Below are 243,793 nucleotides of genomic sequence, written 5' to 3'. Positions count from 1 at the left end.
GGTGGAGGAGCACTATCTCTATTGCTGAGTCAGCATGAAAAGAAAGACAGGGATGGGGATACACAGGGATTAAGACATGCCAAATAGGGAAGGGAAGAGTTCTGAAGGTTCCTCAAATCATAGTTTTCTTGAAATATGGTGCAAAATGTCCAGTAGTCTCTTATGGAAAAAAAGTAATTCTGGCAACACAATTTGTTCTGGATTCACGGAATTGTGTCAAATCCAAATTGAGAATAACAGCAAATGCAAAGAAAAATATTATTTTTTATGTTAAATAACACGTTTTTATCCTTCTATTTTAAGTTACTTGTTCAGTCTGGAATTTCTTTTAAGATTAAAAATGTAAAGTGCTCAGATTCACAGGCTGAATAAAATGCTTTCTTCAACCTGAAATTAACCTTTTGTGCAAAATCACCATCAAATAATAAAAAAAAGAGTATCATTCACATAGGTTCATCCATCCATCTAACCACAAAAAGGCCATCTTTTTCCCACTTTTCTAACTGCTTTGACTCTCTGTCTTCTGTGGTTTATTATTATTTAATTGTGCTGCCATTCATTCAAGCCAGGCCTGAACTGTGCAAGTTGCTGCATGATTAGGTAGCAAAACCTTTAAATTAACTGTTTCACTAAAGAAACCTTTTAGATTAGAGACATAAATAAAAAAGGTTTAATCGAATATTTATCCAGTGCAGTCAATCAGAAAAAAAATGGTTACCATGGCAGCTACAATTTCCCTGTACAAGTGTTGGGAGTTGCGATAATTCACTAGTCAAGCCACAAACGCTGGAGCCCCTGCTACTACAAATTTCTTCTCTGGCCATAGGAAAGTAGCATAGACCTCTCTGCCTTCTTCTCTACTTATACAGCTGCCACCAAATTTAGATGTGGGGATTTTTAAGTTATGATCTGCTAAAGAACATGTACTTTTCTGCCCTCTGTCCCTTGTCATTAGTACAAATTAAATCCAATTTAAACATGCTTTGCAAATGTTGCTTTTAGAATCATGTCCCATTAGGGACATAAAGATGTGCCTAGCCTAAGCATTTTGCTTTATGACCTGTATTAGTTCTCAGCTAGAAGTTAAACTCTACTGGCTCATGTAAAGCAGCATTAAGAGAAACTGAAAGGCAGGCTTACATCTGGCGTTTATGGCGTTAGACCATACTATATCACCACTGTTGATGTGTGAGTTTTTTCCTTATGGCAAAGGCAAGAACTACATTTCCGTGTTGGTTTTTTGGGGTTTTTTTGTAATGTTGCCACACCTTTAGAGAAAAGTAAAGTACGTTATATGAAATGTCACCTAGTTCACATAGAAGTGACAACACATGTCACTTTGTATCTGGCTTGGACTACTACCAGCTTAAATCTTTCTGAATACATAAGAGCTACAGGGATACTTATTCATATATTTCATATTTGGACTTACCTGAGGGGTTGTACAAAGAATGGGAACAGGCTTTGGACCCTATTAGGAGCTCAGTAGGATGCTAGTTTTGTTTTCATTTCCAAAAGTCCTATTTACCTATTTCAATGCTCTCATGCTAATTTGTGTGCAGATATGTCCAACAAAACAGCTGGGTGTACTGAGTCACTCCTGCTGAATAGAAACTCTGCAGGTGGAAGCGGAGAGCCCTTGCCCAGTTCACCTACTCACAAATGTTCCAATGCAGAAAATACTAATTCCATGGTTGTCTTATTCTGGGTGGACCTTCTTCCTTCAAAGAATGTACTTCCTATAAGGAAATATCATTCTTACAAAATTCCAAAAGGAAAATATTTTTGACAATTAGACAGGCTAAATGACTCATTCAAAGGGTCATTATTTAATGTGTAGAACAAAACCTGGCAAGACTATTCTTAATCTTTTTCTGTGTTAATGTTAATCCTGGGAATCCTGCTCCTGAACTAAAAGCGTTATGCCAGTACTGGACAATTAAAGAATGAAAAGGCTAGTCGATCCCCAAAGGAGCTCAGTATCAATGTATGAAGACAGTGATTTACCCAGTCCTCTTGAAAATTCCGTGTTATAAAGGTTACCTGGTAGGACAATGACTGTTAGGAGTTCACTAAGTTTTTTACTCTCTATTTTCCTCTGTTGCAAAGAGCAGGAAGGAAAAGCCATCAGCACAGGTGCCATGTTGGAGGTGGGATTCAAAAAGATCACATCTACATTGTTAGTAGCATGGTAGGTTTGTGGAAAACTAATTCAGTCAGAGCCTCCTGCTGGGAAAGGGTAATCATGGTGCTGCCTGCACTTAGGGTGGGGGAAGCTTTTGTGTTTCCTTTTAGTTATTGCCAGAAAGAGGGGTGGTACTTTCGCACAACCCTCTGATGGCTGGTCATCTCCTTTGAAGATGATTCGGAGAAGAAAGGAGCACACATGGTGGCACTGACTTTCTGTGTCAAGAGAGATAGTGGTATAACAGTTTGCTGCTGTGGAGTGTAGTTTGAAGGGTATGATATGCATTTAGTTACAGAAACAGAACCAGAAACAGAACCACTGCACAGCTATGACTACTGATATAGCCTAAAGCCATCTCATGCACAGAGATATGAGCCTATAAATATACACACAAATTTATCCCACCTATTCCTGCTGCCCCTGGTCACAAATGAGGAGACCTGTAAGACAGTTTCTTCTTTGTCAGTGTGCTCTTTAATTAGAGTTGTTGTCAGGACCTGATGCATACAGTCAGCTTTTTGGACAAGGCAGCTATTCCACACTTCACCATCTGCTGGTCATCTTAGTGCCTGACACAATCATCCTCTTTCCCTGTCCCTCTCTCATGGTTAACCTCACCTCTTTTTTATTTTTATCATACTCAGTCTTCTAACCTTTTACTTCATTTTCCTTGCTTCTCTCTCTGGCACCAGTCTGGACCCACATCCTGCCCAAGCCCTGGAATACTTGCTCCCAGCACTTCTTTTGATCTTACTCTCTGGTTCACCTAGCAGTCCCTACTGCCATGGCTGTTGTTCTTATGCTGACATGTCTTACTTCATGGCTGCTTCTCCTCCTTATGCTATGCCTGCAACTACCACTCCTCTTCTGAAAATATTCACAGCCTTTGATATCTTTCTGGTCCACAGTATAAAGGTAGAAATGCCATCAGAATGAATATGCAGGCAGAAGATTTGATCAGAGAAGTAAGAACTGTTTGGCAAACACACTAGCAAAGAAAAAGATTAAAATGTAATGAATGCATACATGGCCACAGGATTCCCAGGAATGCTCTGCAGCCTAAAAGCAAGAGCAGAAGGTGCATAAGTATGAGTTTACATCTGGCCAGTTCAAGTCCTGGCATGGTAGTGCTCCACGATTACCCACCAATGCTAACCTTTTGCATATTACCAAAAGTGAATACCTCTTTCTCTTACCTCCCAAAGAATAGGAGACTGTGACTTAGTTTAGTGTAATGCACCTGAAGCCATGGTATTCTTCTCTTTTTAACATTCACCCACCTGCCTGTTCCTTCTGGACTACACCCGCTCTGTGCACTTGGACATGAAGCCTTCAGCCTGTAGCAAATACCATGAAGTGCAGAACACAAGGTGCACATCCCGAAGGTAACACAGAGTACTATAAACACATATCTGTGGTCTGTTCTCTGCTTTGTCTTCCATAAACTATCATTAAATGCAAGATCTCAGTTCTTGCCCTCCAAGCACACTGTTGCTTGTTCTCAGTGATCCAAATAAACACCTAAACAACCAAGGTAAACATCTTCCCACCACAGAGGAAGTAGAATGTCCCTCTGTTTTCCAGCTTGGTTTCTCTGAGACTGAGAAACAAATACTTATGGCATGGGAGCATGAAGGAAGACCTCACTGCCTTCTGCTCTACCAGCAATATGTATTGCTTCAACCTTTTTTTCTCTAACCTAAACACAGCTGTGGGCATATTAGCCTGAAGCTTCACTAAATCAAAACAGATTGAGAGCAAGAATAAACAACACTTGACGTGTGTTAGTCATGGAACTTAACATGTTGCTAGAAGATAAACAGATGCAACAGTGATTAAGATGTTGTAAGAATCTACACACACAAAAATGTTGGGTACATAAATATCCTCGGTGCCTGTAAGTCAATATTTATAGGCATTTGAATCATAGACTTCATAGAATCATTTGGGTTGGAAAAGACCCTTAAGATCATGAAGTCCAGCTGTCATTTGGGTTGGAAAAGACCCTTAAGATCATGAAGTCCAACTGTAAACCTAACACTACCAAGTCCACCACTAACCATGTCCTTAAGTGCCACATCTACACTGTCTTTTAAATACCTCCAGGGATGGTGACTCAACCACTACCCTGGGCAGCCTGTTCCAATGCTTGACAACCCTTTCTATGAAGAAATTTTTCTTAATACCCAATCTAAACCTCCTCTGGTGCAACCTGAGGCTGTTTCCTCTCATCCTATCACTTGTTACTTGGGAGAAGAGACCAACACCCACCTCACTACAGCCTTCTTACAGGTAGTTCTAGAGAGAGGTAAGGTCTTCCCTGAGCTTCCTTTTTTCCAGACTAAACAATATGTAGAGTTTGAGCTTAAATCTACCATTTTAAACTAAACCAAATAAATAAAGGATTTAGCATAAATATAGTACAATAATTGCATTACAAACATTTTAGTATAAAACTCTGACTCACAAAATGCATGTGATTCAGAAAAAGCTTCCTATATTCTTGGTATGTAGTCCACCCTTGCCTGCAACACCCCAGACAGGTGTCAGACTGCCAAGAAAGAAAGGAAGAAGAGCCTTGCCCAGTGGCATTTGGTTGGGTGAGGAGGATATGTAGGCCGAGGATGTAGGGACAAAAACCATTGCCTTTTGGGAGCTTTGCACTGGCAGGTAACTGGTGGTCTGCTGAAAGCTGTGTCCAGAAGTGTCAGAGAAACTTCTGTTTCTTCTCAAACTGTGGGTGCCCCAGAAAAGGTGCTAGATATATGATATATGACATATATATGTGCTAGACCCTGGTGAAGCAGCCAAGAGCTAAGGAAGGCCAAGTAATAGTAGTGTTGACAGACTGCGTTGGCCAACGTTGAGAGAACTGTGTTTGCAGTCATTTGACGTTGTTTGTGTTTTGATTTGACTGTCTATACTTGATAGTAGGTGCCTCATATCCAGGTCAGATGTGACATGTTTTGAAGATGGCTCTACTGGCCTTAGCTTATTTCTGTTAGGACAGAATTGCCTTTTCCCCTTTCCATCTGTCACTAGCTTTCCAGTAAAGTATTGAAAAATGAGTAAACCATCCTCTCCTTTATGTTACAGGAGGAAAAAAGTCAGATCTATGTAATAACTTATGAATTTATTTGTGCTGTCTTCTGTCCCCTTGCTATTTCCGACTAAAAATAACTTTCTTGAACTTAAGTCTGGTAATGCCAAATGAAATACAATCAGGATCCAGATGATTTTGATGGTGATGTTTCATTCTGAAAAGTGACTTATGTGCCTTTTCTTCTGGACCTTATTGATTATTTGTGTTATTACCAGAGGGAGAGCAATTCTTCTGGGAAGAAAAGCAATTTTGTTTGACCATCTGTACAAAGTCTATTTTTCTGATTGCGACATGCAAGCAGAGTGGGTTCAAGAGCAACCAGAAACATCTGGGCCATAATGGTGGACCTGCTGATTTGCTGAGTGGCTTATAAATGGGTGAGTGCTCACCATCTGTTTTTTCCTTCCTTCTTTAACTCCTTAGGCAAGGGAGAACTTCCATGCTCCCACTTTTGATGTCTTTCACTCTTGCCTATTTAGGTTGACATCAAATGAAAGAGATGATACAATGGAGACCATGTTCATGTAAATAAGTGTAGAAAATGAAAGAGAATGCTGTAATCAAGAAAAGCTTTGAAAGAAGCACAGGTTTTACCAGCTGGAGTAGAAGAATGTTGTTTGTTGGTAGATTGTTACATGTCTTCTTAGTCAATTTTGAAAACGGAGCTTTCTTACCAAAGCCACTTGAATTCTACATTTTTTAGTGTTGTATGCCCTAAATGTTGTTTTAGAAAATCAAGACAAAACTCTTATGCTTAAGATCCTCATCTGTACAGCAGGGGCCCAGTATCACTGGAACCAAACTTACATGAATGGAAGTGGACATCTACCATTCACCTCCAAGCTCCAAGAAGAGGTTTAAAAAAAACCAAACTGACCTACGTGAATGGAAGTGGAAACATCTAACATTCACCTCCAGGCTCTGAAAAGAAGTTTAAAAAAATAATTTCCCCCTTGGTTGTGTGGAAGTCATGGCATCACCTTGTCAGTCTTGCCTAGTCAAATCAGTCCATGGACACTGGCATTCACAGAAAACATGGATGCCAGGAGGTCGGCTAATCCACTTCCTACCCTTGCACTAGGTGGCCTACGTTGAGCAAACATCATGACAGAGATTAATCTACTCTGGTTTTTAAACATCTGGTCAGGGATGGGAAGTCTTTATTTCCCTAGGCCATCAGTCACAGTCTGCACAATACTTCCAGAAGTTTATTTTATGTTTCCTAACTCGCTCTTGCCCTGTAACTAGTTCAATTTATTTTTTCTGTTACTGTAATTCACTGTTGCTTGGAGATTATCCTGGGCTTTGGGAACTAGTGTTAAGCTAGAAAAGCAAGAGACCAGGATAGGAATAAAGCAAATAAAGTGCAAGATTTTCTGCAACATATTGTTTGATAGAGAATTTAAAGAAAGGCTTTGTTCTTCAGAAACTGTATTATCAATATTAGAAATGTGGATTAAGAAGTGGAAGACTTGAAACTGTAATGAACAGAAGCAGGAAGTTTAATGTCGATTACCTGGTGAGGCTAGAATAGTGAAATAATCTCTTAGCTGCTTAGCAGTGGAGAAGAGAGTGCTATTGTAGCTCAGGACAGAAATACTGTAAATACGCACGAATGGCTGTTTTAACTAATAGCACAGGGAGCTGCTGCTGAAGGCCTGCTGCAAGCTCATCCAAATCATCCTACAGAAATATCAGTTTCTAAGTATCTGTGCATGAAGCACAAAGATTAAGTTGTTAGGGGCAACTGAACAGGTGGGTAGGTGTGTCAATTTTGTCAATTTTAACTTTTAGTGCAACCTTTTCTGATACTTCTCTATTGCATCAAATATTTGATTTAATAGAAAGTAACTGGTGTGAATCTTATCTTAGCAGATAGTCAATAGAAACTATTCACTATGGATAAACAATTTTTACCTAGTTTTGTGTAAAGCAAGTAAGTGGGCATCCAAACATCAAAAGAACTAAACTACGAAAGTTAACAGAAATATTGAGTGTCCATATATGTATGTGTGTGACATTTAGATAGAAAAATGTGAATGGAAATTTTAATTTCCATTCATATCATTAGGAAGAATAATATCGGCCAAAATAACCTTAATACAGTGGCCAAAGATGGAGAATACTGTGGCTTAAAACCCAGGCTGCTTCAGTAGTGAAGATGGTAAAGGTAAACAACAAAAATTCAGTTGTTTAAACATAGGTGCCTACTGCCACTTTTAAGGCACCAGAGACATCAGCATGGGACAGGTGGATATGACACAGTTAATGAAAGACCTGAAACCTTCTGGACTGGTAACTTGTGGCTGAGTGGAATACCCTACCATGTCTAGAATGAAGGCGCCTTGAAATGGTTAGGCACCTGAATTGCACCATAATTTCAGGAGAATGAATAAGTCATTTAATATAGATAAGAAACTATGGCATGTAGAGAATTGATATGGGGAGGTAGAGAAAGATATGGGGAAAATAGAGATGGCTAGTGAGGTGATGAGAAGAAATAGGAGCTGTATCTGAGGAAGACTGTTGGTATTACATACTGATGACCAGGCTGAAATAGCAAAATTACTTACAGCTTGGTTCGCAGCATTGACATTTCTGTTCTGCAGCTGAACAAGAACAGGCCAATATGTCCATATTGCAGAAGGATGAGAAACTGTTCTCCAGTGGATACGTCAGCAAGATGATGAGTCAGGCCACCGGATAGTGACAAGCTGGGCTCGCAGCCAGCAGAAAAGCCTGCTTTCTTGCCTGTGGCATGGTGGGAAACAAGGCTGCCTGTTTGGTTTGTCAGGCAGGCATAAGGTCTGCCTTTCTGCCTGGCTTCAATCAAAAACATCAAACAATGTACTGTCGTAAAGCCCTCGCATTCTCTATCATAGCTTGTCTTCAAGAAACTACTCCCTCTGATGCCTTTCAAACAGCTTTGAATCTGATTTTGTGCCTAGAACTGCCTCAGAGCCACCACATAGAGCTCAGCAAATCTTTTATCCAGACTTTTCAGACATGCTCATGCATATGTCATCTTGGTTTTCTAGGTAACTGTCTTGAGACCCTGGAGTATGATATAGAGAAACTGTTCAGCTCTGAAATCAATGGCTGCTTGCCTGAAAGCGAAAGGTTATAGTGCTACATCCTCTGAAAGACTAAGCTTTAGGATCCTATTGCATAATTGGGATCAGTGGCTGATTTTCACCTTAAGAGCCACGTGCTTTTATTCATCATCTGGAAATCAGCTGAAAGTTCCCAATTATCTTCTAAGGGTTTTGAGAAAAGCAGATGTTTGTGAACTCCTCATACTCTAGTGGTAAGTGCCCTAGAAAATGCACATGAAGAATCTTGTCAGGCTGACTGTATTCAGAAGGATAATGGAGTACAGCAAAGAAGGCTTAAGGCCACACATCATACAGATGCTTATTTAGTGACTATTGTCTTTCTTGTACACTGAATAAATAGGGAATCTTGTGTGTTTGCATGTTTTTGACATCCTCTGTGATCATCAAATTGATTTCCCTAGCACAACATATATGCATAATGGGTTTAATTTAGATGCCACTGGCTTAATTTGGCTGTTACCCTATTTGAGTAGTTGGCTTTGCTAGACTGCTATCCATATTACATTTACTAAGTGGCACTTTGATTAGTTTGTATATATATATTTCTCTTTCCATGTTGTGAACATACTGTTGCCGTACAAAATATTAAATGGATGAATTGGTAGTTGCTTTCCTTTCCCCCTAAACCAGAAAGAAGGTTATTATTTTCTTTACTGTGCTGTTTTCCCTTCCCTTTCCTCTCCATGTGCAAGCTCAGATTTTCCTGAGCATCCCTATCACTAATTGCTTCACAGTTCTTTATTACTGCATCAATTTCTAATGGCTACTTGCACACTTGACAGAGTTAGGGATTAATTTGGCTTTCAAGATATTATTTTTTTGGTTCAATTTTGTTTTCATTTTCAGTTTTCCCTTCTCCAATACTTTCTAGAGTGTTTTGGACTTAGAAGTAAACATCAGTATTTATTTTAAAATTAAGTAGTGTCAACATTTGTCACTGATAAGGCTGGCAAAGGAAAAATATGTTTCTTGAGGTTTGTTCTTTGTCCTTTTCCTACCATTACAACAATATCAGAAAAAGTTACTTTAATCCTTTTAACTGTATTTTTAAAGAAATTACTTGTTCATGATCAGTATCCTACTTCCTTGCCCAAACTAAGAAATGATTGGATAATCCTTCATTGCACATCTATATCACAAAGGTAATGCTTCATGAAATGAAGCGAGTTTTAAGATTTACATCTTCCTTCCTCCCACTGCCTGACCCAAACTTTATACACATTTTGGGACTTGCACTGGGCTGTGATACCGTTTAATTCTCTTATGAGTACCTAGTTAGACAAATTTGCTTCACAGAAATCTAAACCTGCTAGATTTTGCTAATGGGCAGAGCTTTTCTTCATAGGTTTTAGGATATGTTTTAAATTACTTATTCAGGCTCTGGAATACATAAACACTACTTTCATTAAAGCCTGTCCTTTCAAACTACTGCACCATTTCCGTAAGTTTATTTCCTAGTTTTAATCTGGAAGGATCTACAGACAGTTGTTGACAAATGTACTACTTATTGCTTGCAAAATTCTGTGGCACATCGTCTACGCTCAAGCAGTGCATGCTGTTGCCAGCCCCATCAGTGCTCACTGACAGCAAGCTTAAGCTTGATTTGTTTGATTTAGGATTATTATGACATTCTTGCAAGCACGAAGTGATGCTGTTTCTTCAGTAATACAGTATAGCCAATACCCTATTCTTCCTTTATCTCAACACGGTGTAAACTCTGATGCCTATAATGAAAGTCAGATGCCAGCCCTGTTAAACACTGGCAAGGCATTTTAGTGGGATTATATAGGGCTGGTTGCTGCTGGGGACATGAGATGAGTACACAGAACATAAGAATGGTGCCTATCTTGCAGCTGGCTCAGCTGGAGTGGGAAGGAGTCTCGATCAGGGCTGATTAGTTGTATGAAGTCTGGTTGGAAGTCAGTAACTAGCGGTGTATATCAGGGGTCAACACTGGGTCCTAAACTGTCTGACATCTTCATAAATTATCTCAATGATGGGGCAGAGGGTACTCTCAGCAAGTCTGCTGATGAGGAGAGGTTGTTGAGAACTGTGAGGAGAGGCTGATACACCAGAGGGTCGTACTGCCACCCAGAGGGACCTCAACAGGGTGGAGAAATGATCTGACGGGAAACTCATGAAGTTCAAAACCGGGAAGCATCAAATCTTGCACCTCAGGAGGATCAACTCCAGGCACCAGTACAGATGGGGCCACCCAGCTGGAAAGCAACTTGGCAGAAAAGGGCTTGGGGGTCCTGGTGGACACCAAGCTGAACATGAGCCAGCAGTGTACAAGGGATAATGGTATACTGGGCTGCATTAGGAGGAGTGTTACCAGCAGGTTGAGGGGTGTGATTTTTCCCCTCTACTCAGCACTGAGGCCACATGTGGAGTACTGTGTGTGTCCAGTTCTGGGCTCCCCAGTACAAGAGAGACATGGACATACTGGAGAGAATCCAGCAAAGGGCCATGAAAATGGTGAAGGGATGGAGTAGCTCTCCTATGAGGAAAGGCTGAGGAAGGTGGGACTGCTCAGCCTGCAGGAGGGTCAAGGGGATCTTATCAGAGCGTACAGTGGGTGCAAAGAGGACGAAGCCAGGCTCTTCTCAGTGAAACCCAGTGACAGGATCAGAGTCAGTGAGAACAACCTGAAACACAGGAGGTTCCCTCTGAACATCAGGAAACGTGTTTTCATGGCGAGGGTGATCGAGCACTGGCACAGGTTGCCCAGGGAGGTTGTGGAGACCTTGGAGATCTTTAAAAGCTGTCTGGACATGGTCCTGAACAACTGCCTCTAGACTGTCCTGCTTCAGCAGGCGGGTTGAATAACTTGACCTCCAGAGGTCCCTTCCAACCAACCTCAATCATGCTGTGATTCTGAGACTGCAGAGAAATAACAGCATGGCAGGGACCCATTCTGCCAGTTACTTTTTTGTGGAGGGTAATACTTCAGGTACATTCCCCACATTCCTATTTTCTTTGGTCTCTTCCAGTTTCCTGTACTTGTTTTGGTCATACTCCCTGAGCAGGCCACGGTGATGGGTCTGGAGAGGAGTATGATGGTCATGTGCTGAACTTAAGAATTGCTTCAAGGATTTCTGTGGTGCACCATCTCCTAGAATTAAATAGGTACTTTGTACCACCAAACTCTCCTAAACGTTGCTGGACGACAAGGAGTCAATTTTTTATTTTTATTTTTTTGATCGAAATACCTGTCACACCTGGGAAGCAGAGGTGGCAGCAGGCCTTTCTGGGAGGGTTCGGTCCCGTTACGCTGGGCTCGGCCCTGGCTCGCGATGTGTTTTTCTGTCCGAGAGGGTGCGTGGGAGCGCTGCTTGACGCTGCAGGCGCCGTGGAGATGCCTTTCATCAGCAACGGGCACACACTGACGAGGAACCAGGGACAGAAGCGCAGAGCCCCCGCGGCCCGGCGGTGGCCCACGCCGGCCGGAGGCCCGGCCCGCCCTGAGGTGACCGGCGGCCGCCCGTGGCGCTGCGAGCGGGGCGGCGGCGCCGGCTCTCTCCCGCGGGGCGTTTGGCAGCGCCGCGGGGCGGCCTCGGCCCCGCCGGGGGAGGAGCGGCAGCGCCGCGGGGCGGCTGGGGGGGGGGGGGGGGGGGGCCGCCCCCGCGCGGCCTCCGGGGCTGCCCGGCGCCTCAGCCGCCGCGCCGGGGCGGGCGCCGCGGGGGAGCGAGCCGGCAGGAGGCGTCCTCCGGCGGGAGGGAGGGACGAGGCGGGGGGTGCCGGCTTTCCCGGAAACAGCGCCGGCCGGCGGCAAAGCGGCGGCGGCCGCGGTGGGAAGTCGCCTCTGGTCCTGCGCCCTCGCCGCCGCCGGGCGGGTTGGCGCGGTGCGGCGGGCGGCATGGAAGCGGTGCCCCGCGAGGAGAAGCCCAACCCGCTGCGGGATGCCAACCTCTGCTCCCGGCTCTTCTTCTGGTGAGCGCTCGGGCGAGGGCAGGGCGGAGGGCAGCCGGCGCGGCGAGGTGCGGCTCCGGAGCGCCCGCCGGCGGGGAAGGCGCTGCGCCGGGGCTTAGCGCCCCTCGCCTCGCCTCCCTTGGCCGCTCGGCCCAGCCGGCAGTGGGGGGATGCTGAGCCCTGGCTAAGGGCCGGCCGGGTTGCACTTCAGCGCGGCTCCCGTGGGGGTCCGGGCGCCACAGCGACGGCCGGGGGGGATGGGAGGCGGCGGCCGGCGCAGCCCGCGCTCCTCTGTCGGCTGCCGGCGGTGACTCTGCAGCCGCGGCTCGGCCCCGACCTGCCGCCCGTCCCAGCGGGCCCGCCGGGGCAGCCCTGCCGGCCGGCAGCCCCTCGCCCGCAGGTGGCTGCGGGGAGCGTGGCGTGGCGGGGTCTCCTGAGGTGAAGCCGGCGGCCCGCGCCGGGCGCTAATCCCCGCCGCGGTCTGGGCACAAGCGCGGCCGGGGGCCTGGCCGCCTCGGCAGGGCAGCCCTCAGCACGGCGCCGCCGCCCCCTGCGAGCGCGGGTTGGATTTCCTCGGTAGCTGCGGGGAGGGGAGGGCGGGAGCGTCCTCCGCCTTGTGGCCCGGGACCGGGTGCAGGGCTGCTCCCTGGCATTGTTCTGCTTCCCCGCTTGCATAACGGATCGCGGCCAGGTGTTGCTCATCTCGGCGAGGCTTCCTAATCTCGCTGTCGGCGCGGGGCTTTCCCCTTCGTGAATGAGGCGGTTTCTGAACTGTACTCTGCGTGGGAGTTTCCCCGTGTGAGGAGGGAATGGCTGGGCTGCACAGCCTGCCTGCTCTCCTCAACGCGTCAGCTGCAGTCGGGCTGCCTTGGCTCTCGGGGCGCTTAGGATGTCACACAGTGAAGGCTGGGGGTGTTATGAAGGCTGGGGGTGTTACGGTGCCGCCACAGACTTTCATGGGACCAAACGACAACTAGTCCAAAGTTAGTCCTTGCTTTTTTTATTAGTGGGGACCTTGGAGTGGCTAGATAGAATAATTCAAAGCAGTGAGGACCTACAGCTACAGTTTAGTTGCTTTGAAATGTCAATAGGAGAAGATCTGCGAAGTGCAGTGGGAGAGCGTTGAGCTTGTCTATCTTTGCAGGTGCCCTTTGGAAGAGAGCAGTTCTGAGGGTAGCGCTGACTCCTGCTTCACCTACTGTAGCCTGAGCCCGGGCACACATGCTGTGTTATGTGGTGGAGGAGGGAGGGGGAAGGAAGAGAGGGCATGGCAGGTGAGGCTCTTTTTTTGGAAGTCTCTGGAACACAAGTAAAAATCTCTTTGATCCTATAAGCTACTCTGAGCAGGTGCAGAAATTCCTTTTGGAAGGTAGGGGGATTTTAAAAGCCCTGACAAATTTTAGCTAAAGAAATTTTCAGTCAAGGATTTTCCTCAGGGGTACTCAGTGCAAAAAAGAAAGGAAGGAAAGGGAGGAAGAAGAAAAAATAAAAAAAAGGAGGTCGTATGCTTGTGCAGAACTCCCTGTGTTCAGCGTTTTAACTTGTAATTTCTTCTTTGACACCAGGGGTACCCGTGTTGGGAACAGCATTGCTAGGAAATCCATACAGAATTGGATGAACCACATAGCATTCCAGGGCTGCTTCTGGTCTGTTCCCTTTCCCTTGCCGGGATCTTGTGGTGTTACTGGTAGTTCTGCCAAAAACAACCTAGTTAGACATAAAAAAGGAAGTGTGCAGTGCTCCTAGCTAGTTTTCTGACTGCTCCCATTGTCCTTTCTTTAGGCCTTTTGTATCGATCTCCATGTATTGCAGTGAAATGTTAAACAGCAACCACAAAGCACTTTAAATTTCCCAAGTCTTAGACAAGCACTTGAAAGGTTTCTTTTACCCCAAACACATTTGTAGGTTCTCACTGTGCAAAGGGAAGAATAAGTAGGTGGCAGGCTGTGCTTGTGGGATGACAGAACTGCTGAAAGTCCAGAGATTGATTGGGACTTCATGCTTTATAGTCAGATGGTAGTGCACAACTGTAGGGCTTGTACTTTGAAAAAGGGTTTAGTGGGGTATGAAAAGCTTTAGAGGTTGCCCAATGTACTTTTTCTCAGGCTTCTGTAACAGCATAATTCACAGCACTGGAATTACCCTTTTAAAGTCTCTTCTGTTACCTGTGCTGCATGTCATAATGAAACATACCAGTATATGCTTGTTATTTACTAGTATTAGTATTTTCTAAGTGAAAATTGCAGCTGAAATGATGACTGCAGTGGCTTGAGTAAGCAGGGGCTGTCACTTTTCTGCAGGTTAATACTCTTTTCCATAAAACCAAGGCAGTATTAAAACAGCTTTCATTAGCTATAAAGCTAACTTTTAAGGGTAGTTTTAAGAATTGTTCTACCTCTCTAAAAAGTGTATAGCATCTGTCAGACAGCTGTGTGAGTACTGCTTTGGCATCGCTTCATTTTAACTGCTGTCTCACACAGGATGTTCTGAGATGTTTTCAGCTGGAGAACTCAAAAAAGAGTGCATGAGGAGGTCTGTCCTGGGAGTAGTGGTAACCGCTACCACGCGGTTACTGAAGTGTGCCTGCTTGCTCTCCATATCCGAGGTGTTGACTGCTTCTTTATATGCTGGTGAGGTCAGAAAGTAGGGCATTGCAGGCAGCTAGGCAAGAGTCCTTTTTGTTTTCATTTTATATTTTGCTGCAAAAGTGCAATTTTGCTGTTGTAAGGAAGCACCCTCTCATTTGTTGCTAGTGGTGCAGAAGCAAAGCTAAAATTAATGCCAGCAGAAACAGGATCAGACTCACAGGAGAAAAGAAGTCATGTTTCATTGAATTATAAAACTAAGGTAATGAGTGTGTAGGCTGAAGACACATTCTTCTATTGTTCAAAGCTTGTCTTCTTGCTTTTGGGATGTGACTTTGACAAGTATGAGCTTGATGAACATTAAACTCTTACTAGTACATTCATGGGAAAGAGGAGCATCTGGATTGTGTGTGAATATTGTTATTATAATGCATCCCTTGTGTAATGTTAGTCTGGATGTTAGAAGGATAAAAAAACTGTTTGTGACAGAAGTATGACGATCAGGGCAGTTGCAAAATACTCTTGTTTTCCGTATCTCTCACTGAATTATCTGTATGAACACAGGATTATCAAAGCCCAAATTGTTGTTCTGGATGTTCCAGATGTTACTGTAACTACTGATCTTTAGAATCACAAGCTCCCATGCTCACCAAACTTGTTTAAGCTCTGGCTGGTAGGTCAGTTACAGAGTTAGCAGTGCTCAGGTATATTTCTGATTTGCTTCATCTATGTTTTGTTGGGATGGTTTTTGTTTTTGGGGGGGTTTTTTGTTTTTTTTTTTTTTGGTTGGTTGGTTTTTTTATTTTAAGAGTGGCTCAACTTGCTGGTGAGAATGAGGGCTTTGAAGGGTGGATAGGATTTGGTTTTGGTTTTAGATCTCTCCAAGAAAGAGATAATTTATTCCAATGTTTTTCATGTTTGAACAGCTATTCTGTCATAGGAAGTGTTTTGAGTTTAAAAAGCCTTACACTCCATGCTTTATGCAGTTAGTGAAAAGTGCTGTTCTCATCTTTTTTCCTGCTATGGAGGGTGGGTGGGTATTATTAAATTAATCACTATACACAGTAAGAGTGTTTATCTTTTCTAACTATTAACCCATCTTTAAGCTTGCATGTTCATTAAGTAGCAGGTATATTTTTATTTGCTTGTAGCATTTTCTCCCTTTATTTATCAAAGATGTTCTAGTTATACAGCAGTTGAATTTTTACACAGTCTCTTGTTCAGACATTGAATCTATTACAGTGGAAAGTTACAAAACATGGGCTATGATTAAATATTTTAAAGACTGGGTAACTCTTGGCCCATGAATAATGTGAGGAGGGCAGGCTGGAACACCCTGGAAAAGGGTATTCCGTGTTTCTGTTCAGAGAAGTAAAAGAAATTGAAGTCCTGCTAAATTTCATACATGTATAAATTATTTTAAATTATAATAGTGATTACTTATCTGTAACAGACTCATTGTGACTATGACAAATTCTCAGCTCCTTTGGAGCACTGGATGCTGTCAGCATCCTAGGCTGGATGCCTTTTTACATCATCACTCGATGTGTGGCAACTGCCATTACAATAACAATGTTAAAACACAAACTGAAAACTTGCTCCAAGGCATCTGCACAGTTACGATTCCAAGGAACAAACTATTGGTTTGTCATTACCTGTTGGTGTCTGACAGCATTGTTCTTGGCTTACTAAGCACGTGCTTTAGGGAAAATGACAAAACCCCTGTCTTCTTCACAGCTGTAACTTGGAGTGTAGTGGGAGAAGAGTAAAAAAATACAAATATTTACCTTTGGATTTATGTGTGAACTGACTGGGTGAGTTTTTCAGTGATGACTGCCAAAATGTAGCTGTTTGGCCAAATGCAATCATGTCATGTACCTCTTTTGTAGCAGTGTAAATAACGACGTGCTTTACTTAACTTCTTCCTTCTCTCTCACTGCATAGCTTAGAATTGGAAGAACCACTGACTGATTTAGTTGGACTTCTGAGTAAGCCTAAGTGTCACCTGCATTTTAGTCCTGTAACTTGGCTGTCTTCAAAAGTGTATCTTGACTTGCACTGAAAGAGGTTAGGGAAAGAATTCATCACCTTTCTTGGAAGTTCCAGCTGGAGTCCATCAGTGCCACTGTTAAAACTGATCTGTGTTCCTTACAATGTCAGTGAATAGATTTGTCTGTGAGGCAGGTAACAAATGAAAATATCAAGCAGCATCAGGCTGTGTGGTTTGCCTGGGATCTTGCCTGATACCTTGTGAATTCCCACTGGCAATGCCTGAGATTAGTGATGATTTCTAGCAGATGCCACTGTATAGATTTCTGAGGTAGCTAATTTTTTCTTTTATTGACCTATTGGTGCTGGATGATTGCATACTGTAAGAAACTAAAGAAATATGTAAGCATCTTCAGTTTGGATGAACAGAAAACTCATTTTCAATGTCCAAAGAATGAAATCACACTTACTTTTTTTTTCCCTCCTGATTGAAAGAAGACCACAAATCATACCTACAACTTTTTTAAAAGATCATGCCTTGTTTGTTCATTTATCAGATATTTAATATCCTGTCGTCAAATCTGAGTCATTCAGTCTTGTCATGGTTTAACCCCAGCTGGCAACTAAGCACCATGCAGCCGCTCACTCACCCTCTGAACCAGAGGGATGGGGAGGAGAATCAGGAAGGAATGTAAAATTCGGGGGTTGAGATAAGAGCAGTTTAATAGGTAAAGCAAATGCTGTGCATGCAAGCAAAGCAAAACAAGGAATTAATTCCCTGCTTCCCACGGGCAGGCAGGTGTTCAGCCATCCCCAGGGAAGCCGGGCTCCGTCACACGTAACGGTTACTTCGGAAGACAAACACCATTACTGTGGGTTGTGCCCCCCTTTCCCCTTCTTCCCCCAGTTTATATGCTCAGCGTGCTGTCCCATGGTATGGCATATACCTTGTTGGCTGGTTCAGGTCACCTGTCCTGGCCGTGTCCCCTCCCAATGTCCCGTGCCCCTCCAGCCCTCTCACTGGCAGGGCCTGAGAAACTGAACAGTCCTTCACTTAGCATAAACATTACCTGGCAACAGCTAAACCCATCAGTGTGCTATCAACGCTGTTCTCACACCAAATCCAAAACACAGCACTGCACCAGCTACTAAAAAGAAATTAACTCTATCCCAGCTGAAACCAGGACAGTATACACCCCTTATTCCATACCATTTACGTCATGACACACTTTCCACTACAGCCACCCTTCCCATCCTTTGACAGAATTCACAGGTATCATTCCCCTAGTCTGTGGACCACCCCTGTAAAAATGTCTACAAAATGTCCACAGATGTCGATTGAGTTCATTTAGTCCATGGCTTTGGGCTCCGTCTGTTATGGTGGTCACTCAGAAGAGAAGGTGGTATGTTGCATGGGTTCATTGGGCACCAAAACCAGCTCAGCTCGGGTCGCTGCTGCACTTGCACTGCGTCTTGTAAGGCTTGTCCTCCCATGGTTCTGGTGGTTTCTGCTCTAGTAATTCCTATAACGTGAAACTCAAATCATGGGTTACAATTTAAGGGTATATCCATTACAATCTCCACCCCTGGTCCCTTTGGACCAGTCCATAGGGCTTAATATTGCAATGAACTTCTCCCCTTGTCCCTGCTCCAGCTTGAACTTATCTACAGATTGCAGTCCCTTGTGGTTGTACCTGCTCCAAGAGGAGCCACAGCTATGATCCACAGTCTCTCCAGGGGTATCCCTGCTGCGGCACAGACTCATCCACAGCCACAGTCACTTCAAGGTGCACCTGTTCCAACACAGCCTTATCCATGGGCCATGACCATAGACCTGCTCCACTGTGGCCCTACCCACAGCCACAGTCCCTTCAGAAGTAATCAGCTCCAGCATGGCCTTACCCTGGCTGCAATCCCTCCAGGGTTGTACCTGCTCTGTCGTGGGCTTATCCATGGCCACATGCTTTGATCATGACCTCGCGTACAGCCAGTGACACTTCAAAGTGTACCTGCTGTAGCATAGACTTAACCAGAGCCACAGATACTTCAAGGTGTACAGTCTGCAGCATGGACTTGCCCTTGGGCCACAATTCCTTCAGAGGCATACCTGCTGCGGCACAGACATAACCACGGCCACAGACACTCTGAGATATACCTGCTCGTGCATGGACTTATTCATGGCTACAGGAACTCTGGGGTGTCCTGCTCCCACACGGACTCATCCACAGGTCACAGTCCCTTTGACTCGAGTTCACGCTGGAGTTCCAGCTTGTCCAGTACAGCAGCGATGCCCTGGCCACCTGCCAGCCCCAGCGCATCGCCATTGCTGTTATCAAAATGTTCCTGGGCACAGAACAGTAAGATGATAAGCAGTACAGCAAGCAGCAAAAGCAAAAAGCAGCCACTAATGAGCAGTAGACTCTAATATACAGTAAGGCAAGCAAGCCCCATAGCAAGCACAGAAACCTGCCCCTTAATAGCTAAACAGAAATAACAGCTATAAATTCAAACTAGTACGTTCCAATCAAATCTGTTGTTATCTTGAACCTTTTGTGCCCCATGTTAGGTGCCAAAAAGGACTGTCATGGTTTAACCCCAGCTGGCAACAAAGCACCACACAGCTGCTGATTCACCCTCGAACCAGTGGGATGGGGAGGAGAATCGGGAAGGAATGTAAAATTCAGGGGTTGAGATAAGAGCAGTTTAATAGGTAAAGCAAATGCTGTGCATGCAAGCAAAGCAGAACAAGGAATTCATTCCCTGCTTCCCACGGGCAGGCAGGTGTTCAGCCATCCCCAGGGAAGCCGGGCTCCGTCACATGTAACGGTTACTTCGGAAGACAAACACCATTACTGTGGGTTGTGCCCCCCTTTCCCCTTCTTCCCCCAGTTTATATGCTCAGCATGCCGTCCCATGGTATGGCATACCTTGTTGGCTGGTTTAGGTCACCTGTCCTGGCCGTGTCCCCTCCCAATGTCCCATGCCCCTCCAGCCCTCTCACTGGCAGGGCCTGAGAAACTGCAAAGTCCCTGACTCAGTATAAACTTACCCAGCAACAACTAAAACCATCAGTGTGCTATCAACGCTGTTCTCACACCAAATCCAAAACACAGCACTGCACCAACTACTAAGATGAAAATTAACTCTATCCCAGCTGAAACCAGAAAAAGTCTCTTGAATACTGCATTCATTTTTAAGTTTTGCTTGTTTAATTGCAAGATAGCTGTATTATGTGGAAGAAAATAATATTTGATAATCATGGTTTATGACCTAGTGAAGTTAAAATATGTGGTTAAAGAGTGCTAAATAGATTGTATTGGCTAGGGCAAATGTGTGTTAACTATCAGAATGTTAGCATTTGCTATTTACAGTAAATATCTGTGCTCAGGTATGCAATAGATTAACTCAGTATAATGAAACACTGAGGCTGTTTGCCTTTGGAATTCCCTATGTAAAGTATGTTGTAGCATTGATGAGAGAAAATGTCCCTCATAATTCCTGCAAAACTTCAAAATTAGGATTATTCTGTACTGCTGGTTTTTCTTTTTTCCAAAAATCAATCCCCCCCCCTTTCTAGAATATTCTACAAGGCCTCAAGTAGAGTGGAGGAGAGAGATAATACAATTAGATTTTGGGAGTGGAAGGTTAACAAGACCAACCGTTTTTTCTTTTTTCTTTTTTTTTTTTGTATTCCTGGCCCCCAGCCACTTGAATACCAGCGTGAACTCCAGAGATGATTTTAATTCTTCCTATTTCCATTACTGTCAGAAAGGAAGTTAATGCAGAAAATGCTACCGTTAGGTTTCAGCATTTGCATTTTCTTTTGGAAATTGAAATCATAGACCATTGTGATCAACTAGACTTTATGCATAACTTTGGTTTCAGGGTTTGAGCCTTTTTTGTTGTTGTTGTTGGTTGGTTGCTTTTTTCTATTAAACATATGTGTTAGCTATAACACAGTTTTTAGATGCATTTTTGAATGCCCACTCCAACTAAGTTTTTTCAGTAGTAACTAACTTGAGATTAGAAGTTTGTTTGGATGATCTGTTCTCTTCTGCAAAGTTAAAAGATGCTTTTCCCTTCGCTTTATGTAATTACTTAGGCCCTACTTCAATAAATAGCTTGTACTGAAATTTATTGTTACAAGGCATAATCTTCAGACCTGTGCATCAGATCTTTGGTATTTTGGATATTCTTCTTGGCATGTGGATGCTGGGTTTGAAATCAGTATTTTAATGATAGTCTTAGTGCCATGGGTACAGGTGATGCCACTCCTCCATTCCCTGCTTCCAGGCCTTGCAGAAAGTATGCTTTCCCCTTGCCCCACCTGGCCCCTTCCCCCCACTTTCCCTTGTCCTGTTTGTATTACTTGCCATCTGCAACATCAGGAAGAATGTTAGAGTAAGCAAGTATTTCATACCTGGCTGATGCAGGATAGATGAACAGCACGAAAGTAGCCTGCAATAAATCCAATCAAATACCAGTTGAGTTACCGTCAGCATCAGAAGGTGGATATTCAGCAATTTAGCTGCTTACACTATGCTGTGAAAAAGCAACAGCTTGGAAGATGAGATGAAGCTAAGTATCAAAGGTTAATACAGTTTGGCATTGGAACTGGAAGCCTGAAGGGCGTTTCTGAGTTAATACTGCTTTGAAGTAATTTCATTGTATTCCTATTTTTTCCTATGGTTTAAGCCGCAGTAAGCTGGGGAGGGAAGCTGCAACCAAAACACCAGTTGAAAAGTATCTGAAGAAGTACCAGAACTTACTCTGTTTACTTTATAAATTGTAGATGACTGCCTTAGTAAGGGTAAGTGGGAAAAGGCAGCTTACTGAAGAGGATGGGCAAGCATCTGAAATAGAGATAGGATTTTGTTTTAAAAAATCATCACATGATGATACAAACTGTTGTGAAATTTATGAGTTATTGCAAAATAACACTGGAGACTGTCAGTGTGTGTCCTTCTGTCTGTACATCCTATCCCAGCAGTGCTCCTCCAAACTGAGAGCAGTGGGAAATGAACAGTACAATGAAGTAGGTAGACACCTGAGGTAAGCCATGGAGGATAACCAATGTGGATTTATAATCAAAAGGTCCTGTGAGGAAACCCATTTATGTCACAAAAACCCCAGCTCCAAAGTAGGTGAATAAAGAGAAAGAAATACATGCTGCTTTGCAGCTTAGTAGTTGAAGTAGTGCTTCCAAGCTGCTCAGGGAGACGAAATCCTACTGTTATGGAAGAATTTGAGTAAACAAAGACTCTCCTGTGCAACTGTTGAAAAATAACTGGACATTGAGTGTAAACAGATGATGCTTGTACTGTAATGGACAAATAGGCTAAAGAGGAATGGGGAAAATGCTGTTTATAAATCACCTCCTTAAATGAAGTAGTTGATGAGCGTATACAGGATGTGGCTTTGACTGGGTACTTTAAAATTACCAAGAAGTTAAACTTTTGCCTATAATGACAAAAGGAAAAAAAATTCTATTTAGGAAAGTAGTCCATGTAGTCTGTTTTTTCTGAGATGGCTAGTGATAAAACAAGGGCTTTTGTGAAGCTGGTGTGAGCAAAATTTTGCACTTGCACAGAGGAGGATACTGTATGTAATGTGTTAATGAATGACTGTGGTGCAACTTGTTGTGGGACTAAGGGCAATTGAAGCCTGGGGTGCACCCAGGGCCCTAACAAAAACATCCATTATTTTGGGATGTTTTTAATTTATGTCAGCTTTGTAACATAATTGCATATGCTTCTCGGCTGATGTTTTATGACGAACTCTCAGTTTATGGAGAACTTGCAGTACATGCATGGGTTTCTAGAAAGCTCTGCAAGCCTGCTCTGCAGTGTGAGAATGGTACTTTTTTGAGCATTTGCAGGCAGGACATAATGTAAATCCAGGGTACAGTAGGTCCCGTCCCTGGGTTAATAAACCAGTTGAGCTGGACATGGCTATTAGTTTAATGTACCTATCTGTAATGTTTTTCTTCCTTGACTGAAAGGAAATTCTTTTGGGATGCTAGCAAACCTAATTGAAAAGCTTTCTCATTTAGGAAATTTTATTTCATGTATGAAACAGAGTAGCATGGCTATTCTGATTGCATAATGGCCCTGCCTTTGAGATGGCAGGGCCTGGCTGTCTTACACAGTCAGAAGGGGATGACTTGAGACCTCCCCTTGAAGTCTTGCTTCTCTTACAAGGGTAAGAAAAAACTGTCTGTCTGAGCTTTTTCTGCAGACCTTAGAGGCTTTCCAAAATCCTGGTGGAGTTGCTCTAATTACAGCTGGTAAAAATTGCACTTTCCTGAACAACCAAGTGAATTGTGGCTGGTTGACTATGTTGTAATGTTACAGGGTGTGTAATGTCAGGGTCCAGGAGTAGGGAAATGCAGGAAGTGAGTGTTTATATTGTGGCCTTTGTGTATCTGCTGTTTCAGAAATGAATCACTTTCTTTTTTTATCAGTGCCCAAGGTACTGCTGTAGAGGTGGAAAGCTTTTTGGGGTCAGAGCAGTGAGTTACAGTTTTGCAGTTGGCTATCTCTTGGGTTTGTACCAGGTTACGGAGTGATTTTTTGATTTATTTTTAATCTGTATTCCTAGTGACATCAGTATTCTGGCAGTAACAGGGACTAATTCTGGGCTTCTTTCCAGACTGATGTCTTTGATCAGCTAATCGCCTTGATAGAACAGAGGCATTCCCAGCCGAACAGAAGGTACTCAGGATTCTTCCAGATATTCACAGTTTTATGTGTAGCTCATGCTAGCAAAAATTTGGGCTAAGCTCTTTGGAAGGCATCATGTGAACCCTGTGTTTTGAAAGAATGACTAAAATGAGGTGATGTGCAAGAACCAAATAATTTTTCAAAATTCTTAGCAAACAGGAAGATACCTGGGGAAAGAGAAGACAGTGATTAAGTGGTCCTATTTTTATTTAAGTTGAACAGCTTCTTCAGAAGAAAATACAGAAATGTGGGACTGAGGTGCAAGTCTTTCCTCCTTGCCACATCGCTTCTCTCTTTCTTGAGGCAATAGACTGGTAGTCCATTTTATGTCCATCCGTGGGATAAGAGGAGTGGTTTGCATCACTATATGTATTTCTGTTCATAACAAGTTCTACTTTTCTGTGGGCTTTTTTTTTATCCCCCCTTGAAGATACCAGTGTTAGCTGATCTCTGTTTGGACAAAAGACATACCACTCTAACAAATAGTCTTCCTGTATGGTTAAGTTGAGGTTTCAGGGATGTTTTTTATGTAGCCATTGCTTTATTTGCCAGCTTCCTTTAACAGTACTCTTACAGCAGTCTTTAATTTAACTGAGCCTTCAGGTAAGAGAAGGGCTTGGTTCTTTTACTTGTTGGCAGTGTGTGACTCGAGTAACGGTGGGCTGTGTGAGATAGATTGGATCCAGTTCTGCTGTAAGTGCAGAGAATTCCACATGGTGTAATCTGCATGTGGCGTCCTGGTGGAATTTGTTACTTTAATGACGGAATATGCATTCAGGACGCATCAGGGATATGGTGAAACTTGACATGTTCTTGCCCTACTGAGAATTTGCAGTGGATAAATAAAGACCTCATTCTTGGGCTGAAAGCTCTTTAAGCACTAAGTGTAATTTGAAAAGAAAATTGTTTAACCTTTTTCTAAAGTTATTCAAGTACAGTCCATAGTAACACAACATACTGTTAAAAGCTTTTACACTCCTAAGACCTCCATAGCAGTAGCTATTGAAGATGAGTGTTTTGTGGGGAAAGTAGTAAGAAAGCTCAACAGTGGGTGATTTTTTTAGGTTTTTGCTTCTTTTTCTGCATTTTTTTTCCTAACCCTACAAAAACTTGCGGGCTTCTGCTGAGTCTTTGCCATGTTGTCCATTATAATGAGTCACAAATTGAGTTCCCACAGTTTTCTGCATACTCTAGATTGGTTTTCCTTGCATTCTTTAATGTTAACATAGAGGTTGTAGTGCAATACATTACTGTTTTCAAAATTACGGTTTTAACTATGGAAAAATGTGAGAAAACCTGAATTTGCACTAGGTCTCACTGGAAGTAATAGTCCGAAACCCCTGAGATTTTTGGCAGTTTTTTACCTTGCACTTTTGTCTCCATCTGCTACTTGATTTGGAAATACAGTCTCATAGCATGTACAGTACTTGATTGGTATGGAGATGGGGGGACAGAAGGGATTTGCTACAAATCTAAGAACTCAGTGGGGTAGGTGTATCATCAGGAAATTTTTTGAGAGGTTGGCTGTAGCAATCTTACAGACTGGAGATGGTTATCATCTGGGTCCTTTGCAAGTGGACTATGATGCAGCTCTGGTCTGCACTTTCTGCTGCTGTTGGCTGTTGTACTGAATCAAACTGACATCAGGATACAGCAGTCACCCTCAACAGAAGCATTTTTCTTCCTGTGGCCTGGTTGTGGTTTTTCACCATATGTTGAAAAGCGTAAGTAAAGGAACGGTGGAATGGTGTTCTACAGAGTAACGTTAAAAGCTTTGGTTTATTTTTTTTAAGTGTGTATTTAGGTATATTTTTAAAGTGTCTTGTATTTTCCTCTGTGCATTCTGCTACACGCCGATAATGGACAGCACTGTTCAGCACTGGTGAGGCCACACCTGGAGTCCTGAGTCCAGTTATGGGCTCCCCAGTACAACAGAGACATGGACATAAAGGAGAGTGTCCAGCGAAGGGCCACAAGGATGATGAAGGGACTGGAGCACCTCTCCTATGAGGAGAGGCTGAGAGAGCTGGGACTGTTCAGCCTGGAGAAGAGAAGGCTCAGGGGGATCTCATCAATGTACATAAACACCTGAAGGAAGGGTTGTAAAGTGGGTCTCGGTGGTGCCCAGGGTTAGGTCAAGAGACAACGGGCATGACCTGAAACACAGGAGGTTCCCACTGAACATCAGGAAACACTTTTCCATTGTGAGAGTGACCAAGCACTAGCACAGATTGCCCAGAAAGGTTCTGGAGTCTCCATCCTTGGAGCTGTCTGGACATGTTCCTGGGCAACTAGCTCTAGATGGTCCTGCTCGAGCAGGGAGGTTGGACTGGATGACCTCCAGAGTTCCCTTCTAACCAACCTCAGCCATTCTGTGATTCTGTAATAAATATCCTATTTATGCTCTTTGTTAAATGTCAGAATGATTTTTGTTTTCGTCACCCTGGCAGCAGTAGGGAGCTAGTGCAATCTTGTAACTGTTTCCATAGCTGTGAGAAGGATCGATCTCTGTATTTTCCTGAAAAGGGCTGCCTCATCCTCATTCTAATGCTAAAGGAATTGGAGAAGATAACTTCTCTATCCTTTTCTGTCAGAAAGGAGACTTGTTTATGGAGCACACTGTATGATAATACTGATGTTGCAAGAGGAGGAATGCTTGGTTTTGGCCACATGTGTGAACTGAAGTCTGCGAATCTTTCCTGTAACTGTCTGTCCTGCAGCAAATGGAGTCTTTCTTGTCCAGCAGGCAGAAGTGACTTGAATGGCCTTGAGATTATTTGCCTCATGTCTGCTTTTTACCTGTGGTCGACAGCAAAAACTGAGGCCAAAGAAGAAATGTTTCAATGGAACAGATCATGGTGTCAAATCAGGAAGAAGCTCCTCTGCACAATTGATCTTTCAGACATTTTCTCAGGAGCTGTAGGGAAGTTGTGGCAGTGATTTGGGCCCTGTTTGATCAAGCAACAGACTTGTCTGACAAGTACTTTCTGTTCCTAATTGTACCTTTAACATGCATTGTGGACTTAACAGCTCACATATACACATCTTCTGTACTCACTCCAAGCGTTTAAAAGGGCTGTTAGGCATCAAAGATGCTACTCTAAGGATAGAGGCTTAATTTTTGCATGAGTCACACATGCTAAAGAGTGAAGGAAAAACAGTATTAATCCCATTTGTTACATGCAGTTGTGCCATGGAGCCTGTGAAAATGTTTTTTGAAACAGTTCTATCTTTGAAGAAACTCTCTGAGCCTCTTCTTCTAGGGTTCAGTCTGCCCCTCCACCCTCTTTAAAACAAACAACGAACTCCTTATAAGACAGTGTGTACAAAATTTAATTGTAACGTGCCCGAGCAAGAAATGCAAAGCTAGTTGATGAGTATTCGTAATCACTGTTGTGGTTGTGAATAAATAAATGCCCTCATTGTAAACCATCCCAGTTTTGAATTCTCACAGAAAATAATACACTTCACCTGGGGCACCAGGTGCTCTTTTAAAAACTGCATTGGTGAAGTCAGGGGATAATTAAGCATCAGAAACTGAACAGCAGTTATGAACTTTCACAAGCAATTGACCTCAGACAAATACCTTTCTGTGAGTGCAAGAGTAATTTTTCCAGAACAGGTCCATCCCTGACCTGTTGGCTCAGATCATGTTGACCAACAGAGAAAGTTCATGTGGGAAACAAGCCTGAGAGCCAAAATCCACATTTCTTCTGGAAACCAGTTGTCCTGGTATCAGCTGGGATAGAGTTAATTTTCATCTTAGTAGTTAGTACAGTGCTGTGTTTTGGATTTGGTGTGAGAACAACGTTGATAGCACACTGATGGTTTTAGTTGTTGCTGGGTAAGTTTATACTGAGTCAAGGACTTTTCCAATTTCTCAGGCCCTGCCAGCGAGAAGGCTGGAGGGGTACAAGAAACTGGGAGGGGACACAGCCAGGACAGGTGACCTGAACCAGCCAAAGGGATATTCCATACCATGGGACGTCATGCTGAGCATATAAACTGGGGGAAGAAGGAGAAAGGGGGGCACAACCCACAGTAATGGTGTTTGTCTTCCGAAGTAACCGTTACGTGTGACGGAGCCCGGCTTCCCTGGGGATGGCTGAACACCTGCCTGCCCGTGGGAAGCAGGGAATGAATTCCTTGTTTGCTTTGCTTGTGTGGGTGACTTTTGCTTTCCATACTAAACTGTCTTTATCTCAACCCATGAGTTTTCTCCCATTTACTCCATTTACTCTTCCGATCCTCTCCCCCATCCCACTGTGGGGGAAGTGAGTGAGCAGCTGCGTGGTGCTTAGTTGCAAGCCAGGGTTCAACCACGACTCCAAGTATCATGGGTTCAGTAGAGAGACAAAGGAAGTGGCAAACTGCAAGTTCCTTAACTCCCCTGTTCCCACAAAGCCATGCTGGGTCCTGCACTTGGGAAACACACCACTTACAGGTTTGGGGCAGTGTGGCTGGAAAGCTGCCTGGCACAAAAGGACCTGGAGGTGCTGGCTGACAGCCGGCTGAACATGAGCCAGCAGTGTGCCCAGGTGGCCAAGAAGGCCAGCAGCATCCTGGCTTGTGTCAGAAACAGTGTGGCCAGCAGGGCCAGGGCAGTGATTGTCCCCCTGCACTCAGCACTGGTGGGGCCGCACCTCGAATCCTGTGTTCAGGTTTGGGCCCCTCAGTGCAAGAGGGACACTGAGGTGCTGGAGCGTGTCCAGAGACGGGCAACGGAGCTGGTGAAGGGTCTGGGGCACAAGTCCTGTGAGGAGCGGCTGAGGGAACTGGGGTAGGTTAGTCTGGAGGGGACTTGCAGAGAGACCTTATTGCTCTCTATAACTACCTGAAAGGAGGTTGTAGGCAGGTGGGGGTATGTCTCTTCTCCCAGATGATGAGTGACAGGACAAGAGGAAACAGCTGCAAGTTACACCAGGGGAGGTTTAGAGTGGATATTAGCAAAAATGTCTTCACTGAAAGGGTGGTCAAGCAGAACAGGCTGTGCAGGGAGGTGGTGGAATCACCACCATCCCTGGAGGTGTTTAAAAAGTGCCTAGATGTGGTGCTTAGGAACATGGTATAGTGGTGGACTTGGCAGTCCTGGGTTGGACTTGATGATCTCAGAAATTTTTTCCAACCTAAATGATACTATGATTCTATTCTATGATTCTGCACCTGTTTCAGAGGTGTCACTCTCTTTTGTTCTGTCTTAATTGTCATTTTTGTGCTTTCTGCCATGCATGTCTGCCCTGTGGCGTCCAACTGAAACTTTTTGGACTTCCTTGACCTGTAGTTCAGGTTTTAAGAAAGAACTAGGTGCATAAAAGCTGGTCTTACTGTTCCATGGCAGTGTTATTTGATGTAATAAAATATTGTGTTTTCCAACAAACCTATGGTTGCACTATTACAGTTTGTTTTCAAAGTGTTCTCATAGAATACTTCCAAATACCTGTCCGCCAAGGAAACTGAGCTGTTAGATAATACTTTCCTTTTTTGAACCTACACACTGTGACAGTGTGCTTTTTGTTTATATTTCCAAATACGGGTAAGATCAGTTCTAGAAATAATCCATTATTTACCCATTTTTACATTTGAGTGGTTGTCTTTGAATTACTGACCTTTAATATTTGTGAAGATGGCATTTGAACAGCCGTTAGTTTTTTTCTTCATGTAATTGAACAGCCATGCTAGTTACAAGAAAAGTCTTTAATATGTATTATAATTTTATTTACAACTCTGTCCATATTTTAATAGTTGGATTAAGTTCTGTTTTCTCCTAAATATTTAAAGGAATGCTAATTTTTCTTAGATATAAAGGAAACACTAAGAAAACAGTTGCCTTAAGGCCAGGAAGAGTTGTCCTGGTTGTCTGGATGCCTGAGAGTAAGGTGTTATGGGGCATAAACAGCTTTAGGAAGTAGGAAATGTTTTCCCATCAGTAAAATGGGGGTGACTTAATTCTTAGTTAAGAGAAAAGTGCAGTAAAACGTCTGGATGTTGAGCAATGCAGGAGACAAGGAGGGAAGAAAAGGGTAAAGTAATATCTAAAGAAATTACTCTTTTGGTCTGCTGATCAGTTTATTAATAATTTGTATTTAAATACAGGTGGTTAAATCCCTTATTTATTATTGGCCATAAACGGAAGCTTGAAGAAGATGATATGTATAAAGTGCTGCCAGAAGATTCCTCAGAGAAGCTTGGAGAGGAATTGCAGTGGTAAGGAGAAAAGTAATTGTTCTCTTTCATTGTATTTCTGCTGGTAAAGGTGAGAGTCTTATTCCTATTCTGAAATTAAGAGGTTGTTATAAAGTTTATCAAGGTCTACTATTAAAAATGCTGAAGAATTAAGAGTAATATCTAGAACTTGTTTACTATGGAAACATTTTAATTTTTTCAAGTTATACATAATGAAAATGCATTAGAGTATTTCTATTATGTCATTTATAATTAGTTTGACACTTTGCAGAATGCTTGGAAAAGACGACTTTTCAGTAATTGTTACTGCAGTAATCCTTAATAAATTAATGTGAATCTTATGGCCTGTGGTAGAATAACTATGGAAACTTTTTAAATTTCTCTTTTTAAAAGTGGGGGAAAAGTTCTAGGTTTTTTTCTTTGTTTTTGGTTTTGAGCATGAACTGAATTAAGTGTATTTTGAAAATATGCCACTCTGGTAAAGTGGATAAAATGCTTTGGACATCTAAAAGCTTTAATCTAGGAGGTGGTTTTATTTTGTTATAAATACTTTCATGGACTATGTACCAGTTCATGTTGTTACGGACCCAGGAGGATGTCTCTTTTTCTTTTAATAGTGAAATACCTTGGAAGAATAACAGTTTATGTAAGTTGTCTTGACTTTACAATAGAGAAGGGTTTTGTCTTCAAATAATCTTTTATTAAATATAATTAGAGGAAGAAGTGTCTCCTAGTGAAAGGTGACCTCTGTATTAAGGAAGTGTGGCCTTGCTGTTCTTGCCTTTATGCTGAAGGTAGAACAAATCAACTTTCCTAAATGGTTGGAATGAGAGGCTACTCAAGAAGTAAAAAGAATCCAGAAAAATGAAAGGTTATGGCCAGGTCTTACATCATCCTGATCTGGACAAATTAACTGAAGAAAGAGAGCCAGCGATCAGCTCATAGGAGTGCAGCTTTTAACATCTTTGTAGCTGGATAGCTTTGCCAAATTCCATGGTTGTGTCTTGAAGCAGTTCAGGGAATTTGCTGTGGGAGGAAGATGTACTCTTTTCAGTGATTCTTACTGTAAACACTCATATGTTCCATGAGTCAGGAAATGGTAGAAGATACAGCATGCGACATACAGAGTGGTTTTTAATTCTTCAGCCTACTTGGCCAAGAAGCAGAGAATCTAATTCAGAAATAGTCACCTAAGGAAGCAGCCTTTTCTGTTGGGCCAGCAAACCCCCCAGAACCTACACAGGTTCAATTCTGATTCTGAAGCATTTAGGCAATAATATTACCCTGCTTTTTTTGTTTTTTTTTTTTTTTTTTTTTTGTTACAAAGATTATAAAAATAATAAAAAAAGTTTTCTTGTCCATACTGCATGCTTCAAACTTGTATGCTTTGTTGCAAAATAATTCGGCTTTCATGCCTTAGACTTATTTCAGCCCTCCAACTAGCAAGGTCAGAGAGTCTGGCAGAAAATATTTAGCCTCCAGAAACAAGGGGGAATATCCTGTCTGACAACGCTGGGCTTTAAGAAGTCTGCTTAAGTTCTGATATTTTGTTAAAATCAAGCTTGTTATTACTGTCTCTGATTTTAATGTGAACAGATTGTTTCCTACTTGTGGGCAGACACGTGGTAATGCAAAGGTCTTTGCCACTCTGCTGCTGTAATCCTTGCCTTCAGAGAGATGTGTGGAGTGTTAAGTGACAAAATTGCTGCAGACAGTTCCCCCTGCTCTTGTGCCCTAACTGCTTGTCCTCATTGAAGCACATAGGAGAAAAAAGAAAGAGCCAGACAGCAGAAAACATCAGAAAAGATTGTTCTCACAACCCTTCTGGGGAAATGCAGAGCTGATAGGATGATAAAGACACTTTGTGCTGTCTCAGTTTAGTCTGTAGTCAGGAGATCATATGATAATAGGCTCTTAACTAAGGTGAGTGACTGTCTGAACTGAGAGAAGATGGAAAGAAAGGGTTCCTCATTGGCAAATGTGTCAAAAGTATATAGTAGTCAATGGTGGTGAATTGTTTGTGATTATACAAGAGCAAATAGGCCTATAATACTAAGTACTACCTATTTATGTGAATGAGAAAAATAACTATTTCTTAACTTGTTTTATATTTTTGTTTTGTTATATAAAATTGATCATGGCAATCTGGCTGTAAGTCTGAAAGTATTTGATTCCAGGTAATTGCCTTGTGATTTTACTTCTGTCCTCTAGCATACTTGCATTTTGTTTGTCAGGTACTGGGATAAAGAGGTGCAAAAAGCAAAAAAGAGAGGAAAAACACCACATTTAACAAAAGCCATTATTCTTTGTTACTGGAAATCCTATTTAGTTTTTGGAATTTTCACAATGATTGAGGTAAGTGGTGTCAAATGTCATACATCATACTTCTTAGCTAACAGCAGTGTGAAACTTGGCCTCTTAGATTGCATGATACATACCGGTGACTTCAGGCTGAGCTGTTCAGAGAACCTGTAATGTTCATGTACTCTCTCAGAAAAGTAAAACAGAGCTATAGCCCCGCAGAGACTGAAAAATTGAGTTGTAACTGTGGGATTTTGATGTAGAACAAAGAGCTGATTTCAGTGGAATATTTTTGAGACATTACAAGCCACTGACTTGCTTTGTAAGGCTTAGCTATATTTTATGTATCTGAGGAGGGTGCCCAATAGAAAAAAGTTTTTTTTGCTGTATGTAAATGGCTGTGAAGGACACACTGTCATTGTTAAAAATGGCAGTGTAATATATATTCATGCAATCCTTATAACATCAAAGTTTTTACTGGTAATTAAGAAAGTTATTTTTAAAGATTCAGTTAAATTTTATTGTGGAACATATATCTTTTGGATTATGTGTTGATAAAAATTGGCTTGACATTTTAGAGCACAGTAATGACAAAATAATATGGGATGTGACTTGAGGCAGTACTTGGTTCTTGTCTGGTTACAAACTTGGGTAGCATAGTATGATATGAAATTGTTAATACTTTCTTCCCCTTCTCTTTCTTTCAGGAAACCCTCAAAATAATTCAGCCAATATTTTTGGGAAAAATTATTAATTATTTTGAAAAATATAATTCCTCCAATGAGGAAGCTTTGAATATTGCATATTGCTACGCTGCTGCCCTGTCTGTGTGTACACTTATTCTAGCTATAATGCACCACTTATACTTCTATCATGTACAGCGGGCTGGCATGAAGCTGAGGGTAGCTATGTGTCATATGATTTATCGGAAGGTAAGCAAACCTGTTTACAGGTATATTTGGCATTTGAAAATTATTTCATTAGGGGAGTTTAAATATACAGTTATTTGTTATGTTCATGCTTGCAGTTCTATCAGAGTTACTAATTTGTAGAAATGTAATGCATGCTGGTATGTATCAGACCTTAAGTGTATATATGTGCTTTTGCTCTCTCTTTGGTAATATGGTGTCTGAATGACAACTCCAGTCCTCCTAGTGGAAGTGGTGAATTAAATAAAAAAGCCTAGGAGGAGCTACTGATTTTTGCCTCTTGTGCTGTTGGAGGGGGGCCTCCCCATTGCTGGTGGAAGGATTCTGTGCTGGAGCAGTAAGAGGCAGTCAGCATAAAACAGGAGAGGGGCAGAACTCCCAGGAAACACTGGCAGTTAATCAGCCTTACAGGTGCATCCCAGCAGAGGACATCGTGCTTGGCTGTCACCATCTGCTTCAGCACTCTGTCACCTGGGAACTGCTTCACTGTTCTGTGTCTCACCCTGCCTGCCCCTGTTATGGTTAATGGTGGGACATATTTATGTTTTATTCCAGCAGTGCTGTAGAACTAGTGAGTTGCCTCCTTTGCAGGTCAGAGAGGCTGCCCCCCTCTCTCTGGGCATCCATCAGGTTAGTTCAGGGGAGGGGCAGTGGTACTGTGGTGTCACAGCACTAGCAAAACTAGCCAGCTGCAAGAAGGCTTTGACCAGCCCATACCAGGTTAACTTCAATAAACAGTTCCCACACCTTGCCCCGGCACAGCCACCGATCCCCCACAAGGTTTCAAAGGTTCATCTACTGTCCGTGCTGTTTCTTCATCCTCTGCAGGCCAGTCTGCTCTGCTTCTTGCCTCCACTGCATCTGGATTCTTTCTTCTCCTGGCTCCTCTTCCAGCCAGCCTCTCTTCATGTGAGCCCCCTTCTTCTCTCTGCTTTTCCTGGGGCCTCTCCTACATCCAGGGTGCTCTTTCTCCTCCTGCTTCTTCTAGGTCAGGGGTCCTCAAACTTTTTAACCAGGGGGCTGGCAGGCGGATGAAGTGGCAGGCAGTCATCTGCGGCTGCTTGGTTTCCCCCCCCAACCCCCAGCCGGGGTTCTGTAAATACCAGGGGCCAGGTTGAGGACCCTGGGGGGGGGGGGAAGCCGTATCCAGCCCGCAGGCCATAGTTTGAGGACCCCTGTTCTAGGTCTTTCTTTATACAGTCCTTAGAGCTATTTAACTACTTAGCAGGAACCAGCCACAGCTGCACATTATCCATGTCAGCCAATCCACTGCCCCTGAAGCCAGCCCAGAGCTGTATATTATCAATGTTAATTAATCTACCTTCATTCTTTTACAATTCCTCTACACTGTGTACTGCTGGGTGCTCAGCATCTGCACCTTTAGTATCCCTCCTGCCTGGGATGGGGAGAAAGAAAGGACTGGGGAGAGGAGGCACGGTTCAGAATAAAGCTGAATCCTAATGGCAGGATAGAGCTGCTTTTTAATATCAGTTACTGGTTTTACTGTGGGAGTACTGGAGTCCTTCATTAAAGCCTATACAGGTGAGAAGGGATGTACGTTCAGTAAGCTGTGTTTTCTTTGCTGTCTGTGTGTCCTGATCGAGAAATAGCTGTCCTTAGCTACAGATGGAGCCAAGGCTACTGTCAGATGGAAGGTGGAACAAGAGAAGCTATGGATATTACCTGCAGGAAGGAGTTGAGTGGCATCCAGGATGAAATGCTGGCCTTAGTGTGCTCTTGGAAGCAAGCAAACCAGTTGGAAATGTCTGCTTCCCTCTTCTGAAGCTGTTGGCAATATCCAAACCATTGAGCCCATCTTGGCTTCCATGCAGGAAGCCCCTGCTGGGGGATGCTGAAAGGGAAAATGCCCTATCTTTCTAGCTTTAGTGCTATTCTAATAGTGACCTACTGATTCTTACCTCAGCGAAGAAGTTTAATTGAAGGATCAGAACTGTAAAGTTTCTTTAGAATGGAAAGAAGTCCATGTTATTTTAACCATTAAGCATAGGTACAATCACTTAGGGCAAACACTTGTACTACTGGTATAGGTCATGTGGAGATTTGGGCTAAGCAGTACAGGAGAGTAAAAATGTCCCCATTGTAAGTGGTGATTGCTTTTCGTGCACATATTTATTCTCCTCCCTCTTCTGATACCTTGGAAATTTATCCTCTGGGAACTCAGCTCTAACATGGCACACTGCTTTCTTGTACATAAACATATCTCTAAGGTATTAATTTACTAAACTGATTATCATAACACAGTTTGAAATTCATAAAATATGTATATAGCAATGTTGTTTGTTGCTGTCTTGATAGTAGCATGGAAGCTTGGAAAAGAAATGTTCATAATGTGCACCCTTATTTCTAGAGATGTGATTAAATGGAAGATTAATCTCACCTCATCTCATAAATGTTTACTCCTGAGGGTGAAGGCTGAGGTCACAGCAGAACATTGATAAACTTTTTTAATAATTTATCTTCATTATTGGAGGCTTACAGATGGGTCATACTTTCTCTTTATCCTCATATAGAGTTTTGAAAGAATCTGGATGCTAATTTACCAGCACTTTTGTGGTGTTCATTAATTGCTGTAGTAAATAAAAACTTGGATTTGCAAGGATGAATGGGTTGGATGAGAGAGCATCCTTTATAGAGAACTTCAATTGCTTGTAATTCTTAAGTTTTAGACCTTTTTTCATTTAGTTAAAATCTCATTTACAACCCCCCTGTATTCAAACTCCAAGATGTTTTGTGACAGGTAAGAAGTATTAGTGATTCACGCAGAAAGCTTGTAACAAAAATGAAAATGGAATCTCTCACGACTCACAATCTCCTGCCTTAAAACCAAAGGCTGCTTATGGGAGGCTGATTTTTTTTTTTTTTTTTGGAAGACTTAACTTTTAGAAGCTCTTTGAGGTTCAGAATAAACACTAAAGCAGTTTAAGCTATGGAGTAGTTGCTTGAGACAGAAAGCAGCCAAAAAGATGTCAGGATTTATTTGACTGAACAGTTTTATTATTCCTTTCTATGGTCAGTTCTCCCTTTTTGACATGCTTTTGTATTAACTCTTTGGGGCAGGGAGAGATTAAGAGATTAAAACACTAAAATAGGAGTAGGGAAGGCAAAGAATGATTAAAGAATTGAAATTAGTCCTGTGCAATTACATATGGAGGGAAAAAAAGTTTCACCTAAGACATCAAGCATACAAACTGCTCTCATTAGTTCATATAATTTAACCCTTTTTCCTTGAGAAAGGGTACTTGCTGGGAAATAGACCTGTATGGAAAATTTATATGGAGAAAATCAAGCAGATCTTTGTGCTGACAACAGACAGATAATTGGCAAATGTAAAAAAAATGTAATTTGGAACTACAGTTGCTTTTTAAAAAGGTGTGTGGCTCTAGATAATCTTCAGGAGTATTTCTTACCTTTGGAGTGAATTCCTAAATGTTTTGGGCAAAGCAGTATTTAAAGCCACAGTGTACTAACTTTGACTGGGATAGTTAATTTTCTTCATAGCAACTCGAATGGTGCTGTGTTTCAGATGTAGTAGAAAAGGAAAGTACCAAAACAGGACTTTTGGGTAGAAATTGGTTATATAAGCAAAACTGTTGCTGCTTTCTGTCCATTTTTTCCATTTCCTTCTGTATACTTTGCAGTCTAGACAGATCCATACAGCCAGGAAAATGTAAGGCTTGTTTCACTTAAACAAAACAAAACAAAAAACCAACCACCCCACCCCCCAAAACAAAACAAAAAATCTAAAAATAGTGCTACTTCAAAAGTAGTTTTGAAGCAGGAATGGAAGAAGAGACTGAAATTGCATCACCACTGAGGATGGGAACAGCTGTGTTTTCCCTGAGAAGACAGATCAGTCACAGACAAGCACCCAGCTTTTGGCTCCAGTGCACGGTTCCTCCCGAGATTGTTGGTCAAAATGAACTGGGCAAATACATTTTGAATCTGTTCTTGCTGCCTGTGTCTGAAATGGCTGGGAATAGGTCAGAGTGGTGACTCAGGTGGAGGGTCCAAGACAGACCCAGGCTGTGGGCCACTGGCAAGATACCTAGAGTGGCTCAGGTGGACCTCAAGTACCAGATGTGCCTGTGTTCTAAAGGAGTAAGTAGCAGTAGAGGCTGTAAACAGACCCTGGTGGGCAACTTCTTCAAACATGCATAATTTGAACTCCAATTGTTATGGTCTATGGATATCTAACAGTTTTCTAGGAGCTTATCAACCTTGATCTGTGGCATGGAGTAAACATGATAGAAATGTGGATGTGCTGTGGCTGCATTACCTGCAGGCAGCTTTGCGGAGGATTTCAGATGTATGAATAATGATTTTTTCAAATAATTAAATCTTGTCTCTCGTATACCTAGTATCCTAGATTTATTATTGGAATATCAGAGGAATTTCTTGGTGGGGTTTTAAATTTTTCTGCCTGCTGGTTTAAATGAAGTAAGGGTTGGGATTCTCTTTGTGATTATTATCTTTGTAACGCAACAGTGAGGTGCCAGAAATGTAAGACACTTGGTTTGAAATGATGCTTTGAATAGTACTTTGTCTGATGTTCTTGCACCAGATTTAAAATGCTGGAATGATATTTTGGGAACAAGTAGTGCTTTTCAGGTTAGATTATTGATCAAAAAGGAATCCTAATAATAACTGGAGAGGGAGAAGTAGATGTGCACCACCCAAAAATGTGAAGTGTTTTTGAGGACTGAACTATTCCTGTTACAGGAAAACTTATAACACATTTTGTTTATTTTTTACTTGTGCTGCAAAACTGTGTTTTTGTTCTAGCAAGTGTAGAAGGGTCTGTTGTCTGCATCCTTGGGCTATTTCATTTTGGATCTTTGCAGTAATGTCTGGACTGCATATTTCCAGATGTGATTTGGGGGGGTTGGGTATGTGTGTCTATAATTGCATACTATTTTCTACTGATTCACTTATTTATTAACCTATCAAAATGTTTGATATTTACTCTTGTTGCTTTTCATAGCATGTGATAAACTTCATTTAATATAATTCAGAAAAATTAGGATTTTACAAGTGTTCTTAACAAGGGAAATATTTATTTATTTGTAAAGGGATATTAACTCTGATATGCAAAGACAGAAAGCACACTTTGCAGTGTTAGCAAGAGCTGTTAGTGTAAAATAAATAACTTGGGTTTTTTGTCTTCTGTCAGGAATCTCATTCAAAACAGAATTCTTTCAGTTGGCCAGATACTGTCCTGATTTTAATTTGGTCTTCAGGTGGAGTTTTCTGTTCCTCTTTTGAACAGATGCTCATAATGTGGGAAAGAGCAATGCAAATGAAAAGTTACAGGATCTTTTGTTTAGTTTTTCCCATTTTTAATCACTTTACACATGAAGATAGTTACGGCACTTTTGTTCTTGCAATTCTTCCCTAGACGACTTCTTATACTCTCTTCTTTGTGGCTTTCTTCAGAATATTTAACCTAACCCACATGTTAACTAAGGTTCTTGAACTGCACCCAGATACTCTCAGGCAAAAGCTGAGATGTGCCTTCAGCTTTTGCCCTGGCGTTGGTATTTGTGTATTGTGTTCTATGTGTTGGTGTGCTGTGCTCTGTAAGCTGCGACAATCTGAGACTGTTCTGACTTTTTTTTAGGCACTTCGTCTCAGTAACATAGCCATGGCAAAAACTACCACTGGTCAGATAGTAAATCTTCTGTCAAATGATGTGAACAAATTTGATCAGGTAAGTAGTATTAGATATCTTTCCAGGGGCCTGAAGAAATTGTGGGGTTTGAGTCAAGAAGTTTTTGTTTACAACTGGTGATAAAGTGTTTCTTATGAACTTTTTCTCTAGTTGTGTCTTGAACATCATAGGAAGAGCAATATTCTCTTAAAATATGAGAGGAAAACATACTCACTCCCCCTTCCACCCCCAAATATTTTCCAGCTGTTTTCCTAAACTCAAGGAAATGTTTGTTGGTGCATGAAGATAAACCAAAATCTGTACTAATTTGCTGACTTTCTGGATGTTAGGCACCTCTATGTATGTTTAGGCCTCTGAATCTGGTGCAGTACCTGCTGCAAGCTTCCTGAACTTTGTGTTATTAGGGTTTAATTTTTTAGCTAAGACCAAAAGTTAAATTTTTTTTATTATTTGCCTAGGTAACAATTTTCTTGCACTTCCTGTGGGCTGGACCAATTCAAGCTGTAGCAGTAACAGTACTTCTCTGGATGGAGATAGGCCCACCATGTCTTGCAGGAATGGCAGTTCTAATTATTCTTCTTCCTGTCCAGACCTGCATTGGGAGGCTTTTTTCTTCCTTAAGGTAAGGTCGCATGTGTTGGGTTGTAGGTATTTTCTGTCCTGGGTTTTAAAATGTGCATACTGGATGGAAGCGGAGTACTGCTCTGAGGTCAGTTTCTGTCTGGTGAGGTTTTTTCTGCATTGTCTTTTATCTTTCCCAGTGTTTTTTGTAGTTGCTGATGTGAGCCTTCTGAATTCCTGTTCAGGGACTTGAAGTGATCTGTCTTCCAGACATGCTGGAAGTATCTGCTACTCATTAGCTGTCCAGTATAGTAGAAGAGTTGGACTACTTTTGTATCTACCTTGCTGTAGATCTTGGCATAGAAATTGTGTAACTCCTTGAGCTTTGCCTTCCTGCATTGATGCTTAGGGAGTGTTTACTACAAAGGCGATACTGTCAGTTATGCCGTAAGTTTGACTTGCTGGGGTGATACAAGAGTTGCAGCAGAAAGCACTGAAGATTTTGTGTGCAAAGATCTTGCTCCCTATCCTCCAAGATAAACATGGAGAGGGGAAAAAGGGGAAGGAACTGAGAGAGAAAGGAAGAAAAAAAATTATGATGCTGGTTTTGATGCCAGCTATGAGGTTTCTAACGGTATGGTTCTAGGCTGTGGAGATATAAAATGAGTTTGCAGTAATTTTCCATTATCAGACAAATTTTAAGTTGTTTTTTCTCTGACTTCCTCCTAGATTTAAAAAAAAAAAAAAGACTTGCCTCAAGTGGGAATACTGAATTGTCCTCAATACTCTTGCTTCCTAACTTTTTTTTTCTTGTGTAAATTAATTATGCTGTACTTACATCACAAGTTTATAAATGGCTTTTGTCTAAATGGGGAATATTTTTGTATTCCTTTACTGTGTAAGCATATACTTAGTGGTGTTACGCATTTTTCTTGCATTTGTATTCAGGGTGAATGAGTTCTTTCCAACTCTTTAGATAAGTAAAACTTTTTTTAGAGAGTTACTGTTGTTTTCAAGTTGTATTTTAAGACAGGTTTTCCAGAGATATTGAGACTTGCATTGCCATTGCATGGCTGGGTATATGGAGAGAGAGCTGATAATACATGATGAGACCAACTTGCAGACTTCTTTCTATTTGTAACCACTGTTACAGTCTTCAGTTGTTATGCTCACATGCTGTTTCTCAAATAATGAGCCATTCAGTGTTCTCTGTCAAATTTAGTTTTTTATGACAAAATCTGTTTGTAGAACACTTCCTATGTATTCTTACATGTGCATTTTCACTGCATGTGTAATATGCTTGCATAAGTATCAAGCTACTTCACTATTGGGTTTTTTTTGAGTTTTAATTTTTTGAGATTTTGAGCTTGGAGTCAGTAGTTAAAATACTTAGTGCTTAACTAGTGCCTTATCAGTCGTGATAAGTATTATTATCCCCATTTTACAGATGGGAAATTGAGGTACAAACAGATTAAGGGACTTGTCCAGGGTCAGACAACAAGGTGACAAAAACCTCTTCTCGAAGGTATGTATTTTAAAAGTTAATCAGTGGCAATGTAATGTTGTTTGGGTTTTCCCCCCATACATTAACAGCCACTTGTTTGGATGCAATGCAAGGGAAAGAATTTGTTAACCAGACCTCCTGTTTGTGTGTGCACTGATCTTTGTGATGAGAAATGTGCAGTGAACAGGAGGAGTTAATGGAAAAACTGAAATGGATTCCAGCACCATAATGATGAGTGTGTTCACATGGCAGTTGCTGGGAATCTGCATGGATTTAAGGAAATCAGCCTATGAAGAAGTAATTTAAGGATTAAAGCTTTTGCTAAAACCCAAGCACGCTCAGTGTGGCAGCTAATTTGTGCTATTGTTCAACATTGTACTTGTGACCCCATCTTGTAAACACATACATGTGCACCAGTTTCTGATGCAGGTGTTAGCTGTAGGAGTTTGCAGAAATGGGGTCAGTATCCTATGGAATGTATATGCTATACTATGCAGTATTGTTCTCTCCTGCACATGTACTAGAAGTTTTACAAAATACTCATGGCATAATACATTATTTGAGAAATAGTTCAATTACTAGACTGAAGACCATTTTATATCTATTTATTCACAAGAGCTCAACCCTTTCACTGCCTAGCCATGCAACTGTAATAGTCTCATTTAAAGCCCTAATTTTTTTTAAAAGAAAAATGGTGTGGAACTGTTGTGTCAGACATGATTAAACCCCACCAAATATGCTTCATGAAAGCAGAAAAGAATTCTGCAGCTTGCTTAATTTATAATGGCTATTAGTATCATAGAGGGGACTTCTCAGACACTTGAAGAATTTCCAGATTCTTTCCTATTGCACTTTTAAGCATGCTATGTGAGCATGTGTTTTCCAGTCGTCCTAATCTGCATATACTCTGAACTTAGTATTCTTAAAATTGGGGACACGTTTTCCTCTGTTGTAAATGGCCATCAGTGCACTGGAAGTCTACGTACTTTAAACCATCATATAGTATCTGTGAGACTGTGGCTTCTGGTATGTATGTACAAAATATGCTTTTTGCAATGTAAAGGAGTGTAACTTAAAAAAACCCAAACCCCCGCAAAACACAAAGAAAAATACACCCCATCCCCCACCTCTTGAACATTTTAAAGCAGTCTGAAAGAGGATGATAACTATGATAACATTTCAGCAGCAAAACTGAAAAATTGGTTTATGAGAACCATAGCCTTTTTGATTCACACCGTATAAAAAAAGAAACTTCAGTTAACTTTATTGAATTGTCTTCAACCTTCTGTTATCTGGAGATCGAGCCTGGAAGTTAAGTCTGAAAGGTGACTCATTTCAGAAGACTGCAGGTGAGAACTGTTGTTCTCTGCTGCAGAGACATAACAACATGTGCTAAATTTTGCCTTTTGCAGTGGTGATGTGTGTATGGGGAAGAAATGATGAATTTTTATATCCTTTGGGGAATTGTTTTTCTTTTATTGTTTCTTCTTGAAAAAAGAAGAGACTTAGCAAATACAATCTCATTCCATGTCAGTACAGTTGGCTTAGGCTAAGCTGTCTTAATAAGAAGCCTTGATTGTATTAGGGCCAAATTTCTAAATTTCTTTTGTTAGTTTTCTTGTATAAATATTTCTTAATACCCTGCTTCAGCCATCCCAACATTTATGGAACGCTGATTCTGAGAAGATTTTTAAAATGACAAACAGACGCTTGAAATTCTTTCTACTTAAGTGCTTTAAACATGGCTACTTCTTCCAGAGCATCAGAGAAATCTTACAGGGGGCGGTTAAGCCAACAAAACCAAGCACCCCTTCTAAAAGACCTTTTTTCTTTTTTTCATTTTTTTTTCATTTTTTTTTATTAAATATGATCTTTGGATCTTAACTTTCATTGGTATATACAAAAATAAGTAATTTAGTAGGAAAACATATGTTTTAGCAAAATAAGACCTACCATAGCTTACTATGTGCAAAGTATGTTTGTCTACATGAATGAATTCAGAATAGTAATGGGCTTTATTAGCATGGTTTATGCATTCATTACATGGCTTCTAACTTTCAGTGCTTTTTTCCCTCATTAAAACTGTGACTTTATTATTTAATTATATTTATATTTCCACTTTGTTCATCAGTGCAAATGTAATGTGGGACTAAAATAGATATATTTAGTGTTAATTACAATTAAGGCTTAAATATTATTTATTTATTAAACAAACCCATATCTAGATTAGCTCTCCTAAATTGTAGCTCATGTACTCTTACTAAGTAATCTTCGCTTCAACTAGAATTAATCTTAAAAAGACACAAAGAGAGGCCAGTTTCTTTAACATCAAAAGAGCCTTATGAGAAGGGTTTTTATTTTGGCATTTCAAAACCATTTTTAGAAGTAATTTTTGGATTTTTGTTTAATTCTAAAATTAGTATTTGTAAATTTTTTTCATTTGAGGTTTTTTTTGGTACACAGATATGTTGTTTAAGGAATACTATGTGTTTGTGCAAGCCAATGTATAATTTTGAACATTGAATGAACTCACAGTTCCCTGAGAATAGGGAATACCAGGAAGCCAGACATACTGAGGCTGTCTGCTCTGTATCAGCTTTTAGATAGTGTTTTAGGAAGACCCTTTAATGCAATTACAATTATATGAATTCTCTTTAGAAGTAAAAGCAAAACTTTCATTAATACAAGTATGTTGTGTGATCATAAATGGTCTCTCTTCTTTTGAGAATCTGAGAATTTTTACTTTGTGCTATTTACAGAAGCAAGACAGCTACCTTGACAGATGTCAGGATTAGGACCATGAATGAAGTCATAAGTGGTATGAAGATAATAAAAATGTATGCTTGGGAAAAATCATTTGCGGAACTTGTGAACAGTTTAAGAAGGTAATCCTGGAAAGATACAGCTTGTTATATGCTCTATATCTGTTTCCATTTTTTTACACGTCAATAAGTGCATTATTTTGTGCTTTGAAGTGCAATTTACTTGAACTTCTTGAGCTTTTCTTTTTTTAACCTTTCTATAGGAAAGGGAAGGAACTGAAATACATCCTAAAGGGATAGAAAAAGAAAAAAACCCTTTGATATTTATAAATTCTGGGGGTTTTATGCTTCCTTGCTTCCTTTTACGATTGTGTTTAAAAACAGTAACTAATATACTGTAGTAGTTTTAACAGCGTCATCCTCACAGTCCCTAATAGTAACTAATAGTTAGGAACTAATAGTAAGGAACCAATAAGCAGACCTTGCACTTTTGAGAAATATATGGAATCTGACTTTCTGTCCTAACTGATACCATCCTTCAGTAGTACTCTGCTTCCCTTTCTGCATTTTGAAGTATTGCTCAAGTCATCTGGGAAGGGTGGAGGAGGTAAAGACAGCAGCTCAGAAATTCCCTAGTTGTTGAACTGGCAAGGCCAGATGAGTTTGGTATCTTAAGACATTTTGTTTCACAAGTCTGTCAGCTTTTGATTGAAACTTATTATTAAATTCAGTTTTTCAATCAATATTTGTGCTTTTACTTGACATGTAAGAGCACTCAGTGCTAAAGAATAACTGTAGGAGTTCAGGTGCACATTTCTCATAATTTAATTTGCATTTTATGTCACTCTCCAGCATATGAGAGAGTAGAAGGTTATTATCCTGATGTAGATTCTCAGATTTTTAATTTTTTTTAAATTTCTTCTATTTGGAATTCCTTTTTTTAAAGGATTTTTTTTACTTTACATCCATATGCAGGCTTGCAAACTTCCTAATGTTCCCTGAGACATCTCTTCCCAAACACATAATCCTTTCTTCCTTGAGATTATAGGATCCTGTGATGATTGAGTGTTCTTGATTGATTGAAAGTTCTACTCTCGCATGTAGCTAGAGAGGATATTTCTTTATTGAAAGCTTCCTCAATGTGTGTATTCACATTGCTAAACTTTAGATTTCCAAGTTCAGCACCTCATTGGGATGAGAGGCTTCCTTTTTAATGATGGGAGAGTAATAAACTCTTCCAAAACACATTTTGATCCCTCTTTCGTTACTTTAACTGCACTGTGGAAAACTGTAGTTAAAATTCTTAAATTCAGCCAGGTGATTTATTGCCCAGTATTTCCACAGTGGCCCTTGGCAGTTGCTAAGACGACATCTGAAGTCCTCCGCTGCTCTTTTTCCTGTGGCTGTCCATATTAGTTTCCTTTTATATAACTTGGTTTCTTCAGACAGTGTAATATATTATATACAGTCTGCGGGTAGGCTGTAATTTATCTGATATTTATGGAGACTAGCACAAAGAACTTGCTAATTATCCACAGATAGTGAGAGGATTATTAAGGATTATTAGAGGGTGGGAAAAGAGTTTCATCCAGGATTGTAGAATTAATTGAATTAGACCCAGTTCAAATAGTTTACGTACAAATGTTCTTTCACTGTACTCTGGAGACCAGAGATTGTGAGCCCTTAAGCTGAAAAAAAGAAGTCTTTTTTTAAAAAACTCTTTGAAAGTCTGTCAATTCAGCCAATTTGGCAAGTATAGTGGGAAAGTTGCTTAATTAGTTTTCCAGTAGTGCATCCTGGATCCTTCTCTCCATTAAGGGAGGATTTAATTTACTTCAAATTGTATAATCATAACTTGAGCTTGTACTCTTAGTATATAGTTCCAAGTGGAAGCTAATCGAAATGATCAAGATTTTCCCTGATAATTGTCAGAATATTGCAAAGAGAAATTAGGAATTGTTTCAGTATTTTATATTCTGTATTATTTCAAGCAGATAAAATTAGAATATATGGGGAAGGATTAAGTTATGGCTCTCTTGATAAAGAAAATAAAATAAATTATTTTAATAGAAGTTAAGCCTGATGGCATCCACATTGTAGATAGTGCAGTAATGTTTTGAGGATTGGACTTGATGAGTTATTTAGAAGTGGAAACTGAAATTTAACTGAAGTGGAAATTGAGAACATATGCATCAGCAGCTTTTCACTTGCTGGAGGGAGACTTGTCTGTCCATGCATTATTTCAATCACTATTTAGCTTGAGTGATGGCTGGTAGAACAATTGGCCTCACAGATCAGTGTTTTCTGAATTATGAACCAGAATTCCTACAGCGAAAGAAGCCAGGAGCAAGGTCCAAATTGGGAAGGATTTAGACTGAGATCAAAGGAAATAACTGCAAATCCTGTGATCCAGCTTGAGGAGCAGCAGCTGAATAATAGCAGATACTTGGGCCATGGGTGAAGTCTTGATCATTTGGAAGTTGCCCTGTTTTTTCAACTGTAGAATATGTGTTGATCTTATCAGGAGTTTTGTGACTGAACTCTACTGGATTTTGATATTGAAAGGATAAGGAGTTTGTGGATTCTTGGCCTTTATACAGAGGTTTTCCCCTCTTTGCTCTTGTATAGAAGGCAGAAAGGTTCAAAGCAGATTAGAATCTGGATTAAAATACTAGTTTAACCAAAGAAGGAAAACCGGGTATTTTTGTTTTCTGTCTCTGAAAAATAATTCTTTTCTCTATCTATTAAGATATTAAATATAATAATTTTCCCCACACAATTTCTAAGCCTTTTAAATTCCCTTTTGTTATTTACCATATAACATAGTTTCTTTACAGTTCTTTACATATGAGTTGGAATGGTGTAAGGGGAGGAGAAAGGATATAAAATAAAATACTGAGAGTGGTTTTCCCTCATCCTATTGTTGAGGGCTACTGTAATGAGAGAAGTTGATGTGTTTGTTTATATTTTGCATTTTTAGGAAGGAGATTGCCATGGTTATGAAAAGCTCCTACCTTCGAGGACTGAACTTAGCCTCTTTCTTTGTGGCAAGCAAAATAACAGTGTTCATGACTTTCATGGCATATGTACTACTTGGCGAGGTTATATCTGCAAGTCGGGTGTTTGTTGCAGTGTCCCTGTATGGTGCAGTAAGACTGACAGTAACTCTGTTCTTCCCTGCTGCTGTTGAGAGAGTATCCGAGGCAGTGGTTAGCATACGACGAATCAAGGTATGGTTATTGATTTGAATGATATGTGGATTTCTTCTCTTACTCTAACATTGTTTTAATGCCACCAACATAAGCAGCCTTATTTTAGTTTTGCAATTTAGGATTTTTAATGAAATAACATATTTTGAAAACTGAATGTGTTGCTGTTTATGCATGTACAAAACCATAGCATGCACTGTAGGGCAGGCTGGAATGTAGGAGAAAAGTGTACACGCAAAGAGATGGTGTAGACATTTTTGAAGAGGAACACACGTACAGATAAGCAGGTATGTTGTGATTGGGAGTTGGAGGACAAAGCAGGCAGATGGGAGCTGTAGGATTCATATTCCATGTGCACTACACTGCACTGTCAGCTATGGAGGACAGATGTGAGCCCTAGTGTCTTGTGGCTACTTTCAATACTGGAGTGAAGGCTCAAATTCAGTAAGGGTGAACATGAGTAATGCTGCTGGTTTTGGCAGATGGACTTAATTTTGTTTGGTTTGCTGCGTTTAGTATGAGTGTGAATAAAATAGTCATGTTTGCTGTATGTCCGAGTACTTTAGCATAAATGGCAAGAGCAAAAGTCTTAAATGCAAAATGCATTTTGAATTTAAAACTTAAAAAATCCCAAATTGTCAGGTTATCGAAATACAGAATTAAAGCATGCCAGGCATTTCAGAACTTAATTTTGCAAAAATCCCAGGTTAATCTTGTCTAGAATAGGGAAAACAAACATGTTAGATGTCATAGTGTCACTATGCCATTTGTTGATGAAAGTAGCTAAAAATGTCCTATTTTATTTACTTCTCCATATGCTTGAATATAATAATTCAGTTTTTTTGTTGATAAATTTTCTACTTGTACTGTCTGCACAAAAACCTATGTATTAAGCAGGTAATCTTTGCACTTCAAAGAAGCATATTTGTAAAAGTTGATGCAAATGAAGTTAGAAAAGGTTAATGTGTGAAAATTATGACCACAGCAATATTGTAGGCATTAACATTTATTATTACTGTTTAAACTAAACTGTGGGACGGGAAAGAAGTGCTGGGCTATTGCATGTTGCACACTGTCTCTTCTGTACTCTCATATACCCTGTGTCTAGCTGCAGGGCAGTGCTCTTTCAAGGGATCTTTCAAGCTGTGCAGGTTGAGAGGCATCGATGGCGGAAAAGGATGCCTTAGGAACAGAATGGGACTTGACCAGAGTCAGTGACACTAGGTTCCTTGTTTTTTCCTCGTGTCTCTGTTTCCAGCATTTCCTAGTGGTCACATGATCTTGCTTCTGATAGTTGGCTCCAACTCCCTTGCACTTAATGATTCCTTGAGGATGCTCCAGAATAGAGGTTCACTGGACAAAGGATTGTCCTAATCAATCTGTAGCATCCTCAATGCCATCATTGACTTTTTAGATTCCATTTCCCAAACTGTTTCAGGGTTGGACATTTTACTACTGAATGACAAGGTGCTTGCTGACCAAAGATGTGTTATTGAAATGGAAATACAAGTTGGAAAGGAATTAGGAGAAGAGAGTAGGAACTACATAAAAAATTATTAAGATGATGGCTAGGTATATTTGGGTAGAACTGAATTATTATTATTTTTTTCTTAAGAAGGTGCTTTCTCTTAGATTTTGTAGAACAAGTGGGGTTTCTGCACTGATCTTAAAGTACACTGAGATGGAGAGAAGGAAGCAGGAGATTCTATGCTTCAGGTGACAATAAAGAACAGTAGTCAGATGGAAAGTAGTAGCTTTTCCTCCATAATCGTACGTACGTAAGAACTGTGTGGCAAAAAGAATAATGGTCTCCTTATTGTGGTTTTCACGTAAGCTGTCTTTTCTGAGCTAGTCTGAGACACATCTGAGAGCTAGTCTGCATCTTTTCTTGAAGCTTATTCATGCTTTTGTGGTGGAGCGATAGGCCCAAGGTCCTCTCGTGAAACTAGGTGAGAGTGGTTGTTTCTGCCGACGTGCAGAAAAGAGGGTAAGTTTCAGCTGGGTACAAAGGATACAGGTTTCTCTTTCAAAGACACAGTCGTAGCTCAAGCTAATACTTGCTTCTCAGCATCCTGTGGATGGTAGCAACTTTATTTTTCTCTGCATGAAAGATTATTAAGTACAAAAAGAATGGAAAAATGTTTTAAGGGAACTTAAAAGAGTCTCTAAGGCTTAAGTTATTTATTGCATGCAGAAGTTTTATTTCTAGTGTTGATTTTTTCCCACGCTGTTTAGAATTCATAGTGTTAAACTGTAGAAATTTTTTCTTCATTTGTACTAGCTTTATTTGAAATCTTCCATATGTGATACAGTAACATTTTTTAGTTAAATGGTTAGCTAGGATTATACCTGGAATAAATGTAACTGCTAGAGAGAGAAATTCCTGGTAAACGCAGAAACAATGGGAGTCTGATGCCTTGCTTGTAACTGCTGTGGTATTCAGCCATCATCTAAGTCTAAATCACACTTCTGAGGTCTTCTCTCAAGACACACCCCCCAGTACTGATATAGGCTGTCCTAGGAATTTCTTTCCTGCCGCTCTTTTATTCTGAGTTCTCTTCTACACACATTAGCCATTTGGGCCTTCCTATCTAAAACAGCCCTCAGCAGTATTCACCTGGCCAGAGAGCTCAGGCATGTGTGGCTTTACACTTTTGCCCTTCGGTTGAGATATATGTATACATGCATTGAGTTTGCAGACTGCTGCATTAAAATGCTTGACTTCTCACTGTTCTCTGAAATCATACCCGCCAGCTGGAGTTTGAGCAGTACCTCTGCCTGTTAACACCTAGCAGCACTCTTCCTGCCCTCCCATGGGTCCTGGCATCTTCCTTCTGCTTCTTCTTAGTTACTGACTTCTGTAAGTCTTCACTGGCTACCTCATAATCTGCAGACTGTTAGCTTAGTACTTGTTAAATAGTCTAGGCTTCTAAGATCAAGACCATCCTTCTTTTCTCAAAATACTGTCTGCTAGAGCCCATTTAAGGTCTTTGTGCTCTGTGATTCAGAGCACAATAGAATTTTTCTGGTTTTGTCTTAAAATTGTGGTAACTGTTATCCTTGAAAGTTTTCTCTAGAATTTGCCCCTTGCCTTTCTAAATGTGTTTGAGCTATTTAAAACATAGCATCAGGCAAGGTGTGCTAGAAGTATGGCTGTGGTACAAAAGTGCACATTCATGCAACTTGAAGGAAATGTTCTCTGACCGGGATGTAATGTACAGTAGTGAAAGTGCAGTGAAGCAGTTATGCAGATGTAAGCAATTTTTTTTTTTGTTGATTCCATGGACTTTAAAAGGAGGAGAGGTTCAGATAGTTTTCCACAGCCTTTTTGTTGCTTGAAGAATGCTTAATGAGGACAGTAGATGGCTCATCATTCTTCCAAGCAAAACAATGTAAGCCTTTACCGTCAACAGTGGAATGATAAGGTGTTGCATTGAGGGTTTCACCTTTTCTGCCTGGGAAGAGGGTGTAAAACAATTGCAAGATTTGTCAGTGTTTCAAGGAAAAGATAGGGTGGGTTCTTAAAGTCTGTTTGATTCAGGATCAGAGTTCTGTATTAAATCTGCACTTCTGGTCTTTTTGCAGCGGGGTACAGTTAGCTAGTTAGAGGTAACTGTTGAAGAAGTTTTGCATTGCTTTGGAAATATAATTTCTTGATCAGTTTGTGGTTGGTTTTTTTCCCCCCATAATTACTGTTCTGTATGTTGCTGTCAAAAACGTGCTTGGGTTCCTTTCCCATTCTCAATCTCACATTAGGCAATATCCTGTGCTTTTATTTGCAGAACTTTCTGATACTTGATGAGGTCTCACACTTCGAGCCACAGCTGCATGGTGATAATAAGAATGTCATTCTTGATGTTCAGGATTTGACTTGCTATTGGGATAAGGTAAATTTACTTCTACTAAATGTAAAGTATATTGGTGCTGCCGGCATTGTAAGTGTAAAAAACCAGTATGTCTATGTACAGTGTTCTGATGTTTTGTATTCCACCTTTTGTGTATGGGAATCCTTTTAGTATGTTAAGCTATCTCTGTAGAATAGTACTGCAGACACTTATCAAGTGCATCTTAAAATTCAGAATATTATACAAAATGAAAATCTGTGCATTTCTATGTGAAAATAACTCTTGTTACTCAACAATGTTGTATTGTAGCTGAGATACATTGGAATTAAGGACAGACAGCACAGTAAGGTGGGCCTTAGCACGTGGGTTTTTTTCTGTGAACTGAATGCTGATCGGTCTATTGGAACCAGTACAATATTACACTCAGATTTGGAAGCTTTAGAATCTAGTCTCCATGTATTTGTTACTCCATGTATTTTAATTAAGACTGTTCAGCTACAAATTTTTCTCTGTTTAAAATGCACCAAACCCACCAAAATTACTAGAAAAAGGGACAATACACAGGTGGTAAATCTACTCTGCATCCTTTCCTGTAAGAAATGCAAAAGCTGACTGTTCTTTCTGTTTTGAAACTGGAATTGCAATGGAAAGCAGCAATTTGTGGTGAATTATTGGAGCTATTACGAGCTGCCAGTATGCTTGCACAGGGGAGGCTCCAGTCTCTATAAGAAATGCTGGAAGCTCTAAAAATGAATTTTGCATATAAATGTAACGCAAAGAAGACGTCACGTATTTCCCTTTATATACCCTCTTCCCCTACCTGTGCTGTGTCCCAAGGAAGATATACCTACTACTACTACTCAGCTACAAAAGAAAATTGCTATATTATTGTGCTTTATTTTCTCAGTTATCTCTGTGACATAAACCTTTCTGAGGCATTGAACAAATTTTTAAAAATCAGTGTATATGAAAAACTTAATGGTGAATATATTATAATGCAAAATGGAATGTATTTATTAGTCTGTTTTCTTCCCAAACCAACATCGGTACCACTGTTAACAGTTTATAGGAAATGGTTGCATAATATGCCCATAAAATACCACCTTTTTTTTTGTTCATTGTTTACATTGTAAAAAAGCAGGGCAGCATGACTGGAATTACTGGTTTCCTTTCTTTCAATTTAAAAAACCCTCAAACCAACAAACTAGCCACAAAACTGTTAACGTAATTTTCACTTTGGTGTTTAATTGCAGTGTGCATGGGAGAACAGTTCTCCCAGAACTATTAAGAGCTGCTCCGAAATTATATACTCTTACAATGATGCAAAATAGTTTTATAGAATTGCTCACTGAAAATGAGTTCTGAGAGAAAGGAGTTACAAAAGGAATAATAAAAATATGCTGTCCTTTGTCAAGGAAGTAACTTAGCTTGGTACCCTGACCAGGTTTCCCAAGACTCTTTGCATATTTCTACAGACACTGTACAGGTGGATGATATTTTTTCGTTCTTACAGATTGTGTGCCAAAAGAGATACTGAAAAAAAATAACAACTCACAAACCCAGAATCACTGGAAGTAAAAAAGGGATTATTAGCTAGACTTTTAGGAAAACAACCTAACATGGTGTATTACAATTTATCAAAAGATAAACAAAACCAATTAATTTATGGTCACAGTCTTGTTTTACTCAGGCAAGTATTATCTTGAGTCCCACAGGCTAGTCTGATACCAGCATGGAACTACAGATTCTTCAGTACGGGTTTTTACTGATGTGCCTTGAGTTTACAGAACAGTCTGTCTGCACAACTGAACAACTTCAGATTTAAAATTCAAGCATTTGAACAGAGGCCAAATTCATCCCTTGTAATTTTAGTCACTTAAAGAGCCTAAGTAGCGTAGTACTTCTGTGCAGTATATGATCTCTGTATCCCTCAGATGGAATGAATTGCTTCTTTCTCTTGACTGTAGGACATGTAAGGTCTGCCCAAGCTCACCTAAGGAGTTACTGCCCCTTGGAGGGGGCTCGGTTTTGTGTCATTCTTCCTCACAGGCTGTGTCTCTGTACCCTCCCTTGTTGCTGGTGGTAATGCTTGTATGTACGACCTCGTGATGAACCAGTTCAGAGGGATAAAGCAATAGAAAATGAAATCCTTTCAATGTGATTTGCTTTCTGGTAGCTGAATGCTGTGAACAACTCATCTGCCAGGTTAGGCAAGAACAAGTGGCAGAAGAAGGGAAGTGAAAGACACAGACAGTTGACAGGGCAACAGGGGAGCTGAGACATTTGTGGTAATGAGCTGCAGATGAACTTAGCTGTAGTATTAGTCTGTGCTCTAATTAAAGTGCCTCAGTTTAGTGCCTAAAAATAGGTGTGATGAATTCAGGACAAATTGTCTTTAATTATAAGGAATGCTCTTCTGCAAAAATACTGTGCCCCTTAGGTATTTGTGATCATGCTGTGTGCTTGCATTACTACATTTGTATAGGGGCTGTGATATCTTACAATACTGCTTTAATAGGGTAATAGTTTAAAAACTTTTTTGAATTTTTCTGTAATGTTTTTAGGCTGTTATAGTATCTTTTTTTAAAAAACTGAGTGTGACAGGAAATATCCGTGTGCTCTTGTGAGTACAGAAGCACAACCTCAAGAGGTCTGAGGAAGAGCCTGTGTGTCTGAAGGTTTATTTACTTATTCCATATAGACTAATTGATTTAATAAGAGATATTTTCTCTTCCTACAAACTTTGCATTAAAAAAAAAAAAAAAAGTTTTGGCTGCCATAAGTTGGTAGGGTTCCCCAGACCTTAGTGCTACCTGAGCACCTGAACTGTGTACTCTGGACTAAGAAATGAAATTCATGGTAAAATGCTGATTGGGACGGGAGTGAAGAAAAGGAAAAAAGCCCCGTTGATGCCACCTTGTGGAAATTAATAATAGCAACAAAAGTAGTTTTGCAGAGTTGCACAACTTAGGCAAGGTTGTGTTCTGACAGTGTGACTCTGATTTTATGTGAAGACTCTGATGCTTCTTCGAGGTGGGAGCTGTGATAGGGGATGTGCAGTGTTGTGCTCTGGGTATGGTGCTGTCTGAATATTTCTCCTGGCATGAGTGGACATGTGCATGCTAGGCCCAGCTCTCCCAGCCATCATAGGGGGGTGATGCATACAGGATGGATGTTGTACCCATGTCTCTCCAAAATAATTTGAAATTGGTTGCAAGCTTCCACTTCTCACAGTCCCAGAACTTGGTCATGCAGCATCTTTCAGGCAACGGTAGGTGGTGGCCTCTTCAGCCTCTTGAGCTTCAAAGGGTGGCTGGAAATTGTAAGCGGTCTGCAAGCTGTTAAGAGGTAGACTAGATGTTCTTCACCTTGTTCTTCTTTCTTGAAGCTTAAGGCTGGAGTTTCATTTTGTCCTTTAATAGAAATACTTTTTTTTTTTATGCATATATTTTCCTGTTTGCATTTTAGTGCCAGTCATGCTTAGTGTGGTCTAAGATGCATGTAAAGGCAGATCCTGTTACAAGGGTGTTTTGCCTTAATGAGAAGGAGCTGCACCAGGCCCTTAGGAATTGCAGTTTAGCATAGCTATTAAGGACATGAGTATCCTTTCTTTTCACAAGAAATAGGCATTTTTACAGCCTTGGTAGGAGAGGTGCAAAATACGGTGGGAAGTAAGCTCTTACCAGTAATGTAACATAAAGGATAGGCATACTAAAAAAGAGTATTAAACAAACAATCTTAGGGTACTGTATTTTCACATAAATAGCCCAGTTTGTCGGCTGCAAAAAGTCTCTTGAGAATCCATGATATACAAGATGAAGTTATGTAAAATCAAACGGCATTTTTCTATTTTCACTTCGGATAGAGGTTTGACTGGAGGAAACACAGAGCTGACTTTCCCGGGGTTCCGAGAGACCTTCAGTTCCCCCTTTTTCCAGCATTTGTCCAGCCGCTCAGAGTTGCTGAGCATGCTGTTCTGGGGCATGAATACCAGTGCGATGGCCTGCAAAGAGCTTCTGTTTCCAAGGCTGGCACCCCAACCTTGTGCTGAGCTGCAGTGAGGATGCATGGGCTTTGAGGAAGCACCGCTTCTGCTGCCTTTGGGTTCCTTATTCCTTGAACACTGTTTTAGCTGTGTTACTTACTTGTGGTGAAGGATCAGGGTCTTTCAAAAGTGTTTGTGAATTACTGAAGAGGCAAACTGTATGCCTGAAAATATGGTGGGCATACGGGTTGCTAATTTATTGTGATTTATGTGTATTGTTCTCTGTTTCTAAAGAGTTGTTTTGATGATGCCTGTTTCATTACTGAGGAAGCCTAACTTTTTCTCAAATCCGTAGAATTCAGAAAGCCCGGCACTTCAACAACTTTCATTTACTGCCAGACGAGGGGAATTACTGGCTGTAATTGGTCCTGTTGGAGCTGGAAAAGTAAGTCTTGATGTTTACTCCATTCTTTGGGGGTTTTATGACTCTACTAAACGTGACTAGAAGCTTGAAAATGTATAGTTCCTTTCTGTGTATAATGCAACACTTCACATCAAGATACTGGCATTCGAGAAGAGCAGATGTCCTTGGGGTGGGGAGGAGGTGGTTTGGAGCTAAACAGTACTGTACGTTTTGTATGTTGCTTCTAGGCTGCATGCAAAGGGTGCTTGTGCTCTTCTGCTGTTAGCAGTAGTTTGAGTGACAGGGTGAAATAGGTCATCGTGCCAGTAAACACTACTACGTCTCTGTGACGTCCATAATGCAATCAAACTTTTCAATTTTCATTTTTTTAATCTTTTCCAGTCTTCACTCTTAAGTGCAGTGCTTGGTGAGCTGCCTAAAGACAAAGGTTTGATAAATGTTACTGGAAGAATTGCCTACGTTTCTCAGCAGCCTTGGGTATTTTCTGGTACAGTAAGAAGTAATATACTGTTTGACAAGGAATATGAGAAAGAAAAATATGAAAAGGTTTTAAAAGTCTGTGCTCTTAAAAAGGTATGGTTTTCTCTTTTTGTGTTTTATTTTCACAACCTTTTTTTTTTTAGTATTCTTTCAGACTTGTGGTATGTGTTGCATAATATGTAAATTGATTATTTATATCATGTAAAACAAATTCTGTCACTGAACAGAAATACGTGTAATTACTTTCGGTGTCTGTAAGCACATTCTTGTAATTCCTAAAACTTTCACTAGAGGGGGTTGTAGCTTATGTGAGAGACAGGCAAATTTGGAAAAAGCTATTGCCAGTTATTTAATTTCATAATCACATTTAGCCCTTTTTGCTGGTACTATGGTAGTGTGTGTTTAAATGTAATAAAAGGTGGAAAACAAATGATCAAGCTAGCGCTATTTATGACTTCCATTTTGTAAATATCCTACATAATTTCTTTAAAATAAATATCTCTTATATCCTGTAATACGTATTACTAACTGCTATCAAAAGAACTTTAATGCTGTATATTGGAGAACTTGCTGAGCCCAAGCAGTCTTATGAAAGAAATATTTTTGAAAAGTCCATGTGCAAAGGAGTTTTTAACATGAGATACAGAAGACGATTAAGCCAGATTTGTGAAGAAACAGACATTTTGCTTGGCAGCTAAAAAGGTTTTTATGCAACATGTTACAATATTCCTGTCAGCAGTGACACAGGTGAAAAACAGATGGTGACTGTGATGAAATTTTTTTGCAAGGTTTTTACACATGGTACATAGAGTTTTAATATCTCCTGCTGATATTCAGTCATATGCTGTTGTCTAAACTTAAGATTTTAGTGACTTTAAAAGACAGCAAGCTGCATTTAAAAAAAACCCCACTTCATATTTGATGGCAGATTTCCTTTCATAGATTACTTTCAAATATATGTATCTTGCAAAAGCTGTGAATAAGCTTTTGGAATACGTTTTATAGCTTAATATAAAACTTCTGGTTTTGCTGAATAGGAAATACAATATGACACAGAATGCCATATTTTTTTTCTAGTACTCATAGTCCCAAGCCCAGTTAATTAGCCAAATTTCTGTGATGAATGTTGTGGTTATTTCTTTTGGATACATTGCAGTAAGAATAAAAATAATACAGTTCTTAGGGACATTGGCAAGATAATTTGCTGATAATACAGTTTTATTTATTGTGACAGTTCATGTTGTCATGACTTCAGAAAATCAAACTAAAAATTATGTATTTTTTACTAGAACATGATTTTCTGAATCACCAGCAAATGTTCCTTGTAACACTAAGAACAGTAGTGCACTTCCCTCTGGCAAAGCTGTAGAAAAAGTGAACTTTAAGATCTCACGTATTTCCCCTGCTTTCTTAATTATCTTTTGCTGAAGGTACAAAGTCATAAAGTAAATGTGGATATTTCATTTAGTTATAAATCCCTGTATTTTAATGTGAGATGATAAATTAATACTTTTCAAATAAGAAAACATTATGTTGAAGCATCTTTGTCGGTCTTTGAAGTTAAAATGATTATAAATAAATAAATAAATCTTGTTATCTGTTCTTTCATGTTCACAGGACTTGGAATTATTAGCAAATGGTGACCTAACAGTAATAGGAGATCGTGGAGCTACACTGAGTGGGGGACAGAAGGCCCGTGTAAATCTGGCCAGGCTAGTGTTTTTTTCTGTTTCTAAAATTTACAAATTGTCAGACTTTAGTGACCAAAGGAAACAAATGCAAGACTTTGTGAAACTAACTTTTCTTTAAACCTTTTAGAGCTGTGTATCAGGATGCAGATATCTACCTTTTGGATGATCCGCTGAGTGCAGTAGATGCTGAAGTTGGAAGACATTTGTTTGAAAAGTATGTTACTGCTTTATTTTAATTTAAAATGCAATTGTTATCTTCTATTTCCTTACAGAAAAACTTGAGAAGGCATTTTTGGGAAGATGGGTCTCTCCACAAAGCTTAATGCATTTACTTTCTGCATTTATTTTTATGTGTTTGGAAGACACACAGGGGGTTTTTTCCTGTGTGTTTCTTTCATTTCATTCTTTATCTTGAAAAGCCCTGTAAAAGTTTGTTTTGAAGCTATTATAATTAGAATTATTCTTAAGGGAATATGTGCAGTTTTCTTGAGGAAAATGTCAGATTTTATACATGAGTATTGGGGCTTATGAATATTGGGTTTTATGAATATTAGTAATGAGTGAAAAATAATACAGGGCAGGTTTTTAAACAACTTCTTAGTTTGCTGCAGCTTTATTTGTGTAGGAATAAGCACTTCATTCAAGTGGCTAAAGAAAAGCACAGAACTGTCTTAGATTCTTGAGTGATTTTGCGTTTTGGTTCTTGAATGGTTGACATTTCTCTCAGGTAGGTGAAACAGGGAACCGTGGCCTGCAAAGTAGACTATGGAGAGCAGAAATAGAGGAGAAGAGAAAGTATAAGCTTACCATGAAAGGTAATGGACCTTCCTCCATTCCTGAAGAAATAGGAGAGGATTCATTAAAAGTCAGGTTCCCTTCTCAATAAATTTCCTTTTCTCCGTCTCTCTCTCCTTTCAAATTGCCTAATCTATGGCATATAGTGAGTAGGAGCATAACCCAGTTATTCCCAGCCAGTATTTCTTCCTTGCTTCTTCATAGCCTGTCAGCCTAGAATTTATTAGAAGTAGAAGGAAAAACTCCTGTTGACTGAATTCAGTGGGCTTTGGTTGAAGCCTTAAATGAGAGCATTTTCTTGAGCATACTTCCATCCTTTAAATTCCATGCTCCAAATACATGAATTAACCCTCTTCTGCACCCCTAGACAATCATAAAAACTTGTCTTGCAGAAATGGTTGCAGAATTTGCGTTGACTAGCATTGCATGTGTGTTCTTTTTCCCTGTGCGGTGAGGAAGCTTTTAGTATCTAAATTTGAAAATTGTACATCCTATTGATGTTTGCAGTTTCAGATCTAGAGATCACTCTGAAACCCATCAACGTTTTGCTTATTTTATTGATTTCTTCAAATGGCTACTGTTTGTTTCCATCAGCCACTACAGAGTAAGAGTTTTATGATGCATAGGCTTTATGTTCATTATTCTGTGCAGGATCATTTTTACCTGCCACAATTGATAGATGGATTTCATTACTTCTGTAGTTCACATACTCTTATCAAATTCCTTTAATGCCTCCTGTTGAAGCTGTCTAGGCTTTAGCTGCTGCTTTTCTGTTTCTGCCCAAGATTGCTCTACAACTTCAGCATCTGACTGTATCAGTGCCTGAGTTGTGAAGGTTCATCCACCTGAGCTGTTAACCTGTCTCTCCCTGAAGTCTTAAGGTCTTTTTGCAAAGAAGAAAACAGGAAAGTAAACTAGTGCCTTGCAAAGGAGGTCAGGCTGCCTCTTTGATTTGTGCTGCATTTTCTGTGAGCTGTGACACTGGAAGCATCTACATCTAAATCTGCAGAACTGGAAGTCTGGATTTTTGTACATGCAGAACCATAACAGAGCTAGAAACCATTGCTCTGCAAGCACAGCATATGTTTTGCTGAGAAATGTGTAGAGATAAGAAGGAATAAGGAGATTATCTCAGAGAATTTGAAACTCAGAAAACTAGCTGGGGTTCTTCCTTCACTTCCATTTACTCTTCCTCCCCAACTCTAGATCAGTTTGAGCAAAACAGATAAAAGTAGAATGAAAGCATTTTGTGGAGAAGATGAACTGGGCGGAGCAGTAGTGGCAAGGAAAACTGAGCAATACCTTCTCCTTGTTCACGATCTTAAGGGAGGGCTTTTTTGCAAACAGAACTTGTCTTCCGAGGCCTTCGTGTCAGCTGTAAAAGGTGCTGGGTGTAGTTGGGAGACTGTTACATTCAGTAGCTCGCTTTGGAAAAAAAGCAGAGCATTGTTCTTTAATGCTTCCTGAATAGTGCTAGAAATGTGAAGAAGAGAGAGAGCATTTGGGCAAGAATGATTCCTTAGAACATGGTGCTGAGGAATGTCCGAGACACCACTTCATGCAAGCTGCCCCCAGGAGTCCAAACCGCGAGGCATAAAACAATGGATGAGATGGAAGAAACAGGATTATTTAACAAGAATCTGAAGTGGATATTGTTCAGTTCACTCGCTCTCTTTTTTTTTCTTTTGTGATTTTATATTAATGTTTCATTTTTTTAGAAGTGTCTAGTCTGTTTGCATCAAAGATAGGTATTTTCCTAGTAATTCCCCAAAGCTGTGGTCTGTGGATGGCTGGTTCATTACATTTGCTGCTTCTCTCGGTTCTGTTCAGCTACTGCAGTAAATGTTGTAAAATATAGAAATACTTTTCACATGAGAAAGAATGCGAGTAGCACAGCTCCAGTGGGAGAACAGTCCATGATATTATTAATAAGGGATTGTGTCTCTCAAGAATTTCTCCATAATACAGGCAAGTTGATCTGTGGATGATGGAGCAGATAAAGCCAGTTTTCCAATGAGTTCCTCTGTCCTGGTCAGATTCCATGGTGCCTAGTAAGGTATAAACTGGAGATTCCTTGGTTTTGTGAGTTCTCTTGATAGTTAACAGTAGGCATGCTTCAGCCTTTTCCCAGTGAGGGGGCACCAGTATAGTTCTATGTTTTTGCATGTATTTGTGTATGTATATGGAAATATGCATATGCACATATATATATATATAAAAAAATTGCTTTTCATTAACTTTTAACAATGGTGATCCTTTGAGACCTGTAGTCTTTGTAAGGGACAGCCATACAGATACAGTAGCATATTTTCTTGTATGCCAAAGTTCGGAATAGCCTGTGATGTTTTAAAAAAATAATTCAGCCATGCTTGGATCCCAAGAAATTTCGTGCTCTCCCTGTGCATCTTTGTAAACATATTTCTACAGATTATATGGATTCAGATCAACTTTGGATAGAAATTAAATTGTGTCCCATCAGTGATCCTGACTAAAAAATGGTGGCTTTAAGAGTGAGATTTATGTTTCATCAGTCTATTGAGACTCATGATCTTCTCTAGGTTTTGTTCTTCCTTTGTATCTTTTCCAGTGACAAGAGCTGTGTGCCAGTCTCAGCTGATGATCAGCATGATTTCTTTCTGTTCGTTCTCTGTCCTCGTGAGAGTAGACAGAGTTGCAGGGCAGTTTGGGATTCTTTTAAAATCAGACCTAAAATTGTGGTGATGCTTGGGAGAAGTATGCACAGGTGTATCGTTCATACTATCAAACAGAATTCTGCAATTTTTTTTTTCTCCCAAAACAGGAAGCTGTTGTGAACATATGGTCATTTGTCTTTTCTGTCAGTTTTGCCTCTGGAAATAGATAAAAGCTGCAGAAGAGATCACTGCATTTATCACAGCACAGTAATGAACTTTAGCATCTATTCAGATGGGACGCCTTGGTACTAGGTGATGGGCTCCTGTAGGAACTCAAGGGGCATGTAACAGGACAGTGGGTCATGAGATAACCATATGTTGAGGTTGACAAGAGTGTCACCTGGCAAGTTGACCAGGTTTCCTGAAAGAGAAAGTCTGTCCATTGCCATCTGAGGTAACTGAGCGTTTGTATTCACCAGAGGGAATGGAGCAGGCATGGTTTTGTAGCAAAGATGTCCATCATAATTGCAGGAAAAGGTGAGGAAGAAATGAACTGATGACAAAGGAGTGTAGGAAATTCCATCATGCAAAGTGCATGGATTAAGAGATCCTGAATTCCTCAGTGCATTCTTACCTAAACCCCAGAAGTGCTTGAGGGGGAAGTAGGGAAAATGAGTAAAAAGATTTTTCAATTTTTTTTTTCTCTTTTAGTTAATATGCAAATCTGAATATTTACTTTGTCTGTTTAAATTAATTTGTTTTTTGGAACCTTAGGAGTCCATGAATGCTTCTAGTCTCATATCTCTCGAAGTGGGCTATGCTTGTAAATCTCCTGTAACATCAAGGAAAAAGTGCTATTATGGTGGTGTAGGTAATGAAAAGCAAGTGGAGCTTTTCTGCTAGTTTTACAGGACTGATAAAAGCTACCATGTCTCATTTCTGTAGAGGGACTACAGATGCAATCAGTGTGTCAGAGGAACCAAGCAAAGATAACCCTGGCATGTATTTGCCAGTGCTGTGTTTAAAGGCATAGGCATATTACATAGTTTGTTCACTGATGACAACTGTACAGGTGAGCTGGTATGTAAATTTAAGGATTTTACTCTGCTCATTTCACATAGGATCTCTCTAAATCAAGGTTATCTCTAAGGCTTCCTACTTCGTGTTTCACAGCTGATCTGTGCTAATTATGCCTCTGCAGTGGCTTAGCATGCCACTGCAGTGGTTACAGCCCTAATGAAAAGTACTGGGCAAACTGGAATGCCCTATCTCTCTCTCTTTTTTTTTTTTTTTCTTTTTTTTTTTTTTGTATTACAGGTGTTACTGTTTAAAACATATTAGTTATACCTTTACATTTAGACAATACAATTGAAATTCCTTAAGCTTTGTTGTGTTTATTGTAGGGAGTATGTTTAACAGATATGAATATATTGTAGTAATGTTGCTTGGGGTTTTGGGGGTTGTTTTTTTTTGTTGGGTTTTTTTCCCCCAGAAAGTGAAAAGTCTAAGTGTGATCACTGTACATTGTGTGTTTTCAATGAACTGTAAAATTTTGCAGAAATATGTGTGGTTTTGGTTTTTGGTTTTGGGTTTTTCTTCTGAAATTATGTGATGCAAAAGCTGAAAACCCCACTTGCAGAACCCCAGTGTAGTTTTGTGCTTTAGTGGTCTGTGGGTGCAGTTGCAAAACAGCGTTATGAATACTGTGAAATATGAACCAGAAATGGACTCAAGAGGGAGGTATGCAAATTCATGTAGGAAAAGTTCACAAAGAGCTACTTAAACACTTAAGATTTCTGGCTCAGAAAGTCCCTAGTACATGGATTCTTGAAGCTGGTAATGTGTACCAAAGGAAGCATCACTGTATGTTTGCTTGTGTACTTTCTCCAGCCGTATACTGCTGGCTGGTGCCCAGGACAGGGCAGTGAATTTTGTGGACCAGTGGACCTTACATGTTACCCCAGTGGAGGCTGGGACTTGTCATGAGATGGAGATAAATGGTTAGCAAGACAAACATAGAAATAATAACAGCATAGTAGAAGTAGGTGGGGTTTTTTGTCTCTGGCAAACATATCTCACACCTCTCCCGCACCACAAAATTTTGTAAACTTTGAAATGTATTAGAGCAACTGGGAGATTGTTCTCCCTAAACCACTTACATTTAAAGGAAAAAGAGAAAAGAAATGTACTAAATAAATTAATGTAACAAAGACTTTATGCCTGTGAGCACTTCTGCACGTGCTTTAATTTAATTTCAGTGGTTATTTCCATTAAAACAAATCTAAGTATTAACTAAAGTTAAACTTGCATGTGAGCTTCCAAAAAGGAAAGACAAAAAGAATGGTAAGGAAGAAAGTGGAATCATTAAAGAAGAGACACATTGCAGAGGTGAAAGAAAGCTGGTTCTTGGAGATAAAAACTTAAAAAACATTAAAGAACAACTTGTCTCAAGGAACAGAAAACCTGATAGGGAAGGAAGAAGATATGAGGACTCATACACATGAAAGCACCAAGACACTGCCTTTGCATAGAGGAACACTGTGGTGTTATAGGCCCCCTTCTGCGTGAGTGTCTTCTGCTGCATAGTTGGCAGTACCAAAGCTCAAGCTGAATTTTTTTAAATTGTATTGGAGTTTGCTGTCAAAGTGCTATGGGTTTTTTAAATGCATGATAGTATACTGTTACTTAGGTTCGTTAACTTAAAATATTGTTTGTTTGGTTTTGTCGAATTGGAAGAGTGTAATTTCTGGAGAGATGTATCCCGAGTCCAGTGTTCCTGGTGATGAATGAAAGTCATTGATGCTACATTTTCATGTGATAGAAAACCAGGCAATGCTTCAGGCAGTTCTGGAGATAGACAAGGATTTGGAAAGTCTGGGTTACAGGATGTGAATTAGTAGATGAATGCAGCAGGGATAAGTGCAGAGTGTTGACTTCATGAGCACACAATGAGCAGGGATCAGTGTCATGGCAGTTTTATGGCAGAGGAGGGGCAGATTGCAGTAGATCACAAATCCACTATGAGTCAGCAATGCCACACTCTTGTTAAGGAAACTGCGCCCTGGGATTTATGACCTATTCTATATCTGGCAGTACAGGTAAAGTAATCCTCCTAATATGTTCTGTACTTCTAAGGTCTCAACTGTAATAATGCTTCAGTTTTGTGCACTTCCAAAAAATGTAGACCAGCTTCAGACTCCAGTGTAGCCCATCAAGAACATTCAGGTGTCAAGGGTGGGATTGGGGGGGAATAAAAGTAAATTGTTACTTTAAAGGGAAAAAAAAGTATTTTTGAGGAACCTTTTTTTTTCCCCCCCTTTGCCTGGAGGTGAAAGATGTAATATATGAAGGGGCTGTGTACACAGGAATAAACTGGTCTACTGACCTTTGGGAAGTAGTGGATTGATTACACCAGAAGATATAAACTTGGTCTTTAGAGAAAAATTATGTAATAGTGAAGGTGGCTTACCCATGGAATACATTTTCAAGGATGTTGAAATTTCTGTTGTTGAGCTTAAACAGGCGAAACAACCCATCCAGCATCTGTCAGGAACACTTTTAAGTTTAAATTGGTTCTTACTTGGACAGAGGATGCAACTTTCATAATCCTTTCATCCCCTTTTTCCTTGTACTGAAGAGGCTGAAGAACCTCTGGATCATCTCTGTCTGGATCTCACCTGACTGTCTGCACGTGTGTTTCTGTACGCACTTGTGTATTTAATAAATGTGGCAATGGCAACTGCAGTATGTGCAGTATTTTGTCTTGTCATGCATTAAATATGTTCACAGTCTACAGAGTATGCCTCCTGAGAGTAACAGAGAAGCACAAGAAGGTGAACTTTGTGCGATTTTAGACAGCAAGTAAAAAGGTGGTGGCAGTTGTGGGTGCAGTCCAGCAGATATCTGAACCCTTGGACCAGTTATGTCCTCTGCTGAAGCAGGCTTTCCCTGGATTCTCTGTATTGTCAGTGAGAAAGGGAGACAGTGTCAGATGGTGGTTCACCTAGTATTGGATGTTTCACCTAGAACTGATGGTTGCTTTTCTTCAGCCACACAGAGCAGTATTTCTAAAAGTAGATGTGTGATGAAACTAAGCCTTAGTGAACCAGTTAAAAACATAAACACTTACGGACTATTTTAGGTTGGTTCTTTTTCAGTTTGAAGACAATACCAAGTTTTCACTAAGAACAATTCAGTGTGCTCTCTGAGTTTTGTGCCAGCCCTTTTATCACATTCGGTTTTGCTGAGCCTCTCTTAGAACTCTGGCTTCAGTTTTCTGTGGCAGCCAAGGCACCGTACAAAGTTGATGCTCACTGTAAACTGCAGAATGGATGTTATCAAGTGGGAAAGAGAATACTGGAAAAAAAATAATAAAAATAGGTTTCGAACATAAAACTCAAGTAGTTTGTTTTGAAACTGATGTTAAGTATCTACTTAGTATTTTACTAGTTTTGCAACTGGTGTGCTTCATGATGATACAGTATTTTAAATAGCAAAATTTTCTAGTGAGCTGTCTGAGCAGTGAGTTGTTTAACTTGGTAATAGATCTAAGTATATACTCTTTGTTGTGATTTTTCCTGCCTGTGCTTATGCCAGTGAATCGTGACAACAATTTTTCTGCTTACCTGTTATCAACAAACTATTCAGCTAGCTTCTTTCTACCCAGATAGACATGAAATCGAGACTTGTTGTTTTTTTTCAAAATTTTCAATTGAGTGAACTGATACATCAGTGGAAATAAAAATTTCCACAGAGGTCATTTTTACCTTCTCTGCTGAGATCAAGATCATGCAGGATGCTGTGCTGACAGCTCTGACAGTTCTAATTGGTTTGCTCTGATGCAGTGATAACCCGCGCTTTTTTTCTCTTCTTTTCTCCCCCCTCCAAATGCAAACTTAAAGTGCAGTGGGCTTACAGTGACTCAGGATCAAGATTTTAAGGTTTTTCAGCCATCGGATTTTCTAGTGGCTAGTTTGTGCCTGTAAATTGTTAGACATACATCTGGCACACAGAAAATTCAGTGATCAAAGTGGTGTATAGGCTGTGAAACTATGTAAGGGAAACATAGATCTCTTCACAGTGAATACCTGATATATTCTCTTTTGGCGGCTTTACTTTGGGCAAGTAAATGTCCTGTAACCGCTGAGATCTTTGTCCAGTTCTCTGGATAGGTTTTGTTGAAGATTATGTTTTGTTGTATGTCTTCAGCTGGTGCTGTAGTTGCCATGTAGCTTGTTTAGTGACTTCTTGGAGTGGACAATAACCACACCAGAATAATACTCCTACAAAGAACCTGATGTATTAATACTTGCAACTGGCCAAATAGTTATGCGGCTGGAAGTACCTTAATTAATTGTTATCTTGGCCACCTAAGAATGATATGGTTTTATAGTTGTTCCTTGAATGCTGCATAGCAAGCATGTAACTTTCTCGGGAAGCGTGTTTCTTTTAACTCAATTTTACTGCACAGTTTATTTGGAACGCTGTAATATACTTTCTGTATGTAATTATGCTGACTAGTACTAGTATTAACCATTTTATAGTACTGTACTTACTACAATCTTTATAGGAGTGATAAAACAGGCGTTAAAATCTGTGTAGGCGGTTAATTTGATATACAACCTGAAATTATGAAACACAGTAAGCAATATGATATCATTGCTGTTAAGACCATGTTATTTTTTTTCCTTATTCCCCTTACTGTTTATTTGCATTTCTGCATTGAATTTGTACTAATGGATTGCTGTGGTTCGGCTTGTGTTTTTTTAGAGAATGGGGAGAGTATTGGGGTGGTGGTCGTGGTGGTGTTTGTTTTTCTTTTGTAGTGAGTGCCACTCTCCTGTGTCATGTTGGCGAATGGGTGTTAGCATGTGAACCAACAGGAGTGAATCTGTGGAGAAAAACACGCCATGCCAAGGTCCCCATGTAGTTCAGAATGTTCTGCTTTGAGCAGTCTGTATCCTGGCTCTTCAGGCTTCATTCCTCATCAGCAGAATACTGGTGAGGGGTGCTACCAAAGTGTGTGTTCTCACTTGGTTTTCTCTAGAGGTCCAGTTCATGGGCCCCCAATACCACTCAATAGTATGAGCAACAACAGATTGAGACAACTGGGAGATGATCTTCAGAAAGGCACTCCTGATCCAAATGGAAAATGCTAATGTATATACCCTCACAGAACACTTCAGTTCTAGACAATACCGGTTTTGCTTGTTTTCTTAAGATAGCAAGTAATTGAGAAAGGGGCATCCTCTCAAAGTGTTGTCTCCCTGTTGTGTTACTGTGGGAATGAAGGCAATGAGAGTGTTGGTAGTGTTGGATCTCAGCTGTGTCTGTGCTCTACCTGTTGTACATAAAGAGCATGCTTGCAGACCTCTGCACTTGTAAACTGTTGCTCCACTGCTGTTTTTAGGGGTGTTTTTTGGCTCTGTTGGTTTTTCAAGGCTTTGCTGAAAAGATACCAGGTATCTTTTCTGCTAAAAATGTATGGGATTGAACTGTACTTGCCCACTGGTTCTGATGTGCCCAGTCCCTCCTTTTTCATTTCTGTCTTCAAATCCCAAACTTTTGAGGAAGCCTTTAGGGTAAGCAGGTATTGGTAGAAGGAAGGTAAGCCCTGACTCCATGGGAAAAGGTCAAAGGCGGCTGAAGGCTCTTGCTCCTTTATCTCAATATCTACCTGGATGTAGCTCAAATCTGTTTACTTCTGGAGAACTCTCAATGGCTCACTGTTACAGTTGCTCTGAAAGCTTATCTCAAATAAGTTACTTTTGTTGGCTGTATTTTTCCATAATTGTCTACAGTATGTTGCCCTGCTTTCTCTGTCCATTTGTTTAAGTTTTGTTAAATACCCTCTGCAATTCAGCTTACGACATGTGCATTTGTTGGGGGGATGTTTAAGACAACTTTACTGAAATACCCTTAAGATATTTTCTCCTCTTTCACCCCAGACCAGAAATAAATTATTTTACCCTACCTTGAAAACTTGAAGTTAAATGAGGAACATGTTTGTTAAGTGTAATTTTTATAAATCTAACAAACACGAGCATCTTTTTCTTACTTTAAACACTGTATAAATGAATAGAAGGTGTTTTCCAGAAAGTCAAAACTATTTAGGACACTTCACTTTTTAATTCATTTTTCCATCTCTTTGCAGATGTATTTGTCAGGCCTTGCATCAGAAGATCTCTGTTTTGGTCACTCACCAGTTGCAATATCTCCGTGCTGCAAATCAGATTCTAATTTTAAAAGATGTAAGTGATTTCATTGTCTATGCTTTTATATCTCATACTTTCTAATTATCCTTTTTAATCTAAGAATGGAAAAAACCCAAAGATTTTTATTTTTACTTTGTAAATACATTTTCTGTCTACTAATGTTTATATATGTTTTTTGAGATTTATAATTATTAATGAAATAAGGTGTTTTTTTTCTTATAATACCTTCCCTGAAATTTTTTTCTGAATTTATCATGCGTATACTTCATCTTACATACCTGTTTTTATCTTACATGTGTATAATATACTGTGAGAGAATTGTTTTGAGACTATGTTAATGCTTTGCTTTTATTCTTGTTTCTTACACTTTTGTGTGAATTAAGAACTATGTTGATTTTGCAGCCAGTCCCCTTTTTAAATCAAGTATGAGAAATGGTCACAGATACCTTTGAGAATGAGCAAGCTTCAGCAAAACTGGTTCCTTACAAACTTTGTTGTACCAGTTATTCATGGGTAGAGGGGAAATGCAAGAACTTCAGCTGATTTTTTTATTTGTTTTTGTAAGGTTGGGTAGTGAAGTATATGAAATTACTTTTGATGCGCCACAAAGCTGCAAAAAAGGACGCTAGCAGTCTTTTTCCTCCCATTAAGGTCTCTTTAACAGTTAGTAGCTTTCTAGAAATGAGTTTGTGGTAGAGCTGTAAGAAATGTGGAAATAGTCTGTGTTGTTCTGTGAGGACCAGAAAATTAAGCTGCTGTTTACCCCTAGTCTGGAGTAACATAAAAGAGTGATGGTTATGTATGTAGTTCAACAGCTTGTCTTAAAGCTGCATGGCTGTCTCCCACAGCTTCTCCAAGGAGGTAACTCTCATCTGGCTGTAACTGGAACTTTTGTCATCCCATGTGCTCCTTGGCCTGGTTAGCTGGGAAGGGACTGGTTAGAGGGTGAAGAACTTGTTTCTGCTCTTCTAAATGAGGAACTGACAGAGGCTTCAGCTCAGTCACTGCAGTGGGATGTGTGCTCAGCAGCTGCAGTACCCCAGAGGCAGCAAGTATAGATAGGAAAAATTGTCCTTTACAGAAAGTGTATAATGAAGATAATCAAAGCTTATATTAATTGTAGGGTAAAATGGTGGGGAAAGGTACGTATTCAGAGTTCCTGAGATCTGGCATCGACTTTGCTTCCCTTCTGAAAAAAGATGAGGAAGTAGAACAGCTGTCGGTTCCAGGAACCCCCAACCTGAAGTCTGCCCGGAGCCGAACCTTCTCGGAGTCATCTGTTTGGTCCCAGGATTCTTCTGTCCACTCACAGAAAGATGGAGCAGTGGAACAACCACCTGTGAGTGCTCAAAGATAGATGTGTCTCAGTTCTTGTCTGGCTGGTTCTTAGCTTAAACTTTGTTAAGGGATTTCCCTGCTGCATTTTAATTTCAAGGATTGTTGGATTGCATTAATAGGTGAGATCTCGCCCATGGTGGGTCTGCCCAGCGCTGTGCTTGGCTGGCAGTCATGCCACCTGGGCTGTAGAGGGCAGGCATCCCACAGCTCTCTGCTGTTCTCTTCAAATCCAGCAGAGTGTGTGTGTTCAGGTTCAGCATCAGCTCTGTGCCATGCAGGAAGCATTTGTATAGGTGTCCAAAGATACCGCACTGTGCTTCTTTCATCCTGTTCTCTGACAGCCTTGCTTTGAAGGGCAAATACCACTGTATTGGGTGGTTTCTGTGTGTTTGTGCAGTGCTGAACTCAAATTAATGCTTTCCCTGGAATCCTGAGCTCTGGGAAGTGCATGCAGAAGTGGTGGCTTTATACAAAGTCTACATTTACATGGCTGGCATTAACATACCCACATGATCTTGAGCTGGCCTTGAGGGGGTTATCTTGGGACACCACTGTATTGCTCTGCGCAGCCCTTCTGTTGGTGAAAACAGAACGCTTTGTATGGTACCAGCTTGACTTCCGAGTGCTTTGTTATCTTTTGGTCTGCAGGGTGCAAAAGCAGCCATAAGGTTGCTGTACCGTAGGTGGCCTTCTACTGGTGTGTTTGCATTCACATAAAACAGTGCAGGAGCCGTGTAACCCTGCTAGGCTTGTGCTAGCACTGCATCCATGAATCCCTCTGTGTCCCTGATGATTGTCAGCTTCATGCAATCAATAGATATTATTTATTTTTCTTTTCTATAATGAAAAGCAGTGAGATTTTTTTAAAAAAAAGTGCTAAAGACTTTTTGGTACCTTTTTGGAGGAATGGGTTTATGCCCAAAAGCAGCAAACTTATCTGATATTATCAATATCCCAGTGGTGACTCCACTATTAAATCCACAAAGGCATGTCAAACTTCTTAACAGCGCTAGAGCTGTTGGACTGGGGGGGAGGTCAGCTGGAAAAACAAAAACCCCAAGATAGGTTCTCTTTTATGAGCGAGTAGGTGGGATTTCTCCTTTCACATCTAAGTCAGGTCTGTTGATTCTACTGCTCCTGTACACCTATGTCTGCTGACAATAAAATCAAGTGTTATGTGTCTGCTGAACTGGCACTAGTTTTTCTATCACATTTACTGAAAAAAAAAAAATTCAGAATTTTGAATAGTTCTTTTTCGTCTTTATGCCTGTCTCATTTTTTCCTTTTCTGTCTTTCAGTGTCCTTCATCCATTGTTTGCCTAATATGATTTCTTATTTATCATTTTACTTGTTTTCCCTATTAACAGATGCTTTGTTGGTACTTACAAGGAGGTGATTAAAACTTTATGGGTAATTTGTTACTTTGGCCATATGTGGATTGATTTTGGTGCAGGCTTGCAGAAGAGTATTTACTTTAAATACTTTCTGAAAAGGAAAGGTTATATACACTTGCATTCTGAAAACAGAACCTTTCCTAAGTCAAGGCTTCAGTTTCCAGAGTTGTTATGGCTGAAAGTAATATATATGAAAAGAAAAACCTGGTGTAGAGGTCAGTTAGAGTAAATATTTCTGTCTGTAAATGAAGTCATGTTACATTCTGTGATGCAATGCAAAGTAAAATCCTCACAGTGTCATGTTGCAGAATAGATTTTTTGGTATTACTGAACCATGACTTTGAAGTGGCTTCGTTTGAGTCTGTAACTGCAAGGTTGATTTTTTTTTTTTATTTCTGGGTTTTGTTTTTTTTCAGGCTGAAAATGCACTAGCTACAGTGCCAGAGGAGAGTCGTTCTGAGGGAAAAATAAGCTTCAGAGTTTACAGAAAATATTTCACTGCAGGAGCAAACTACTTTGTGATTTTTATGCTTTTACTATTCAATATTTTGGCACAGGTAAGTTCTTGGAAGCCACAAATAGTATTGCATTTTGGGTTTGCCTTTTTTTTTTTTTTCCTTAACAAAGCATATGCTTGTTAGTGTGATGTTTCATCTAAAATGTTTGGGAGAATTCCGTTCTTTAATAATTTTGTAGTATACTCAATCAAATTTTATATATCATCATGGAGTTTTGGTACAGCATTGTGAGGTCTTGCACTGATCCTTCAACAGTTTTAATACGTCAAAATAATTATTTCACTGGTAGCATGGCACAGAAATTGTAAGCCAGTCTTAATTTTTAGAGACGGAGAACAAAGTCATAAGATGTATAAGGCAGTGTTTAACAGATACGAACAGTCAGTGTATTTCCAGTTGAGGAGAGTAAAGAGCCTTACTGGGTATGGAAGGACGGAGTCCGACAGAAGTGTTAAAAGAAAAGCTTGTTTGCTCATAAGGGCAGGTTATGAGAAGGACTACAAGGAGGGTCACTGTTTGGCAGGTTAAGAAGGTGAGGAAGAGGATAGGCAAATATTGTGTGCAATGCAGACTGCAGCAGGTACGTAAAAGAATTTTTAAACAAGGGAAATGGTTTTGAAACTTACTGAAAGAAGTGATGAGCTGAGGAAGCTGTGTGAAGCTAGCTTATTGCTTTTTTCTGTTTCCTGCTGAGAAAACTTAAATTCATTTCATGGAGTGATTGGTCTTGGCTGTAAAAAATAGTCTATATATTTAGACGTGTTACTTCCTTTTGCTTGTCCTTGAATTGAGTCTATTGGAAAGATAGCTGAGCAAGATCAAATCTCTGCAGTAGACCGCCCAGAACCTTAAATTCCTGTGAGCAGAGGTGCATTTTGAGATAAATAACCCTGTAACAAGCTTGTAGTCACCTCTCGGCACAGAAGGAAGATGGTAGTAGGAGTTTTTCCCTTCTTCTCTTCTCTCATCCTCCTTCAGCCCTGTTTCTGGTAATTATCTCCTGTAAACACAAATTTCTGGACTGGTAACATGAGAAAGTTTGTTAATCAAAAAGCATTTTGGAATATCTCTAGTAGCAAATTTTCTAGGAACTGAAAAAATAGTTCTTTAATGTGCAATTAACATATATTAAGAAGAGCTACTGTATTTTGTTTGCTTAAGTGTATTGCTTTCCTTTAGTTTGCTATCATGTAAGGTAATTTAAGGTAACTTCTTTCTTTGTAGAGGATTCTAATGCACCTTCTAATGTGCTTTGCAAATTACTGCTGGTCTTGAAAGACTGGATAGCATACTTTCCTGAGTATGTGATGTTTTCCCAGAGAACTTGAAAGAATAGCAAGGAAGTTTAATTTTCTAATGTTTTTTTCATTTTGTAAGATGATTCTGTATTTGCCTCTTTTACTCAAGGTGGCATATGTGCTCCAGGACTGGTGGCTTTCTTACTGGTAAGTTGATGATAGTAACTGGTTGGTCATTTCTGCCTTTTCAATCAGTTGCTGTTTATCTAACAGAAACCAGTGTTGCACAGATATTAGGGGCAGGTGAAACCTGTTCTAGGAAACTTCAGAATAAGCTTGATTTTTTTATGATCTCCATGTGTTTTGTGTCTGGGGAAAAATTCAAACTTTATGCTGAAGTGTAGCCTGTGATTGCTACTCCTCATGGTGTGATGCATGACAACATCAGTATGTGGGATCTTGTGAACTAAAGGTTTCAACAGAGTTGAATCTAGAAATAGTTAAACATGCTCATGAATATTTGCAAAATGTGATTTGTTGATTATTATCTTTTGTATGCATTTCCACAGGGCAAATAATCAAGAAAAGCTGAATGTCACAACAAATGGAAATAGTGGGGCAAATAAGACTGAACATCTAGACCTTAACTTTTACTTGGGAATTTACGCAGGTAATCACATATGTATGTGTGTGTGTCTGAAGAACTGTTTATTATATGATCTGTCATAATAAAGAGTCTTGAGATGTACAAAGGAACAGCAATGCAGGGAAATGTGATTTCTAGCAGTAACTGAGTAATGTCTTACCAGATTAGGAGCCTCAGTCTTGCTTCCTGACTAAATTAATTGGAATAAATGAAATTAAAAAATCTAACAGAAGAAACAGGTTGAATGCTGACTCTTAATTTGCTTTGCCTGGATTTTGGAAAGTAAACTAGGAATTGAGTATTCAAAAAGTCAGTCACCGTAAGGTTGTGGTTATTGTCTATACTAATAGGTCATTGAGCTAAATCTTGTCATTATATGGATGGGCAAGAGGGATTAAAAATGGATATTCATTCTGCGGTGTTCTAAAACTTGGCATGGCTACATTCCTTTTGAAGTGCCATAGCAAAAGAACTGGTGTTTAAAAAGCATCCTAGATGGGTATGCAAAGCAGGATGTTAAAGAACATTTTAGTATATTTCAATAGGTAGCCATATGCTTCTGACTATCTAGTGAAGGGCATCGATCCTTGTGTTCAGACACCCAAATATCTTTAAATAGTGCTTTGAAATGTAAAAATTGGCATAGTACAATTGTGTAGAAATACGCTCTCACACTTGGCTATTTAGCACTTATAGTGATGTACAGTTTTGTATGCTATGGTAATTTCTTGATGGAGATGTAAATAATAGGTCTGAAAAAACAGGTGGATTACCAGAAGAATATGCATTGAATGTATTCAGAAACGTCTCTCATGGGTGAGAGGATAGGCAGAGGATTTTTTGTTTGGGGTAGTTTTTCAGGAATTCAGCTGATGTAAGTGCTTGACAGAAAACATTGTGCTTGGCCTGGGAAGCAACGGTTTAGGAGCCAGATAAATTTGGCTCTTATTTTCTCTGTGTAATGTTTTATTTTGTGAGCTGTTCCAGTGGACTGCACAGTATGATTAAGTATGGAAAACTTGGCTTTCTCTGACCATATAAACTAAACCATGTGATGGAAAATTTTATCCGTTAAGGCAAATTTTGTTCTAGATGACAGAACAAAGGGTTACCTTTATATTGAAATGTTCAGATGGGTTAGTGAGATATTTGGAATAGTTGAACAGACAGCAGTGACTTAGCTACACAAGATTTTAAATAAAGTTGAAAAAGTTATAGAAAGATAGTACATTTCATATGAAGTATGTAATAATCTAACTTACCTTTTCCTATAGCTCTGAAATTCTATAAAATAATTTAACATTTTTATTTCTGAGTCTCAGTGTTTGGAAAAAGAAAAAAATGACCAAGGTAGCTTCTTCCTAGTCCTTGTTGCTTCCATGAGACAAAGATTTAGAAGAGTAAAATTACTGTTAGTGGGAAACCCTGCTGGCCAGAACTGAGGTACCATTTCCACACCTTTTCGGTAAAGTGAGTGTGCAAAGAGTCCTTGCCTCTCATATACTGAGGTGGTGAGCTTGTAAACGGGGAAAGCAAAAACCTTTGGCATGAGACAGACCAAAAGAAGAACTTGAAAAGTAAGTCTTGGTCCTCCCTCTTCTCGCCAGCCGTTAGGTCTTTTCAGATGATTCATTTGGTGAGGGTCATGCCAACAGCTTCCAGTGGCTTCCAAGGCTGAGTGAAGTTGTACAGAAATGTGGGGTTCCTGGGACATGCTCCCTCTCCTCCCATTGCTCCGTGCAGACTGCTGTTAGGCATGGGCTCTGCCACAGACTTCTGCTTGGTATCTCTTCTGCTCCCTTTTTGTGTGACAGCTTTCCTGTTTGGTTATGTGCAGTTACTCTTGGAAAAGTTGTTTTCTTTCACCTGGCCTGGAATACAGTAGTCAGGACAAGGTAAACAAGCTGTCACCCCAGCCACGTGCTTTTTTCTGAAAAACAGCACTGCACAGAACATGGGCAATAAACTGCAAGCAGACAAATGAGATAGTGACACCTTTTCTTGCATCCTGGGAGGGCACAGCAGTAAGCAGGATGGAATAACTGATTGACTTAGCCACATCATGTAATTTAAAACCTCACTCTTTCCCAGCTGTACCTGAATTGCATCCAGTTTTAACCAGTGCTTAGAATAGGCAATGCTTTATGTTGATAGTTAGGGTCTAACTTCAGGATGTCCTCAAGGCCTGAGCATCTGGGCTTGTGGTGGCTATGCTTAGTTTCTGGAGCAGATCACCTGGAGCCTGGAAGCACTGCCAAATGTAAGGTTAACACCTTCATTGCCTGGGAAACTGGGCAGCCACGTTGGAGATTATACATGGCAAACAGAGCAGCAGCAATCTCATCATTCCTTCTTTCCACCTTTTGCCCTGTAGCACCCCTGTCTTGTAAGTGAGGAGATGTACCCTGAAGAAAGACAAACAGTCTGCAGACCAATTCCCCAGAAGGGCTCTATTTCACATGACATAAAGGATGCATCTTATACTGTGTTGGAGAAATACACATAATTTAAATGATGTGATGTGGTTTACAAGGGGAAGAATGGCATGAGTGGTTTGGGCTGATTGAGAATAACTCAAGGTTGTCTCTAAATAGCCATGTATATATTACTTGGTTAATACCTGCTGGCAAATGTTGACTCTTCACAGTGACCTCTGTAAGCCACAATTATACACACCACTGTGAAATTAATTTCTTAGCGGAGCTCTTAAGCATAAGTTTTTAATACAGACTAACAGACATTTCCTACATTTCTATAAAGTAGCAATTCTTTCAAACAAAAAAAAAAAGAAATTGTTTAAATCAGAGCTGTGATAGTAACTGAAGCTAGTGACATAAATATATCTATGTTCTGTGCTCAGCCTGAGTCCCTAGGCTTAGGTTTGCATTCTTGCTATATATAGAAATCAATAAAAATTGGTTTTAGTTCAGTTTTGTTGTTAAATTCTTTTTCTTTCTTTACTGAAAGATTGCTGTCTGTATGCATGCTCTGTCCATGTTTTTTTAATTTCAGGTTTAACAGTGGCTACAATACTGTTTGGCATAATAAGAAGTCTTCTGGTTTTTCAAGTTCTTGTGAATTCTGGTCAAACTTTGCACAACAAAATGTTTCAGTCAATTTTGAAAGCTCCCGTCTTGTTTTTTGACAGAAATCCTATAGGTAAGTTTAATTGAAAAAAAACCTTTAACTTTTAATTTTAAATTCACTGATTATGTTAACTGTACTATTTCTGGGCAATGATGGTTTTGAGTATTTTTGCACATTTGTTGGTTTTTTTGCTGCTTTTACTTAAAATCTTTAACAGTGTGGTCTTTTTAAATTTAAAAGTCAGAATGTTTACTCCTTAGTGATGGTTGATCTTATGCTCTTCAAATGCATTCTACAGAAAAACGAATTACCTGTGTCTTTGGTGTTGTACATTGACCTGCTAGTTGCATTGCTGTTCTGATTCAGTTACACAGGGGTGTCTTTCATATGCTGAATGAATATGCATGTATTTTGTGGGGATGCCTTTCTTGTCCTTTTCTTTGAAGGCTTAACCCCAACAGTTATTTGCCTTTTTAAAAAAAATAATTTTAAGCGTGTGTGGTAATTCACAGTTTTGACGAACTGTGTAGCTTACTGTCCTTCCAGAATTCCAAAACTGTAAAGCTTCCAATTGAAAACTGTAATCGAGATCCTTATGTTCCTCAAAAGAAATGAGAGAGAAGCTGCAGCAGAGTGAAGAGAGTGGGGAAGTGGGGTGGTACTGATTTACTAGCCAGTTTTACATGAGAAACAGAAACCTGAGTATTCAGTCCCCTGAAGAAAAGGAACATAGGCTTGTTCTCATAGTTCCAGAAGCCATTTAATGATTGTAAAGGTATATAGGGTTGGTCTTATTGTTTCAGAGAAATGTATTTTCAGGCAAAAAATATTCATGTGGAAAAAAGGTTCACGTCCACAATATGATGAATGAAACATGTACAGTTTCCCCTTAATAAATCTTCATCCACAGAAATTTAAGGCTGTGTTACATGGTCTACTTGTACTGTGGATCTGTGGTAACGTAAATTCAAGGCCACTGTAAAGGATGAGAAGTGAAGCCATAAGCTTAGTGGAGAGCCAGTGAGAGCACATAACGTCAGAAGAAATTGTAGTACTGATGGTGTTTGTTGTCAGATAGGCAGAGATTTTCCTTCTGTGTGTCTCTCTTGTCTGTGTGTGCGCACAGATGAGCTCACAGCATATGCAATAACTGTATTTTTGAGGGAATACATAAACATCATGTAAGAACGCCCATAAACCTGGCTCATCATAACAAACCAAGAACTACAGAGTAAGCATCGGGGACAAAGTAGAGTAATAACAGTTTGCTTTGTAACGTACTGTGAAGCTCAAATTAGCAGTGCTTTCTAAAAGTAACATTCATAAAACCTGCCTCTCACTGGTATTCACACAGTTGTGACTTACAGAAGTGTGTTTCTATTTATCAGCAGATATAATAGAAGTTTAACTTCAGTGTGCATGTATTTCTTTCCCTACATCTTTCTTTTGGTCATGGTAGCATGCAGAGGTACTGTTGTTCTAATCTATAGATCTTTTGAAAAAGGAAAAAAGAAAAGGGAAAATATGGCATGTGAGACGATGCTCTTGTTCAAAACTGCAGCATCTAGCAGTTCTGAAATTCTCTTTTTAACGTCTGTGTTTCGTTGTCTGATTTACATGGGGTTTATGCTGTGTGTATTTGAAGGTGCTATTTTTTGCATTGGGATGAGATTTGTTTTAATACGCCTTACTATGAAAGATGTACTCAAAAGAAAATTTAATTATTAAAGGCTCCTTTTTCTGGGCTTGTGATTTTAACAGCCAAGTCAAATCATTAGTTATCATATACCATATTAGCAAAACTGATACTGCAGTGTCAGAGCTGTCATTTAAATTTCCAGTGTGTTCTCAGGATTTGTGTGAGGTCTCTAAGACCGTAGCAGAGCCTGTTGCTGGACTGATGTTTGCAGTTTTATTTATCCAAAAGTAATCAGCAAAGCTACTACTTTGCTGCTAGAGCCAGTATTTTGAACATATGGTGAACCACGTTCCAAAGTCAAGGAAGGAAACTTAAATAATATCCCAAGCTCTTGATAGTTCTTTTTGGGGAAACAGACTAATGAGCAGCATCAGGGAGTTGACATTAGGAAATGGAAATACGTGGTGAATCATGACATGTCTGTCAGCTCCCAACAGTGTAGCTCAAATCAATCATGGTGAATAAATGAGATTACTTATTTCTAAAAAAAAAAGTATGCTTTGTGAATCAGTTTAGGTTTGAGCCCAAGACCTCTCTTTACAGATTGCATTAGCAATATATAGTGTGGGGAGCGTTGTAGAGGGAATAGTAATGAGCATCTTACCCAGATGATTTAAGAATTTGTAATTTTGGAGCCTGGGTTACATATCAGATACAGAAGAGGAATATGAGGAGCCCTTTCCTTTCTCCCTTGCCACCCAAAAATATTTGTGTGTACACAGATTTCACCTTTCTGTAATTTGGCATAGATCTAAAAATAGTTAAAACGCTGCTGCTTTAAGTATGTTTTGCATTGGAAGAATCTTATTAATAAATGACTGTCTCTTTCTTTCTTAAGCACTTAATCTAACCCTATTGAGCTGATAATCCTAATTGACTAAAGCTTATTGTGTCATCCATCATTCAGAAAGAAGGATCAGATATTTATGACTGAAATTCAAATTTATCAGCAGGTATCTATACAGCATCACTTAAACAGCTATAGTGAAACTTTGATGGGAAGTTGGAGATTAAGTGTTTGTATTTTAGGCTGACTTGCCTGCGTTTCTGGACAGAACTTGTTTATATTTCGGACTGTAGAATTTGACTCTCTTGAAATTTCCTTTACTTTTCTATCCATATCCCAGTAAGGGAATTGCATATATGTCAAGGTATCTGTAAGGAGGAAAATGTGTATGTTTTCTACTTCATAGTGAATGTCATGTATTTCTCTTCGTGTGTCACTTGCAGGAATAAAGGGGCTGATTTCTGTGCACGTCTAGCACAAGAGGGCAGCATGATCTGTTTTATCCCAGTCTAGCATTACAACAGCTTGTTAGAAGGATAACAAAATTTATCTATTATGTTTTTAGAGATGATATTTGAGGATTGAATTTTCAGCCTCTCCACTGAGCAATAGTAATGTGGTTCTGTTCAGTTGTCCTGATTATCTGCAAGTATAATATTTTCTCTTAATCTTTTACCCATTGAGCTTTTCAGCTTCGTGTAATGCTGAGTTCAGGGACTTTGTGGGCTTTGTAATTAGTGGTATAAATTCTGATAACCCTACAGAGTCTGATGCTTTGGTCCTGTCAAAGAGACCTTCTTGAGCCATTATTTATTTTAATTTCTTTTTCAAGATGTTTGTAACATTTCAAAACAGATTTGATAGAAAGCTAGGTAAAAGGGACCAGGACTTTAGCAGCAATGACTTGAATTGGGAGTTCCCTCTTTTGAAATTAGTTTCTTATTGATAGTTTAGGAAATGCTAGTTTTGACAAGCTTCAGGATTTGATTCAAGATTACCTGCCTACCTTGTAAATGAATTGTTCTTTTCTGGGATTTGGGGACAGAGATTTCTTTAGAGAAGGGATGCTAATGTTTAACTGCATCACTTTCAGTAATGGTAGTTTTAGTGGAGATCATGTGTAATTTTGAATTGCATTGAGTTTAGGAAACTGAAACCTGCTGCTGCTGTGCTGATGGGTGCTGTAAGAATGAATAAATGAATGATATGCATTAATTTGTTCAGATAAAATAGGAATCACTTCCCCCTCAATTGGTCTAAAATTCAAATTGAACCAGAACCTCTACAGAAATGCGTATGAAAATCTAGCTCTTTTTATTTTATTTTATTTTATAATTTTATTTTTATTTTTTTTAAATTGTATCTCTCCAAACTCTTGGTTCTGACAGTCTGTAGAAGGAGGAGAAATCTTTTGACAGACGTGACAGCATTTGGGGCCTTCCTAGAAACAGAAAGCTCTGAATTGTGTGATGGTTGTCGTCTACCTGTTAAATTAGCAGATTTTTTTTCCCCACAAATGTTTTGTGGAAGCATTAAATGAACATTGATCCCTTTGGGTTCTTAACTGGACTTTGAGATTTGACCAGGTTATAAAGAGAAATATTTTCCTGTTCTGGCAACCAGAAATGACACGCTGAACTGATACCTAAAAGCACCACATAAAAGCAAACTCCAAATATTAAAAGATAAAAATGTGAAAGAAAGCTGTTGTTATAATGAAGAGTTTGTTTTTCTTTAAGGCATGAGGATTTTAATTATGGTGTTCATAAATCAAGTATTGAAACGCCTAGAATTTGACAGAGAAAGTTTCTTTATAGGATTAAAAGCATGTTCATCAATGCACAAGTGCCTGTCTGCATTTTATCAGACAGAAGCGTCAAATGGGCAATGTTGTTAAAGTGTTTAAACTGTATAATATTTGCAACAAATACGATATTTCAGCAGTCTGAAAATTACAGTGCTGATGACGTTGTTAAATTATCAGTTGAATAGTGAAACTGCTCTAGTTAGTGTACATTAATGTGTGCTTGTTCACACAAGTGATTCTGCTGAACAAGTAGCATGTTTAAACAAGAAATACTGGTCTTAAACCCTGCGATTTACAGTAGGTGGTGTTTTGGCATATCATGCAGTTAACAAGGCAGAGCTTCATGTTAAAATATTTTGTTTGTAGTTTCATTCAGCACTGATATAAATATTCAGTAGCAATGCCAGAAAATGTTTTGTGTTCCTATTTGACTCAATGACTCAATTGCTTTCTTTTTTTCGGGAACAAGATCTGTGCTATCTTGCTGATGCAGTTTTCAGATATTTCCTTGTGGTCAAGATGAATTCTGTAGGATTGTGAAAAACTATACCAGCTCTTTTGACAGCTTTCATGTTCTCCCAAGCTAATAAAAAAACCACCTTGTCCTTAAAGCAGCAGAGGCTTTGTTTTTGACTCGGTGTGCCAAGCTCTAAAGCATGTTCACGTGTGTGCAGGTTTGTTAGTTTATGTTGAAAAGAAGTCCCTATAGGACAGGCTTTTGTTGTAAAATAAAAACACAGGTTCTCTCTTCCGTGTTGGTAATCACTTGCATTTATTGTTATTAAGATGGCAACACAATAGGTTCCATCAATCATCAAGATCCTTAACAACCGCACAACATTGTAAATATTATGTTTGGGTGTTTGAGTGGAACAGCTTGTCACTGAAGTAGGTGTGGTAATTAAAACCTGTTAGGTTGCTTGCTACATGTGTTAAAAAAAAAAAAAAACTACAACCAAAACACTTTAATGTTTTTTTTTCCTATAACAATGCTGATATGTACTTTAAACCTTATCAGGGCGTGATTATTAAATGATATTTTGTGGGAGTTGCTCATTTACTGTTAGTATTATCATGGCTTTTGTTAAGAGTTTAAGTAGTCTTACGCTTCCATGTGTTTTATCATCACGATGATTATGTCAGGAACCTTATAAAGTTGATTGCTATAGGAGTAGTCTTTAAAGTTAGTAAATAGTACTCTGGAGTTATGTTTACATTTATTATCTATTAGCATAGCTCAATTCAACTCTATCCTATTTTTCTCTGCAATAACAATTGAATGAAACTTGGCCGTAAACTGATGAGAAAGCCCATTACATTTTCAGTTCACTGAGTCAGTGCTCACCCTGTTTATGCTTTATATGGGAGATAAAATTAAAAGGTTTACGGAAAAGCTGTTTGTAGGAGGGGACAGGACATTATTTCATAGGGAAATAGCGTGCAGCTTGTACCGACAACCACTTCCAAGCGCAGTCTCCTGCTTTCCTGGCACAAGATTTCATGTCCCTTCACAGAGATTTTCTATCTTCTTCACATTAAGATCCCCTGGTGGGGAAAACGGCCTGCTGCGAAACTCATTTCTGACCGTATGCTGACCTGCCCAGATACTGCAAAGTCTAGGTTTTTCATTTGCTAAAGCAACTACAGAGAGGGCTGCTCTCGCCCCACCTCAGCCGAGCAAAAAGGAGGCATGGAGGGAGTCGACCAAGACAGAGAAACCTAATTAAAAGTGTTGGCTTTAGAAGACCACGCAGAAGCTGTTCTGAGACATATCTTTCCCGCAAGTGTAGTGGGGAAGTAAAAATGGAGTTATGTTTTAGTCTTGCATAGATAACAGACTGTTTTGATGAGATTTGTGGCAAAGAGGAAGGAAATGTTGGTTGGAGACACTTGAAAACAGAGGGAAAGACTGCAGTAATACTGATGGAAAAACTGCAAGGGGCTTAAAAAGAAGGCCTAGCTGAGGTGATGCAGCTGCAAATAAGCTTTTGGAGATTATCTGAAGGATGGAGGCGCTTTTTTGGTTTTGATAATGACTGTTTTAAATATATACTTTTTTGCTATTTTTAATCTGCTTAAAAATTGTTGGATGCTGCTGTAGCTGCTGTGGATAGCGGGGATTGGAGGTGCCACATGGATAGGACCTCTTCTCTTGCTGTTCATGGATGCCTATTCTGGATGGGAAATGAGCATTTTTGAGAAATGAAGAAAAACTTAAAATAAAAAACACTTTCATTCCACCTTGGCACAAGCTAGAAGCATTTAATAAAAAATATTTTAAGGAAGAGCAGGTCAAGGATAATGAATAGCCAGGTGGTGGGAGCACATATGTGGAACATGAGGAAGGCAGCCTTGATCTTCTTCCTCTGCGATTTAGTGTGGGCCTTGAACCATGTGGGTCCCCCATGCCAGGTGAAAGTCCTGTACATCAGGCTCTTGGTTCTTCTGGGCTCTTTTCCTATGCCATAATCTTTTATTGTTGTTCCCTATGGACACACAGACACAGTTAGACCACTGTGGTGTTTGCAGAAAACCAGAAAAAACAGCCTGTTATGGTGGGGTTTGGGTTTTTTGTTGGTTTTTGTTGTTATTATTGTTTTGGGTTTTATCCTGAATGGCTGTAAATTAAAATAAAACAAATATTATCACAGTGCAAATTCATTCCATTAGCACTGTTCTGCTTTAAACTGCACAGGAATCTTTCTCCCAGGTGATGCTAGGTAATTGCACTGCAGCATCTTGTGAATTAATTAGTCTTTTGGGGGGGGTCTTTTTTTTTTTTTTCCTCATCCCCCCCCCTCCCCCCCCGACCAGATTGCCAGCATCTTGCAAATTATGCAACAAGTGAAGATTAGTTTGTGCCTGTGGTGATCTTGGAGAGTGTTTGGAAACAAAAGGCAGTTCTTGATCCAAAATTAATTTTACTGTAGAAAAAAATGGAAGTTGTATGTGAATCTGCCTTTTCTGGCAATCCAGAATAAAAAAGAAAGGATAGAAATCAACAGTTAGAGAAGTGAAGGTATTGAATCAAGCTCGATTTTAGTGTGCTGTTCAGTTTAAAAATAAAAACAAACAAAACACAGACTTGATAGAGTTAATTACTAAGCTGTTTCTGAATGGTACAGGAGAACATTACTTGCTTGCTTCTACTCTGTCTTCCCCGGGTATTCTTTTTTTCCCTCAGAATCAGTAGGTACTTTGTCAGAGGCTTTTTGTAATGCATTCAGGTGAATACATGTCGTGGACTTCCTTCAGGTTTTGTTTTCTGATGTTATTTTTTGCACGATAATGCTGTATTTGGAGGAGACAACATTATGACAAGCTGTATATGTTAACAGCTACCAGTCTTAAGAGAGCTTTAGAAACTGTTTTAAAATAGCATCCAGCATATAAAGAACACTTTGTTGTTGTTGCTTCATTAGTTGCTGGACAATAGTTCTGTAATTAAAATAGTAGTATGTAGTGGACATTAATTACTACTTGTGGTAATACCAGCCTTGAGGTAGGTAGCTTGAAACTGGAAACTGCAGGTTCATGGAGGTTTGTTTTAATGTTCATTTAAATTTGGGCTCTTGTAGAATATTTTCCTAGGTGATTCTTATTTGCATATTTTATTGCCATAGCTTTTGATTTTGGCTTGAGCACAATATTTAGTTGTGGTGGTACCTAATGAGAGGCCGTAAAGTGAGGAGATTTCTGAAATGTCTGGAGAAGCTGAGGCTGCTTTAGGCTGTTACTCGCCTAATGTTGGGTAGGAAACTGTATTCACAGAGCCAGCATGTGAAGCAAGCTGACTGGTGTATGGGAGAAAGGTGTCAAAGTCTTTATTCTCAACTGTGGTTCAGGGTAGTAGTGTGTTGTATACTGACGAGATGCTTTTGCTTTCATGTTGGACTTTTCACTGCTGTAGAAGACTCAGCAGTGACTACTGACCTGCTTGTCTTCTAGTTGTAGCATCCCCTCATCCTTTCTCATTTGCCAGTTAAAAAAAGAATATAGAGGTCACTAATACTCCTCAAACTTGAGCTGTTATCATGCACTACTTGTGCAACGTTTATGACATTCGAAAGGAGGTTTAGAGTTAAACTCCTTGTAAGTTCATAGTTTTTCTGTCCACTGGTATGGTCCTTGTCAGTTCTCACCCACTGTGTACCTGAATTTATCCTCTTGTGTTCCATGTCTGGGAATGCTGCTCTTCCATCTCTGCCAACGCCTTTACGCTGTCTTCTGCATATATCCTGCCCTCTTTCAAGTGTAAATCTTCACTAGCCTGTGTCAATGCTGGGGCACAGAGTGCAGAATAATCTGAAGGTGTGTGGAAAACTGAAAAGGTAATCTGGAACGTGGACATTATTGCTGGTAATTATAAAGTATAATGGTTGGAGGCTAGATGGCCTAAGTCTTCTCTTCCTCAGTTTTCTTTTTATCAGATGTGATGAGATTTTTCTCTGTGTGTGGCAAACCTGTGTTCTCAATGAAGTTATTGTCTGTTTAATATGCAAATGATGCAATGCAGAATATTGCTAATTCGTGTGTAGGCAAGAAAAAACCCTCTGCTTTGTGGTAAGCTTTCCTTTATCGGGAGTACATGTTCCTTTGTCCCTGCATGTATTCATTTCTGAGCATAATTTCATGTTCATCAGTTTGAATGTTCACAACCCAAAACGGATACAGTTCAGTCTAAATTTTGAGACAAAGTTCCCACATCTGTTTTTAAGATGTTATAAGTAATTTCTCATACAGGAATACTGATCCTGGCCCATGCTTTCTAGGACATGCCCAGAGGACAGCAGGTGATGAGATGCCAGGGGCATTTGCTCAGTGTTTGTTTTTTTCCCCCCTCTCTCCTTTTTATTATGAACATTTAAAGCTGTAAATAAACTTTACACTATCTCATTGATCTCTTCCTCCAGTGCACTTATTTATTTTATGTTTATAATCTGTCAGGCTGGTCTTTAGAGAGAAGGTAGTATCTGTCTTCACTTACAAAGATTGGGTTTAGAATGTTCAATGTTTTATGTGAAGCTATTTTCTCATTACATGGAATAATGAACACTTTCAGAAGTACTGTTGCTGTCTGTCACTTTTGTTTGCTTTCTCTCCCCTCTCAATGAAATAAGGGAATATATCCTTAATGCTGGGCAACTTAATGAAGAACATTTTGGTTTTTTAGGACCTGTAAACATGAGTAAATCTGTGCATTGCCTAATGACATAGGAGCCTAACTTTCATTCAGTTTACAGAAGGAGAAACTGAAAGCAAACTAAAGTGCTGGGGTTCCTATGCCTGTTCAGACCAGATTTGCTGTGTGGCGTTTACTTGGTTAAGTTATTGTTAAGTCTAAAGTACAAATGGCATCTTTGTTATTGTAAGATTATCCTTTCAGTAATAGACATTAAGAGTTCTGTGACTAAAATAGAAAATTTTCTCGTATAAAATATTAGAACTTCTTAAAATCCATGAGTATTTCTATTTTCTAGTCGTTTTGGTTTCCAGTTTGAAGAATATGTATAATGATGAATGACCAGGCAAAGAAGAGTATTCACAAAGGTTAATACTAGTCTAGGTTTACCAGGTATGTGATGGAGAGGCAGGCTCTTTCAGGGCACCAATGTTAGGCTTTTGCTCTAAATCTCGCTGGAGAAGAGCTGTCTTTCCTACTTACTACAGTGTGAGGATTCAGGGTAGCTACCTGTCTTTGTGCTTAAGGATGGGTATCTTAAAATTTTTGGTGTTCTGAATTTACCACTGAATTTAAGAGAAAGGAATGAACCATAATTTTCATTTATATATATACACACATGCATATAAAATATCTATATTGAAAATACACATATATATATGTAAATATATATAAACCCCATATTCTTTGCCTTATGTTAGCATAGTGCTTCTTTCCATTCTCCCTTCTTTCATTGTCCAGTCTCCTATTAGAAGAATAATTCTCCCTCCCCTCAGTCTCAACAACCAGCCAAAAGTAAACAATTACTGTTAACTTTCCAGAATATTTCTGGTATTTCCTGACTAAAAAATGGTAAAATGGTTTAAGGAAGAGTTGGTAGTAGTTACCTGTAGTCAGCTAATGTTCCCTTAGTGTCAGAGAAAAAAAATTAATTTGATGCTCATTTAGGACAAAGGTAGCTGCAGAAATCTCTGCAAATCTGAAAGCACCAGAATTGTGAAATATAGATGGTTTTAGCTTTAGAAGTGTGATCTTTTTTTCTATTGAACTAACAATATAGAAGGAACATTTTCCCCCCAATATTTTCAACAGAAAACTAGTTCTGCTAGACTTGTTCTAATATTAAGAAATCTTATCTAAGCCGTGCTTTCAAAATAAAACCAAATTTGAGAGAAAAAATTGCCTTGAGGTTTCTCTAAAGCTGACAAGTTTTAATATTCCAAATATGTAGTGACAATGATCTTTTTTCATAATTAAGCTATGAGTATGGTTTAATATTGAATTCAAAGCCATTCACTAAATGCTGCTTAGATTTAAACCCCCAAAAATCCCCAAGAGAAAAAATGGGAAAAACAATCCCAAGATATTATTTTTTGAATTGAGATAAGAAAAAATAAACTGCTGCACCTCAATTTAATAACCAGTGTTGCTCAGCTACTACCAAAGGCTTAAGGAACAGTGTTTAGAAGTGCTTGTTTAGAAATAACTTGTTTCTCAAAGATTATGAGGGCTTATATAGATGGTGTTGTTCACCTGCTGAGTGTTCAAGAGTAGAAATGTCCAATCTGACACTTTCCAGAACTGTGTTTGCTTAAAAGTTAGAAACATTCCTGTGGAAAATCAGGAATCCATTAATTGTTTTACCGTCTTAGCCATGCAATAAAGCAATATAATCATGTACTTTTAAGAGACATGAACATTTTGTAAAACGCGAATTTGCAAGTTTCTGAAATGATCTGAGATGTTTTCAGCTTAAAATGTAGTGCTGTGAGCAGCACTGTGTGCCTTCCTTCTGTCATTTGTACTTCTTATGAGATGCAAGACATTCAAATGCTTATTGACTGCTTTTTATTAATTGTAAAGTAAGCATGGAGGTTGAATAGAAATTTTACATATTCTTCAATTAAACAGGCAAAAGGAGAACAAGTTAGTGTTACGGTTCTTGGAAAAACAGAAGAACTTACTCATTCTTTGAATCCATGAGGAGATGCAAGAATATTATTCTAGCTAGTGACCTCCAGCACTAGAATAGAATGGAATTTGTGAACTTCTTTGGGTTGTATCTGAATTACTACAAAGTAAATGTGACAGCTTTCAGCATGGAAGAAGAAGGCTTAAAAGGCCCTTCACACCCCTTAGGTTTGGTGTGCAGCAGTGATTTGTACTTGTCTTTAAAGGGATGGTGGTTGTTCATAATGGAGCTTGACCAGCAGGATAGGCAAAGTACGCTGTTGGTGTAAGAGCAAGTGTGATGGGTATAATGCTTGCTCCTTAGACAGATTTGCCTCTTGCTATATGCCTTTCTGCTGCAATACCACAGCAGTTCAGAGAGGAAACAGAGCAAGGAAGGCAGTTATTTTGCGAATTCTAGACTCTCCTCAAAGGCTGTGATACTTCGATCTAATCAGTCTTCTGATTTTCTGTTGATTCTTCCAAATGCTTCAGACTTACTCAGACAAAAGCCTCTTTCTTCACAATTGTCAAATTTCATTGAATCTCAAGTCTTGGTGATAGAGCTTAATTGTCAGCAAAATAAGTCTTGGTTTCTGTGAATTGTTTGATCCTCAATTGGTTTAGAAGTGACAATATACTTTCTTTTACAGGGTTTAGATATTGTTTCCATGTGGCATATGGAGTGAAGCTGGACCAACTAAAGAAATTACTTCAATTGTTTTCTGTCAGGAAGGCTTACACAAAGAGCTTAGTCTCAGATCCTTTAAAGTTCAAGCATCTGCCACTAGGGGCAAAAATTATTTTCCTGTAGGCATTCATCTTTTATTGTAGATTTACTGTGCTGCTTCACTTGGTTGATAATCTAATTTAAACCTCAGAGATGACTCATACTTCCTCAATGGGATTCACAGCTAGTTTAAATTCTCTGATGTCAGAACCTTTCAGTTCTTCCAGGAGCTCTTTTCTGAACAAAATGGGTCCTTTGGGTATCTGAATGCATTGAGAAGGAAAGAATGTGACCCATGGAAACAGTAACACTTTAGTTATATTGTTTTACAACATACCTCAGGTTTTGTTTTCAATATTTATTTGGGTTTCTAGTTCAGGTAATTTGTGATGTCTTGACTTAATTTAGGTCCTAATCGTACCAAATGGTCTGTTGTGGACAGAGTTCTGCAGGTTATGAGGGTGGTACCCTGCTGAAGTAAGAAACCTTCCGGAAGGTGGAATAGACCTCAGTACGTGGATCATGTGCCATACTGAAATGTTGTTTCATAGCACCAGCATTTTCTGTACCAACTGTGGTATGACAGCTTTCCAGAAAAATGCTGGATTATGAAAGGGTACAAAACCTTTGTGTCAAGAGACATTTCAGTCTCTATTCTTTGGAAAAAACAAACCAATCAACCAAACAAAACCCCAATTGTCCAAAAGGTCCTAAAAGGTTTTAGAGTGATCCAAACACTTAAACTTGTTTGTGACCTCTTCCTGAAAGTATGATCGCTGTATAGTTGACGACTAAGAACTTTAGGAATTGAATATTTGTGTTTGGAATGTGAATTGCTATTTAAGGACTTGGTCTCCGGAGTCAGTCAAGGACAAAATAGACATTCAGAAAGTTAAGAGGCATTGTAAATACCATTCAGCTGTGATGAAAAGTTTATTGGATGCTTTTCATATGCATTCTAAAGTTAAGCTATGTTTTGAAAACCATCAGAGCCCACATTTGTTCTCTAAATATTATAATTAAATATCTACAATGCTAAGTTGTTACTAATTAATACTCTGTAATATTATTAGTGGTTGGGTTATTGACACAATTTTGCTTTCTGTGGTATTTTTGCTTGAAGTTACGCTTTTGTTTCGTATATTCTAATGATGTATCCACAAATTGATCCAGAATCAAGTTCTCTGTTCGTGCTGGTTTGTGAAGAGTGAAGGGAAAACACAAGGTATTTTTCTGTCATTTAGTTTCATTATGTGTATTTTTTCATTTTAATCCTCCTTATCAGATATTTGGTTAATACCTTTTTTTTTAAGGCAGAATAACAGCAAAGCAGCTGTTTTAAAACAGCCTTTCGCAAAGTATCTGGGATCAGATTATGATCAATGATTATCTGCAAAATTTGTAATGTTTATCCCAAAATATAACCAGTGGTTTAGGTCTATGAGGTGATTTTATGGTGTTTTAATGTATTGGGTATGGACGCTTGAAAGATAGGGATTTTTGTCATGGTCTTTGCATTGCTCCTGTTGTCGTCCAGTTCCTTGCAGTCCTGGAACATCCTTTCATCCTAATGTGTCTGATACAGTTTCAGTAGAGAAGCTGCTGGTTTAAAAAAACAAGCACCACAAAACAAATTGTGGTGAAAATGAATGTCAGAGAAACAAATGTATAAATAAGTGAACTGTTAAGACCCAGACACATTTATTTAGAAGGAAGAAAGAAAACTTTTACTGAGAATTTCTTTACCTAAAATCTTAATTGGTCTTGTGAAATCTTAAGACCCTGTGTGAATGAATTGAAGCAAACTAATTAGAGTACACTTAAAGACTAACTCGACACAACCAGCCATTGCCTCTGTGGTTCTGTAGTTAGCAGAGTGAAATACGCTCCCCTAAGAGCAGTTGAAAGCAAGAACTAACTAAAGTCCTCTGACTTGTTCTCTGAAGGCATCTCTCTCAGTAGACAGCAAGTCTTGCCTTACCCAAGTATAACCTTGTGAATAGTCTGTGTGAATCAAATGCTTATGGTTATGCTGTATGTCCTGGATGAACTTTGCCATCTCCATTCAGGCGACAATGGCCTTTCTGCTTCTACAGTTTTAATTGGGGAACTATTTCAGAACCTGATCTCTCACTTTCTGTAAGGATTTCCCATGTTTTCCAGTGGAAAACATCCTTCCTATTACCTTTACAGCTCATGTGTAGTTAATGTAGTTCCCCTGTCTGGCTTTTTTTGTCGCACTGCATTTCCAAAACAGTCAGGTACTCTTCTAGCTTAAGTGTTGCAGCCACTTGCCTTATCCCAAACTTTTCCATGCTTCCCAGCCTATGCCTTACCATGTCAGGCTTCGTGCCTTGGTTGTGCATAGGATGACATTCACTCCTCTTTTTCAAGTGTGCTTATTTGTATCCAGAGTTTGTGCCATCCCATGATGAAGGAGAATGGAAGAAGCAGTGTCAAAGGAAGAGGGAGGAGAGGAAATGGGGAGTGGATGTGCAGTGAATGAAGTAGAGGGTGAAGAAGAGGGCATGTGCCAGCAGCCAGTCTGCACAGGGCAAAAATTCAAGTAAATGTGTACAAAGCTCTTTCAGTATCAATTTCTGTGACTGTTACTGCCAGCTAGTCTTTCAACAGTTCTGTCTTGTAGCTCCTCCCCAGGGCCAGATGGAGAGAAGGATTTTTCTTGATCTTACAGCCCAGGTGTACTTTGAGGTAGTCTACCAGGAGGTGTAGAAAAGGAGTGTGGCTTCATTTGAACATTAACCCTCTTCCCATGCAAAGCTTTTACTATTTCTGCACCTGGTAACTGGAGCTGTTGGCACGTTCCTTTGTTTTTAACTACCTCCATCATCATTTTGCCTGCTTATCTTTCATGCTTACATCTTTGTTAACTTCCTGCTCTCTGTTCAGTAAAGTTCATCTGCAAGCTGGCTCATCTTCATCTTAAAATCATCTCAAGATACACCAGTATCATTGTAACCGCAGTTTAACTATACACTGACAGTTAAATATATGGGCGGAAAAACTCATTAATTCCCTGACCCCGCTGTTTTCCCATACTTAAAAAAAAAAAAAACAGGCAAAAAGGCACACATCTTGTCCTGCAACTTTCTGTTCCAGCTTACTGCTACATCTTCCCTTTGCATGTTGTTCCTTTTATAGTCAATTGTGTTGGTTTCTCTTAACTGGCAACAAACTCTTCAAGGCAGGGCATGCTGCTGGCTATGAGATGGTCCAACGTGCATCCTAGTGTGAGGCTTGGCCTCCCATTTCAGATATATTAATCTTCTTTTTGGTGTTTCTGTCATGCAAATAACAAATGGCAGCATTCTCAGGAGTCCCTTGTTGCAGGCAGCACTCTTCTATTTTTGCCTATTTATTTATTTAGGAGTTCATAGTGCTGGACAGCTGTAAATCAGAGCTTCACAGTGAAGTCTGTCTTTGAATTGAACAAAGACAAAATAGATTGTAAATTCTATTCACTTTTGCTTGAATGACTGTTCAGTGAAGCCATTTTTTTCTCCTTGATGTGTGTGAATTTTTTTTCCCTTTATAGAAAAGCGAAGACATATTAACATATTTTTGTTTATCATTCTAAGTTTCCTTCTTATTATTTAAAAGACATGGAAAAAAAAGAAAATTATATGGCTATGTTAGATTATCTGTAATTTTAAATTATATGGATGTAAGCATATGTTTTTAAAAGAATTTAACCTCTAGCATTCAGCTGTCAAGAAATCTAGGGGGTTTAATTTAAAGTATATTTGTACGTGAACATTAAAGGTTCTTTTGGTTTTGACTTATACACTATGAGTGTTTTAGTATGGTCAGCAACTAGTTTCTCCTCATTTGCAGCTACTTATTCCTAGTACGTTTTTCTCTTTTGTTTTTGAGGTGAACCTTTCTAATAGGTGTCCAGTAGACAAGGTGCAGTAAAGTCATATGCAGTGCAATATAACTTTCAAAATGCTTAGCATTTAATAATTTAATTATTAAAATTTTTATTTTAATGTAATGAATATAATATACAGTAGAGAAGAGGTCATAGTTTGGTTTTTTTCTCATTTGAATGCATATTATGCCCCACATTTCATTTCAGTTTTGTTAATTGTAGCTTAGGCTGTAAAGAAGTTTATGTTTTAGTTTTTCCACAGAAGCTGATGGCCCAAAGAAACGTGTTCTAAGACTGTATCTAGATTCCTTTGGACAGCACTTCTTGCTAGAAGATGGTTGAATTGTGGTTGGCTCCAGATTTTCTAAGACAAAAGATTTTTGGTTTTTTCTCAGGCAAGATTTGCAAGTGGAATTTGGGGCCAGTCACAAAACTAAGGAGGAGGTGAAGTCATCCCTGCTTATACCCTACAGCCTGCTCTGCAGGAAAGGATCCATTCCATGCCCTAAATTAAGCCAAAAGAAAAAAAAAAAAAGGTATTTCAATCCAGCTGTACTCCCATGCTGGTTGCCATAGCCTTCAGGCATGCACTCATTTGCCTTCTTCCGGTGCCATACTTATTTACTGATTCATTCAAAGGGCAAGCAGCTTCAAGAGCAGAGACTGGAGGAGGCCTACCGCAGAATTGCCTCTAGTAGAGTAATTAACACACTTGCTGGAGAGGTGGGTGACCCACATTCACTGCATGCTCCATGACTGGTAAAAATAACATGTTCCTTGTGTCTCTGCCCAGCCTTCACCTCTCATGTAAGTGTCCTGACCCCTGGGCTTGGCAGTATGTTTATAAACAGGATGACAGGTTTCCCAGTATCTTCCTTTGTGGTTTGGTGAATGGTACCTAAGTTGTGAATCTAGCTGTTCCCAAATTTTCTGTGGCTTTGCTCTAGCATGTGGTTTAAAACGTCCTAAATCGAAGCAAAATTTTTCTTTTCATGGGGTGGGTGGTTTTTTTTAACACACAGCAGATTTTCCAAGAATATATTTTGATTATTTGCATAGCAAACTAAGAGATACACAGTTCTGATTTTCTGGTAGTTATACCAGAATTTCTCTTGAGTTCAGTAGCAATGACATTTGATGTGACACAGGAGAAAAAGCCACTGAAAATTATCCAGTGTCATCCATTGTGAATTATGGATAGCCAAACCCGTGCTGTTGCAGCAGCTTTTTTATAGTATGAGTAGTTAAAAAGGAAAAGGTATTTCAGGAATCATTACATGGGTACATAATGAATGAACTTCAGAGAGAATCTCTCCTTGCCAATTAATTCACATTTTTTCAAGAGAGAGAGAAAAAGAAACAGAAGATAAAGAAAAATGAATGATCAAACCAAAACAACACACCAAGGAGAAGACAAGGGTTTGCAAAATCAGATGAAGATATGAAATGCCTCTGCTGTTTTTGCTGCCCAAAGGCTTTATCCTCAAAATGGATAGGCTAGATAGAAGCCAGAAATTGGCTTGGCTTTCTCAGCAACAGTTCACATTGAATTTGCTTCCATGGTTTCAAAAAAGGAAGAAAATGGTTGGACTACATCAGAATCATTCTGTTCAGTGTGTGTGGGAGGGGATCTGAATATATGTGATTGGTAAAATACAGGATGATACTTGTTTGCTGAATTGTAACTTTATCAGCCAGGTAGTTTAAACTGAAGGTCCCAGGAGGCAAAAGCTTTATATTCAGTGATGTCCTACTTGGTTATTGTCATCTTAGACTGGAGTGATGGTTGAGCCCATCTAACTTCAACACTTGGAAAAAAAAAAAGGGGGAAGAAAAACATCAAAAAGAAGCAATTTATGATTCTTATTCAGATCTTATCTATTTCTTAGAATTATCTTTAGGGTATGGAATGGTAAAAAGATCAACAAATATGAGCAGATTTGAAAGAGCTGTGTGAGATTCTGTACACCACCACCCCTCCTGATATTTTCTGAAATACAGTATTTAAAGCCTATTCTGAATCTAGTCTTGGTAGTATAAATAGCACAGGAGAAGACCTTTTTCTTTTCGGAAAAGCCTTACCAGAAAGGTGGCATATATTTCCATTTTTGTTTTAATCCTTGAATTGATGTATATTTATATATGTCCCAAATTTGAAAGTAAGTGTAAAAGCTGTTTTTCTCCTCTCATGTAAAATTTCCAGCAACAGAATACTCTTCGGATATTTCAGTTCATCCTGATTTGTAGCATTCAGATTAATTAATTGTAAGCTCTGCCCCACCTCCAGCAAAACAACACTTGGGACATCTTCAGTCCAAATTGAATTTATGGCAGAAAGGAAAACTAGACTGCATAAATGCACTTTCAGAAGTAGATGTTTTTGTGGTTAAATAGTTTAGCAAAGAATTAAATTCGTAATCTTGCTAGTAAAAAGCCAATATAGGACTATATTCCATATAGACTATTCCAGGTGTCTGTTATAGTGATGCTTTGTATTGTGGTGAGATGTTGAAGTAGGTAACTATACATCTGGAACAGAAAAAGAAGGTGATGTAAATTAACAGAAAATTCCTTAGATAGTGTACAATTTGACATCTTTTTAAAGATCAGTTGATAAGAAATTGCAAGTGGTTACTTTTTTTTTTTTTTTTTTCCTTCAGGAGGGGGAGGTAGGGGGCCAGTGTCAACTCTTCTATTACCCCCTCCTCCGTATAAATAAATACATAAATAAATAAATAAATACACAGTTGGCCTGTATGCCTTAAAAATATCTTGTTGCTTATGTTGTAGAATACAGCAGAAATGAAGTTGTCCTATCGTTTGGCAGCACATTAGAGTTTGTGGCTTGGTTTTAGTTTTTTGTTTCTTTTCAGTATGTTTAAATGTAGATTTTATTCATTAAACTCAGGATAACTTAAAATAGCTTTGGTGAATAAAAATGAGTTTAAGAAGACGCAGAAAGGATATGCAGAGCTTAACTTCTGGAATCGTTAGAACTTTGTTCTGGCAACTTCAGAGAATTATGTATGAAACATTCACTGTTTTTCTAGGGATTGAGGGGAGAAGGTGTCTGCTTTCATTGTTATTCTAATTATGAAACAGAGATGGAGCTTTGTACTCAGGTTGTGGGATAAAACTTTGTTATGTAGGCAGAAGTTTGTTCTTTTGAGTAATTCTGCTTCTTTCACAATAAATTACAGAAGAAAAAAATCTGTGAACGTTAATTTTTGGGGCAGGGGTTATCATTGCGGGGATGAATAATTTGGAAGTTGCTAATGAATATATTATCCCAAATCTATCATGCTTTTGTAAAAAGGATAATTTTATTAGCAAGTATAACATAGCACCAAAGTTAAAATCTGTGTTGTAGATTGTTACAGCTGAAATTGTAGCCAGCATGGTTAATTGGTAATGATATATAATATGAAAGGCAGTTACAATGCAGAAGGTATTTTGAGATTTCTCATGAAAGCAGTTTGAGAAAGAAGGAAAGTTTTTTCCAATCTAAATGTTTTTGTTTGTGTGCTTCTGTTTTTAATGAAGAATTTTTATGTCCTCTCTGCACTATATAATGAGGATATAGACTTTGGTCGGTGATAACTGATGTTAGTACACATGTTCTGAGCACACCCATGAAAAAAGATAAAATCAGCAGTGCCACATAATTTAGCAAAGGGGTAAGTCAAGTTACGTGGAGCATTGACCTATGTCGATTTTCTGCAAGCAGGGTAATTCTTATCAGTAGGCCATTAAAATACTGTGTGTTTCTAGTGGACTGGAAAGCTCAAGAACGAACTGTATGGTTATGATCAATGTATTCATACCAGGTAATGTAGATGTCTCCATCAGCAATAAAAATAGAAATTCATTTCCAAGAAGCCTGTTTTCCATTCTTATCTTCATCCTAGTTACCCTTCTTTCTTTAAATCCTACACTTAAAAATAAGATCAAACACAGTCTTCACATTTTCTCCTCGTTTTCTAACTGTTTTCCTTTTGACAGCATTTGTATAAAAAGCCTTTTTCAAGTAGTAAATTAATTTGGATAGAAGGCAACCCACCTGAATTCATTACAAGCTGGCAGTTTAGATAAATGGATATTATGATCTCAGCATATTTTGGCCCAGTACCACTGTGCCCATTTGCAAATGTCTAAGAAAGTGATAATATTCCTGTCAGTTTCAGGCTGCTAAAGAAAAAAATGGGGTTGAATTTCTTATTTATATTTATAGGATGCCTGTGGGGAAGACAGTAATGCTGTATATGGCAGTTTGTGTGGATCCGTGGTGCTAAACATACATTAAAAAAAGATAACAGACCTATTGACATTTCTTTGTAGAAATATGGAAGAAAAACCAGAGTAGATCAGTAATTGACAGCTATGCAGGAGATGCATTTCCAGATTTCTTTCTGAAGAAATATTTCACAAACTTACAATTCCTTTCAAAGTTGGTAATCCATCTTTAATTATTTTGTTGATTTCATAGTTGTATTTTACAAGGTTGATGTAATGTCTGCTTCCTGCCAACATTTGATAGGGACAATCCACTTTGTCGCTACTTTGATGAAATGGAAGGCTGCTTGTAGTTGCAGTACTTTTTTGTTGTTGTTTTCCTTTCCCTTTTTTTGGCCTATGTGTGTGAACTGAGCACGGGCAAAGCCTTATCAGTCACTGAATGCCATAGCTTAACAGCAAGATATGTGGGGAGCTGTGGATTTAGACCACTGACGGAATGGGAAACATGTTACGTAGTTAAATTCATGGGCATTTAAATGTACCAGATCTGTGCAGCTGTTTCTTTTATTCCTACCTTGCAATGCTTTTGTTGCCACGTAGACACTTCTGAGCATTATTTTACTACCATGCATACTTTAAAAATAACTTTGGTTTTATCAGCTGTAATTCGGCCTGATGAAGTACGTGATTTCTCTCTTTAGGGCAAGTTAACACCCCTGCGTGTACACAGGCTGAGGTGCGTGGTCGGCTGTGGCGTGCCTTCCTGGGACAGGAGCGCGCCCATGACAGCCCGCCACGGGGCCACCCTCACAGTCAGCAGAGTGCGATGCATGGGGGGCTGCTTCACCTCGCTGAGTATAAGGGGGTGGCTAAGTACACACTTTCGACTGTCTAACATGGGTCCCTCTAAATTAAAGTTGTCTGAGTCACAAAGAGCATCTCTGTAGCATGACTGCCTTCAAGCCAGTGTGCAATCCCAGCTGGGGTTGCTTACATGTAGTGGTACGTAGTACTTACGGCAGAGTACCTTCTTGAATCCATTCCTAGCCTTACAAGTTGCTTTCAGACACGTTTCCGGGAGTTTGCAGGGAGGAGTGGGAGATAATAGTGGTTAATTTGTTACTTTTTCTTAATGGAGTCTGGGCAGTGGGGGAGTGTTCCTGGCTTTGCTGTTGCAGAGTAGATGAAGAGATTTTGAGTACTTTCTCCCCTGGTAAATGCAGTGTACTTGTAGGTGAAAATTGATATTTAGGCCAATTGCCATGGAGGAGTTCAGGTTACCATGCAAAGCAGTATTTATTAATAACATTTACATATTGAACTACCGTGTGATTCAATTAAAATTCCCTGGATTGAGGATTAGCCTGATCTCCGAGGGGAAAAAAATTCCAAGAGCTTGCACCCGTGCACACACAAGTGGCAAAAGCTTTCTGTCCCTAGAAGGTCCTTCGCTTTTGCTTTTCCAAAGAGGCAAATCAGTGAAGTAGAGAAGTATTTTTGCAATGAGTGATGAAGCTATAAAGGCTTGGTAAACTCTTTGTGAGGTATATAAAATCAATCTGCCTGCTCTATTGTGTTACACAGAAGTATTTCAGTGAATGCACAGGCCAACAAAGTATACTAGAAGTGCCAAATACATCTAGAAATAGAAATAATATACTGCTTTTAGGGTCTTTGGAATTCAGGTTGCACAACACTGAATGCTGTTGGTGGCATTTGGCTGTTCCAGTGGAGGATCCTAGTTTCTTGTTTAAAGAAAACCCACATCTTTTCTTTTCTGGTGTTTACATCCTAAGTGTTGATTCAGTTTGGATTATATTTCTTTCATTGTGGAGTATGTATAAACATTTTAAATAGGTGTGGAACACTGTCAAGTGTTCTCATTATTTGGATGATAAGTTCCCAAGTATCAGTAGGCACCTGCAGAACCGAAGTGGGTATGTAGCACCTGAACACATTCTGATTCATGCAATTAAAGCAGTTTACAGAGTGGGGAAGAAAAGAATATCACATACTGAGGTTTGATGTCTCTTTCATGGAGAACAAAAGAGGTTTGATTCTTTCACTTCAAGTTTAGCTTAACTATTGTGTAGTGGAGGAGGTTTAATGAATCATTGTTTAACTTTGATACTGCCAAGTATTTGACCATTAAATAGCCTGAAATGTGTACATAGCACTTTGGTGACAGACCCTTATTTAACTGTGATTAATTGGCATTGAATAGTTATTTAATTACTTCAGAAGAAATCTAACAACAGTGTGTGTTCTGATTCAGTTGCTTGATGTGAAAACAAACATAGGACTGTTGAAGAGAGCACGTTCCCTTTTGCAGCTCACTACTGACGCTGCATACCACGTGGAAGCCTGAGTGATTAAAATAACAGATACTATTCACAAATTTGCATGCTGTCGTAACGTTGGCATACTTGGTTCTTGATTTGTTAAAACACTTTCTTGTTGCTGGTTTTGTGAAATTTCTTTTGCCTTACAAGTTTTAGATTTAGTATTTTCTTTTTGCTTTTGAAGCTCAGACTGAAACTCACTGGGATAAATAAAGGGTGCAAGTATTAAGTGAGCTTGAAAATTTTTGTAAATGGAAAATACTGGACTAGATCTAAGAATTACTGTCTCTTGGCATGTATCTGTATCACAGAAATGCTCACTTAAGGAATTTGGGTTTTTTGGAAGTATGAAGTATTGTGGGAAGGTGATGTTGATAGTCTGTAAGTTTGGGAGAGAAGGATATTAGAAGTTTTGGAGACAAAATTGTTTGGGGGTGGTGAGTCCTGCAGGTCCTACCCTTCTTGAATGGCAGGTGCGACAGTTTCTTTAATCTGAAGAACCATCCCCAAAAGTTAGGCTTGCAAATGCTTGTAGAAACTGTAGTCATAACTAAGCATTTTGAGTCCTGACTCAAAATGGCTACTTTAACTTTCATATCTGGAATGTTTTCTTTTGCATGCTTAATAATGCATAAGCAAGCCACTGATTTACTGTGCTTCCAGTAAGTGGAAACAGTTGTTTCTTCATACCTTGCGAAATAGACCTCATTTACTTGTAGACATCCTTATAAATGTAGCAATTACTCTGGATGCAATATCACAATGACTATGGGGCACTTTGTGGATATTTCCAAAGCATAGCACTTCTGCTTGGAGGTACATTGCTCTCTCTCATATTGGTGAGGGACCTTGCTTTAGTGGGTTACCATAGCTTGCTTCAACATAGGATGTGCTGAATAAAATGCCAGTTCTGTAATATTAGTATGAACAGGATCTGAAATACTCTTCAGGCCTGATTTGTATATTTTCAGGGGGGTAATATCATAACAAGCCAGCAACAAAAAAAATAGGGCTAAAGCGTGTGGCTTTGTGGCTTGATTTTAGCAGTAGAAAACCATTAATGGTCACTGGATTAACATTACAAGAGGGACATGCGACCTCTTAGCAACAAGCAAGGTATTTTCCTAGGCTTAATGACTTCAGGTGAGGTGTTATTTTCCAGAAATACTATGTGCAAACACTAGATAGACCATAAATTACTTTTTTCAGTAACTTGAAAATTCAAAAAAATGAAGTTCTGCTACCAGAGGTTCACCTGAATGTTTATTTCAGAAGCCGCTGATTCAAGTCCCCACTGCTTAAATTGCTTTAATTGTATCAGGTGGACCCGTAAAAGGTTCCAGTTTTCAAGGTTTGTCTTTTTCATATAATGTTTTTTCTGCTCACTCAAATTTTAGTCCATGTCATTTTACAGAATTATTGTATTTACATTTTAAAGAGGATTAGGCAGATTAAAAGATGTTTTCATGTTTTATTGATAATGTCAGATTAATTTCCACTTTCCTAGTGGCAGCTTGCAGCTCTGTCAAAACAGTCTGTAGAAACACTGTTATACTTAAAAATTTCATAAGACAGTTGCCAAAAATACAGTTTTGGCAATTAATTAGCAGCCGTATAACCAATGGGAACTGGAATAGTTAGGGGTTAGTGGAAGAGATAGTAAGACCAGAGGACTACTGAGGCTGGCTCAGGTGAGCTAGTTTTCCTTCATGACTGTGTTCCTCAAAGGATTTTGCTGGAGGAGATGTTGCTGTGGAGGTGAACATCGCCACAGTTACTCCTGGTGTGCAGGATGCAGGCAAGTATTCTGCAGCTCTTATTTATATCTATGCCAGCTTTTTACCCCCAGAAGCACCAGGACAGATCTGTATCATGCTTGCAGCTTAAAGCTCTCCTTGTCACAACATTGAAACTTTATCAGGAAATGGTTAGAGGTTGTCGCAGCCTCCTGCTGATCTCTTCTCCCTGGGCTCCAGTGATAGGGCTTGTGGGAATGGTTCAAAGCTGTGCTAGAGGAGGCTTAGACTGGATATTAGGGAGCATTTCTTACTGAGAAGGTGGTCAGACACTGGACCAGGATTTCTAGAGGCATGGCCGATGCCCCAAGGCTGTCAGTGTGGCATTTGGGCAATGCCCATAACAACGTGCTTTCTCTTGTGGTCAGCCCTGAACTGGTCAGATAGTTGGACCAGATGATCCCTATAGGTCCCTTCTAACTGAAATACTCTATTCTATTCTAACAGTTGCCAAAAACACCAAATCCCAGACTCAAAATTTGCAAATTCCTCCTTGAGCAACTTTAACAGGTGATTCTTCAATAGAAATCACAGGGGTGGGAAATGAGAGCTGAACTCTGAGATACTTTTGGAACTGAAACGACCCAGGAGTTAAACCTTTTTCTACAGCAAGGATTTTGTAATGGCTTCTCTCCTCTAGCCCTTCAGGCCTTGTCCATACTGTACAAAATGAGAGTAAGCCCAGTGCTTTTCCAGGAACAAATGTGGATATGCCCTTCCACTTGAGCAGTGAGAGGGATCGTGAAGGCATCACTTGATTCCTGGAGGCGCCAGCATTGACCTGACTTACACTATGGCCGTGGAAAGCAGTCAGCCTGCGTGACCTTGCGTCCTTCAGCAGTGTCGCATGGGATGGCCTTTGTGCAGTAGCTTCTTGTATCAGCCTGGAACTACTACAAATAACGCTTGTCTGGGGTCAGGAGGTAAAGGGTGATTCTAAGGCTGGATTAAGGTGCGGTTTGCTTGCTGTGAGAACAGTCCTTTGCCCTCGTATACAGCTTGTCATCAGTGGGTCTCATGGTGTTTGACGCAGGGGCGTGGCACTGGCACCTCTCCTTGCTCTGCTCTTCACTCTGTAAAACAGAGCGAAGTCACTCAGATGGGAACAGTCACAAGCTGGGAACAGACTGCTAATACCCTGAACCCATCTTGTTTTCCTCATCTGCCCCTCCTGGACAGGCTGCTAAGGAAAGCACTGTCAGAAGGAAGCATTTAACCTCTTTGAATGATTTTCTTTTTGCCAGTGAAATGTTGGTTCATTTGAAAATGACCTGGAATGTGATGTTTAGGGATATCAAGAGGTCTTAGCTACAGCATGCGTGCAGTGTGTGCTAGATCACTCTTCCGTGGCCAGTCTCCATGTTAGGAAATCACAGGAAAAGGAAACTTTGAAAAAAATTGCCTTGGAGTTCTTCTGATGTGCCTACCCCAACATGAAATAAGTGAAAGGGAACATCCCCAGCTGCCATTACCAGTAGAAGCAGATGAAAGAGGTTTTGCTGAGTCTTGTGCTGCTATATACCCTTTCTCTCTGTGTGCAAAGCCTAAAAATAGGATGAATTCTACTGTTGTCTACCTTAAGCAGCTGCTTTCGGTAGTGGAGTCCTGCAGAACAAGCTGTTCATCACCAGTATCTCTCTTTGCAGTAGTATCTCAGGCCTGAGGAGAGGAAGCTTTGCATATTGCTTGGTGTAGAACAGAAATTCCCTTTAAAAAATAAATCAATGTTGTGCAACAAAATCCGTAATTCTGAGACAGCTGTGAGAACAGAAAACTGGAATGATGGTTGCTATAGAAGTTAGTTAGGTATCTCTTATCTCTGAATTATGTCTCCAATGCACTCCATGGAAACTTTAAACTTTATTTTCAGTTTAATGAGCTCCTTTGGGCAGGGGTGGGGTGGGGTGGGGGGGAAGTCTTTTGTTGCCAGTGCAGTGAATGTGTTTGTACCAGTTAGAAGTAATAATTGAATCAAGATATATGTAGATAAAAAGGCAATGTGAATGCATGTATGGGCATTACACACCTTGGAAAAGGGCAGATTCCCATCCTTAGCTTAGTTTCTTTCCTGGTGAGTAGAGATATTGATTAATAGAGAAAGATACTAATCCACTTACAGGTGGCAGTGTTATGACTTTAATTATTAAAGAACTCTTGCTGTAACTGATTTTTTCACTCAAGTAGAACTTGGGAAAATAGAGAAGTGTAAATGCTTCACTGACAGCAGATTAAAAATTGTTTTATTAGCTTTAATAAAGATCAGTATTGTCAAGGTTATGAATAAGTATGAATGTAAGGCTGCATGAACACAAATCTCAGATTTTATTTTAGAAATGCTGGCAATTTGAATCCGTGTATAATGGTGGAGGGGTGGGAACAGAAATAAAAAGGATCAGTTAGATCAGCTGTGATCTGTCTGGGACGTGCATGCACTAGTGAGCTTCAGTCAAGGACAGGAGCAGATTCTGACTGATGTTACTTGATGAAACTTGCATTAAGTTGAACCGTAAACCTTTACTTGCATATGTTGAGCATATAAAGCATGTGTCTTTCACCTGTTAAATTCTACTGAACTATTATCTTCAAAGCCCAGTTTAATTTTTTCCTAGCAGTTTAATGGTTTTATATTTGGGTGAAAGGCATTTGTAAAAAAGTATTCTTCAAAATATATTGCAGTAGTTATAAAAGATGCCCTTCATGGGGGTTCCAAAAATCGTCTTTTTATCTTTTGATTCCAGCTGTTTCCTTTTAACTGTTACTAAAATGGTAAAACATGGTGTGTTTAAGATATTTTGATCTTATATAATAGAAATTATATTTACTTTATTTTTATTTTTCTTTTCCAACCATGTTTCTGCAGGAAGAATCTTAAATCGTTTCTCCAAAGATATTGGCCACCTGGATGACTTGCTTCCATTGACGTTTTTGGACTTCGTGCAGGTAATTAGGTTGCTACTGCCAAAGACCTGCACTGCATTCTGAATTTAGATTCCTGTGTGCTTTGGTGAAGATCAGCTGTTTGTCACAGATGTAGCTGAGTTGAATGAAAGTACTTGTTTGTGAAAGAAAGGTGCGGCTGAAATTTAACATGTCAGTAAAAAGCTAACATGAGTAATAACTGGCAGGTAGGAGTGGCTATACACAGCTTGCTATTATGTCAAGATTTCAGTTCATAGTAGCTACATGCTTGGTAAATTGCTCCTGATTTGCCTCCAAGCAATCTGGCAAGCTTATTGCTGTTATAAGAAATATGTCCATAGTAAAGAAACAATCAACTCACATGAAAAGATAGCACAGATTAACCTAATTACATGTCTACTTCCACAAAGAATCAAATGCTTACCACACCATTTTGGATTAAAATAGGTGTGGCTATTTACAAAGAAAAAGATTAGTAGTAATAGGGTGAATATAATAGCCTTAATAGGAACAAGTGAAATAAGTTGCTGCAGACAAGAAAGATGGACAAAGCACTGAGATTTCGATGGTGATGAAAGGATAAAGGATTATATATGACATCAAGGTAAAATTTTTCTGTTGCAGTTGCTATTAATCCTCCTTGTGATAAATTGCAGAGGATAAATCTGCAAAAAAATTGATTGTACTGTATGAAAATAACATGAATCACAGAATACAATGAATTGTGGAGGCTAGAGAAAGAAATAACTTAGTGGATCATATGGATCCACTTAGTGAATCAGACCTGTCATGCTCAAGTCAGAAATGTTTCCTAAGGTGCTATCGCTAACTTTGCTTCATCGCTTAGTGATAACTTATTCAGGATTTAAACCTCATTTTGACTTCTTTAAAAAATAAGCCCAAAAGATCTTGGGTTGAGCAGTTTAATCATGTTGTTAATGCTGAAATCCTGAAAACAGAGAAAAAATATAGTCCAAGAAGTTAGTAAAAACACTTCTTAAGCTAAAGTCTTTTTCCTAGTTTAGTGAAGTTGTTAAAGTTGAAGTATCTTGTTTGTTTTTCAAAGCATTACAGTGCCATATGTCATTTTGTGGAAGAAAGGAAGGTTAGAAAGGAAGAAAGGAATTTTACCCATCAATTAAAGTGATTGGTGTTTTTGTGAGTTAGGGAGTTCCTTATAGTGAATATTAAGATTTTGAATTCATGGGCTTTAAGGCCCTGACAAATTATTTCCTAAAAGTACAATATAGACATAGTTCTCTGTAATCTTTCTATGATATACTACACATTTTCTACTGTTTATACAGATTCCAAATTTTCTTCAGCCTCATTAACTGTCTTATTAGACAGAAAAGAATAACTTCATTTCAGCTCTCTTGGGATAATACATACGTGTCTGTCTTTTTGGCTGGAAGCTCCAGCTGTCCTGCAATCCTTATCCTCTTCTCTTAGCATAGGATTTACATCCACAAAGTCCAACCATCTATTGCACAGTGCTCCTTGGCCATTAGACCAAGCAATGCAGAGGGGGTTTTATTTGCATAGGTTTGTCCTCTTGAAAGCAAACTGCACTGTGTATGTCCTGCTCGTGGCCAGAGCATCCTCTGGGACCTGTTGTCTTGAGATAAACTGATTCACTCTCTTCCTTAGTTCAGTGCATTTACAATAATTTAAGAGTTGTGTTGCAGCCCATTTGCATGGTGTTTTTATAGCAAGAAACTGAGTGGGTGTTTTGCATGTCCTGGCATGTGGTTTAAAGGCATGTGGGGTTGTCTGAGGATGTAAAATTTGCTGGGAAAGTGTTAGAGAAGTCTGTGTAACCAGAGGGAGCCAAAATTGGTGTGGTCTTGTCCATCCTTCCTTTTGGGAGCAGATCCTGAAGCAAACTGTCTTGAGAATTAGTCTTTTTTTTTCTGAGGGAACCAACTGGGTTGCTCCAAAAGAAAGCTAAGGAGCTAACCTGTATGCATGGCACAGAAGACTGAGTCATCTACTAGCAGATTGGAAAACCTGGTTATTTGACCGGTGTATAGATACTTCAGGCAGTGCATGCTTATCAAAATTTAATTGGTCTGGGATGAAAGAATGAAGGCTGTTGCTCTAGATGTGATAGTTTTCTTTTTTGTTAACATTTTTACATTTTGTAAATATTCCTTCTCGCTGATTACTTTGTGCATTTCTTTTAAATTGGCTATTGAATTATTTGTCAAATTCTGTAGTTTGTATTTTAAGTGAAAAGTTTTCCTTTTAAAAAAAGCAAACTAGATGCTACATGTCCAGTACACTACTAAAAGGATACCATTTTTTAAAGCTTGCTTGTTCTATTTGGCATCAGAAAAGAAAATTTAGGAACTTACTCTTGATTAATAATGCACTGCTGTCCGTAAGACAAAAGCACTTCCTTCTTGGCAGATTTTCTAAAACTTACTATTCTTGATCAGCAGGCTTGTTGGTTAGTGGATGCCTTTTGAAATTCAGTAGTAAAGATATATTTATTTCTGAAGAAGTACGGATTTGTACAAAGGATAACTGTTATCAATTATGATAGAGATCTTTTGCCACTTGTTTTGTTTGCAGGTGTCTTTTATAAGACTTCCTATAATCCCTTCAGGAAGAAATATTTTCTCCTTTCTAAAAACAGTATTAGCTAAATATAAAAGCTCTGATCCTAGCCATTGTTGTTGATTCTCTGAGAGACATTTCCCAACATTCATTGTTTAAATGGTTGTCAGGAGGAATCAAGTGAAACTTAATAAACAATGCAGTAACTGGTTCATCTTACTTTGTGTGTAGAAGCTTTTCTTGAGCAGATTTGCATTGAAGAAGTGGTTGTTTCTCTGAGTTATTGCTAGAATCATTGTGAAGCATTCCACCCTTTCACTGTATTGGCAAGTGAGTGTATAATTTCTGTACAAGTAAGCACAATGTGATTGGACACCCAAAACCTACAATATAAGCCTGTTTAAATACCTCTAAATAAATAAATAAAATCTACTAGTTTGGGGAATTTCCTAATTAACACTGAGTACCAATTTTAAGGCAATGCTAAAATTGATAATGTTCTTTTTAGAGTGCCTAATGAGATTTATACACTGCACTACAGTCATAGTGAGCATGATTAGTCTAGACAGCTATACTGGATGTTGAAAATTAATACCTTGAACTGAAAAAGTTGCAATTTTTACATCTTCCATTGAGTCAATGAAGAAGAAACAGTTTGTTCTCTTCAAGACAGTGGATGGTTACTGTACACTTATTTGTTAAAGCAAAAATAAAAGATAGGTGGCAAGCACAAAAATGCATCACAGACCTTGTGTATTCTTCTGAAAACCTGGCTGGATTTTGCAAAACTGTTGCTTAGCAGTAACTTCCAAAGTAGCAACTCTCACAGTCTTTAAAGTTTCCTGCTGTCATGTTTAACTCGAGCCAGCAACTGAGTATCGTGCAGCTGCTCACTCACTCCCTGTCCTTCCCCTGGTGGGATGGAGAGGAGAATCAGAAAAAGATAAAACCCATGGGTTGAGATACGAACAGTTTCATAATTGAAATAAAGTAAAATATAATACTAATAGTAATTACAATTAAAATGGAGATAACAGAAAGAGAAATAAAACTCAAGGTGGGACTTGGGGGGGAACAAATAAGTGATGCACACCACAATTGCTCACCACCCACTGACCGATGCCCAGACTGTCCCTGAGCAGTGAGCAACCCCTCCCGGCCAACTCCCCCTGGTTTATATGCTGAGCAGACGTCACATGATATGGAATATCCCTTTGGCCAGTTTAGGTCAGCTGACATGGTTCGGTCCCTTCCCAACTTCATGTGCCCCTCCAGCCCTCTCGCTGGCAGGGCCTGAGAAGCTGAAAAGTCCTTGATTTAGATTAAGCACTACTTAGCAACAACTAAAACCATCAGCGTGTTATCAACATTATCCTCATACTAAATGCAAAACGCAGCACTGTACCAGCTACTAAGAAGAAAATTAACTCTGTCCCAGCCAAAACCATGACATCTGCCATCTTTTCTTTCTTTGGTTTTAAATGCACCAAAATATAGCACACCTGTCCTTGGAGACGTGGGGGCAGGAGGGGCAATCTTCACTTGGAGGCAGTAATTTTTTTTCTTCTTAACTTTACGAATTTTACAGTATATAAAACATGTCATGGTTAGTGCAGTTGGCTGTCTTTCTGTAGAAGTCATGCTGTATCCACAAGATTTAAAAATAGAAAAGGTCTCGTTTATAAGAATGCATTTATGGCTATGTTTGACTACATGGCTGTTGAACAGAACTCTGTGGATAGCTGTGAAGTATAGAAACCGAAGAGAAACCAAAGTTTAATTTGGTCATTTCAACTGGGATATCTTTAATTGTATGTTTACAGTCCAGTTCACTTATTAAAGTGAAAAATAAACTTTACTGTCTGCAATCTAAGCCTGGGCCTTATCTTCTGTAATGGATTCTGGCTGGCCATAACATTCCATACCAGCTTTCCTAAAAAACTAAAATAAAAAGTAATGCTGTGTTCACTGTGACACATTGTTTCTACTAAATACAGCACTAAATATGTCTGTAAAATAAGGTAGTAATTCATGTTTGTAGATTGATTCAGATAGTCAAAAACCTGAATGAACTTCTTTGGTGAAGATGGTGTTTGGGGTTTTTTGTGAACTTGCATATTTTTAGTTACTTGCCTTAGTACTGTTAGACCCCTTAGCCTCGGTTCTGCATCTTCCTATCTTTTTCCTATCTTGAGTTATTTATTTTTGGCAGGTGTTTTCCAACTAAGTTACAATCTCCTCAATCTCCTCAGGTAGAGGACTAATTATGTGAAGGCCATTGCAATGGTTTAAAACTTTCCAAGAGGATTTAAACATCTGTTTCATTTAGAGGTATATGCTCTATTTATGTATTTGTTAGTTTAATCAGAGGGCAGGCCTGACAGCAGCCTCAAAGAGCTATCCAAACACAAATAATTGCAGAAATACTTGCTTTAGTTGGTACACAATGGGTCATCCTATAAGTAAGTCCAAAGGGACTTAAGGAAGTTGAGTACCATTTAAGATGACTTGGATTTGTTACTTTTCTTAGGCTCCTCTGAAAATACCAGCTGATTTACTCAGTGCTGTAACCAACTGTTGTTCCTCTTGCCTTAAGCTCTGTGGGAGTACAAAGTTCTGTTGATGTGGACTTTACTGCTAGGTGTGGGGCTTGTGGTTTAAAATCCTATGGTTAAAATGTGTAACGGTGTCAAGCTCACACTATACTAATTTGGGAAAAGGTCAGCCAGGGAGTAGAATAAAAGAATGTAGCAAAGAAGTGTTAGGAATTAAGAATCCAACATATTTATATAGTATCTTATGCACATTAGCCCAGATACTCCTAAGAGGACATTGTTTTGGATGCTATATTTTTGAGAGCTTGTCAAAGGCTTGGTTTTAGTACCTGAATCTCACTTTGACTTGAGATAGATCTGTAAAGGCTTAACATCTTTAAACTGTGGTCTCAAATGATGCAGGATAAGTACTCAAACTGACAAACTACCAGTAGAGAATTGTATCTGTAAACCGATTGAATACATAGGACAGTGAAACATATTTCAGACTTTCTTTTGGGTTTGTGAATTACTATGATAAATTTTAAAGGGACGGTTTTCTCTGTAGTTTCTTGCCCTTTTAATTCTTCAGTGATCTTATTACCTGTTAATAGAGTTGATTTTCTGCTTTAGTTTCTAGTGAATTTGAATAACTTAATGTGATGGCCCTTCATTTTGATTTCTTACCCTGCGTTGGATTGAGAGGGGGAAAAAAAAAATCATGATCTGTTTTGTTTCTGGAGAACACTGTGAACATGTGAACTATCTGCAGCTGCCCTTGGAAAAGGGCAGTGATTTATTGAGGAAAACTGAATTGCAAAACCTTTTTCCTCCCCAAAATCAACAGCTTGACTGAGTTTAAATAACTGACTTTTCATATCCTTTCATCACACACAAAGACCTAATCCTGAGACTACTTGAGCCACCAATGTAGGCTATGGCTGAGACCACCACTGAATGTGCCATTCCCTTCTCACTACACACAAAACACATTGACTGCAGCTTTATGAAGTGAAAACGCTGAAGAAAAGGAAAATGTGAAGGAGGTGTCCACAGTAATTTCTTAAAAAAAAAAAAAAAAAGAAAGAAAGAAAGAAAGAAAAAAAAGCTGCTGCATCTGGATATTAGGAACAAAAAGTGCCTCAGGCTGGAATAATAGCTTGGGTCACTTGCTTTCGTATGTGCACAAGAGTGGAACTGCCGTTCCTTGTTTCAGTACCACTGACCCCTGCATTTTATTGTGTGAAGGTGTCAGGGAAAGTGTGTAGAAGAAATTCCAGGATCTTTTAGTTTAACAATGACGTTGTTATTTTGTGATTTCTGTGAGAGGTGGGGTTCTGGGGGGTTTGTAGTGTTGTTTTTTCCAGTTTAGCCAGATTTTGTATGTATGCATATGTGAGTTTTCAGAATTATTTTTTATTCATTACAGAATATCTTTTTCCTGTGTGTTTGCATATGTAAATTTGAAACACGATCATAAAACTGTCGTGAGAAAATAACCAGTGGTGGAATCTATGTTAAACGTCAGCGTATTTTCTTTAGCCTGGTACGTAGAGCAGACCTGTGTCTTGGGAGTACCTTTTGGTTTCCTTTCTGCTGAATCCTGGGTAGTTTTGCTTGATGGTTAGATCACAAGCTTCTGCAGCTGTGCTGAGGTTTAAATGAAAAATAAGTAAATTTAAAAATGAAATGCGTTGACTGGTAGCACTTGAGTACTGAAAAGTCACCAAACTTTTTCTCTGTGGAACTGATGTTGTAACTGTACGTTCCCAAGATGCATACTGTAGCGCATCTTGCTAGTGCATAATGAAAGACCAGTTAAAACTTAAAGAAGAATAATAGGGGTATATATTTTTTTCATTGGTTACTTTTGAGCTCTAACTTCAGAAAAGGTTAAGATGATCATTATGATAAAAACCTAATTTTGAGCATAGTCATTTCATATTCATGTGTGCTTTCAGTTTTGCTGTTTTCTTTGAAATAAGAAGGGGTTATATGCTGTGTTCTTAAAAACAAAGAAGTGCTGTCCTGCCTGTCTGGTCATCGTTATCATCCCATTCACCCCACCCCCACCCACCCCCCCCTCCCCCAAAAAAAGAGGGGTAGGAGGTTGAGGAGGAAGAGGAGGCCTGAGTTGGACTTACACTTCCAAGACCAACACACAGGAGCTGTGATTTAGCACAGACACTTGTCTAAATAATGCAGTTCTTTATTGACCTTTCATTCCTCTGTCCTTGAATGCCTTGATTGTTAAATCCCAGTAGCCAATTAGTCTTGCTGATGGTGACCAGCAGTGGAGATAATCTATGCCAAAGCTATTGCTGGTCTTTACTCTGTACCTGTCATCACATTCCTTTAAATGTAAGGATAAGTGTACAGACTGTGTATTTACTCAGATTGATGGTATGTGTATAGCATAAACTGTGTAAAGTCTGGAGTCACTGCTAATAGGTGGATTCCTGTTTATATACAGACCTTGGTTTTCTAGGGAAGGCTAAAAGTCTGTTCTCACTATAGCAGTCATACGTAATCCAACCCAATCCTTTCCTTCACCCCATTTTTTTTTCCTATTTATCTTTGGGTGTAGAGTTTTTATAAGAACAGATATGCATCCCATTCTCTACATATCAGTGTCAAGGCAACAGGTATCCTTGCAATAACAAAGCTAATTTGTGTGGGAACATAATGTAACTTTCTAAATATTTTAGGATTTTTATTTAATTATAAGATTTGAAGATGTTCCCCCTTATCTAAGATAGAGAAGAAGATAAAATACTGAAAGATGTGATTTTGTTTTGTCATCTCGCTTCCTTGTGTTTCCTTTACCACTTCTCTACTTTTCCTGTTTTTCTTAACTCTTTACCTTTTAATTTTTATGCTTCTCCATTTATATGGTGAATGTACATAACACTTTTGTTACTGGGCTGTTCCTTCCATTTTCTCAATGTAATGTGGCACACTGATGTTTTGAATATAGTACTCAGAAAAATAAAGCTAGCTGTCACTTAAGGGAGTTATATCTTCTCTTTTTCTTTCTAGAGTGTATGAGCCTTATGAGATGCAGTCTTCCTCTTCATTTCTCTAACATTTTAGAGCAGATTGTGGCTTGGTGGTGGGAAGACAAAACTGTAGTTGTTCTTGCAGTATTTTGGTATGTTAGACTGAAACCTGTAAAATACAAAATTTCAGTCAATTTGAAGTTGGCTCTTCTCCAAATCGGCTTCTCTGTTTTCTTTATCAGATTACTCGCAATATATTTTCAGCTACTAGAAAGTAGGATGGTTGTATGGAAGTCCAGTGATGTGCCCTCATTTTGTGTTGTTTTGAAATATCTCCCCTTCTGGTTAAGGTGGAATTTATAAAAGTTCCAGAGAGAGGTTCTGTTCGTCTGGGACTCTTTTATATTTGTTGGAAGGTATTTTCTTGTTTGCTTTTGTTCCTGTGAAAGAGGGCAAAGAAATACTCTGATGCAAGTGAACTGTAGTTCTGCTTTTCTTTTTGGTCCATCTGTCTACGTATATAGATATATATACACACACACAAACACTTCTGGTTTAGGTGCCAAAGTGGGAATTTTTATTTTTTTAGGTATTGACCTGTTTTTCAAGCATCATTGCAGCCTTTCACTTCTCTAGCACCAACTGATGGTTATTTTTAAGACTTCTGAGGATCATTAACATTTCTAACACTTCACAGTAGCCAGAAATCTTTTATTTCTGCTGTCAGTCATAGAGTGTAACAATCCTGTTCCAAATGATGATAAGTGCAAATCTTCTAGATTGCCTTAAACTACTGATACACTATAGATAGGACAACATATGCTTACAAACAAATTAGGATTTTACTGTTCGGCAAAAGGACTGGAGATTTCACTTTTGATTCAGGAAAGGAGAAAGTTGGAGGTAATTTGAATTACTAAGCCATATAGCTGGTGTGTGTGTGTGTTTTAAATACTTATGCATATTTATGCCAAAAACAAACATGTGAGACAAGGAATTATCTTTAGCAAAAAAAGATGGCATCTCATAGAAATGTGCTGCCAGGGTTATGTGTGCATCTCATGCAGAACTTTTTTCTTGCTGAAGCTAATACTGTGGCTGCCTGGTGAACTCTGTGGCTGATTTGAAAACTCTAGATGAGTTTGTTCTTCAAAAGGTAGAGACTGCAGTGTGGGCAGTTTTATACAGCAAAAAATGAGAGTTTAGCCGGGAACTGAGTATCATATGTCTTTGGGGAGCTTATACCTCTTTGTGTTACGTCTACGTTACAGGATAGTTTTGTGTTTTCTAAAAAACTTGATTCATTTGGATAGCACTCTTGAAACAGTAAAAATTTGTGTATTAAGAAAGGCTCTTTCAAGGACTAGAGAATAGCTGTTCCTGCACTATGGAAGAATAGGATGCTGAGTGATTGCATTTTTTTCCACAGTCACATCCCTGAGTCTTTTTTTTTCTTTCTGTTTTTCTTACTGGTTTTGAAATCAGTCTAATGTTTAAATAAGCAGAGCTCTTACTATGAAAGTCACTTGTATGCTAAAATAATGGGGTTTAGATCTTCCCTTCTGAAACTGAAAATGTGCTGGCTTTGGTACCAAATTCAGTTGTCCATTCTTCTGTTAAACATAACAGAATACTGAAAAAATAACATAATACTGAGAAAAATAATTTTTCATTTCTCTCACTAATAGAAAGTCTGAATTTTGGGGTTACACCTGGTATCAGTTAGTTACTTTGGTAAGTGTGTCTTTGTTGATGGTTTGTGATAAACTTCTGCAAAGTCTTCCTGATTGTCTTTGAACATATTTGCAACAAATTATAAATGAGCATGTGCTTACCACAGTAAATAGTATTTGTTCTCTGCCAAGGAAATTTCTTTTTACTTGTACAGAACACAGTGGCATCTAAACCTGCAGAGAATGTCTGAACTGGCTGAAACCTGATGGTGGTGGTGAGAGGCTGGTGCTGATTATTTAAAATATGGTTGCTGAAAACATCAGGGCACTGTTAGGCTTCCTGGAGCTGAGTGATCACCAAACAGAATGTAGTACTGAAGAATTACGAGACAAGAGTTTATTTTCAATAGGAAAGTAGTATTTTATAGCCCTATCAGAGTGGCAAAGCTCAGGGGAAGTTAGGAAAAAAACTAGAGACAGGCTAAAAAGCATTTTTTGCATATCTGCTATGAAAGAGTGTGACCAGAAAAGAACAAAAGGTAGTTTTATTTCTTAGGATAGCTAATGCTGTAGTCCTTAATATTTTACATAGTTTTCATTTAACGGGCAGAGGGGCTGCTGTGGAACTTACAAAAATATGAGTAATACTTCATTCCACCTAAAAATAAGTATATGAATAGTGTATTTTAAATACCAAGAACAAACAGTAAAATGCTTAAAAGCTTGTAATTGCTGTAAGGCTGAAGAGCTGTGTTACTGAAGAACTGATACTCTTTTTAACAGAAGAGCCCACAGAGCAAATGTAGCACAAAGCTTTTAAAGTTGCTGAAAGACCCAGAATTGACTTCTGGCAAAACAATTTGACTTGGCTGAGCAGAAAGGGTCATGCAGTTGAAAATGAGGTATTCTTGGGGAGGGCGTGGGACTGCTCTGGCATTATGGCCATGAGGGACAAGAGGCCTGAGGCAGGAAAGTACATATAGCTCAAAGACAGTTTGCTAAACTGCAACATATGGGGCAGCAGCATCTGTGGTGAGTAAAATTTTGCCAGACAGAACTGGGAAAAAATATGCACAGCATGGATGAAAAGGTTGTGCTAATACCATCATATAGCTCAGAGGAATTCCTCACAGGAACAGCAAACAGTATTTTATAAGTTAATGGACTAGACCATAAGAACACTAAATAATGCTGTGGCGGGTCAATGCAGTGGTCCATCTAAGCCAGTGATCTTTCTCCAGCAGCAGCAATATAGGAGATGCTGTGTGGGGAGAGCATGAGAACCTGGGTGCTTTCTGTGTTTCTGCAGCATTCACAGTTTTGTGCTGGGGGTGTCAAAAGGCCTATCCTTTCCCAGTCTTTTTACTGTCCATTTTTTGCATCATTTTGTATCAGCTTGTAAAATCTGCCTTCTGCAATCTAATAGCCTGAAAGCAGTGAGATATTTGTTGATTGGGGTTTTTTTATTTATTTTGTTCTATATATATTTTTTCCTTCTATGGAAAGAAAGCAATAATTATCCCTGCAAGAAAAACTGCTTTTATAAGGTTTGCAAGTGAGATAAGACTGAGGACTATTATTGCCAAATCAGCCACTGCTGGTAAAGTGCTAAACATATCAGCAAAGGACAAAGCAGGAGATGCATCATTTGTAGTAGCACTAAAGAGAAAAGTACCCATTGCTGAATCAAATGTTTTGATTTCGTCAGGGTCTGTACTCAGTGAGGCTGTCTTGAGCTTATATAGCTGGGGAAAAGTTCTGGAAATGGCTTCTAAGAGGTAGGAAGGGAGCAGAAATTGTCAAGCCATTCTTTATTTTCCTTTAAAAATATCAGTTATTGGGCAGCAGGAACTGATAGAGGAGAGATAAAAATGCATTGCTCTGGCAATATTGAAGCAACTGGAACAGCCAACAAAGTGACACTTGGTAATGGTGGGGGGCATTGGAGTCACAAATCCCCTAAGGTAATATGATGGAAAGGGATGCTTTCTGCTACCTGGGAAGTAGAGGAACTCTGGGAGGGTTGGGTGGTGCCAGACATTTTTCTGTATTATTTCAGGCAGGTTCTGGCAAGAGCTGTCAGGAAAGCAAAGCATGCGTGTGTGCATGTTCTACACTCTGTGATTAATGCCATTTCCTCAAACTACCACGTAAAATTGTGCTTGGCATCTGAGGTGTTCCACAGGAAGATGCATTTCTCATGGTACAAAGAGCACTGTAGTTTATGTGAATAGGTTTTCTGTGTGTGCGTTTTTTTCCTTGAGAAAGCACTGTAAGAATATAGCCAGGGACTGTGGACATTTACAGAAAAGACAACAAACTTAGCACTACTGAACAACAAAACGTATTCACTTTTTGTATAATTTTTACAGGGAGATCAGAATAAAGTTGTAAGTAACTCCCTATAACTTCCAGAAGAGGACCTCTCACTTCTATATAGATCCTCATTGCAAAGTTGTGCCTTGCTGCTGGAATCACTGAGAACACTTATTTTGCAGATGTGCCTGGTGGGAACAAGGTGCAATAGAAGAAAAGCATTTGAGAAAATCGAATCAAAGGTCCTCCTCAAGTTTGTACTGCTTCTAAATAGAAAAATACATTGTCCACACACATTTGCAAGAATGGATGTTGGCACGATCCTTTGACAGTATTGGTTTTCATGTACAGTGGGTATGAACAGGAGCTGCATAGAGATGCATAAGTAGAGGCCATAGCTTTGGCTCTGATAAAAGCTTGTTTTTTCATGGAAAATCTGTATTAGCTGGAAGTAATTTATTACCATGGTCAAAGGGCCTTGGCAACTAACTTCTTACATGGGTGAAGGTAATGTATCATAAAAAGGAAAATAACCTCTATATGATGTGAGAATGTAGTGTGGATTTTTAAAGGATGAGTATTTTGAGTGCCTGGCAGAATCACAAAGTCCGGAGCTTGATTATGCATCTGTTTCTAAAGCATCAATATCTGGAAGTCTCAGACAACATATGGACTGTTGATTTTTTTGGGAACTGCTATTGGGAGTGAGACCTGCATAAAGTAGTTAAGCTTTTTGGCCCAGAGTGCCCAGAAAGCCTGTTTCTGGCCCTCGATGTAGGGTAAGCAATTGTTGATGATAGGATGCTGTTTAAACACAACAGAATGGTGGCAGTGCCCCAATGTATTAAAGAAAACGCTCTTTTTATTGTAAGGTCACTTATTAAAGAACAATTGGACACAGTTCAGCGTGGTCTCAAACAAGTATTAAGGATTCTCACTTAATGGCAAAATGCATGCCAAGTGAAATGAATGAGAATGTTGGTGACACTGAAAAATTTGCCCTGAGGAGCTAAGTATATGCTTGTTTGCTTGAAAACACAATGATCCGGAAGGACTATCTTATAAAAAGACAAGAACAAATAGAAGGTACTAGTGTTAAGGATGTCATTGGGAATTTTGAATACTTTTCTATGGTATATCGAACAGATGTATTCAGCCCATTTGCAGTGACATACGGATTTAGTTAGGTAACCTCTTGTCAACTAATTGCAAATAGCAGGATTCAGAGGTGCAGAGGGTGTCTTGCAGGAGATAAGACGAGCTTCTGGTTTTGAAGCTTTTTGAGCTGGCAGTACTTAGTTCTTACTTTTTTCTTTCACTCAGTTTATCTGAAATTACAGTTTTCATTTTTTTCCTAGCTGTGCCTTTTTTCCTCCCTTTCAGTGCATTGGTTGTCTTGTCTTTATATTCCAAATTTTCTCATGGATGCACATTTTCCTAAAGCTGAATTAACACTGGCTGAGAGCTGTTATTCCTGGCAAAGATTGCTGTCACTGGTTGCTTCAGAAAAGGACGACATCTTTTAAATATTGGAGTTACGTGCAACACTTTTTCTCCTGTACTCATAAGTCTTCATTGCTTTTTCTCTCAAGACAAATCTGTTCCTGGCAGTTTGATGCAAGCAATAGTATAAGCAGCCATATGTACTTTTTTTTTAACCAGTTTTGAAAGAAAACCCATAAATTTTATTAAAAAGGTGGTTTAAAGACAAGACTACACACCTCAACTCAGCCACTTTAAGTGAGTAAAATGACATAGAGCGGTACTTAGGATTACAGTACAAAGGTAAAGCATTTCTATTTTGAGGTTTTCTGGGGTTTTTGTAATAAGGGAGAAAAAAATGCAAAAAATCTATGATGTGGTTCACTATGCTGCTCTGGATGCAGCTGGCCTGAGTGAAGTGTTTATTGCTCTGATCTGCTCGTTGCAATGTCTTCTCCCCGGGGAAGCTTGTCCTCTGGTGTGCCAGTGGAACCAGTCGCCTGTGCAGTTGTGCTTTAACAGAGCTGCAGGACAGTCAGTCCAAGTCAGTTTGAAAAAGCATGTTAAAAGAAAAAAAAACGTTCAAGGAAAAAGAAAATGTCAGAACTGGATTAGAGATTGATTGTGTGTGCGGTTATTTGGCAGAGCCAACGAGGAAATAATTTTAGTCAGGGGGAGGGGAGGAGGAGGAAGGGTGATGCCAAGCAAGTACAAACAGAGTGAGGTTTTGTAGTTTCTTGACCTGGCTTTACTTCAGACAGCACAGCCTGACTGAGAGTGCCCTAAGTTAATGCAGTTAAGATTGCAAACTTGAAATCCAGGATATGCAGGACATGCATCGTTGCTATTTTTAAATTAGTATGGCTTTATGGCAGCGTCCATGGGCTAACACAATTCTTGGGAGTACATATTGGGGTCCAGGGAGCAGAAGTTGGGGGGGGGAGGGGGGGGGGGGGGGAGGAGGGGGAGAGGAGGGCAGCGTGGGTATATTTGACTTCTGCATAAATATTGGTAAAACCAGTCCTGGAACACTGCAATTCCTGGGTGGGATTTGACTGCAGATTCTGTCATCAAAATTTAGGTATCTCTTTGTTGGGCTCTAGGTGTTAACTTCGTTGTAGTCAGAGGGCATCTAGTCAATATAGTTAGTGGAACTGAGAGAAAAACTCAACCATAGGGTCACTAGGTATCCACTTAAAGGTTAGATGAATCACTTTCTAAACTTCTAAACTAGGACAGGAGTCTCACTTTGTAGGTCGCATGTAGACTCCCACATTTGGGTTTCTGAGTCTCAAATCACCTCAAATCGCATCCCTTGAGCTCCAGTTGTTCATTAAAGATCCTACCAGGTCACCAGCTGCAAGTCCAGAATGGTGTGGTTCCTATGGTAGTGGGTCCCATATCATAGCTGTCAAACCCATGTGGATGACTTGGCATCACAAATCACACTAGGAGCTTAAACAGACCCACGGCTGCATGGTACCCCTTATGCATGTATTTTATGAAATACTGAAATACATTGTAAGGTCCATTTGAAAAAAAAAAACCAAAAACAAACAAACAAAAAAAGTGCAAAACATCTTTCTGCATTATGGAAGAAAATGGTAGACCTCAAAGATCTGACTCTGAGCTCATTAGAGAGAAGACAGAGAGGTGGTTTATGGGTACATTCATGAGGAGATAAAGGACTATAATTACCCACCAGTGCAAAGTGCCAGCAGATCTGAGGGATTCAAAATGATATTTCACATGAAGGCCAGGTACCTTTTTCAAAGAAGTACTTAAGCCAAACATGAAATATTGAACTCAGGGTATAACTGTTATGGAAGGGCAGTGATCTATATGACAGAAGGGTAGACTTCTCATGAGATATCTTGAACTCTCGATTTTGCTTTTGCATTTTTGTCCTGTCAACTTTATTAACTGACTTCAAATGGCTTACAGTTTATTGTAAGATTTCTAACATGACATAAATGGTATAGTTTCTGCAACAAAAGGAAAAGCTTATAGCTTGTGATAAATGTATGGCTTTTATACCTTGTGATTCCCATGTTTTTCCAGATTTTTATAGTTTTTTCGTACTGTTTCTTTACCTTGTACTAAATGCTTTTCCATGGTCTGGTTGTGGGACAGAAATACCTCGTTCTTCCTAGATCAAGACCTGTTTGAGGTAGAAATTCCAGGGTATCACTCTTAGCACCTATAAGAATTGTGAATGTGTAGGTCACCAGAAGATGAAGGGAAAGCACATTTCACAAGTGTATGTGCTGATCAGAGCATTCACTTCCCCAGAGGGTTGTAGGAGGGTATGCTTGCTCCAGTAAGACAGGAGATTTCTTGAGGAAAAATAAACCACAATGAATGTAGTGACTGACTGAAGCAGGACTGAAATCTCTCAGGCAAGCAAGAGGATGACTCCCGACAGAAACAGCACATGCTTTTCTGTACTTCAGGGATAGAGTACGTGCAGTCTGTGAGTGGGAGAGTCTTCTTTCTCCAGGGAGACTGAAGCAAATTTGAAGGTGAACGTTGGACAGTATGGCTCCATTTGGAAGCAAATTAGATTCCTCCAGCCAGGTCTCTTCAGGCTTGGTACCCTGTGTGTCTGTTACCTTTTGTGTAAGGTGGCCTTGTTTCCGATACTGTGCAGATAGCTATAAAATGTGATTAATTGGCTCCTGTTTTTTTTTAATTTGGCTATTGTTTTTTGCACAGTCATTACAGAAGACACTTAAATGCTGAAATAAAGAAATACTGTAAAAGATGTTGGGTTTATAGGCCGTATTTCTTTTGCGTAGGGAGATCTTGCCTGCTTAGTCTTCTGATGCAATGTGCAATTGTAAGCTGATTCTGCCAGACGAGGTCTAGATACCCAGTCCTGAACATTTGTTGCTGTGCAAACTAAATACCTAGCTCACCACTTGTCTCCAGAGTGGAGAGCAGTCAGACTACTCCTGTTATCGTTGTTGTCAGCCGGCTGATTATCTCACGTCCTCCAGCTTGCATGCTGTAAATCTACTAGAAGTTGGGGCAGTCTCCAGCTGAAGAGGTTAGTTGTCTCTTGTGAAACTGGGGAGCTAGAACCTTTGCCTTACCTCACGCAGTAACTGTATGATTACAGTCTGCAAATGGTTGTGTCTGGCTTTCAGACTACTTCATTAAGAGTTAATTTATATGCAAGTTTGGTTTTCCAAAAAAACAACACACATGACTGATCCACCCTATCATAAATTTTTATAATGATAAGGTGGTGCAGGCTCATCTAAAATTCCTTCCAAAGGCGGTGTCAGATTTTTACTTTAGTCATCCTAACCATCTTTTCCTTCCCTGTACTTTTGCCGTAGCAAGGCTTTGTTTACATGAGCTGGATCCTAATAGTTCAGCTCCCACCCCCACCCCCACCGGCACTTTGCAACATATTGTAGATTATCATCACTATAACTTCAGTTTGGCTTTTTTATTTTTTATTAAGCATTTATTTTCCTCGGAATTCTTTTCCTTGAAACAGATTTCCTCAATGCTTCACTTCAGGTTTGTGGCTGTTGGTATGAAGAGACAGAAGTACTTCAGAAACCGCTTTTTTTTGACTGTCTAGGAGGTGATGGAGGGAAACGGGGAAGGCAAGAGGCGTATAAAGCAGATTTGGGAGTGAGTTGTCAGAAGGAAAGAACAGACTTCGATCTCTATTTGCCAATAAAGATGGAGGTGAAGGAGGCTTCAGAAATCAGCATGTGAATGGCTGACAGGCTTGGCAGAGACAATGAGCAGTACTGGGGAAAACAGTGATCTAGACAGGAGAAAATTTGGAGGAGGTCAGGAATCTATATTTCCTTTCTCCTTATCCCACAATAAAAACTAAATATGCTTACAGGGCTTTAAAGAATGCCAGAGAAGTAGAAGGTAGAGAAGGGCTGACGGCAGCGCTGGTGAGGAGTTGAGGTGCTTTGTCTTGCTTTATGCTGACATAACCGTGTGCATAATTGATCCAAGTGAAATACAGTGCACTCTCGCTGCCGCCTTACCTCCTCATGATGAAATCTAGGTAAAATGTCTGCAATCTAATGTATGTATCTAGAAGGTCAAACAGCATGGTGCCATCAACACCTTAACTCACAGATAAGCAGTGTAGTGGTAACGCAAGCTTCTTTCAGAGCTTATACCCCATACCTACCCAATAGCTATATTCCTTAAATAGATTTATAAGACCCTACAACATGCTTTCAGGATCTATGAGATGCAAGGCTGTTACACTGATAAATCTTGTATCATGAGCTAAGATCTTGTCTAGAGCTGGACTAAATTGTGCTGACTCATGCAGTTGTAATGCATAAGGTGTGTGGATTTACTGTTTGGTCAGGTGAAATTAGGGTAAAGTCGGCGAAACCTCGAGAAAAAAACAGGCGTAAGGGAAAAGGATGTGCTCCGTTTTGGCATTAGCGCATGTGTGTGTGGGCTACCAGAAGCACAACAGGAAGGGCCGTGTTTTGTAGGCACTCCCACTGAAAGGGTTTGAAAATCCAGGCGGCGCTCTGGTATCCAACCTTAGCTGACATGTTGTGTAACTTTTCCAACTCCATGCACAGATAAAGGTATGGAAGCCTTTTTATTGTAAGACGTGGACTCTCGGGACCCAGTGGTCACTAATGCATTTTTGGCATCCAAAAATCAGGCAGCCACAAAATTCAGTTGGAATCTACTTGTGCGTCATATGTGATGAAGGTGGCTCCTCTACGGTCCATAAAGTGGAGACCTTATAGAAAATATTGTCATTTTAAAGGAATTTGTTAATGAAAATAATACAGAAATTTAGTGTTGAGCTAGTATTTTAGTTGTCTGGGTTTTTCTTCTTGTATGGTGGGGGTTTCCCCCCCTCCCTCTTTTTTTAAGGAGCAAATGGGCATACCCTGATCTCAGTATGCCAGGGCTCCTGCCATACATACATACGCACACAGAGCTGGTGTTCTGAAAGAAATTTGTGTGCAGATAATGCTTTTAGTAATGTATTCAAACAAAGTTTGATGTGAAGGATGTGAAGCGGTCTGCAGGAAATAGGGGATTTAATTCAGAAAGTTGGACTAGGACCCACTGTCCTAAGCAACAAAGCTTCATTCCACATTATATCTAGTTTTCTAAAGGTAAATTCAGGTGTACGCCAACTTTTCATCTTGTAGTCTGAAATAAACCTGGTAAAACTAGCCTGTTACGACACTTCTTGCAGTGTTTAAGATTTATTTTTTTTTTAATGTGTCCCTAATGCAAACCTTTGGAAGGAGAAAGCTTGCTTTCCCTGATGCTGGGTTTTCTTTCTAAATGTGACAAAGTTGGTTTTAGGACAAAGTTACGAGCCTGTGTTGAAAGTTGCCCTTCTGACTGTCTAGTCTTTTCAACTGAAAGTCAGTCTTTCAAGAATTTCTTTTTACCTGGAATGAAAAAACATATCCCTGATTAGTTGTCTATTACATTAATCATCTATGACTTTGTTACAGTAGTCACAGAGTAGTCCACAAAGAAAGACACTAATGTTCAATCAACCAGTTTTGTACAGACATTTCTTAAAGAACAGATAATGCAGAAGAAAACAATAAACTGCACAATTAGTCAAATTAGGTATTACTGTAAATTCTTCAGGTTGCTTAAAAATTGATGTTGCTCATATGTTATACAATGCATCCACTCTTAAATTTGGTAGTTATGTTTAAATATTTAAGTGTTTCAATAGTGTTAAGTAGTTTTATACTTGTTCTAAATTAAATTCTTCTGGCAAAGAGTTTTTTGTTTTGTTTCTATTGTGCTGCAGACTCTCCTACAGATTTTTGGTGTGGTGGCTGTGGCTGTGGCAGTGATTCCTTGGATACTCATCCCCTTAATTCCACTATTTATTCTTTTCATTTTTCTTCGACGATATTTCTTAGACACATCAAGAGATATTAAACGTCTAGAATCCACAAGTATGTAGTTTGGCGGGACTTAATGTTAGTTTGAACCCTGCTTATTATTATGTGAAATGCTAGTATTTTATAGACAATCCATCAAAGATTTTTTCTTTTGCTATGCAAATAACTTCCTTATTGCCTTGGTTCTCAGCTAATGAGTTACATGCTTAACTCCTGTTTTGCATAATGATAAACCTTAGGTATGACAGTTTTAACTATCTGTAAGTAAAGCTAGTTAAGAACATGCTAAGTTGCTGATCTTTGGAACCTTGCATGCAATATTAATGATGTTTCTGACCTAATCTGAGTCTTGTGCCTGACTTTAGCTTGACTATGATATGAAGTATTAAGCATTATGAATAACAGACATGGGTGCCTCATGTCATTAATAAAGTTCTTCGGTGACAGCTATTGTTAAAAACATAAGGCATTTTTCTGTAAATTAAGCTGTCTGGCTGTCCGATTCTATTTGAGTAAGAGAACTTTGGTTAAAGATACTGCATATTTATTCTAAAAGGATGCAATACAGTAACTTGTATGGTTAAATACAAATAGTAGGATTAAAGATGAGCGTAGTACAAAAAGAATTAAATGTTGTCCCTCAGCTATTGCTAAGTTACTCTCATTTCCCTTTGTAGCTCGAAGTCCAGTGTTCTCCCACTTGTCGTCATCCCTCCAGGGACTTTGGACTATTCGGGCTTTGAAAGCAGAGGAAAGATTTCAAAAATTATTTGATGCACACCAAGACCTCCACTCAGGTTTGTGATGAATTGATGTGAAAAATCAAATACTTTGCTCTGTAGGAGGGAAATATCTTATGCCCTCAGCAACTTGTGTATAATGTACATTAAAATCAGTAGGAGCTGTGCATTTGTCTCTTTAGGGTAAAATTTCTCTATTAGAACAAAAATGTTATTATCTGTCTAGATTTTGAGAGTTTACTTTGGGCTGTAATATAATTTGAGATACCCACACATATGTTTTAACAATGTCTAAGATAAATATTTTAAAGTATGCCTGCTAAGAATGTTTAAAGAATCATTTTTGACATTTTCCTGGGTTCCATCTTTAAAAAGAGAAAGGGTAGGAAATAAGCTATATTATGAAGCATTTAATATTAAGTACTGTGCTAGGAGTGGGCAGACATGATTAATATAAATTATACTGGAAAAGTTTCATAAATCTAACTTCTTTTTTTACTTTGAGCAGCTTTCAGGGCTTAAACCTAGTATATGGTATTAACATGTGATTCTTTATCGTTATCAATTAAATGTTCTCTATTACAATGTTTTTCAAGATGCAGAATGCAAGTTTTGGATTTTGTGTTTGTTAGGTAAGATCTTGAATTTCCTTTATCATAAGATGCACAAGTATATTGTACAGCTTATTTGTGATTTATAGACCTCTAAGGTTTCAGACCAGACCAGCTGATCTTTTCTGAACTACAGTTTATCACGGGGCTGTAGAATCATGCAGACTGACCTCTGTGTTGAGCCCAGCAACTTGTGACCTGTCTTCCAGGAAGGCGCCTCCAATTTTGAATTCCCCATTTCTTAATATTTTCAAGTTGCTAGTTATCTGGCCAAAGTAATGTTACAGTAGCTGACAGCAGGGGAACACAAAGTTGTTTTTTAAGCTTTGTATTAAAAGACAGCTTTATTCAGTAACTGCATATAAAAGTTTCACTATACAAAAAGGAACCTGCTTTTGAGATCAAGCTTCAGTGCTTATAGTTGTACTCTTTTATGTACCTACGTGCTTCATCTTGGTGTCTTTCCCAACAGAGAATTGGGGGTGTACCAGCTTGCTTAGTGTGTGTTCAGTTTTTGGTCCTCAAAGGGAATATGAGCCAGCAGTGTGTCTGGGCAGCAAAGAAGGCTGACAGCTGGGCTGTGTTAACAGGAGCACAGCTAGTGGGAGGAGGGAAGTGATTATCCCCCTCAGCACTTGTTAGGCCACATCTGGAATACTGCATCCAGTTATGGACCCCCAGCTACAGGAAACACTCTTACAAACTCGTGTGAGTTCAGTGGTCAGGAGACTAAGAAGAGGGATCTCCCTCTGAGGAGAGGCTGAGGAAACTGAGCTTGTGCAGCTTGCAGAAGAGAAGGCTTACAGAGGATTTAATAGCTGCCTTCCAGTACCTGCAAGGATGTTACCAAAAAGATAATCGGGGTCTTCACAGTGGTGCATGGTGGGAGGAGCAAGAAAATGAGTGTAAGTTGCAACAAGAGCGGTTTCACATGGATACAAGGCAAATCTATTTCACTATGAGGACAGTCAAGCAGAGGAGCAGGTTGCCCAGAGACATTGTGCAGGCTCCATCTGTGTCCATTTTCAAGACCTGAACTGCATAAAGCATGGAGCAACGTGGTTTGACCTCGGAGCAGACTGTGCATGGAACAGGAGTTTGAACCAGAGACCTCCTGAGTTTGCTTCCATCCTAAATGATTCTTTGATACTAAATGTGTGCAAGAAGTAACCAACTACCTTTCATACTAGCTCACAAAGTTGGAGTGCTGAGTTCTTAAGTCTCCCAAAGAATTTTGAATTCTTTCCTGCATTGCAAAAGAGTCTCCCAACCAGCAACGGATTTGTTCAGCGCTTTTGGGTGAAATGGTATCCTCCTGTCTATTTAGGGCTGAGCCTGGGAAACAGGACAACCCTCTTTCAGGGATGCCTATTAATTTGATATTAAATAATCTTGAGATAAATATCTAAAAGGCTTACTGAGGTTTGACCAAACCTAAGTTTCCTTCCTGCCAGTACAACATCTCTATAAGCAAGCTCATAAGTCATCAGAAGTTACACCATGATGAGTCTTCGGTAGTCCCCGTGATTGCCATATTCCTTCCTGCATGCACAGTGACGCTGGTTATACAGGGAGGTTGCAGAATGACCATCCCAAGCTGGCAGTTTAGTGCACTTTCCTGGACAGCAGGATCAATGGAGCAAAACCTTGGAGCTGAAAATCCTACAACCCAAGTGTTCCGTTTCCTGGTCTTATAAGTACAGTATTGCACCAAAAATGACCTTTCCTGTCACCAGGAAGCCACTGTAGGCTTTTTCCAGGGACACTTGGCTCCTGGGTTTCAGAGAGGTACCTATATTATCATGGTGAATTCCATTTCTGGAAGTAGGTTTGTGACTTGATGAGGCACTCTTCTGCATATGTCATTCTGTGTGCCTAAGTATATGACTGCCCATCAGACCATATCAAATGTCTTGTTTAATGAAACCGGCTGCTGGATGTGTGTTCAGGCATAGGCAGTTAGAGCTGACGTAAATGGAACTAAGAGGTTACCAGCTTTGGACCTCACCTGGCTGCCTCTTGTCATCCTTGCTCTTTCCCTCCGCTGCCCTCCAGAAGTGACATGGAGTTCTGTTGACTGAATAGTTGGTTTGGTCACCCCGTAATCTGGCCATCCAAAATGATCTGGCTTAAAACCAGACTTACCTCCTCACGTTTTATTTTATTTTTATTATAATTTTTTTGTGTGTAAAAGGGAGAATTTCTTCAGTTTTAATCTTTCCCGGCACTGGCCTAAGGAACACTGAAACAGTTGAAGCAGCGCTGATCTTATGACAAGCAATGCAGAAAGGGTTGGAATGGTAACCCTCTTGCTGTGACTTGGTAACAGCTGGAACAATTCATCTGACCGCAGCCTAAGCAATAAATAATGCCATACTTTGCTATGGCTACTTGACTTCTGGTTTTAGCCCTGAATTCAAACACTTCGCCTTCTGTATGGCAATGTCTTTTCCTGCCGTCTCTCGTAGTATATCTATCTGGGATGGAATTTAGCACCAAACTGTGGAGTCCTGGATGTGGGTGCCCAGTGGACATGTCCACCTGTGAGCTTTCCCAAAAGTACCTATGTGCATTTAGTCAATCGAATAGCTCTGTAACCCCACTGGCTGTATTGAGCAGCTCTTACGGGAGCTTAACCAGCTGCAGCTGCCTTCTGAAGACTTGGGTCTGACAGCTGTGTTGTGCGATGTTCTAGGTAAAAACTTATAGAGTGTACAAGTGTACAGCTACAGCAGTGTAGTTGTACTTCTGCTTTTTGTATAAGACTCCCGAGTCCACCAGAGTTAAAAAAAGGCTTCCGTTTTAAGGAAGCAGACCATGCTTCAGGCCTTGACGACTTCTTTTTCTTCCTAGTACTGTATGTTATACTCGCTGTGGTCCTGTTGTACTTGCTATTGGTGTGAAAACTATGTTAGACCATTATGAGAAAACTGGACAATGTTCTGATCATCATCAGTCCATGCAGACATGCACTTGAGGATTGCAATGCTGTTTTTTAACAACTTACAGTATTAACATAAATTAATTTAGTAATAATTATACAGATTGGTTTTCTAATAATCCACTGTTCTTATGTCTTTGTAAAATACACTTTAGAGGCCTGGTTTCTATTTTTGACGACCTCGAGGTGGTTCGCTGTGCGTCTGGATGCCATCTGTGCCATTTTTGTTATAGTGGTTGCTTTTGGTTCCCTGCTTCTCGCCAAGAGTAAGTACAGATGTTAGAAAAAGTTCACTCAGTAATTACCATGTATAGTAATGTCTAATTCTTTTTCATAGATTGCTGTTTCCAATTGTTTAAGGACTGTAATTAAGTTAAATGTTTCTTTCTAGATCATGATCTCTTCCTCAGTCTAGGGCATTGGGGCTGTATCTGCTTTCTTGCAAATACTGGAGGCAGTTCAGACATCTTCCGGGCTTAGGCATGCATCCACCATCATCCCCAAATGTACAGACAGACTTGAAGAGCTGTAGTCTTCACTTTTGAGATTCTGACTTTCAGAGCAATAAAAACAAATAAATGTTTTTCTTTTTCCCCACCTTTGCCTTTCTTTTTTAGGCCTACATGTCTTTGCTTTTCATACTGAAACACCCACAGAGCTGCTTCTTAACAACTTTTTCCTTTCTACATATGGCACAGTAGGCCAAAAGGCAAGCTAAAATTCCTAGGGATATTCTTCTAATATCTCGGGTCAGCAGGATAGGCCAGTTCCAGAAAGAAAATAGCCTTGTAATAATACGTTTTATGTTCACTGTCGCTCATGAACTGTCATTAGTGTATGCATCATCCAGGATGTAATTGGGTTAGATGTACTAGAATGAGATAGTCATCTAAAATATGAAGGAAGGAGTAATTACCTTGGACATGAAAATTAGCACTAATTTGCTGGTTTTGTTTCTTTTCTTTTTCCTTTGAATAAGTTCTATATATGCATGTGTGTTTTAAAATTTGAACACTGCTGCTCAACACTGAAAATTTTGAGCTAAGTTTGATGTTATTAGAATGCAAAAGACAAGTCAAAACAATGGTCCTGAATCTTTCTTTGCCTCTGGATAAGGAGTAGCTCTCTTGAAGTCAATAAAGCTACGCTAGGATAAAGTTCAAGTAAGACAGAGGACAATCATGCTTAATATTGGGGCAGACAATTCATTTGTTTTGTGAGAGGTAGACCCACTGAACACAATAAATGTTTATATAAACAGGGGAATAAATATTCTGTCCTGTTATTTTATCTGATCACTTACAAGAGTACAGAGTTGATGTAAATGTTCTTAACTTACTTCAGAATCCTTTAATGCTAATTTTTTGCTTAGGTTTAGGGGCTGATCTAATTCCCTTAGAAAAAAAATGAAAAGTTGCTAATGCTCTGCCAGACAGGGATGACCCTAACAAGCTATGTAAATATGGTCTTGAGACTGAAATTCAGTTTTTAGATAAAATGCCAGGCCAAGGAGAACTGGTATTATCTTTTCAAATATACAGACAATTTCTAAAACTTAGCAAAAAAAATGCAGTAAGTAGCTGTTCTGCCTGGAGCTATTTGTTGCAGAGATGGCAGGTACAGTGTAACCAAACAGAATTCTGGCTGTGATACTTCCATCACGTAAGTAACCTCATGAAAGTTAAGTTAACTAGGACTTTGTGTAATTACCAGTGTACCTATTTGTTTCTCTTTTTTTCTTGGTTCTGCAGCTTTGAACGCAGGGCAGGTTGGTTTGGCGCTATCCTATGCAATCACCCTCATGGGAACATTCCAGTGGGGTGTTAGACAAAGTGCTGAAGTTGAAAACCTGGTAATGTTTATTTCTTCCTTTTCACCTCTCGGTTCCGTTTCATGGTTATGACATGAGGTCTTAATTAACTTAGGACATTAATACCTTAGCAAGTGATTGGGGCACCACTTAACAGTCCATAAAGAAAAATCGCTCCTTCTAGGGTGTAGTTTGTCTGACTGATCTTGACTGTCCATTCAGATGGATTGTGCACAGTGACTGTCCCTCTCCATTCATAGTAAGGGAGGCTTTACAATCTCCCTTTACAGCAGAAAGGAGACTGTCTAGTTACAATGCAATTGCATTACAACTTGCTAAAATCCCAGCAAATGAATCCCTCTCTGTAAGTAAGTTTTTTAACTGGTGTGTGTGTGTGTTAATTTATTATTATTTATTATTGTATTTTTAAATTTTATTTATATCCCGCATTGCATTTTAAGGTCCTGTTAGTTTGTTGTAAAAGCTTATATCTTCTTAATTTGTTTGAACTTAAAAAATGTTTGGAAGTATTTGTTTATATTCAGCTGAGAGGATTGTGTGGTTTCCAAAATATGTAAAGTAAAACGCCTTCCACCAATTTACAATATTTACTAGTATGTTCCAGTTTGCCTATTCACTTTCTTCAGTTACTATATAAGAAAAAAGACTGTAAAAAGGACGTATTGAACATAAACCTGGGGGGTTTGTATTGTGTTGACACCTGAAAGTTACTTGTAATTATGATTTGCTAGGCATAGCCATAGCCTAGGTAATAGAAAATTTGTAGAAGTTACAAAGCCATGTTTAATAACAGATAAAATTAATAATAGTGTTCAGTTTGTATTTTTTTGTCTAGCACATTGCTTCTTCAAAGCATTTGTCAGACATGAATAAACTAGTAGTGACAGACTTTGTTGAGAAGTGTGAACAAAGCTTTCAGGTTTTTTCATACCAGCTGGGAAGTTTTGGAAGCGTCAGGTCTGTGGGGCTCTCTTATGTAGCAAGTTACGCTCTTGGAGTCTGTGATTTAGAATACTTTGGAGGAGAAAGGCTTGCCATTCACTAAGCTGGCTTTGAGGTGGAATGCTGATCATTTTGTGGAGCTATGATTAGCGTCAACTTCTTTGACAGGTGGACATCCACCAAATATCCCTTGTTATTAAAGACTGACTACATTTTGGGGAGGCAAGAACGTTTCCTTTCTATCCTGCTCCATTATTCCTTCCTTATGTGTTTGCTTTTGTCCTTGGAGCTTATTTTGTAATGTGGGAAGGGTAGGTGGCAGTGAGGTCAGAGAACTTGCTGCCAGGTGACCTCTGCCCTTAAAGCCACTCCAGGCAACATATGCCTACTGGATACCTTTATGATGTTTTCTTTTCAGAATCCATCTGTGAGTGGATACCATTAAATACTGTTAATTGTGTTGAGAAGATGTATGGGTGAAGATGCACACCAGAGCCTAAAACAGAACTTTTATTTTTTGCCTAAGGGGAAAAAAGTGTCTAGATAGCTCATCTTCAGTTTCTTCTCCTTTCCGTAAGATCAGAGGCATCACAAAATATTGCCATTTCTTTCCTATTTGGCATAAATTACATAGGAAAACAAGTTTTACTGCATACAAGTCACTAATAATATGGTGACCACTGTCTTGAATTGTGGGGTTGCTTGTGACAAACATATTTGAAAGATTTACGGAGGGTGAACACAGTTGTAATGATGAGGACAAGAAAAGGGACGATGAAGCTGGTAGCTTGATGCTAATACCTATCGTGTGTCTGCCTGTAGCTCGTATGGAGGTTTAATTTCTAGCTTTGTCTTCCCAACACAGAATGAAATGATGAAATGGTGTCATCTTAGCCAAGATTGACAGACAATTCTCATAGCTTCTATTTCTTAATAATTATGCATGACTTAGATTTGTAATTAATCCCACTGATTAGAAATTAATGTTTAGGTATGGATTTATGCATAATGATAGATCTGGGTCTGTAGTAGGACATGAGATGCATTCTTTCCACTTTTTCAGTTGTATAAAGTAAGTGTAGGATGGTACCAAATCCTCTTACCTGTGCTTAAAAGAAAAGTTCTGGAATAATATGCATTGAATCTTTATAGTAAAGATACACACACACACATATTCATATGCATGTAGTATTTGCAATATATGCAGTAAGCTGAAGTTTACATATATATGTCTTCTGTCCTCCCCTTAGATGATATCAGTAGAAAGAGTAATGGAATACACAGAACTTGAAAAAGAAGCTCCTTGGGAGACCAACAAGCATCCACCACCTGAATGGCCAAGCCAAGGAATGATTGCATTTGAAAATGTTAACTTCACTTACAGTCTAGATGGACCTTTGGTGTTAAGACATTTGTCTGTTTTAATTAAACCAAAAGAAAAGGTATGTATACGGCTGTCTTTGGCCATTCACAGAAAGATGCTACAAGAAGCTGTATGATTAAAATACATTATAAAATATGTGGATGTTAGAAAATTAGTAAGTGTTCTTTTAAAAAATAAGTCTTAGTCATATTTATTAACAAAAGTTGGAGCCTGTTTATTTCTTGTAAGTGCATCATAAATGCATCTGGGAACATGACGTTTCTGTCTGTGAAAATAAAGGGTTAAATGTATTCAGTAGTTTTCTGATAAAATTTGGGTTCTGTCAGAAAGTTGCAGACATTCAAAATACCAGCTAAGCCCAAAATGTTTGTTCAAGTCCAAATGCAGTGGAAGTGCGTTAGGAAATCAGGGATTCAATAGAGGGAACATAAACGGAATGAAGGTTGTCAACAAACAAGGTGAGCAGAGACAATTAAAGATAAGGAATGTGCATGCTCCTGCACAGAGCCTGAAATGGAAGAGAGAAGAAAGAAATACAAATCAGTTGCATAACTTTAGAATTGTGATTTTATTTCGGTTCCTTTCGGCTACCAATCCAATTAACTGTTGCCATTAATTAGATTGGTAGCCAAAAGAAACATAGAAATAAAACTCTTCCTCCTCTGCTAATTTGACTCTTCCTCCCCAATTTTGACTCTATCCCAGCTGAAAGAGTGCTGCAGGGAAGGTCTCCCCCACAGACAAAATTAAATTAGAGCCCTGCAGTGTTAATTTGTGCTTTGCTACATTTCAAATGCACATGTACTTTTTTGATTAGGATATCTTCCCTAGGAGGCTAGTTCAACTCTCTACAGTCATTGGCCTGGCCTCATTTGTAACATGCTTTTCCATTCAGTCCCAAACCTGTTTCATTCATCAAGTGGACCTTTTTAATAACATGCATGTTACAAGAATTCAACCCAGCTTTGCTGCGTGGAGATGAGTTCATGGAATTAGGTATGGGTGGATTAAAAATGGTGTTTAAGAAGGAGAGCAAAAGGGATGTTTATATGCTCTCTACTCTTCTTGCCTATGGGCCATCTCTCTAGCTGTTACATATTACTGCAATGTAATAGCAGACAAGACGACTTACATTTCTTAGTGAGAGACTGAAATAAAATAAAATTTAAAAAAAACGGAAGCAAGAGATATTAGCAATGTATGACTCAACCCTTGATGGGTGCAGGAGGGAGAGGGATGACTGGGGGTATTTGTTTTTGCTGAGTGATTATGCTGTGGTTGTGTCATCCTGAAGTGAATTTGTCTGCCTTGAAACTATTGCCAAGAACTTGTGTTTATTTTCTATGATGTTCTGCACAATACTGCAGTAGACTGCCACTGTGTAAAAGAAATCTCCCAAGCATCTGTGTTCCTTATATTGGTTTTAATTATGGAGAAGAGTCTCTTTGGAAGCACGTTTCCAAATCTGCTAGGGATTCTGCCCGTGCAGCTGTCAGTGAGACCTCTTCTGCCTGTTGAGACCCCTGGGTCATACAGATAGATTTCTGGTGGCTGCAGTGCCACTGGCAGGATAAATGAGTTTAAACTTCTGCCGTGCTTGAAGGTTTTCTTGTAGCCCCCGCAGTGCCCAATTTGGGAAGCTGTAGGTAGAGTAGGAATGGAGGAGGTGATTACTAGCAGATCACTCATGCATTAGGGTCTCTTTTGATCTGCTTGTCTCAGCATTCGGTATTTCCCTACAGTCAAAGCAGGCTAGGAGGGACCCTCTTTGACCATCTTTGCTAACCTAGGGTAGTCTACCGGAGACAGACCGGAGGGCGCTTGTGTAAGGAGCTCTGCCAGCAGCTGGCTGTGATTGACCTCTTCAGCTACTGTAGCTGCAGCAGCAGCAGGTTAGCATGTTCCGCCTTGGGTTTTAAACACCACTGTCTTTGTTTTAGGGTGCTTGTGAATGCTTATTGACTAATATATTGTTAAATGCACCTTGTCCAGACAGATCCTAAATCTGAGGATGTGGCTACATGAAAAAGTTAGAAGGGTAAGGGTCTAGATTTACGGTATGGCAGCTGTTCACGTAAATACTCTCACAGCACTGCACGAAAGGGAGGTTGCCTGAGGGATAACAAAGACACGAGCAGTTTCAGTGGAGTAGCTGACATGCTGTAAATCTCGCTCTCATTTTTTGTACAGCTCTGCTTTGAAGTACAGGTGACGCTTGAGCAACGATGAGCCCAGTGTAATGGGTGTACTCCTATGTATGCATATGGCTTACATTGGGCAACAAAATCCTGGCCGTGTGATTCCTGCTAGGTGGCTGGGACTTCCATTTGCAGGCTGTTGCTGTACTTGCTCTGGCTGTGAACATGGGCCTCTGAAGAATACAGTGTATTAAAAAAAAATACTATGTGCATACTGAGAGCTGTTTCAAATTCATGTCAATTTTCAGCAGCCTGTAGTCAATTGGACCAAAAATACAAATAGATTCCTTTAAATACTGAAGAGCATAGTCCTTTCATTTGATGCCAGACTGAAAGTGGGATTTTGACAATATGCAGAGCAGCTGCATTTTTATTTTAAGTATCAATGTATTTTTTATATTTTTCTTTATATCCTTAATACAATACTTTATATCACTGACATTTACAGAGAAACAATTGAACTTTTATTTTCACAACTCTGGGTGTCTGTGTTCACCATTCAGCGTTTTCCTTCTGAGCTGTAGTGTGTCTGTTCAGAACTATTTTTCCATTGTTTCACTGATACCGTTTAGATTACTAGACATTTTATCATTTATTGCAACAGATTTGCTTATATTAGGCTGTGTCTTTAAGAATAAGCACTGTATAAATGTTAATTAGTTTATATACAATAGTGCAATAATGAATTGTTGGATTAAATTGTTGAATCGGAAAATAGAAGTACAAAACACCTTTTAGATTGTGCAGCCTGGGTTGCTCACTGCAGTATACTTTTTTAGTGTTTTGTGTATTTTTGATTAAATGTGGACACTGCTGCTTTGTCTGAGCTTAGTGTCTTTGACTATTAGAGAGTTTCTTCTTGCTCTTCAATGTGGTTTCCTGTGTTTAATTTCATTCCAGCAGTCATTACTGCATACATCTGAGTCTCAGGCAGTGGGTAATTGCCCTCTGGTGTCTGTACGTATACTCATGAAGATTTTCATGTTTCTTCCCTTCTGCACCCCAATCACTTCACGAGGCTATATTGTACATGTTTAATCCTCATAAATCCTTCCTCATCCAATCAGTATCTCCAACCCATATTAATTTTATGTTTCACTTCTCTGAACTCTTTCCAGCGTGTTGATTTCTTTCTGGAAAGGTAGCGATTCAAACTGAGTGCAGGAAATAACAAAACCTGCCAGATCAGATCTGTGTAGATGGTTACACCCATCACCTTCTCCGATACAATTGATTACCGTGTATTGTTTTCTCTAAGAATCCTTTACCTGAAGACAATATTTTAAAATGTTTGTTCTTCAAGTAGTATTTAATCACCACTAATTATATGTCTCATTTATTAATGGGCCGACTTTCTCCTGAGTGTTGGTTTCATATGAAATATTTGTAGGTCTTAACCCCTTGTCAATTAAGTTAGCAAACCCATATTTTCTGTTGTCTCTACGTTTTTTTTTCTGAAATAATTTTTTTTTTCACATTGTGTACAGCTTCTGATTTTTCTTTGGGAGTATACAGAAGCCTGAATCACTATGATTTTATTATTCACTGTTTCTTCTGTTTGGAAGGGAATCACAACTTGCTCACATGGCCTTGTAGTTTCAATACTTGTGTCCTCTGTGCTGAAGCTGTCTGAAGCGTGAATACTGGTCACAATCCTGCTAGTTTTGGTTTTAGAGTTTGAGTACTTTAAAGTACTTTACCTTAACCATACTAACCAAAATCAGTCTCAGTTATTTAAGTTGGGAAGACGGCGAATATGTTGTTCCCAAAGTGCTTTATGGGAGTCCTTTTTTGGGTGGAGAAGTAGATGCATGCCTGAAATGATTTGCCTAACATCACCCAGCAAACCAGGTTTAGTATAAAAATTAGCAGCCTTGAATCACATAACTCTATACACCGTGCCACTTCATTTTGTTTACACAATGAAACACCACACATTAAGGGAAAATCTTCCACCTTTGAACGTGATCAAAGAAATTTTTGTGTATCCAAATGTCACCTGAATCCAAACTAACTGGGGAGGGAGGTTTCTTCCTCTTGGAAAAATGTTAATTATAAAGAAGTTTTATTTGGTCCTTGTTCTACTATAAATCCTGTGATGTTGTAAAACTGTTGCTTGACAAAATAATTTATTCTGAAAAGCTCATAGTTTAATTGTACAAGCTTGGCTTGCTCTGTAGGTTGGAATAGTGGGAAGAACTGGAGCTGGGAAAAGCTCTCTGATAGCAGCCCTCTTTCGCTTGGCGGAACCCGAAGGAAGGATTTGGATTGATAAATACTTGACATCAGAGCTAGGACTCCATGACTTGCGGAAGAAAATTTCAATTATACCTCAGGTAAGAGAGTGACTTGGTCTGCTATAAACATTGTCAATATAATGCTGTAGTATTTAAAATGCCTTGTTGGTATATATTCCCCCTGCACCCCTGTATGCAGTAGACTTAGAAACTTTAGCAAAGCGTTATTCTTACTTGAGTAAGGTCTTTACTATTTTAAGGTAAGCGTAGTCAGCTTTGGGGACTGGAGCAATTTCTTCCTAGTTTTGTTCCCCATCTAATTTTCTGGAATACTTATGAGTAGGTGTTAGCAGTATGCTGTCCTCCTGTAGTCTGGGAAAGAACAGAGAAAATCTGACAGGAATATAGCAGTCTTCAAAAGTCCTCTGAAGTCACTTGATCCTTTGCAGAAATTCCTACCTGATGCATTACATGAAGCTTCCTTAGTGAGGGACTTTGAGGGACCATTTTCACACCCCTGTACAAACCGACTGAGGCTAGACCTGTAAAGAGTAAATGTGCTAACTAGAAGTGAGCCACCAGCCTTTCCACTATTTAGAAATGGTTGGACAGGAGGAGACCAAGGGAACAGACAAAAGAGTGGGTCATTATGGCTCATAAACAAAAATTTGATGAGTTTTAGAAGCTGAATGTGGGAAAGGCTGCAATACAGGAAAAAAACTAAGGCGGTTTTGGGAATAGCCTCATCTCTGGTGCTGGAGCCGAAGAAGGGAAGTTCGCAGAAGTCCAGTAGGTCATAGGTCTTCTCTTCTACGGTCTTACTTTCAAATGAGACATTGAATCAGAGAAGTGTTAGGTATGAGCTCAAAACTTCTGAAGGCAGAGCCTATGCAGGTTACCATGTTTCATGAGAGCTCTGATACTTTCTGTGATCATTTGCTTTCCACTGGAGCAGGAGGAAGAGGGAAAAGTTCATATGCCACAAGTGCAAAGTCAGGTTTCTGGAAAATAATTTGTCTGGAATGTTCTAGCAGGTAGATGGAACAGTAGGCTGGAAACTAGAGGAATTTGTTTGCCATGTTTAGCATTAATTCTCAGATCTCTGTATTTTATTACAAAAACTGTATTTAGAGTCCTTATATCATCTTGTATCTGAAAGTTTGCTAGCCTCTTGGCAGGATGGCACTTAGAGCGTATTACTTTCTTATAATTGAGAATCTGATAAAAATAGTAATGAACAGTTGTTCTAAGCCTCTCTTGATTACCTGCTTCCCCCCCCCCCCCCCAAGAACAGAAGTCAGAGAAAAGAAGCAGCTATGCTATTATTAAAAAAAAAAAAGTTACTCCCTTGTCAACTGGGTTGTTGCCTGATGCAGGATGTCTTTTGTTTCTCCATACTGAAGGCTTTGTTGTTGCATAGTGGAGATACTCACTGGAACTAGTCATCTTTTGTATGTAAAGAAGACTACATGGATTTAAGTTCCACTTTTTTTCTTTGTGTGCAGCATTCTTTTCTCCTGAAAGCAGATGATCATCAGTTCATTCAGTCTAGTTTTTTGAAAGCCTTACCCATAGCTATTGCAGGTGATATCTACGTTTGGAAGAATTCAACCGAGCTGAATAAAATAAGAGTACAGAGACAGAAAAACTGCTGGTCAAATATAGTTTCTACATGTTGAGCGATGCAGATGCTCAAAGTTCACTGCTTTTAATTATAGGGGGGGGTTCATACAATGGTGTATTGACATGGTTGTAAAATTATTTTAATCCAGTTGAATTCTGTGACATTTATTAAGTTTATATGATAGAGTTTTCATCATGGTCCCAAAGGGTTTTAAGTGTCCAAAGGCTAGCAGGTAGCATTTCTTTTCCACATAAGGGATGACTTGTTTCCACTAAAAATGTGAAAAACTATGAAGTGGTGGCAGTAAGAACAGGATGAGGGTTTGGAATAAGGTTTATACTGTAATTAACCGAGTGATAGGCATTGTCTTGTACTGTGTTAATAGTAATGTCAATAATAGAGACAGTAATATAACATTAGTTACTTTGCAGCAAATATTTTGTTATGTGGGGAGTTAAGAAACCAGAGGGAGAGATGCTTATTAAAATTATGGCATAGAACATGCTAAACAGAGCCATTCCTAGAGAGTGATGAGGCAAGAATGAAGTTTTCTTATATGTGAGTTTAAATACCTGCCTGGTGAAATAAAAATGTGCTTAGGCTTCTAATTGCTTGCTTGGATGGAGCTGTGTGAAGGTTGTGTTTGTAAATCTTTTCTATGCAAATGTTGTCTGCCTCCCTGACTGCAAGCATTTTTACAACAATTATTTACAGGTTTGTCTTATTACTTTCCTCTCATAAACCAGACTATTTTAAATAATAATCTGTGTCAGAAATGATAATTAAAAAATATCCTTATCTTCTGTTGCAGTACGTGTCTGTAGTTAGGACTTTTATAATAGTTACGAACACTTTATATATTCAGCCTCTTATTTTGCCAACCTATAAAAATGGATTGAAAAGGAAAATAAACGTAACAATACCTTCAAAACACACCAAAACGTGTATTAAAATATGTATTGTTAAACAAATTACTTTCTAGGTGGTTTTGAAAGAAAAATGTTCTTTAACCTGTTACTGTTTTTTAACTGCTTTTGTTCATTCAGCAGGTTTTTAGTAACATGTTGCCAATACAGCAGATAGTTTCAAATAATTGGCATGTTATGTCAAGAAACACATACATTCTTTTACATTGCTTGTGGCACGTTCTGTCTTTGTTAATCCTTTTATACCACTTAGAGTAGTTCAGAAATGAAGGCACATAAAAGGGTGAAGGTCTAAATTCTGTTCTGATTTGCTGCAGCTCTTTGGAGCTGGGCATCACTAGGGTTAGATGGGGCATAAGTCACGGCAGAGGTTAATCTCAGAGTAAGCTGAAGTTATCTGATGCGAGTTAGACTTTATTTCCTAGGGGAGAAAAAAAGAAAACGTTCTGCATAAGATTTCTCCAATTTAAAGAAGACTGGCAACATCGTGTATGGTCTCCATTTGTGATTAGCACTGTTACAGCTTTTGACTTGTTGTTGTTGTCTTTATGTGTGGTATTAAGAGGAGTAAGCCCTAAAGTCGTGTCAGTGCATGACTCTCAGGTCTGGCAGTTCACATTAGTGAGTACTGATCTGTTGCTTAAGGAGTTGTGGACTAAAAGTAGTCTTCCCACTTCTCAAACACTACATTTTCCAGTGAAAATTGATTTATGCCCATTTGATTAATGATCTGTTATTGGTCTGACTGGGAACTGAAGTAGAACAAAACTTGCTTCGACCACAGGTAAACCCACACTGGTACCTAGATGGGAGAAGGTACTGATTTGACTCCCTGCTGTATTTTGAGTTAGAGCTTTGCCCAGCAGTGCTCCAGTTGTAAGTTTGCTTTGATGCTGTGGCAGTATAGATTCACTTCTCTGTTTGTAGGTTTAAACATTGTGTTGAAATGGTGAAAATTGTTCCTCTTAAGCTCTGGTGGTGAAATTACAAGCTCCTACGGTATGAAATGGGGAGAAAAAACAACAATCAAATAGAGAAGGAAAACCAGAAAGGCATTGTGTGCTCTTTGATTCTTCTCTGGTTTATGTACTTCAAAAACACATTTTCAAAACTGTCCAAACGTAATTTAGGAGTGTGAGCTCATTGGAAGTGGTAGTTGCTGGTTTTCATTAACAATACCAGGAGTATAGCAGTGATTTCATTTAAGTGTATATATATAGCTTGTGGCATCAAAACAGTGGCATGTAAATGCCCGTTCGAGTACTGACATAACTGTGTACAGCAATTTGCAAACAGACCTGTCCTGTTTAGTAAATTATCTTCATACAGACTGGATGAACACTTGCCTTACCTGCCCCCCCTTTCAGTATGCAATTGTGAAATACTCCTTTGCATTTCATAAAAGGTAGCTTGTTGTTGGATATTTCTGTGCTATTGTTGATATAGGTTAGTTCTGATTATTATTAAATTACCTATGGCAATATAAAACCTGTGTTTATAATGGAATGCTAATTTTACTGGGTTTTAGGAGCCTGTTTTATTCACTGGAACTATGAGGAAAAACTTAGATCCTTTCAATGAATACACCGATGAAGAGCTGTGGAATGTCTTGGAGGAGGTGACTTACTAAATCTAATAACGTTCATCTGGTATTTACAACCCAAATAACACTTTAGTGCTAGTGTGCATCGGGTTTTAGATGTTTTTCATCAGCTTTGGTAAGGACATAGCTGTTGAAAAAAGAGGACTGTTGTGTGCATGCTTTTATATGTGTGTTTGTGCATGTGTGTGTAGACGTATATTTTTATATAAGTCTTTTATGAAAAAATTACCCTTTGGGATGATGCTTTGGTTACATTTTGATTTGTATCTTAGTTTTAATGAACATTAATAGATTCTTAACAATGTGCTTTAATGTTTTTAGAATTCTAATAACTGACACACTGTGTAATCCGACTTGGCACTTACTCATTTTGTGTCAGAATATAAAAGGTAAACCTTGCATACTTATTGTTGTGTCATCAGACACACAATAGCTGATTTGAAAGAGAGTTACTCATCCTACAATATGTTGACATGTCAACAGGTGCAACTGAAGGAGGTTGTGGAAGATCTGCCTAATAAAATGGAGACGCAGCTGGCAGAATCTGGGTCTAATTTTAGTGTTGGTCAGAGACAGCTGGTGTGTCTTGCCAGAGCGGTTCTAAAAAAAAATCGGATCCTTATCATTGATGAAGCAACAGCAAATGTGGACCCAAGGTAAAAACAAAACCTGTCATATTAAGATGAGATGTTTTTTCTTCTAATATGATCATCTGTACTGTAGAGATGAACTTAAATACTTTGTATTTCTTGTAGTTTGTATTGCTATTTTGTGTTTTTAATGATAGCAACGTAATTGTCTATTCAAAATGGGGTGGTTGAGCTTTGGCTACAGAGCAGATGATATAAACTAAACGCTGAAAATATCCCTAATTTCAGTGCATTCCATAGAGCAGGGAAATTAATATTCAAAGTTTATTTGTCCTGCAGCCATAGACAAGAAGACAAGAACCTCCTTGGAAATGCACATAGTAACGTCAGAATAGCCGTGACACAAGTTGAGATCTGTTGATTTCTGGAAGAAGAGTCTCTTGGAAATAATTAATTAATTAGTTAATTATGTGCCCCACTAAAAGCCCCAAAACTAGAAAGGTGAAAAATGGCTAGAAGCAAAACCGGATACTCCTGGTTATGAGATGCTATCCCTTCAGATGGCTCAGATGTCGGTGTAATAAGTTACAGATAAAATAGGGTGGGTGGGAAGGTAAGCTGTCCTAAACACCACAGGAATTGCAAAACATATTTGGAGATGTTTGAAGCTGCAGGAGGGACTCTTTATCATTCATTATTTTGTCTTGTATAACTCAGGCCAGCAGAACTTTCCTGAATTCATTCCTGTTTGAACTAGAGCGTACTTCTAGAAGAACATCCAACCTCAATAGAAAAAAAAAAAATTCAATGACAACCCTTGTTAAATTGTTCCAATAGCTAAGTACCCCCACTGTTAATTTTTGAAACATTTGAAACGCTGGTGGAAATATTTTGGAAACAATACTGCAAACGTACTGCATCAATTAGTCTGGGCTGAATATATAGTTCCAACAAACTATGGCTTGAGGGAGAACTCGAAGTCCAAAGAGGACAATAACACAGCAAGTCCCTCAAACAGATGCATTAAGGATTTTGTATGTCATCTGGGCGTGACTCATTTTTATAACATCTTCTTGGGGGAGAAGTGGTGCCACTAGGGTAGCTTTGCAGTTCAGCTGACAGTGTATTTCTAAAACCTTTAGAGAAGTGGATTCCTTTCCCAGAGGTTCTCTTTTTTTTCTTTTTTTTTTTTCTTTTTCTCTTTTTTCTTTTCTTTTTTGGCTATTAGTTTATTTTTGGCTGAGCTCTGATAGATTAACTGTGATTAATCATAGCTGTGGAAATTTAATACCATCTTACTCATCCTCCCTATTTTGGCATCTCACATGTGTGTGTTCTCAACTTGCACTATCCATTTAATTGATCTTGATTAATGTGTGCTGCAATATATATTATAATAAGGTAAATGTTTGTTTGTATCAACTCAAGGCATAACAATACAAATAATAACTTGGAACTTCTTCTTTGAATTCAACAGTCATTATTGCCTTTTCCTTAATGTGTTGCTATAACTAGAGCCAAGTATTTTTCAGCTGTGCAATCTGATAGGACACTCATCAGGAAATGCTGATGTGGGTTGCTTAACTGAGCAGTTAGGGAGGCATTTTTGGCATGTAAGGAAAGCCTCCTCCTCTTCTGAAGCACAACCCCCATACCTGGCACCCTTGTCTAGCCTGGTGGCAAGCACACCTCGTATCAAGCACCTGGGATAGGAAACCATGGGGAGCTGCCGCCAGCTCTGGAGATGTTATTACTTTTTTTTGTTTTCTGGCTCTTGATCTCTTTGCCTCAACCACTGCTGCAACTGTGTCCCTTCTCCAGTTCAACCTGGAAGCAAATATGAGAAGGCAGGGTTTGGGGGTGAGAGGGGGAGAGAGAGGAATGAGGTGGTATGAGGCAGTGGATGTGACAGCAAGGTGAGAGGTGTGCGGTGTACCTTCCTCAGGGCTGAAGGACTCCCCACTGTGTTTCTCCAGCTCAGCTAGGCCATTCTTGTCTGCTACTGAGCGAAGCTGAGCAAAGGAGTGAAAGGAAGGAATGGAGAGTCCATCCTTCTCCCTCCTTACGTCTTCCAGCTCTCATATGTACCCTGATTTTCCCCCTTGCTCCTTGTAGCTGCCAGCTGCTCTGCATGCTGCAGGGGTGTCAGCACTGTTGTGAGGACAAGGAGGAGCTTGCCGTAAAGAAGGTTGCCCTAAGTCAGACTACTTGTATGTTTTATGTGATGACTGACAGACATTTAATTTGATCTTATCTTCTTGGTCCTGAAGCCAGCATTCTCATCCTGAAGAATGAGGTCATTTTAAAGCAGTTGAACCATTCTGGAATGTTGTATGAAATCAAGCAGAAGAGCTGAAGATCTTTCTGTAGTCACTTCTGTGATACATTGAAACAAAATCCTTAGTAACTGTGACTTTTTTTTAAATACTGTGTTGAATTTACGAAGCTTTTTGTGCGCTCACTACAGTATTATGCGTTAACTCGTATTTTTGCTGCTTATAGAGGACAAAACTTTTTGGAACCAGTCCACTGCCACGTTTTTACATTGGTTGTTCATGAAGTCTGGTAAAATCAGCCATTGCACATAGTTCAGTTCATTAGCCAGTTTAACCTTGTAAGGTTTAACCTTTCATCACATCTAACTGCTATCTCTTAACTGTTTCTCTTTTGGAGAAATTATCTAAAACCACTCAGGAATTGTATAGTGTGAGATACGCTTCCAGAACAATCCCAGGAGGACATTAGACTGAAGATAATGATTTATCCAGTGTTCCTTTCAGCAGCTTGGTTGCTTCTTATTCAAGTCATATTTATTCTTGGTCTTTAGATAGTTTTCTTTTTACAGTCATCTAATTCAGGTTACACCAGATCTTGGGTTGCTGTGAAACTTGGTGTTAGATCCTCAAACCATGGTGCCAGTGGGACAGCACCATTTTGTGCTTTCTTATTGTACTGTTCCTTGCAATAGGGAGTATTGTGGTTCCCATTTTCATATAATCAGATTAGGGTTGAGTTCTTGTCATCCAGCAGACCTGGTTTTGATATTCACGTTGCATCAGGTTGGTTTCTAATGTGCCTGAAGGATGATGGGGTTTGATTCACGGAGGTGGGTGATAGAATCACTTTGCACTTGCCTGGCCACTTTCTCAGTGTGGGTAGGTGCCACAAAATGACCATTTATGCACTGAAAAAGGACAGAAATGCTGTTCCTTTGGCAGTTTCCTAGCGGGCAGACAACTCTAATTGACATGCAGTATAGTCTCTGCACTCTGTCAGCATGTAATTCTGTACACAGAACCTTTTCTCAGTCTTTTAGATTTTCTTTCCTTTCCGGTCTTCTCCCTGAGAGTCTCCTGGAGGTTACTGATGGTACTTCTGCCTGCCACCCCAAAAACTATACTCCCAAGATCTACCCTTAACCTTAGAGAGGATCTGATTGAGATTTCATACTGTGATATTTGAAGATGGAGCTATTAGGTCTGTTTCTGATTACTTTGTAGTCTCATTTTAGAATATTTGTCACACCCACAATATGGCTAGCAGTTTCTTATTAAAGATGAGTTTATATTCAAGAAATACCTTTTTGATAGTAGTTTGATAGTATCTATTTAAGAATGGGAAGCAATTTTTACTGTAAATGTAGGAAGAGGTGGTGCTATAAGGAATGCACATAATAAAGTTACAATAAATGATTGCAGAGAACAGGGATGTTCAAGGATGAGGCATTCTCCTCTGATAACAGTAAGAATAACCTGAGAGTTCCAAATCATTTGGAACCCTTTAAAAAGTTGTTTTCAAAATTCCTGAGCAAGCTGTGATCCTCTGTGCTCCATAGTAGCTCTGCAGGAAACATCACCTTGAGCTTGACTATAAGGAAAGAAAAAGTTTTTCTTTAATTCTAGGGAATACTGAATCTTTTGTTTCTGTTTTGCTATTCTAACCATTGCAGAGAACACATCCTGCTGTCTGTATAAGTCTCTTCCCTACTGAATGTTTTCATGTATGGCCCTGATTTTTTTCTTTTGACAGTAAGAGTACTCAGGTCATTGAGGTGTTGCTGAGAAGACAGCACAAAAAGATACATGCATTAATACTGGGGTGAAAGCACTGATACTGCTATGATGTGGGACATTAATGATGAACAACTTCCTTTTCTTAAGGAGACTGTTAACACAGAGCTAGAGTCTGGCTCCGTCCTGATTTCTCATCCCTTCTCTTTCCCTGACTGAGTACTGGCCTTGGTTCAAAAGGAGAAGTTAAGAAACACCTGCTTCCCACTACGTTTTTTGCTTCTTTTAGGAAGTAGGAGCAGGAGCACTAAGCCTTCTCAGACTGCAGCCCAGAACCCAATTCTCTTAAGCTTATGACAGAGCTTAAATGTTTCTGTCCCCGCATGAAGATGACAGCATGCATGGGAACTCTTACTTAACTCTGTGTGTGTGTGTTTCTTCCTTCTCTCTGATGATTTGTCCTGTCATCAGCAAGGATCTGTCTATTCCTTTGTTGTGCCGATTGCTTAAACTAAGTTTGTAACAGAAATTATGTTCAGTCCTTCAGAGCATGAGCTTGTTCTTTCTACAGTGGAAACTTAGTTGTTACTCCGTTCCTCTAAGTCATCCTGTTCTTCCAAAGTTGTCTTTGACTACTTATTGTTAGTGCCTCCTAACATGGTGGCATCAGAACAATTCTTTTTGCTTAACTTATGAAGTGATACCAAATATTTATCATGTGCAGAAAGGTTCAATGTAGAGTACTACTTCTGTCTAAAAATAATAATTTGTCAGAGGAAGGCATGTTGCATGAATCTTTGGTGTATTTGATTTGATTTTCCAGTTACTTTTAACAATTTGAAGAATTAAGTCTTTGCAAGCAACTGATTGAAGCCAGCACGGCTGCCTAAATATACCAGTTTATCCAGATATCTCCTTTGTCTTGTTTTAGATTTATCTACAGCATTTATTATTCTCCAGTCATATATGAAAGTTCAATTTCATATTTTAATAGAAATCCTGGAAATGAGACCCGTGCTTTCAAGTGCCTGACTTCCAGGCTGGAACTTCCTTGGTCCAACTAACCACAGTATATTTTGAGTTCTTTGTGTCTTCCTTCGCTCTTGGATGACAATTTTAGTTTCTGTACCTTTACCTTATTCTCCATTGTTGCCGCTCATAGCTTTTTTTGAAAGTTGATGGGCCATATGTGAGTATTCTGATGGCCTGGCTTTGAGCCCAGGTTGGGAGCCAAGGCTTCCCGTGCAATGTGGGCTGTCAGGTGCCTCTAGAGGCCATTCATCACCTGATGGCTGCCTGATTTAGTGCTCCGATTCACCTTCTAGCCATGCCTTTCCCCTTTCATTGACTCAAGAGAGGACTGTATAGATTTTCACATTTTAGCCTCACTGGTATGCCCTAAGTTAGGTGGTGTCAATGCTTCACTTGTACAGTTAGTTACGTGAATAATCTCTAGTTTTATGGGTATTGCATCTCTTTTGCCTTACTGCTTGCTTATACATCTAAAGAACATCTTAGCGTCTTAGGTATCTTACAGTATAACTGCATTTCCTCTTCACAGTTCTTAGCCTTATATGTAACAGTTACCACTTCAGCCCTGTACTCTAGTATCTGTGCTCTAAGTTTTCATTCTTTACAAGTCTTACGTGTCCTCCTGATGTCCTCTTCTTAGGTGGTTAGTTCATATGGTAGGTCGAGGCTGTTAACTTGAAAGCTTTTATCCCTTTCCTTGGGTTGTGCTTTTAGTTTATGGAATGTGCCAAGTTTTCTTTTTCCTGTATTCAAGTCCTTGACCTACTCCAGTCCTAGTTTTAGTTTACCAACCACCTCCTTTATTTAATCCCCTTTTGCAGTTGAAGTCAAGAACCTTAGTGTTGTGGTTTGACCCCGCCCAGCAACTAAAAAAGCCACTCACTCATTCCCCCCAACCTGGGTGGGATGGGGGAGAGAATCAGAAGAGTAAAAGTGAGAAAACTCACGGGTTGAGATGAAGACAGTTTAATAAGTAAAGCAAAAGCCATGCACAGAAGCAAATCACAACAGAGGTATTCATTCCCTACTTCCCATCGGCAGCCACCCCCGGGACAGCAGGGCTCCATCATGCGTTACGGTTACTCAGGAAGACAAACGCCATCGCTCTGAACATCCCCCCTTCCTCCTTCCCCCAGCTGTATACGCTGAGCATGACACCACATGGTATGGGATGTCCCTTTGGTCAGTTGGGGTCAGCTGTCCTGGCTGTGCCCCCTCCCAGCTTCTTGTGCCCCCCCCAGCCAGCTCACTGGTGGGGTGCGGTGAGGAGCAGAAAAGGCCCTGGCTCTGTGTCAGCACTGCTCAGCAGTAACAAAAACATCCCTGTGCTACCAGCACTGTTTCCAGCACAAATCCAAAGCATAGCCCCGTACTAGCTACTGTGAGGAAAATTAACTCTATCCCAAGCAAAACCAGCCCGCTTAGTTATAGACTGTCTTGTGTTCACTCTTCACTTTACTTACAATGAAGGGTATTTACTTCATCAACTTTTATTCACTGTTTGTACAAACTAAAGCCTGAAAGAAAATAGCATTGATTTTTTTAATGGTGTAGAAATCTGTAGGAATATTTGACTCTGCAGAATTTTCCCCTTTCTCTAATCAAAGCCTGAGAAATTAGTCTCCTGAAATGAAACCTGTGCTCTGCTTTCAGGAAGAAACTCTTTCCTCCTCAGGTATTAGAGAAGAGATTTTGGAGTATGTTTCATGATATGCCTCCAAGTTATCTAATATAACGAGAGGAAGAAGCACTGTAATGACTTCATAAGCATATTTCCTGCTGTACAATCATGTTTGATGAAGTTATAAAACCTGCCTGCCATTCAGTTATCTGTGCAAACATCTTATTTTTGTCTGCATTGCTCTTGCTGTGTTTCAGAACGGATGAATTCATTCAAAAGACGATCCGTGAAAAGTTTGCTCACTGCACAGTGTTGACCATTGCACACCGCTTGAACACCATTATTGACAGTGATAGGATTATGGTAAGACATAACTGCTTAAAATTCTTCACCCCTTTTTTTTTTTTTTCCCCCTTAAGAAGAATAAGGCTGTTAGCTTGCTTTTCTTAATTTTGATCCAAAAATGGACAAAGATTTAAGTCATACTGTAGACTTATCCTAGTTAACTTAGTTATCCTAGTTACTGTGATTGGCAACTCAAAAAACTGTAGAAGTAATGACCTGAAAAGACTTCTTACATTGTCTGGCCCTGCGGTTTCCAGTCTGTGAGGCATGAACTCATTGCAGGTGAGGCACAGCAGCAGACCTGAGCAAATAAACTCTGCCAGCACTAGGAGCCTGTGAAGACACACCCAAGAGGCTCTGGCTAGAGTCAGATGGATTCAGTCAGGTTTATTAATTCAGTCTTGGTGGGCTGAGGGAGGCAGTGACAGTAGTTACCAGTGTGGGATGTGTGAGGAGGAAGTGGTAGAGGTTCTGGGGTAGAGACATGGAGGTAAGGAGACAGCAGCTGCTGTGGGGCAAGGGTGGTGGTGGGAGAAGTGGAACTAGACAGGCAAGGTAATGAACATGACCAGCTATCCAAAGCAAGGTTCAAACAGAAAAGATGAAGCACTACCAATCCAGCAGCCTCTGCCATTTTTGTTCCGAAAGAGCAGGGATGTACTCTGCCACTGTGAAGTACCCATTCTGCCATCTTGTCTGCCCCACAGTGCATTGCACACACATAGAAATTAGGAAATACTTGCTGGTTATTTTCGTAAAGGCAATGGTCGTCTTTGGGCTTTCAGAAAATTGGACTGGTTTGTGTCCTTGAAATGATGTGCAGCCTTCGGTTTTGCAATTTTCTGCAGTAGGAACAGGAGCCCTTTGCAAACGTTTTCTTCACAGCCAGTTAACGAAGGAACTGATGTAGTGGGCAGACCATGTTGTAAGTGGAACTCAAATTTATCTGGGCTTCAAGCAGAAATTACCTTTCACCTCAGTCGTACCATAAAAGACATACTTTCTTCAACTTTCATTTTGTGAAAGTGAAGAATGTTAATTCTTTCCGTATTTTTTTTACTGGTTGTTCAAAACATTTTAAAATCTGTAATGGAATTACAATGGTTGCCTGAAGTACACAAAATAAAACAGTTGGATCTACTAGGGTGAGTGGTGTTCTGAGGAGTAGAATAGATTGTGACCTGAGTAATTATAGTTTACTTACAAAAAGAGAAACCAGCAGAACTGCCATAAGTAGTCATATAATTGCAAGCATTTAACATATAATAAATAAATATTTTCTTCACTGGTGAATACTTCCCCACAGGTCTAATGGATATGTTGGTGTTTTCTACAACTAAAGTGAACAAAAGATTTGTGAGGAAACAACTGTGACCTAATTAATAGCTGTGTGTATTTGTTAGCTGTCCAAAGGGATTTCTGTGGGTTTTGGTTCATTAACAGACATTAACATGTTATGCACAGAATGCTCTTTCCATGAAGATATTTTCTTAGTTTTACCTTTAATATCATGCAGTTGTAATGAAAACTGGACGTTTTACTTACTTTTTTTTGCCAAAAATCATTCAAAGAACAGAAATCACCCTTCTCCCCAAACTGCTCAGTATTATTACCAACTATATAGCTACTCTACTGCATTTCTAGAGTCTGTACAGTATTCTTAACCTTGTTGTTTCAGTTTAGCCACTGTTAAGATTTCTAGTTTCCTAAAGTCCATTTATGTTCATATATTGTCTAATAGTCTTTTGTGAATGCCTTTGACCTCTTTAGAGTCTTAAGGAACAGATTTGCAAGAAGATGTGCCTTTGATTCTGCAGTCATTAGTAACTCTTAAATATTTTTCATCTTTTTACATTGCTCCATTTTGATCTTCTTACAGATTTCTGTGATTTGGGGGGGAGAGAGGAAGGTCAGAAGCGTATAACAAAAAAAAAGGAGGAAACTGACATGTGACCCCTTAACAAACCTGTTTTCTTGAGATCCTTATTCAGTTGTTGATTCTGTTTCTGGACAAATCAGAAATATGATCGCATATTTAGAATGATCAGAGTTATGGCAGGTGTGCTTTTGTTACACTTTTAATTACTTGGTTTGCTCAGGCATGTAACTCCTAGTGGGATTATAGCAGAATTTTGGAAGAATAAGAAAAGTATGTGTCAAAAATGCAAGGAAAAAGAATATCCATTACTTGGTATGATTTAAAACCCTGGTTTTGTTTCTTCTTTAATGGAGACCTTTAGATGGAGTAATGTCTCCATTCATAAGCCATCCCAGATCTCTGTTGTTTGCTATCATGGTAAGCTTGTTAGAAAATGAGAGAACAACAAAGGTGGAACCTGGCAGTTGGAATATTAACAATTGTCTTTTCACAAATAATGAGTGAAGTTATTTTGCAAACAAATTTTGAGCAAACATGTTCAGCACTCTTAATCACAAAAGTCCAAGCCCATTCCTGAACAAGTGTACACAGCCTGAACATAAGGTAGGGTTTGCCTCCCTTCCCATTGAATCAGATTGAAAGGAACCTCAGGAGGTCTCTGGTCTAACCTCTGCTCAGAGCAGGGTCAGCACTAATTTCAGATCGGCTTGCTCGGGGCTGTTTCTAGTTGTGCCTTGGAAACTTTGAAAGATGAGGTTTCCACAGTCTCGCTGGGCAACCTGCCGCAATGCTTGATTATCTGCCATGAAGTCTTCTTTTCCTTATATCTAGTGGAAGCCTCCCTTCAGTTTATGGCAATTGTTTCTTGTTTTCCTAATGTGTATCTCACTAAAGAGCCTGCTTCTGCCTTCTCAGTAACTTCCTTGTAGGTATGGGAAGATTGCTGTGACGTCCCCTGAAGTCATCTGCTCTCCAGGGTGAACAAGCCCTGCTCCAGTCAGCCTCTCCTCACAGGTCAAACACTGCAGTCCACTGACCACTCTGGTGACCATATTTCAAACTTGCTCCAATTTACCTTCATCTTCCTGGTACTGAGGGGTCAAAACTGGTCACTGTATTCCAGATCTGATCTGATGAGCGCTGAATAAAGCAATTCCCTTGATCTGCTCTCCTGTTGATACCCGTGGTCCACTGCTTGACTCCTGTTTCGCTTACTGAACACCAGGACCCCACCTCCTTTTCAGCACAGCTGATGCCCAGGCAGTTACTCCCCAACTGGTACTGATGCAGGGGGTTATTCAATTCCAGATTCAGGGCTTTGCATCTGTCATTGTTGAGTGTCATGAAGTTCATGCCCACCTCTTCCTTTAGCCTGTCTAGATCTAAAGGGGTTTGAATGTCAGCCCTGTCTTAAGCGTATTCTCCAGTTCGGCGTTGTCCACAAGCTTTTGATTTAATTCAATTTAATTGCTGTTTAAAGCAGAACTTCCCAAAAAGAAAATGTTCACCTTTAGCATTAATCCAAACATTTAAAAAAAAAAAAAAAGAAAAAACAGGAAATAATTTTAAGAAAGTCTTGAGAAAATGTCAGGTTGGATGAGTATGGAAATAGGAACTGAACGTGAACTGTTGCATGTCTGCTCACACCCATCATAATAACCGGTTCTATTTTAGAAGAGAAGGAAAGCCTACTGGAAGAGGAAAAAAAGGAAGAACAGAATACATTTTATAGAACTGTAGACAAATCTGGCCTCAGGAGTTGTTTTAATTCTCGTTTGTTCCATTCCCAAAACCATACCTCTGGTTTCATAATCCAGGTCACGCCTTAAGAGTATTTCCATTATATCTATCTTACTGATAAACACATTTTATCAGAACTTCAAACACTTAAAATCATTGAGGGAAGAGCTGTATTGTGTAACGTGATACTCTCTAACCCAATCACCTCAATGAGTAATGCTACATTGCACTTGCATAGGACCTTTCATCTGGAAATTGTAACGCTCTTTACAAACATTAATTAATTAAACTTCAAACACCTGGGTGAGATAGGGAAGTATCCATACAATCTTTGGAACCAAAGTTGGAAAGACTTGTTAAGTCAGACCATCAAATAATACTGCCATAAAATTATAATCCAGCGGTTTTCAGACTTTTTTTTTTTTTCCTCCTTCCCTCTGTGTTGCTCCAGAGTCTCATAGGACACTTTCTCATTCCTTTTTCTTCAATTAGTTTGAGAACCCAAGTTGTAATTCCTCCCATCAGGTGCTAGCAGTACCCGTTTTGGCTCTTTGGCACAGGCAGCCACCCTGTTCCCTGGCGGAAGGGGAGGATGAGATAAATGCTGTAGTTGCCTATTCTGTGATGGCAAATCCTGGTAGAAGCTCAGCTCAGGCTTGCTCCACTGGCACCCTCATTCCACACAGCTTCCCCACCAGCAGAACAGCTGCTTCCCTGTCCTGTCTTCACCTTAGAGGGCAAGGACCTTTTACGTAAATTGCATCTACAGCCAGGAGCAGCCTGGGGCAGCCAAGAGGCACCACTCCCAAGACTTCGAATAAGATCTCATAAAATCCCCATCACCCATTCCTCCCGCTCCTCTCTGCTTCCTTCTCCAGGTCGAGAAATAAATTTTAGAAAGTGTGTTTTTACAGAAGGGAGAACGGAAACATACAGAAATGAAGACTCACCCAGGGACATAGTGGATCAGTAGCAAAATAAGTATATGCATCTGGCAAGAGCCTGATGCGGTTGTTTGCTCTATATGCTATGCCATGGTCTCTATAGGAAAGCCACAGAGCAGTCAAAACTTGTGCATTTTCCAATGACAAGGATGTTTCTCCACAGAGACTTTCCATATCAGTGCAACACTTCTTTGAAATGGAAACTCTTTATGCAAGCAGAACTTGATCTAGTAATTAAAAACTGTCATTCAAATTGGAAGGTTTTGATGAAGAGAAGCATGGGAAGAGATTTGATTTATTTATGGGAAAACCTGTTGTGGTTACATTCTGAAATGACTAATGTTCAGGGTAACAATACAATGTACTTCACAGCCAGACTTGAGTTGTTTTTTTGGTCAATAGAAAATTGCTTCCCACATCTTTCCGGTAAGCCTCCCTCGTTCAGTTGTTCTCATTTTTCTGATATTACATTTACCATGGTGGAACATCTGGGCATCATAAATCAGGCACCATTTTTCATGTATATGTAACCTCAGCAGGGCAATCAGTCCACCAAGAGTAGGTGTAAACGTCTTGAGAGCAAAGGGGAGGCTCTAGAGAGAGGTCCAGGCAGTTTGCATGGTGAAAGGGCAGTCACCTACAGCTAGACAGAAAATGCTATGCAGTAGACAAGGTCTGAGTGCTCGTCTTGCTCTGGAGATCTGGTATCTGACCCAGTACTGCACATCCTTCATCCTTCATTCTTCCAGTTGGAGGTGAAGCACTAGCGTTAATAGAGACCTAAGCAAACATGATAGTAATGGCAGTGCTGCCCTTCCTTAGCATGGGGATGATGACAACGTTCTTCCAGGAAGTGCACAGATCAGTGCTCTACATTGTCCTCTGTCTCGGGTCCGGATGCGTTGCTCCCCATTCCCGGGAAGATGCCATACCCACCAGCATACACAGGGCAGTCAAGTTAAGGCCAGTCTCCACCCTGCCTTGTGAAGCATTGTGCTGCCAGAAATGCAATCATGGAGCTAAAGGGAGAATAAGCATGAGGGAGTCTGAATCCCAGTGAGAAGCAGAGTTCTTGAAGGAGTGGAGGAGCCCCAGCTGCTCTACTGATACCTTCATGTGAGCCTTCACGGCAGTGGCCCAGCTTCAGATGGAGGTGTGGAGAATGTGGGAAAGGTAGTGGTGGTACACTTGAATTAGTATTACTGAGTTAATGCCATAAAAGCTGTGGTCTGTTGGCTCTTATTTTGGTGGCTTTTGTGCCACTTATATAAATATCACTGCTGGAAAACAAATGTGTGTTACAGGAAATCTTAGACATTCAGTTTATCCGTGAGTCACAAGATAAATAAATGTTCAGTCCCAGTTGTAGAACAGTTCTTTGTGAAGACTGGGCGTGTTGCCATTAGTGTTGACTCTCACCTTAAGCAGGTACGTGTAGGACTGTTTCATTGATGGAACCTGCTGTTAGATACAGGCCCTCAAAGCGCATAAGATGTCTAAGAGAGGCCAGTTGGCAAGACCATAAATTTTTGTGGAGCCTGAGATGGCAAAACAAGAAACTTTGTGAAAAAACAGAAGTAATTAGGGCAACATTCAGAGCTGTTGTTCAGTTGTTCAAAATTCTGAAGCAGGAGAACTGCAAGGGTATAAAATGAGTATTGGGTGGGTTTTTTTTGTTTGTTTGGGGGTTTTGTTCTGTAATACAGAGTGGAAAAGGTTTTGACCTTATATTAGCCCAGTATCTGGAATGTGGTGAGATATTATTGCATATTATACTTGTGCTATTGAAGTTTATTCTGTTAAAAGAATGCAATGGGAGCTTAATGGGGTAATGAAAGCCCAATTTTTGAAACTAGGCACCTAATTCTTATAGAAACCTTAAAGTATGTTGTGGATCTGAATCCAGTAATCCACAGTAAAGTTGCTACATTCATATTTCTGCACCTGCTGTCATTACTCAGAAGGAACAAACACTAATAAAAGTCTTTTTTTGACTGAGCCTTTGTCTTGAAAATGTGGCCTAGGGAGTATTAGAACTAAACTTATTATTTTTTATTCAACCTAAGAAAAATCCCATCTGTGCTATGGGACCAAAGTCTTGGGTAAAGAAATGTGAAGATAAGAATACGAAGGATAGTCACAGAAGGAGACCTGCATGTAGCAGAAGATGGAAAATAATGGTGATAGGTGAGATGCTTTGCAGAGGAGAGGTGAAAGAATACTTGGTCTCAGCATACCTGAAGATCAGTATCAGTATGTACACAGCGAAAACATTGCTTGTGTACATGTGTTCTGTGACTGGTGAATTGTCTGGATGTTTAGATTTTCAGGATCCAAACAATCAATTGTGAAAAATTAGGAAATATCACTTAACTATAAGAGCTGACGAAATATTTCAGGGAGACTCTTCGGAGTTTTTGAGCAGTTCCACCAGATCTTGTGTGTGATGAATGCCCAACCTACCTACTTGGCTCTTGACTGTATTGGAGCCCATCTGGCCTACTGATGGAGAGCAAAGGCCCTGGGAACCATTAGGTTTCTCCTTTCATTTGGTAACTCAGGACTTGCAAAGTTTCTGCAAGAGCTGAGCATTTAACAAGTGATTTTTCAGAAATTATCAGTTTTGTTTTGAATCTGAACAAAGGCAATTTTCACTGTTCCCAGATCTTCTGAAACTGAGTTGATGTTTAGCGACGCACAAGGGAGAACCAGATCCTTCCATGTTCCTTCTTGGAATTTAATAATTGAGTTCAACAAATATCAACAGTGAAACATAGTTTTCAAAGCTGAGTAGTTTATACATCTTTACCATTAAAAGAGGATACTATATTGGTGTTTAGCCCAGGTTTTGCGTAAAATACTGAGCTATGTTCAATGGTCGTGCATCAGAGCAAGTGTTATCAGCTGAGATAGTGTCTATGACAGTTGTAAATATCACAGCTGGCCCAGCTGTCTCTAAAATGAGTCAAAATCCCACTGAGCTTGAAAAGATACTAGGATTGTTGATTCTCTTTGCCAGCTTTAAGCCATTACATGTCAGAACATTGACATCTTTGAGGTCTTAAAAGCTGCTCCCACTTCAAGAGGGCTGCCCAGCCAGATTCTTCTTTTGCCTGAGTAAAACAACTAATTATTGAGGCGGTACTTCAGCTGGGAGCATTCAAGTAAAGATCTGGATTTGAATTACTGCAGGAAGTGAAGCCAGTGTCTGATGAACCTTGATTCTGTGAGACATTTGTGTATGAATGTGTTTCCATCAGTATAAGGACAGTTGGATAGTGTTTCTTTAAAGACAACAGTATGGAATCCAGACCATACTAGAAATACTAACACAACACATCTTCAGAGAATTATTTTTTTCTCTCCCAGAAATACTGTATTACTGTTTAAAAGTAAATTAGCACAGCACATGCTGGTGGCTGATGCTTTGAGCAGAGTTTCTGATAAGGTAAAACTGTGCAGGGGCAGCTGAGCCACAAGTTCATTGTCATCAGAAACTGATAAAACCAAGAGACATGCAGAGTCATCTGCAACAATATTCCTTAGCCTCTTGAAATGTATAATGTCCTTGTAGCTTATCTAACTTCCTGAGACCCTCAAAAGTCTTATTAAAGAGTGAGATTTCTTAAACTGAAGTAGTATCTTCTATCACCTCAGGACAACATTTGAGCCATTCTGCAATCCCAGTTGAGAAATGTGGCTTTACAGTGGTGGAAACAGTCATTACTGATTGACCAAGGGTGTTTTGTCAGCATGTACAGCTGTTGGGAAGAACTGGCGTGAGGTCCCTTTATACTCTGTAAGGGAAAGGTTGAACTTGCACTGGAATATCAGACGTTTTGAGGTGAGGAAACTGAACAACACAAGAAACATCTGCAGTGACTGGTTAACAGGCTTCTTTCCTCCAAGATAGAGAAGGAGTTAATATTGAATGATTATCAGTAGAATAAGACTCATTATTGCATACATAATTGATATTTTTTCCCCACAACATTCTAGCCAGCTTACAGTGGCATGCCATCAGATGGAGTAAAACAAGGTATAGATTTTTAAGCTTCTGCAAGAAAAGTAAAGATAACTCATATGTGGATCAATTTACTAGGCAGCATCACATGCTCGGTTTTCCCTAAATTACAGCTCAAGAATAACTTCAGTTTAAAGAAATCCACTATTTCTGGTTACAAAACAAAATGTCTGAAGTTACCTTTTATTTGAAGTAGGAGAAGGTGGACAGGGGGGTACATGTCAAATCCCAGTGACCAGTGGCAGATTTGGCATTGTTACAGCAAAGTTAAGCTCTGCTGAGGTGAAATATTTGGAAAGTCTGAAAATAATAATTCAGATTATAAGAAGGTGTATGCCCAAGTGTGCTCTGCTTTGTACATTACCTGACACCAAATTTGTCCGGAGTTACTGGTAATTTGTGTAGGAACCCTGAAGGAGCTTGGGGAATGCTTAGATGAAACCTAAAGACTGAAAATAAAAAACAAAAAACCCAAAAGACAGCTAAACAAAGCTTCACCACTAAAAATTAAAAAAAAAAAAGGGGGGGGGGGGGGGGCGGGACACAACGTAGAGGGACAGGACGACGACCTTAAAAAGAAAAAAAAAATCACTTTTAAATAGTTCCTGAGTTATATTTGCAGGCTTCTCAATGTTCTTCGATGTTTGCAAACCTGTTTAGATAGGTTGATATTTATAAATGATTCTTTAGAGAAGTATGTACATGTTTCTGATCTGTTTTGACAAACCGTGGTGAGATGGAAGAGACAGAACATGCTTGCATCTGAACTTTATGCCAACTGGAGTGCAGGCTGTTGACTCTTTCCCACAAAGCTATGTATTGTCTCGAGTAAATATATTTCTTATAATATGATGTAACCAGAAGCATCTCCTGAATATTCTCCTCTTCCCAGGACTTTGTTGAAGATCATCTTGATGTATGCTCTCTGAGGAAAACATTGTTCAAAGTTGTACTCCTAGCAGAGTTTTGAACTTTAATAAAAATTTTGTTGTTTGGTGATGTCTTCTCCAAGTCTAAATTAAATCAGATGTATTCCCTAGGAGATAATTTGCTTGAATTATTTTCCTTTTGAATAGGAAATAAAAACATTTATGATCAACTCTTAAATGTCCCATTTCCCCTCTGGCTTTATGGTGAAGATGAACGTGAATAGGAATACTAGTCATTCCTCAATAATAATTGAAATAAATTCCCATGCCCCCCTCCTCTGTTGGTGAACACTTCCAACCTTGGACTGCTTTTTTTTCCTCAGAGTGTTTTATAACTATTGTTCTCTTTGTTTGTCTGCTTTTGTTGCTGAAAGTTAGAAAATGCAGGATTTAGAACTTTCTTTTTTTCTGTCTATGGATAGCCATAACTATATGGTATTTGTTACAGCGTTTTTTAGGGTCCATGTTCTTTCTCTTTCTGTGGCTAGTGACACTTCTTTTACTTACATTAATCCACAAAGAAGATTTTAAATTCACTTACAGAATTGACGTTTGCTTTTCCAAAGTCCTGTGCAACAGAACAATACAGATTAGTTGCAGGAATCATTAGGAAGAAAATCTGCTGTCCTGGTTCTGCTGCCTAGGTCTCTGCTGGAAACTGGCCTATCTTGATGCAGTATCCCCATCATTCATTGTCATTTTTCTCTCTTCTCTTTGTGAAATGGGTCTCTTATTTCTTTTTCACCAATTTATGTTTTTCTTTTTGTCTTCCTTGCTTTTTTGTCATGGTTAATACATTAAACTATGAGGCTATGAAATGGAAATACTGCAAAGTTTGGGGTTCTTTGTGGGGGACCTAGGCAAAGTGGAGATAGATACCCTGGTAAGGGTACAGAAGAGGCCGAACAGACAACTATTTTAGTTGTCTAAAATTAGTTGCAAATCTTATATAAATTTAGTTCAACAACATTTTTGTGGCATTGTCAAATAGTCTTGTGCTAGCTGGAGTTAATATAAACAACACGTTTAAATGGCTAATACTCCATTTTCACGTTTGTGATTGCAATTGGCAAATTATCCAATTCAAATACTACTTTTCTGTTTCTCTGTCCTTCCCTGCCACGTTTTTAATCTCATTCTTCCTATATTATTTTATGCCTCTAAAACAAAGTGCTTTTGAAAATTATGTTGTGTTCTACTCAACATGATGCTTACCATTCTGCAAAAAATCATAGCTGTGATGAGCAGCCATCGCCCCAGACTATTCAATCAGGATGAACCATTAGACGGAATTAGGTGGCATGAGAGGATCTTACTGAAGAAGAATGTAGTATTTGAGCCCTGTTTGAACTTAAGATGTCTGAATAGTGCTGCTTGAGTAAGGATAATTTAGATACTTATAAGTAAAGATCAGTTTCACCTTACACAAGGATGTGAGTAAATTCCTTTGAATAAGAATTTTCCTGCATGCTTTCTTTTGCACGATCACCAGCAGCCAATTTTGTAAATTTTGTACTGTCAGAGTTACTCTTCCACTTGAGAAAATCCTGTTGAAGTCATAAGGATGCGACTACAAATGTAAGAACAGTGCAGGCAAAGCTGCCAGTGCAAGACAGCGGCGAATCTGGCCCTGATTTACGTATGACTACTTTGGGGTTATATAGCTTTTTTGTGTTTCTTTTTATTTTACTCTGGGCTGTCTTAAGTATTTCACAGACAGTTAACTCCCACAGAATGATTATGAGTCTTTATTTGGTTTATTTTACAGAGTCAGACCGAGGAGCTGAAAAGTTGAATGATTTGTCCCCCTCTATCAATATCTGTGTTACAGTCTATAATGAAATCCCAGTCTGATTCAGAGTCACGTGCTCCTGCATGTGTCCTCCATATTCACCCTGCTCACCCAATTTTGCCAGCTACAAGCTTCTCGGGCTTTTCTGTATCAAGTTCCACTGGTGCAACTGCCTTGGAATGCATCTGAGTTCGATTAGGTTACTTTGTGCAGTGATAAGCATTGCATGCAAGTTGATAGAAAATATGTGACTGGTAAACACCCGATTCCACCTTTCCTGAATGATTAGCTGGCTTTTTGAAGTCCTAATGATTTTAATTTGGCTTGGAGTCATTGAGTAAGAATATGCAAAACCTTAGCCAAAGTACCTATTTATTTATTTAAATTTTATCAGCACATATTTCTTCAAAGACGAGTACCTATCTCTTTGTCTAAGCACTTCTTAATAAATGTATAAATATATAAATGTATAACTACCAAGTAAATCAACTTAAATTTTCTCCATTGTCTCATAGATGACAGCAGTTAGTAGAAACAGCATTTTTCCTTGGTGAATAGGTTTTATAGAGTATTGCTGACTTGTAGGAGTGATATGTCTGTTCAGTTTCATTCTTTATTTTTCATTTCAGAATTTTTAAAATGTAACATGACTTGTTTGTTCTGTTTTCATAACACAAGTTTGTTTTAGGTCCCCAAATAAGGATTTGAATAAATTAATGTTTTGTTTAAAATGTGAGTGGAATTTTTCTAGACAGAAGAAGTTTTCTCTCTCAGGTTTTCTCGAGAAGAAAGATTGTCAGTGTTTGTGGTTGTTTCAGATATTTGCAAAATTAATGTTAAAATTCAAATACCTCAGTGATATAATTTTTTTAACAAAACTCTATTTCTCTGCTGTAGTTATGTACTTGTAAGAAACACATTTAATGAACATACTTTTTGTTTTCCTTCCAAAGGAGTGGTTACATAATCTAGTGCTATGCTGAGGAAAACTTTACTTATTCAAGTCACCAGAGATGTCCTGTATTGTGGCACCCCAATTTAATTGTTACGTTGAACTATATCTGTTAAATAATTTTTTTACATTTTTTAAGAAGTTGTCTTTAGCTGTGACATACTGTAGTATATAAAAGATTGCTGTTAAAACCGTATTTGTAATTAATCCTTAAATACTCTGATCAAATGGGATAGGACTAAGTACACTGAAAAATCAACATGTGCGCAGGTGTACCTTTGCAGATGGAATACTGCATCCATTGTATATTAAATGACTATATATTATGCTATGCAACATTACTAATATTTTAAAATTTTTCTATGAGCACTTTCTTCAGCTATATATCAAACGTTATTGGAAATCGGTGGCAGAGGAAAATAGTATAAGCAGAGTTCTCTAAAATACAAGCTTCTGAAAATAGCAAATAACTTTTTTTAGGTTTCTGTGCATACAGTTTATAAAACTATGTGTAATTACGCTGCTGTTGTTGTCTGAGTTATTTTCCATTGAAGTGCCATATACTCAATTGAACCAGATGCAAAAGAGTGGGCACCTTTCCCCTGGTGTTGGGTCCCTGGTATCAAACAAGTCGGCGGTGATCTTGGCAGTGTGTAGTTTTCACACCAGTGCAGGCAAAGGGATCAGCTTGGCTGTCCTACTTCATTGTGGGTTTTGTCATTAATGGGGGTCCAGGCCGCCTGGAGGTCTGCCAAGCCTTTGGCCATCAGCATTTTTGCATTTTCCTTTAATAATAAAGCAGTTTTCCTTTAAGCAGTTGCACAGGCAAAGTGCATGTTGGAAAGTTTCCTCACAGGACTTTGAATTTGTCTCCAAGCTTTTTGGAGCTTCTTCTTTCAAACAGAAGTTTGCAAACTATTTTTGTTATTTTGGAAGTTGTCCCCATAATACCTTTTATTAATTTCTTTCCTGAAATCAACAGCTCCAGTTTTTAGATTTTTTTTTTCTTTTTTTTCTTACAACTATGTACACCACAATTATGGTTTGGGTTATGAGTCCTTGAAGTCCCTCTGTTGTGGCAATATCTTTTTCAATAGCGTGCCATTTTTATTCAGCTTTTTATTTATATAAGGACAAAAATATTTTCTGAACTACTTTGTTTTTTCACATAAATTCTTTTTCTCTTTTTTTTTTTAACTTTACTACTCCTACACATGGACTAAAGTATTGAACTTGTAGACTGATACCCAAATCTCTTTCTTGAGTCAATACCATTAATTTATAAGCCAGTTAAGTATTTGAGTGCATTGCATTTGTCAATATTGACTTTCCCCTGCTATTGTTTCTCATTCTCTTAGGCTATTTAGGTGTATCTGAATCTCCTCTGGTCTAGACTTACCTACTCATATTTGTGTCATTTGCAGGTTTGTCACTTTTCTGATAACTCCTTTTTCTGATGACTAACACATATGTAGCTACAGCATGTGCCAGAATGATGCGATTCCCACCAGTTCCTACCTGTTCAACCTTCCATTAAGAAAAATGCACTGTTTATATCTAATCTCTGTTTTCTGTCCAGGTTCTTGAAAAACTCTTGTCCCTTGTAGCACAGCTATTTAGTTACACCAGATACCTTTCTGGAAATCCATATAAACCATTTCTCCTTTAGTTTTCTTGTGGTGCATTAAGAATTGTACCAGATTTGTGAGGTACAGTTCACTTTTGTTAAAATTGTGGAGAGCAATTTCTGCCTGTGGTCTGTGTCTTCTACTTGTATTTTAATGATTGTTTTACCTGAATTGTTGTCTTATCTCAAAATACATATGCTAGTCTAAAAGTTCCCTGAATGAATTCCATAAGGCTTTGCAATATGGAAATGCAGGTTTGGGTACCATGCAGTCCTTAAATAGAGTCACTGGTATGAGAATTTTTTCTTAGAAGTTCAGTCAGGTTATTCTTAAGTTTTTCTGATATTTTTGGCTATATATATTCTCTGTTACTTACTGACTTAATGCCTTTTTAATTTCTCTGTTGTTTTTTCCTTCTTCCTTCCTCTCTTTTGGGTACTTATGTCCTGGTGGCATCTCGTTGTTTTTTGTTTGGTTTTTTTTTATGTAGAAAGAGTAGGTTCAGGGCTAAGTGTCTTTCTAATACGTAGTTGGTAGAAACTGATGCAAGAAACTGTTTATCTTTTCAGCAACACCCTCATTTTCTTTAATTACATCTTCACCTCCTCTAATCCAAAAGACCTACTTATTCTCCCTTAACCATCTTGGCGGTTATTGCGTGGTTTTTACCCACAGCTGTTTACTTCAGAGCCCGTTTTAGGCCTCTGTTTCTTTCTTACACAATGAATCTTATAATCTGCTTTGTTTAGTTTCACAAACATTGTATTTCCATATTCTGCATAACTTTGCATTGGATTCCTATAGGTGGAATGGCTGTAGGGCACTCTAAAATTGTACAACAGGTCTATAAACTGAAAAAGTGCTATGCTAGTTTGAAGAAGACATGTTTCACTTCCAGGATACAAAATCTTAGCACTTGAAGTGCATACATTCCCCTCTTGCTTATAGTGTCTTAACATTTGGTTTTGAATTTCTTATGTTAATATGTTGGTTTCTGCTGATTTAACAGGTTTTAGATGCAGGAAGACTGAAAGAATACGGTGAACCTTACATTTTGCTGCAAGAGCAAGATGGTTTGTTTTACAAAATGGTGCAACAAGTGGGGAAGACTGAAGCGACTTCTCTGATTGAAACAGCAAAACAGGTAATTTTAGAAGAAGGGATGATTCAGTTTGTTTCTGCAGTTTGTTTATCTAAAGTTAGCATATTCAGTGTCACAGTAAGCCTTCCACTAAAGAATCTGTTGGCTTTGCAAGCCAAAACCATCATTTTCAGTGCTTTTTTTAGTGGAATATACACAGGCTTCCAAATGATAAGTGTATTTATATACCCTGAGTTGAAAGACTGTTTGGATTTCTTGCATCCTTCTGTATGTACACAAAACAGTAAGTGTAAATAATATATGACATACTCACCTGTGCTGGGCATGGATTGTAGAAAAACTTGCTGAAAAACATGTTAGGGCTGCACAGCCCAAAATTTATCTGTTATTTCTATATTTTTAAAAGGGCTCATCCAATTTTAGTTTGAGGTTCAGTACTTGTGCATTATATATAATCTCTGGGGATGTGATCACATTCTTGTACCCTTGCTTAGTTCTGCACATAGGATGAGCAGGGCTCAATTAAGAAGCAGCTGTTGAATGTTTTGTTGCCTCCTTGTTCCCTACAAGGCTCTGTGCCTGATTTACTGCTTACTATTCAAATCCTACTCTGAGTACAGAATTATTAATGTGATTGTGAGCATTCCTCTGGCAATCAAAGTGTTTAACAAACATCAATGGATTAATTTTCATAATATGCCTCTGAGGTGAGGCTATCTCATCTCCACTTTTCAGATGGAAAGCTGAAGCAAAGATAAGGAGATAAAAAAATGACCTGTGATTGAGGAACTCATTTTGACTAGCTTTTGGCTTGATTTCTTTTTTCTTGATAATTTACCACACAGGATGTCCAGAGCAAGGTTTTATTTCTCTCAGTGCCAATGAAGTTTCAGCACTGCTTCAGTTGAGAGTGGCAGTGCTCAGTTTAGCAGCAACTTGCTTCAAGTCACGTAACTTTACTTGCAGCATGCGAGTAAGGCACTGATACGAGGCAATTTACCAACCTGGGAGAACCTTTTCAAGACAAGAGACAGAGAGGTCTTACTTCTAGCCTTTATGCTGTCCTCTCCTCAAGTTGTTGGAGGTGTGGAGCAGAGCGATTCCAAACTGTTTCCTGGGGAAACAGGATGCCAATAAATAGGAAGCAACATGTAAAGACAGAAACCAAAATGGCAGACACCTGGATATTTCCTAGTAAAAATAGATGCATTTTCAGCAAGTTTGAAAAACATGAAAAAATGTGCAGTTGTGGAGGCTGCATGCTCATGCCTGGATGTTATTTTGCTGGACTTCTGAAGATTAGGGAAGAGGTTTCTGTGTCAATTCATATTCTTAGAATTTTTTTAGAGCTGCTGAAACCTTTTTTTTCTTATAAAGCGTTTTTCAAGAGAAGTTCTGCAGCTCAGAGCGTACACTATAAATCCATGTCTGACACTGATTGCAGAACTAAGGAAACAGCTTTGTCCTTAGCTGGACTATGTAATGAGTCCTGCTGTCCTTCTCCATTGCTATACGATATAGCTTCTTATATTTTATTACTAGAAAGGATTGGTTAGCCATGTTTTTTATGGTGTGTATATGACAGTCTAGAGGGTTTATAAATGGTGTTTAAAAGGATAGATTGAAATTCATACAACCAGCGTTTGTCTGTAAAGTGAAGGCCAGCTTCCTAAGCCTTGATCCTTGGAATGGCAAGGGGTAAGGCTATCCAGCTGTCCTAGAGACTTAGCCATCTCATTCTCTCTCTCCTTCCATCCCTGCAGCCCTCCCCAGTTGCACAATTGCATTCAAAGATAATTCAAAATATATAAAAATAATTGCCTGATGTTACTTGCCCATATACTCATCTGCAGTTACCACATCAATGTTATGTGATTTTGTACAGGAAGGGAAGAGATCCAGGAACCAGTCTCTGCTGAAATGTGGTTTGATGAAAAAGTTTGCTAACTCCCAGGCTAGAAGGCAGATACAAGCTTTAGCATCTGCCAAGAATGCAAAGCATGGTGCTTATCCATGCTCAGCCCAAAAATAAGGGAATCAAGAGACTATATCTCCAGTCAGCAGCTACCCAGAAGCACAGCTATAGTTCCTTCTGTTGGAGGGAGTGGGACATTAATTCGAGGGTTTTGTTATTGCCATCCCTTGTGCTTCATACATACTTTCAGAGAAGTTGCTTAGTCAGAATAGCTGATTCCAATGGCTTTTCTTTTTACCCTAGTAAGTCTGTTACATGTATTGCTGTTGGTTTCATACATTCCTGCTGTGGTTACTAAGAACTGTTTTTATGAAGAACAGCTTTTTTTCTGTTGTTGAAAAACAGCATGCTGCACATAAAAAGAAATGGTAATATGACATATATACATACTTTTCAAAAGGCATTACAGTGGGTTGCTAAGTAAAACGGTTTGGAATGTGGCCTTGCTTTGGCAATGACTATTTCATTTCTTGCATTTTGGACCTGAATCTTGTGCAGAACAAGCTTGTACCAAGAGCTTCTTTCAGTAAGGTGGGACTTCATATGCATTTTTTGGAATAGTATGGATTCTGCATATATCCTTTAAGGGCAAATGAAGTGGGACTACACATCTTAAACTGGAAGACTAACTTGGACATCTTTGAAGAAACCTTATTTGCAAAAAACTCTCATGGCCATCTTAGCTAAACATTGCAAGTTCAAGCTATTGCTGGAACCTTAGCTCAGGCTTCTGAACTGATCCAGCGCTGCTATTTGTCGGTCTCTCTTGGTCACTCGGTATCCCCATTTTTTGTGCAAATGTCAAAGAAAACAATGCAGGTGTAGCTCAAATTGGAGACCTCTGAGTATATGTTAACTAGCCCATGAGCCAGACTGCAATAGAATTGTGCTTAGCATGTGTTTTTGTCTTCGCTTAAAGAAGCTATTAGGAGAAAATGCTATGGGAAAGTGAGAAACAGTCATCAGGCAGTTAAAAAGGAAAAGAAGTGCTCAGTTATTCAGATAAACAAAAGTGGGTGTATTCTCCGTGCTTTTGGCAGCATTGAGAGAGGCTTTTCCGCAAGGTTTGGTGGCATCAGGATAGGGCTGGTTCTCTGTCAATCAATTTTTGAGTACTTTGAGGGGAAAATAAGGGTTATTTTCTTTTATTTTAAAGCTATGACAGATGTGTAAATATTAAAATACTAGGTGTTATCTCACCTCAGTGATTACTTTTAAAAAGGTTGCAGCTCAGTTGGCAGTGGAAGAAACTTGTATAAAGAGTTGGGCATTTAATATCTTGAGGGATTGGGCTCAGGGGAAGAATTGCAATGAGACAGTTGAAAAGCAGCTGCCATTTCATTACGTCTCTCGTAATGTGCCAAGGTTTTCTATTAACTTTCCATTAGAAAAAAATTCGCATTCAAAAGCTGCATTAAAAGTATGCCAAAGTTTTGTTTTAAACCAGGAACGGGATGGGAATACACAACTGGGGCTGCTGTCTCCGCAGCATGTGTGGAGGCAGGCGCCTGATTAACTTTCCTCTGTTGCATCTGATCGTGGCTGGTTACTGCGGAATGCCTCTTAGCAGGACTTCCAATTCTTTTGTTGATTCAAATCAGACCTTAATATTCTTTGAAACTTGTAAAGATGCATATATACTGCGTTAGCATGTGTGCACAAAAGACTACAGTGGTACTTACAGGAATGTTTTTATAGAATTACTATTTCTTTTTTGTCCCGCATGTCTTATACGTGTATTCATATATATGAAAAGGACATTATTATCAAACAAACTGAACTTTGTTGACAACACTCAAATATAAATTGGAGAAATGTTTCATAAGCCATAGTCAAAGCAGTCTGACTATGAGACCTAACTCGTGACATGTGTCAGCTTCAGAAAGATAGTGTATTTTCTGTTTTTAAAGACTCAAACAAAAATTTTCACATTCTTCTTTGAAAAAATTGCATTTGAAGTCCTTTTTTCACCCAAACACATTTTTAGATAAGAGCACACAAGTCTTGACATTATTTCATTTTGTTATGCGCATCTGTCAGGGAACAGAGATATGATACAGCTACTAAAAACTGATGATTGTGGAACAGTGAAACTTGACAGCATTTCATTTCCTTTATGTTCTGATTATACATTTATCAGGAAACCTGTATCTCTTCTAGTTGAGCTAGAAATTGGTAGAATTCAGGAACTCAAAGGCTTGGCAAAGAACTGTCCTATTATTTGGTATCATCTTACATTTTAGAGAAGTTGCTTGGTTGAGTCATTGTTAAAGCTTTTGCTTCTTCTTTCATTATTGTGGTTCACTATCCAGAGATCACATTTCTATAGGCCCTATAACTGCTCTGCAGCACAAATTAAACGCTGGGATATTTCATACATGTACCTCGAAGTTTCAATGGTTGTCAATCATAGTTTGTAAAATATAGGGATTACAACCTGATATTAACATCCAAATCCATTGTGTTCATTTTATGTGTGAAAATGAGAAACCCTTGTGCAGACGCAAGATTTCACAGCTTCTTTGTCATCCTGTTTTTAATTTATCTCCATGTTTTGAGCTAGTAAAATGATTTTACTTATCAGTTTAATGTAAAGTGATAAAACGTATCTATTTATCTGAATTACCAGAATTTGAGTGAATCTACAGGTTGTGTGGGATTTTTCTCACGCTTTGTTATAATGTAAAATCGTATAGTAATTTTACTAATTTCTCAGTGACACACAGTTACTGAATGCCACTAACCTGAACTTCCTGTTGGGATTCCTTAAGGACATGTGTTTATCTCTGCTGTATTTATCTCCAGAAATTTTATTTGAAACTAAAAGGTGTTTGATGCATAATTAGAATCTGATATTTTTCCTAGGTGTACTTCAGTAAGAATTACCCAGAAGTTGTTCAGAATGGTCAACTTGCCACAGACTCCTCCTTGGATCCTTCCTCAGGATTATGCATAACTGAAACTGCACTGTGATTCCTAATAACCTTAACTGTTTTCCAGAGAATGTAAACCTGAGATCATCTAAACTCAGTGACAATGTTTGCAAATGTCAACAAGGAGAGGAAAAGGAGGGGGCGATTCTTTGCACTGGACATCCTTCCTATTTAATACTAAGAAGAAAATTTTTACTGTCCCTCTTTCTTTAATTTCAGTGCAATATGTTTTCCTTTCCAACTAATTATGTTTGTATTGCTAAGGAAATTAGGCAGACTCAGTTTTTATTTGAAATTTTATTTAAAAAACAGGTGCAGGACACCTAACAGGTCTAGGGTGCATATTTGGAGCTTATTAACAAAAAAAAACCCACAAAACAAAACAAACAAACAAACAAAAAATGTGTTCTTTTTCTCTTTTGGAAATACTTTGAGAGCGAGCAAAACCAAAATTTTGTCTGTGTCACTTTAGAACAACAGCTATGTCTAAACAGCAGATTCAGTAGCGTACAACTTAGTGGTCTAGTGCAACTGTCTTTCTACCTGTCATAAGTAGCTATGCAGGTTGTTAGAAAAAAGAATTGAACAAGCCAAAACTGCGTTTTCTTTTTGATAGCAAAAAGTACTATATACTTATTTTTTTGATAAGTAATTCAAATAATGCTGTTCAAGATGAATGTAAATATTAGTTTTATTTTGCTAAAATCCAAATGCTGAAAAATCAGTCTCAATCTTCTATACTTTAGAAGGAAATTACCACATTTGCACTGAAGAAATATTTAAATAATTTAACATACATTCCTCTTTTTATCCGGCTTATCAAAGAAAAAAAGGTATTAAAATAACTTGAGGAAATGTTTGAATGACATGTCATTATACCTAAATACCATGTAGTACAAAGTTATCTTCAACACAACACATTGAAATGTATACATTATTTGCATTTATTGTGCCTTAATATTTGTGCCTTCAAGCCAAAGCTGTAACTGCAGGGTACACAACAAATTCATTAAATATATGTTAAAAATATGTAACCTTAGTATATTTAAAGTTTTGCATCAGGGGTTCTGTTGAACTTGAGCTGTTTGAAGTTACCGTCCTACCAGAATAGGTAGGAAAGTACAACCTGTAGTTTTGAATGGCTGTTGCTGATAGAGAAATGCAGTGAGAGAGAAAGGTTTGGTATTCATAAGTTATGTCCTGATTCAGCAAAGCACTTTAACACAAAGGCACTATTCCCATTTTTATTTATTTTTTTTTAATCAAGCAAGTGCTGTGCTGCTTCAGATTTTTTCCTGTTTAGTGAGATACCTACTCTTTGAGGTCCAGTAGAAAGTAAATCTGTTCATCTTACTGTTTAAAGGGCACAGTAGAGACTAAAAGGCAACAGCTCTCTTCAGAACATGGAAAATACTGTGCTTTTTAAAAAATACTGAAGATACTTCCTATTACCTTCATAAGACAAATGTTATTTACGCAGTGTTCACCCAGTGGTCTAAAAGTATAGCAAACACAAATGTATCTCCTTTCAAGCAGTTCTACCAGCAAATAACCGATTCAAATACAAAATTACTCGCTGCTTGTCCAGAAGTCAAATGAAGCCAAAGCCTGTGCTTTAGCACAAGGGCTCATCTAGAAGGACTTTGTCGCCCAGTGGTGAGAGGCAGAATCCTCATTCCCGTGTTGCAGCACCTTCCCTGCCTTGAGGCTTGCTGTCCTGCCATGAGATCCCCAGAGGGAGGGAAGGACCTCTTACTAACTGCAGTGCCACCAGCCAGCTTCCCCTTGTAGCGGGGAGAACAACCATCAGGCATCCAGTTTTCTGGTAACATCCTCCTCCGTCGTTAGCAGGAAGTTGCAGAATTAAATGCTCTTGTCCCTAGCTTGGTTTTGTCAGGTTCTGACAGTTCTTCTGTGGCATGTAACACCTTACACTGTAACAAATCCCACAGAGATCAGTGGAACTGAACTTCATGCAGTGATGCACAACATGAGGCTTGTGCTACATCTGGTGCTAAATAGCAGCCGGTCAGGGATGGCTACCTGTCCCCAAAGCCACGAGGCACAGATTGGCTCCTGTGAGCAGAACTTGTGGCTAATCCTTAGAGCACACCAGCCACATCCACTTTTCTGTATCACTTGGCCCTTGGCCTTCTCTGGGCTCATGCAGTCCACTTATGGACCTAGCACACGATTATCATCTGGCGTGTTTTGTTGTAGCTTCCTTTTCAATTCAAATTCTCTGAAATAAGGATAGGGCTGTTCTGCAGCTCAGTACAGTGGTGTTTGTACTGCACAGGAATGTGAAGACTTGGAGAAGTGTTTGAGCGTGTAAGTCACATGGGATAACACTGAGGGACTGTGTAGCATGAAGAAAGTTCAATCTTGCATGGTCTTGTCTGTAACTGCCTTTTTGGAAGGGATCCATGGTGTGAACCATGTCCGGACTCCGCTCAAGCTTTGTCATGGAGAGACGTGGCTGGAGTGGTCCAAAGCAGAGCTAGGGTGAGCTGACCAGTAAGGTAATGCAGATGCTTCGTGGAGCCTGGTGTCTGAGCTCATTTGTTTACCTCTTTTACTGAGCAGTGTGGACATATCCAGAGTCTAACTGTGTTTTACAATAGTGAATTATTTTTATTTCTAAATACTTAGTTCTTACAAGAGAGTAAATATGAAGTATAATACACTGAGACTTTTAAATACGCTAAGAGAACAGTATGTTCTTCTGGCCATATACCTTGAGTTTATATTTTTTTATCAGAGCCAGGGAGATATGCATGCGTAAACCAAGGGTATAATTACAGTTTTAGTTCATTTCAGCTCTGAAATGAATCTATGGTAGGTTACATTTCAGAGCAGAGCTCCAAAACGCTGGCTGCTGCAGACTCACTGGTATGAGACCCTGACAGATCTAGCTATCAGTCTATAAGCTAGAATTAATTTGATCCTGTAGCTTTTTGAATGCGCACAAAAATGTTAGGTATCTCTGAAAATGCCGATTCCACTTCTTTACATGTTTTGGCAGGACATTGCTAACTGCAGGTATCAAATATCAATACAAGAGAAAACAAATTTTTTACAAAGTCACACTTGAAAGCCACAAATTGCTGGGTAGAACAACTGATAGCAAGTCATTTGTGTCTGTCGTTGGCATTATGTCATCTTTTTAGTTTAACAATAATATTTTAATCTTGAAATTGTTTTTTAGGTTCTTTTGTTGGTTTTGTTGTTGATAGTTCTTTTGTTTAGATGACTGTTGGTTAAGATTGACTGACCCATTTGATTTCAGCTGAGTAAGAAAATGTGATGTACCTGAATGGCGAAACTCAGATCAGGGATGAGAAAGGCCTTCCTTCGGTGAAAGTCTTGGTCTGTTGAATGGATGAATTACCTTTCCGGCAAGGTGGTTTATGTTTCCTTTTAAAGAAAAGTTCAAATAGTTCTATCCTTCCACTTTGAAAATGTTCATGCTTTACTGGGAAATAGTAAAGCTGATTACTATAAGCTACATTCCTTCCTGGGGATCTTGGAAAAAGAACTCAGTCTTCTGAGTTATTCAAGCCTTTTAAAATATTTCTTCACCATGAGGTGCCTTAATGTATTCCAGAGTCTTATTTCTAATAAACACAATTTTATACAGTAATACTGAAAATCATCAGTTACAGAACTCTTGGTTGTTTGGTGTAAAAGACCAGGAACAGCCTCTGCTTCTGATCTTAAGAACTGTTCTTCAGACATCCATTTTGGCGTATCTTTGCTCCATCCCTCCTCAAAAGGCCACTGGGAGAGTCAAAACCAACACACTTCTCAGCGATAGGTTATCTCATGTTTTGCTTATTTTAAGGGTAAAATTCTCTCGAGTGAACTGAACCAGAGCTCGTTTGCCAGATAGGCGTAATCTTTTGCAATTCCATTACTACTGCCCTTTGGAAGAGGGAGGACCTTCTTGTGACCAACATCAGTAATGCTGGTTACTTAAGTGGTAATGACTGTTTCTTTTAACCTTCCCAATACATGTTTAAAATAAGATTGCAGAGAGAATCAGAAAGGGACAAAAGAACCAAACGTTACAGAATTTTTCCTGGAAATGCTGCTTTTTGTGTTAATCTGACCTTTTGGAATATCTCACTTTAAAGTTTGCCTGTTTGTTGCAGGGGGAGGCGGGGAGAGAAAGAGTTGAAATCACTTATTTCCTGTCATGGTGATGAGCATCTGGCAGAAGAATGTGGCTTCCTATATATGTTTTACATTGTGTAACAACGCACTGCTTTTTCATCATTTTAACTCTGGTTGTGTTTTGGTTTGGTTTTTGCATTTACGTAATTTGATTTTGTTATTGCTACGGAATGATTTATTTTGTTGATGTTCACGTGACAACTCCTGTCATACAATAAAAGGTGTTTCTCAGAAGCATGCCGAAGTCTGTCGTCATTGCAAATGTGTAAGTAAAGGCAGAAATGCCAGCTGGAGCTGAGTCAGATAGTGCCTGAAGTCCCCAAACACCTCTTGGTGGCATCGCCAACTCCCAAGAGCTGAAAATCCTCCATTTGGAGGTACAACACAAAATAACACATTCCAGCTTGGGTTTACCGGTGGATCTGTGATCTGAGATCTCTCGGACCATGCTATCAAATTTTTTTGCTTCAATGACAAGGGCTATAAAGTAATCCAAATAGCTTTTTAAAACCTGTGAGGAAAGAACCACTGCAGTTGCACAAGTGCAAGGCTGGATATAGTCTCTGCCTCAAGCAGCTAGCACGCTCAGTGGTCTGGGCAGCTGAAAGGTGGAAGGTTAATGGATGCAGAAGCGAAATGGGTTAGCAGCACAACTCCAAAATCTGGTGTCAGCTCTCAATCCTGTACTTCTGTCTGATGAGTTTGTTGTTTAATTTTAACAAGGCATTTCAAAACTGCTCATTTTTGAAAACTGCGTAAAGTTTCTCCCTGTGTTTACCAACTGTCTCAGGCACTTAAATCTACTGTTTTGATGCAGGTTTTTAGTACAAGATGAATTTGTCAGTAATCCCCCAGTGCAGCAAATTCCAGGACTTGATGCAATACAAACTGTAATCTGTCCTTTTATAACATGATGCTGGAATATGTGTTAAAAAATTATGATGTTTCTACCAGAAGTCTACCTCACAACCACCATGCAGCTATCTTGATTGCCTGTAAGTGAATTTGGCATAGGTTGTCGCAGCACAAGTCACTTACAGTATGTGCAGTACCCTCCTGGAGCACGCACTTGCTGAATATGTGTGCTCCCATGTTAATGCAGCAATTCTCTCTTGGAAATAGGTGAGGTAGATTTCTTTGCTTGCCTTAAAGAGAGCTGCTGATGAATAGCAAAGCCAAAGATGTGTTTTATGAATTTTACCACAAAACAAGAATGAATTTCATAAAGTCAGTGTATGAAAGTGGTGCATGGATTTGAAATAACGTATAAAAAATTAGGGCCATGCTCTGACCTCTGCGATCAAGTTTCCACTGTCTGCACCTCGGCACCACTTGACTCCCAAAATTGCCTGGAATCAATAGCCTTTTTGAGATACATAATTTTGAGATACAAAATTCCCTGTGGATCTTAGCCACAGATCCAACACATGCTCATAACAATAACCTTGAGAAGAAACAGGAGTTAGTCCCACTGACATTCAGGAGCCAGGGCACATCCTACTCTGGAGTTACTGGAGGGGATCAGCAGGGTATTTGGATCATACCTGCTTTCTTCAAACACAGTGGAGTTAAAAGCCGCATCAGAGCTCTTGAACATCTCCCGCATGGGATACCCTGTTTTTTTAGAGCATGCATTTGGGAAGCAGGAGTTGGGGGTTGCAGGCTTTCCTTGGCCTGAGCTGTTTGAGTCTTCCCATCTTCTGCATCGCCACAGCATAGTATTTAGGATGTTTTTGATGGGCATATTCACTGTGAATGAATGACGTGGGGGATTGTTTCCTCCAGGACAAAGGAAATCCCAGGTTCGGGTCCCAGTTCCATGGGTATTTATGCATTTTATTCAATGATTGTCAGTAGAAACACCAGGAGGAGCTGGGGATGCTACCCCAGGGCTCTCGTGTCAGCATGGCTGGGGTCTCATGGGCAGCAGGATCTATTTTCCTGTATTCACTCGTGCTCTCCTGCCCCAGCTGGGCAGTGATGGCTGAGACTGCAGCTCCCACAGCACACAGGCCTGCTGTTTGTAGCTGTTGGGCAGCTCTACAAAAGCAAACATGCTTCTCCTGCCTCCCCCAGGACCCTGTTGCCCTCGGCACTGTCACTGCCGTGTGGACCGCTGCTTTGGATGAGGTGCTCTCTGTACCCAGCTATTCCTACTGCAGCTGCTCCTTGTGCAACATATGGGCAGAGAGTCTCCCTATAGACCAAGCTTTACCATAGAATCAATAAAGCTCCTAACAGAAAAGCTCTGAAATCCTAGCTGAAGCATCTGCATGGACTATACTCAGAGAACAAGCTCCCAGTTTATGCAGTTTAAATCAGTGTGTTGGAGCCAAGGGGTTGTGTATCAGTTGGTCACTCCTAGCATCTGAATTTGATGCCCTAAGTACAGCGGGTGGATCATGTCAGGCATGAGAGGCTTATGGAAGAGCTATGGTGCTTTTTTGGCTTTTTTTTTTTCCTTTTATGCCTTTTTTTTCTTTTTAGTTTTGGAGACTTGCTATGGGAAATTAAAGTGGGGTGGGACAGTGAAAAATAGTTCCCTTTGTTTAATTCCAGTAAGCTTTGTACCTCACAGTTGAAGCACAGATAGCAAATAAAGGCAGGAGTTATTTATCCTGAGTAGCCTGAAGAAAGTAAATCTTGCTAGTGTTCGTGCCAGTTGACATTCTTCATGGAACTCTGTATTTTGCAGGAAAGGACCATAATTACCTTGTGGCATTAAATTGAGTTGGGTGGGAAATGCAGCCTCAGATTTATTACTCAAAGTTTCATTGTCAACAAGAGCTTGCTCTTGAACATTACAGGCCCAGACTGTCTTTTTAACATAAATGCCAGGCATGAATAGGGCAAGTGAGTGCTGTTGAACTGTCTCTTGAAAACATTGCCAGGATACCAAAAAAGAGGATTTCACTCCCCTCCCTGCCCAGCTGAGAGTATTTTTGCTCATTCTGCACCAGCAAGGAGATGGCATTGTATCAAAAGGCAGCCCTGCAAGGAACAGGGAGTTGGACTCGATGATCCTTATGGATCCCTTCCAACTTGAGATAGTCTACGATTCTATATGGACCACACTGTGTTTTGGTTGATTTAACATGTATGCACTTCTGCAAAGTGGCGGTTTCCGCGACTGGAGTTGTGCAAGTAATTCACCATGAGTCATTCATGCAGTGAATTAAGTGCTTCTTCCCACAACCAGGTCATCTCCTGACAGTCATTCCTTCTTTTTTTTTTTTTTTAATTACTGAACAAATCCTTTTGCAATTAGTTTAAGCATTCTGTGTAGATCACACTTTTATGTATGTGATTAATGTTTATTGATTTTTTTTTGAGTCATATTCATAACAGATCAGAGAAACTACATAGTATTGTCTCTATATCTGTTGGTGTAAATGTCCGTACCTGTGAATTTAATTTTCTGTTTTTATCTGGTTTTGGGTATGCATGCGTATGTTCATTTCAGTGAGTATCCGTGTCAATAAAGCTAGATGTACTGGAATGGCATGTCACATCACGCATACACATCGACACAGAAGGGAAGAGAATCCACATTTTTCAAATAGTTTTATGGGAAAGTCTCTGCTGCCATTTCTAGCAGCGAAAGATAGAGATCATCACGGCCTTGGGAGAAAAGGAAGGTGCCTCTGCACATGCCAAGAGAACACAAAGAGCAGTGAGTTGCCTACACTCAGCTGGGACAGAGCAGGGCTGGAAGGAGTCTTCCTGCACTGGTTTTACTTGCTTAGGTTCTTTGTGCATTTCTGCACTTGTAAGAAGTTGCAACAGACGCTGTGCAGAACCAGTTCTCATTGCTGAAAGCAGAAAGTGAAAGGCCAAGTGCTGCTGGTAAGCAAGAGCAGATGTTTATCCTGTGCCAGGCATGGCCGAAGCCTGTTCCCCTCAGGTGTTTTCCTTAGGAGCATGCTGGCTGACTGTGCCTCTGCCCCTTTGGAGTAATAGGGCTTATTCTGGAAGAGAAAGAGGAGCCCTCTGAAAAGGAGAAATTTCTAGGCAGAGCTTCCTTGAGTGTGAAGGAAGCAACGGTGAGGTTTCCCTCAGAGGTTTCTGTCCTGCAGAAAAGGAAGTTGTTCTTTTCCCCTCTTTTCAAGGCGCGTGCTGGAGCGATGGCCCGTGGAGCTCCTGGGTGCTCTGCAAAAAAGGTGTAACAGCCCACAGTTCTCACCAGGACCTCCTAATGGGTTGCTTAATTGGCTAATGGAGATGCCTTTGCTGCAGCCTAATGAATGAGTGCAACAATTACTTTAGAGAGACGTGTAGATCTCTGGGAGATGAATTTACTGGGCTGCCAAAAGAAATGGGCAGCAAACCAGTCGGAGCTGCTGGTGCTGTTGTCACAGATTTACCAGAAAGGCTGCTTTTTCTTCTAGCTTGGGTGGTTTTTTTTTTCCCCAAGGAGCGATTATCAGGTCATCCTTTCCCTGGAACTGATACTGAGGCAAATTTCTATCAGATATTGCTACGTATAATGTGCCTTTTCGTGACTTCTCCTTGGTGGATGAGAGCTGCCAAGCTCACACGATATTTAAGCCCTGTTACTGTAATTGTGGCTACTGTTGTTTGTAGCTGTTCAGGGTTTTCATTTGCCCATCCTGAGGGGACTGTAATAGACTGGCCCCTGCTGTTAAATTGTTTGCATAATTCCTTTTTTCTTTTCTTTTCTTTTCTTTTCCTTTCTTTTCTTTTCTTTCTTTTCTTTTCTTTTCTTTTCTTTTTTTTTGACTGGGAAAGTTGATCTTACGCTGGGAGAAATATCTGCCATGGTAGAGTTTTAACACCTAATCGTATCATAACTGAGTGAATCAAGCTGAGTGTGTCCCTCTTCTCTAATCCATTGCCTTGAAGTTGAGGAAAGTGCTTGATTTCCCACTTTGATTTATCTGGACAGCCCTTAATCCCGAATTTTAGTGAGAAGCTGATTTATTGTCAGCATCAGGGAGGGGACATTAATTCCCTGTCTGCCACCCAGCGTGCCCGCTTGGAAAGAAAGAAACCTCCTCTGCTGTAGGTAGGATCAAAACCAAAGGGTATAAACTGAAGTCCATATGTTTGGGCAGCTTGTCTGGAAAACTCAGCTCTCCTGCCACTTAACCATGGAATTGCCTGGAAACCCTAGAATCCCCTGACTCTTTACCTTGGAACTTATCCAGGTGCCCAGAGACATGCGCCATAGGGTCTCCAGAGCTGCCAAGACCAGGCGGCCTGGTGCCTCATGCCATCTAAGCCTCTCTGGCATGGAGAAAACAAGTATTTTAATTTGTTTAGGGGCTTGGCAAGCCCTGCTAACCACACCTGGCACCTCCCCATGCAACGCTGGGGCAGCTCCAGCTCCAGGAGGTGGGCACAGAGCGAGTGGGAGAGGGGCAAAGAGGGGCCCTGCCTGCTGCAGCCTGGGAAAGTGCCCTCAGGGGCCAGGGGACCCTCCGCACCCACTGCAGTGACACCTTGCTGGAAGCCTTTCCTAGAGTCATGGTGCGAAGGAGAGAGGCAGTTGGATGCCACGACCCAGAGTCAGCGTGCAGACCTCCTTGGATCACAAACATCAGGGGAGTGAGGAGGAGCCGGGGCTCCCTGCTCCCTGGGGATGGGTCTCCGAGCGAGGTTTCGAGGTTTCGGCGTCAGGCACGTGCTCCCTGCTCGCTCTCCCCTGCCACCCCCACCAACCCCCACCCTCCTGGGCCTGACGTTCCTGGCTGCAGAGCGCTGCAGTGTCACAGCGGGGCTGGGGGAGGGTCCCCCGCCCGAGGTCGCCTGGTTGGGGCGCTGTCATGGGGTGTGGGAGATGCAGGTTTGACCCCTCGGGCTGAGGCGGGAGGGGAACCCAGGCCTCCCACTTCCTCAGCATATACTTTGAATACCGAGGCATTATATAATAAAAGCTATCACCACCTTTTCTTCTTCCTGCTTTGTCTTTAAAAGACTGATCTGTGTGGAGTCTTTTGAAAGAGAGGGCGTAGGTACCAATCTCCAGGAGAAGATTTCAGACAATGGATCCCAAGCAGACAGGATTGCCTCACTCCAGCCTCAAGGGGCTTTTAGTGCAAGAGAGAACTGCAGATACACCCTTGTCCTCCACTTTTCCTGTTGCCTGAATGTGAGCAGCTGCATGCTCCCTTCAAGAAGATCCCACCGAACCCTGCCAGCTCTGTAGTGTTCAGCTCTGAAGCACCCACCTTTAGCCATCAACCACGCAGGGAGTCTGAGTGCAGCTCATAAGCTGCTGGAGGCCAGATCACCTGAAAGTCAGGGATTTCAGTGCCCAGACTTCTCCTGAATCTAACCTTAATTTCTCTAGTTAAGTCAGCTTGTCAAACCCAGATGAAATGACTTGCTTCTCTGAAAAAAATACTGAGGATAGAGGTTATGTCAAGCAGGATGTGCTTGTAAAATTGCATAAGCAGGTAAGACAATTTTTGTTGCTTTGAAACCTTTAGAAGACTTTAGATTTCTACAAGACGCCACAAGTATTCTTAGTCATTGCACTCTGTGAAGGCTCATTGAAACTGTCTGGGCAGTCAGTTCTGATGTAGCTCTCTGGCTAGCTGGAAAAGCCCAGACAGTCCCAGATGTCTCTTTGATGCAGAATCACACAAAGATTCAAGTTTCCATTGCTCTGATCAAGCAAAATGCCCCCTGCCCTAACTGAGGGGGAAGAAGTTTCTGCCTCCCAAAGCATAAATGTGTTGCATGTGGTGCCTATTAATCAATGGAGTTCAGTCTGGATCAGCATCAGCTCTTATAACTCATACTCAGTGGTGAGCTTATGCAAATCCATATATCCCTCTATATATGTATGTCTCTCTCTTCATGATATTTGAAAAGTCATGGCAGTCAAGTGAAGTCCCTGGTGACCGGAAAAAGGGAAACATTGCACCCACTTTTCAAAAGGGTAGAAAGGAGGATCCTGGGAACTACCAGCCTGTCAGCCTCACCTCTGTGCCTGGAAAGATCATGGAACGGATCCTCCAATAAGCTATACTAAGGCACATGGAGGATAGGGAGGTGATTCAACAGAGCCAGCATGGTTTCACCAAAGGCAATTCATGCCTGACCAACCTAGTAGCCTTCTATGATGGAGTGACTACATAAGTGGACAGGGGAAAAGCTATGGATGTCACCTATCTGGACTTCTGTAAGGCCTTTGACAAGGTCCCCCACAACATCCTTCCTTCTAAATTGGAGAGGTAGGGATTTGGTGGGTAGACTGTTCAGTGGATGAGGAATTGGTTGGATGGTCACATCTAGAGCATAGTGGTCAACAGCTCAATGTCCAGATGGAGATCGGTGACAAGTGGTGTCCCTCAGGTGTCCTTATTGGGACCAGTACTGTTCAATATCTTCATCAATGGCATAGACAGTGGGATTAAGTGTACCCTCAGCAAATTTGCAGATGACGCCAAGCTGAGTGGTACAGTTGACACACCTGAGGGAAGGGATGCCATCCAGAGCGACCTGGACAAGCTCGAGAAGTGCATCTGTGTGAATGTCATGAGGTTCAACAAGGCCAAGTACAAGATCCTGTACATGGGCCAAGGCAACCCACAGTATCAATACAGAGAAGGACTTCGGGGTACTGGTGGATGAAAAGCTGGACATGAGCCGACAATGTGCTCTTGCAGCCGAGAAGGCCAACCAAATCCTGGGTTGCATCAAAAGAAGCATGCCCAGCAGGTTGAGGGAGGTGATTCTCCCCCTCTACTCTGTTCTGGTGAGACCCCACCTGGAGTACTGCATTCAGCTCTGGAGTCCTCAGCACAGGAAAGACACGGACCTCTTGGACTGGGTCCAGAGAAGGGCCACAAAGACCATCAGAGGGCTGCAGCACATCTCCTATGAAGACAGGCTGAGAGAGTCGGGGTGGTTTGCCCTGGAGAAGAGAAGGCTCTGGAAAGACCTTATTGCAGCCTTTCAGTACTTAAAAGGAGCTTCTAAGAAAGATGGGGACAAACTTTTTAGCAGGGCTTGTTGCAGTAGGACAAGGGGTAATCGTTTTAAGGTAAAACATGGTAGTTTTAGCCTAGGTATAGCGAAGGCATTTTTTGCTCAGAGAGGTTGTAGATGCTCCATCCCTAGAAACATTTAAGGTCGGGCTGGACAGGGCTTTGAGCAACCTGATCTAGTTGAAGATGTCCCTGCTTATTGTAGGGGCATTGGACTTGATGACCTTTAAAGGTCCCTTCCAACCCAAACTATTATATGATTCTATGAAATAAAGTTTATGCAAATGCAGTTTTGTAGTCTTGTAAATTTTGTGTGTAACCTGTTTTTAAAACATTCCATCTATGGAAATCTATTATTTCCCTCTCATTTTCTAGGCAGAAACCTCACTCCAGAGGGGAGGCAGCCAGCTCAGCAGTAGAGTCTTCACGAAAGATAAAAGTGTGTGGCCTACTGCAGCAGATACCGCAAACCGAAGGAGTTCAGGCAACCAAAATGAAGAAAGGATGTCACTGTCCTTGCCACACTTTTGTCAAGAGAACTCCCCAAAGGATGGCAAAGACCCCCTTGAGCCCCTTCATTCATATCTTCATTACCTTAAATTGCCAGTGGAGCAATCATCAGCATCTGATCGGGTTTGTTTTCAGCCATGCTGGTTCCCTTCTCTCTTCTCCGTAAGCACATTTCAGTGTTGATCTCTACTATGTGAGGGACACCAGCGCTGGTAGAGGGGATCGAGCCTTCCTCCACTCTTGGAAACAGTCAAGAAAGCTGAAAGGTGTTACATAGAAACCTTTCCCAGCATGATCTGAAGGGCTAGTGTACATTTGAGGAAGCCCAACTGCAGTAGAAATGGTTGATGACTCTGGGCCTGGACTGACTGCCCAGATATGATTCTTTGTGGACCCTCAGGTAGTTTTTGCCAGGTGCTGTGATGAGATGCTGCTCTGATACCATCGGGAGATGCTCATCACAGTGAAATAAAAGAAAGAAGGTATTATAGAGGATCATTTCAATACCTGACACTCTTACACTTGCCTAATTGTATTTGTTCATTAAGATAAGGATCAGCATTCAGCTTCTCCTACATTTAGGTCAGCCTTCCAGTACATTTGCACTTGCAAGGGAGAGCTGCTTTAATGAGGGATAATGAAACCTGCTATGCATTGCGTCATAACTTCTGTGTTAATATCATTTACATATGATAAAATGCAAATAGTATTGACCGTCAATGCACAATCATGCTTAATCCTCTAAGCCCACACACACATGTGCTAAAACTAATCTCGCTAACAGTAAACAAAATATACATTTGTGCCTCTCTCCATCCTCCTGAGAACATTCATTCTGCCTAAACTCCAAGGTGCATCAGCTCTACCCACACGGCCAAGGACTCTGACTCCAGTAGGCACCCTCACTCCCTGTTGGCAGTTGACAGAAACACGACAGTGCCATGAGACCTTACTGTAATCAGCGCTGTGTTAAACAGACCCATGCTCTGTATATAGGCTTTTGGAGGGCATTTCTAATGCGTAACTCCAGTTCACTCCCCCAATGCACTTTGTGTGCCCAGGGCCTGCTTGTCCATCCTCTGCAGGCACACCGAATTTTGCAATGGGCTGCTCAGCTAAAAGGTAGCAAGTAGAGATGCTCAAACACTTCTTCTTTTGGGATTTGCACTGGTAGAACGGTCCAGCGTACTCTTTCTTAAGTCTGGGTTTTGGATCTGGAATGAAGTACAAAAGGCAAGATATGGAGCTGCAGCGGGGTCAGTTAGTGACTAATCATCTTCAGTGAATAAATGTTCCCTGGCGGTTAAATGGGCCCACATGTATTTTAAGAAATGCAGATTAAGCACACAGTGGAAGTTAAATATATTTAATTGTAATTCTGTTGAGGGATGTTCAGCTCACAGTGTCAGAATAACCGAACCACTTGCAGGTATCTTAATACCATGTAGGTGTTCATATTTCTCTGAGAAAATCTTCTTCGGGTTGCACTGTTATTTAAGAGTGCTGTCTCCAAACTGTATGATTTTAGGGACTTTTGGCATCTCTGGTTCCCTGAGAGGTGTGATGCTTTTTTTAATCAACTTTTCTCACTCTTTGAATGCAAACAAACTGGCATTAGTTCAGGACTGATGAAGGATCCTCTTTGGAAATTTCTCCTCAGCCTTATGAAACACGGGATTGCAGCAACGATTTCCTATTTCTCAGTGCAATCGGCAAAACACTGCCTTGGGTTTTAATGATCCAGAAAAATGCAACAGGCAGCAGTTGTCTGGAGAAACCAAAGAGCTGTGTAGGACATGATCCCTGGGGAGGTGTCCCACCGGTGAGGAAACCCTGAGGAGCAGCTGAACAAGCTCAGTATCTTTCAAAGGCACTTTTCTCCTTTGATTACATAGGCTTTTATTTCAAGAGGGCTGCTTCATGAAGCTAGTAAAATTTAGCTTCACAATGCCTACCAGCGAGTCTCACCGTGGACAATCAAAGACTTAGCAAAATGAGGTTTGCTCTCCGGAGAAGGGAAGTGTCCCAGCCTTTGTCAGTAGCTGAGCCTGATCTTCACAAAGTTGATCAGAGAGTGCTCAGCACTGACTACAGATGCGCCCCTTAGACACTTCTTTGCCCATTCGAAGCTGGGGAATATATCCCTGTGCCTACTTGTAATCACTTTATACTCCCACAGCAGTAATAAAGTGAAAACATCTTTATTGAATATCTGTGAAAGCAGATGTTATTCAGCTTTTGTTGTGTTTTCAGTACCTCAGCAGCTGGAAAGAGGCATGTGTGCCAGCAGTGCATGTTAGAAAGCAGAGGCCTTGTACATCCAAGGTACAAAAGAGCGCAAGTGCCAGGAAAGCATCTCCTCCGAGCAGGCTGGGCAGCCCACCGCGGTGCCTGAGTCAGAGACCCGAGGAGACATGAGGAATCACAGCAGCCGAACACAGGCTCCTCCTAGCTGGCCGGTGTACTCAGTTTGAGGATTATGCACTGCAGATCCTTGCTCTGATACCTTCGCTTAGGCAAAACCTTGGCCCCATTCGCTCCGGCAAAGTCAGACTTGGGTGAATCAGCCTCCCCCAGACCATGCAGCCTGATTCACGTGCTAGGAATCCAGCCTCTCCTTATTGCAGAATAACCACCATAAGCTCAGCGGTAGAGTCGCCTTTAGTATCAGTTCTGCAAGCATTTTCGTATACAAACCACCAGGGTGAAATCATGGCCCTTTTGAACCCTGGCTGGCGAGAGTGCGCCCTGCATTACTCCAGCTGGCAGAATTTGTAAGAATGAGGCTGCGGACACAGGGGGTGAGCCTGTGCTCCTAAAAAAAAGGGTGTGGAGGCTTTGTCTACACCAGTAAGTTAGAGGGTTTGAGCTCTGTGCTGTGACTGGGCACGCTTTGAATTGGGTGTACCCCCTGGCATGGCTTTGGCTAACACGCTCCCAGGCAGCGCAGGGTGTAGCGTGCCCAGGCTCTGCTCTTCAGGGGCTGTACGGACGAGGCCAAGCATTTTGGAGGGGATAGAGTGTTTACCCGTGCACCTGCAAGTTGTGCATGACATAAAAAGCATTTGCCATCCTGGTGCTGGAAACCTCTTTCACGGCTGGTAACGTGTGTGCGAACATACACTAGACTGTGAGGCATGGACATGTGATACATACATGCATGTATATAGACAGAAACATAAACGTGTATACATGCACATATGCATGCATACACTGCACTTTTATGCAATACCCAATTTAAATGCTGTAATTACCTTTACTGCAGACTAAGAGTCATGGCCTCTTGTCATGGCTTTTTGGTTTTTTTGAGAAGGTAGGCCAACCCATGCCAGTTTTAATGGGACTCCCTTTCTGAGCATCAGTGGGCTTCAGTGCCCTCAGCACAACACTTTCAGGAGATGGTTTTTCTCCCAGCGAGACTGGGGTGAATAATCGTAGTGCTACAGTACCTCTGCGTTTCGTTTCTGACCAGAGCAGGGTCGCTAAAGCCTAGCTCCAGCTTCCCCTCCCATCATTGCACCATCATATCCCAGGCACATGATTTTGTTACCTGCCTTTTGTGTAATTCTCTGGACTCCTCTCCAGCAAAGACTCACTTACAGACAAAGAAAGCTAACATGCTATTTGCCAAAATACTCATGGATGAGAAAATTAACACACACACACCCCCCTCCTTTTTTGTTGTTGCCATGGTCACAGGAAAGGAATTAAAGCATCAAAGCCTTCCATTTCCTGATGATGGATTAAGGAAATCATTAAATTGTCTTATAAAAAGGAAGGTTGTGTCTCTGCAATTAATGTTAGAGGGCCCTTCATGAAGGGAATTTCAGCCTCCTGGGCAGAGAAGGCTAAAGGATCTGCTTATATACCAGCTTAGATAGATGGGGCTGCTATGGGGGTCTGTGCTGAATCTCCTGCCTTCATTAGTCACTGCAGATAGGATTTGGCTGCCTAGGCAGTGGTTTCTTTGGGGCACAGGATTAACAATTCAAGCTCTCCTATAAATTAAGCCCTCTCCTTCATCCATTTTTTTTATACTCCAATCCATGATCTCTCAGGATTTTTCCATTGCAGTATGAGGAAGAGAAAACTTAAGAAAAAACCTGCTTCTACTTACACATAGTTGTTTTTGATATATTCCTACTCATCCCTTACCCTGCTTTTCTGGCTCTCTAGCATCCAGTGTCTACCTACTGATGAGGCAGCTGTTTGTACAAGAGCTCTTTACAAAGGTTGGTTTTGCAGCAGGATGCCTTCCCCTGGGGGGACTGTGGGCTCAGCCCTGGCCACCACACCTGCCCCAGCATCAGGCATAAAGACTTGGTCCCATGAAAACTTTCTGATGGATCTGGGCCTCTTTTCCCAGCTCCATCTCACAACGTTTCTTGGTGAGCCACCCTGGCTGGAGCCCCTGCAGGGAGCAGCTGAAATTTCTCTCACCTTTGGGGCTGCCCATGCTTGCAGGACAAAACAACAAGGAAAATATATAACCCTGTCTGCTTCTGTCGCAGAAAATTCTTTCTTTTGCTTCACCTTTTCTTCAATTTTTTTTCTAAAGAGTTGCAGAAAATAGGGATTTGAACCCCAGCGCTTGCCTTCAAAATTAGAAGGCGGCGGGGGGGGGTGGGGGGGGGGGGGTGGGGAACGACAGCACCAAACCGTGGAGATTTTGATCCTGAGACTCATCAAAACTCACTTGCTCCACAGACAGTCCCACTGTCCCAGGCTTCATTTCAGCAGACTCCCTGAGCAGAAAGGTGCTGCTCCAACCTTCCACCACTGGCAGCAGTGTCATCTGATGACAGAACCCAGCACGTCAAGCAGACTTTTGAATTCATCCTTTCAGATTTCTTCTTGGTGCATTCAGGTGATTATTTACTCAAGCTCTTCCTCTTCTTCCTGAAAGGGAACGTCTTAATGCTTCCCATTGAAACTCACGGAAGGAAATTGTTGCAAGAGAACACCTGGTGAGCTAGCACCAGCTGGGGTAAAGGGAGGCCAAGCAGTGCTTGTGACATGGAGCGGTGTCTCATGCTAACCTCGTGGCTCATCCCTTTGATATGGTGTCTCTCAGGCATTGTGCTTTGCCTACCTTGCTGCAGGAAATGCAGGAACTTGTTTGTCACTTTTCCCTACACTGAAAGAGCACAAAGGAGGAAAAGATCTCTTCTCTTAGTGGTAAGCTCCTCTTTCCCTTTGATCTGCTTTATAGGAATCCCTTTCCCCTCTGAAAGAAAAAAAATGCCAGGACTACTTCTTTGGAAAAGCTGCATGCAATTTGGAAACTCCACCAGAGTTTGCATGCCCGCCATGTTTCTATGAGTAATGAATACAGGGCTGCTCTCCCAGTGACCATGTTCAGACCACACTCAGCTCTGATATCTTTCCTGGAGACACTGCTGCAGTCAGGAAGGCTCCTTTGACTGCTCCTTTCAGTCAGTTGATTGAAAGATATGAAACCTTTGTTCCTGGGCTTGATGGGTCTGTAATTAAGAGCTTTAAAATCAATGTTGTAACTCCATGAAGGACGTTTCTTTGGCATTAAACATGCCAAATGACCTGCTGCTCTCAGGTGCTGAGCTACAGTCCTTAAGGTCTCAGCTGTTGGGGACAAAACCAATATTTACCTCGATGTTTGTGTGATGACCATGGGTCCCAGTTATATTGGTGTTACAATAGCACTTCAGTGTGCAAGTAGACTGGTTTGCAAAGACAACAGAAACCTACAGGGTCTAGAAAAGTGAGATGTTTCACCATGTGTACCCTGGGTGTATTTAGACATTAATTAAGCCCACCTGGAAGGGTTCCATAGTGTATCAATGCCATTTATTTTTCCTTTTGTCAGTTATGGGTACACAACGTGCAGGGTTTAAAATAGGCCCCAAAAGAGTTTACCTTCTCCACAGATAGCCTTTAAGGACTTAGAAACAGTGATGCCATCTTCTCAGCCATGCCTTTTCTCCCCGGCTGTGCTAATTGAGTTGGTAGACCAGGTGGCACCTCTACAGCCCTTGATACTGAGCTCTTTTTGGCCAGCTTGCAGCAACTGTCATTGTGCTATGCTGTTGATCTTTATTGGCTTCATATTTAATACCAGAAGGTCAGAATGCTCACCATAATCTCTCCTTATGCTGTTGTGTGTGTCCAGTGCTGGTGGCCACATGCAGATATATCTTCATGCTCAGCGCCAGTGCGTGGGAAGACAAAGATTTATCTACAAAAGGAGAGGGAAGAAGAAGCAGGCATCATGCAAAAACCCTTTATCAAGGCCACAGTTTACCTTCTATCAAGAGAAGGAATTAAATTTACATGTAAATCCCTTTGAAATGTCCACATTCTAATTCAGAGAAAGCTGAAAGAAAAAAATCATAAGTCCCATCTGTCTTCCTATCTCCTTCCTCCAGACTCTACAGACATCCAACACAGGTCCCCAGGGGGAGTTTGCAAATGTTTTCTGCTCCATGGCAGTCCTGTTGTGAGTACCATGTGCCTTCTAGGAAACATGGAGAATGCTTTGCACCACATAAACTTTTCTTTCTGGCTTTTGCTTTCTCTCATGGCTTCCCACATGAAGATTTCCAGGTCTTGACAAGCTCCGCAGGATAGAGGAAACTGGAATCAGAGACCTCGGTCTTTGTCTTTAATATGTCTTTGTCACTTGTCTTTGACTCCATGGAGGCATGCAGATATGCCCATATAGACCTGGTAATCCATTTCCAGGGGGATATGCGTCATCTTTTGTAAGCCTGTGGAAAACCAGAATGGGAGTTAATGTTGCTAAACTTATGCTGTGGAAAATGCGTTAAAGATGGATTTCTTCCTCAAGTGGTATAGAAGGAAGGACTCAAGATAGAAATCCTGACAAGACAGCCTTATTTCCAGGTACCCAAAGGAGGAAATCAGCCCTGGGAGCTGAGGAAGTGCATACTTTTTGCTTTGGAGTTGATGACTGGCTCACTTAGAAGGGTAAAGATTTATTCCATTCAGAGAGATAGCTGAGGTAAATTCCTCTGAAACTTTCCAGCACCTCTTCTTCTGCCACAGCCCAAGCAACTCCAGGCTGGTGGTCAGCTGCTTCCAGTGTCTCAGCTTCCTCTCTTTTTCCTGTGCAAGGTGATCAACTCATTTTGTACCTGCTGATACACTAGAGCAAGGTCCTGACCCCCTCCAAAGTAAGGCTGGCCTCATTTGCCAAATCTTTATCTCATGCAATGTACCTACCGGCAGAACATCTGAAACCTGTGCTGTCAATCTCGTTATTCCACAGAAGCAAAAGCCTTCCCATTAATCAAACAAACAGCATCTCCCCTGCATGCCTCTAGACAAAACACTGAAAGTTTAGCCAGAGTCAATGCCAGGAATGCAAGAGACACCACTGCCTCAGTCATCAGAACCTACTGACGGAAGCTATGTACCACATTTGTGTTCATTTTGTGACAGAAAGTATTTTCTCTTACAGAATATATAGATACACGTATAAATAGCTACATATTAGCCAATAAGTGTGCCACGGTCGTCACACCTGGGAGTATCACATGGGGCTGGCTGATAAGACACATGGCTACAGGAGGCTTGAGCAACATCTGGGGACAAGTGAGCATCCCTGGTGTGTCCAAAGTAGCACCAGAGGCATAGGCCAAGGGGCAGAGATTGCTCTGCTGATCTGGTGGCAAGGGATTTCTTACCTGGCAAAGAGGACGGAAAGATGGATGCCATGGATGGATGGATGGATGGTTGCCATGGATGGATGGATGGAAGGAAGGAAGGAAGGAAGGAAGGAAGGAAGGAAGGAGGGAAAGTTCAGCTGTATGAGTTTTCAGTTTAAATACCAGAAATAGTTTGGTTATATAAAGAGGAAGGCAGGTTACATGAGGATAAAACAGTTGGCATATTGAGAAAGGATGATTTTAAAAATTTTGTAGAGACAACCAGTGGAAATTTTTTTTGTAAAAGCCCACATAAAATGTTGGGGAAAAAAATGAAGTTGCAGCCTGATTAAATGGATTAAATATATTGGAGTCAGGAAAAAATGCAATTTCCTGCTCAATTTACTACCAAGAAGTCAGCTGGTAAAATAATGGCACAAGCTATGAAACTCCACAGGAAGACTTAGTGCAGCTTATGGGATGCCAGTACTGAGACACGCTGGGCTTTCAGCAGCAAAACCAACAGGAGGGGGAAGCTGCTTCCTGTGCTCACCACGCCAGTGTGAAGGACTTTATCAGACAGCTGACGGTGATGGCGACAGAGCTTGGCGACAGAGCTTGCATTTCATCGTGCCACCAATGCGGCTGTGCCTGTGGAAACACAATGGTGCTGGTGGGAGGGTTTCAGCCCCATGCTAAGAGAGAAGGTGAGTGGTGTCAAATAATTGTAACACCAAGCAGTACATGGAGGAGTCTTAAGTGGGCAGAAGCATGTCACCATCTGGGGGGAACTTCTCACCTGCCTGCACATAGATTTAAAGATGAGTGTTTGAGAAGGTGTAATAGGAAAGGGCACCTCTGGAGAGGCTGCTGCTTAGGTAAAGAAAAATCACTCCTGAAGGATGGGAGACTGAATAAAAATATGCATGCTGTGGACACAGATAGTGCTTCAGACTGTGAGACTGGGATAGCCAGTTTAGAAATATTCATCTTGCGCAAGATGGATAGAAATATAATCTGGTTAACACCCTGGGTAGTGGGGAGAGACTGAAGATGAAGCTGGATATAGGATCATCACACAGTGGCTGTCATTCTGCTTCGGCAGTATTAAAAAATCCCTCCATGGCACTGCACTGATGCAGACACCTGTGTTGCTGAAAAAGCCAGGACAGGGGCTGGGTATCTGTATACTACCAGGAGGGGGATATCCAGCACTGCAAGAGCAGAAAAAGGCAGTGAAATTTAGCTAGGCAGAAGCTGGAGTAACAATGCCCTGCCTCTGCCCAGCACCTGAACATACGGCCCAGTTCAGGCCAGATGCATCCCTATACTGGGATGCTTCTTGGAGGAGTTTTTCCACCCCAGGCACCTTTGGTAGGGCGAGGGCTTCTGCCTGCACCTCTTCACGGATCTCAGCCAGATGCCTCAAGTTAGGCAGGATGACTAGGGATCCAGCTATGTGAAGTATTCAAGGAGAGGATGGCAGGATCCTGGGGTATGTGAGTCACCGTTTCATATTTGGCGCTCTGGGTCCCACCACAAGAGCGTGCTTCAGCACATAGCAGAGAAGCTTTCATGTCTCAGGTTGTGGCAGAGGGTTGCAAAAGACTGTCATGGATATTATCTCAATAGCAATTTCTGGCCACACCAAAGTGGTTGGGTTTTTTAAAATGGTTATGGTAATAATTTACCAGGTTACTAATTAGTCTATTAATTTTGAAATGGTTCAGAACAAGGTTGAAAAATGATGATTCATATGTATTGTTTATCAAGAAAGGTTTCAGAGACAACTACTTATTACAAGTATATCATATTATGAAATCAATGGAAGAAGAAAAAATAAAAAACCACAGAAATTAATAAAAAAACTCAGGAACACTATTCATCTACCAGGATAAGAAAAAACAGACCACATTATATGTTCAGGAAGTTAATATGAGTGATATGAAAATAAAATATAACCTTAGCATTAACGTAAGTGTTGTAAGAAGAAATAAACTTACGCCTCTCATCTTCTGCTCTTACCATCAATTACATTTCTTTTGTTTCCTGGTGCATGATTATACACAATTGCCTTTAAAAAAGGGTCATCTCCCTTGTTTATTAGCCTCTAATCCTAGTCCTACGCTTAGGTGTAATGCCATTTCAGATGTCAAATTCCTCAGTGATTAGGATCGCCCCTCAGAGACGAATTCACTGAAGAAGTCCAAGAATTAGGGCAATGGAAATACTTCCACTTTGGTCCCGATAAATTGTAGCAGTGGTGATGCTAGAAAGCTGAACTTTAACACCTCCTGTTGTTCTTTATTATGGCAAGAAGGGTTCCTTTTTGTGATCACTGGAAAATACACTATTATTCAATATAAATATTATTATTTATTATAGTTTAATAATAAATACACTGTATCTAAAAAATCTAATATAATACTAATATTACTTTTTATGATCAGCCTCTGTAATGCAGAGGAAAGCCATGCAAACATAGCTTATCAGGCCTGGTAAATGCACCTTTTTTTATGGTTTCAGAAAATTTTCAGAACAAGGGGACAGTTTGTTCTTGGTTTCCAAGGGGCTTGCATCCAGGTAGCAAGATGATCTTTTAGATGAAGTGAAGGGAAAAGTACCTGCCTGAAGTTTTGTGGGTCAGTCAGTCACTAGACACCACTACAGCCTCTCCGAGGGGAGCTGAGCAGCACTTTTCCAGTCTGCCACAGGCAAATGTGTAGTCTGGCCCTTCTCCTTCCCTGGGAAACACACTCAGCAGCTGCTAGCTCCATGGCGCTTACTCAGGTCCCTCCTCAATGTACCCACAAGGCTGCCTTTTAACAGCCACCAGGCTCTGGCTGCACTATGGTAAACGTTACCGACTGCACCTCCCGTTCGTATTGCCCCCATCGCTGGAAGATGCCTGCTTTGCCTGCTGTGCAGAGCCACGAGGGCAGATGCCCTCCACGGCTGGAGAACCTGACTCCCATCTGGTAAGTACACTCTAATTTACATTCCTCCCAAGTTAGTAAGCTTGAGCTTAGCCTTGAATCCTTCTTGAAAATCCTGGACTGATTCATTTTCCCCCTGAAGAAGCTCCTCATAAACTCTGGCTCACCCCACATACATACATTTCATTTTAATTAAAAAATACCTTGCTGGCATGACAAGCTATACAAGTTTTGCTAAAATATTAAATAATAATAAAAAAAAAGACCTCAAAACCCTCAGGTCTCTGTCACAGAGAGATACAATACATCAAACATCTGTCCAGAACAGAACTGAGGATAGTCATAGCATTTGGAGTTTCAACTTCTTTCCATTTATCATCATGACGTGTTTCAGATTTGGAGGCAAGCTCCCTTGCAGTATGATGATAGGCCACCTTTTTCTTTTCTCCCATAGCAGTGTGAAGGTTTTTCTCAACATTTTTTAAATGGAAATCCTTTTACTACTTTTAAATATTATTTTTTTTTAAATAAAATCTTCTCATCACATTTCCACCTGTTTTGGGTGCAGAAATAGGATGCGTTTCTCCATTTCAATTCCTCCCCTATCACATTAGTTGCTCAGTGATTTCTTTTCAGTTCTGCACTGTGCTTTGCCTCTTCCAATTTTCACTCCTAGTTTACAGTCATTGATTCTTTATATGCTGAGGATCTACTCCAGGCTGGCACATTTCACTCTGTGAAGCTATCCATTAGTCTTGAAGCGCTATTTAAAACTCTTCAGTAAGTCCATCTTTGGGGCTTTAATGTATCCGTGACAGTGACCTGTATGTAGTTTTGCTGTAGGGTTGGGCCTGGGAATGGAGACATGCGTTTGCTCTGCGTAGTCCAGTCCCAATCTCCCTGTCCTAATGCTGTGGGAGGAGATATAATTCACAGAAACTCTCATGAAGTATTGAGAGCTGTGTAAGCAAACCCATACAAATGCAGGTGGAGCGTAGGTACCACCTCTGGTATGTGGTCAGGCAGCTCCAGCTGCTGGGGTTCTTAGCCAGCATCTTTTTGGGGTGTTGAGAGAGAGTGAGTGAGAGCAAGCAGTCAGGGAAAGGCATGCTGTAATGTAAACCAGCACAGGGACACTGCTGAATGGGTGCTAGAGGTGTGTTAAGGTGGTGCTCCACCTGGACAATTAGCCCTGATGTTATAACTACTCTCTGAAGATGTCACCAGGGCATCTTGGCATTGCGCTGTGCAGGGACATCATCAGCTGCAGCCCACAGCCTAAGGGTTCAGACACCCAGCAGAGGCATGGGTGGGAATTCCTGGCTAGCCAAGAGTGTATCTTAATCACAAGGTGCTGGGGGCACCTTGGAGGGGAACATCTTCCCACCTCCTCAGTTTAGGTGAGTTACTGCACAGAGAAGCCATCATATTATACAAGACCAGGGAGACAGTGGGGAAATGCAAAAGGGAATATATGCAACGCCACTGTGCAAGTTAGGTGTTGGAGTCCTGGTTTTGTTATGTGCTGGATCATCGGTTGTGGTGGCTGTCCCCTGCTGATGCCAGGGCTCAGCTTGGCTGGCCACGTCTTGCAGCTGCTGGTGTGCTGAAGATCCAGGGATGAAACCAGGAGCAGCACAGTTAGGTCAGCGCAGCGCTGTGCTTGGGCAACTCAGTTGCCCCTCTCAGCCTGGCTCAAGTGCTGTGCCTTGCTGACAGAGCTGTGCCACTCTCGGCTCCACCACTACTTTATCTGCTGCGCAGTAAGGGTCTCCCCACTGCGCTTCAGCTCGAAGCTTAGACACTCACATTCAGAGGTGTCCCCAGGGAACTTATTTTGGTACCAGGGTGCATGTTGATATAACTTTTATGCTATAGGTACATTACAAAACTAATGTTTTAATCTGTTTTGGAAGGTCTCTTTCAGTGACGTTCTGGAGTGCATTTCTTGTCCATATAAATTCCTTTGTTGTTCATCCATGCACTGAATTTCAAGAGCAAGCCACCCACATGGCAAAGACATTCCACCTCTGAGCCATTTTGCTGAGGTTTCCAAAAGTATGGTCTGGTAGATTTAATATTTATTGTTATTTGTACAGCACTTGATACTTATTTGTTGCCTGTATAGCAAAAAACATTTAAGGCTGCAGTAGCTCAGCAAGACAAAGTCCAGCTAGACAGCGTTAACAGACTGTGTACAAGAAGCAGAGGAGGAAAAGCAGCAAAGCGATGTCACCAAGCTGTGATATTTCTCACGCGTGTTTGTAGTGAAAAGAGAAAAAAAAATGGAAGCTGCTGGTAGTCTTGCACACTGCCTGAAATTGTGGCCAGCACTGTATATGGTAGACATTGTAGAGAATTACAGTGTTAATTGTTCTTAAGGGAAGTTTGTCTCCTAACTCTCATTACTGAGTTAGAAAAACGGTATGGGTGTACATGACTGACTACTGGCATGGCCATGACCTTCTTGCCTTCCCTCTTCTGTCCCAAGACCTCATCCTGTGGTCCCTCAGCCCCCTCCAATGCCCTCTACCGTAAGTGCTTGTCAAGAGCCTTTCAGGTGCCTAGTGAGGAGGTGGAAGGGCAGGTCACTTCAAGGTCAGTGCCTTACAGCAGATCAGGGAGCTGCCAATGAGTCAGCCAGAGGCATGAGCTCATGTGGATGTGCTCATCTAAGGAGAGCCTCCGTGCCAGCCTGCCCAGCCGTCGTGTTGCTGTCAGAGGCAGTGGCCCCCAGCGCCTCCTCAGAGGCCTCTGCAACCACAAGACATGGACACAATGCAATTTTTAGTCAGGTTCTTTGTATGACTAGTGCCCTGGTGTTGGAATGTGATCTGGTTTTTATTCTAGCTAATGTGCTGTGGTTGTCTATATTCATGCCATCCATATAAATGCTAGCCCATTTTTAAATCCTCTTTTTCTAGCCTCAGTGGTATCTGTGGCTTAAGGTCCCACACATTAATTATATGTTGTGTAATAAACTATTTCCTTTAGTAGCTCCTTAATTTATACAGCAGAAAATATCTACTAGGTAGCATTTCATTTACCTTGCCCACGTTTCCTATTATACATTTCTTCTCAAAACTGGTGTCCCAATTTTTCAATCAAGCTTTCTTTTGTCTGTTTTGAAGCTCAGGATCAGCCCTGAGCACAGCATCCATTTCAGGGTGTGCTGCTAAGTTATAGTTTCAACATCATTTCCTAGATAGTTTTGAAACCAGCTATCATTGACTTGCTTCCAAGTTCCCCTGGTTCCTGGCATGCCTCCTCTCTGCTCCTCTTCCCTCTGCCACAGACCTTTCCTCCCACCTCGCTCAGGAGTTTCCCATGGCCAACACCATGCAGAAAATCTTGCATTTTTTGTCGTCTGAGGCTGCTCCAATTCCCTCACAAGTGACAGCGCTCTCAAGACCCAAAGTCTTGCCCTTTTTTGGAGGAACTGCCAGTAAAACCAGGGGTCTCTCAGGAAGCAGGAGTGAAGCAAGCACACCCTTGTCAAAGATTTGGGGAGTTAACTGAGCAGTGCTTTCCCCTCTTTTTCCAGTTTTTAGGCAGTGACAAAGTTTCACAGCTTCTGTTTCATTGCACGATTACACCAAGCTTCTCAGAAAGACAGCGGGAAACATGCTCATTGCTTTTTTCTAGCGGAGGTTCAACGAATTTGCCCTGCTTCCCACCTTACATTCCTGTTCCGAGAAGGAAAACGTTACACTATTATCTGTGAAGTGGTAAGTAATGAGAGGTACTGATTAATTTTTTAGGCCCGGAAAAGGTTCAGTGCTGTACTCACAGTAATATCCTCCACTGCATTGCACAGGCGTGGCTGGCAGGAGACAACGTGACAGACCCAGGAGTTTAGCGTCCTATATAAACCCTTGCAAAAATACTGTCTGACGTTTTCTTCTATGGTGTAATTTTAAATCTTTTACCCTTAAATGTTTGTAGGTGTTTGCAGTTAAATCAATTTTGCAGATACTTAGGATAGCCATAAAAATTTGCTAACTTTGCAGATATTTAAGCTGTGAGGTTCCCGTTCAGATGGTTTTTTTAAAAATGAAATTTTGTGCAACTGTCAGCGCAGGAATTTTTTTTCTGGGTTTTCTTAGTGTAGAGAAGTTTGAACATGTGACTCTGGGTGTGTGTACATGTTCATCTGTGATCTCTGCTAATTTAAAACTAAGGTACTGAGGATGCTTAATCTTCTTACAGATCAAAGTTCACAGAGAGTATTTTTGGGGAAAAAATAAGAATATTCTGTCTTTATCTCTCTTTCAGAATTTCATTTTATTTATATATACAGTTTTAATAACTTCACCCCCACCTGTAAATAAATAAATACCTAAACAAGCAGATGCAGGGGTTTAGTGTACGGGAAGGCGTGTGCTGAAGCTGTATTTGTGTGACTGAGGCTCCACACACCAAACTGAATGCAATTGCCTCTAGTTCCTGCACACAACATCTAATTTGTGGATTTAAAAGTCCATAAGTGCTCATTGTCATGATGGATCGTAACAGCTTCTGAGGCAGTTTTCAGCACCGACATGGTAAAATACATTCATTTAAAATTACTCTGCATACATGCATTTTTCTCCAACTGTGACAGACCATCAGTACTGACCACTGCAATGAAGGGGATCCATTACGGACTCCCTCGCGTTCCCAGAGGAGAAATCTCATAGGACAAATTAAAGGGAACTATGTACGCGCGCGCACACACACAGAGACACACACACATTTTTCCTGTCAAGACACTGATAGTTTTGAGCTGAAATAAGACAAGAACAAGCTAGCCTGGTACCTCTTCTAGGCTAAGAGGTTACAGTGTGGGAGCTTCAGCCTAAGCTGGTGCTGTCTGCCATTCCCACCAGCCCTGTCTCACGCTGCACAAGGCAGAGGCGCGGAGGGTGTTCAGCCTGCTCCTACTCCCTGCATCTGTGTCTAGGTGTTGCAGATAGTAGAAACTTCCATCAGGGGTCTCTGGATAGCAGATGATCTTTGCACATCATGTGAGCGATACACGGGAATTCGGAGAAGCCTGAGGAGAGAGCTTGAGCTTTTTCACTCTGTTTCTATAAACGGCAAATCTGCTACACGGGGACAGGGGCCTTTGAACACAGCACCCAGGTGCCTGTACAAGGACCCCCTGCACCAACACCCTGACCACACTGTGTGCCCAGCCCCCTAGAGTGATCCCACCTGTGTGTGCAGAGCATAAAAGCACCACCTAGAAACAAGAAAAAATCACAAACAGGTGGTGAGGTCTACACTTTCGGCCAAGTTGCTGGAAATTAGGGCTGCTGGGTGCTGCAAAAATCATGAGACCAGGTCTGGAAGAGTCACACAAGAGGTAACAAGCAGTCACCTTCCCTGTGTTTTGTTTTATGGCAAGTGTGTCCATCGGATCAGGAGGGTGGCTGCATGCATGTTGGGGGGGCGAGGGGCTTGGAGACCAAAACAGCACAGCAAAACTGCAGTCTGCTGCTGCTGAGCGCTCCCCGTTTGCAAGGGGCTTTGCTCAGAGGATCTTGGCTGCCTCTTGCCTAGACAAGCTTTGGTAAGTCAGATGAGGAACAGATACACCTGGAAAGCACAAATCTAATCACTTTTTTTTTTTTTTTTTTAAGACTCTGAAACGCGGCAGCAGGAGAGGTGAGGAAAGGGCTCCTGAGGAGGCACAAAATCCAAGCAACAGCCAGGTCCTGTTCCAAGGAGGATCTACCTTCTGCTGCACACAGGCATGAAAAATCCAGAAGAGAGGGAGTAATTCAAGAGGACAGTTCAGCAACATGCTCCTTTCCCCCAGGAAAACAGGTCTTCTCCGAGGCTGGCAAAAGCTGCTCACAGCCCTCTCCTTGTCTGCCTGGGGATCCTTTCTGTGCAACGCGGAGCGAGGGGCAGGGAGGGCCCCACTTTCCATCCACAGCGATTATTTCAGCTTTTAATAAATACCCATGGTATGTGTACAAAGTATATTCAATGCATGTAGCATTGATGTTTAATGTACAATCACAAGTTACTGCGACACCCGTGACAGAAAGTAGGCACATACAGCACAGTACATTAGTATATATGTTGCAGAGCTCAACACTTCTCTCTCATAGATACATATGGTATATTATCTATATACTTACCACGCATATGTATGCTTACATACTTCCATATCTATTTTTCTGTAGGAAAAAGGGCAGTTTTTTTAAATTCTGTATCATGGGTGTATAATATACTAAGTACAGGTCAGAGGATTGTTTTGATAATTTTACAGGGTTTTAGATTAAATGAGAAAAATGTAAATTGCTTAGAGCCTGAGCTGCCCAAGTCTCATTTTTAGAAGTGATTCAGGAAGAGAGTCCCCCTCATGCGAATGAATTTTGTACTGGCTTTTCTGCACTGAACTCAATTATACATATATATATAATTCAAGTATTTCAAAATCATAGAATCACAGAATCACAAAATGCTTGTTTATGGTCTCTTTCTGTCTGAATGTACTGATTTGAACCTTTGAGACACGACACACAGATAACAGCTCTAGTGGGACCCCATACACCAGTCCCACTGCTAGAAGAATGAAAGAAAGACAAGTTTGGCAACTGTGGTATAAAACTGCTTGAAATTTACCTTAAATCTTAAGTGTCAGATGCCTGTGATTTTGTGGAAGTGTTTGTGATGGGAGAATAAGGCTGTTTAAGTGCTGTGTATTGTCAGACAGGCTTGCAGTGCATGCAGGCTTCCAGTACGGCTGTGTTTTCACGAAATACTTTCTGTGTGGTATAATTTTTTTCAATCATGCTTTGGGTCATAAGACATTGGTTAATGCATCCTTTCCCAAACAAGTGCCAGCAAAACCTTTATACTCTGCCCCAACACAGGCTATTCTGTATATGCTACCTTTTATTAAAGAAATATTTTGGAACAATTGCAGAGAGTTTTTAATAACGTTATTGGCACTCCAGCCTCCTGCCTCTAAAGCCAGATGACCTGGGGCTCTGTAAACACCAGCAACACTTTCTTCATGTTGGTAGCCTTACTGACTTCAACTCTGTACAGTACCTGTAGCAAAACCGAGAGTGCAACTCAACCACATGAATAGGGTGTTTTTTCCACTTTAAAACCTTTCACCGCATATCATATTGTCATAATTTTATGTTATAAGAAAGCTCAGGAATTTCCAGGATGACAAGCAAGCATCCTGCAGGAAAGCTAGAATTCCTCCCTCACTTGGTGGAAACCTCTCCACCCTTCATTTACCACACGGAAAAACTTCAAGCTGGTCCCAAGCAAGCCATGTGTTAAGCCTTGGCTTTTGCAGTCCCGGAGAAGTCAGAAGAGGAATTAGCCCAACACCCCCGGGCAAGTTTCAGTAGCTTTTGGCACAGGATTCCCAATTTAATGCCTGTTACAGCCAGGAGCTGGGTGTTGGCTGGTGGCAGGAGATGTGGTGGTGATGGTACTGGTTACCTCTTGGGCTAGCTGAGGACATAAAGCACAGCAGACCTTTAACCATCTGCAGAATCAGGGATTTGGTAGGGCAGAAGGGAATTTTTACCTGGCGGGACAAATGAAAAAAAAGAAAAAAAATTAATGGCAACTAGTTTTAGCTGGTTTGTGCTTGGGAATAGGGAGAGCAAAGTCAACAAAGAAGGGTATGAGAGGGACAGAAAATGCAGGTGACTATGTCTGGAAGGCATAAAAACCTAATTTAGTATGCAGCTTTGCAATTTATCACATACTGATCACCCTGTACGTATTGTGGATGAGTGTGTGCAGACAGGAGGGTGCTGAGGGCGTGCGGATACACACGGACCCGCGTGCACATAGCGGGGCCACAAGGATCCTGCTGTGGTACCTTGAGTACCACCACTGGCACCACCGCCACCACCACCGCCTCTTTGGCAGGCAGCTGGAGGCAGCCAAGCACTCCCAGGAGGTTTTACGCCAGCACGGCGACAGAAGCGGTCTGCTTTCCCGAGCACCTGCCAGCCAGCTTTGCTCTCCCGGGGGAGCCCAGCAGATATGGTTTTCCCCCCACACTGGGGTGCAGGCGGTGTGGGAGCAAGTCACCCCCAGCTTCTGCCCCACTGCCTCCAGACTCTCTCCATGCAGCACTGGGGAGGTAGAGCCCGTCCTTCCCCTTACTCAACATGCTGCTGCTGTAGAGAAAATAGACGCTGCCAAGCCCTCCAACCTGGCAGGGCTCCCTTGGCAGCTGTGTGGCTCCATCTGAAAGCAGTGGGGCCATGCGGATTTGAGGGTGTCTGTGGAGGGAGGGCAGGGCAACCGGCACCTTCTGGTGAGTGCCATGCAAAAAGCCCCCACTCCCCACATGCTTTTGCCTGATCCACTTTGCAGAGGGAGGTCCAAGACCAGGACTGGGAACAAGGGTCACTCTCGGGCTTGTTGTTGAAGCTGTCTGCAACCCTGTGTGTTAGCAGGAGGTGCGTTTTGGGGTGTATTGCTCCAGCCCTCCTCTTGCTGCACCAACAGGGAGAGAGCATCCTGCACCTCACATGCTTCATCCCGTACCCAGCATCCTGCACCCTGCATCCCACATCCAGCACGGGACTCAGCGGAGGGAAGAGTGGGAGCCCTGCCTGGTGGCACGGGGTGCATTCCCTTGGCGCTAGGAAAATAAGAGGTGTCCCAGGCTGCTTTAATAACAGGCTGCCCTGCATGCTAAGCTCAGTCACAACAAAAGGCACGGTCACCAGTGTCAAGGGAAGGACGTCGCAGCGGCGCTGGCCGCAGCCAAGCTCCGAGCTTCGTGCCAGCTCTGAGAAAAACAACCTTCAGCATGCGGACAGGGCAGCATCCCTGGGGCGCAGCCTGCCTGGGGTGGGACACGCCGCCTTTGCAAGCCGGCCTGTAAACAAGCACCTGAGCATGTGTCTGGCCTGAGTCAGCCCCCGGCTTCCCTCCCGCCACCGAGGCTGGAGGAAATTTGGGAGGCAAAGTCCCTCCCCAGACTGCCAGTCCCTTTGTTGGGAGCTGAGAAGAAAACCCGTGAAAGTTGAGGAGGAGGACAGGTGTGCCGAGAACTGAATTGCAAAGTAGGAAAGCAATTTTGGCTTAGCCAAAGTGTCCTGAATTTCTTACTTGGGAAAATAAAAATCACGGTGTGAATCTGCAGCTTAAGAGCCTTCCTAAAAGTGTCAATAATTTCCATATACAAAGAACTTATTTTAGCCTGGGATTTCAATGTGAAGCGATTCGACTACGGTAAGTAGGACCACTTTATTGCTGTTCACAAATTCACATGCATTTATTCTGCTGAAAATTTGATATAGGGCATTTTTTGTATTCCCATTTATCGCTTGCCAAGAAATAATTAAGAATAGGAGCTAGAAGATTAATTTTAAATAAAAAATCTTCTCAAATGAAAATGTCAGGTCATAAAAATTCCTTTTAAATCATAACAGCATATAAATCTTTGAAATTAACCATGTAATTACAATGTCTATCAACTTTTACCTTGAGCTTTGAGCCTCTCTTTTTAATCTCCCATTCTTTTTTAATGAATAGCTATTTTGAAATTAAAAAGTACTGTTCATTACACATGCCCCACTATAATAGGGTTTTTATCATATTTGCTCTATTTAAAAATACTTGCTACTTTGTAATTATTCACACGCCGATCCCTTCCTATATTGAGTAGAAAATAAAAAATGAAATAGAAGTCAAAGGTGCTTTAGAGCTGAATGATTTACACAATTCATTAAGGACGGTGATTTTTCAGTTAGCATCAGATTAAATGGTTACTTACTCTCAAATAGCCCTTGGGGAGTTGAATTGCTGGGTAGCAAACAGATTAAAGTTTGCATTGAAAGAAAAATTGAATTCAGAGGTAATCAATAGCATAATAGGGGCAGTGAGTGGTGCCTGCTGCCTGAAATGAAATTACCATATTTTTAATCTTAATTTTCCACTCTGTTTATCTGACAGTGTGGATGTGCAATCCAAACAGATAATGAGAGAGTGGGATATTGACACTGCTGTCCTCTGGAGTGCTTGTTTTCAGTGATTAAATGCTGTGATCTGTGATTACTTTGTGCAGGGATGTCAGAGCTGCTGGCCAGGACTATGGGAGGGACACTAGCTCAGCAGCTGTAGCTCTCTGGTCTCTCAGGTCCTAATGTCTGAAATTCATTTTCTGTCGGCTATATGGGGGGGGGAAAAACTGCCTATTTGTGTATATACTTCTGCTGCACAAATTACAATAATTAATCCCATTACTATTGTTGTCCTGATTCAAAAACTTTTAATTAGATCAATATGTAGTGCATCCTGTCTGTAAGCGCTATATTAACGAGCCACCGAACTTGCAAGGGATAGTAAGACATGAGTTATTATACAAAGCATGACTAGCAAAGTTTGGAGGTAAAGCGAATTATCTTTGTAGCAGAAAAAAGACGGATAATGGAAAGTGCGATTGTATCAGAGATCCAGCAAAGCCAGTTGGTGCAGATATATGGAAATCTGAAATGTAAATAATACCCATTGTAAGTATAACATCCGCAGTCTTTTAAAATGCAAATGTAATGATAGAGATGTTTTTGTAAAAAAACATAGAAGGATTTGGAAACAAAACATTATTTTAAAATTGTAATACATTAACATAGCTAACACAACTGGAATGCAGAAAAATATAATGATGTAACCTCCTCTTGATAAATATCCTTGAAGGTTTTCTTAATTCCATGGAATAGGAAATCTCCAAATATTCCTGGTATTCGTTGCTTAACCCAAATGCAGTGTGAGCCATTTGCATTTTGATTAGAACCAGCGAGATGGTATGTTCAGTATTAGGGCCTGATCCTGCTTGATAATGGGATTACTGGCATGTAGCAAGGTTATTTGTGTCCCTCAGCCTTGCAGGGATCAGGCCCTGGAAACAGAATTTAGGAAGCTTTTACGTGTGTGCCTATCTGCCTGTGTGATGGATGGGTGGGTTACTTGAACTGGAGTACGTCAGGCCCCAGCGGTGTATTTATTGATGACAACTATCATGTTCTCTGGAGAATTAGCATCTCCCTATAATACAATTTCCACATTTGATTACAGTCTGAAATGGACTTCTCAATTCTCTAACATCACCACTGGGAGAGACTCCTTGTGCGTGTTTCCAAACCTTTGTATCAAGGATTACTTTGGCCTAGTAAGAGACGTTAGCATTTTAACCAGTCATTAGCTATTTAGCTATTTTCAGGTATTTTTAGAGTTTGGGTTTGGGGGTTGTTGGTTTGGGTGTTTTTTATCTTTTACTACAACACAACACAGAAGGCAAGGTTTTATTTTCACAAGTGCTGGGTTCTCACAGCTACTGTTGCAGTCATTAGTGTCTGCGAGATTCTACTCCTCCTGAGAATTAGGTGCAGTATAAAGAGAGACTGAAGAACTCCTGAGTCCTTCCTCTGAGCTGAAAGCGCAAGATCCTCGCTTTTTGTGAGTATCCACATCTTCATGGGGCTCACATTTCTTGACCTCTAGCTTGGCAGAGGGCAAGGAGCATACACCTCACAGCAGACAGTTAAAAAATGCCCAAAAGTCAGATCTTTCTGCCCTTGCATGTACAGATGCATGCATGTATGTACTAGATGAATAGCAGATGGATTTACAGGGATGAAAGCTGCAGTCTACAAGCATCCTCAAACTTTGCCGCTCCATGGTAATCTCTACAAGTTGGAGCAGGGGTATCATGCGGGAGCTGATGTACAGCTGTTGCCTGATCAGGTGTTCATCACCGGACATCTTTCTTTGCCCTTCCCCTTAAAACTAATACAAACAGATCTAATAACATGCTATTCACTCTTAATTTTACCTCCCTTCTCTTCAAACACAGTTTGGATGCACAGGTGGAAACAACACAAGAGAGTTTCCTTGCTGAGGGAAACCAAACCTCGGGAGCTCTGTAAGATGAAATCCCTGAGGGCTCAGATGAAGCCCTGTGTTACCCATAGGGAGCAAAAATAGTAAAACAACTGCTACTCCAAGAATTAATAAAGAAAGCAGAAAATGCCACAGAAATACCACCCCCCATATCACAAACTTAAACGTGGCAAACAAAAGGAATATCTGTAGATATAAAACACATTTAAGATATCAAACTGAAACTGACGTCATGAGGTTTCCTCCATTGCCTTCCTTAAAGAATTATTGTTTTGTGTGAGTACTTTCAGGGGAACTTGTTACTACTCTAGAGAAAGTGATAGCAAAAAGACTTCAGAAGGAAATTAAAAAGGATGGTAAGTAAAAAAAAGACTTGAACACAGGTATGTCATCGTTGTGTCGTGTGTGTGTGCACGCACATGCATGCGTGCGTGTGTGTGTGTCCCAGTAATGGCAGTGCAGATGTGGAATAGACCAATTTAGTTTCTACCTATAGCAGGAATTTATAATTTGATGCAGAGAAACAGAATGGAGCAGAATGTAGCTCAGTGCATACTAACAGAGATATCTGCAAGTATTTTTTAATTCCTGTTAATATTTTTCTTCTCAGTAAATCATGATTGGTTGTGTACCTTGCATGGTGCTGATCTTCCATTACTTAATGCTTACGCAGATGAAGGCTCTGATGCAGCACTGCTGAAATCAATGAGTTTTATCATTGACTTCTGTGGGAGCAAGACTAGGATGAAAATGCACATGGAGACTTCCCCAGTCTTAATTCCCTGTTAGTGACTGACCCTATGAGAGAATAGGTGAGACTAGGACAGTACCATGAAAGCAGTTGCTTTATTAAGGGCACTCTTAATTACTTTTTTTCTGATTTCAAACTTTACTGTTGGCTCAAATGAAATAATTATACAAGTATTTCTAGCATGAATAGTCACGCATGCTAAACTATAATGCCTTTTCCAATGAATACTTAAATATATGACCTTGAAACTTGCTTTTTTTGCAATTGCTTATGTCAGTAAAATGAAAATACACTGCAGTGTTTGGAAAGTGAGTGTAAAAGAGGTGTGAGCGTGGCAGAAGAAATCCAGTTAAATATCTGATCAAACATTCATGACAGTATTCACCCACCTTTAGTAAGAAGACAGTATCCAAAATATTCACATAATTATAACCCATGCTTTCAGCAGACATTTAAGATGACATTATTCTCGTATTAATCTTTGAACAGTGCATTGAGGTGATACTTTGTCACCTCCGTATGGTCAATGACATGAGTTCCCCTCAGAATTGCCAATCTCTCACTGAGTCACTTGCTTTACCATATTTCTTTGAAAATGTTTTCTCCTGAAATTACTTTATCTGCCATATTTGTCACATCCATTAATATAAAATACAATGAATTGATATTAGCAATATTTTTTTAAATTGCTAAAAAGTCTTGACATAAGAAACTCCTTTGATTCATGACGTGGAGTTCAGATTTGCTCTCTTATTCTGCCAACTATTTCAGATAAAGATGGCATAGAAAGGTAGGTGTTTTCCACAGTTATGCGGAGTTTACAAACCTTCTGGAGTTGGGGACCTTGTCTGGGGCTAGTGAAGCAACAAACTATCTAGAAGAGATGTCGGCAGGAGAAGCAATATGGTTGCATTTTTTCCCAATATATTAACACCCAGCTACCATTTGCAAAAAATAATAAACTCAGATGAGAGCAAAACTTAGTGCTCTAGTTTTCTTTAAAACAGGGACATCTGTAGTTGTTATTGCTCATCTCATCGTGTTCTCTTTACATGCATCAGTCTCCTTATCAGCACTTTAAAATACTGATCTGTGAGAATCGGCAATATTGCTAATAAACACCCATTGAAATGGAAAGCAGCTAAAAAACTGTTTGAACTTCTTTCCTGTCTTCTGACTATAGGGGTATAGTCCAAGCGAACTCTGGGGTTTATAAGAGTACAAAAGCTTGCTTCTGCTCATGTACCTGCAGTCACCACTTTAAGTATATTGAGCTTCAGAGCACACAAAGGAGAGGCAGAAAATCCAAACCAATCTCTTCCCTTTCACTCCTTAAATCCTGACATGCTCCATCACCTCTTCAAAATAGTGAGCTGCCCTTCCCCAAAATGGAGAAAAGAAACAAAATCAAATGCAAAACAATGAAGAAGGGATAATCTGATCTTTAAATAAGGAGACATGTTGCTTGGGGCTTAAGTGGGGTAAAGTTTCACAATGATGTCACCTTCTTCTGAGAACGTGACCCCCGTGAGAGGTGAAGGGTGAAATATAAATACGGCTAATCCATTGTGTTCGTATATCTCTTAAATATGTGCCAAGTTTGGCATGGCTGACTCTACCAACTGTCTGGCAAACTAGAAAGTCTTCACTACAGGCTTTGAATGGGCAGTGTTCATGGAAATCAGATGGCTGCTCTTTTTTCCTGACTGAAGTGCAGCTTATTGATGCATTTTCTTTAAAAATAAGCCTTTTCTGGGGTCTCATTTCTGACAAATCTAAGTTCAATTTTCACATACAAAACCAGAGGAGCCATTGCTTTTTGCGCGGACAGCAATACCCTCCACATGTAGTGGTTTCCAGAATCCTAAGTTAAAAGTCACGTGTGTGAAGTTCATTGGGTTTTTGTTCGTTTTAAATATCTACTTCAATCCAACTAGGAATGCACTCAGGAAAATCATGTTGCTTGTGCAACAGAGGGTCTCAGACTGGATGACACCATGGTCTCGCCTTGCCTTGTCTGTGTGTTGGTAAGGTGGAAGAGAGCTGCAAGAGAAGGATTTTTATTTTTAGGAGACATTCATGAAATATACTGATAATAAAAAAACTTGAAGATTTGTAAAGATATCAGTGGGTAATATTTGTTTGTTACTGGGCTATCCTTGGAGACAGCCTTTTGTTACTGTAGTGGAAGCAGAAATGGAAACAGGTTGAGAAACCACTGTCCAAACTGGGTTGCCCACGTGGTGCATGTTTGCTTTTAAGACCAGCAACATATGAAGCACAAATATAGATCGCATTCTAATAATATATTTACTTAAAAGCACAAATGCTTCTGGGCATAACAGCTGGTAAGAGGACCAGAAGCTGCTGTCCCATCTCACAGAACAGGAGCAAAATCAGTGCTCTGACACTTGGGCTACAGAATTTGTTTAATCCAGCATTCCTCTGCAGAGAACTTTACTGAGGGGGACACAGAGAGAAGGAGGATGAAAGAGAAAGGAGAAACACACTTATTTTTAAGACAAAAAACAACCTTTGGCAAAAATGTTGTACCCCGGGAGGCACAGCTTTTCCATGCAAGGACAGATCCTGCAAAATCCTTCTCTGTGAACTTGAGAAATGTGGTTTTGCCCTGCTTCCACCTGGCCAGGTCTGCAGGCAGTTTTGTTTCTGTCCCACTCATTCCCCCTTTTGTTCTGCACAAAAAAAAAGTTTCTTCTTTTTGTTGGTAAGGGCTTTCACAACCTATTGGCATCTAACTTTTCACTTCTGTTTTAAGTAAGTCCCCCACTAGTTTTGACTGGGCAAAATGTTGCTTTTTCCCATGTTAGATTTGTGCACAGGTACTCTGAATTTTTCCAGTGCCTGGGAAGATTTTACTGTGGTGATCTCAAAATTTTCAGTCAACGCCGATTCTTTTTATTTCTCCAGGTTCTGCCTTTTCCTTGGAGCAAAGACATTGCTAGTTTCCGTAGTCTGTGCAGTACTTGTCATAACCAAGTCCTAACCCAAAGCTGAGGCTCCTGGTTGGTCTGATAGTACCAGTTCAGTAACATCTGAAGCAAAAAAGGCTAAATATTTGTACACCACATCGATCTGGTTCTCTCGTTCATGCACATACCTGTCTTTGCTACTGAGACTGCAGTCTCTGAAGAGCAGGAACTGTCTTTTACTGTCCCTGTGTGCAAGGAGGCAGGTAGAAGTCACGTAGCAACTCACTCAGGTGCCTGAACATGTGTCTAGCATGATGTTAGATGTCTTAAAGCATCAAAGACATCCATGTGGGTGGGGAGACATCCACAGGACCGACAAAATATGCTGTGGAGAGGCCATGGAGGCCAGGTAAGACACCTCAAAGTAGCTGGTGTGGCCCTGCGTACCTCTTATTAGGCTGTGAACCCCACCAGCGCAAGAGTCCATGAGGCGTGTTAGATGGCTGTGTCGGGCTGGAGCATGTCGACGCATGGGTACTCCCCCGCACAAGCTGGAAAGTCTGCCAGGAAACAACAAAAGTACTCGAGGAACATTAAAGTTTCAGCCTAACTTTTATTCAGCTGTTAATTAAGCCACTGGCTGCATCTAGACTACAGGACCTGGGAGTGCTGCCAAGTGCCTGTGCGTGGCGGGTACCCACCCTGCTGCATCCTGGCTCCAGCCCGGGGCGTGATCTCGTGTTCGCTGCCTGTGACGCCCAGCCCTGCCAGCAGCCCCCGCACATGCTCGTCAGTGCCTAATTTGGGCAACCATGACCACCACTCCGGGAGCCTCACAACACACAGCTAGAGGTTAGTGAGGACATGGTCTCTGTCATCAAAACAGAAGATTACTTTATTTTCCAAATTGTTTTATAGCCCCATCAAATGCTAGGTTGAAAATGTTGAAAAACAGTCTTCTAGACATGCTAATGAAATGCTAATAAAATAATGCAGCCAAGTCCTACTAGCTTTGAGAAACCAGGCAGCTGAACTCAGCCTCATGGTAAAGTTAAGTGATATTTAGTGACTCTAGACAGATACCAATTTCCTGCATCAACAGAAGGTAAAACCAAACATTGCTGCCCTGTGCGCTGAACCAAAGGTATGGATCAAGCCATCGAGGGCTTCTTGTTAGGCAAAAGGAAGAAGTTGGGTCACTACTTAAAAGTCAACAATTTTTATTTGTTGACTCAAGCAGCAGACCTAACTTGCTACAAAAATTGTATTTTCAGTCTTGTTTTGTGTTAATATACATTTAAGGGTATGTCCTGGGATGGCCTCAGCATCTGAGGTACAATCTAGATAACTTCATGGTGTGGTTCGCTCTGTACATGGACTAATACAAGAGAACTGTGAGAAAGAGAAAGGAAACTGCCTGGGAAGCAGTGGGAAATACAAGAACTGGGAGCAGGATTCAATGGCAGTCTTAGGACAAGGACAGAACAAGCAGCAAAAATCAAGAAACTTGTGTTGCTTGAGTAAATCAACTCCTGTTTACTTCATATCACAGCGCTCCTGCAAGGTTTGTGTATAGTTCTCAGTTTAGAACTGGATAAAAAAAACAGTGCAGGTTCAGGATGTCAGAGCCACTTTTCCTCCTGAAATGTATGTGCCACCTGGAGGTGGCATTTACTCAGACATCAATGAGAGACAGGAAGAAGGACTTTGAGAAGATTGATCTCATCACAAAAGATACACCTAAATTAATTTCTCCCTAACAAAATGTGCATTTTTCTCCCTTGACTGAGATGAAACTTCAGAGCAGTCCGATCATTTGCAGCTATCTAAAGGTCAAGAAAGAGAAAGCTGGTACAGATGTTCCCTGCCAAGCACAAGGAAGCTGCACATAAGCCTCTGCAGCTTCTCCTCGGGGTCAGGTCTACCCACCGAGCAGAAGCCATGTACTACACCACACTCTCTGCTTCCTGAGGACATCCAAACAGAGACACTCCAGCTGATGCCTTTGTCTCGGGCCAGGCCTTGTGTTTGTTTTAAGGAACAAAGACTTCCATGTGGTCAGAAAGCCACTGAGATAGCACAGACGAAAGGATGTCCAGTCACTGCTTTGTGGTTACTGGTGTGATAACATCAGCCTGCAGCTTTGCAGGACAGCCTCCAAAGGAGACCAAATCAGCAACACCACCTGAAGACGGTCCAAGGACAACCCATTTGCCCCTGGTTTTGGGTTGGCAAGAAAGTGTCTGTCTCTAAGGAATGTCATGTAATTTCCAGCACTGAAAAGTAGCTATACTTCAGAGATGGACCCATTTTAGAGATCAAAGGAGAACACAAATTCCCTCGCTGTTCGTACAGCTGTTCCACCTAAAACCTTGTGTAATAAAGAATTACTGGCAAGACAGACTTTTTTTTCCTGAAGTAAAACTTGCTATCAATCTAAAAAAAACAATTTAGAACTGAGACACCTGCCATAATATTATTTTCATTTGATACTGTATATCCTTTGAGCTTGACTTTAAAAGGACACGTGTGCCTGTGTGCATTACGAAAATGGTAGACTTAACTGGGGAAAGTGGAGTCAGCGGTCATGAAAACTTTTACCATGTGGCAAGTATATAATCTCCCTGCAACACCAGACTATAATATATCACATATAGCTGGGATCTGAGCAGAAAGGAGAAAATCAGTCGTTTAAAAGCAGTGCCTTGTGTCATACCTGTATTACAGAAAGGCTTTGCATACAGTCTGTCTTGCCAGTCTTTAGTGTGCCACTCTGCAACTGAAAGGGAGGAGGACTGCGCAGGCAGAGGGCTTCAGTTCTGTCAGATGACAGAAGTTATCATTTCTGTCCCTGTTAACGGCGAGTCCTGTGAAAAAGAAAATAATTCACACGGGGGGGGGGGGGGGGGCACGTAACCTACCACGTATATAGGTTAGCAATGATACAGAGCCCTGATGATGCCGATGAGCATCTAACTAACCAGCAACTAACCTGCATGGCTGCAGGTCTTACAGGTATGGCTCACATGTGGATCAATACATAACAGCAATTCACATGCATTTGCCAGACGAGGATCTTTAAAGTTTTATTGACTACACCTGTACAGCTATTCAGGATAATTCTTCCTAGGTGCTAGCAGTGGTAGTAAATATTTATATTTATATTATGGCGGTGTCCAAAGGAACCAGTAGGGGAGCATTATGCATAGAACTGTGTAAAAAAGAAAAGATATAATCCCTTCCCTGTGGAGTTAACCATCTAGAGGACACAAATAACAGGTAGAAGAATGGGAATAAAATGTACATGCAAATGAGATAGCAATGAACTGGGGCAGCTTTGTTAGTTGCAAATTTTTTTTTAATTATTATTATTCCTTTAAGGAAAAGATAAAATACACAATGGTTGCTATGAAGTCACTGGGAAATTCTAGGGGACTGGAATTCATTTTTGTTTCAGAAAAGTGGGGTTATTAAAAACTTTCTACTACTATTTGCAGGGCAGGGGGGGGTATGTCTGATTTTTTTTAGTAGAGGAAGGTGAAATCACATAAATCATAGCAATTTCTGTTTCCTTAAATGTGTAAACATTAGACCAGGACTTCATTATCTATAATATGCCAAGGAATGAGCCATAATTTGCAAGTCATTCAAGCAACATAAGAGATCCAAATGCTGGTCACTGTCACACCTGGTTTTAGTACGGGACTCGCACGCATGGAGCATCAGCTGCATCCCCTGGGAAGGACGCCCATCTCTCCCCTCAAAGGGTTGTGTGGAAAGCAAACTTCCCACAAGTGCACATACACACCTGATGAACAATTCCTGCCTCCTTAAAGAAACAGAAATAAAAAATCAGGGTTAAATTATGCCTCTCCCCTTTCTGAGCCTTGATGGAAGAGGGGGAGGAGGGGGGTCACCCTGCCTTTGGGGAGATTGTAGGGCCGGCTGCCATCACTCCTGGCCTGCTACCTCTGCAGCATTGCTGTGGCAGCGGGGACGGGGGCTGCCCCTGCCCCAAAGCCACCCCTGCTGCCCGCCAGAGCAGCTCTGGTGGTGGGCGAGCCCCAGCAGGAAAGAAGAGCATTCACATTTGGTATTTAGCTCCTGAGTTTAGCTCCCTGAATTGTTGATTGTTTACCAGTTAAAGTGGAGTTCTTGGGGTGGATATTCGTAAAGAAGGAATTAATTAGGCAACTTCTGTAATCCTGTCAACACTGCTCTGGCTTGCTAGCACAAGCTGAGGCATTTTCACATTTTATTCTTCTTTATTCTGAGCATTTCCCAGGTAACAAAGAAGGCAAAGAGGACAACAGCCTTTTAAAACTGCCTCCCTGTAACTTACCTTGACAGTGAGATGAAACTGCTTTTTCTCGTGTTTTCCTGGCATAACCCCTTCTCTCTTTTTTTTTTTCATTTCATGGCAACCTGTATTCCTGAAGCTGATCTAAAGAAGGCCTTGCTTTGCCCATATCTCTGTCTTATAAAATGCATTCTTCATCACTCTCCAGGAAAAAAGATGTCCTAAGACACTGGGAGCAAAGCAGGGCTTCAAGCAACACAGCAACAGTTTCATTGTTTAACTTAAATAATGAAGGCTTTGGGGTTCTGGTTTTTATTTTTAAGTGTTGGAAGTGAAATATGATAGTGATGTTTGAATTATGAACAATGTCACTTATTCTCTTTCTGCCTTGGAGTCAATATAGCGATGTTCTGGGTTACAGTGTTGTTAGCTCTGAGTAATATTGATTAGGTAGATTTTGGGCACAAACAGGTAAAAAGAAGGATGACAAGGAACACTAATGCTTTTTTGCTTGTAGTTTGCTGGAAAATTTTATTCTTGTTTATTGTAGTTTGTAGTCTTCATATATCACAGGAGTAAGAGTTGATTGAAGAAACAAAGAGCATGCACAAGCATAACAGATAGTTGCCAACTTAAATTTAGATAACTCAGATTCTTAGTTTAAGAAACACAAATAAGGGAAAAAAAATCCCTCCAGGAATTAAAACAAAAGGTCTTTGGATTTTGTTCATTTCAACATTATAAACAAAATCCTCATTGCCCAAAAGCAGAAGAAAACTTAAAGAGACTATAGCTGCAGGAAAAAGGCGATTTAAGTTTCTGAGACATTAGAAATTCATTCCAAAATTAGGACATTATTATCTGTTCTAACCCTGAATGGCTTTGACTGACTGACTGTTTCTTTTGGGAGGCTGCAGAGAGCTGCTCCCTTGGAGAAGGCTGTTTGGTAACTACCAGTGGCTGTTGCTAAATGACCGACACGGACAGTCTCCTTCTAGTTGAGTCAAGTTAGAAATGGGTCTCCTCATCATTCCCACTCTGGGTTTTCTTTTTCTTTCTCTGCTTTTACTGCTGTTTCTGCTTATGGCATAAACCCCATCTGCCTCCCCTGCAATAGATTTTCATTATATCCGTGTTTAGTACTACATTTTTGAAGTTCCTTTTTTTTCTCACAGTTTCTTGTTTAGTCTGCGTACACAAAAAATAACACCTCCTCACAGCTGAAGGTATTACATTTAACCAAAGAGCTTTCTGTTTTCTAGCCCAGAAATAAAATACTACAGGTGTGTCTGCAAGTGTCAAGTGAAAAAAAAACCACAACAAACCAGCATGGAAATGGCAAAAACAATAGCAGCATTAGAAAGGTTTGTTTATTCATATGATAATGGGCAGCTTTAATGTGAACTTTTTACATAGTCGAGCCAGTGAGATCAATTTAATCCGGGTGGGTTATTCTTCTCTTAGTGTAAAAGACCATTGATTCCTTCTATTGGCTCAGTGAGGGAGCTCTTCAGCATAGTGGCACGCTGAGGAAGCTGGTTGAAAGCCACCAGAATCAGCAGGAGCCTTTTAATTGACTCTGAATCAGGCCCCAACACTGTACATAACTACTCTCCTTTTGCAAAGCTTTCTGTTTCTTGAAAACAATTGGATTACCTAAAGAAAACTCAGTTTTCCCATTTTAAATATTCTGTGCGAATCAATTCTTTATGGAGAAAACATTTTGCTTGCGCTACATCTTCTGTGTGTTTAGATTCTGTAAGTGTTGCCATTTATAATCGCTTCATCATCCTTTGTTCAGGTGACTAATTATAATAAAATATATTTTATGCATAAAACAGTATGAGACTCGTTTTTATACATTTCATTTAATTACTTTTTACTGTGACAAATCACATTGTTAGAAATGTACTAACAGATGGGGTGGATTTTAAAGTTGGTATAAATTATGACTCCTTAATTTTTGCAAGTGTTGAAGAATTTAATTGTCTCCATTCAAATTTTTGGCTTAACTCCTGTGGTTTGACTTGTTAGGATTCCAGACATGCAACACAAGGAGCAGGGAATTTCTGGACTGTGCAGTGTCTTTTCGGCAAAAAAGAGAAAAAAAAAAGAAAAAAAAATCCTAAGGACGAAAGGAAGTTAAGACAAAAGGAAGGTCTGAACAGAATTGCTCAAAATGTCCTGTCCTAAAGCAAGGGTTAGGATGTCAAAGGGCTCCTGTTGAATAGCCCTGCTTGTTAGGAGCAGCAGAAGCAGGACTCTCTTGTGTTGCCCACATACCAGGTGCAATAAAATACAGGCTCTGAGTGTGACCCCAGTCCAGGAGTGGGAGAAACTCTTATCTGAGTGTATAATCAGGGCTTGGGTAGCTCCAGATAGCTGTAAAACATAACAATGAAATGCTGTTTCAAGGTGCCTTTTCTCTTCTTTTTTCTTTTTTCTTTTCTTGCTTCTTGGTTTTTTCTTTCCTTTTTCTTTTTTCTTTTCTTTTCTTTTCTTTTCCTTTCCATTTTTATTTATTTTATTTTATTTTATTTGCTTTCTTTTCTTTTCCTTTCTTTTTCTTTTACTTTCTCTTCTCTTCTCTTCTCTTCTCTTCTCTTCTCTTCTCTTCTCTTCTCTTCTCTTCTCTTCTCTTCTCTTCTTTTCTCTTCTCTTCTCTTCTCTTCTTCTCTTCTCTTCTCTTCTCTTCTCTTCTCTTCCCTCCCCTCCCCTCCCCTCCCCTTCCCTTCCCTTCCCTTTGTTTTTCCCTCTCCTCTCCTCTCCTCTCCTCTCCTCTCCTCTCCTCTCCTCTCCTCTCCTCTCCTCTCCTCTCCTCTCCTCTCCTCTCCTCTCCTCTCCTCTCCTCTCCTCTCCTCTCCTCTCCTCTCCTCTCCTCTCCTCTCCTCTCCTCTCCCCTCCCCTCCCCTCCCCTCCCCTTCCCTCCCCTCCCTTTTTTGAGAAGCAAAGCATTTCACCTTCAGTCATTTTAAGTTGGGATGTTCCCACTGAGACTTCTCCTCTACTAGCTGTCTTCTCAACTGTCCTTCAGTCTGCTTAGCAGCTGTGCTACTTCTCACACTTGGCCCTGCCTCCCTCTTACAGAGCAGACCTTCCTCAGCACAAGCAAACAGGCTACCACGGGCAAAGCTACATTTCTCACCCCCTGCTCCGAACCTGTCACCTCTTCTCAGTTCCTCCCACACACATCCTTTGATACCTATTACTCCAAACGCTGCTGCCGGTGCTCCTGGAAAAACCATTACCAACAAATCTCCGTTTATGACCTTTTCTCAATTCCCTTTCTCCGTGCTCCGTTTTACACCATAGCTGTTTTGCAAACTCTGCCTGTTTACACCCTGCGCTGTGCTTATGACTGGCAGTAAGTTGTCTAAACATAGGTGTAGAGTGTCCCACCTGGCCTCGAGCTACGCTGTAAGGGTGTGGGTCACATCAGCAAGCTCTATGCAGCTGCCTTGGGTACAGTTAGACATCTAAAATGGCTCTAGATACTGGTGTTTGGTCAGCCGGGTACCACCCCATGTGAATGAACATTAGCTGCCTTTAGTGACTGAAAAACTGCACCGCATGGCCACCTCCTGGCACCTGCAGCTCCTCACGGTGCTCATGATGGTCTCCAGAATGCCCAAGCTTAAACTGCCTGAAAAGCTCACTTCAGCGGGCAGCAGCAGCCTTGTTTGAGAAAGGTCTGCTTGATCAGGTGATGATTATAAAAATGTGCCAATAGCACACAGCGAAATGGCTTTGTTTCCCGGAGGAACAGATTGAGCATGACTGGCACAGCTGCCTCCGCGTATCCCACCACCCCCTGAAGTGACACCCTAAAACAATTTTGCTTTCCTGGTAGGTCTGCGCTTGGCACGCTCACTCCCCTTCTGCATCCAAAATTCCCTTGCAGTACTCCCCAGAAGTCTCCTCATGCCCTCATCTGAAGAAAGGCTTCTGCCCACATTCTCCAGTGGGTGGAGGACTTCTGCCTGTGCTGAAAATGAAGTAGAGCTACTATTTACATTGGCACGTGCTGTTTTCAATGCCACTGATGTCTGCCCATGAGGCTTCACTCATACAAAGAGCACACACGGTGCGGAGCAAGCATACAGGTGTGTGGAATAAATTCCACTATGTGTGTTCTTATACTTCTGAAGATAAAAACCACATTAAATTAATGAGGAATGTCATCAAGTCCTAGCAAGTGATTAAGCTCATAGATCTGTGGCTATAAGGCTGTGGTGCTGAGTAGCAGGCTGTTGGTTTTTGCATGCCAGTTTTGAACTGGTATTAGAGAATTTGAAAGCTCTGGATTTAGAATTTGGTTTTGAAAGTTCAGATGAATCAGAGATTAGAAAGCACCAGTACAGCTTCTGTACCCATTATCTCATGATTTAAATGTCCTCTGTTTTACATTAGCTAATGATTTAAGTGCCATTAGATATCTTTGTATGACATCCAACATGAAATAATCAACTAGCTTAGTGTAACATTGGTCCCATCTGTCAAACTCCCTATTCCTCCCACAGCTTTGTTCATGAAATGTTGGTCAGAAAGCCCACAGACCCGAGTATAGCATTAGAATTAAGGGGGTGAAAGGTGACATTTCATTATTCAATTTTTTTGTCTTGGAGTCCCATTTCATTTCAACAAACAATTTGGAAGGGAAATTTGCTCAGAAAATGTTTTATAACTCCTATGACATCTGTCCTATTATTTGTGTTTAAGCTGATTTGCTCATAATATAGCTACATTCAATGGACAAGAAAGGCATCATCTCTTTGAAAAATATACCTGATGCTGGAGCTTTACATGATTCCTTCGAGGGAGGATCCTGGCAGGTCTTTGTGTCCTTATGTTCTTTGTGGTGAGATGGGTGCCAGATCAAAAAGTAGTAGTTGTAATAATTAACTCTGTTGTTGCAATGGAGCTAAATATGGATGTTGTTCTTCATGGTTTTGCCTTACCGATTTGTAGGTGAGGGTGAAAACGTGTGGATATGAAGATAAAATGTTGTCACATGCAGTCCCACAGACTTGCTCCCCGGCTTTTCGGTGGAGTCCTCATTAAAAAGTAACATACTAGTAAATTAAAACCAAAATGGGCATCACTGCACACTCACATAACAGGGGCTGAACAAAAGGGAAGTAAGCAGCACGGCAGGGACCTGGACCATTTAGTCACCTTGCTCTCAGATGGTTGAAGCCTCCAGAGAGACAGCGGAGATCTTCTGCCAAAGTGGGAACCCATCAGGCAACAAGGAGAGGCTTTTCCAGGGGGACAGAAAGAGGAGCCCCGGTGGAGGAAGGTCCATGGTGGTCTGAAGAGCAGTTTGTCAAGAAGAGGCTGGTGTTTGTTTTGTGAAGTTAATAATAAAAGCAAGCCCCAGGAAAAGTGCAAAGCTGGAAAGCAAGCCTGTCTGCATGTCTTCTGTTCAAAGCAGAGCAGAGACTCCAGCTGCTTGGAGAGCCACCTCTCTTTGAAGTAATTTTGAGGTGAAAATTTCAGCCCTTTGTGCAACTGGTTAAAGTTTTTCTAATTCCCCTTTAATTTGGGAGTACTCAGAAAGCTCTCAGTGTTTTTGCAGGTAATTGGTAAGCTCTTTGCCATTCTTTAATAAGCTCTTTTCTTTTGCTGAGAGATCAGGGTTGAATTATTGGTAATATACACAGAAGAGGGACATTAATTAAGTTCAAGGAAAAGACAATATTTAACCTGTTCTTATAATTATCACCTAAAGTACATAAACCTTCAGCTGGAACTGGATTCTTTTAAGACTGTCTCCGGTTATCATGAAGTCTTCTTCAATCAGGCACAAAGCTCCATTCAGTGCTGTGCAAAAAGCCAAAGTCTTCGCTCTACTGCATTGTCTCAGTCCTGTACCACGGCATAGGCAACTTCAACCAGCCAGCTGTAGTGGAAAGGCCTGAGATTGCTGGTTTTCTCCTCTCAGAAGATTTACGTGGTATTAAATAAGCAAAAAAAAAATGCACCCTTCTGCTTGTGAAGAAGAGGGACACTATAATAGGTTCAGACTTTTTTGTGGAGGAGTCAAAATGTGGCACCAAATTCTGAAAAGGGTTTAATTAACAGCTTGGTTTTGCCAGACTTTTCTAGTGAAGAACTAACTTAGCTTATGGACTATAACTCCAAAAAAGAACTATTGATATGTTAATTGTATATGATTATGAATGGTTATTTATGGCATTGGATCTCTCTGCTAAACCAATTATGCTCTATTTGTGAGATTTGCATTATACTGCAACCATGGCATTTAATTAAACTTCTATTTCTCTTCTTTCTTTTTGTTTCTTTCTTTTTGTTTTTCTTTTCCAGCTTTAAATGATAAACTACACTAGTCACGCAGTGGTTAAAGCTGAAATCAGCTATTCATTTGATCATCCTCACACACATCCTACTCAGTTTGTGCTGCCCAGAAAATCTTAGCTGTGCCCCCTTAAACGCTAACTCACAACTTACCTGCTCAGGCTCAATGAATTTTTATAATCATATTTTACATATTTCTAGAACTAGATGGATCAGTCACTCTGACTGTACTGGTGAAAACCATCTTCTCTATTTTAATGTATGTTTAAATGTATTTATATAAACATAAAGGGGATGTTTAAAAACAGTGTAATGGCACAGCGTGCTATAATCTGAGTGTTTCTTTTGGTCTCCTTCTGCCTGTTAATAAACAGCATATAAAGTCGACTGCATAACCAATGCTTTAATTCAGAACATATCAAAAGGTTTGCGTGGGCGAGGTAAATTGGGCTGATAGTGAGTCAGGAGCTGGTTGGATCCCTCATTTGTTCATTCAGAGAATTTTTAATGTAGAACTAATTTTCGAGTAGTTGAATTTTTGTAAAGAAAATGAAATCCTTAAGGGGGCAATTTAGCTGGAATCCTCTGAAACACAGCTCAACATGGACTGCCTTTTCACAGCTGTTTCACGTAGAAAAGGATCTTACTTTTTCAGTCCCTCAACACCTGCTTTCTCTTTCTTTTCTGTAAGCATATTGCAGTGTAGCTATTGAAAGAGCTGGTAAGGGTTCATGGCAAAGGGGGTTAAATCATGATATGGGATACACTTCTTTGTTACTTGAAACTTGCTTTGCCTCCTCCTCACAGTGCCAGTGCCAGAAATGTTGGTTAGGGGCTTTCTGTAGTTGAAGTGTCCAAAAGTGGGATTAAAGAGATATATATCCATCCTCCCTGCAGCCCCTCGCTTGTACCGGTTGCTGTATTACCGGGGCAAGGTGCTGAGAAATCAAGCGTATGGGAGCTGATCTTCTGGTCCACATATATATATACATGTACGTGTGTGTATATATATATAAATGCATATACATATATAAACTCCACTGTCCCTGCCTGGGCAGTGGCAAACAGCACAGAGCCAGTTCTTCAGTTTCAGAACATAATAATATCTTCTTCCTGGCCACAATGCTATTCATCACAGCCTTTTGCCAAATAACAGGCCTAAGTGGCCTCGAGGTCTTTCTGTGGACACTGTTCCAGATTCAGTTTCCCAAAGAACATTTTGAAACATGCCAGTCCTAAAATATTTTCAGTCTTACTCAGAAAAACTCTCACTAACAAAATTCAGCTCTCGGACCTCTGTTCTCTAAGAACCTGAGTCCTAGCTGTCTCAGCTGAAGTCTCAACAGAAAGGAGTTCTAGCATCTTGCTTGCATCTTAAGTGGACAATTTAAAAGGTTAAGAACACTAAACAGGAACAACTTGAAGCTACTTTCTATGTGCCATCATGGGGATGGGAGAAACATAGTTGGAATAATTGTATCAGAAGGGAATCTATTTAATTATGTTCCTTCTACTGTTACACATTAGCAAATAAAGTAGGACCACTGCAAAAGCATTTATTTAGCCTGGTTGTTGGGGCAAGTACAAAAGTGTTTATCATCATGACATTACTAAGGGAGCCATTGCTAGAATCTAGTTTGTGATAGCTGAGGAAAAAAAAAACAACAAAAAAACCCCAAAACGTAGCTCTTATTTCAATTGGGACAATTTGCAAATACCCAAATCTTCTGTTGTTTGAAGGGTTTATTTTACGACACAGAACCTATAGTTACTGCACCCCAAAAGTTCTTTTTTATGATTAGCTGAAGCACAGACAAATCATGAAAAGACAATTGTACACTTTCTTGTGTTGCTTTATGGGCTTTAAGTGCCTACAAAAAAGGATTCCTTATGCTTTAATTTCTCTTTATTTTTTTGACTGTAAAGACCCATGGGGTAAATGCCAGTCCCACAATCCTGCAGTTATATGGTTACTGTCAGCCTGCTCAAATGATGCTTCCTGTTCATTAGGCGTCCTTTCATCTGACAACAATGTACTGGCTTTGCTGCAATTCTTAGTCAACGCCCATCTCTTCAATAGCCTGTGAATAGTATTAAATAGTGTTTATGCTAGCTATTGTTGCCTTTTGTGTGGTTTGTCTAATTCACAGAGAAAAGTCTGCTTTTGTGGTCTAAGGCTGGCTACGTCATGGCACGCCATGTGCCTTCTGATGGGATCCATTCCTGCTGAGTGATAACATTACAGGCCTGAACTCCTTTGCAATACAATCCAGCATTCTTAACACAGTCAATACACTCACAGGCAATCTAGTTTACTCTTTATATTAAGAGGTTTAGGGAGACAAAGCTCATCTAAATACCTGCTCGTGAAACAAATAAGATGAATTCAACCGATTTCAGAATTTCTCTCCAGCTCCCACACAACCACACAATGAGCACCAGAAATCAAAAAATTAAAAAAAAATAAAATACTGAAGCTGTGCAAGGAATGGCCAAATATCCCAGGTAGAGCCGTTCTGCGTACACACACACAGAGGGCACATTTTAGCAAATAAGGTGGCATTATTGTTCCTAGCTGTTGTTCAAGATGAGGCTTAATACTAGAGTCAAAGCGGCTGCTTTTCTTTGCTTAAACTACTCACAAAAGAGAAAGGATATTGTACGGATGATTACATTATCCCATAGCTCAGGAGCCTTTGCAGGGCAGGTATGTTGCTGTGCCTTGAAAGGACTTTTGATGTAAGCAGGTCATTAGAGGCTCAGTGTGTAACTGATCCTTAGCTGTCTCTGGCTTTCGGTGTATATGGGTTATTCTTGTCTAACCGTACTCTCCCTGTTCTAGGTATCTAGGATCTTATTGTTCTCCTTCCCTCCCTCCCTCAGCCCCTCCCTCCAACCTCCTCACTGCACAGCTGAAGTTGGTTTCCAGCTTTGCCTTGGGAGGCATACAAATGCATACAAATGCAACTGGAAAGTGAGGTTTACGCTGCTAAGTAGTGCCGTTCGTCTGTCCCAGGAGTTGTTATCCTCCATGCGTCACGCTTTGAACAAGATCAAGAGTAGCTTCTAAAAAATATGACATTGAAAAGAATGCACACAAATAGTAATTATTGCTCTGTAGCTGCTGAAGCTATAATACCCTCCATGGCCAGAAGCAAGCAGAGAGGCAGGGGACAGGGTGGGGCTGAGAGTGGGTGGAGGCTGAACTTTGTTCTCTGTGCATCACAGGAGAGCATTGCAGACTGCCCTCCTGATCAGCATAACAAGGGAGGTCCATCATACCTGCTCTTCTCTGAGGTATTGTGGGCCAGATCCACAAAGGCATTTAAGACTGGAAAGCTCCTGGCAAACAAGAGGTATTGGGGTGAACACCCATAGACAGCTTGGAGATAGACTTCTCCACCTGAAGGGGCCACTCTTTAGAGTCAATTGGAAGAGTCTACTTACTTCATCCTCATGTTCACCTCCGATATTGGTCTGTTGAAGTACACCCTACAAGCGCTTCTTTCCTGCTACTACTAGTGGAGAGCGGGAAAACCCACTCAGAAGTGGACACTGTAGGCATCTATCTAAAATTTGGAAAGATGAATCCCACCTACAAGTACTTCAGTGCCTGTGTGGATCTGGAGCTCCAGGTTCTGCTGTCCTGCTGGGCCTCATAGCTAAAAGCTGGTTTTTCCAGATAGATAGCATAGAGAAGGCATGAAGTCCTTATTAATTCTCTCTTTTTTTTTTAAGCTTCTGAGTGCCTCCAAGCTACACAGAAGGCAGTCATTCTTTCCATCCTAGAGTGAAAAATGAATAAAAAAATCTGTCTGTCATAACAACATGAAAGCATTTCCTGAATTACAGCCCTGACTTCTGAATGAGGGGTGTTTGCCTGAAATGAGTCAGTGCAAGTGGAAAAGCGTGCTGCCAAAAAACAAGGAGGAACCTGGCAGTCTAGAGCAGTTGCTAGATAAGAGCTTTTTTCCCCTGCTTTCAGATCACCTTCCTAAGGAAACAAGTTGAGCAAATGCTCACCTGGAGCCAGTCAGTGAAAGAGAGCCTGTGCCCTGCGCAAATGCGTTATCTTATTTTGCTCCTGAGAATGAATGAGATGGGCTTTGACTAACGTTTTCGGCAGAAGGCATTGGAAATGAACTAGGGTTGTCAGGAAAGCTCATTGATTTTGCAGGACCCATCCAAGCTGTACATTATAGTTTGGAGGAAGAGCACTCCCTTTTCAAAAGATAATTTTTCAATGTTCTGCCCGTGTTTGTGCTTTTGTGCAAGCAATAATGGTTTCATAAATGTTTTATGTGATCAGCGTTTAGCAATACCTGGGAAGCTGGCAATTCTGACTAGATTTTACAGATACCAACTTTTTTTTTGCCATTAATACTTTTTTTCCTTTCTGTTTATGTTCCCAGATTGATTTCCAATAGTTAAAATTTAAACAATAAAGGCAACTTTAGTTTTCAAGTCTGCAAATAGGACAGACAATGTATGCAACCTCCTCATTGATTGACTTTTCTGTTTTTATAGATTCACCCTCCTGAAAGAATCATTAAACACCAGAGAAAATGATTTGTTGCCATTGATTACATGACATACTGCTCTGACACACACAGTTTTTATATCTAAGTTATTAATTATGTTGTTAATGTAATTTGCAGACCATGAGATAAATCATTCAGCTTCTGACTGGGTATTGCTGGATATGTTGCATATATAAATACATCTTTGGGTGGGAACAGAACTGTTACCAAGAATAATAGATTAGAAGGCTACTAGTTTGCCTTATAAATCATTATGAGCTAAGGAAAACTTCCTTTGCCCATTTATTTCATTATCTTGGAAATGCTGAGTTACTCAACATCTCTGTTGCTTATGAGCTACGGTGATACACATAATCACTTAATTTCAATATGGAGAAAAGTCTCGCAATCATTCTGTTCATAGTCTATCTTCATTCTCTCAAGAATTTCACAGTTTAAGGTTAATAAGCTGCAGGACATAGAAAGCCAAGCTTAATTTGGGTCTTCCCAAAGGCTTCACTAAACGTTTCCCCCCTCTTCTGGTGGCGGATACTTTGTGCTAGCTTAATTCTCTGTAACTTTCTTTTCCCAGCAATGATTGCCAAGAAATTAATTATGACAGCCGGTGTTGTGAATGTGTGCCACAGTAGTCTGCTGCCACTAGTGACAGACTCATGCGCTTCAAAGCGGAGGCCTCTGCATTTGTACCAACAAATTGTTTTTAAAAGTTCCTCCTGTTTTGTACTTCATTTCAACAGGTCTAGCTCTTTCCTTAGTTTCAGAAGGGTTTAGCAGCAACTATTCAGCAGTTACCCTGGGAGCACACTGCAGATTATGCATGCTTGCCTGACATTTGACAGATGCTCTTAAAAGGCTCAGTTTCCTTTTCATAGAGGCCAGGGGGTTGAGGAGGGTGGAGGGCTAGAAACAATTTTGAAGTGAGTGACATATGTTTAAATGTCAAGGTGGTCTTACTGAATCACTAAGCACAACCCTTGTACATTGAAACAGAAACTAGGTGGGAAATGTCCTTTTTAGTTAGAGCTAAGAATTTACATCTTTTAATGTTCTTGAACCCAGAGATGACATAGTCCTTCATTTGGAGGGGGAGCTGAATGCTGAAGATTAAATTTTGTTGCAAGTATATGCTAAGACTCTGTTGAAAGTCTTCCCACATGCGAATAGTGAATAAAACATGTTTTTTGACAGGTACTGCCAAAAGTGTGAAATTCAAGGAGGTAAGCTTTCTCCCCTCCCTGCTCAGCTCTGTCCAGGCAGAGGTTGACATTGAGTGCTGGCACAGCAAGGATGAGCAGAACCACAATTGCAGCTGGGATATCGGCTGAGTATAAGTATATATATAAGGAGGACAAGCATTCACCTTGCCTCTTAATGGAAAATTCTGCAGCCTGAGGTGGGCCCAAACACCTTCAGTGTTTGCCTTTAGCAGATTTCCTGGCTTAGGAAACATTCACCAGCTCAATAACAGGGCTTGATACAAAGGACTTCAACATCATGGTTACAATTTTTTAGTGCATCAGTACCACTGTCATTCCCAAATCAAAACAGTGAGGTGGCCTTGAAGAAGGGAGGTGCTCCTGGTTTTGGAGCTGGCCATATGTCCTGGAGAAGACCTGCCTGCAGAAGGATCCAGCTCACCTCTTCCCCTTCATTTGCCCTTGGGCCCACCAAAAGGAAAGCTGTGTGCTCAAACTACATGCAAGTCTACATTCAAATGTATCTTCAGATTCTCAATGCAGGTGACTGGGGAACTGAGGTCAGTAGTATGCTCCAACGCATGTCAGCAGGTGAAATGTGGAGACCCAAAAGTTAGTACGTTGTTTTGGAAAATGTGTGGTTTAAATGTAACTATTATTGGATTTCCATATTGGTTTTAAAACAAACAAAAGATTTTCTGTCGTCAGTATGGATACAGTTTTGAACCCCGCCAGCAGACGTTATGTCTGTTTTTAATGAATCTATTATTTTGAGGTATTGTATATGAATTTCATGCTTTCATGGAACTACCAGTACCAGTCAGAGTAAGGAAAGGTACAGGCAGCCCTGGTTCAAGGTTCAGTGCCCAGCAGTCCTTATCAATCTCAGACCTGATTTGTCCTGAAATGATATTGCCAATTATGTCATGGTAGCTGGAGGTAGATAGATATCTCCTTGGGAGGAAAAAAAATGGCCACCATCACTTTGACCTGTCATCTAAATTGAATTTGAACTCAGCTCTCTAGAGAAACACGTCCACTGCATTAAACAACTGGAGGAATTAATGCTCTCATCGATCCTGCTCATTGTTACAGATGTGTGTGCTCACATCTGCATCCGACTTCTCCATCTTAAGAAGTCAAACCGTGGCCCTGAAGGGGCACAGCGTGCTGGTCTCTCCAGCTGTGCAAAATAGTGCCAGCCCTGCTGTTGGTCTCACAGTGCCTCTGGGCTCAGACTGACATGAATAAGTGGCAGCAGTGGTTGGGTGACAGATGAGATGTAGAGGCAATTTCCCCTTATAAGCTTCAGTGTCTACTTTGAAATGCAACTAGAAAGACGAAAATGAAAACAGCAGTGTCAGTTAATGTTAATGAACAAGTTTAAAACTCACATTTATGTTACAAAATACATATGAGCAAATTTCTGGTTTGTTATATATTTGTATCACACAAAGTTTCTAAGGAGACTGTCTGTAATATGGAAATAGTTCCTGACTATCGGTTCATAACTTCTTGTTTTGCAGGGGCCACAGCTATAGTATAGTGAAAACTACAGTCAAATATTCATTGGTTGCATCTAGACTTCCAAGTAAAGGCCATTAGTTGATACATGTTGCATTTACTCCCAGAGGAGATTTTTTTTTTTTTCTGGGAAGCTTGGTTAAAGAATATTTGAAGGTAGAGGTTGAAACACACAACACTTAAGGGCAATCACATTTTTATCGATGCTTTGAAATTTTAGAAGGTTTTTGAAAAGGCCTTTATGATTATCTGGCCAATCACATATATAGGTAAGATTTATCTGCTAAAGACTACTTTTTTCTGTTTTGTTTTGTTCCTCTTATACAGAGTAGCAGATCTTTTTTTAAGAGGATTAAAGCAGACATTGATTAAAATGTATGAAAAATATTCTTCCAGAAAACCAAGAGCAACCTTTTTACTGTATCAGTTTATACACACAAATTGACTTCCTGACTGATAAGGAGGGCAGGAGGTAGATAGAGCAGGGAGGAAGGAACAGCATCCTAGGAGTGATGACAAAAGGTGCTGGAAGGATCCTAGATTATCAGCTCCATGTAGGAATGGGGTGGAGGAAAGCATGCAAATGTCCTTTCCTGTGTGCAGCTTGTGTGAGGGCCCTGATGGATGCGGGGCAGGAGGCAAAGCAAGCATAATACTGACAAGCTGTAAAAGTGGGAGGTAGGTCATAAAAAAAGCCCAGGAGACCAAGAGAGAGACCATATCATGGAATCATAGAATGGTTTGGGTTGGAAGGGACCTTAAAGATTGTCTGATCCAACCCCCTTGACATGGGCAGGGACACCTTCCACTAGACCAGGTTGCTCAAAGCCCCGTCCAACCTGTCCCTCAACACTTCCAAGGATGGGGCGTCCACAGCTTCTCTGGGAAACCTGTTCCAGTGCCTCACCACCACCCTCACGGTGAGGAATTTCTTCCTTAGATCTAATCTAAATCTACCCTCTTTCATTTAAAAGCTATTACTCCTTGTCCTATCACAGAAGCCCTTGTAAAAAGTCCCTCTCCAGCTTTTCTGTAGGCCCCCTTTAGGTACTGGAAGGTGCTATAAGGTCTCCCTGGAGTCTTCTCTTCTCCAGGCTGAACAACCCCAACTCTCTCAGCCTGTCTTCATAGGACAGTGCTCCAGCCCTCTGATCATCTTCATGGGCCTCCTCTGGACTCGCTCCAACAGGTCCACGTCCTTTTTATGTTGGGGGCTCTAGAGCTGAGCACAGTACTCCAGGTGGGGTCTCACAAGAGCGGAATAGAGGGCGACAATCACCTCTCTTGACCTGCTGGCCACACTTACTTTGATGCAGCCTAGGATACGGTTGGCTTTCTGGGCTGCAAAAGCACATTGCTGCACCAAACTGAGCTTCTGTCAGCCAACACCCCCAAGTCTTTCTTCTCAGAGCTGCTCTCAATCCATTCTCTGCCCAGCCTGTATTGTGCTTGGGATTGCCCCAACCCATCTGTAGAACCTTGCACTTGGCCTTGTTGAACTTCACAAGGTTTGCACAGGCCCATCTCTCAAGCCTGCCAAGGTCCCTCTGATGGCATCCCTTCCCTCCAGCATGTCGACCCCACCATGCAGCTTGGTGTCACTGGCAAACTCACCAAGGGTGCGCTCAGTCCCACTGTCCGTGTTGCTGACAAAGATGTTAAACAGTGCTGGTCCCAATGCCAGCCTCTGAGAAACACCACTCATCAATGGTCTCCACTTGAATGTCAAGCCATTGACTGCAAGTCCTTGAGTGAGACCATCCAGCTTATTCCTTATCCATCAAGTGGTCCATCTGTCAAACACACCTCTCCAGTTTAAAGGCAAGGATGTCATGCGGGACGGTGTCAAATGCTTTGCACAATTCCAAGTAGATGATGTCAGTCACTCTTCCCTGATCTGACAACACTGTAACTCCATCACAGAAGGCCATTTGTCAGGCACAATTTGCCCTTAGTGAAGCCATGTTGGCTGTCACCCGTCACCTCCTTATTTCCCATGTGCCTTAGCATACTTTCCAGGAGGATCTTGCCAGGTACAGAGGTGAGACGTACTGGCTTGTAGTTCCCTGGCTCTTCCTTTTTATCCTTTTAAAAAATGGGGGTTATATCTCCCTTCTTCCTGCCAGTGGGAACTTCACCACACTGCCACAACTTCTCAAATATGATGGAGAGTGGTTTATCCACTTCATCCACCAGTTCCCTCAGGACCCATGGATGCATCTCATCAGGTCCCATGGATTTGCACACCTTCAGGTTCCTTAGATAATCTCGAACTTGATCTTCTCCTACAGTGGGCAGCTCTTCATTCTCCCAGTCCCTGCCTTTGCCTTCTGTGGCTTGGGCGGTGTGGCTGGAGCACTTGCCAGTGAAGACTGAGGCAAAAAAGTCATCGAGTACCACAACCTCCTCCACATCCTGGGTAACCAGGCCTCCCATTTCCTTCTGGAGAGGGCCTACATTTTCCCTAGTCTCCCTTTTATTACCAATGTACCTATAGAAGCTTTTCTTGTTGCCCTCGGTGTTTCTAGCCAGATTTAATTCTGTCAGGGCTTCAGCTTTCCTAACGCGACCCCTGGCTTCTCGGACAGTTTCTCTGTATCCTTCCCAGGCTACCTGTCCTTGCTTCCACCCCCTGTAGGCTTCCTTTTTGTGTTTGAGTTTCTCCAGGAGCTTCTTGTTCATCCATGCAGGCCTCCTGGTGCTTTTGCCCAACTTTGCCTTTGTTGGGATGCATCAAATCCTGAGCTTGAAGAAGGTGATCCTTGAATATTAACCAGCTTCCCTGGGTGCCTCTTCCCTCCAGAACTCTGTCCCATGGTACTCTATCAAGTAGATCCCTGAAGAGACCAAAGTCAGCTCTCCTAAAGTTCAAGGCAGCGAGCTGGCTGTGCACCCTCCTCACTGTCCTAAGAATCTTGAACTCCACCATTTCATGTTCACTGCAGCCAAGTCTGCCCTTGAGCTCCACATTCCCCATGAGCCCCTCCTTGTTAGTGAGAACAAAATCCAGCATGGCACTTCCCCTCCTTGGCTCTTCTAGCACTTGGAGAAGGAAGTTACTGTCAGAGCATTCCACAAACCTCCTGGATTGCCCATGCCCTGCTGTGTTGTCCCTCCAACAGGTATCAGGGTGGTTGAAGTCCCCCATGAGGACTAGGGATTGTGAACATGAGGCAGATCCTATCTGCCTATAAAGGGCCTCATCCACTCAGTCTTCCTGGTTGGGTGGCCTGTTTGGGTGTAGGAGACCTCCATTACAATGCCACCTGTCCCTGCCCTCTGTTTAATTGTGAGCCATAAGCTCTCAGTCAGCTCCTCATCCATCCCCAGGCACAGCTCCATGCACTCCAGCTGGTTGCTGACATAGAGGGTGACACCTCCTCCTCATCTCCCCTGTCTGTCCTTCCTAACGAGCCTGTATCCTTCCATTCCAACACCCCAGTCATAGGAGCCATCCCACCATGTCTCCATGATGCCAACCAGATCACAGCCCTGCAGGCATGCACGTGTCTCTAACTCCTCTTGTTTATTCTCCATGCTACCTGTGTATGCGTAGAGGCATTTAAGCTGGGCCCCCAAGGAAGCTGACTTCCTGGCTGGAGCAGCTGGAATTCCCTTGTGCTGCTCTGCACGTGCTCTCCTGCTGCCCTGCCATCCCTTTCCACTCTCTGGGCATCTGTTGCTGTCGCTGGCATCAAACTGGTAAGACTGGGATGGAGTGAAGTTCCCCTCTCCTGGCAACTTTACTTTAAAGCCTTCTTCCAGCTTGGCAAGCCTTCAACTGAAGATGCTCTTACCCTTCTCTGACAGTTGGATCCCAGCAGACTATCTAAGTCCAGTATCTTTTAAGACCAGTATTGTTAAAAAACACCTTAAAACTGGTCAAATTTTTTATACGTGTTCTTTCACCTTATTAGATGATTACAGATCTTCACTCTGAGGCTGCAAAACTTACTTTGAACATTCAGGGAATATCTATTCACAGGCTATTTTCTAATCCACCTTGAATTGTAGCTAAGAAATTAAATCAACCTCCAAACCTCCTATAGCCATCTCTTCTTCCCTCACTATGCACTTCTCACTGAGGAAGTGGCAAGGCAAACGTAGTGTTGTCTGTTAATAAAATGCACATAGATAAAGACATAAAATTAACATATCACAAGATTATAAAATCACAAATTCTATTCAGTCTTCTGTTCCAGTAGCCTCCCCATCAGTTATTAATTTCACGTTTGCAAATACTCTTTGCAGTACGTCACATGGTTATAAATCAGTGATGCCTTCAAAACTGCACACAAATCTCCAAAATACTGAAACAGCCTTATAGTGCAAAGTCAAGCATTCAGCTGCTGGTAATGTAATTTAAAGTGTATTGGTCCCCATAGGCTTAGAGAGTACAGTTTTGCCTAAGGTTGCATGGCAAGCACAGAGTGCAGCTGCAGCAGAACCCCGTTTACATTACCCATAAGCTCCCTAGCTCTTGAGACACCCTCTATCTTCTTGACACTCATTGCCATGTTCTCTTTCATTCTTGATTTATAACTTCAAGCTTGTCTATGGTAACATTTGTAAATTTTAGGTCTTTAAAATTGCAAGTAAAAAAAAGGGATAGGGGATATTTTTAAGAACGATGTGGTTCACTGTTTCTAGACTCTCCTATCCACAAAACAAGACAATTAAAATTTAGGTGAAAGAGTAACTGGCAGAAGTAAGATTTGCTCTTCTTTATCATCCAGACATGCAGAAAGAGGAAGAAACTCCAGCTGCTAGTAGTTTATGCCATTTACTATCTGCCAGGCTACAGAGGAGCCCTGCAGACACGACCTGTGGGTGCTCTTTGTGACTCTGCGGGTGGGTTCGGTCCAGTGGATACAGGTACTCCTGTGCTGAGAAACAGTGATACTGAGTGGGTGGCTCCTGGGTGCCTCAAAACAGAGACAGAGTCATATTTTTTATTCTTGTCAACTAGTACACGAACATCAACCACAACTTACCCCAGTTAAACAATGTGCTGCCTCTCAAGCGAGCCACCATAGTTGGCATGGGACATACTCTGTCCTCACCAGGGAAAAGGCAGGATGTTCCTGGGAAAACCTCAGCAAAAGGAAACTGCTTAACAAGCAGCTTGTTAGCCCCAGTAAATCAATCCCATTCTAGCACCTGCCCTTAGCACTTCCCTTGGACAGCCTTTACAGCACAAGAAAAGGATTCACCGAGTCACCAGGATCCCTACAATACCTGCAAAAAGCAGCTTCACCTCTCACCTTGCAAATCACTCCTGGCATATGCATCATCCTCTTTTTGTGTGTCACCTAAATCCAAGGACATGGGGTATTTAGGCACCTAAAACTGTAGATAGGCATCTGTAGGCACTGATGTGCCTCTCCAGATCTGCCCAGAGGCCTTTTGCTAGATGCTGTTACCAGTTTTCTGAACCACATCCCTCTTTGCCAGTGCATTAGCCCATTCATCTTCCTTTAAAAAATGTTGCAGAGCAGTTAACAGCCTCATGAGGAACTGTTGACATCGATAATGTTTATGGATTAGAAAATGTTAGTTCTGTGCAAATTATACTTAATTACTGTTGTAGGATAATAATTATTTTTCATTAATAGAGTCCTAAATCCTTGAGAGCCTTAAATACTGTATATCTCATTATGTTACACAGTACAAAACCAGTGAAACCCTTTCATTAATTCATTAATGATTAGCTGGAAAAGCAATGTGAGAGATTATTATACATGCTACCAAGTGCTATTAGTACACGGATATACACAGCTTAATTTAGAACTTTAATATTAGAGTTTTAGTTCTTCAACCATGGAAATCGAGTAGAAAATTACTATGAAGATAAATTTTCATTTGATATTTTTTTTAACTGCATTTTCTACCATGTACTCCTTCTTTTTTATAATTTAAACAACAAGAGAAAAAATAAATATATCTTTAACATGGAGGACTACTGGTTTTTTTAAAGATAGCTATCACTTAGTTAATGGACTTACAGTCAGGCAAAATGTCAAAATCAGCAGTGCAGTACCTTTTGAAAGTGGTGAACCCTCTCTCAACCCAGTGAGAGACCAGGCAGAAGCACTTAAGCAACTAAATCAAGCCTTTACTTCTGGACCTCTATACTGTCCCAGTGCACAAATGCCAGGAAAATCAGGTTAAAAGGTTCATGATAGGAAGTTAATGAACATCATCTTGTTAGAGACAGAAAGAGAGAATGAGAGAGAGCATGAATCTTATTCTCCACACACTTTTGTCTCAAGTGGAGACAAGGGGTTACACCTAGCATGTAACGTTTGCTAATACAGCAGTCTGGAATGGGTCAGGCAAATAACACTCCAAGAGCTCCTTTATCACCCTGGCTACTCTACCCTACAGGTCTACACCTCAGGCACAGACAGCTGCTTGTTTGGGTAGGAAAGCTGGGACCACATGCTGGTGGTGAGCACCCCCTGAACCAGGCTTTGCTCTGTTACCCCCGTACGCAGGACTAAACCACTCAGGTCATTGAGTCTAATTGAACTGGCATTATCACTACATATAAACAGTAGATGACTGAAGAAAAAGATGCACATATTTCTGCTTGAATGCACCCTTGCAGCAAACCAAGTCAAGATTAAATGCACATGCATTGTTGCTTTATCTCTGTGAACTCCACCTAAAATACGGAGTTCAGCCATATGAGAAAATGTCTTTAAATGAAGGGTTTGGAAATATCTGTTGACAAAGAAGATGCTTTGCAGGAGGTTCTGCAGTATCTTCTGCTTGGTGGACAGGATTGTTTTTCTACTCTTAAAACAGAAGGAGAAATGCACAGATCAACTCTTGCTTAAATAGAGCATTTTGGGAAAATGCACTGGAACAACCCTTGGAGGATACCTGTCAGCCACCAAGCATTTTCATCCTTTCTTATCGCTTCACGGCGTTGGGTGGTCTTCAGTGGTTGCAGTACTCTACTCAGTTGTACCTACACTAAACAGAGAGTTCCAACATTCCAGAGAAACTTTTCCAAAATAGAGGCTTTCCGCTCCAGAAGTCCAACCTTTTGAAATGTGCTTTGATCACACTGCAGTATCAAGTCATGGAGCTATTACACCTGTCTCAATTGCAGGGGGGGAAGACTTGAAAATATTGTAACAATTTATTCAAGCCTTTTCTAACGTTCCATTCAAATTTTAACGTCACATTGTAATACAGGAAATCACTGGAAAAATGAAATCAGAACTTGGTGGCTTAAACAAGTTGAAGTCAAAGTTTCATCACTTTCACATAGAAAATGCTGTTGATGTTGTGTGCCTGCAAAAATTTTGAAATTTCCTTGAGTCTACAGTCTAGTAGAAAGGTCTCCCATCAGACATGTTTTGTATTCACGAAATTATTCAAAGCAAGGAGTTTCACATGCTCTAATGAGCTGCATGTGAAGACAGAAGATATGCACTTAACCAGCAATGATTTTTCTCCATCCCATGCTCAACAGAATGCAAAATATATTACATTATTTATTTCATTTGCATCTTTTGGGGACAGTAATAGATGGTAAACGTTATTAGTGCTTTACATTGACATCTGTCTGTGGAAGAAGGACTCAGAAGTTAGCCTTACCACGGGGTGTAAATTATCGCTGACCTTCTGAAAAGAGAGTCCCAGACTGTGGCTGGGAACACCAGGAGTGGGGATGTCTCTGCAGGCCAGCCAGTCTTTTTTAATGTTCATTGTAAATCCTGAAGATGTACAGAAAACTTTATTTTCTGTGATACTTTCTAAACCACAGGAATATATTTAACACATTAATAAAGGGGAAAAAAAGTCAAACAAACACTAGGAACAACCCAGTTCCTGTCATCTCTCTTGATTTTTCACTTAGTAGACTTCTTTATGGATTAAAAAACTTTTTTTCTTCTTCTTCTTGTAAAGAGTGTTCATTGAAGCTTGGCCAATAGATGGTATCACCCTTTCCAAAGTCTATGCTATGGGAGGCCTATGGAAGCATATCTGCTCAAGGCATTCATGCAAATTATTACTTACTGCCCTATATGCTCATAAATTAATAGCTTCTCTGTGGATGAAAAACAGAAATTAGACAACCATTAAGGTTGAACAATGTATAAAGAATATTAAATATTAATATATGAAATGAAAAAATATTGCTAGAGATATGAATAGATATGCCAGAAGCGTAACAAGCCAAACCTAGGAATGTAAATAATAAAAACATGTTTTCAGCTAGATATTCTGGATGGTTTAGTATTCAAATTAAAGTTTGTTTTCCCATTCAATAAAAACAAAACAAAAAGTATTTACCGTTGTTGCCTTATTTGCATGAGAGTTCATTTTCCTCCTGTGAACAGAAACAGATCTTTAAGCGGAGGCGAATCAGGATGGAAAGGCTACTTTCTCAGCGGTGTTTTTGAAGGAGCATTTCAGTGAGGTGTGGATGGCAGCTCTGCAAGTTCAAGAGCAAGAATACCCCATACAATTTTAAGTGTTATTTGAATGAATAATTACGAAGCTAGCTGGTGCATTTTAATGACTTGTGTCGGCAGCAATGATAAAATTAAAATGGAAATTGGATGAAGAGTTTACTTAATAGTAGGATAAGGCTGCCTGTTACTAAAGTATTGCAGTTGACTGCATGTGTCACTTGTCTCTGGCAATGATGACTCTCGTCAGGGCCCCGCTGGAGCTACAGGACCTATAATTTCACACGGTGTAGCAGCTGTAAAAAAATCCTGTTTCTTTCTGGATCCAAGTTCATTTTTTAAATCCATTAGTCTCTGGCCAGTTTCAGCTTATTTCTGTTAATCCTGAATTAAATACTACTGCTCTGTGTCCCTGTGAGTATTACTGCACATGTGCTCTGTATGGATTTTGACCTTGACTGTAGATTGCTTCAGCCAGACCAGTTCTTGGTTCAGCCTCCTGTTAGGTCCCTGGGAGCGATGAGTGCACCCATTATAAATACACATGTAGCGAAACATTGAATGGAGCATGCTTTTTCTCCCATAGACTCAGTTTTATACAATTTCATTTAGGTGAACCATTAGGATGTCCATTTCCAAGAGCTCAGGCTGAACTGTATCACAGGGTAGCTTCCAAGAATGCTAGATCCATTCCTGCCTAAACCTTCAGTGAGAATCCTATCAAGATTCAACAGCACCGCCCTTTTAAATTGTGTGCATATAGTTGTACGGGTTTTGCTTTAGTTAGGGTACTGAATTTGGGCTGTTCCCATGCTGTGGGCTGTTTTGTGGGATTTGTAGGAATGAGAAAACAGTAAGAAGGAATGTGGCATGTTTGGAGTAGGCAGAAATTGTTTCTCAGCATAGTCCCAAAACAGTATAATGAACATAGATATCTGAGGATTTCAGATCCACATACTTGGTTTAATCAACACACACGTGCACACACACTCAGAGCACACCTTGGCTCAGAAAATGATTAATTGCCAAAGCTTTTGATTAATATCTATCATGGAAAAACCCCAACATGCATCTTAGGAAGGAAAGCTCTTAGTTCTGCCTGCAGCTTGAAAAAAATCTGAATCTTGACTACATTTCCGTGCTCGTAGGAAAAATGTTTCAAAATGACTGCTGTATTTTTATAAAACACAATAATCATGCAAGGCAAGATATCAACCCTTCTAAAGGCACATGAAAGTAAAGTCTAGCTCTCATAGTGCTTGGGGCTATGTCCAATGTCGAGAAAATCCAAAATAACATTGCACAACTGTACTATCAGACATAAGGTCAATCAGGTTCAGCTCCAAAGGAGGTGGCATCTGTTACCTACCTCATGTTTTAGTAAATAGTCTGGTTTTTATGTGACAAGTGCAAACACAGATACAAATTAATGGGAAAAGAAAAGCCCCAATTGTCCATTTGTGTCACATTGCAAACTGCTGGGTGAAAAACAGCCCAGCATCATTTAATCATCCTGTTTTCCCTATCCTTTTTCACTCATTACATTCATTACTGGTCACAAAAGACTGCTCACAAAACAGCTAGTGATTTTAATTTAATGCATCCTTTCTAAAACCTGCAGGGAAATTAAAGGAGGGAGCAACCTGGGGAGGGTTGGGGAGCAGGAGGGGGAAATGGGGCTTGGCACATCTGAAGCTTTAAATGCTAATAGTCAAACATTTCCCAAATAGATCTGAGCTGACCCTAAACACATTGGGAGGGCTTAACTCATTAGTTTGCAAATTGAGTCAAATTGACACAAGGAGTTTCCTTGCAGTGCCTTTAAATCTCTGATGGAGGCTGGTGAGTGACCTCTCAATCTGACAGGGCAACAGTTGCCAAACCATCTCAATATCACAAAATCCAATAAAACAAACTACCCAGGCAGATCAGCAGGGGTTGATGCAGGTTTTTTCCCCACATTATGCAAAAAAGTTGTTGTTGCCACCTCTACCTACATTTACGGGCATCATTGCTGTACAAAGAGAAAACTAAATAAGACAGCAGTAGCCAACAAATCTAATCAAGACAGGGTGTAATATTTGGGAAGCATGACAATATTTGGTTGGGACCACAGAGAGCCCATGGAGCACAGCTTACCTGGGGGGGCATTGCTTTAGCAGATGGCACCCTTCCAAATTGTTCCACGCTAGCCAGTATGGGGGCTTTGCTGGTAGATTTGCTCTTTCAAGTCCTGTTTGCTCATCTGCTGAAATCAATAGAAAGGTTCGCACTGACACTAGCAGGGTGAGAAGAGAGAAATATGCACCGTGAGGGAGGCCAAAAGGGGCTGTCCTGGCATGAGCACAGCTTGGGACAAGGCGCAGCTCACCACAGCCAGGGGAATGGGAATTATCTCCCAAGCAAGGTGTTCACACTGGGGTGTCTGCTAGGGAGATGGGTGCCTAAGCTGGCAGAGCTTGGGGAGCTATTGCCCTGCCCCGACAGAGGTGCCTGCCTCCCCCTGAGCTCCCTCAACCCCTCTGACCAGATCTCCAGCAACTACCATGGAAGCCTCAGCACCTGGCTCACCCCAGGCTCCCACAAGCTTGTTTGCCTGAACCCAGACATCCTGGGTGGCAGCACACAGTTTTCTGTTTCGCCAGCCCCTTCCATCAGCTACTTGCCTTCTCTTGTAGAAGAAGGTGCTGCAATGACTAGCCACCTGCTCCTGGCTAGAAAAGATGCAGGAAGAAAAGCCCTGCTCCCATAGACAAACTCCAAAAGACCTTGATGTCTCCACTACCTACCACTGGGAAAAGCTCTTGATAGCTGATTTCAACAGCAGGTTGTCAAGGATGCATCACAACAACAGTGAAAGACTTCTACTTATTTTTCAGAAATAATATCACAATGACATGGGGGGGGGGGGGGGGGGGGGGCGGGGCAGGGACACCAAAACCAACTAAACAGATTACAGGAGTCTAAAAGGGCTGTTTAACTATTAGTTTAATAAGGCAGATTTGTCCAAAGCATACAGAGTAACCCTGCTGTATGCATCTTCCTTAGGACACACTCCAAAGTCCATCGGTCTTGACTCAACTTCCAAGTCACTTGGCTTGGAAATTGGTCTCAGTGAGTATTTTTCTCTTTTTTGTATTCCAAGTGTGGTTCTGGTATTTGACTCAAGACTGTCCAGAAGATTTTGTCTGTATTCACACGCCTTCTACTCCCTTCTGCCAGAAACGTGTCTGCTGTAATGCCCCAGTCAAGTAACTCATGAGTTACCAGTTAAATGCTCACTTGTAACCATAATCAAGGAATGAAGGCAAACAGCCGTGGGAGGTCAATTAAGCCGTGTGGTTCTTTGGACAGACCATGGCCTGAAGTACAGCCTGTTGAACACAGAAGGGAAAAATTTGTCCTTCAGAAATATTTCTCTGTGTCCTACTGCTAAGGATATGGATACGGGAACTAATTACTGCTGGCCAGCCGAAGTGTGAACGCGACTCAAAGCTACCTCGCTGTAATTGCTCCTCTTCCCACAGAAAATACTCCCTCTCTAGGCTGGCTGTTTACCCCTCATTTACTTGTTGGGAAGGAAACTCTCTTGCATGTATCCCATAGTAAGAACATGTGCCCTGGCAGTTATTGCAGGGCAGCTGACTCACGCTAAGTTTACACCTCCCTCCTCACAGTAACTTGTTTGTGTGACCATCCCATAAACCTAGAGAATTAATTTAGCAGCAAACGTAGGGGCAGTGAGCTAGGTTTAATAAAGGACTTCAGCATAACTGCCTGCCCAGCATGGAGACCAGAGCCCAGCTTAGAAGTCAAAAATCTCAGCTCAGTGTAACCATCTCACCCAACAGCAGGTACCATAGTTAGTCCTGTTGGGAGGTCAGTACTGCCTCATGGGTGACTGCAAATCATTCCTTCAGTGCTCTAGCACTGTGTTCCCTTTAGCTTGACTCTTCACCTAACAGAATTATTCTGCCATGCAACCTAGTCTTGTTATCCTGGCTGGAGGTCCTGTTTCGTCCTAAAAATTCATCTTGAGAAATAACTGGCTACAATTTGCCTTTTTGAGAAGCGGGGGAAGGGAGGGAAGGCTGTAGGAAATGAGATGTTGAACACTTCAGTCTGCTCTGCCTCATCACTTATTTGCTCTCCTTTGCGTTTCGATAATGGGTATTGTACTTCCCTTTATTCTCCTTTTATTTCTGTTGAGTTGAACTTCTTTTGGTCGCCTCTCATGTCCCTTGCTAATGAAATGCATTTTGGTCCTAGCATTTTTGATTTTATCTCTGTCATATAACCCTTGGTTTGGTGGGAGAATTTTAGCAAGGGGGTTTCCAAGAGGCTTTGCAACTTCTCCTGCCAATGCAGCAAACCATTGTGTTGTAAACACAGCCAGGGCTGCCTGACGATTATGGGTTATTGTGTTCCTCATACTAATTACCCTCTATATGGAGAGAGTGCACAGAAACATGGGGAAAACCTTGTCTTCCTCTAGCTTTTTGTTCCATTCTCACATCCTCAGCTTCCAGTTTTTTGTCGCTCCTCAGCATCTCAGGCATTGCACAGTCCTTTTTGTCTGCCTTTTCCTTTGCAACGAATATGGCATCTGTTTTCTTAACCTCCCTTCCCTGCTGAAACACCTGAGGCATCCCCTCATACCTGTTGCTCTTTTCTGCTCTGTTTCTACTGCTCCGATACCCGTCTTGTAAAACAGCACCTGGTATAAACACACCATTTCAGGTGTGGTCTTACACTTTTCCAGCTGCTGCCAGGGAAGAACTTTATTTCCAAGTTCAAAACTGCTCAGGTCTCATCTTGGATGATGTTCAATGGTGCAGCAGCTCCATCGGGATCTTCATCCTGGTCATCCAAGAAAAATCCTCTTGTCTGTGCAAACACACTCAGCCACCATTTGCTGCAATGAGGTACCCTTTGCACACTTATTTCTCTTTGACTTTTTAGACTCTGGGCATGTTAGGATAAGAACTATTCACCTGGTCTTTCTGCGATAGCATCCCTCATGTTATGGCTGCTGCCGTAGGATATAACTGCTAACCTGCTGATTGCCTGAAATACAAGAGTTGCCTTAGTTGTTCGACTGAGAGAAGCTTTCTGAGTGTTTGAAAACCCACTTGTTCACATGGATAAAATGAAACCTGTGGGAAGAAGCTTTTGTATGAGCTTTTAAAATTTTGGACCTCTAAGGTAAATCAAGGGCCCAACCCCGAACTCTCTTTTTGAGATAACCTCCCCCTAATCTGACAAATAATAAGGACACTGAATGAAACTCCAATGAGTTTTCAATGTTTCCTTCAGCCCCTGGAAGCATCTCCCAGCCCTCAGGTACAGCAATGTGCTGGAATCATCACCCGGCGCCATCCCAGGTGAGACACAGTCATTTTCCCCCATCCTACCCTCCTCCTTTCCCCCTCTCCAGCTCTGGGGAAGGGCCTCTGCAGCACCCACTGCAGCAAAAAGCCGGTGCACCTGGGGTGAGCTGATGCCTGGAGCTTTTATTTAAAGGAGGATGAACACAGGTGTCCCGGCTGTGGAGGACATTTTTGGCTCCCTAGCCCGGGTCATGGGGTCTGGGAGCATGCAGGCTTGATTTCTGCCTCTCTGGAGAGTGGTCAACTTCATTGAGAATTTGAATGGTGGAGTTTGGAGCTAAAATACCCCTCTGAACAGTGACAGAGATAGCTGATTTTTAATTGTCTTTACATGCAGGAAAACAGAAGTTACGAATATAACACGCAAGAACACCTCCTGTATTTCATTATTTGTGGCAGGTATTTAAAAATCAACATTTTAAAAAAAAATATCTGTACACATTTAACATCTGTTATCTCTTTTCTAAGCCTTTAAATCCCTTAATTTACTCCAAAGTTGTTTAAACTGTTATCAACCTCTTTTGAGGGCTCTACCTCTTAATCACAACTATATGACAAATATTTGATGATATAGTATGCATTTAGCAGATACTTGGGAGTCAAAAGATAATACCAAAATAGAGATTTCATACGATTACAGAGACTAAGGGATTAGAAATTAGATTTAAATGGGTCCAAGGGGCAAATTTAAAGACTTCAAACATCTTCTTAAAAACAAGATGCCAGGTTTTTAAAAAAAAATTCTAAAATGAATTTGCCAATGATCTCTCCTCCAGAAAAATTCTATCACTTCATCAAGCTTATTTATTTATTTAAACTGCCTTTGAAGCTCTTTTATTTCAAGGGGAAAAAAATCAAGTTCAACTGCATACATTACACAGGGGGAAAAATAACACACATGTAAAACCTCAGTGGGAACTTTCTCTTTTTCTGTTTCATGAGGAGTAGACATTTCCCCAGAGCTGCTTTTGAGTTTTGTGGTAAATTGAGCCTCCAGGTAAATCCTTCTCAGAAGGAATGAAGCACTGAGAAATGACACATAATGACAAGGTGAGGATTTGATCTCCGTGTTGACGCAGTGAGCTCGAGGAGCAGCCAGTGGAGTATCCACACAGTGACTGGCTCTTGGCTGATCCCAGCGGAGGTCCACTGCTCCGTGCGGTTTCCCCCACACAGGTGAGCAGTGCCATCCAAAGTGCCCAGCATGTCCAATGTGTCCCCACAGTGCTGGTGGGTGACACACCTCAGGGCAACCTGTGACCTGGGGTAGCCTTGGCTGGCCAGGTGGTGCCATGTTTGAGTTGCAGACTTGTCCCCTCAGCAGGGCTCATCAGGCTAAGGCACTGTGCTGATGTGGCTGTATCACTGCCGTTTCCAGAGCTGCCCTTCCTGGAGCTGGCTTGAGCACCCCTGCACCATGTTGAAGGATGCATTGTGGACTCATCGAATGGGGGAACCACTGTTCCAGGCTAGCACATCTCCTCTTTGTCTCCCGGATGACATAAGGTTGGGTCTGAACTTGTGGGATGCTTGTTGTCTCCAAGAGCTACTGAGCACATTTAGAATCGGGTTCTAAGCAGTTTTAAGCATCCATTCTTTTTTTTTTTTTTTTAAATCCCAAGTTAGATTTCAGCTAGTTTTGTGCCTGGAGCTAGCTCGCTAGAGGTTCAGATCAGCACTGGTGCCAGAAGAAGGGAGGGGAAAGGAATGGACAGCCCAGGGTGGGGAGGGAGGATGGATCACCTCGTCCTGAGTCATCCTGCAGCAGCACCCTCCAAGGATGAGGGGTGCAAGACATCCTCCAGAAAATCTTTAACGTTATTGACACTGGAGACTAAAGGTATGAATTTTTCTTGTTACTGTTTGGTTTATTGTGTTTATGACGCTGACCCTCAAAGCAAGCCCATAACCAAACACAGCGAGCTGTGATGCAAGCTCCACTGTTTCTCTTCTACAAAGGATACCCAAATAGGGAGAAAGTGCCAGGAAAACCCTCTGAGACATCAAGGGAGAGAGTACCACTGCTTTATTCCTTTGGAAGGAGGGTTAGTGGCTGAACAGGAGGAAAACCCATGTCTTCAGGGAGCTGTGGGCAGGATGCAATGGGAGGCAGGAGGCCAAGGTAGGAGGAATAATGCTGGAGATGTTAAGCATGCAGGTGCTGTGCCAGGCCTCAGCACTGATGCCTCCTCTTCCTCCTTGCTGCATGTTTCCCTGTGTCGCTGTTAGCTCCAAAACAGTATCAGTGAGTGACCCTCATAGACCCCAGGCCCACTAGAAATCCTGCAGAAAGGGTGGGGGGATCTAAGGAGAGAGATTAGCATGCCAGGAGGTAGGGTACATTTCTAGGTGGATTTCTGCTTGGACTGGGACTAGAGGGGAAATGCCCTTGGCCCAGCTCTTCCTACCAAGCCTTTTTCCACCCCAAAAGCCTGGCAATGTAATCCTCGCCTGAAGGGACTTACGTAGTGGGTGGCTACTACTCGCTAGGACTTTTAGCAGAGTTATTTTCTATCCTTTTCTGCTTTCATCTCCCTGCACAAAACCTTGAAATGGAGTCACCACGTAATACCAAGAACACAAGAAATACCACTGACTGTAGATGAAATAGCACTTAGTACAACAGTGATCTGAAAGAGTGTATTTAAATTGCATTTTGTTAGCATTGAAACTTCTGTCATACAAAAGGGGAAAACCAGTCTTTGTTGGGTGTGTGCTCTGAATGGGAAAGTCAGCAGTTTATGGATTCGAGAGGCTCTTTTGATAATGCTTTGACTGATGCTTAGAATACTATAAAAAACAGAAATCTCATGAGCAAAAGGCAGGCTTTGGCTTTCATTCCTGCTCACGCATCTTCCATCATCTCCAAACAAACTCAGCTCAGGTGTCTTGGGCTACTGTAAACTTCAGAGGCAAAGTTTAAGAAACAAGATAAATTCAAAAGAGTTTGTGTTGTCAGCTACAAGAGTAAAAAAACGTTATCGGCTGTTTAAGCACTGCTGACTAATGTATATTCAGAAGCAAATCAACACAGTCGCACCCACTCTTCAAGCATCAAGGAAACCAGATGAGACCAGTGTCTCAGAGATATGGTGTCAAAAGATTTGGGTTTTTTTTTTTTTTTTTTTTTTTTTAAGACGGTGGATGGAAGGGGAGAATCACATTAAAATGTAATGTTTGTCAATGGGAGTGATAAAAAAAGAAAACTTCCCTGGCCATTGCTGGCTGCCGCATGCAGCAATCTGAATACATTGGTAATGTGAGGGACTGATTAGTCCTGTAAGGCTGCCTACAGGTTAGCAGGCCTCATTTCAAATCTCTGACAGCAATATGTGTCGTTTCATGCTTCATCCTCATTCCCCATGTTCAACACAAACCGGGGTCATTCTATATATGGAAATCACTGTCTTCAGGGCAAAAAAATTAAAAAAGGTGAGATTGCCGCTTTAACCTCACTGGCCTCAGAAAATATGTTTTAGTCTGATACATTATACTAGTAGGAATTATTTATCAAGAAGATACAAGCTCGATATTTCAGAAATAATGAGATGTTCTGGTTTTGCAGCTGAAATTTTATGGTCCAGAGAGCATCAGCTATGAATCCAGAGAATGAAGTAAACTCGCAATGAATGATACACAGCATGCAGCTGAAGTAAAATGGCTGTGCAAAGGGTAATATGAAAGTTATAACACAGTGCAAAGCTCACTATGTCTAAAGTGCCTTTGTTGCCAGAGACGGATGTTTTGAAGACAGTGCAGGCACAAGATGCTCGCAGCATTTATTGAGGGAAGTTTTGCCCAGGAAAGGAATCGTCTGATGAGAAACTTTTGTCGTTAGCCCTCAAATCCTGCATCTTAGAAAACCTTCTGAAGAATTCGTGGCAAGATAATTTGAAAGCAGAAGTGCAATGCTCAAGTACTTGGTGTGGAGAGATTAGGTAAGCTGAAGCAGAGGCTAGAGGTTCTCTCCCAGTATGGGGTGGATTTTCCCTCATACCTTCATTTTGCTAGAAGAAAAGCAGGTGTATAATTCCCTAAGCGTGTTTTTACACCACTGCTTCCTAGCAAATTTCCATTATTTGTACGAGATGGTGAGGGACTATATCTGACTTCTATATACTTTTGCCTGACTTTGTTTAGTTTGCTTTCTTGTCTGATCAAACAAGCTGAGCAAAGAACTTCTATTGGTCTTTCATTAGTCTTGGGTTCAGCAGAAGTATTTAAATGACAGGCACAGAATCAGTTACCACATGCATGCTGCATACTGCTGTCCAAAGTAATCAATTCATTAGACATGGATTGTGGGGATTATAAACTCCATGTGACTTAACATGGAGAGGAGCACAGCCATGAGGAGCCATAGTCAGCCTCTGCAGCTGCTCGCATCCCTACAATGCCAGCATGCAGGTGCTTTGTAGCTACCATAGGTAACGGGGCTCAGACTGGGGACTCGCTCCCTGGCAATGCCATCGAGTCCTGTTCTTGCATCACCCAGCCCTTCCCCACCCCTACTTCCCTTTCCACTGGCACAGGCTGGGTGGCACTTTATTATCTCCTTTCTAGTCTTTTAACACCTGTAAAATTATTTAAAAAAAGAACTACAAAGTTTCACAGGATGAGACCTACCACTGTTCAAGTCAATTTTTACTGGACAATACTGGAGAGCTAATCTGAAAAATGAGGAGTATGATACCAAAAACTAGAATCATTGCAATCTGCAGCCTGGTGCCCTTAGAAAGAAACAGAGTGAAGGGCTTCTCTTTTTCTTTTCCCATTTCAGGCTGTTCAAGATCGTTTCCAAGCAGAACTTGAGTGCAGGAAAACATTATTCCTTCCTCTGGAGATGGAGGAGTAAGTCAGTCTGTGAGCACCTGGGACCACCTCAGCCCCCAGCAGGTATGAGCTACTGAGCCCACACTGCACATGCTGATCAACACTCAGGAGCAGCTCTACCTGCACACCGCATCCCGCTCCCAGTGGCAGCGTTTGCCTCATGGACCTCAGGATAAGAGTCACCACAGATATCTGGGGGGAAGGTGGAGATGGAGAGGATGGTGACCATCAATGCTGCCTAAAACCCAGACTTCATCTAGACTGCTATCATCAGCCACCAAAAAAGAGGAAAGTTTTGTAAGAGGGAACTAACTAAGAAAGGAACAATAAACCAAATACTTTATGTTGTTTGTGCTGCAAAATGTGTTCAGTCTGTCAATTTTAACTGGTCTGACCCCCCGGGAAGGCTCCTTTTTGCTGACACAGGACAGGCCTGTGCTACAGCACTGACAAGGAGCTGGCACTCAGTTATATAGAAGCAATAGTGTCACTTTGGGCACTGTGAAGTGTCCCAGCTGGCCTCCAGCTGTGTCTCCAGAAGGCCATGGGTCTCTAGTCCTGTGCTATCTCTTCCAGCCCATGCAGAAATGTGGGATACCCAGTGTATTTCACAGCCACCAAATCCTTCACTGGAAAAAATGTGTGCTATGGCTAACCCTCTTACATTTTCAGGACTTTTTATTCATGGCATGTTTAACCCCAGCCAGCAACTAAGGACCACACAGCCACTTGCTCACTCACCACTCACCACTCACTCCAAGGCAAAACAAGGAATTCATTCACCACTTCCCATGGGCAGACAGGTGTTCAGCCATCTCTGGGAAAGCAGGGCTCCATCACATGTAACGACTACTTGGGAAGACAAACACCATCACTCAGAATGTCCCCCCGCTTCTGTCTTCTTCTCCCAGCTTTATATACTGAGCATGACATGCTATGGTAGAATGTCATGCTACTACCCCTTTGGCTAGTTTGGGTCAGCTGTCCGGGCCACACCCTGCCCCAGCTTCTTGTGCCCCTGTTCACTGGCAGAGCACGGGAAAGCTGAAAAGTCCCCAATTTAAAGCAAGCGCCACCCAGCAACAACTAAAACAT

At 40.5% G+C, this 243,793-nt stretch overlaps 1 protein-coding gene across 2 annotated transcripts; it reads left to right on the top strand.

The window, feature by feature from the left end:
* Positions 1-4,216: 4,216 nt before the first annotated feature.
* Positions 4,217-171,784, top strand: ABCC4 (ATP binding cassette subfamily C member 4 (PEL blood group)). Of its 2 annotated transcripts, XM_080374996.1 has the most exons (31): positions 4,224-12,340; positions 29,709-29,819; positions 32,033-32,153; positions 32,807-33,031; positions 38,667-38,756; positions 39,176-39,339; positions 43,542-43,667; positions 46,525-46,774; positions 50,536-50,640; positions 54,939-55,028; positions 55,389-55,580; positions 57,105-57,199; positions 57,306-57,392; positions 67,760-67,856; positions 68,944-69,159; positions 70,969-71,109; positions 72,478-72,515; positions 72,878-72,978; positions 75,967-76,113; positions 103,323-103,402; positions 122,745-122,895; positions 123,519-123,638; positions 127,289-127,399; positions 128,885-128,985; positions 131,157-131,348; positions 135,669-135,824; positions 139,804-139,893; positions 140,362-140,534; positions 147,389-147,494; positions 162,374-162,508; positions 167,307-171,784. In XM_080374996.1, exons 1-31 carry the CDS (start codon positions 11,766-11,768, stop codon positions 167,412-167,414), a joined length of 4,494 nt encoding a protein of 1,497 aa, XP_080231122.1. In that variant the 5' UTR covers positions 4,224-11,765; the 3' UTR covers positions 167,415-171,784. The 2 variants fall into 2 exon arrangements, 1 of the variants encoding a protein (XP_080231122.1); XR_013925943.1 differs by lacking the exons at positions 122,745-122,895; positions 128,885-128,985; positions 131,157-131,348; ... (4 more) ...; positions 162,374-162,508; positions 167,307-171,784 and having other exon boundaries at positions 4,217-12,340.
* Positions 171,785-243,793: the final 72,009 nt, after the last annotated feature.

This window comes from Falco punctatus, assembly GCF_963210335.1.
Source record: "Falco punctatus genome assembly, chromosome: 2".
NCBI lineage: Eukaryota > Metazoa > Chordata > Aves > Falconiformes > Falconidae > Falco > Falco punctatus.
The sequence above is the reverse complement of the archived record's forward strand: the minus strand, read 5'-3'. Positions and strand labels throughout refer to the sequence as shown.

Excerpts from the sequence above, each read along its gene's own strand:
- ABCC4 (XM_080374996.1), top strand. The coding sequence starts at position 11,766 with ATGCCTTTCATCAGCAACGGGCACACACTGACGAGGAACCAGGGACAG. Across the intron at positions 43,668-46,524 it reads CTTGTGAACAGTTTAAGAAG|GAAGGAGATTGCCATGGTTA; the intron begins GTAATCCTGGAA and ends TTGCATTTTTAG. Across the intron at positions 67,857-68,943 it reads AGATTCTAATTTTAAAAGAT|GGTAAAATGGTGGGGAAAGG; the intron begins GTAAGTGATTTC and ends TATTAATTGTAG.